Here is a 288,358-nt window from a genome sequence, read left to right on the forward strand (position 1 = left end):
AACTGGTCTTTTGGAGGTCAGCCGTGACTTCCTACCAATTCACTTGTTCCTCATCTGGCTGGTCTTCCCTGCAGATTTGAGCTCAGTTGACCTTCGTCTACCTCTTGAAACTATATGCTTTAGGTTCATTCTTTATTTCTCTGGTGGCCTCTTCCAATACCTCTAACCGAATTCTCTATATTCTTTCAAAAACAAGGGTTCTACGAGACTCTTTGCTCAGTACATTTTCTTCTCTTAGTACTTTTTCTTTACTTGAAGGAACTCATCTACTCCTACCAGTTTTATTTAGCTTCATTTATCACACCTGGGTGAGTAGCTCCTCTGTCTCTTTAGTTTTAGCTCATGTTTCCAAGCTTTCCACTACAACATTTCTAAAACAGGACTGATTCTCTTCTCTCTCTCTTTTTTAAAGATTATTTATTTATTTGAGTGAGAGCAGGAGCAGGGGGGAGGATCAGAGGGAGAGAAAGTAGCAGGCTCTCCACTAAGCAGGGAGCCGGACATAGGGCTCAATCCCAGGACTCTGGGATCATGACCTGAGCTGAAGGCAGATACTTAACCTACTGAGCCACCCAGGTGCCCCAAGACTGATTCTCTTCTTCACAAATTGTTGTCTTCCCATGTAGTAAACACATATTTACTGAGGCACAACTATTTACCAGGCACTGTTTTTTGTTTGTTTTTGTTTGTTTTTGTTCTAGGAATATAGCAGAACAAACTGGTAGGGCGCTTGCTCTCAGAAAGCTCATATTCTAATAGGGCAGGGGAGGCAAATAAGGAAAAATAAACAAATAATATGGTGATATATACTTTGAAGAGAAGTAAAATCAGATTTGGGAGATAGAGAATGATGGGAATACTTTTTATAGAGAGCAGTCTGGGTCTGATAAGGTAATATTTGGTCAGAGATCTAAAGTGAGTAAGGGCATGAACTCTACAGGTAGAATATAATGAATCAGAATCAGTTGAGTGAAAGGCAACAAGCTCAGGATGATGCTAAAAGTGCCAAGTAATCAATGGTGTGCTAAAGAAAAATCATGACTCTGATGTCAGAAAATTTAGTGTTGCTGGATGCACGGTCATGCATCAGATGTCACCATGGCAACCAGACTGGGGAAGGATGTACCTGCTTCTACTCTGTGGTCCACCCCATGTTCTGAATCACTGGTTAATTAAATCAGAAATTTAGTTATTCTTACTCCATATGTACATGGAGTGTGTATGTGCATGTGAGTTTGCGGTCTCTTCTTGCCAATCTGTAATTCATCCGAGACACTAATAGAATCTGAAACACTGCAAAATATTTTTACTCCTAACAATTACAACACCTTTATTTATTCAGATTAAGTTGAAGCAGCCGAAACATTGACTTTTTATGGATTATTTGGATTCAATTTTTTCCCTTTTTGTCTCTCGTGGGTGCTTTCTGGAATTTTCTTGGTTTACTCACATTTGCCTCAGAAGCATGTAGGAGAGTAAGGAAAGAGAAATTAAGTCTTTTACTGTTTTTCATAAACTCATATCATCATCAGCTGTGGGGAAGTAGTGCCAGACAGAAGAATATACATATTATTTTAGGGTTATTAATGAATTCTGTTTGTCTCTACTTACTAATTTCTTCCCAGTCTATTCTATTCCTATTCTTTTTTATTCCTATTCTATTAGTGCATTTCTATATGTCTCCAGTTACTTTGAATAATTCAAGCATAATCTCTGGTTATTTATATTTGTGGATCTCCTTTGTCTACACAATTCAATGTGAATTTTTCTCCCAATATTAATTATCCAGTATTTCCAACAACTGTTCAGAATGGTGCTAGTTGAATCCAATGGGATAAGAATCAGTAAATTTAGCAAAGTACTGATACTATTTTTATATAATCAAAGCCGTAAGCCATTAACAATATTTTTGATATTTGCCTTTTTAAAAACCTTTTTGGTTAAAAAACCTTTATTTTCTTTATGTTAATGTTTATTAATGGAGATTACTGAGAAGGTTTTAGATAAAGGGGGAGAGAGTTTTTTTTTTTTCACTCGATAAAGTTTCTAAAATTTTGACAATAACCTATGGAACTCTCATTGGTTTTTCTGCATAAAATACCTCTTTGTATGTTCTTTATGTCTAGGTTATTTCCCAGACTGCAGCTGTGAGAAAATAAATAGCTGGAAGTCAGTTGCACATGCTAAAAATAATTGTTTTGCCTCTTGTGCAGAGAAAATTCCAGGGCTGTTTAATCTGCAGACCCACTGCTGGAATTTGGGGAGCTTTCTGCAGGCCACAGGGCTCCGAATCGTGTGGAGTCTCCTGACTTGAGGTTCAGAAGGGACTTTGAGATACCTAGACCAGCTGTGGCCCACCAGCATTGATGAGGGGACTTTTAAATAGTCCTCATCCTGCTAGAGTGTGAATCCTGAGGGGTCAGAGTAATCACCTGAGGTAGAAAAGAGTGCAGAATATATGGCCTGTTTCTACATACAGGGTCCGAATGAGTGAGGATGGCTAATAGGGCAACACCATTGGTAAACAGTGGGCTGGTGGTGGATGAGTGAGCTATAAGAGCTGAAAGAGGGAGGCTGAGTTAGAAGGTAGGTGGAGAAAACAAAGGATCTATAATGTCATCGCAGCAGACCATCCAAGGGCAGCTGAGAGATCAGACACATTGGAGGGCTGGTGTCTGGGCCTTGCCCAGAGAGGTAGGGCTCATCAGCATCACTGCAGACTCCAGGTGAGGACAAGCTTGGGTGGAGGCTTGCAGGCCGATAGCATGGGGCTGGGGCCATGTGTGTGTGTGTGGGAGATGTTTACAGGGGCCATTTTATGGGAAATCTGCCTTTTATTCCCTTAGATAGTAGGTAAAAATTTGGAGAGAGGACAAAGGTGTTTTAGAGGATGAGAAAGTCGGATGCAGGGGAAACGGATCATAAAGAGCTACTACTTCTGGTAACGTTAGAAAAAGCTTCCAATCGAATTATAACCAAAACCTTTTTGATTTCTTTCTCATGTAAATCAGAGGTTACATGTAATTTATCATTTTATCTTTCCAAATAGAAGATGAGAAAGGGCATTTAAAATGCTTTAAAGCTTACCACTTTAAATACCTCAGTCAAGTAAGTAATATTGACTTAAAAAAGTACTTAGGAGAATAAAATATCCATATTCCATTGAAAGACTACCATTTTGGTTTATAATTGCTCATCCACTACTTTTCTTGATACCTTCAATAGGGAAGACATTCTTTAAAGCTAGGGATAGATAAAGCCTTATAGACATTCTGTCTGTTCCTAACACAACATCCTCTCTCACCCTGCAGGGAGTGGTTCCCAGGATAACTAAACCCCTTACCTTCTGTTTCTCCTGTGTGTCATCATTTTCTATTTAACTCCATATTTTATTTACAAATATTATTTATTGTCTGTCTCATTCCACTCTAATGGAAACTCCATGAGAGCAGGGCAGGGCTTTTCCCCTTAACATTTTATTATAAAAATTCTCAAACATAGAGAAAAGTTGGGAGCATTTTACAGTGAACATTCACATGCCTATTACCTAGATTCTACAATTCCCATTTTACCATATTTGCTTTTATTACATATCTATTCATCTCTCTATTCAGGCATGAATCCATTTTACCATTTTATTTTTGATATAATTTGAATTTGGAGACATCAATGTGTTTTTCTTCTAATATTTGTCTGTATGTAACTAGAATTCAATACTTATTTCTTTTCTTCCCTGTGGTAAAATTTATATGCATGTGTTTACACGCACAAAGTTACATGACTTTTGCAAGTGCATTTATATACCTTTATCCAGATACACAGTATTACCATGACCCCAGAAAATTCTCCTTTGTGCCTTCCCTGTAGGGTTTGACAGATTCCACAAATAAAAACACAGGACACCCAGTTAAATTTGAATTCCAGCAATACAATGAACACCTTTTTATTTATTTTAAATTTTATTTATTTAATTCCAGTATAGTTAACTTACAGAGTTATATTAGTTTCAGGTGTACAATATAGTGATTCAGCATCACCCAGTGCTCATCGTGGTCACTGTACTCTTAATCCCCTTCACCTATTTCACCCGTCCCCCTCTCCACCTCTCCTCTGGCAACCATTAGTTTATTCTCTCTATTTAAGAGTCTGTTTTTTAGTTTGTCTTTTTTTTCTTTGTTTTATTTCTTAAATTCCACCTATAAGTGAATATGGTATTCGGTATTTGTTGTTCTCTCACTGACTCATTTCACTTCACATTATGCTCTCTACATCCATCCATGTTGTTGCAAATGGCAAGATCTCATTCTTGTCTATGGCTGAGTAATATTCCACTGTGCGTGCGTGTGTGTGTGTGTGTGTGTGTGTGTACTCATCTGTATCCATTCATCTATTGATGGACACTTGGATTGCTTCTGCATTTTGGCTATTGTACATAATGCTGCTTTAAATGTAGGGGTGCATATATCTTTTTGAATTGGTGTTTTTGTTTTCTTTGAGTAAATATCCAGGTAGTGGAATTACTGGATCAGATGGTAATTCTACTTTTTAATTTTTGAGAAATCACCATACTGTTTTCCACAGTGGCTGCACCAGTTTGCATTCCTACCAGCAATGCACGAGGGTTCCTTTTTCCACATCCTCGCCAACACATGTTTAATTTTAGCCATTCTGACAGGTGCTATCTCATTGTGGTTTTGATTTACATTTCCTCAATGATTAGTATGTTGAGTAACTTTTCATGTGTCTCTTGGCCATCCGTATGTCTTCTTTGGAAAAATATCTGTTCATGTCTTCTGCCCATTTTTAATTGGATTATTTGTGGGTTTTTTGATGTTGAGTTGTGTAAGTTTTTATATAGTTTGGATATTAACCCCTTGTTGGATATATGGTTTACAAATATCTTCTCTCATACACTATATTGTCTTTTTGTTTTGTTGATGGTTTCCTTCACTCTGCAAAATCTTTTGATTTTGGTGTAATCTCAATTGTTTAATTTTGGTTTTGTTTCCGTTAACAAAGGAGACATATCTAAAAAAGTGTTTCTATGACTGATGTCAAAGAGGTTATTGCCTGTGTTTTCTTCTAGGAATTTTGTGGTTTAAGATCTCACATTTAGGGCTTAGATCTATTTTTGAGTTTATTTTTGTGTATAGCATAAGAAAGTGGTCTAATTTCATTTTTTAAAAGTGATTAGCTGTTTAGTTTTCCCAACACCTTTTTTTAGATTATCTTTTTCTGATAATACATTCTTGCCTCCTTTGTCATAGATTAGTTGACCATATAATTGTGGGTTTATTTATGGGCTTTCTATTTTTGTTCCATTGATCTATGTGTCTATTTTGTGCTGGTACCAGACTGTTTTAATTGCTACAGCTATGGAGTATGTCATGAGATCTGGGATTGAGATTCCTCCAGTTTTGTTCTTCTTTCTTAAGATTGCTTTGGCTATTTGGGGTCTTTTTTGGTTTCATACAATTTTAGGATTCTTTATTCTAGTTCTGTGAAAGACACTGTTGGTATTTTGATAAGGATTGTATTAAGTCTATAGGTTGCTTTGGGTAGTATGGCCATTTTAACAATATTTGTTCTTCCCAATTCATGAGCATGGACTCTCTTTCCATTTGTTTGTGTCATCTTTAATTTATTTCATCAGTGTTTTATAGTTTTCATAGTACAGGTCTTTCACTTCTTGGCTAAGTATTCTCAGGTATTTTATTATTTTTGGTACAACTGTAAATGAGAGTGTTTACACACTATTATACTAAAATGTTTAGTATAATAAAGTCTAAATATTGTATAGGACATACACTAAATAAAAGACTTTGTTGTCTATTTGAAATTCAAATTTAACTGAGAATTTTGTATTTTATCTAGCAACCCTATTTTTTAGTAAATTCCTCCCTCAAGCCCCCGGAGGAACCCTTGTTCTGATTTTTTTTCCACCATGGATTTTGCGTATATAAAAGAAGTCATATAATGCATGTGCTTTCCTGTAAGACTTTTTTCACTCAGCATGATGGTTTTGAGATCCATCAATATTGTTTATATATTTCATGAGTTTGTCCCTTTTTATTGCTGAATAGTATTCCATAATATAAGTTTAATACTTTTTTTTTTTTCACCTGTTCTTCACCTTGGGCTTTTTTTCCAGTTTCTGTCTGTTATGGATAATCTGCTATGAGCCAAACCAGGCTTGGAAACATCCAGTGGCTGCCAGCCAAGTTCTGGACAAAGCAGAAACTCCGTACTGTGCATCACAGGCATTTCTACTTTACCTTTCCTTACCTCTTCCCTGGTCTTCTCACTGTTCTTTTTTCAAGGTCGTTCTTCTCCAGTCATTTTCCTTTCAGTGCCCTGAAGCTTCTATGCTACTTCCATTTTGGGCCTTTTATGTGCAGTTCCCTCCAATTGGGAAATACTTCTGCTATTCTACTGGCTGCCTGGCACATTTTGCTCAGGCTCCTCTACGTATTACAGTAGAGCTGTAGGCAAGTTTCCTAACCTCTCTGGGCCTCTCTCTGTAACGTTTTATCAGTCATGGAATAATAATAGTTCCTTTCTCAAGGGGTTGTTATGAGGAATTAACTTAACTGACACATGAACAGCACTTAGCCAGGCAACACAGTAAGTGTTCAATATTAGTTCTCCATGTTGTGAAGAACTTGAATTTTTAGAACCTTATGCTTTACATATACTGCATATGAATGAATGGGGGAATGTTAGAAGGTGATGGCAGCAGAGTAGAAGAGAAATTAGAGACAAAAAGCCAACACAGGTGGGCAGGTCCGGTAGCTCAGTGGTTTAGCGCCACCTTTGGCCCAGGGCATGATCCTGGAGACCCAGGATCGAGTCCCACGTCAGGCTCCCTGCATGGAGCCTGCTTCTCCCTCTGCCTGTGTCTCTGCCTCTCTCTCTCTCTGTGTCTCTCATGAATAAATAAATTAAATATTTAAAAAAAAAAAAAGCTAACCCAGGGAGGAAGACCAGATGGGAGTTTATAGTAATAGCCCATGTGAGTACACTCAATGGGACTTGAGGTAATGGCAGTAGGAATTGAACATGTGAGAGATTCAGAAGACCTTTATTTTGGAGACAGAACTGGCTGCATGTCAAAAAGTGAAGTAGAAGGTGGAGACATGGATACCCCTGAGCTTTCTGCCTTGGTTATCTGTGACAAAGTTGGTGCCAAGTAACGAGATAAGGGATGAAGATAGAAGAAATAGATTTGGTGAAAAATAAGTTTGGCTTTAGAATGATAAATTCAGGATTCTAACTGGACATTGGAAGAACTGTCCACCAGAACACTGGAGGGGAAAATATAATCAAAAGCATGGATTTTGATCAGGAATATATTATATCCTTCTATCATCTGAGGACTTTGTCTTCAAGGAAATAAAATGGTGATGCTTTTTTTTTTTTTTTTTTTTTTTTCTGTTCTACAAATCTCACCCTGGGTGAGATTCTAACATGTAGACAACTCGGTTCCTTCCATATTACAGTCTCAGGTAACAAAGATACCGGGACAGGTGGAGAAGGCTCTTTTAGTGGGAGAGAGCCAAGGGCTCACCTGAGGAGCCTCTTTAAAAGTCAAAAGATGTAGTGTTTGAAGGGTACCACTTAATAAGGTCTGACCGTGGCTGTGATTATTTTCTTCTTTCTTCTTCTTTTTTTTTTTCTTTCTTCTCAGGGATTAAGAATTTGGCACTTTGAATCGCTGTGTTCCAATTTGCAGCTTAAGGTGGATTATTTTAAATCCAAAAACTGAGAGGAGAAAGATGGAGTCAGTAGGTAGCCGTTAGATTCCTGATTTCAAGGCAAGAGGCCAGTAGTATATGACACAGGGAAGTGTGTGTGTGTGTGTGTGTGTGTGTGTGTGTGTTGTCCATCTTCCTTGTTTTGATTCTTTTCCACTGCTAGGCAGGAACTAGAGATCAGAGAAGCATCTGGCACTGCTGCTGTGGCCTTCCTTTGATCTGATAAAAACTTCCTAGTCATAGTGCTGGGGCTTTATGTCACTTTTTAGAGAATTAGGTATATGTAATTCTTATCTATTACTCTACATAAATTTGTTAGAGTGTATTGTAACAAAATTTACCCAAGATTTCCAAGCTGAAAAGTCCTTTTAAGATAGAATTACTCATTAAGAAAAAAAGAACTGATCTGAGTTAATTTTTTTTCTCTGGATGTATTTTATTTTATTTTATTTTATTTTTATATATATATATATATTTATTTTTTATTTATTTATGATAGTCACACAGAGAGAGAGAGAGAGGCAGAGACATAGGCAGAGGGAGAAGCAGGCTCCATGCACCAGGAGCCCGATGTGGGATTCGATCCCGGGTCTCCAGGATCACGCCCTGGGCCAAAGGCAGGCGCCAAACCGCTGCGCCACCCAGGGATCCCATCTCTGGATGTATTTTAGAAGTACACAGCAATAAATAAAGTGCTGCCTTCCTGATTGCAATAGTCATGGAATCATCAATCTAAGCATTTCCAGGGCTCATTTATCTAACCAAGTGATCTACTCACAATATGTTATTTGTATTTATGCTCACACAAGGCTTTGTATTGCGAATTCTGATACATTATGTTTTTAAATAGTTATTTAGAGAAGCTGAGAGAAGAAGCTGAGTTATTTAGAGAAGCTATCTCATGTCATAGACACCAGGTATCTGAACTTCTCATCTCATGAGCGCAATTATTTATTGTTAGATAAAGTACTTTTCCACTGTACTATGATTCTTTTTTTAAAAATTTTTATTTATTTATGATAGTCACAGAGAGAGAGAGAGGCAGAGACATAGGCAGAGGGAGAAGCAGGCTCCATGCACTGGGAGCCCGACATGGGATTCGATCCTGGGTCTCCAGGATCGCGCCCTGGGCCAAAGGCAGGCGCTAAACCGCTGCACCACCCAGGGTTCCCTGTACTATGATTCTAAGAGTGCTAAGTTGTTCCCATTAGCTTAGTACTCAGAGATTTTTTTTTTCCCAGGGCACATGATCCAGAATCAGTTCTTCTGGTAGAACGTGTCTTGCTGAATTTCAGGAACATCTAAGCAAAGCGCAGTGGCTTGGCATGGGGAAACCAGAGTACCAGAATGCTTGCATAGGTGACAGAGGGGGGAACCAGTGAAGACGTCAGCAGGCATGCTAAATGGGCCAATTCTGTGGGGCTGTTATTTGTTGAGAGAACATCCACGGGATGCCAAGTGTTGTATAAAGGAATCAGTCACTGCCTGTGCCGAGCAGACTTATAATATATTTCTATGAAGCCTCGATCTAAACCGAATGTTGATCTTTCTAGTCCTGTGGTTGTAAGAAAGGCTATGCATTTCTGAAGCTGGTGATGACTGACCCAATTAAGGTTTGATGATTCTAGCCAAGAACACTGCTCAGTGTTCTTTGGGAGAACTGAAGTACATTGGAAATATTTCTAAGCTGGTGGAGAATGCCTTGGGTTTGCAAGATGCTTCCACAGTCTTGCCTGATTGTATTTAAATTGTGTGTGTTTTTTTTTTTTTTAGTATCCTTTTGAAACTCTATGGATCATTTATTTCAGCCTAGTTAAGATGCATCAGGTTGACTCTTGCAAAATACAAATCAGGACGAGCCTGAAAGGGGAGAAGAGAAAATGTGAAGGGAAAAGGCAACAAAGAAATTCATCTCTGAAGAGATAGGAAACGTAGTAGACTGACTTCCCCTCAGAAAATGTAGGGGAGGGGCAGGGATCCCTGGGTGGCTCAGCAGTTTAGTACCTGCCTTTGGCTCAGGGCATGATCCTGGAGTCCTTGGATCAAGTCCTGGGATTGAGTCCTGGGATCGAGTCCCGCATCAGGCTCCCTGAATGGAGCCTGCTTCTCCCTCTGCCTGTGTCTCTGCCTCTCTCGCTCTCTCTGTGTGTCTCATGAATAAATAAAAAAAAAAACCTTAAAAAAAATGTAGGGGAGGGGCAAGTAGCCTGCCCTTGTCTCTGAAACCCAAAAAGGTGAAGTAACTTATCCAAAATCACTCAGTGTGTCAGTGGAAAAGCCTAAACTCTTAGCTTTCTTCTTAGTTCAATATGTTTTTTTTTAAATATGGTTATGCTTTGTCCATAGAGTCTTCCAGAGAGCCAGACTTCCTATAACTTATCATTTGAGCTTTCTTGTTGCTACACAAGGCCATTCTTTGTGCTATTCTTTATACCCTTACATGTAATTCTTGCCTTCCAGCCCTTGTCACTGCCCTTCCCTCTGTCTCTTACCTCTCTTCTTTTCTCCAACACCCTTTAAGATGATATTCCAACTTAGAGTTCTCAGAAGCATTTGCTTATTCCAAATAGATCAGATAGCAGATGTAGAAGACCAGGGCAATAAGAAGAATGGATTGAATTTGTTTGCCATGAATCTGGAACTAATTTTCATATTTAACTTAGTTTAATTTCTTTTCAACAAGTATAATTCCCAATACTCTGAAAATCTCAGTGTCTGTTCTATTCTTGCTCTTCAAAGCATGACTACCTCTAGGGGTGGAATGTTGGTCAGTAATATATTTTGGAGATTACTAGATTTATAACCTAATTCATTTTGTATGAGTCTCTTGGTCATATCACAAACTTTTCAATTCTTGCTTTAAAATGTTAAACCCATTAGTTTTCAGAGTGGCTTCCCAAAGCCTTTATAGTTGTTTTGTGTATTCGGAAATTCTTCCGTGTTACTATAAAAATGCTGCAGAAAAACTTGGCAACAAAGGGCATGTATCTTTGCCTATTTTTTCATTTGCATAAAATACTGGCTCATTCTCAATTCTAATGAGGGAATTGAGAAACCAAATTTGAAGTGTATGATGCTCTTAAATAAGACAGTCAAATCTGAATGAGAACTCTGTATTTTTTCAGATAGCAAGTGATCGTGACTGAAAACAATCTTCCCACTCAATGAACAGGCATCGTATAACCGAGCTGTCATTGTGTTGTTGCACGGTTTTCTCAGACATCCGATAGGCAGTACACTCAAGGAAGAACAGGTCATTCCTTTCCTCACCTGACTCACATGGATGGTTCAAAGGGACGGTGCAATATTACCTGTTACTTCAAGTTTACCTTTTCTTCTAAGAGCAGCCATTCAAGCCCTACAAACAGAGATGCCATGAATTAGTGAACAGGTTTCCCAGGTTTGCAGGAGTTGGAGGTCCTAAGAGGATTCAGTGGTCTGACTCTATTGCTTTACCTGGGATTCCTGCAAGGTAAAATTGCATCTGAGCTGTCTACCTCTGGTTATTGAGGGCTTATTCCCTACGTTCTGAAAAAAAAAAGCATCCAGACAAAAAGGAGCAACTAGAGGAGATGGAAGGAAATGTTGCAGGAGTTATATTCCTCCTCATGTGTAGGGCTGACTTTAGAGACTCTGGCATGCACTTTCTAATAAATTATCCATGTGCATATTCTCACTCATTCCTATCAGGAGAAAAAGAGAAAATCAAAATTCCTACTAGTCTAGGAACATTGTGAAAAGTGTCAGCCATGAAATATTTATGAAAGATCATGGGTGAGACAGAGTCTGGAGGAGGAAAGGACTGTGAAAGGTCTGAGAGACACATATTTTGGTGATCGAGAATCATTGGGGACTTAAAAAATATAGCTAAAAACAGATCGGTTCTTTAAAAGAACTGGTTCCTAATAGGATATTTTTAAAAAATATATATGTATACATATATATATATTTCTCACAAACACAGGAAGAATTTCTAACAGCCACTGATTAATAACTCTCAAGTTATATTTGAGATGATATATTACCAGTTTTAATGCCAAGTTTACTTAACTATCTCCTGACCACTAGGATTTTGGCTTGGAACTTCTGTAATATTCTCATAGAAAAAAGTAGATTAAAGAGAGTCAAAGTAAAATATCCACCCAAAGCTACTTGGGATTTTTAACTTTATTTCTCTTGACATTTCGGGAAGTGAAAAAAAAAAAAAACCTATCCATTACTTTTTAAACATTTTACTTACATGCATAACCCTGTGAGCTATAAATCTCTCATCTCTTTGAGAGGCCCTCAGGACAGAAGCAGCAGAGTATATCTGGAGTAGACATTGGTCCCAATTAATACAGAAACAAAATTTGCGGTAGTGTATTTATATCTCAACGTGACTTTTGGGAAAATCATTTCTTTTCTTTTCCCAAAGAAAAGCATAGATCCTCTTGACTGCATGAGAAAGAAAAGCAAAACCCCTAACCTAAATAGAAGGGGAAAACATTGAAGCTGATAATTGAGGAAGCCTCAGGCTTCAAATTTCCAGCTCTGTCCACCTCTCCCCCCTTCTGCCAAGGTTTCAGGGAATAATAGTTAGAAGAAGCTGTGAGAAATCCAAAATCCATTTGAGTTATTTCATAATTCAAGTAACTTGGGCAGAAGGAATTTGTTTCTTTAACAAAGTATATTAGGCTGTCAGATGAAACGGGTAAAAGCAGCAAAAAGCCAAAAAAAAAAAAAAAAAAAAAACAACCAACCCTCTGGATGGTAGGGCGCATATCATTTTAATAAGACAAAGTGAGAAGAAAATTGATGTATTATATTACAGAAAATATTAACCACCATCAATAGTCATCACTGAGATAAATTTGGTAAGTTCTTTGCAGATTCCAGTCCTAACAATCTTTATCCAGGTGTTCTTAATTGTTCATTATTGACTTGACAACCACTAGGTGACACTGTTGCTTCACAGAGTTAGTGCAGGTCCCTCCATTTAACTGTGTTACAGAGGAAGCGCTATTGTTTATGTTACAAACATATTTTTAATGTTTAAATAAGAATATTTGATTTACCAGTCTGAAATCGAACTACTATTGATTGTCAGTATTATTAAAAATAATTTTGACAATACTCTTTCCTATGTAAAATACACACATGCTAAGAATAAAGTGACCTACCACTACTTCTGCTGCCCACGCCAATATCTAGAGTTTATCAACTGCTTGGTCTCCGGTGACCTTTGTGCTTAGTCTTTTTTAGGTCAGTTATTTTATTTGATCCTCCTGTTAGTCAAGCTTGCTGACGATGATACAGCCAAGAAGTCGCAGAACTGGAATTCAGACCCCATCTGGCTGCGACTCCAGTGCTTCATTGGTAGTGTGGTGGCCAGTCACCTGGTAGGCTAGTGGCAGGACACCACTGAGCACGGCCATGGTTTTCCAATTCAGTTCCCTTTATCAAAAGAAGAGAGTCTAGGGGAAAACAGGTTTAACATAAATATAATATGGTTTCTACATTACTTTTTTTTTTTTTTTAAGATTTTTAAAATTTATTCATGAGAGATACAGAGAGAGAGACAGAGACCCAGGCAGAGGGAGAAGCAGGCTCCCTGCGGGGAGCACAATGTGGGACTCGATCCCGATCCCGGGACTCCAAGATCACATCCTGGGCCAAAGGCAGATGCTCAACTGCTGAGCCACCCAGACGTCCCTCTACATTACTTTTGAAAGATATTTTTGGGAACTCATATTTGTGGGAAAAAAGCTCTGTGTCTGTTTGCTATACCTATTAATGTTTTTATTCACAGAAGATAACCTTCATTTAGGATTGCTGGATGAAATACAGGCTCCCCATTTAAATTTGTTCGCATAAATCATGTTTTAGTGTAAGTATGTCCCACGCACAAATCTCAATTTCTGACAAACAACAGATATGGGTTGGGGGTTTTTTCTTTTTTTTTTTTTTTTTGTATAAGTCTGTTCCAAATATTCCATGGAGCATATCTATATTTAAAAATATAAAAGTCATTCCTTATCTGAAATTTAAATTTAACTGGATGTCCTGGATTTTAATTTGCTGTATCTGACAACATTACCTTACCTATTATTCCAGTTAATTTGAGGCTGTTTAACAAAAAACTCACTCAATTTCTTTTCTTTCCATCTTGTTGGACTTTCTCCCTTTTCTCTATTTCTCTTCTTCCATTCCTGTCTGGGGAATAGACATTTGTCCTTTTAGAGGATGATCCTGTGATCTGTGCCCTTCATCCTTTTGCCTCCTGCCTTTTTCCAGACTTGCTCCATCTGGTATCATCATGCATGTCTCATTTTTGCTTTTTTTGCCCCTCTCTACTATGTCTTTCCTCCATCTATAAAAGTGATTAGAGATTTCTACCGTAAAGAACCTCAAGCTCCCTCTGCATCCTATTTGATTATAGGATAGCTATAGAACAGGTAGCTCATATTTTCTTACCATCCATTCATTCTTTAAATAGCTGCAATTTGGTGTCTGTATCTATCACTATGATAAAACTTCTCTCCTAAAGGGCATCCAACAACTTTCTAATTGCTAAATTCCGTGCTTTTCTAAGCCCTCATCTTTCTTTTTTCCTTCTGTTTGATTGTGTTCCATCTCTAATCCCTCATTTCAGTTCTCCATGCTATTTCTCATGGTTGAATCATCACCTTCTTGTGGTGCATTCTGAGCTTTCTCAGTGTCTCCATCCCTATTGTAATAATGGCATCACCATAGACCCAGACACTAGAAAGATTCGTCTTTGACCTTCCTTGCCCCAACCTGCCTTTTTTTGCTTATTATGTGACTTCTGTCTCTATTACATTCTTACATCCATCTGTTCCTTTTGATTTTTAATCTGATTACGTTAATCAAGTAAAGGAAGGGGATTTTTCAAAATTTAAGATTAACAGGAAAGGAATTATCTTCCATATGACCCACGTTAGTCCCCTTAGCTGATGATTATCCTGGGGTGACAAGAATACAAGGTGTATTCTTGTGATGGAGTTATTTTTCTGGACTTATGGATAAGTTGATGAGCTCTCTGCTTTCAGCTGGTTGCTTTTTGGGTGGTGATCCCATGAAAATGGAGGTAGGAGATGAATGACTTTTCTTACCTCTTACCTAAGGTGGGTCAACAGGTTCAGAAATTGCTTTATTGATAAACGTGATACAGGCACTTTCATTACACTTACTGTTTTGAGCATTAGCTACTCAAGATATGGTCTAGAATATAGGAAAGATCACATATACAAATTGCCTTATTTCTAATCTCAAGACCTAATTCCAGAAGGGCAGTTTATACCTTGAACTCTTAAATCTTTTGCCTTTGGTTTTACAACCCTAATTATGTTAGGTCTCCTACAACATAATGCTTCCTCATCTTGAGACTTCCTGGGCGATGGGTAATCCGTGGAGACATGTCAGAAAACTTGCTGATCAACCTGCATAAATTTTTAAGCAACCCATTAAAACAGTGGTTTCAAATAATAAGAATGTTCATTGGATTGGAGACTTTGGGAATATATATTTAATTAGGTGGAGATTTTCTTTTAAGTACAGGTTAATATACTGTCCATCAAAAATAATTTCTTCTCTATAGAAGAAGAAAAGAATAAGCTAAAACAATAGTTAGGCATAAATACTATGTGCCACTAAGCATATTCATCATTTTATACTTTGCATGACTTTTAATTTCTAAGTACAATAAAACATTGTTTTTTATAGATTAGATTGAGACTCACAATCAATATGTTAAAAGCAATTTATAGATAAAAATATGAGAAAGTATTTCTGCTAGCTTTCTTAAAGAATTGCCTAAGATTAAAAATTCTTAGAGCAATAATGATAAGTTTACACTATATGGGTGGTTACTCCTCTATGCCAACTTTCTTGCTGAGCATTATGCACTGCTTTAGAATTTTTCTCAACTTCACATTTCAGTAATTCAACTGAAGAACAAATTCAACTCTGTTGACATAGGATATGGATGGCCCTTTTGTTAATTATATTCAGAATGTAGAGAATAGAGACCAGAAGATAAAGTCAAGAGTTTAGGAATTTCAGGATCACTTTGAGGGTATGACAATGCTTAGGGTCTGAGCAGAGAGAGTGGAGTTGATGTGCAGATCTCCAGACTAGACAGACAGGAGTACATGACCATGTTTTGAGGATAAATAGTGCTATAGTCCAAGTCAGAATTCAGATTCAAGCCAGGCAGATGGAAATAGGTTTAGGTTGTTACTCAATTTGGAGGCTGAGTAGAATTAAAATTATAAACTGGGTAAGAATATCCATTCCAGAAGAAGAAAACATTCCATTCTAATTGAATAATGATGGGAAATAAGACATATATGATGTTCTTCTTCTGTGCTTTTAAGGCATTAAGGCATATTAAAAGCTCAGTTCAAAACTATTGAAATACTCACACACATTGTTCAAATCATCTTAGCAACCAATGAAAGAGATTTATAGGAGTTAACAACTAACATTTATCAGTGCCTCTCCCATGTACCAGGCATTGTCCTTGGTACTCTACTTATCTAAATCCTCCCCTCAAAGACCTTGAAAGGTTAGCATAGAATTTCAGCTTTGCTTGCCTATGTGCTGGTTGGTTGTCTGTAGACAACACTTCCAATATTTCTATTTTGTTTTTCTCCTTTGTTATGATAAAAAGTAGTGCTCTCTAGGGTTTGGTTTATCTGTTCTAGTATACATAGTTTTTACTGTCAATAATATAGTGGATGTGGTGCAAAATATCATTGCAATCTATGTGCAATGTAAATCTTGCAACTTCTAATCAATGTTAATAATTGATTGGGAGAATGAGAACTCTGGTATTAGTCCCTATGTGCTACTTTTTGAAGCAAAAAGAAGTGCTTTATGGAAGGTCTAAGATGTCCCTTAAAAATTTGAATTTTCAATAAAGTAAAATGGCTTAGGTATTTGTTTATATCTTCCGATAAATGATAAATTTATAATTATTAACTGTTTCTTTTTTCTATTTGGCTCCACTATCAGAGTTATATGTAGTCACCCAATTTGACTTTCTAAGGACAAATAAAGTTGAGCACTGTGAATTTCTGAATATCATTATTTTAAAAATATTTTTAATTGAAGTATAGTTGACATATAATATTAAATTAGTTTCAGGTGTACAATGTAGTAATTTAACCACTATACATATTACAAAATGTTTACAATAAGTATATTGTATTATTGACTATATTCCCTATGCTGTCTGAATATTATTATGTGCTTTTTTGGTAACAACACATTAGTGGTAGCCCACATTTGAATTATGTTGTCAGATATGGAATGTAAACCAGTAAGTAAAAATTATCTCAAAACAAAAATATGTCCTGTGGCTTCAAGGTCCCAAGAAATTCTAAGCATGATGCTTTAAATTTTTATTGGAAAGTCAATTGATCCAGAAAACTAGACATCATTAAGTGTTGTGGAAGTCAACATGTGACAGGTCAAAGAATGTCCCACTGAGACCACTCAAAAGATGAGTTTATTATAAATCAGGGCTGGTGTAAGATGTTAACCCAAAAAAGTTCCTTGGAGCATGGGAAAAATATCCACCAATAAAAATGACATCATTAGTAATGATTCTTTGCCAGTTAGACCCTAATAATTCTACTTCTAAGGAAAGAGTCCAAGATCTGGTTTAAGATTTACGTCCAAAGATGTGTATCCTAGTGTTATCTGTAATTTAAAAAGAAACCCCAAAACTAGAAGAGCCAATGTATCTACTCCCAGGGGATGGGTATGTAAACCAAACCATCTTTATGAAGGAAAATTGTGCAGTCATTTAAAAAATGGTGTTCCCTAAGAGTTTTCCATGAAATGATAAAGGCTGATGATATACTACTCAATGAAATGAAAAATTATATGTATAGTAATGTCTCAACTATTTAAAGCAAAATTTTTCATGGAGAAAAAAACTAGAACAAATGTACCAAAGTTTCAATCATCAGCGTGATTCTGAACGTATTTTTCTTTTTCTGTTTTTTAACATCTTCCTATGCTTTACAAAATTTTCTATTTTATAATAACAATTTGATTATCTAATAACCAGAAAAATGAAGAAAACTATCTAGAAAAATAAATGACTTCTGAATTCTTGTCAAAGTGTAGGTGTTCTGCATTTTTGTCCTACTTACCCTTAATGCAACATATACAAAGCCGTGAGGTTACCATGGAAAGTAAAAGCAATGAAATCAATGGGATTTGAGTTTTATTTTTGATATTTTAAAATATATATATTTTTTACATGTATATATGAGAGCAGTTTGGTATTTTTCACTTTTGTAAGTTTACTCATATTTCATGTACACAATAATTGTCTTTTGATAAAAGTACTTCTTGGGGGTTCCTGGCTGGCTCAGTCAGAAGAGCATGTCACTTTTGATCTTGAGGTCATAAGTTTGAGTCTCTTGGGTGCAGAGATTACTAAAAACAAAACAAACTTAAAAGAAAAACACTTAGTTTTTCAAGTGAGAACCTAAAGTACTTATCACTCCTGCATCTTAGAATAGCCCTCTATTTCATGCATTAAAAGCCGAGTAACCATCTCTCATAATTTAATGCTATAAAAATTATTTCCACGCTGCTTGGATCTTCTTCATTAGGGGTCACTTCCAGGTACTATTTCAACTTTAAGACTTAAAATTGAGTAAGGCTAACACTACAATATCCATTCTAATATTGAATTTTCACTAAAAGTAATTTTATAAATTAAACACTGATAGTATAGGGGAATAATATTGATAATGTTGGGGAAATTTACTTTTCTGGGGGCTGATCCTTATGCAGTAATATAGGTTTTATGGATTATTTTAGCTATTTTTCTTCTGCATAACACAACAGTTCCAAGGAGTCCACTTTTTCTGTGATACTATGATCCCTTCTAGATGAGGACTCTGTGTCCTGAGGGAGTCTAATGAAGCTATTAGACAAACGCCATTATCTCTTTTAATAGAAGTACTAGATTGAAAAGTTACATGACTGCTGAAGACATGGTGTATTAGATTTGAGGAATAAGTTTGATATAAACTGTTAAGATATCTTTTTGGACAAAATGAGAAAAAGTCTCTTTGCCTGAATGTTCTCAAATAATTCCTACTAAAGAACACATTTTAATTTGAAGGACAGTCTAGCGGATGTGTCTGGTTTTTCTTATGTATTGATTTGAATAAAGATATAAACATGCATCATTTTTTTTCCAATACTATGGACTGAATTGTGTCCTCAATTTATGTTAGAGCCCTAACTTCCAGTAATGATGGTATTTGGAGATGGGCCTTTAGGAGATGATTAAGCTTAGATCAGGTCATAAGGATGGGGCATTTCTGATGGGATTAGTGCCCTTATAAGAAGAGATATTAGAGCTTGATTCTAAGCCCCATGTGACACAGTGTGGACACAGTGAGAAGGTGGATGTCTGCAAGGTAGGAAGAGGGTCCTCATCAGGAACCCAACTGACCATACCTTAATTGTGGACTTCCCAACCTCCAGGACTGTGAGAAATAAATTCCTGAGGTTTAAACTACTGATTCTATGGTATTTTGTTATGGCAACCCGAGCTAACTAATATAGGTAATGCAGTGTTTGAAGGAATAGCTTATATGTTGAAGTGAAGTATATAATTATCACTATTAGTAATGACTGACTCAGATTCAGAAAGACTTTGTCCCAATGAACTAATTGACCAGATTTAATATGTCAGATAAGGTTTAATATAAAACTCAGTGCTTAGATTTTTATAAAAAGCTCATACATAAAAAGGATGGAGAACATATCATTTAGCAGAGTGGTTTGGAAAAAGTTAGAATTTAATTGTATGGTATTGTTTACACTTTTCAAGTCAGAACATAGCTAAGCACTATTAAATTTTGCTATCACATTCTAAAAGGAAAATTGGCAAGGCATAGCAAATCATAAGGAGGTAATCATAATGGTGGACTGTTTGAAAGCCATATTATATGATAAATAACTTTAACTTCTAGCCAGAATGGAGTATCAGGGACCAAACTTATCCTTCTGCCTGAAACAAATAAAAACCTGACAAAGTATGTGAAACCATACTGTCAAGAATTTGGACACCAGGCAACAAAAGACAGTCATCTTGGAGAGATTAGAAACAAACTAAATGAGTCCAGTAATTGTCGTAGCTTACTGCTAGGAAAATAGCCAAGCCATGGTATAGCAGAGAATGGGGTAGATGAGAGTTCAGAAGACTGGTAGTCTCCTTAACTTGAAGAGAAGGATCCTGGAGTCTGGGAAGCCAAAGCAGATAGATTTCACATGGCAGAGTATGAGAGAAAAGAGTGACACAGAGACAGTCTCAGAAATCTGCACATGAAGAGTGTTCAGCTAAATAAAGATCAACACAAGAGTGTGAGGAATCCACAGACACTAGGGAGATGGCTAGAAGGAGCAATCCTAGGGACTCACACAGTGTCAGGAATAGAATAGGCCTGAGCAAAAATCTCATGATCACAAAACATCAGTTAGTGAATTTGGTTTTACCTTAAAATAGGAATAAATGTTTCTCTGGTCCCACCTACCAGTATACTGCTTTCAGGTCTTGCTTTTAACCTCTGAGGTGAAAAACACACTGGACAGAATTACTTGAAGATTAGAAACAACAGAGTAAAAGATTTATGAATGTGAAGACAACAATAGAAACTACCCAAAATGAAACATGAGAAAAACCTGAAATAAATATACATAAAAGCATCTGCAAGCTGTGGAACAATATCAAGTAGCCCAATATATGTTTATTTGGAGTCTCCAAGTAGCGCAGAAAAAAATACTTGACTAATTGCCAGACGTTTTCCAAATACGGTTCAAACTATAAACTCACAGATCTAAGAAGCTTGACGAACACCAGGTACATACGTCAAAAAAAGAGTAAAATATGTCAGAAGGAAGAAACACCAAGATACAGCATGATGAAATTACTTAAAACCAATCATAAAGATAAAATCATAAAAGATCTAGAGAAGAAAAAACACAACATATACAGAAGAACAAGGAAGATGACGAAAAATTTCCTGTTGGAAAAAGCTAGACAGTGGAACAATATCTCTAAAGTACTAAAACAAACAAAAAGAACACAACAGTGACAATAACAACAAAGAAAACCTCTGCCAACCTAGAATTCTACACCCAAATGGAATTCTCTTTCAAAAACAAAGGCAAAATAGGGGCGCATAGGTGGCTCAGTTAGTTAAGAGTCTGACTTAGGCTCAGGTCATGATCTTGGGGCCCTAGGATCAAGCCCTGAATCAGGCTACCTGCTCAGTGAAGAGTCTGCTTCTCCTGATGCCCCTCCCCTCACTTGTGTGCTCTCAGTCTCTCTCAAATAATTAAATAAAATCTTTTTAGGAAGGCAAAAAACCCCACCTTTTTCGGATATATAAAACATGAAAAAAATTTATTTAGCAAATCTGCACAAGAAGATATGCTAAAGGAAGTACTTTAGGCAGGAGAATAATACCAGATGAAAATCTGGAACTATCCAAGGAAAAATGAAGACCAATGGAATGGTAACTTCGTGGGTAAATATAATAGAAATTTTAAATTATTTACCTGTTTTTAAAAGATAACTTTAAGACAAAAAGTAATAATGTAGATATAAATATATGACAGTAATAGCATAGAGGAAAGTGGAAGTGTAGTTGTACGCTCCTTATACTAAATATGAAGTGATATGTTATCACTTGAAGATCGACTTTGATAAGTTAAAGATGTGTATAAGCCCTAAAGTAATCAGCACATTAAGAGTCATAGCTAATAAAGCAACAAAGGATATAAAATAGACTCATAGAAAATAATCCAAAAGATGGCAAAAAGAGAGGAAAGATAAAGAACTGATGAAATGAGAATAAAATAAATAGCAAAATGGTAAATTTAAACCCAACCATATCAATAATCGCATAAATTTAGGTGGTCTAAATAATTCAAAGAAGACGTAGATTGTCACACTGGATTTAAAAAGCAAGACCCAACTCTAAGCTGTCTACAAACCCCCTCCTACTTTAAATATAAAGACACAAATAGGTTAAAACTAAAAAGATGAAAAGCACACATGGCCAGTAACTGAAGGTACTTAGGACATGTAGCTGGAAAATGAGGGTACATAAGAGAAACACAATCACAGTCTTCCAATTTATACATATTTCCTTTATCATGGGGGTTAATGTTCATAGGACAGGTAAAGCAGCGGTGATAGATTTGAAATTATGCAGCCCATAGAAGGGTGGATTTCTACCACTGTACTGGATAATCCCCCCCCCCTTTTTTTTTTTGCATTTTCAAGTCTTAAATCATGATATGTCCCCAGCCATAGTATATTTCACTTATCAGTTGTGGGTCAGATATGAGAATGGGCTTTTACTAATTCTCAATGAACTACTGTTTTTACTGTTTCCTTCTTTCCTTTTTCCTTCCTTCCTTCCTTCCTTCCTCCTTTCTTTCCTTCCATCCTTCCATTCTTTCTTTTTCAGCGCAGACTGCTAGAACAGAAATACCATGGGCTATTTGAATTAAATATCAAACATTTATTTCCACGGTTGTGGAGTCTGGGAAGTCTAAGATCAAGGCATCCAAAGATATCTGGTGAGGGCCTCCTCCTGGCTCGTAGACAGCCACCTTCTCATTGTATCTTACATGGCTGGGAGAAAGAATTCTAGTCTCTTTTTCTCCCTTATATGGATTCTAATCCTATCACGAAGTCTCTACCCTCATGACATTGTATAAACCTAATCATTTCTCAAAGGTCTCACTTCCTAATACTACCCCATTTATCATTAAAGTTTCAATATAAGAGTATTGGAGGGACCCAAGCATGTGGTCCATGATACCTTCCCTCCTCCTTTCTCTGTCTCTTTCTCTATTTCTCTCTCTCTCTCTCTGTCTCTTTCATTCCTCTTCCCCAGGTATTTGAAAATGCCTTGGATTGTTGTAGAATTTACATTTGATTTTTCCCCCTAGGTATTTTTTTTTATTTCACCAGATATATCTCTTTTTGGTCCCCATTATAAGTCTAAACAAGTCACAGAACACAAAATAATGGCAGAAAGAAAACATGGTAAAGAAACAGACTGAGAAGTGCTATTTAATCCAAATAAAAGGGCATCCCAGGTGGCTCAGCTGTTCAGCACTGCTTTCAGCCCGGGTTGTGATCCTGGAGACCCGGGATCGAGTCCCATGTCGGGCTCCCTGCATGGAGTCTGCTTCTCTCTCTGCCTGTGTCTCTGCCTCTCTCTCTCTCTCTCTCTGTCTCTCATGAATAAATAAATAAAATCTTTAAAAAAAGTATTTCTAATCCAAAGAAAATAAAGTAAGACATATTAGCAATCAGTACTGAAAGCACAGGATTTCACTCATTTTACTATAGTGGTTTGTCTGTCATGAGTAAAATATTAACTGTACTGTGCAGGACTGTAATTGATTTGTATGTGTGTCTACTTTTAAATCTAACAGTATTTCTGAAATGAACAGCACCAGAAAAACAAAACAAAACAAACACCCCCCCCCTCAAACAAAACAAAACAAAACAAAAAACAGAGCTTATTTGGGATAGCACTAAATGAATTAGTCCTGAAGCTGATGGGTTGTTAAGTGTCACAAGGATTAGGATAAATACTAATGAGTCAACGTTTTCAGTAGCAGATCTTGGCACAATGATTGGGAAAAAGAGGTTTAACAATTAGAATGTCTAAAAAATTGGAATGGGCTGTTTTCCTAAGCCTGTTAATTTCCATCATCAGAGAAATTAAAACGAGGGTTGGATTCAGAGCTGTGCCAGGCTGTATACATTTTGCGTGAATTAGGAAAAGATACCCTACCTGGTAGATGCCTCAATGGAAGTTGCTCCCTTTGTGTGGGTGTATCCCCAGGTCAGTTACGTGGCTTAATGAGCAGAACATGGCCTTAGTTCCACAGCCTCTACTTTCCTTCTCAGATGGGAACCTTTTGTAGTATCCTCTTGTTAGAAATACTAGAGATCAACTTCTTGAAGTAGGCATGAGTTTGGAGTGATGCTCTCCGAAATTTATGAGTCTATATTTCCAAGTATAACGTGACCTAGTCCTCAAATAGATCACATTCAAAGAAGTATAATGCCACAAGCAAAAGTAACACAAGATTTTCAATCTTCACCAGTGTCACTCAAAAACCATCGAGTGTGGTCCAATTTATAGCTTGTACATTTCTTAAAAGACTCTTTCTTCATTCGAGCCTGACTCCATTTCCTCATACTTCACGGTTTCTTCAGAGGCTCTCACAGTTTAACCCTCCAAAACTCTCTCTGAAACCCCAGTACGTGAGGTTTTCTATTTTTGTTTTGTCTTTTCCATTTACTATCTAGTTTTTTCTCCTTCCATTCTCTAGACTCTTTAAGAAAAAGGAATTGTGTTGAAAAAGATAGAACTTCCCTTAGATTGTGAGAAAATGGGGAGAAATTGAGCAAGTAAAGATAAAAATCTCCATTTTCCCCACTATCTCTTACTTTTTCTTTATACCTATCTTCCTGATTCTTTAACATCACAGCTTGGAACCAGGCGGAGACAGACTAAATAATTCTCGCAATGTCAGAGTGTCAGAATATCTGACAGAGTGTCAGAAGGGACACTCCTGAATGTCCCTTCAGGAGTGGAGACATTCATATGTTAATACTTTTTTTTTTTTGAGTGGGTCCCATGTATGCCAAACTTTTTATTAGATCCTAAGGAAAAGAGACAAAACAAGTTATGTAAACACTCTCTACTCACAAGGAATTTATAACGTCATGAGCCAGATGGAATAAAATCAAATGAAATAGGTTTCAAACAAGAAAACCAATAGAAAGTGAAAGTGACTACTGCACATCCATGAATAGCTTCAGGACTACTTGGGTGTTGGGTGTATAGTATGAACAGACTATGAGGAAGTCAGGGAAGGCTTCATGGAAGAGGTGAGTATTGAGTAGACTTTTTAGATGAAAAAGAGCATGGAACAAGGGAAATCAGTATAGAGATCTACTAAAGATCTACAAGTAATGAGCAGCAAACCATAAGTATACTTACCTGCTGGGACAGAGGGTCTAAGTAGGGTGGGAAGCCTTTTGTCCCAGTGGGAATACAATTCTTCCTTCTCTGGGCAACCATTAGGTTTCTTATGTGACCTAATATCAATTTGTCCCATTCTGCTTTCAGTTAGTTCTACATTTTCTATTTCCTTCATTAAATGTCACCTCCCAGAAAATGGAGACAATGTGCCTACTCCCACCGCCCTACTCCACTTCTATAGCACTTCATGCAGAACCTGGCAAATTGTGCTAGTTCAATAAATACTTACTGAATTAATGGAATTAGTGAGAAGCTAGTGATTGGTGGGAAGGGGAGTGAAGAAGGGTCACATGCTGTGCTAATGAGTTTAAGTTTGATATTGGACATCACCGGAAGTTCAAAGGTTAGGATGTGATCAAATGTTATTTTAGGGAAAAGAATTTCTATGTCGTTCTACTTAGGAGATAGGAGATATGTTCATCTTTTTAATGGTATAAGTGTTGACTGGATATTTGGGAAGAGATGTCTCATAGATGATACATAGTACTGAACTTTCAATTTTAGTCATTGAAACTTTTGAATAAATATATCTAGTCTTCTTGAATTGTATGGGCTGGATCAAAGTACTCAGAATCTCGTGAATAAATTTCATCATAGGGGTTTTTTGGTATTGTTTTATTAATAGGAGTGATACCATGCTTTAGAGTGAGATTTTGGCATGTCTTAAATAATGTGCAAGCATATCAAATTGGAAAAAAGTCTGGATATTTGAAATTCCAGATTTATACTTAAAAAATATTTTTGGAAAGATTTATTATAATTTTTAAGAATTTTATGATTGAAAGATAAGAACTATTTTATCAAACTAATTTCTCCTCCTTCCTGGGCTTAGGAAATTTTAGAACATTTGCTGGCAGTAATGTATTTAGGTACTACTATACAGAGTCATCTTCAATTCTAAGAGTCCGCTCATGTGAATTCTTTGTTACTAACATGTAATGCAAAAGTTTAAAAAAAAAAATTTAAATTACACAAATCAAAACTGTTGCTTGGTGATTTCAGTCAAGCTTTTTTTTTTTTTTTAATTTTGTCAGTATAGATTCAAATTTATGATCTAGGTATGTTTTGAAAAACATATCTTTAGTGTTAATTTTGATTATAGCAATAATACTTGCATACATATATATTTCTTTATATACTGAATGTAGTAGGACAAAACAAAGCGAAAGATAGCTGTTTGTGAAAGAAAAGCAATGTAGGGGATCTCTGGGTGGCTCAGTGGTTTAGCGCCTGCCTTTGGCCCAGGGCGCGATCCTGGAGTCCTGGGATCGAGTCCCACATTGGGTTCCTGGCATGGAGCCTGCTTCTCCCTCTGCGTGTTTCTCTGCCTCTCTCTCTCTCTCTCTCTCTGTCTATCATAAATAAATAAGTAAATAAATAAATAAATAAATAAATAAATAAATAAATAAATCTTAAAAAAAAGAAAAGAAAAGCAATGTAGCATCACTGTTAAGAGTGGATTTACTTCTCTGGGGGTTTTACCTTTCATACCAATGAATAGGCTTAAAGTACTATGACTCAGTCTCTTAAAGGACTCAAAACCTAAACTGAGGAAAAGTTTGTAAATTTAACACAATGTAAACAATTGGAAAAATGCAAAGCAAATTCTGTCCTGTACATACAAACGAAGCATACCTGCAGCCCTATAATATTTAAGATGCGTTGGATCCATAAAGAAAGTTATTTTTGCACAGATATAAAACCATGTCATCTTTGGAAAGCTGAGAGAATAGCTCTCCACCTTAATTTAAAAGCAATGGGAAAAGGTACAGCAGAGGACCTTGGACACATAGCCAAGGGCTCCAATACTTTGTTATTCTGAAGGCTTTCAGAAACCAGATTTCTACTCTCTGGATAAATAGGTATTAAAGGGCTGCAGCAAACTTATACATGATATTCTTTTTCTTGGCTTCACAATTTTAGTTAATATATTGGCTTTTTGGTTTAATTCCAATGGCACAGCTCATAAATGCAGAGTTTTTCTTCTGGGGCAGGGGGAAACAATCATAAAATAAAAATCCTTGACAGCCTGTCTGTTCTATTATAAACTGTAACACCCTATCTAAGAAAGAGAAATATCCCAAAGGTTGTGTGAAAAGAGGGCAGTGCCAAAAAAAATTTGGGGACCCTTTCAATAATAGTTTGAACCATATATTATTCCTTGAGAAATTCCAGTTACAGTAGCATGAATGTGAGAGTTATGTGATTTGGAGAAATAGAGAACACTGAATGAACAATTTCAGAGACAGGGAAGAGCTGTTGGCACAAATATTTATTTGCAGCAATGCTTATTTTCTCAGCCCATGAGGTGAAATTTCAGTTTGTTTACGAAAACTGGCTATTCCGTTCTCTGGGCAGTGCCTGTCTGAATGTTTCTGTATGAATGAAAAGCTCATCTCCCAGGGAATAAAAAAGATAAGGATATTTAGCAATACCCTCCTCTTTTTTTCTGAATTTTGTAGAACTGGCAGTCATCTGATATATTGAAAATATATATACTTCCTCAAAAAAGTCAGGCTAGGTTGTCTGAATATATTTTGCGCGATAGACCCCTCTGGCAGTGTTGTGTTTTTGCACAGCTTGTGGGGGAGAGACTGGACTAGCTTCCTGGTTTCATTAGCATAACCCAGCCCACTTCCAACACACGCCCAGAACTACCTCATTAGCCATTGGGATTGGAGCCAAAAACATAAGACTACAGTGAATATAAGGGGAATTACTGGCGAAAGAGCTCTAGACCAGCTTAACACTGAACCCATTACTTTTCCAAGATCAGAAAAATATTACACTAACAGGAACCATTTCCCCGTCTTGTTCAGATAAGGAGTCAAGGTTTTAATCTATCCCTTTTATCTAGAATAATTAGCTTCACCATAATAAGAGATAGAGCCTGGCTGCATGTATTTAAGTGCTTCTGTTAATCTCTCTCCCCCTCTCTCTTTCTCTCTCTCTTTTATTGATTTATTTTCTGGATAGCTTTGACATTGAAAACCACAGACGAATTGGAGCCTGGCATTGAAAGGAGGTGTTCTGCAACGATTTTTTTTTTTTTTTTTGCCTTGTCCAAAGAAGTTTACTTCTACAAGAGGTAATCTGAAAAATGACAGGGGCAAAGAGGAAAAAGAAAGGCATGCTGTGGAGCAAGATGCATACCCCCCATTGCGAAGACTTTAAACAGTGGTGTAGAAGGCGCCTACCTATCCTGGAATGGGCACCGCATTACAATCTCAAAGAAAACTTGCTTCCAGACACCATGTCTGGAATAATGTTGGCAGTTCAACAGGTGACGCAAGGTAATGTACTGCATTTGATTTTCCTGTTTTATGCAGAATGGATGTCACTTTGCTTTCTTGGAAGTGTATTATGACCCAAGATCTATAATTTAGCTAGTGAAATGGATAGTTCATTTTTCTGGAGAAATAAGAACAATTGAATATCTGTATACAAAGGCTTTCCTAATTGTCTGGTTTTGTTTTTGCTATTTTTGGAAGCTATTAGGCACTGAACCAGTTTTTGAAAGGCATTATTACGTATTTGCAATGTTAAAATTCATACTATGTGAGAGTAAAAGATCAGTAAGGGTGCGAGAATGAGTTTTTATAGCTTGACCTTACTGATATAGTTTCTTTCTTTCACGGAATCAAGCTATAAAATATCTCCTGGCGTGCACATATCGTTTGTAAACCTGATTAGCAGCACACAATTACCTGTTGTAGCCTTGAGAGTTGCTATAAGCAAGGAACAGAGCTTTCTGTACATAAAGGAGGCTCCTTGCCAAGATCATTATTTGCAAAGAGAATCCTGTATGTCCTTAGAGCTTATGTTTTACTGTGCATGCTGATTTAATTCTGTATCACGTTACGTACTGTATTTATTTCTCAATAAGAAACTTAAACTGGTGAGAAGTCTGAGTTTAACTTTCCCAAAGCAGATTCTAAATGATATCCTGGATTTAGATAGGTGCTTCTCTTGGTGAAAGCTGTAAGTTAACTAATAGGTGTGTGTGCGAGTGTGTGTGCGTGCGCGTGCGTTTTCCTTAAAGGTGTATTTGTTGTTTTATTATTAGTGGGTTTTTTTTTTTTTTTTGCTAATTCAAGTAGTAATTTCCTACCTGTAGCAAGGAAAAGAACTAATTTCTCAATATTGAGCATTTGGAACACTTTCCTTGGCATAGACTGTCGATTTATATTTCCTTGTAGCTTCACTACATCCCTGGCTTGAACTATTATTCATACTGTTAAATTATAAGCACTCTTTTAATTGAATTATTCTGTAGCTGGAACAAACTGGTTTGTGTATTTGTGTTTTTAGTATGATTAGGAACATCTGCACTGGTGGCTTTACTTTAAGATCCATAATACTATCATACTTTATGGGATTCTAGTTCCCTGAATAGTCTTACATTACATTTTTAATGACCATTTTGCCAATAGTGAAGCATGGTAATCATTAATAAAAGTGCGAAGTAAATAACAGATTAGGGCATTTTCAGCCTTGTTTTTATTCAATTTTAAATTCAAAATGAGACCCTACTATGTACCTTGAATCTTAGTGATTGACGTCCAAGGGCTTTTTCACCAGATAATTTCAGTATATTTTATAAATTTATTTTTGCTTTAATTTAATGTATGTAAAGTGAAAGAAAAAAATATTTTTAAAATAGTTTGTTGTCTCATTTCTGTAAAATATTAACCTAATAGAGAAATTTGGGGATGTGATAAAGATGCCTGTGATACACCCTTAGTAATAGTGTTACGTACAAGTCCTTGGTAGTTAACTGTATGGCTTTCATTTGGATGTAGATTTTGAGGGATTTTGTTTTATGAGTCATATATTTCATTGGTTACAAAGAAACACATTGGCCAGCCCCTGACTGAGGAGAAGCACAAAGCTTACTCAGCCCTGTTTCTTGGAGTTTTGGATCTGGCTGATGATTCTCTTGGAAAACTACCAGTGATTGGACAAGGCTACATGAATTTCAGGGTTTTCGTTGATGTATGAAAGACTAATCCCCTAAAAGTACCTATTCCTTTAAAGACATTTCTCTCAAATTTTCTCAGGCTCACCCACTATGGAGAGATAAAAAATAAATTACCATTGTTATAAAGAGCACTGTGCTTGCTACACCCCTCTATTAATTATCTTCCTCTTTCCTAACAAAATCCCAAGAGACAGCAGTCTCTTCTCTATTTTCCGTATGAGAAAATGGAGGTTTAGAAAAACAAGCAATTTTCCTGGGACCTCATACCTGATAAGTGGTAGAGTTAGGACTTGATTCCAAAGCCAACACTTTTAACATTTTATGCTTTATGCACTGCACTGCCAAGATAACTAGACTTTTTCATTATACCAACGTTATTTGTAATAGAAGATACTTCTTGGGACAGGTATGAATAGTCTTCCCTTCAAATTATTTTTGCATTTAAGTTTCATCCCTGGAGTTTTTAGACTCAAAGGTGAGTGATGAGAGAAATGACTACCATAGAATATAGAATAAGAATGGTATTGAGATATCATTAGCTTCTATTTATGTGAATATGCAATCATTATCAGCTCTATTTCTTTAGGAAAATCAGAAGTAAAGGGTATTTTTTTAATTTTTGCATCATAACACAATAGAAACAAATACCTGCTTTCATTCTACTGAGGTTTTATTTTTTTTAATTTTATTTATTCATGACAGACACAGAACAGGGAGAGAGGCAGAGACACAGGCAGAGGGAGAAGCAGGCTCCATGCAGGGAGCCTAATGTGGGACTTGACCCTGGGAATACAGGATCATGCCCTGAGCCGAAGGCAGGCGCTAAACCACTGAACCACCCAGGGATCCCCTCTAATGGGCTTTGAAGCAGCTTTCCAGTTACTCAGCATAGTTGAATTATATGAAATTGTTGAATTCAACATTTTTTTTTACCTATAAATATGGAAAGTTATATGGTTCAACCCAGTAGTTTTTCATTCTTCTCTCTCTAGAAATGCATTTAAAATTAAGAAGAATAATGGAAACTGACCTTTGAATGTATTCTATATGTCAGACATTTTAAATTATGTCTTTTAAGTCCCTTTATTAAAGATTTCCCATTTGTTAAATATGGATCATTGTCAGTTATCGTCATATTTAACCCATTTATGGCATTTTCTGTATTGACTATATCCCTTCTAAAACTTTCTTCTCTTGGTTTTGAGACATTGCTCTTTCATTTTTCTCTTACTACCTCTCTAGCTTTCTCATGCTCTGCAGATTTTGCCTCCTACCCTATCTGCCCATTAAGCATTGGTGTCCTGGAGACTCAAACCCTGGCCTTCTTCTCTAAGAATGCCTTAGGCCATTAAGTCAGGATAAGAGGTTCTAACTACCATCATCCTGCAGATGGAACTTTCTTCTAAACCCTAGATCCACATATTCAATTGTGGAAACTTCTAAAAGCACTTCAGATGCAACATTTAGTCTTCTAAAACAAACAAACTGAATAGCACCACCATCCTAACCAGAATTATAATAATTAATAATAAGAGTAATTTTCAGGCATCAATGTGAACACTGTTGTAAGAATATTTGACGTTATATTATGCAAAGCTGAGTCTCAGAGAGAATAAATCTCTTGCTTAGAGTCACACAGCAAATGAGTGGAAGAGTTAGGATGTGCACTCAAGTAGTGTGGCTCCGGGGACTATGCTCTCATCTTGTACTAGACTGTGTCTTAGGGGGTCCCAAAAGTTATTTCCAACCCTTCCCTGTCTTGTGTTACTTATCCCACTAGCTCACAGTCAGCCACTAGGCTCTTCTATTTCCAGTCCCTGATTATCTTTCCAACCAGGTAGTCTTCCTCATGCCTCCTGCTGCAGCCATAGTTCACTGTCTGAACTACTGCAGTCATCGTTTTGTGGGCCTTCCTTCTCTACTGTCTCCTCCTGTAGGCCATATTCTATACTGCAGTTAGAATGATTGTAAAAATCTGAACGTATCACTTCTCTGTTCAAAAATCCTCAATCCTCTCTTTCCTTCAGGATAAAAGCCCAGTTCTTTAGAATAATTTATTAGATTATTAATAATCTGAGCCCCTTGATACTAAGGTTTTATCAAAGAGATCTCTCCTCTGAGAATCCCTCTCAATCTCCTGGGAAGAGGTATGTTTTCTCCCTCCCACTCCCTCTGTACTTTTTATGTATCTTATGATAGGCCTTAACAGATTGTATTATAATATTTCGATACAACCCTTTCCACACTGGTGTGTAGGCTCTGGAAACAAAGATAATGTTCTAATCTTTATATTATTACCAACTTGTATATTGCCTATTGCACAGAATTTTTTTAAAAGGACTTTATTTATTTATTCATGAGAGACACACAGAGAGAGAGAGAGAGAGGGAAAGAGAGAGAAAGAGAGGCAGAGACACAGGCAGAGGAAGAAGCAGACTCCATGCAGGGAGCCTGACGTGGGACTCAATCCCGGGTCTCCAGGATCATGCCCTGGGCTGAAGGCAGACACTCAACCACTGAGCCACCCAAGGATCCCTAGAATTTTGTTTTCAATAAATATCTGTTAGAAGGATTAAAAACAGTTCAGCTCCTGCAACCTCTGATTGTTCCAGAGTTGCATGTTGTCACTCAGGGAAGGAAAATAAATTTAAGTTCTTACATTTTCAGAATAAACGCAACGGAGATACTAATAGTAAAAAAACACATTAGAAATATGAGTCGTTAATTTCTTCCAATTCCCCTTACTTTCCTGAGGTTTCAAACTTGCAGCCCTCCAGACAAATCTGTTAAAAGGTGTATTTCCTTTGTTCCAAAACAGTGTTGTTTTTTTTTCTTCAGCCAACATCCACAAATATGAATAGTTCATATTAATCCAGATGCCTGGCTCCTCTTGTAAAAGGGGAATACATGGCTATACGGGGCTCACATTCCCATTAGGCACAAATCTGCTGGACTTCATTGAGGCTCTCCCCCTCCTTTAGACACGACATGCACTTTGCATTTTGCTACACTCTTCATCACTCACCTGTGCATCGCCACCCTTCCTGCTAGTATTCCTGTTACCTGCCCAGGACTCTGAATGTCTGAATTTTTTTCCTCTGCCAAAACATTTTCTAATATGTTTTATCAAAATGCCTCAAGCTCACCACTCAATAAAACCTTTACAGAGATATTACATTAAGATTGCGTTCTTAATTTAGATCCACAGCACCTTTCCTAATCCATGTACCTGGATTAATGTATTCCAATAGACCTCATTTCTTTATAATCCTTTGTATTTTCTGTTACTTTTTTTTTTTAAAGTATTCTGGGAAGGTATACATAGGCTTTGCTGACTGCTAAAAGGGAAGATTGCACCTGCCCAAGGTAAATAAGTAAAAGTATGGGTGTCCTCATTTCAAAGGAAGAGAAATCCTTAGACCCTCTTTGAGCACGTTCAAATATTTCTTAGGAACAATTTGTATTTAAAAAATATTTAATAAATCTGGAAGCTCTTATCACTACCTTCAGGTACAAGCCATTAGAGTTTGTATCTACCGCAGTAGCCTTTAGCTGACGGTTTGTAGGACCAAATGTTATAGAGAAAATCATTGATTTTAAAACATGTCACAAACATGGTGGGCCCAGCTAAGCAGCATAAGACTCTGGTCTCTAGGGTATTTGGTTCCACATTCTAGCCCGAATAAGCACTTGGGGGAAGTAATTTCTCTGTTTCCAACCTGAAAACTCAAGTGCTGAGACAGGGCGGAGACCTAAAATGCATGACTTGCCATGTAAGAAGCTAATCCACTGAGAAGGAATATGAGAATGTTTTGCCTTGCATTCCAAGGGATCACCTAGAAATTGTGTTCCCAAACCATGAAAATTTTATGCTGCCATAGGGTCGCCTGATGTTCAAACCACAGTGTTTTGAGCCGCAGACAAAAGATGGATATTCCTTATAATTATGCAGAATGTGTGGCATTACTGGCAGCAAGACATGTGTGTGGAAGCTGAGCTTCGCTGCACTCCTGAGGGCAGCTTAGTGACATGTGGGACAATAAGTGGGAATTCCTGAAGCATACTGCCTTGGGAAGATGAAAGGATTGTCTGGGAAGTTTCCCCTGCGTGGTCTCAGCCTTGAGAGCTCAGAATCCCAGCATTAGCTACGAATCTCTAACCTAACCCCCCTTAGACTCTTTCTTCCTGCTAGTAACTTTTCTCCAGGAACCAGGGCAGCAAAATATTGCTAAGTGAGTCTAAAGTATACTTGGCTCAACCCTTAAACAAATATGCCCACAAGCTAGTAACTCTTTGCCAGCTCTTCTCCTCCATTTCCCTTTATCCCATGACCCATCTTCACACTGTAACTCCAGGCTTCATTCGACATTTCTGGTTTCTTTTTTCTTTTTCTTAAATATAGAAAGATGATGATCTGTCCATCAAAGGGCCATTTATGTCCTTCTGCACTTAGAGGAATGCCCTTTATGATATTTAGAGTTGTTCACATGGAAGAATCATGACCTTCTTTTTTGGGGTGTCAGATCTTAGCAAGGTTTGCAACAAAATAGATTGCCAGTGAGTAAGAGGATAAAGTGTGTGGCCTACATATGAGTAGACTTCTATTTTTGCCAGCGAGGAGGCATCCTTACTTCTGTTAGTGACTATATCCATCTTTAGTATATGTGGTTTAGTATATGTATATATGAGGTTGTAATTTTGGCTCCAGTGATGGAGTCTAGGCTAATTAATGGGCCAAGTCCTCCTCAACCAGATTCTCAATCTTGCAGATCCATTGGAACCACCTTAGGGCTTAAAAGAATACTGATGCCTGGGCCCCATTATCAAGCAATTCTCAGACTTCTGGGAGGGGCTCCCAGACATCGAGGCATTATGTTTTTTTTTTTTTTCCTTTAAGTTGTTCCAGATTCTCTGTTGGGCAACAGTGTTGAGAACTGGATACAGACATACAGACATAGTGATTCATCTAGGGGAAGGGCTTGTGGCTCAGGTCTTGGTGGTTGGTACAATCCCATACATCAGGCCTGTGACTGGTTCAGGGATGAGATCTGTCACGTAGGCACAAGGCCATGGATTTAATATGCAACAAGTCAGTCATTCTTTTTTTGCTTTAAAATGGTAATGGTAATACAAATGACCTGAGTGATTCAATCAATCTGGATCCCGGGGTATGTGTGGATCTTTCAAGAAGAGATACCTTTGTATTGGGACTGCTGGGAGTGAGGATATTGTGCCTCTCTGTAGCTTCCCAGGGCCTCCACAGCCTGAAAAGGAAGCCAACCCAGCAAAGAGCATAGAACAGTCCTGATGACAGCTAGCACACCCTCAACTTTTTACTTGCATGTGCAAACACATTTTTTAATTGCTTAATTAGGTTTAAGTTAGGCTGCTTCTAATCACCTTAACTACACATTTGAGTGCTGCTTACAATTTAAATGTATTATGCAATTTTTTTTTCTAATTCTACAGAACCCAGTGAGAGAAGTCCCACTGTACTTTTTAAATATATTTTTGTGAGAAGAGGAGTTTGAGGCTCAGACCACTAGGTGATATGCCCCAATTCTAGTACAGCTGAAGAGGGCTTCAGATCTGCATCAACCAGGCTCCATACCCACCCCTCACTGCCTTCTGTTCCCCAGTTCTGTTCAACTATGACAGATATAACCTGAGTGGGGGAGGGGGGGCTGACTGTGGGTGACAAGAATGCACTGGCCTCCCTTCACATCACGCCCTCAAATGTCCCTTCCTATGATAACATGTCACCTTGCTTGAGGAAATAAAACCCAGAGAGTCTGGTTGAGAGCAAAAGAGGGTTCTGCTACTGGGAAGATTTTCCCGTACCAGGGCTCCTGCTCTCTTCTTGAGAGCTTTTCACTGCCCTCTGTTAGACTTGCTTCAAATGCGAGAGGGAGGGGACATGTGCTTTAACCCTGGACTGAGCATCAAGGAATAATAGCTTTTACCATGTGGCAGAGGGATCACACAGATCAGATGTTTGGATGAGACTTTACTAAAGATGAGGGGGCAATAAAAGTGAAAAACACAGTGCCATGGGTCTGTAACCAGGCTTACTCATCTTCACTCAGTTTATTCCCCTTCATCTCAGCTCTGCTCTTGTCTGTCACTGCAGATGCCATCTCTAACCCCAACCACCCCTGCCCAGAGCAACCCTGCAGACGTTTATCCTTTGCTATTCTGAGTCCAAGAGAAGAGGGCCTACCTGGAGCTCTAACTTTTCTGCCACTGGCATTGTCTGCCCACCAGGCAAGACTGCTCCCCTCTGTTGGCCATGAGCTCCGCAACATAGGTCCATCTCAGCTTCACACCATTTCTATAAATAAAAAAATACAATAGCCTGTTTCTCCAGTCTTTGTTCTTGATCATCTTTTTCTCTGTTTTATTTCTCATGAGCTAATCCATTACAGGGGACTTGGGTGGCTCAGTGGTTGAGCAGCTGCCTTTGGCTCAGGGAGTGACCCCGGGGTCCTGGGATCGAGTCCCGAATCAGGCTCCCCGCATGGAGACTGCTTCTCCCTCTGCCTGTGTCTCTGCCTCTCTCTGTGTGTCTCTCATGAATAAATAAATAAGATCTTAAAAAAGGAAAAAAAAAAAAGCTAATCCATTTCCGTGACTGCCACTTTTCTGCTGGTGAATTGTAAAAATATATTTTTAGCTCAATTTTCTTTTTTTTTGTACTAGATATAAATATCCAGCTGCCCATTGAACACCATCTTAATGTCTCTGAGGGACATACTTACAACTGGACACATCATGTTCCCTCTCAAAATCAGTTCTTATCCTATATTCTGCATTATACTGCAAGTCACCACCATCCACCCAGTTGTCTATGCCAGAAGTCTGGGAATGATCTTTATGGTCTTTTCCCCTTAACAACTGTATTCAATTGAGGAGGTTCTCTAAATTATTCCCTCTTAATGTCTTTCATTAGTATACCGGATGCCCGTTGCCCTTGTGACCATTGATATTAATGGCATTAATAGATATTGTACTATTGTACTTAATAGATATTGTGTTATTTGCTGAATGCTTAAAATGTGCCATAAATGGTACTCAACATGCATTGTGTATTGTATTAATCAAACTTAAGAATAACCTAAGAGTTTGATACTATTATTATCTATATTTTATAGATGAAGGAAAGCAAATTAGTTTGCTTGTAGTGTCAAGTAATAGAATTTCTGTAAAGTAGAGAGACTGTTTCAATGTTTGTCTTTCTGACTCCTGAGCCCAGGCTCTTATCTTAATTAAAAGCTACCATCATTCCTTGCATGGCAGTTGGAATGTCTTCTTGTTTATAATTTTGTCTCTCTATTGTTTATTTCAAACTACAACAAAAAATTTTTGAGTTAGATAGTAGGGATCTTTTTTTTTTTTTTTTTATAATAGGGATCTTTGTGTTAAATTCCTTCAACTACACCTCTGCTAATGGCTTTTGGACCTTTTTTGGTGTTTCACTCTATAACATCCTTGCTTTACACCATCTATTTGATTTCTCTCTCTCATTTCCCCTACTGTCTTCTCATCCCTTCCCTCATGGCTCCCTGGAACTCCAAAGGCTTCCCCTGGAACTGAAACCACAGGTTTGTTTTTATTGATTTGTATCATGTTGGGAGCCAACATTTAAATATCAGAAGACTTCATTTTAAAGCTGAGAGGTTTGTCCTCTTCATTTAAATCTAATCATCTGGGCAGCCCCGGTGGCTCATCAGTTTAGCCCTGCCTTCCGTCCAGGGCCTGATCCTGGAGACCCCGGATCAAGTCCCACGTCAGGCTCCCTGCATGGAGCCTGCTTCTCCCTCTGCCTGTGTCTCTGCCCCCTCCCCCTCCGTGTGTCTCATGAATAAATAAATAAAATCTTTACAAAATAATAATGAATCTAATCATCTAAAAGCAAATGACTCCTAAATGGGAACTGCAGACTAGGAGTTTATTGGTGCCTGTACCTTTTCTGTGGGTATGGACTTTCCAATTTATCATATTCCCCAACACTTCCTCTTCTTTTACATCAGTACCACTTCATTCTTGTTATTCATCGTCTTCAGATCTGGGGCAAGATGTTCTCAGACTCAGCTCAAGGATACCATGATTGTCCAAATTCATGACAGTATTCAAAAGAACAAAATATCTAATATAAAAGCAAAGATGATTTAGAAGGTAGTTATGGCTATAGATAGCCAACTTTTCTCACATTAGACAACACTGGACTTCTGAAGATGTTTTTCAAAGCCCTTCAACATCTAGATCTCACTGTTCCAACCACATCTCTTCTGATTCACCCTTATTCACACTGAACTGCTTAGAGTTCTAAAGGATCATACTCATTTTGCCTCAGGACATTTGTGCACACTACTTCTTCTTAAATGGATAATCTTTCCTTTCAGCCACTTTCTGATTCACTCTATATGGATTATATCTTCATCTGATTATATCTAAGCATATATCAGGGCTGGGTTTAGCTCAGTGGTTCTTAACCTTGGCTGCATATTAGAGTCTCTTTTGGCACATTAAAAAAAAAATGCTCAAACCCTAGACCAATTAAATTAGAATTTGGGGGAATTTAGGGCAAGTCATTTAATTTTCTGGGCCTTAGCTTCCTCAACTAATACTAATTTTAAAAAGTGAAGTAAAATGAGCAGCTAGGACTGAGAATTATAGGCTTTCACAAAGCACTTGATACCTCTATTTTGTTCTCCTAGTACTCTTACTTATCTACTTAACTATCTATTGCATTTGTTTTTGATTTATATTTTGATTTCTCTCTAGAGTTGTAAGTTCCTTGAGGGCAGGGGCTATTTATAGTCTGGGTAATCAACCATCCTGGTTTCAGCAATGAAGGGTTTTCCTAGGAAACCCGTTCAGCTCCTATCAAAGTATGAGGCACCTAGGAGGTACTCAAATGTTTGCTGACAGCAAAAAATCATATTTGAGATGACAGGACAGAATTTCCCTATGTTCACTCTCCTTTTGGTGGCTATTCTCCCCATGGAAACTTTCAGTCCCATACTGTTTCTGTGTTATCAGCCTGTAGGGCTGTTGATCCTGAAGCTTCTTGGTCATGGTAATTTTTTATTTTTACTCTTGGAAGCTCTCACCTGTATAACAAACCATGTATTATGGTATGAAAGAATGATGTGATTTGCCTTAATCCCTCCAGCGATTAGAACCAATGATATTTGTCTGTGAACAATCTTTGTCTGTGAACCTAGGGAATGTGTGTCTGTAGGAATTTTATTTGCATGTAGTTATGGTTCTTGAATATATGTAAATTTACTCTGGGAGACCCACTTGTAATATTGCTTAGCCCCGAACCCACTGATGCTGTGAATCAGACAGCTGATTATACTGTGGTTTGCTAATAACAATTCTAAGACCACCACAAACCAGTTACCAGAGGGAAATAAACTTTCATCACTACCCACACAGTTTGGGTTTGATTTCTTATGTGTAGTTCTTGGAAGTACCTACTGCCACCTAATTATTTTGTTTTCAAGAATACTAATCTGTCTTCCTAGGGTGCTTTATTCATTTTTCTATAGAAAAAATTTCAATTGAAAGAATACACAGTCTTTTGCTATGTTCTTGGAAAGAGACAGAGAAGTATAAGACAACAATCCAGCCCACAAGGGCCTTATTATTTTTCCTTCCTCAGAAATTTGTACAAAGTATATGAGAATATGATCTTGTTATTCAGCCTTGAAGATCTCAATCTGGTGTGGGTATGTAAGGGTGGGAACATTTTCTTAATGAAAGTTTGTGGAGTATTGGTTTCAGCCACTTTCGGCTGTGAGTAGGTTGTATAACCGAGGCAGCTGCCAAAGAATTCTGTGTTTTTATTTAGGAACCTGAAAAGTAGTACAAGCCCATCCATATAACATGACGTGAAATGAATAGTCGGTGGTGAAAACTGGACCAACATAGAGACCCAAGTGGCAGTCTTAAAAAGTGGTCAAGTCTTGGTTGGTATAGACATAGGGTATTATATGAAATGGCATTTTAAGAAATCAAGTCCCGCTAATCATTCCTTCTCCAGAGAGGATCTCAAGGGAACTATATACACAGGTAACATTTAGGGAATGGCAACCAGTGTCCCACTTTATCTGCTGCATTAGTGTTTAAAGCTAAGCTGAACAAAAAAAAAGTTAAAAAAAGAAAAAATAAAAAAGCTAAGCTGGATTGTACTAAAAACAACTTAGACCTGAGATCAAAGAGGTGTTCTTTCTTGTAAAGCTAAGGTTTGAATGTGCTTGTGAAAAGATAGCAAGAGAAAGATATATCAGAGCTTACCTTGAGCCAGGCCCTGGTCTTTTTATTATATTAACAGCATGGATTAAGAAATAGAGAGAAAAATGTACATGTGTGGATATACCTGTGCCCATCAAGAAATGTGTCCTTGAATTATGAGTACACTTATCGCTATGAAATGTTGAGTAGTGTAGGAGGTTGTTGAATCACTATGTTGTATACCTGAAAGTAACACTGTATGTTAAATATACTGGAATTAAAATTAAAAAAAAAAAAAAAGAAATGTGTCCTCATCAGAGTGTTCAACTTTGACCTCTCCAATTAGCAGCCCTCCTCTTGGGTGAGGGAGGTACAGGGTGGTGGGGAGAAAAGGTCTGAGAACTTCTGGTCTACCGCTTGAGCTGAGGTTGTAGCTGTAACTGGAGAGAGGGGGATAGAATCAAGATATTTGAGAGGTCGAATTGAGGTCAGGTTCAGGAAGGTTAACTAAGACATACAAATTCATCCTGGTGGGTATAAAGTTTAGCACCTGGATGCCAACCAACGGGAGCAGGACACAAAAGGTAAACCTGGGGAATAAAGTGGCAGAAGCTAAGGTGAAATACAGGAGCAAATTAGGACCCGAGTCCAAGATTCTGGGGTAAGAAGGGTGTGAGTTATGGTCTAAGAAGCCAGCAGCATGGACAGATCTCCAAGTCTTTTCTAATTTTCTACCCAGTATATGAGCAGGCTTCATATTTCAGTGGGTAGGACTTGAGCCCATGGGAGGCAGTGAGAAGAAGAAGCATTAGCCAGCAGTTAATGTAAAGTAGGAGGAAAGTTCTTGCCCTCTGCTGCTCCCTGGTCCAGTGTTTTGTCTAGACGGATGTTATAGAAACTTGGTCCTCAGAAAAAACACTGAAAGATGCCGTGGGGCAATTCCTGTTCACATTTACTTCAGTAGAGTGTCAAGGGGAAAGAGCGTCAGAACCTATCAGAAGTCTTAATGCTCCCAGTCATACTCTGCCCAGTGTGGTTTGCCTTCCATACCCATGGGTTGGTACTGACCTCTGCAATGAGCTGCTTCTTTTTTTTTTTTTTTTAAAGATTTATTTATGAGAGAGAGAGAGAGAGAGAGAGAGAGGCAGAGACACAGGAGGAGGGAGAAGCAGGCTCCAGGGACTGGATCCCGGGACTCCGGATCGCGCCCTGGGCCAAAGGCAGGTGCCAAACCGCTGAGCCACCCAGGGATCCCAATGAGCTGCTTCTTAACCTTATTTCCTGAACTATTTACAGTTTCTTGGCCACTTGACTTTGCTTATGTCCTCATCCGCCTGATAACCAGTACCTTTCTTTGTCTTTGACCCTTTGTTTCTCTCCTCATATCCTGGGCAAATTGAGTATCTGGTAAATCTGGGTAAATGTAACAGTTCATTTTTAGGACCCTTTCTGTTTTTATCAGAGCCCTCATGAAAAGGATTCCAAAAACAAAAAACAAAAAACAAAACAAAAAAAACAAAAAAAAAAAGAAAAGGATTCCAGTACTTTGCTTGACACATAATAGCTTACTTATAAATGGAAGTAATTTATTACTTCCTTAACAATAGATCTTCCTTAACAATAGATCTCACAATCTAATTGGAGACCTAGACAGAAAAGCAAATAATTATAATAATTTTGGTAATAGTACAAATGAAGAATATATTGGGTATGGTAATAGCATTGATAGCATGATCAACTCTTGCTAGAGTGGGGTTGAGGTTTATTCTTAGGGAAAGTTTCAAGAGGAAGTTATACTTTGACTGCATCTTGAAGGCTAAATAATAGTCTCCCAAGTAGTCCATAGATGAAGGGCAATACAAACAGGAGAAAAACATATGTGAGGGTAAGAAGAATAAAAATACACAGTTTGTTTAAATACTCATTAGTAACCCAGTTTGGTGGGAGTTGTATCTGGAAAGGGTAGCAGGGCCCAGATCATAAAAGGCTTGAATGGACATGGCCAAAGTGTTTGAGCTTTATTTTCCAAGATGATGGAGAGCCTTGGTGTATCTAGAGGGATGCCAGGATATGACAAAGATTTGTGTTCCTGAATAATCACTCTGGCAGCAGCTTATATTACATACTTGGCAGAGGCAAGTGAATAGTTAGGAAAGACTAGTTAGGAGAAATTCTATTCGGGAGAGACTATAGCCATGGAGTTCGATGGGAAAATTCATGATTTGTTTGTAGAACAAAAAGAGAAATCAGAATGGAAGCAATTTTGGGGAACACTGACATTTAAGTGGCCAAGGAGCTAGCAAAAGGGAATTCTCGAGAAGACGTGGTCCCTGAGCATCACAGCGCTCTGGGAGCCAGGGGGTCAGAGTTCTAAGGAGAGTGTGGTTGACATGGTAAAATGTACATATGAAACATAGACTTGCCAGGGCATAAAAAATAAACCAAAAATGTGAACTTTGACAAGAGCCCTGGAAAATATATTTAATGATACGACTCTTCAGGACCGAGGGCAAGTTGTGGAAAAAAATTCTTACTATCCTCAACTCGTCCTTCAATTCTTACCTTCCAATAAAACGTTCTGTGACTATGGGTCGCATATTTTTCTATCTTCTCTCAACTTTGACCATATTGATCATTCTCTAATCTGCACCTATAATTGTTTGGTTCAGGCAAGAGCCTTAGAGTTTATACATCAGGTTCCTTCCTATCTCTAACGAAATTGAAAATGGATTTGGGTGCACAGCAAAAGGTTTAAGTACTTACAGAATAACTATCAGAAAGACCTCAATTTTGAATTCCAGCGACATCACTTGGTCAAGTTCTTTAGCTGCTGTAAGTCTTCCTATATGCACAAGGGGAATAATAACACTAGTACATAGAGTTACTTTGGAGATTAAATGAGAGAAAATAAAATGCTCAGCACAGAACCGAGCACAAAAGAAGTGTTTAATAAATAAATGCTGTTATTTCCGTGCCTGTATCGCTATCATCTATTTCCCATGAGAATGTAAGCTCCCGAGAGGCTGGAGATTTTTATCTGGGTCGTTAATCGATGTATCTCAAGTGCATGGCACATAGTACATGTTTCATTCGAGGCAGATGTTTTCCTATGTGTAGGTTTTAGCTCTGCTGCTTGAAGGTAAAAGGAAGGTGAGAAGATGGAAAAAATCAGTTTTGCCTGAAATCTTCCAAAACAATTAAGTGAGAGAAATTCTAGGCATCCTACAAAATGTTGAGGGTGCCCTCCCAAATTTGCCAGGATGCGTGCCTCACATCTTACTTGCAGCTACTACGGATACCATCTATCTGCTAGACAGATGCCACCGAACACCCGCAGCTGCTCTATGCATGAACGTGCACACATTCCGTCTCTTTCCCACTTCTCTTTCCTTCCTTGCCCACCCAGCTAAAAAAAAACAAAAAACAAAAAACAAACAAAAATGGAAACAAATCCAAAAGGGAATGGGAAGAGATGCCAAATAGCCAAATTAGCATTTTAGGCTCCCCGCATCATTCTGTGTGGGTCTCAGTGCCCGGGAGCCAGCGCTGACGTCCACGACCGGGTGAAGGACCATATTAATGACTCTCTGTATCCCGTGGGTTCGTGATCATTCTCATTTAGCTCGTTGCGTGTAAACGTGGGGCTATTGCTGGAGGATGGCGCTGTGCAGACAGGAGGATCATTATCGCTTTGATCCGGTTTGTGTGGCCAAGCTGCCTCGGCCTCTGAGGCTGCCTTAGGGAGAAGGGAAAACCAGGCTGGACGTGGCTGCATGCGCTGGTCTGCGTAGACGAGGGCTCCCCAGTTTGGTTGGGAGTCGGAGATTAGCTACGTGTGCCTTCCCTCTGCACCCACAGTTGCTCATTTTCATGTGGGCCTCACTGTTTGCTCTTAACACACTTAGCCACTTGAAACTGGTGAGCTCACGAATCCTTTCTGGAAGTAGCTGGATTATCTTTAAGTACTGAATTAACCCTTTCAGAGCATGGTGCCGGCGCATAATCCAGTTTTGAAGTGATTTAAACCACCACAGCCTGAAGAGTGATATAATCTCACATGCCAGGGTCTGACGTTTATTTATGTGATTATGTCGCCAAAGCTAAGGGATTACTTCTTTTCCCCCCACCCCTTGAAAATTACAGTTTTGAATATAGTAAGGTCAACAGCTCTAGTATTAAGAATATTAGAGGATGGAAGTGACCCGGAGAAAGTCTTTCAAACGGACCTACTTCAAGCCCAGGAACCCAGGGGCCACTGTTGCAGTCTCTTTCTCTTCCTAATTAGTGGGTCTCGGAGTCCGAAGGCAGTACCATAAGAAGAAACAAAGAAATGGCATGTGTGGCGTGTACTTGGGTTGACACTTGGACCCTTGCCTCTGGCTCCTGTGGTCCTTGATCACGACAGGAAATCAGACTCTTTCTTGGTCATTCCTCCTTCAGCCCTTTTCTTCCTCTGATACACAGTGTGTGGCATCCTCCCTGGCTTGTGCTTCCAGGGATAGCTCATGGCCAGCCTTTACCAGTGCACCCTTAGGAACCCCTCTTCCTTAGAGAATAAAAATCCACTCTCCCAAACGTCACAAGATATCCCCTCAACCTGTTTGTCTTTCTTAAAAGCTCTCGCTCTCACTCAAGGGCATCATCCCCCAGAACACTTCTCTCAAGTGGGGGCTGACTAATTGTCCTCCATGGCCCTTGGTAATTCACATACAGACCACATTATGGGGATCCCTGGGTGGCTCAGCGGTTGAGCACCTGCCTTGGGCCCAGGAGGTGATCCTGGAGTCCCGGGATCGAGTCCCACGTCGGGCTCCCTGCATGGAGCCTGCTTCTCCTTCTGCCTGTGTCTCTGCCCCTCTCTGTGTCTCTCATGAATAAATAAAATCTTAAAAAAAAAAAAAAAGAACACATCATGCTTGTATTTCCGTGCTTCCTATCCATTCTGTTCAATGCTGCATCTCTATTTGCTTGTGCCCCTTCCAAGGTCAGTTGTCTTCACACGGTCATGTATTTTTGTAAAATCCTCAAAGTGAGATATTTTAACAGAAGCTGATTAACTGCCTCTTCCCAACTCAGCTTCCTTTGGCTGGCGCCTCTTATGTCCAGTGGCCCTGGAATGGCTGCAGATGCTTGGGGGGAATCTGGCTAAAAGGAAGTTGCCGCCAATGGCTGACGCTGACAGAGATCAAATAAAAGCAATTGGACAGTGGTGTAACAAGGGCATTGTTAAGAAACTAGTTAAATCATATTTAAGTTTGTGCACAAGAAAACTGAAAATGCCCTGAAATCTTAGAGCTATCAAGAATCTCAAAAGAGCCTTTCTCAACTTGACAGTTTGAGTTATACGTGATATTAGTAATTAGTTACACAGCTAAAATAAAAATTTCTAATCTATCAGTGATAAAAAACCAAAAATACATGATGGTTACTTTAGTCTGATTCCCCAAAAATTGGAGCCCGAGTCAGAGAGATTCTGTGCAACTTTGTGATTAGGGAATGCAAGGGCAGAGGGCAGGAGGGGGGGATTGTGAGGGAGAGAGCCAGAGGATCCCCCAAATGGGGCTGCCTACCTCCAAGGGTGTCCCATGGCTCTGCCACGGGGGCTGTGCCCCCAGCAAGGTCTCAGCTGCACCTCCAGACGATCTTTCAGTTGGGAGAAATGAGGAAACATGTGTCCACTAGTTTACTCTGTCATCGGCCAAAGGCTCACCCCTTGGGTGCTCCTCTGAGCTGACATGCGGGCGTCTGGGCAGTAACAGAATCGCTGAGCAGGTGTCAACAGAGAAGCACCAGGCTGAGAAAAAGAGAAGCTGTCAAATGGCACTGCGTGAAGTCAGACAGCCCCTGCAGAGCTACGAGAGACCGGCGAGGCCGAGAACGCCTGAAATGATGTGTTAGAAATGTCTGATGTGCAAGAAGAAAGCCAAATTTATCTTTCCATTCTCTCTATACGAAAAATTACAAAAATCATTGTCAGATGAAGAAGTGTTCAGACAATAGCCAGCCTAAAATTATAAGGGGAAAAAGGAGTATAGAGCTGTAATCAGGCAGTTTGTGATAAAAAAATAATATATTATTTTTTATGGATATTCGATCATGGAGTTTGTCAGCTTTTTAGAATTTATAATTTAGTGTGATTTCTCAGTGTAAATAAATATTCACCTTTGTAGCTAATTTTACGCTGTAACTTTATCTTTTTTACTGGCCCCCAGGAGTGCTTTTGTTCTTTTTGTCATGTATGCTGTTTCTATGGAATTGCCACAGATGTTGGCCTTGGCTGCTCAACGCTCTTTTCTCCTAATTCTCTTCTTATGCATCTGACAGTTCCTTTACTCCCTCAGTTTGGGTGTTGGCTGCTTCAGCTTTCTTAGGCTAACCTGCCCAGCTCTTCGGGCCTAGCCCAGGATGTTCGCATTCTTATATGGACTTCCTGTCACGTCCCCTCACATCCAGTCACCTTTGGCCCTGTGACATGTTCTGGCAAGAAAGTGCGCTGTGATAAGGCCATGGGCCCAGGAACTGATTTTTGTTTTTTTTTTGGACTGTGTGTAATGCCTCCTTAGATGGAACTGTACTTCCTTTCTCTACTCCTCTACCTGGATATTGGCGGTAGCCCCCTACCTCTTCCTCTTTCCACCCATTGTATGTGTCTTCCACGTAACTGCCAGAGTGATCACTTAAAAATCACCACCTTGAAAAAAAAAAAATCACCACCTTGCTTCCATTAAGAAAAAACAAAACAAAACTGATGACTTCTCCAACATTCAGGATAATGTTAAGGTTGCTTTCCAAAGTCTCTATCAAAAATGTGTAAGTTGTATAGGTTTATAAACTTAATGTACAAGGGAAAAAAGTTTCAAGGGTGTGGAAAAAGATGTATAACCTCTTCCTCGGATTTTTACACAACATACTACATAGAAAATACATGCCTACAACTTGTTTGTCATGTCTAACGATATATAATGGACATGTCTCCAGATGAATGGATATGGGTCTAACTCATTCTTTTTAATAGCTGGATAATATTCCATCGTTCTGTTATACCAAAATTCATCTAATGGTCTCCATATTGACGACAACTCAGGTCATTTCCATATTTAATTACTACACAAGGTATTTTAATACACAGTGTCAGCTATACATTCTTAAGTAATTATTATTCATTTAATAATGAATTCCAATAAAGATGTAATGGAATTTCACAAAACATACATACATCCCATGTCCTTCTCTAAACCAGATGCTTTGGTGAAGGGGATGCAAATCCCCGATTGGCCAGGCTGAGCCATGAGCTTGGGGCAGAGGTCAACTGCCCTTTCTCAGCCCTTGCTCTTTGGGTGGGAGGAGGAACTTCCTGAAGGAAATTGGTGTCCTGCTACCAAAAGAAGGGAGACTGGAGATGGGTGGCTAAAAACTGCAAATGTTTTATCACAGAAACTAATGACCTGTTCAGCCAGAGGGCAGGTGGTGACATTTTTCCCATGTTGCAGACAGGGATTCCATCCTGCAGGAGTAGAGGAGGGACAGAGATACTGAGGCTTTGGGGGGGCTCCATACGTACCTCCTTGGCAGTGAAATCTGTCTCAGGAAGAATTCATTTCAAACTGTGGTGGTGGCTTTGGTCAGCGTGGGGTAGCTGTCCATGTAGTTTGCCCTACAAACGAAGGTTCTATCTAAAATTGAGAAGTCAATATTCTCAGCAGTACGTCGGTGTCGGTGGTAACTAGTCAACTTAGATTTGTAAGGACCCAGAGGTTTTCCCTTTTAGAATCCATGGATGGAGCGAAGGCACGTCTAGGCTTTGCTTCTCTTGAGGACCTAAATGTTGGTCGTCTGTGTGACGTGCAAATTCTCTCTGTTCGGCCCAGAAACATCCCACACTGCGTGTGAGTCCTGATTTGGTGTGTGTGTGTGTGTGTGTGTGTGTGTGGCCACATACTTTAAGTTACTTTTCATTATTCGATTTATAAATGTACCAATTTTGCTTCTACCCCTGGGACAAATGACTTCATTTTGAAGAGGAGCTAAAATGTGTAGCTGATAGGCCATTTGTAGGGATTCAATATTCTTATCTTCCCAGTGTCCCAATGTCTTGATTCCGGATGTTTCTACCACCTTCTCTGAATCAGAAAATACGAGATTACCTTAAAAATAGAGAAAGAGAGGGGTGCCTGGGTGGCTCGGTCGGTTAAGTGTCTGCCTTCCTCTCAGGTAATGATCTCAAGGGTCCTGGGATCGAGGCCCACGTTGAGCCTGTGTGGGCTCCCTGCTCGGCGGGGAGTCTGCTTCTCCCTCTCCCTCCACCCCTCCCCTGGGCTCGTGCTCTCCCTGTAGTTCTCTCAAATAAATAAGATCTTTAAGTAAATACAATCTCTAAAAAAATAGAGAAGGAGGAAAGGAGAGGTGGGGAGGAGAGAGATGGGGGTTAGGAGAGACAGTGAGGGAGGGAAGGGAGGAGAACAGAACCGCATGACACCTCATTTCATTAGGTAGCAATTTCTCCTTTTTAGCTGTTAACCTGGACAAGTACCTCAGGATCACCTTGGGCTCCATTTCCTTTGTCCGTACAAGCTGTCCTTGCATTTTCATTAAAAAGGCTAATCATAAGAACCTCAAATCGGTGATTAAGGAATGCAGCAGAGGATTGGAGCTTTTCACTTCTTTTCTTTGAGTCTTGTCCTTAGTGCTTTCTCTAAATTCTGAACACTTTCTCTTATACTCATGGGATTACTGGTGCTTAGTCCTTACTCTTTGGAATGAGAACATTTAAGAGCTTCTATCTTTAGCGATTCTGGGCTCCGAGTAAGTTCTGAAATGCACACAAAAATATTTCTAATGCTCAGTATTCATGACATCACTCTTCTACCTCCTATCCCAACCCCCCCCAGACGTTCATAAGAAATAATTAAGCTTTTGTTATTAGCTTTTACTCCTAGGAACTATCCTTACTGGGGGAGGGTGGTGCCATTTGGATAATGCTATAATTTATTAAGTGGTATGACTTATTAGGATAAGGATCTCGGCTTTGGTTTTAAAATAAATATCTCAGACCCTAGAGTTCCTCTTCTATCATCTCCGGATTCAGCAAGTCATCTCTGGGCCTGACATTTAGAATTGGAAAGTAATGTTTGCTTTCTGCTTGGCAACTTAAAACAAATTGAATACGGTGCTTTAGCAGGATTCTAAGAGGGACTAAACTAAAAGCTTCCCCCACACCCTTTTTTTTTCTTTGCAGAAGACTAGCTAAAGGTATCCATGCTTTTCTGAGGGACAGGACAGTTCCTCAGTCACAGGTCACAAATAAGGTGGGGTTTAGGGCAGCCCGGGTGGCTCAGTGGTTTAGCGCCGCCTTCCGCCTGGGGCCTGATCCTAGAGACCTGAGATAGTCCCATGTCAGGCTCCCTGCATGGATTCTGCTTCTCCCTCTGCCTGTGTCTCTGCCTCTCTCTCTCTCCCTGTGTCTTTTATGAATGAATAAATAAATAAAAATCTTAAAAAAAAAATAAGGTGAGGTTGATCACCCAGCAGGGAGCACCTTTCTCTAATTTGCACAAAGTGCTGAGTGGAAAAGGCACCAGCTTCAGTTAGATCCAGGCTGGGTGCAGGGACCAGGAGCTGCTATGGTCTCTGCATTAGCCCGTCAACCTAGGTTCAGCCTCCTTGATACTTGTGCAAATATTTTCTTTCCTGTGTACTAGAAGTTGGAGAGATTAATGAGACAATTCAGTGGTATTACTTCTCATAGAAACTCGATTCACAGAGTTTTAAAAGATGCTGACCACAGTTCTAAGGGGAGTAAAACCTGTGCTGCTGAGTCCTAGCTGCCTGACCTCAGAATGAACAGGTGAGGTCACTAAGCCAACCACACATAGAGTCTCCAACAGAGTGTCTCCCCGTGTGTAACCCCTGCACCCACCCCCAGCTTCCAACACATTTCTTAATTTCTAGACATGATCTTTTTGCAGTTCCAGGTTTCTCTGATTTTTCTGAATAATCGCTGTCTTGTATTATCCAGATAACACGGCTGACATGGAAACAGAAACCTGTCTCTTAAAGTATTAAGCATCATCTTCTCTGTGCTACACAGTTCTCTTCCTCCCCAGGTGCTGTGTGGCTTTCTAGCCATTTCAGCCAAGAGCTTACGGGAGGAGCAGAGGCAGAGACCTACCTGCTTTCGTGCTCCTCGCTCAGGGGTCAGGCCCGGTGTTCAGGGAAGCCTTGGGCACTGCAGCCTGCCTGGGTGGGAGGGCCAAGGTGAATGGTGGGAAATGTTGGGCTTCGTGCTCAGGGCCCCTCGAATGTTTGGTAGTGTTCACAAGCCCCGAAACTACCGGTGAAGTTGATGTGGCAAGAAGGCATCGGTTCTGTTTCTGTGCCCTAATAACCATCACTATACCTACAGAACAAGTTTTCTTAAAAACTGCATCCTTCAGAGCCTTCAGGAAGTGGCCATTCTTCTGTGTTTATATCAGACTTGCATTACTGATATATGATTTTTGATCTTTAAAAATGATCAGCTCTCTAAGGACCTCGAGGTTTGGGCTCCCTCCTCCAATCTAATCTCTCTCTCTCTGCCCCCCCTCCCCTTTTGCTCTCTGTTTCCGCCCTACCCCCTTTTGGCACCCTTTGGCCTGATACTTATTGTGTTTTTATTTCTTGATGCTTTTTTTTGTTGTCTTGCTTCTCCTCTAACTTAAGTTAGATTAGGTAATACAAGTATCTGTTAGCATTTGCAGTATTTCCTCCCCAAAATAGAGTTAGAGGGTTGTGATCTTGCTCTTAATGTATCGAAAGGGGAGAAGAAGGATCCCTGGGTGGCTTAGCAGTTGAGCATCTGCCTTTGGCCCAGGGCGTGATCCTGGAGTCCCAGGATCGAGTCCCACATCGGGCTTCCTGCATGGAGCCCGCTTCTCCCTCTATGTCTCTGCCTCTCTCTGTGTCTCTCATGAATAAATAAATAAAATCTTAAAAAAAAAAAAGGTGGGGGGGGAAGAAGAGTGTAGATAATGCTGGTAATTTTTAAGTGACTGAAACTAGTTAGTATTTTCACCATTTTTGGTGAAAATTATTTCACCGTATTTTTAATATGGTGCTTTACCATATAAAATAAATGAAATATTTACCATATTTTAGCTGTGTGAGTGTGCATGGATGAAAATATGTCTGTGGCTTATTTTATGACCCAGAATAATAAATGAATCAGAATATGAACACTTTATCCAGCCCTCTGTGCTTTTTGGAGATGTATGGGGAGGGATGGCTTGGGTTTTCTGGTTCTTATTTGGGGAAGGAGTATTTGACATCTTAAAGCACCATTTATCTGCATTCATCCATTCCTCTTTTATTTTGGCCATTGTTCATGGCCGTTTTCGCAGAGAAACAGATTCTGGCTGGGGGTGAAACACTGCTGCTCGAAGGGAAAGCTCAGCATCAGTGTGGGATGAGATGAAGGAAGTGTCTACAGGATTTCTGGTTTTTAAGGTTGTTTTTGCAGAGGAATCTACTGAAGTAATATTTTACATTTTTGGTTTAGAGATCTCTTAAAGACTTGGGTTCAACATGCTTTACACGATGTGAATACATTTTAATTTGATAAGAGTATAAAATCTGAAGAAACTCTGTTTTTGAACTGATTTTACTATACATAGATTTGCGGGGGATTAAAGAGTCAGAGAGAGAGGGAGAGGGAAACAGAGGGGAAGAGAGAGAGAGAGAGAAAGGACTTTTATAATAAAGGAAACAGAAAAAGAGGTAGCTATTCACAAGGCAAGAGGTGAGGATCCCACTGCTTCTGGCTCTGTCTATACATTTTCTATTGCAGATAAAATAAAAATGTATCCAAATGGGGCAGCTCCTGTCCTGTTGATATCTCTCACATTTATCAAAACTTAGCGTGCATGTGATTTATCGAAGATGCTTTTGTTAAAGAGGCTGCATACAATTTCCCTTTGCCCCCATCATTGATTTGGTAGATTTGGGTGGTCTTCTGAAATGGGGGCCACATTTTCTTTCTTACTTGGGAACACTCAGCGTTCAATCTCTCGTCAGGTAATTTTTTTCAGGTAACTCATTCTGAAAATGAAAGAGAAAAGTTATTTTCTAGCTTTCTGTGTGGCTGATGTACACTTTTTACAAGGTTGCATAAGCTATAAATGCCAGAAGCGGCTTGCTGGTGGGGCAGGGAAGTGCTCAACATTGTCCTTCCCAACAACCAGAATGCTGCCTCTCATCCTGCGTGTATGGAATTCTAGAACAGTCTCTGCCACTGACTCTTCTATAACCACGTTTTATTTATTTTCACCAAACATTTAGGAATACACCGTAGGTAAGTATCAATCCAGACGGGTTTTTGAAAATAAAAAGGGACAGTCACGGGGAGACCTTTTATGGTTTTTAATTAAAGCTAAAATGCCTGGTCGTGTTTAAAAAAATATTTGATGTATAGCTACAGTTTACTTATTTAAAAAGAAATTACACTTAAAACAGTGAATGTTAAACAGTAAAAAAAAAATATATATATATTGATCTAGGAACCGTATTGTCAGGCTCCACAGTGTGAATAATGAATTAACCTCATATTGAGATAATCTAGATTCTGATGCCACCTCCTTCCTCAGATCTCTTTGTACCTTGTAAAGTGCATTATGTTCAATCACATGTCTCTCAATATGTTGTGTGGACTTGAATGGATGTATCAGAACCTAGCTTAACTAGTTGTTTAATGCCAAGGACCGGCCACAAGCAAGATCACTGTAATGAACTCATGCGCACATGTATTGTGGTCACATTTAAACCTCTAGTTAGTGGTTGTTTGGACATGTCTAAGAAAATTTTATTTTTTAAAAAAAATTTTTAAGAAGATTTTCTATGTGTATATAACATACAAATGATGTAGGCAGTAGTGTGTACGAGGAATAAAAATGAACATCGATGGGTTATTCCTTACTTACTCTTTGACTAAACAAAGTTAATTTTTTTCACTCTAAGAAACTATATCTGAAATAGGTTGGGTCCAGTATGGGAAGTGCATAGGTTCACACGTAGCCCGGCCATCGTGTACAGTCTAAGGCCAGCCAGCCAGTGGCCAACAAGGCAGCCTTGAGTGTGTGTCCTTCTTGCCCAGCCTTCCTGAACTTTTCATCTTTTTTTCAACATCAGCAGTAATGCTGGTAATCCTACCTCTCCCACAGATGCTGTGGGATTATTTATTATTTATTACTGTGCCAGTAAAATGATACAAAAAATGTAGAAATGCTTCTCGAAGTGTGTGTGGAGATATTTTGCTTCTGATGTTATCACTGTTACCAGAAAGACTCTCTGAACCAATGTTTTCTTGCAGACATCTCTGTGACCAAGGGGAACGGTAGTGGTCCAAAAATAATGGTTTTTAGAATTGAAATTTAAATATGAACTAAATGAGAGACTTTCCTGTTATTTAGGATAGTAATGCTAGAATTTCATTGAGCAAGTAGAATAATTAGGTCATAGTTTCTTTTGTAATTAAAAAAAAAAACCAATATCCATTCTACTTTGTAGTAGACTAAATTTTGGAGTTGTTGGGATGAGCACTGGGTGTTATATGTTGGCAAATTGAATTTTAAATAAAAATAAATAAATAAATAAATAAATAAACAAATAAACTTTGGAATTGTAAGATGGTCCTAATTACCTGGGTCTGCTTGACAGGGTTGGCCTTTGCGATTCTCTCATCTGTGCACCCAGTGTTCGGTTTATATGGGTCTCTATTTCCTGCCATCATTTATGCCATATTTGGAATGGGACGTCATGTTGCCACAGGTAATAATTTCTGTCTATATTTATGCTTCTCATGTTACTAATGAAAGGGACTTAGAAGTGCTCAGTAGAGGGCTGCCTGGGTGGTATAGTTGGTTAAGCTTCTGACTCTTGGTTTCAGCTCAGGTTGTGATTTCAAGGTCATAAGATCAAGCCCCACACTGGGCTCCACGCTGAGCAAGGAGACTGCTTAAGACACTTTCTCCCTCTGCCCCTCCCCTCCACGTTCATGTGTGCGTGCATGCACACTATCTCTCTTCCTAAAATAAATAATTCATTTTTTAAAAAATAACTGCTCATTAGTTGCTGATTACATTTCCAAAGCAATTCTAACTTTACTTCTGAAAACCACAGCAAATATTAGGGCAAGACATTTAACTTTCCGTTTCCAATATATACTGTGACTTATTGCTGAATTATTATGTAATCAAGGTTATTTTAAAGATTCTTTGCACTTTTAAGTTGTTAAAAGGTCATAAGAGAGGGACATATATTCTGAATTTACAATGAAGTGAGGGAAAGTGAGCTCTTTGAGGGAAAGAAAAGGCTATCTAGAATTTAGTTACTCAAATATTGAAAACCATTTTTTATGTGATTGATACTTGGAGTAAATGATCTTTTAGGTTTCTTCCAAGCTAGATTCCATAATGCCCTACATCTGCATTACTAAATAGAATGTGAAGTATCACCGTGATAATAGAGCAAACTGGTTAAAAACCCGGGTTTTAGATGGTTCTAGGTGTATGTCTCCTTTGTTGTTTGCTATTTGCACATCCTTGGACAACATTTTGAAAGCCTATTTACTGCTTTCTGGATAGTGAAATAAAAAAATTCATATGATTGTAGTGATAATTAGATGAGACGGTTGATGTACTGTGTCTCATTTAGTACTTGTTACATAAGATATAATAAGTAGGTTACTATTATTACAAAAATGATACCTTAATCTTAGTTATTTTTTTCTTAATCTTAGTTATTAAGGTTATAATGATAAAAATACTTTTAACTAGAAATATCTGTAGAGGCATTTCTATTTATTTTGTGTACTTAAGGTCTCAGCCTCTAAGTATGTGTCTATTTCTTCAGTGGTCAGTTTGTGTTATTGAATACTCTTGTTTCCTGTTTCTAATGTAACAAGTTGCCAGGAGCTTAGTGGCTTGAAACAAGATAAATTTATTATCCTACAGGGGCACCTGGGTGGCTCAGTCGGTTAAGTATCTGCCTTCATTCAAGATCCCGGGGTCCTGGGATCCAGCCCCACGTCAGGCTCCCTGCTAGCAGAGAGTCTGCTTCTCCCTCTTCTTCTGGCCCTCCCTCCGCTCATGTGTTTCTCTCTCTCTCTCTCTCAAATAAATGAATAAAATCTTTTAAAAATATTATTATCCTATAGTTTTAAAAGTCAGAAGTCTGAAATGAGTTGTGTAGGTCTAAAAGTGAAGTGGAAGAGCTAACAGCTAAACACTGAGCCTAACTGAGGTTTTCACATTTATCATCTCATTTATATTTCCCCAACCCCTTAAAAGTAGGTATCATTACCCCTGGTTTATAGATGAGATAATGCATATTCAGAGTAATGTGCTTTAAGTCACATTATTGATAAATAGAGGACTTGCCTACAAGTCTAAGCAGTGATCTTAATTCCTGCCCTGAGGACATTCTCTATGCAAGTCTGTAGAGAGGTGGGAAAGTGTATGGCCTGGGAAGAGCAAGTAGATGAGTGTGGCTGTGTGTTGAAGGAATATGCATTTTGCAGGAAAGTTTCTACTTCTCCCATGGAATAGAGTGAAGGGTGGATGAGTTGGGGGTTCTGAGAAGAGTGGTTCCTATAGATCTATTTGGTTTTACACCATGGATTCAGTTTTAATGGTGGAACCCAACCATTACTATTAAATCAGTTACTAATAGAAGATCTCCCTCCCTCCCCATCCCTCTACCATCCGTTTTTAGGCACCTTCGCCTTGACATCCTTAATATCAGCCAATGCAGTGGAACGGCTTGTCCCACTGAGCAGTGGGAACCTCACCACACGGAGTAACACAAGCACTCTGGGTTTGTCAGACTTCGAGCTGCAAAGGATTGGTGTTGCTGCAGCCGTTTCCTTCTTGGGAGGTGTGATTCAGGTAAGTGGTCCTGAGACTTGGGAATGAAGAAAGGGAGAGTGTGGAAGGAAAGGCAGTTGGTGCTTTGCTTTTATTCATGATCATGTTTTTGTCTCTCTAGACGGCTGAAGGGCAGATGTGTTTTATCTTTATGGAAATACTGTCTACTACATAGAGTAGCTACTCTGTAAGTGCTCACTGAACAAATGAATCAAAATCAAGAAATCAAAGTTACCAGGAAGCAGTTTTTGACGTAAGAACAAGCTTTCTAAAAAAAATGCTCTACAAAATGGAATGGGCTTCTTTATAAGACAATGAGACAAGCTCTTGTGTTCATACAGTGACTGGCTCATCACTGTAGGATGAGGTAGGAGAAGTTCCTACAATGAGAAATGAGAAGAGATGTGACCAGGTTTCCAGGGTCCTTCCCAATTTTCAGAGTTTATGATAATAACTGCCGATAGCAGTAACAAGTGGCATTTCGTTTGTGCTAGACCAGCCTGGTGTGAGGTCTTTGGACTCACAGACTTTGCCTCTTTCAATATCAGGCAGCTTTTTTTGAGCTTTTTTTTTTGAGTCTGCTCTAGTCTTTCTATCTCTTCAAAATATCAGACTATGTAATAATTAGCTGTTTCTAATAGTTATCAAAATTAGATAATTCAGAAGTGAATATAAAATAAATGTAGGAAAGTACTGACTATTAGACGTGGAATTTGTCTGCTAGCCATTTTGACTTCTTCTGTTTGATGCCGAGCTGTAGGTACATAAACTTCCTGGATGGCTGTTTTCTGGGTTGAGAGAGGCTCTGTTTTACAGTGTAACCTCATTTACAAGGTCGAAGATGGTGTAGAGATCAAGAGGGGAGGAGAATAGTTGATGATTGCCTGGAATTGGAAATTTGGAAGAAAAGATGTGATCTAGCGAGAAGCAAACAGAAATTTTTAGAATTATATTGTGTTCTAGCAATGTAAAAAGTGCAGGAGAATTTAGGATGTAAGACCAGTACTAACTCAACTCTTCCCAGTTCTTTAAAAAATAGACCATCTGAGTGGAGCTTTGCTTCGGAGCCACCAGACCAGAAGGCCGATAGGTATTTTGTGCAGCACTGGCTCCGCTTTCATGATTACAGCAAATTGGTTGCCTTAGTACCCTGTAACCTTCGTTTTATTTTTTTAAACATGGATGATGTCCATGTATTTTGAGACTTGCACAGGCAAGCTTAGTGGCTTCTTCTTCCTCGATTGGCCACTGTGAGACCTGTCATCTGTGCCCACCTCGGAACCCCTCAGCCGTGTGAATTGGTGATTCAAAAATGGGTATGTTGCCGTAGATTTGGTATAGATTTTCCTTAATTTCTGCTCATTTAAAATAAAATAAAAATCTCTCTATTCACATAGCAAAGATAATATCATTACTCCTTCTGGTCCCACTTTTTTCCATTCATATCTCTCTTTGAATTTATTATTTTTACTAGGTTTGAACTTTTCTCTTATTCTATTAAGCATGAAACAAGTAGTTTTAGGTGCATATGAGTATTTTTAAAAATCCAGGAAAGTAAAAAAATAAAAAATAAAAGAAATAAAAAATAAAAATAAGAATAAAAATAAAAATCCAGGAAAGTGTAACTAACAATAAGACCCAGCAAACTTTGGCTTAGTCTTACCTTAACCACTTTCCATAGTTTATTTTTTTTCTCCATTGTCCATAGTTTAAAACAATCATCAGGTATTTTGTTATTGTCTAGCATATTTGTAGTAAGAATTTAAATGATAATAAAATATAAAAGTAAAAGCCATGATTCTAACAACATAAAAAATACACGTCTCCTTTCTCGGACGGAAACTCCCTAGAATCATGAGAGTAAAACAGGATATTATTAAAGATAATAAAAATAATTTGGTTTTCATAGACTTTTATTACACGTAAAATCTGATCCAGAGAGTCGCATATTTTGTCTTATAACTTCACAAACATCTGCTTTCCTTTGTCTTTAGCTCTGATCCTGGATCTGTGACCCACGTTTTAGCCAATTTTTGAACAGATGGCTGGACTTTATTTGACCTCCAAACTCATCTGTCCATTGTCAACCAGAACCCTAGGGTCTGTTGGATCTGTTAGAGTCAGCTTTTCGGTCATTTTTCCTTTCCTCCTTCAGATTTGAAATCTACTGAATATGAGGGCAGTCCCAAGAGGTCTGGCTTCTACAAATGCAGACTGTGTTTGTTTGTTTACCTTGTTTTATTTATTTTAAATTCCAACTGATGGAAATACTTAGGTTAATAAAATTATATTGTTAAGGCATTTGAAACAGTCACATCTAATCTGGTTCACAGACTGTGTATTAGTTGGAAACGCTGTCAGCTGTAAGTAACTGAGAACCCTACTACCAGAGGCTTACCTATACAGACATTTCTTGTATTTTGTGTCACACGAGGTCATGGAAACAGGTTCTTCAATGTCTGCCAACACATTCGATTGATGAACTGATCTGCCTTTTTTTTTTTTTTTAATTACATAATAAGGTCTCTGTGAATTAGTGCTTTTCCTTTTTTGCCTTCTCTTCTGGTAGTTCATCAATAACTTTTTTCCCTAAATTGTTGCTTTTATTTATCTAACTTCCTTTCCCATGCAACTGTTTCTCTGCTTCTTTACTTGACTTACATTCCTTAACATTGTTTTAATGATTCTAGTATGCTCTTCTCTTTAATTTTAACGTTTCTATGTTATTTTTAAATTTATTTTTTATTTTTTAAAAGATTTTATTTATTTATTTGAGAGAGAGAGAGAGAGAGAGTGTACTCATGCAAGCATGAACAGTGGGAGGGGTAGAAGGAGAAGCAGGCTTCCTGGTGAGCAGGGAGCCTGATGTGGGGCTTGATCCCAGGACCTGGGGATCACGACCAAAGCGAAAGGCAGACATTTAACCGACTGAGCCACCGAGGTGCCCCTGTCTGATACTATTTTTAGGAGAAACTATGGCATAAACAATGAATTAGAATTAAGATGTATACTTAACAGCAAACTGTTTTCATAACTTAAAATTCTGGTTTTCTTTTGAGAATTGCTTCCTTTTTGCTTTTCTTCCAACTTTCTGTACATCTGTAATATTTTGGTTTGTTTTCTACATAAGATATTATTTGGAACAGAGGGTATTTGAGGTTAATTACAGTACCTTAATCTATTTTCCAGTTTCGTAGCACTTAGCCTAGCACTCTGCACATGGTAGATTTGCAGAAAAGCCGGTGAATTAAAAAAATGAACTATTCAGAATCTGAAAATCAAGAAATAGCAGACATCATGCCAAGTAATAATTTTGTGATTTTAAAAGAGTTGAGTCTGACATTTGTTGACTTAATTACTATAGCAAGAGGAGACTCTGAAAACAGGTACATCAGAGAACTGTCCTTCTCCCCAGCCCACCCCCTTTCTGCTGTATTCTCGCCCACTTCCTATGGATAACCTGTCTCATTCATTTCTGGTTTATACTTTTGCAAAATGAGTTTTTTCTTATTTACCTTTCTTTCTTACGTGAAAGGTAGCATTCTTTTGTATTTGATTTTCTTCACTTAACAGATCGTTGCTTTATTTTGATACTCTTTTATTATCTTTTTATAGGTTTATTAGCCATTTACTGCTTTCCTATGAATTTTATGTTCTTATCCTTTGCCCATCTTTCTATTGGATCATTAATTTTCTCCATATGGATCAGTATGAACTCTTTGAATATTAAAGAGGTTAATCCTTCATGTGTCATGTATTATAAGCACTTTTCTTTCTGTTTCTTTTTTTTTTTTAATTTTATCTTTGGAAGGTTTTTTTTGTTGATTTGTTTTTGTGGGCTTTTTCTTGCTGCATGGAAATTCCAGGGTATATCCTGGGAATCATTCCATGTTAGCTCCTAGAAATGCCCCTCATGATTTTTTATTGCTGCATTGTGCTTGATTGTGCGGATATATGCCATTGTTTATTCAACACATCTATATTTTGGCATTTGATTCCAGCATTTTGTATTTGTTAACAATGTTGCCATGCATATGCATATGTATTTTCATATTGGTGGTGGTGTCTGTTCAAGGTGAATTCCTAGAATGGAGTTACTGGATCAAAAGCTCAATGCACAATTACCATATGGTTTCACTCATATGTGGAATATAAGAAATAGTGAAAGAGACTATATGGCAATGGAGGGAAACTGAGTGGGGAAAAATTAGAGAGTAAGACAAACCATAAGGGACTCCTAACTCTGGGAAACAAAGGGCTGCAGAAGGGGAGGTTGGGGGGAAACAGGGTAACTGGGTGATGGGCACTAAGGAGGGCACTTGATGGGATGAGCACTGGGTGTTACACTATATGTTGGCAAATTGAATTTAAATAAAATATTGTTTAAAAAGGTCAATGCATATATAGTTTTGTTAGATATCTTTAAATTCCCGTCCAAAACAGTTGTAGCAGTTTGCATTCCTACAGAAATACATGAGAGCACCCTCAGCCTCACCAACAGAATGTGTTGTCAGACTTCTAAGTTCTAATCAATCAGATAAGAAATCATATTCAAGGGTAATTTTGGATTTTTTAAATTATGAGTAATGTCAAGTTATAACATCTTGAATATAGTTAAGGCCGTTTTGTATTCATTTTGTGAATTATATTTTGTATCATATATTTTGCTATTTTTTTTCTCTGAAGGTTTTGGTCTTTTTCCCTCAAATTTTAAGAGTTCTTTATGTATTATGGATATTAGCCCTTCATCTGTGATATATGCTGCAAGTGTTTTAGTCTAATTGGCATGCAATTTATTTTACCATGCAGTTGAAAAAATTTATGTAGTCAGATTTATTAACCATTTTTTAAACCCCTGGACTTTGTCAATGTTAGGAAGCTTTCCCTTGGCACTAAGTGTACAGAGGAATTCATCATACTTTTAAAAATTTATTAAATTATTTTCTATATGAAGTTTTTTTAAATCTTTGCTTTCCTGAGTTTATTCTTATGTGTGGTAGGAGATAAGAATCTAATTGTATTTTTTTTCCAAGTGGCCGCCTAGTTGCCCAGCAACATTAATTAAAAATTTTACCTTTGCTTCTGTGATTTATCATGCCACCTTACTATTTCCATATTTATTTAGACCTATTCTATTCTATTCTATTCTATTCTATTCTATTCTATTCTATTCTATTCTATTCTATACTATTCTACTGGTCTATAGATGTATTCTTGTGGCAGTTTTACTTATGCAGACTTGTAGTATGGTTTAATCTGGTAGGATTAGTCTGTCTTTCTAGGTTTTATGTCTTAGTGTATTTCTGCCTATTCCTACATGTTTGTTTTTTCTTCTGAGCTTTAGCATCAACTTGTCTAGCTCCATTTAAAAGAATTTGTTGATGTTTTTATTGGGATTTGTTGATATTTTTATTGGGATTTCATTGGGATTGTGTTAAATTTATTTATTTATTTATTTATTTTTAATTGACATCTTTATGACATGGAATTATCTTATCCAAGAACAGGTGACTTTTTTTTTGTTCAAGTTTACTTTTGTTAGACTTTCAAGTCTTTCAGGAGTGTTTCCTCATGCACATTCTGCACATTTATTCCTAAGTATTTAATCATCTTTGTTGCTATTATACATGGCTTTCTTTACCATTATATCCTCTGGCTAGTTATTGTTTCTGTCTATAAAAGCTATTGATTTTTTCCCACTCATTTATTTATTTAACAAATGTATCTGTTAAGATGCTGTCAGCTGGAGAAAATATATATACACAAAAGTGGCTTAAAAATGGAGTTTAGTGTTTCATATAACAAGAATTCTGGTGGTAGTGGAGCTCCCGGTTGGTTAATTCAGTAACTATGATTTCCTCAATAGCCTATGTTTTTTATTTCTTCCTGCTATGCTACCCTGGGCTGGTTACTTTTCTTCCAGGGTGACCCCTCGCTTCATGACTGCTTGGTTTCAAAATGCTGCACAATTGCCAGGCACCATGTCCTCAAAAATCACATGGAGACAGAAAAATGGCAGTTTCTCCTTGTACGTGTCTTTATCGGGAATAAAAACTTAACCAGAAAGTCCCTGGTGGATTCCTCCTGCTTGGAAGTATCACATGGCCATTCTTTTTATTTATTTATTTATTTATTTATTTATTTATTTATTTATTTATTTATTTATTTATGATAAACATAGAGAAAGAGAGAGAGAGAGAGAGGCAGAGACACAGGAGGAGGGAGAAGCAGGCTCCATGCCGGGAGCCCGACCTGGGACTCGATCCCGCGACTCCAGGATCATGGCCTGGGCCAAAGGCAGGCACCAAATCGCTGAGCCACCCAGGGATCACATGGTCATTCTTAAAAGAATTGCCAATGAGTTGGGGAAGGATATCACCATACTTGTCTTAGACTAATTAAAATTCACCTCTGGGATGTAGAAAGAAACTCCTTCCTTGAATATCTCACAAAAAGAAAAGTGAACAAAATTGGGATTCTGCTAGTGATAAAAATTGTGATAGTTGCTAGAAAGATTCAACATCAGTGCCAGACCTGAAATAATTTTTGGACCTCTGCTCTAGCCAGCTATCTGCTAGACATAGGGAATACAGAAGGGGGAGGATGGGCTTAGGTCTCTTTTCATAGGAGATATAGTCTAGTGGGGAGAGGGGTGACTGAACATGTCATTATCAAGAAAAAATAATATTACTTTTGGATGAGGAGAGTGAATAAGCAAGCTCTAATATTGTGTACATGTATATATGGAGTGCTTGGGTCTGTTCATTATATATCTTGACACCTTATTGAGGTCTTTTTTGTTTTTTTTTTTACTAGTTAAGTAAGTTTTATTATTTATTGATTTTCTAGTACTTTCTAGAGGTATTTTTACTTCTTTACAAATTAATATAACTCATGATTCCTCTTGTTCAATTGCATTAGATGGTACCTCTGCTATAATGATAAATAATAGTGGAAACAGTAGGGTTTGGTTTTTTGTTTTTTTTTCCGCCTTTTCTCTAATTTGCTCAAAATGTCATTAAATCTCCATTAAGATGCTAGACTTGAGAATAGAATGTATATATTTTACCATGTTAATAAATTATTTATTGTTTTATATATTTGTGTATTTAATAGAAATCAGAAAAAGTGTTGAATATTGCTGCAGGCTTTTTCAGCATCTATAGAGATAATCATATGATTTTTTTCCCTCTGGAATCTATTATGTTTATGTTATATTAATGGGTTTCCTAACATTGAACTGACCAAATAATTCCCAATTGAACATGGTGTATTTTATTCTTAATGTGGTTTTGGATTCTGTTTATTAATTTTTTAAAGATATTATTTATTTATTTATTTATTTATTTATTTATTTATTTGAGAGAGATAGAGAGCGCACAAACAGTAGGAAAGGCAGAGGGAGAAGGAGAAGCAGCCTCCCCACTGAGTGTGGAACTGGATGTGGGGTGGGGCGCCCTGGGAGGGAGTTCCATGCGGGGCTCCCTCCCAGGACCCTAAGATTATGACCTGAGCCAAAAGCAGATATGTTACTGACTGAGCCACCCAGGCTCCGTTTATTAATTTTTTATCTAGTACTTTAGCATCATTTTTCTTCCGTGCTAGTGGATTGTAGTTTCCTTTTTTGTGCTCTCTGCATCAGGTCTAGTTATCCATGTTTTACTTTCTTCTCAACCTTTTTTTCCTAGTGTTCTTAAGCGCTTCTAGAGGATCTAGGACTAGAAGGGTTTGTGGAATCCTCCCTTTAAAAATCTCCCATTGAAGTGATCCGTTTCCTGGTGCTCTTTTCTTTCTTCTTTCTTTCTTTCTTTCTTTCTTTCTTTCTTTCTTTCTTTCTTTCTTCTTTCTTTCTTTCTTTCTTTCTTTCTTTCTTTCTTTCTTTCTTTCTTTCTTTCTTTCTTTCTTTCTTTCTTTCTTTCTTTCTTCTTTCTTTCTTTTCTTCTTTCTTTCTCCTTTCTTTTTCTTTAAGATTTTATTTATTTATGACAGAGAGAGCACAAGCTGGGGGAGGGACAGAGGGAGAGGGAGAAGCAGACACCCTGCTGAGCAGGGAGCCTGCCATGGGGCTCGATCCCATGACCCTGAGATCATGACCTGAGCCAGAGGAGGTCACTTAACCGACTGACCACCCCCCAGACACCCCTGGTGATAATTTCTTGATAATGTTCTCTGTTTCTTATGAAGCTGTCAGTTGCAGCACTCTGTCTCCAGTATGGTCAAATTTGGTAATCTGTATTTCCCTAGAATATTATCCTTTTTATTTAGCTTTTCAAATTTATTTATATGTAGGTCTTTGATTTCTTATGATTTTTAAAGTTTCTTGTTTTAAAGTTTTCTGCTTTGACATTTTTTAGTTTTATATTTGTACTTTACTCTTTTTTTCTTGATCAAGTTAGCTAGTAGTTGGTCTATTTTAATTATTTTTTAAAAACTAGGATTTTGAAGCAGTATGTCTACTTTTTTCTATTGCTACCTCTGCTTTTATTTCCTTTTGCTATCTTTTTAGTTTAGTTGTTCTTTTTCTAGTTTTTGAGTTGGGAATTCAATCATTTATTATAATTTAAAAATTTTTATTGATAAATGCATTTAGTGAATTTAGTGAATTTTCCCATGCTCATTGCTTGAAATGTTTTCTATACATTCTGATAATGTTTAACGGTCAATACATTTTAGAAATTCAGCTCTTTTGGGGTGTCTGGGTGGCTTAGTTGGTTAAGCATCTGCCTCTGGCTCAGGTCACGATCCCAGGGTACTGGGATCAAGCCCCACATCAGGCTCCCGGCCCAGCAGAGAGTCTGCTTCTCTCTCCCTCTGCTGCTCCCCCTGCTTGTGTGCTGTCTCCTTCTCTGTCAAATAAATAAATAAAATCTTTAAAAAAATTCAGTACTTTCGGTTTATATTTCCCCTTTCACCCAACAATTATTTAGGAAAAGGTTTTAAATTTCCAAATGAATGGTGCTTTTTGTTTTTCAGTTTTGCCAATAATTCGTTACTGCATTGTGGTCAGAGAGAGCTGTTTGTAATATTTCTACATTTTCTAATTTACTGCTGTTTTTCTTGTAACCTAATATATGATCAATTTTTGTGAATGTTTCATGAGCGCTTGGGGAGAAGAAGGCATAGTCTCTTAGTGTAGAGCTGTAAGTCCTACCTTATTGATTAAGTTATTAAGTTTTCAATATTATTATTTAATTTTTGTCTACTTGGCCTTTCTTGATGCGTTCCTTACTATAGGCTGTTTTCACCAGAATACAGAGACTTGCCTTGTAGCGGTTTGATTACCTTTTAGGTAAACTGTTTATGTGTACATCATAAACATGAATGCATTCACATATCTCTCATTCATTGTCATTCAGGCAAGGACATGATTCCTGTTTCTCTTCTCCCTTACCATTTTTTTTTATATTGCTAGTATAAAATGCACTTATACAACCACAATAATGTAATGTGATAGGCTTCTATGTTGCAGATTAGATTATGGGCCCTTTAAAAACAGCTTTATGGACATATAATTACCATATATAAATTCCACATATTTAGAGTGTGCAATTTGATGTTTTGACACATGCAGGAAGCCAGCACCACAGTTAAGATAGTGAAAATATCTGTGACTCCCACAATTTTTTCCTTGACACTTGACTTTCTCTTCACTCCTTTAAGACCTCCCGCCTCCCTTCAACCATCAATCACTGTAGATTAGTTTGCATTTTCTAGTTTCATAAAAACAGTGCCCTTCTGGTTCGACTTTCTCATAGCAACCTGAGGATTTCCAATACAGAGCACAGCAGTTATGCATTTGTCTCCTAGTTCTATTCACTCAGACATGTCACATATAAGCATTTAGCTTTTTTTTTTCTTTTTCCAATGGGGAAATATATGCCCATTGGATGACATGTTATAATGAGTGAATGCTATATTATTTTTTGGTTTGATTTACTTTCCTCTGTGTAACGTCATTGCTGTTGGTTTTCTAGGTTTTTTTGGTAATGGTTTTGTAACATAGAAAGGACCTCTATGATTAGAACTCAGGCAGTATCTGATTGAAACGGAACTTTCTGGGCTGGGAATCTTTTACTTTCCACTTGTACCATCTATTTCTAAGGTACAGTAAGTGTCTCATTTTGCAAAGAAAGGCTTTCTGCTGGGAGTGATGCAATTTTGTGCTAGTAGTGTTACTTTTCAAAAAAAAATTAAAAAGAAACATTTTCTAGCCAAAAAACAGTAGCAGCCAAGAGAGGAATCGCTTGCTTAGTCAGAGCAATGAGGTGTTAATTTTAAGGCAAAGAGGAGCCCTTTAAAATGCCAATATCAGTAAGCATTTCTGTTGGGGACACAAACACTCAATAAAAGTTAAGTCACTTTTAAAAACCATTGTTCTCTTCTCCCTGTAGCTTTTTATTATTCTCATGTTGGGCATTTTGCCCATTCCTTTTTCCAAGAACTGAGAAGGGTCTGGGACTGTCCCCTGCCCATTTACTGCTGGAAGTTTTCCCAAGCTCTACTTTTCTGAAGTGACTATGGGACAAGGCTTCTGCCCTGGAGGACATGGGGATATACAGCTCCTTTGTTTGAGAGTTGCACAAGCATGGGGTGTTTAGTGGCAGAGTCTTGTACTATTGTCCGGTGCATTCTGGAAACACATAGGTTTATGTCTTCAGGAATGATAGAAACCAACTGCAGACCCAAATGGATTTTCATTTGCTTTTGGTTTTGTACTAAACATTTTGGGGGCGTATTAAATAGTGGGATCATGACTATAGGAAAGACTTAAGATACAGACTGGTCTACCCTGCCTATTCAACACATCATATACATACTCCTTCCAGAAAAATCATTGACTTCATTCTTCTTGAAGTGCAGGGGGAACATAATCTAAAATTTTTCTTGATGATGTTTGACTATTTCACAACCGTTATACTCAGGAAGTCATTACTCTATTTAATCTAAATCTTTCTAACTGTATTTGTACCTGGTGAAGCTAAGAAGTAATACACATAAAAGTAGAATTATAACATCCTTAAAATTATAAAAATGAAAATTCTTCAAGTTAAAAATAATGATAATAATATTTAGCATTGTACTATATGCCAAGCTCTGTTCTCATCTTATTGCATATATTTACGCCTTCAATCCCATCAACATTTTATGAAATAAATCATTTTGTTGTTCCCATTATACAGGTGAAGGTACTGAAAGGTAAAGTGACTTATTTAGAATCTCGTCATTAGGAACTAGCCAAGTAGGAGTTGGGCTCCAGTGTACAGTCTCCTAACTGCTATGCTAGCGACGTGGCTTTCTAAGCTCATACTTAGGAAGCAAGGAAAACACCATCCAGTAACTTCTTTTTTTTTTTTAATAAATTTATTTTTTATTGGTGTTCAATTTGTCAACATACAGAATAACACCCAGTGCTCATCCCGTCAAGTGCCCACCTCAGTGCCCGCCACCCAGTCACGCGCCCCGCCCCCCCGCCCACCTTCCCCTTCCACCACCCCTAGTTCATTTCCCAGAGTTAAGAGTCCCAGCAACTTCTAAGGTCAGGCATTGTGTTGGTTCTTTCTCACGCCTGACCTGCTTACTAGCAGCAGCAGCCTGTCGCCAGGCATGACTTGAGTGGTGGGGCAATGGCTTTGGCTGTACACCTGCCATTCTCCAGGCTCTCAACGTCCTCTTCCCTGTCACTTGCATAGTTCTCAAGGCTCAGCTTAAATATAATCACCTCAGAGAAGCCTTCCCTGATATCTCTGGACATGGTTATATGTGGTTCCTCCCACTTCCTTCGGTAAAACATTGCTCATGACTTACATGATAGCACTTCTCAATCTACAGAAATATTTTCCACATATTTACACCCACCTTTCTAGATGGAATCTCTAGAGTCTCTAGAGCAGAGACTGTTTATAATTCCACTAGCTAGTATTTAATAAATGTAAGTTGAATAACTTGAATAAGAAAAAGGTCAATTAAATGTTAATGGTATCACTATGTGAAGCAGCCAAAATTAAATTGAGATTTTTTTTAACTTTTATTAATGTACCATTCTCTCCCTTTATCCCTGACCAGAAGATAGGGAATGTGTTTATATCTGTTTAAACTGTAAACAGTTCTTAATGAAAAAGGAGTAAGAAAATATATTATAATTTTCTAATTTGGTTATGAATGTTGTCAGAGCTGTCTAGCTGAAATGTGAAGACCTAGTCCGTGAAATCTCCCACCTCTTCCCACTGCCATTCCCCAGCCACCACCCAGTGAAAAATAAAAATACAGCCCAGTGAATTTCTGATACACTTGACAATATCAAATGAAAAATAAACTGTGTTTTCTAAGCGTATGTATGATCAATTTGCCTCTGGATAATCCAACACATGGCTCATTTCTCTTCTCCCTTCCTGCCGTGTCCAGTTTAGTTGTTTTGTTTGTTTGTTTTTTGGTCCTTTTTCCTTCAGTTACTCCTCTTATCCTGACCTTTTATCTATTTTTATTTTTTTATTTTTATTTTTTTATGATAGTCGCACACACAGAGAGAGAGAGAGAGAGAGAGAGAGAGAGGCAGAGACACAGGCAGAGAGAGAAGCAGGCTCCATGCACCGGGAGCCTGACATGGAACTCGATCCCGGGTCTCCAGGACCGCGCCCTGGGCCAAAGGCAGGCGCTAAACCGCTGCGCCACCCAGGGATCCCTTATCCTGACCTTTTATTTTATTTTATTTTATTTTATTTTATTTTTATTTTTTATTTTTTTTAAATTTTTATTTATTTACGATAGTCACACAGAGAGAGAGAGGCAGAGACACAGGCAGAGGGAGAAGCAGGCTCCATGCACTGGGAGCCCGACGTGGGATTCGATCCCGGGTCTCCAGGATCACGCCCTGGGCCAAAGGCAGACGCTAAACCGCTGCACCACCCAGGGATCCCTATCCTGACCTTTTAAATGGCCAGTTGTTCCACATGTTATAATCAGGTTAATCCTTCCAAAGCCCAGCTCTGATTTTTGAGCCAGTGTACAACACACTTCTTGGCAAAATTAGGTGTTTAATAAATGTATGGGAAAGTGATGTCACTCACTCCTGCAAAACTATCTTTTCACTACTCTTAAGGTGCTCCACGTTCTGACTTCAAAATGTTTTGCTTTATCTTCTATTACTCCCTTTAGGCTAGTTGTGCTCCTTCTAAACTAGCAGCTCTGCGTCTTCTGAACATATCCCACGCTGTCCTGCTTCATACTCAGATTCTTCCCTCTTTCTGGAACACTTTCTAATAACTTCTCTCGCTTGGATTCCTCCTTAGTGTCATGGTACAAGTTAACCTCTATCCAGCATAATTCTCCCTCTGAAATCTATGGCACGTTTTCTATTCCTCTCTTTTATATGTGCGCACGCTTGTCTTGGTATGGTTTGGACACACATCATACCTTTGAAGCCCAGCCATCTGAAGCTCCTCGGAGGGTCCCTCTTTACCCCATGCCTATGTGTGCGGCACTCAGGAACTCGTCACGCATGGAACACGCGATGGGGAGAGATGTTGACTTACCTGAAGATTCTGTGGAAGATGTGGAGGAGGTTTTCTTTTCCTTTCCCTTTTTAAAAACTTTTTGTTTTAGAATAATTTTAGATTTCGGTAAAGTTGCAAAGAGAGCAGAGTTGCCACCTACCCCATCCACCTACAGTCTCCCTATTATTAACATCTTACATTAGTGTGATATATTAGTCACAGCTGATGAACAAGATTGATTCATTGCTATTAACTAAAGCCCACATGTAGTCTTCAGTGTTCCTTAATTTCACCTAATGTCATTTTTTTTTTTGTTCCAGGACCTCATCCAGTACACCACATTACATTTAATTGTCCTATTTCCCTTTAGGCTTCTCTTAGCTGTGAAATATGTCTGAGACTTTTCTTGTTTTTGATTACCTTGACAGTTTTGAGGACTTCTGGTCAGTATTCTGTAGAATGTCCCTCCATTGGGATTTGTCTGATATTTTTCTCATGATTAGACTGGGGTTTTGGATTTTTAGGAGGAAGACCAGGGAGATAGATATAGAGTGACATTCTGATTACATCATATCAGGAGTCTAGACTTATCAATATAACTTATCATTCTTGATGTTAACCTTCATCACTTGGCTGAACTAGTGTTTGTCAAGTTGCGTCAGTATAAAGTTTCTCTTTTCCTTTCCTTTCCATACTGTATTCTTTGGAAAGAAGTCAATATGCAGAGCCCACCTTTAAGAGGTAGGAGTTAACCTTAAGTGAGGAGTTGAGGTAAGGAATGGGAAGTGTCTGTGTAAATTATTGGAACAATAATTTACACTGCAGATTTCCCAGCTCCCCTACTTTAAAATTGTAATCAATTATTTATATCAATATGGACTCAAGAATATTTTATCCTGTGGGTTAAAATCCAATGTTACTTTATTTACGTTGATCCTCAAATTGTTCTAGCTTTGGGCATTGGGAAATCTTTCATTTGGCTCCTACGTCCCTCCTTGACATACCCCTGTTTGTTTGTTTGTTTTGGGAGCACTTCCTCTGTTTCTGCCACTACAAGGTGATCCAGGCTCATAATGTATATTTCCTTCTCTAGTCCTAGAATCAACCATTTCTCTGAGGAGCCTTGGTTTCTTTTATTAGAGAATGGTACTCGAGATCAAGGTCTGGGTGCTAGGTATGCTTCTTGCAAATGGGGAGTCATTGTTTCTAGTCCTCTCTGCTGACAGAGTGAGGAAATAAATGCGGACATCTCTCTGTTCCTATACATATCTATTTTTATTTTTTCCTCTAACATACTCTTCCTGTTGTAAAGGCCATAACCTTAATGTTATCTGCAAAATCCCTTCATAAAATAGTGTTTTATTGAATAATTGGGGGGTGGGAATTTGGGGAAGAATTCTGCTACCGCTCTGAGTTTATATTTTTCAGAACAAACTTAATACATTTTCCAGATTTGTTAGCTTTTAGAAGTAACACAATGAGTAAATGTATTGCACAGTCTGCTAAATGTAAAAAATCAGAGGCAGACTACATATTATCTATCTCGAAACATGAGTCCTCAGATATCCCCAACTCTAAGCCCTTACCACATCAATCATTCTAGCCTCCCCTTACTGGTCTGTAACTTCTCCAACTGTGAGAAACCTGGCTCCCACCATTCACTACCCATCTACTTAATCTTTAATTCCAGTATATATGTATAGTGGTTTCAGAGTTAGCTCCTGTCCCATGGGATAGCTGGACTACAGGTTTCTTTTTCATCATTGATTTTACAGACTTTACTCATTTCCAGAGTTATTCACATGAGCGATTTTTTTTTTTTTACCACCCCTTTCAGTGAGGTTATTTCATCCATTTAGCTAGTCTGAAAAGTCTATATATTATATGATGCTATTCAAATGACACTCTGGAAAAGGCAAAATTTATAGAGATAGTAAACACAGCAGTGGTTGTCAGATTCTTTGCCATATTCTGCATTCCATTCTGGGATCTCCTGACCTCCGAATGATGTTTAAAAAAATTTTCATCCATTAAGGTTCACTCTTGGGCTGTAAAGATCTATGGGTTTTGACAAATGCTTATGTTATGTATCCACTATTACAGTATCATACAGAATAGTTTCACCATCCTAGCAAATTCCATGTATTTTTTTCTATTACACATCCTCCCACTCCCAAACCCCTGGCAACGACTGATCTGCTTACTGTCTCTATAGTTTTGCCTTTCCTAGACTATCACATGCAGGAATCATGCAGGATATAGCTTTTTTAGACTGTCTTCATTCATTTACAGTATTGGTTTAAGATACATCCATGTCTTTGCATGGCTTGATAGCTCCTTCCCTTTTAGCACTGAAAAGTGTGGAGAAGGGTTTTATATTCTCAATTTTGCAGTGTATAACTTTAGAGGTATCCATTTGACATTTTTCATTCTCAAGTTTTCTGACCACACAGGGTTTTTTTGTTTTGTTTTGTTTTTGTTTTGTTTTGTTTTGTTTTTTGCTGTATCCTCTATGGAGCACTCTCATCTCCTATTGTTATGAGTGATTTAGCTCTCTTCCCCAAATCTGCATTCGATGCTCAGTAAAGAACACAAGCTCTTATTGAATTCCCACTCCAAGAGCTTCTCAGACTACCTTCTGAGCAACACCTACATTGCAGTTCTTTATGTTTTTGGTTAATAACGCCCCCTCCCAGCATCTTCATTTCACCTCTCTTTTAATGGTTTTTAAAGTATGAACCCTATCTTTATCTCTGTATTCTGCAACAATGCTCCACCTGCCCCCCGTAGGTATTCAGTAAATATTTATTGAACAGACAAATGAATGACTTGGGATAATGTAAAAAAAAAAAAAAAAAAAAAACAGATTGCAAACAAACTGACAAAACCTGAAATACATGCTGTATTCTGTCCACTTGGTTAGTATACTTGTTTACTATGTACTCTTTTCTTTTTTTCACTATTTTAAGGCCGTTTGCAAAAAAAAAAAAAAAAAGCCTGAAATCTGAGATGCATTCAATTTATATAGAACACATGGTGTTTATAGAAACATTACCCAATAGTATCACGCTAGTGAACCTTGATAATGTGTGTCAGAGGTTTTCAGCATTAGCCCAGATCATCAGCTTTACTACAAACAGCTGAAGTATATTGATTGTATAAAATTTATTTTCTCATAAAACATTGCATGGCCAAATTTTGGGAGTTCGCTAGCCAGTTTAGAATTATTGTCATCTATATTATTAGCAAAAGGAGCTGAGGTGGCTGTTTATTAAGTCATTAGCTTAAAAAAAATACTAAACATTGGTATAAAATTTAAATACTGGGCCTCCAAGCAAAATAGTCTAGAAGGGTCCTCATTTCACATACTTAAATTCTAAGATAATCTTAGGAGCCACATCCATCTGTGGGGTGCTTCTTGCAAAACCTTTGTTGCATCAGTACTTGCTACCTTCAGGCTGTGTGCATCAATCAGCCTCTGTATTAGGGCCCTAATTTTGATGTGAATAAACTGTTAAAATTTGGGTAGTGGGAAAAGAGGAGTTCTTGAATTTCTCTTCTCTTTCTTATTGTTCACTTTTCCTTTTTCCTTCTCCTCTTCCTCTTTCTCCTCCTTAAAATATCTGCCATTGCCTTGGGTTATGGAGAATGTTGTCATCCAGAAAAGAGTAATTTTTCTTCAGTAAAATCTCACATGTTTGCAATCATCCTTCACATACCCAATGGCTTGTATCAGAAATGAGCTCTTAAGGGGCTTGTTGACCTTTCTGAGTCAAGAATTCTCCATTTTAGGGATTTATCTCTTGCTGGGAAGATTTTTTTTTTTTTAAGCATAAAAATGTGTACAAGTAGTATATTACAAAAACACTTTGAGTTTTTGGATAAGTTTTAAGGAGGGTACTTCATCTTTTCTGGTTTCTGTTGTAAGGCAGGTATACGTCTTTTCAATATATGAAAAGGCTGAACTCTTTATATCTTGTACTTTCCTGGACCCTTCCATTTGTAACATTCAGGTTGTGAAAATGACTAAGAAGCTGCTACTGGCAGACAGCGGTTAGCTGGAAGTGGTGGGTAAATGATTTCAGGCTAAGTGACCTTTGTTTCTTGGCCATGAAAAATCATTAACTCTTCTAGAAAGGTGCTAGAATTTAGGAAACAAGTAATAAACAGAAGGTAGAATGGTGATGACTTACATAAGGCCTCCCAAAAGAGGTTGCTTCTCAAAAGAAATGAAGATAAGATTTCTTGGCATAGAGATAAGAACTTTCCAACATTCCACATTTGCATAAAATTCCATATAGGCAAACAGGTTTCACAATTTCAAAGATTTGGATTGCTTGTAGGCTGCATTTAGCTGAATTGAAAATCCAACTCTCTAGTGTTCATCTGACCCCAATAATATGCTAATTTTATCCTTAGGGCCTGTAAGAGTTAATGTCATAAGCTGGAATTTACTTTCTAGTAGATAGACACTGGGGGAAAATTGGTTCAATGTTTTTCTTAACTGATTGTGTGTTCAGGATGAAAATCAACAGACTATGAATCAAGAGTTGCCAAGAAGATCAGTGTGTTCCATTTGTACCTATACCATTGATTGCATATTTCCCTCAGGACATTTCTCCTTTGACAAACACACACATAGTTTCTGGAAAAAAAATGTTAGTAGCAGAAGCTGCTGCTCTGGCCTCCTATGTTGGCAGAAACAGATTGCCTGATTTCTATGTTGGCAATCCATATTATTTTTTTTTATTACATATTGTATAAAAGGGGGTTGCTAAACTGCAAACAATTTCATTTCTTTCTGCAGTGATAAATTCCTTCAAGTTTTCCAGAGTTGGAAAATGAGGTGTGGCCTCTACTATGTTTTCAAAACCGTGGCTGGTTTTTTCCTTACTGGGTGAATATGCACAATACCTCATGATGTTCCTGGTGCATCACATATGTTGCACATTTTACAGGTTCCGAAACCCTTTCTTACATTACTTCATATTCATTTTATAATGATTCTACAGGACAGATAGTGTAGACATCACCTTAATGATTTTAGGTGGCAATGAGGCTCAGAAAATTTCAGTAGGTTTTCTATAGTTACAAAACTAGGATATAGTGGAGCCATGATTAGAACTTAAGTTTTCAGATATGAGCCCAGGAAACTCTAATATAAGTTCAGAGAATGGTTGTTTTTGGTCACAGGGCCTTGGAATATGATAGAAATGATATATTTTGCAATTTATGCTTTCATGTTACCAGGTAGCACATTATACTTCTCTTTTTCATCAGTGTGAGCTCTTCATAGAAGGAGATCTCATTGCTATTCTTTCCTCTGATTTTTAATAATTAATCTTATTTTCCAGCAGGAATTTTAAGACCCGACCTAAATATTATAATTAACACATTGAGGGAACATATCAACATGACCCACTTTGTTCCCTTTTCCAGTGTGGATACTCATGAATGTCATTTAAGGTCACTTTCAAGACACTGAATTTTATATTTTTCAGTTTCTGTGATTGAGTGTACACAGATGTGTTCAGTCAAAGGATGGGCCATCTTCTGAAAGCTCTCTCTGGTGAACGAAGAACACTAACCGTTGCTATATTAATTGTGAGAGAAGAGAGTTTTGATTCTTCTGGTCCATCTTTTGCCCAGCAGAGCTCAATGCACAGCTTTTACTTCAACTTGATAATTTTAAGTCATGACATGGTTTTGCCATAAAGCATGATGCTAGGAATAGCAAGGGACTGTTTAAGGAAAATGAGTTTCCTACTGTTTCCTGGGCTTCTGAATTCATATATCTTTAATCTATCTCTGCCTTTTGCTCTTCTCTACATGCAAGTAAGTCCTGTTATCTTATTAATATTGACCATGTAGAGCTACTTGACAGAGTTTCTAGTCAAAAAAGTGTTCCGTTTTCTCAAAATCTGGGAGAAACTCCAGAAATGGCTTTTTTCTTCAATGTTTTTGAGGTTTTAAGCCTACTGGGTGTGGAGTAGTGAATCATGTCCCTCTGAATTTTTTTTTAATTGAAATATAATAACACAAATTTAATTTTTCCCCAGGGAAAAAAATCCCCATATATGAACTGATTTGAGCATATTCCCCTTTTTGTGACCTATATATGTGATTAGGAAAAAAGAAAAAAAAAGGAAAAGTCCGTTTTCAGGTGGAAACATGTGTTCACTTTAACTGGAGCACTTACACTGTACCCAATGACATTTGAAAACTCTTGGAACCTAGTTATGTTTTCAAGAAGACTCAAGATATTGAATATATAAAATTTGAGGAACCCATTTCACATCAGTTCTTTATGTCTGTATGAAATGAAAATGAAACGTGTCAGAAATTAACTCTAGGAACCTTGGGAAATGTCATTTTCCTTTGTCCTCTTAGGTGGCCATGTTTCTGCTACAACTGGGCAGTGCCACATTCCTGCTTACAGAGCCTGTGATTAGTGCGATGACAACTGGGGCTGCCACCCACGTCGTGACTTCACAAGTCAAGTATCTCTTGGGAATGAAAATGCCATATATATCTGGACCGCTTGGATTCTTTTACGTGAGTTTCCCATATGTCTTTGTTCATATATTTGGGAGTGTGTTTCACAAAGTAGAATTTGGTTAATTCTAACACTGAGATTTTTCTATATTAAAGGAACTTAATACAACTTCAGTACAATCTGTAGGATACTTTTAATGAATTTTATGAAACTAATTTAATGAGTTCTATCTACTCATTTTGGAAGCAACTCTTTATAAAAATTGAGTATGATATAATTTGGGGTCATGATTGGAAAAAATAACTGGAATTTTTTTGAGGGCCAGATATGTTGCCAACTTCTAATGGAAGCCATCTACTGGGATTGTGGCCCAAGTTAACTACAGTACAATCTACCACATTCATTCAGTTTTGTGAACTCTGGTTTGGCTCAAATCACAGGCCTGGGCAAAATTGGTGGCTGGATCCCCAATAACAGACAATCAGTTATTAAAAGTCACTTGAACCTGAGGGAGGAACCTATGGCCAACTTCAAAATATTATCCTAATAGTACTCTATTGTTTCTGTCTCTTTCTGAAACTGACCTAAAATCTATGACTACTCAGGAAGTCACATCCTGTGGAGCTTTATAAGACAACGAATGTCTTGTTAATAAACTTGAGGGCAACCGAACTTCATTTTACTTAATTTTATGTAGTAGAGAAGGAAAAAAGATATTTTTCTTCTACTCTTCTAGATTCTGAGCTGAGGACCCCCTTTCACAGAAAAACAGATTAACAAGAGAAAACCAACAAGTATATCTCATATACATGGTGGCTAGAATTTGGTCATAAAGATCATCTTCACATAAAACAAAGGAAGAAAGAGTGTGGGGAGCCAAGTTATGGGAAGGTGATTCAATAATCACTTTCTGATTCAATAAGTTCTTAATAAAATTCATCAAAGAACTTAGTAAAAATAGATACTGGATTCTCGCAGAGGGCCTGGAATTGAACTAATGCTTTGTACTTTGATAAGATGGAAAACCTAGTTATTCACTGATTTCTTAGATGCTGTAGTACCATGTGCTCTTTGGAAGGATGTCAGCTAGAACTTACAGAAAAAATATCTCATACACATGCCAACATCACATCCAGGAGTCCTGATGATCCCCGTAGAGCAAATTAAATTTAAAACATCTCCAGTTTTCTCATTGTATCTCGTGTCTCATTGCTCCTTGTGTATTTTGTTTCAGTTAGCTGTATATTCATGTTCTTTAAAATAATATGTAAATCTCAATATCCTATTTGAAAACAATAAAATATTTACACAGATTAAAAAAAAATCCTGTAAACAAGGATAAGGTTTACTATGCAGATTTAAGTTGCTCCTCCATTGATAAGACTCTTTTGTGACTTAAGAGTCATCCTTTCCTTTTTGGTACAGATAGGGAGACAACTTACAAGTGGAGATTTCCTTTATGAATGTTAATTTCCCTCACAAAAGGGTAACTTATTCTGTCTTCAGAGCTTCCTTGTGTCTGCTGTTTCTCAAAATAATAAACTGAGGATAATCCTTATGTGTCAAAGAGGCTTATTTTGGGGTGGCATATTCTGAACTCCCACAATATAATGCTGTATACTAAATAACATTAATGTTTTATAATGACAATATTCCTACCCTCAATTTTCTTAATCTTAAAGACTAAATATTAGTTTAACATAGAAGTACAATAATTTCTTTATCTAACTGCTGATGTTGAGGTGGTTTACGGTCTTTTGCTATTATGCACAGCTTCATGAGTATCTTTGTTATTTGTATTATCTGCGTCACTAATTATTTCATTTGGATAGATTCCTAGTAATGGAATTCCGGATCAAAGGGGTATACAATTTTTGCCAAATTTCAATCCGAAAAGTTGTGCTAATGAATATTGCACTCTTACCGTATCACTGTCAACTCAATTATTACTACTTTTAAAATTTGCCATTTGGGTTTGTGAAAGTAGTATTATTTATCTGCTTAAATGTGTGTTTTTCTGAGTAGGTAATAAAGATTGGCAACACGGAGCTGGAAGCTGGTTCTGAATTTTTGTTATTTAGGTGATATCCTGCTCAATGATTCATTCATTTTTAAGAGAGCTTAAAACTAAAACAAGAACACTGGAACTGAGCCTGGAGGCAATATAATCCAAGCTCCAGATCAAACAAAAGCAGACCAAAGTAGCTATAAGCCATCAGGTGACTGGTCCAGTTAAGACTTTTGGTGACACCGGGTCTACACAACAGAACCACATCAGCACTAGGTTCTGTCTTGACCTCCTTGAATGGTGTGCTCATCTGTGCTCATGAAGTGTAAGGAAATATGAGTGGGGTACAAATTAGCCTTTCCAGTCATATTCACACGCACAAATAATCCTCCCTCCTTTTTCTAGTTCTCTTAAAAGAAGCAAGGTAGCCTGATAGGGGAATGTTTCCCTCGTGGCAACATGCATAAAATGCTACATTAAACTGATTTGCGTATGATTTCCCCCCCATTTTGCTTTCTTGCGAGGAAAACTGCAAGTTACTTAATCTTTACCTTGTCTATCAAATACTGTGTGGCTTTTGGAGGTGAGGGGTTAAGGTCTCACAATGAAATAGAATCAGATTTTAAAATATTTATAGATGACTGACTTTAAACTCACATTATTCAGTCGGTGGAAGTTGCTATGCTTTGTGCTGGTGGAAAATGAAAAAACTTGCTCTTGCTTTTCAGTGTCACAGAGTCCTGCATTGTTTAGGCTGCTAGGTTGGAATAGTGCTTTGATTCTTTGCCAGGATTTCAAAATGATTGCTAATTTTTTAATGTCAAAAATTGTGGTGATCTGAGCTTTAGATTAAGAAATAAATTTTGCATCATGCATAGGTTACACTGGGTTATTTGCGAAGTGAGCTTTGGTGTAGTTAGGCTGAAGGATCTGATGATGATAATGTAAACCTGAACTTGGCCCTGGATCATGGGGGCGGGGGGGTGGGGAGGGTATGTGTGTGTGTATGAAGGAGCAGAGCTGAGCTCAGCACTGAGGTAGAGAATAGAGGACAAAATGGAGGCCTTGGTCATCAGGTTGGAGAACCCAGGGAAGAGTGAATTGACACATTTTGGGATTTTTCACTTTAAAAAAAATTTTTGTTTTGATTTTTCGCTTTTTGACTGTGTTTTCTACTTCTGAGCTTTCACAACTGTTATATCCTTTTCAAAAGCTACTCAGGCTAATGAGAGATAAAGAATATGTAGCTGATTATCTTTGGAACATTAATTAATATCTAGACTATTTGAGACACTTGCACAATGAGCCAGTAACCACTCCTACTTTTCCCAGCTGGAATAGTCATTTTTCTTAAAAGAATTCAAGTTTGGCTGACCGAAATGTCTATTGATTAATTTCGATAGTAGCAATCCTCACTATCAACTGGAGGGGAAACACAGCCTTCTGCGTTTGTCTTGTTCTGAGGTCACTGTAGGTTCGGGTCTCTCCTTTCTTCCACTGGGATGATTTCTTCAGGGTCTACTACCTGGGGGGATGCCTGATTCTGTGCATCTAATTCTGTGCATCGAGAGAATCTAATTATCTGGTTTGAATATCTAAAACCTCCATCCTTTTGGTTGCTCTGGGGTGGTGGGTGCCCTTGCCTCAGCAGAACATTTTAAGAGAGCAGTTTGAATCAAGGTGGTGGCATCTGCTTGGTTTTGCCCTGTCAGTTTATTGAACAGACCCCTGATAGGTCTTAAGAAATAGATGCTCCCTAATGCTTCTCCCCTTTCGACATCTGGCATTTAGATCACATGCCACCAATGCCGGGGGCTTAGATCAAGTACTTGGGCCGCTGCTTCTTTTCTAGCTGAAAACTTAACGAGCTCCACCAGATGAGGGCTCTCCCAAGAGTGTTAAAGCCTGCTAAAGCTTTCAGCTGTGTGTCCTTTGAGTGCCTCTCTCAGAATTTCTAGAGTCTTCATATGCAGATAGATCCCCAGGAACACTGTCCGGATGGGCCTCCATTCCCAAGAAAAGTGGATAAAATTAGGCCAAATTCATCTTTTCATTTCGCTTTCCCATATCCCTTCACACATCATGTTTTACTTTTCCCTTTGTTCTGCAGGTTTTATCTCTGTATTAATATGCTTCTAATGAATTTTAAATGATGGCCATTTCTCAATGACCTTTGAAGTATTGCACATTCTTTTTTAGTTACTTATTAGGTAAAAATCAGTTTTTTTTCCTCTGAGTTGACTTCTACCTCTGGTGATTTTATTAGGGCTCATACAGTCAGGTAGACACTAATTGATCTGTCTTTTCCTTGGAAGAGTGAAAAGGAGAAAGAACTTTAGAATCTTAGAAGCTCAGATTCAGATCATAACCTTGACCTTGATCAAATGACCAAGTCTCTCTGACTTCTGGTTGCCTGTTCCGTAAATTGGTGATAATTATACCCACTGGGATTCATTTCTTGCATGAAATGCCTAGAATATAATAAGTGTTCATTACAAAGAAGACATTATCTTTGTACTAGTAATGCATAGTTGGATATAACAAATTTAAGATTTTTAAAAGTTTTACCTATGTAAGAGATACTTTTATCTATTAATAATAATAGAATAGCAATAAGTGCTTTTCCTGTAATCTCTGGAGGACTCCATCAGATAAACAAAGCTAAACAGTAAAAGTTAGACTTCTTTTTTGCAACTTAGAAAGATGACTTCAAACTTTATAAAAGTTAAAAAAATAACCATATCTGCTATTAGTACGAGCTAGTCATCAGAATTAAAGAAATGCTATGTTTTTTAGTTTATTTTTATTTAAAGATATTTCCATCTATTCAGCTCACCACCTCCAACAGTTAAAAACTCGCTTAATAAATTATAAGCAGCGCTGGAATACATTTCACACTGAGCAGAAGCAATAACAGTACAAAGGTCACTTCTGTCTTGGGATCTGGCTCACTTATTCCTGTCATTCTCAGGATTCAAATATTTGACTGATAGTTGGTTCCCCACACAGATAAGAGGGAAAAGTTTAGTTCTTCTCTAGAATAATTTATTTTAAAATTGAGAAATGATGATGTATCTTTTATTAGAAAGGATGTTTCCCCAAAAGGCACAATAAAAATTACAAAAATTCCTAGTTCCTATTAGCACATGTGGGTTTCTTTGAGATGGCGCCAGCCTGTAGCAACATATGATAAATTTGGCGAAGTTAGTTTCACTGGCACGACTTTATGAGTAGTGTTCTAAATAATTATGTACAGTTCTGTACATTAAACCCAAGAGCACAAGGCAAGCTTGGCAATATAGTCAACTACCCTTCTTGGAAGTTTTTATTTCCTTCCTTAAATATGAGGAGTTTCAGGACTGAAGAACAGTTTCATCCCCACCCCCATCCCTCAAGTACTAGCAAGATTTTTCTAGTTTGGATATATCCCTGAAGGCAGCAAAGCAGGAACCGAGAATGTTAATAAAAAGGCATAGGGACGTCAGAAAGAAATCAGAGCCAATGAAACATTTTTTTTTTTAAATAGAGAATGAGATCACAATTAAATATGTACAAATGAGGTTTATGTGTGGGGAATAAATCTACTTTGAAGACCTAGGCCCTCTGGGAATTCTGAATCAAGAACACGCTTTGGTGGTTTGTGAAAGCCTATGTTTTCTCTGCAGTCATTGTGACATGTCTATTGTGAATTGCAGGGATGTTCAATATACCCTGAAAAATGGACAGAATAAATTGAAGGAGGGAGGAAAGGAATGTTCATCTGCAGCTTGATTCAATCAGTGATGCTTGGGATAGAAAATGTGGCAGGTTTAATTTGGATACGGAACAATTATATGGGAATTTGTAACAAAGGTTACTTTAAAATTCTAAATCAGAGGGCAAATATTTTTGCAACTCAACCATCTTGGGTTAAGCTCTCTCTATCCCCCACAATTCACTGAAAAATGCAGCGCTACAGAATCCATGCTCAGTAATTCAAATTAAACTGAATTCTAAACAAGGGATGGCCGGATGCCACCTAGGCCATGGCGAGCTTGGTTGTACGTGTTGTGAGTTTCGTGTGCTGTGTTGTTTCTGGTGTTTAACACTCCGTACTTCCCCTCGTTCACATTTCGGTTGCAGACTTAATTTATCTCTTAAAGCAATAGTGAATGGATTTATTCCCAGTGCGAGAAGCACTTATTGATCAGAAGTTTGCATATAATTATGTGAAAAATAATAGAATGTTGTTTTTTTCGATCTTTTGAAGTTTTGTGTGCATTCATGAAAATATAGCCTAGAGTTATGCTTTCAGCTTTTCCTGTATTTCTCTTGTTTATCTGTTTGCACTATTTTAGTAAGTAGAGGGATTTGAAGAGTTTGAAAAATACCGATCCTAAAATGTTTAATGATATGATATGTAGACAAAGTTTATAGGAGACACCAAATTCTTAAGAACAGAGAGAACTAGTACCAACATCAATTTTGGAGGGATTGGAAATGGCTTTAGGGATCTCTAAGTGGAATCTATATCTGCTTAGAGGTGGGATTCAAATATAATGAGGTTGAAAGTGAGTTGGGGCAGGGAGAGGGCATGTCTGGGCAATTGTAGCTCATGTTTAAAGGCCCCAAGGATGGGAAAGCTGCCTAAAAGAACAAAAGCCAGGGCTGACAGCAGACTTCAACCTCCCCATCTGCTGGATGGGAGAGTTGGACTATGTGTGAGGCTTCAAAACTAGAAATATTTTTTAAAAAGATTTTATTTATGAGAGAAAGAGAGAGAGAGAGAGATAGAATGGACATGAGCAGGGGTGAGGGACAGAGAGAAAGGAAGAAGTACACTCCCTGCTGAGCAGGATCCTGGGATCATGACCTGAGCCAAAGGCTGATTCTTAATCTATTGAGCCACTCTGGTGCCCCCAAACCAGAAATCTTCAACAGATTGATGGGGAGATTTGAGGAACAACACATGGCTGGGAAGAGATTAGTATCCATGCATCCTTGATTCAAGAACCACTAGAATAGATTTCATCAGCAAATATTAACTGACTGCCTCTTAGGCACTGAGGATGTGGTTGAGAAATAATAGCCCTGTTCCCATGGAGTTTTATTGAAATACTGAGGAGGGCATGAAATAGGGCAGGAGGAGATGGATTGATGAATAAGATCATCCCAGATAATGTTAATAAAGGAAGCCAGGTTGTATAATTGAAGGCGGGTAATGGGACAGAGCAAAGGAGGAATGACAATACTGACTTTATATTAATTGGGAAATTAAATGAGTCACTGCACATAAGATAGCCTAGTGCCTAGACCTGTTAGGTCCCCTACTCTTCTAGAGAGTGATGATACTGAAACAGGTTCTCCCATACTTCATACAAGCTGCTCAAGGTAGCGAAAATTCATCTCTGTTCAGGGTGGAGAGACAGAGTTGAGGTGAATGCACCGTATGGATGCAAGGAGACTTTAACCAAACATGAATATGTCAAGAAAAAACAGTCACGCTCCCTGTACTCATAGCTTTGAGAATCAAGTTAGAAGGCTTTGTTGCTTGCCACCCATGATTGAAGATGCGGGGCTGGGAGCAAGAAGGGTGGGTTTGCCTGAGAAGCAGCCGGGGGCCACCAGACCCCACTGCTAACAACCAGAATCAAAGACTACATGCTCTCCTCAAAGGGGCAGTATCTCCACTCCATCTTCCAAGGTCAACAGAAAGCCCCGGAGAACTTTGGAACAATTATTTGCTGGACTAAAAGAAGTGAATAGTGAGGGAGGCATTGGTAAAATGTGTTGGTCTAGGGTTCAGGGAACCTGTGTCACTGTCCCGACTCTGTCACTCACAAGCCAGGTCACCTGGGTTAAGTCACTAGTCTTTGGATCCTCGATTTCTACCTCTGTAGAATGAGTGTGTTCAACTACTTGATTTCTGATGCCTTTTGGGCTCAGAAGAAGACAAGTGTCTTCTAAATATTGCCTTTGTTAGGCATTTTTCGGGAGATCCTGACCATAGCTGTCCACCATACCTGTTTATCTGGGATAGATGCTTACAATAGCTGGCTTCTCTCTTAATGGGACTAATCATTTAGTGACTGTTACTTAAAGTTTTCTGCTTATTTCACTTTGTATTTTAAAAATATTTCTTAGTTAACTTGAAGAAGGGGAAATTTCCTTGGGTATAAATGAAATTCCAAAGGCAAAAAGTCTGAGCCACCTATACCCTCTGTGTTAGTTTGCTGGGGCTGCTGTAACAAATGGCCACAGGCTAGATGGATCCAACAATGGTAATGGATTTTCTCACAGTTCTGGAGGCTGAATATCAATCATCCAGGTGCCAGCACAGGGGTGAGGGTAGAGGGGTTGGTTTCCTCTGGGGCCTCTCTCCTTGGCTTGCAGATGGCCACCCTCCTGTCCCTTCACGTCGTCTTCCTTCTGTGTGTGCATATCCCTGGTGTCTCTCTGTATGTCCTGGTTTCCTCTTTTTATAAGGACACCAGTCAGATTGGATTAGGGCCACTCTAATGGCCTCATTTTAATTTAATTACCTCTTTAAAGGCCCTCTCTCCAAATATAATCACATTATGAGGTGGTAGGGGTTAGAGCCTCAGTGTATGAATTTTAGGGGAAGACAGTGAAGCCCATAAGACCCACTTTGAGTTGTCTCAGCAATGAGAAGCATTTGACTTGGTAACTACATTAGTGTCCTGTGGCTACTGTTACAAATTACCAGAAACCTGGTGACTTAACACATGGAAATTTGTTCTCACATGGTCTCTCACATTTCTCTCTCCATTTCTGGAGTCCAGATGTCCAAAATCAAGGTATTAGCAGGCTCATGATCCCTCTGGAGGTCCTAGGGGAATCCTTTGTTGTCTTCTAGCTTCTGGTGGCTCTGGTCACTCCTTGGCTTGTGGCCACATCCACCTAATTGTGCCTCTATTACCACAAAGCCTTCTGCTCTGCGTTCATGTCTTCTCCTCTGTCTCTTGTAAGTGTATTTGTTGGATTTTAGACAAATGTCTGTGCACAGATGATGTCATGTGTGTTTTTAGACCACAGTCTGAATGCATGGTAGCAAGCATTTGTGAATTTAGGAATTTTTGTTTAGAGATATTCCTGGTTTGTGGTTGATGACAGACTCAAAGTCATATATTGGGAATCAAGACTTGTAGATTACAGATTATACTTTATACCTACTATAAAGTAGCATGCTGACAGATTTATTAAGGCTTGCTGATTGCACTATCACTCTGTTGTTTCTCTAGTGACACATAAAGTGATATATGATGGATTCTAAATACAGAAATAGCTCAGGAATGATAAATAATAATACTAAAGGGTTTATATATTCTTTTTGGCATAGAAATATATGTTAGCATATTTCATGTGGTCCATTTATAGTTCAGAATTATACTCATCATTGCTGCTAAAGAATTGTCAATGATAGAATTATATACTTAAACATACTAAAATCATTTTTTTTTCTGTCATGGAGATTTCATTATAGCAAAACCTAGAGTACTCAGAATGCTGGTGGAAAGGATATTTTGGTTGATAGATTTTTCTAGTTAATGGAGTATTGGGCAGAAAATCCGTTTAATTTTTAATATTTGTTAATATTTCTAAACATTTAGGGCAGCCCGGGTGGCTCAGTGGTTCAGCGCCACCTTCAGCCCAGGGCGTGATCCTGGAGACCCGGGATTGAGTCCCACGTCAGACTCCCTGCATGGAGCCTGCTTCTCCCTCTGCCTGTGTCTCTGTCTCTGTCTCTCTCTCTCTCTGTCTCTCTCATGAATAAATAAATAAAATCTTAAAAAAAATTTCTAAACATTTAGGATCTTTCTCTTTGCCTTGTGATGTTGGACAAAATGGACATAATTTAAATTTTTTCTTCATGCACAGGTATTTCTAGGCAGGGCCTTGTTTAGGACTTCAGTAATAGTTATGCAATGAGAAACTACTGAATGGTTATGACCCCAGAAACTATTGAAAGGGTGCGACCTTCTTTGGTTTTTTTTTCCTTAACTAAATCCTGAATATGAGTTTTTTTCAAATTAATTTATTTATTTGACAGAGAGAGAGAAAGAGAGAAGCAGGGGGAGCAGGAGTGAGAGAGAGAGATAGAGAAGCAGGCTCCTCACTGAGCAGGGAGGCCATTGCAGGGCTTGACCTCAAGACCCTGAGCATGACCTGAGCTGAAAACAGATGCTTAACTGACTGACCCACCCAGGTGCCCCAGAATGAGTTTTTTTGGCTTTGGCTTTTGCTTCATTCTTATAAAAGTAGAGTTACTAAAAATCTGATTATTTAGATCAAATAGAAGATATAAAAATCGATTACTTGAAATTTATCGCAATAGTAGCTTTAATATTTAGCTCAAGGCCTTACACATAATAAAACCTCAATAAACATGTTGAGTGAATTAATAAATGATAACTACAAATCCCATTAATATGATACAGCTCAAGTATTGATACTGAGAAAAGAAGAGTCTGGGTCTGCATCTCTTCATCATTTTGCTTATTCAAGGTAAAATCTCTTATTTACAGATTTATGATTATTTTTACTACATTAGTAAATTACTAATTTTTACTACATTAGTCAATTACTACATTATTACATTAGACCTACATTAGACCTACATGCTACATTTATTCATCTAGCAATATTTGTTGAGTGTCTATCTGCCAGACACTATTCTAGAAGTTGAGAAACCATCAGTTTAAAAAAAAAAAAACAACACTTAAGATTGGCCAACTCAGATAAGAGCACATTATATAAATAAATGTGTGTGTGTGTGTAAATGTCTATAAAGTGCCTCAGAAAAGTCTCCTCTGTAAAGAAAATAATAAGAACCAATTTATGTATTATGAATAGGCTACCTTTATTCTTTGAAGTATCTCAAAATACACTTATCGACATTTTTCATTTTATGTCAAGTTATAGTAAATGGTCAATTTAAGGAGCTAGTGTTTGGTTTCAAAATGAACTAAACTCCTATTTTATTAAGCACGTTGGTCAGTTCTGATGAAAGAGTTTATTTGTCCACACACACATAAGCTGTCTTTGCTCTCCTGAGGTCTGAGAAGTGAAAGATGATCTTCAAGAGGAATTTGTATCTACCGACGTTCAGTGTGTGACAAGATTCTCAAGATGACTGGATTTCTATGAGAAATGTTAGCGTGTGCTTAGGATGCCTAGACCTGCCTTGGGCAAGCATATGTAGATAATGTGTTTGTATGTGCGTGCATGTGTGTTTGTAGCCCTGTCCCCGTTCCTATCTCTGTCCCCATATGCCACTGGTTGCCTGCAATGTGACTTTAGCTGTGACTTCTCTACACGGGTCCGCACGACAGTCATTAGGATGATGCTCCTCATCAGCCTGTTTTTCCATTGTGTTCCTCATGCTGCTTGTAACAGGCCTTTGCCAACCCCTGTGTTCTTCTGGAGCAATTTGTGAGATGTGCTTTGCTCTACAAGTTGTTGTTTAACCCAGACAGACAATAAAAACCCTGGGGGACTTTTCTCATTCCTTTCATTCCGGGGTGGTCATTTTTATTACTACAAACACATGTTCTCAAAAATGCACATTAGAGCAAATTTGGTATGGCTTGGGAGTTTAGCAGATTTCCCGCCTTTCTTAATACAGGCACTTTCATGGCATACTTTTAATACCATGGATAAAACAGAAGGAATAATCCTGTGGGTGCTTTAAAACATTTGAATGTTTGCATTTTTTCTTGACAAATAATCTGAATGATATTCTCATTTTTGTCCTTAAATCATCAGAAAGCTATGTATTTGAACAAAATCTTCTTGACAGTCCTCTAACAACCCCATCCTCCCATAGAATATATTTCCCTGAGTAGCATTGTGGATTTTAGTCCCTGGCTTTGAGTAAGGGATGACTATGAAAAATGGAACTTGCACCTTCACTTGCTATAGGAATCCTGTGAACAATTATCATCCACAATGTAGAGAGACAGAAAGAAAAAAAAAATAAAGTCTGTACCTCAGATAACTATGATACTGTAGTACCTAATTTTCTTTCCAGGTAGGGTGGCATAAAATATAATATTGTGCAGAGGATAACAGCTAAAGCTGTTCTGATCCCTAATTATTCTTTAATGTATCTGATACACAAGTAGTGGGATTTTTTTTTCTTTTTTTTCTTTTCTCTTTTTTTTTTTTTGTCGTTTTGTTTTTAAGCTGTTGTGGACAAAAGGAATTCTGGATTACTTATATTGTACCCTGATGCCTTTCACTTAGTGAGGCTCCATTTTAACTTTTATTTTATTTGTTTGTTTGAAAGAGTTACAGTGTTAATGATAACATTTAACACCTACAATTCAGGTTCAGATAGCCTGATGCACCTCCTTACACCCTCAGGAATATGTCTGTTCCTGATCTCTGGACCAGACGGGTTGAGTCCTTTGACTAGGAAACCTACTGAGCAGAATTTTAGGAAATACTAAGGAACATAGTGTATGTGAGCTCTTTTAATCCAATGTGCATATAATATTTGGATCCAGTATTTTTATTGTGGTCAAATTATATTCGAGATACTAAAAAGAGAGGTCAGATAATGCCAACAAGTTGGGCTGCTATAAGAATAGCTTGTGAGCTGGAGTCAAAACTAGTTTTTATCACCTGAAATGACTTGAAGAATCTGTTGCGGACAAAGAGAAATGAGCCTGTAAAAATCAGAGTCAGCATGATCCAGCAGAAGGAGGAGTTAAGGGACATGTTGAAGAAAAGCATTTAAGGCCTATTTAAAACCTTTAAAATTATACAAGTGATATATCTTCGCAAGAGAGAATTTGGAAGATACAGATACATGCAAATATCTCCTTATGCAGAACTCTTAACTTTCCAGATACATCCATAGATATTTAAAGTACGTGTGCATGTTTGATCCTGGAGTTTGAGGAGGAGCCCCTAGTCCCCTTATTGCTAATAGTGATGAATCGGCATGTAGGTAGTGAGTTTTAGCATCTCTGCCCTTTGAAGGACCCAGAAGTCATTCTCTCGAGCAGTGTCCTTATGTAGGAAGGAGAGAACACGGAGTTTAGTGGAAGAATTAAGGACAAAGCAGTTTTGTACATGCAAACGAATTGTAGCTTGCTCTGCACCAGCACTGACCATACTTTATGCCCCACCTTTCCACTCCCCACCTCTTAACGTATTTTTGCGAAACATCACTGAGTTCATTTGGAGGATGACCCTGCGTTTTGTTTATATGTTTCCTCATCACTGTAGATCTATGCATATGTCTTTGAAAACATCAAATCTGTCCGACTAGAAGCCCTGCTGTTATCCTTGCTGAGCATTGTGGTGCTTGTTCTGGTTAAAGAGCTGAATGAACAGTTTAAAAGGAAAATTAAAGTTGTTCTTCCTGTCGATTTAGTTTTGGTAAGTATGAAATCAATATTTAGCATTGTGCCTTACAATGCTTGCCAGTGGTTGGGGTAACCTGCCGAGGCTCACTATATTGTCTGCAGTAACCCACAGCTATTCCTGTCTCTCATTAAAGGAAGGCTAATTTTGCGTGGCTATACATTAATGTAAGAACAGGAAACATTTTGAGTCAATAATTTTAAAAAGGAGGCACACGTGTTTTCAATTTACACAGCATTTCTCATATGCTTGTAATTTTTTTTACATAAATAATAGAACATATAGCTTAAGATTTTAAATAAGGAGATATTTCTAAGGGTGAGACTCAAAAGATTTCTGGAATGATTCTCCCTGAAGCAATAAAAAGCGATATCACATGCTATTGATGTAGCATCTATATGATATCCATACAAGTGTTATCAGTTGACAAATGTCCATTAATGATTGGTAGAGTTATTAACACTTTTTTTACGGACCTAATTTTGCTTTATTGAAAGGATATTCATGATTTTCAGTGGCCAAGGCTGGTTCTCTAAGATACTTTTTGTTGCTATACCTGGCAAAGCAGTGAATTATACTTTGCATTAAGGTTTATGGATTATGCATTAAAAAACACATTTTGAAGTTTTAAGAGCCTCTAATGGGAACTCTTAATTAAACAAAGCATTAAGTTGAAAATGTAATGTTAACACAACCACAGTCTATGAACTTGTCATTAATTGGCTTTGGTTTTTTTAATGGTCTTTGTGTTTCACAGGTACAGAACAAGTGGTGTCTAAATAATTTTACCTCTTCGCATAATCATTCATATTGCTGAAATGGTACAGGTTTACATAAATGTATAAGGCCAGAATATTGGAAACTGAGGACTATGACTTGTTTTTGTAGAACTAAGATGGATGGCCTCTCTCCATAGCTAGGCCATGGATGATTCCATACTCCTGATAATTTATGGAGATCCATGTAACATATGTGACCTATATAATGGGTGTGTAATTGTGTGTATTTCAAATAGTCCATAAAAGTGGAAGGTACTCTGATTTTTAGTAGTTTTCACAGCAACCACTGTGACCCATACCATTTTGTTCCAAAGTCCCATAGGTATTAAGAAATCCTATTATATCTCGGGAAGCTTTGCTATATAAGTTGCATGAAACTGAAAATTAAAAACAACCTTAGGTAACAAGGCCCTTAAGCTGGTAATAAAAAAAATTACTTATTTAATGCAAAAATAGTAAGAATTATCCTTTATCCTTATAAAAAAAGAAGAGGTATTTCTTACATAAAGTTGCCCCCAACATTTGCAAGATCCAAGGTAAAAATATGAATGCAGGTCACAATACTTAAAAATTATAGATCAAAATGTTAAATAAAACACAGTTCTAGGGTGGCTGGGGGGTTCAGTTGGTTAAGCAGTTAGGTGTTTGACTCTTTTTTTTTTTTTAAGATATTATTTATTTATTCATGAGAGACACAGATAGAGAGAGGCAGAAACACAGGCAGAGGGAGAAGCAGGCTCCATTTAGGAAGCCCGATGTGGGACTCGATCCCGGGTCTGCAGGATCACGCCCTGGGCTGCAGGCAGGCATTAAACCACTGAGCCACCCGGGCTGCCCAGATGTTTGACTCTTGATTTCAACTCAGGTCATGATCTCAGGTTGTGTGACCAAGCCTTGCATCGGGCTCTGCGCAGGGTGTGGATCCTCCCTAAGATTCTCTCTCTCTCTCTCCCTCTACCCTCCCTTACTTGAGTTCTCTCTGTCTCTAAAAAAATCCCAAAACAAAATGAACAAAAACCCCAAAGACTAAAAATCAAAAAAACAAAAGCAGGTTCTGTTTTCCTATTTTGACTAAAACATCTTAATGATTACCTTGAAAGGTCACCCCTTTGAGTTCTGTCAGAATGAGGCAGCATTGGGAGAGCCAGCTCTGTGGCCTGCCCCTTCTCTTCCTACTCCAGCTCTGGCCCACTAACAAGGGGATTCATATGTATATGTGTGGCTAGTCCCGTGTCAGTATCCAAGCTCCAAACATATCCCCACCCCACTCTTCCATCACCAAAACAATCCCGTGGCCTTTTCATGGGCCACACTGGGAGGATGAACCTGAGGAGAAGGCTTGGGGCCATTTGTGTAGGAAATCGTAGATTCCTGAGTGTCCAAGGTATGGTCCAGAAAGATGAGTATGGGTGAGTTGGGCACATCCCGTTACCCCATAAAGCTCTCATTTTATGAGCAGAGCTACTTGGAGGAGGGCCAGAGTAGAGCCCTCTAAAGCACTGGGCCTGCCTGGACCTGGACAACAGGGGATCCAGTGCTGGCCCTAGACACACATATAATATTAAAGTAATATTGAAGACGGACCAATGACTCAGCTGATAAAGGAAGTGTCAAAGAAATACAGTGTGGAAATAAGACATTGTCTGAAAGCCAATTCAGTGGCTTAGAGTACTTAATTTTAATATTGGCTATAGGTATTAATGAACATTATGTTTTCTTCCATTTTCAATAAGGAACCAATATTTTGTGGCTATCGTATATTTTCTTTTAGAGCTCACAGTATTTTCTGACCTGATGTAAATATCTCATGGAAATTATTTGCAGGGATCCCTGGGTGGCGCAGCGGTTTGGCGCCTGCCTTTGGCCCAGGGCGCGATCCTGGAGACCCGGGATCGAATCCCACGTCGGGCTCCCGGTGCATGGAGCCTGCTTCTCCCTCTGCCTGTGTCTCCGCCTCTCTCTCTCTCTCTCTCTGTGTGACTATCATAAATAAAAAAAAAAAAAAAAAAAAGAAATTATTTGCAATTAAAATTTTTAATCATCTTGGTAATTTTTGAGTATGTTAATACTCCCGATTCTAATCTAATAGCCTGAATTCTTAACTACAACTATCTTCATCAGAAAATACTATTGTATCCCATTATTTATTAAGTTAACAGTATAACCTGTATATTTTTGTTGCCTTTTTAAAGAAAATTCTCAAGGCTGCTTTGCTTTTTAAGTCTATTTGATGTTTGAAAACCCTCTACAGATTCAGTTAAATATCATCACAGAGAACAGAAATACACAGATAGGAAAACTCCCTATAAAATAATATTATTGGTCATCAATTGTTAAATGTGTCTTAATTTGCTAGTGTAACTTTGTTATACCTTTTTTCTGGCCATTCACATGGCAAATTTGTACTTTAAATAGAAAATCGGTACGTCTCTTTTTAACAACAACGTATAGTGTAGAAGTAGTTCCAAACTAATACCAAACTGATGCCATAGCCATGCAAAATTTCTAGTACCTACTAAAATTATCAGAAGAATGAAAAGAGAATGTGAAAGTGGCTGGAAAACATGGAGAGTGGCATGGCTAGGATAACAGACTGAACTGGGTTCTGAACATACATTTTCCAAGGTGATTATGTATACAGGCAGAGAATACCTGGCCTTGCTTATCATAGGTCACATAACAGAGTGTAGGGCACCTGAGACTCCGCAGAGGTAATTTTAAAAACAGTCAATCCAGCATGTTACTAACTAGTGTATTTTACTTTAAGAAATCGTAAAAGCTCAAAATGCAAAATTATTTAAGGAAACTGTAAATCATCATTGGTTACTAACCTATATAGGTGTATTAATGCAATAACTCGAACTCTTGAAAAGCTGGTGTTGGGGAGGGAAATCGTGCTGTGTTATAAAGCATTCCTTCATGTCTGGAAAGACAACTATTTAGGTTGTGTGTGGTATCTGTACACACATATGTGCATTCCCATATTCTGCATTGCACCCCTTCAAAATCAGTCATAATTGGATTGACACATCGAGAAGGATATTAGAAAAGCCATGTTATTGGGATGCCATTTGATTTTTGAGACTGCAAATCAAGTGCTCTCAAGTTTCAGAGGCATTTTTTTTAAATTTTTAAAATTTTCTTAATTTTTAAATGTCTGTGCAACTTTACTCTTGACAATCATGGACACATGAACAATGTTTACATTTAGAAATAGTTTCAAGGTGTTTGAGAGGCTAGTTAATAATCTTCTTTTTCTTTTTTTTTCAAATGGAACACAGATTATTGCTGCATCATTTGCTTGTTACTGTACCAATATGGAAATCACATATGGATTAGAAGTAGTTGGTCATATTCCAAAAGGGTAATGTCTTTTTCTTTCTTTTTTGTTTGTTTGTTTTTGATGGAGGAAAGGACTTGGGGTAGGCGGCTATGAATTTCGTTTTTTTCAAAGGTCCTCTATTGGATAAAATTCTAATTAACTTCTATTTGAAAATTATAGAGACAAATAATATACATATAGAGAAAAAGTAACTTCTTAAACTGTTTGCCTGTTAGTAGGGAAGTTGGTAATGATTTTATACAGCGTTGCTTCAGGTAAAAGATTTGGAAGTTATTTACAAAGATATTATTTGGGAAAAAACAGAGGGTTTGAATTTCTAAATTATAGTCATGCTCTGCCTGGGATTTGTTGTTCCCTATTCCACTCACATATTCTTATGACTATTTTTATTTCACTTAGAACATAGTAAAAGCACACAAGCATCATCTGAAATAGAAACCCCATAGGCCTGGGTGGTGTATAATGGTGAGAGAGGGTGGGAGTAGAGAAGAGGGTATGGTTTCTTACAGTCTTCTCCTGGACACTAAGAGGAAGGTTAACAAGAAATGTTCACCCTAAAAGGGCAAAATATTGAGCCAAATATAGCCTGAAAGAACACAAAGACATCTTAGGGAAGAGAAAGGTGCCGTAGGGTTATTCCCTCTTAATGGGCTGTATATTCACCAATATTTATAAGTATGGGCAAAGTTAACAGTTGTTTAGTCCTCTATACTTTTATCTTCCAGTCCCAAACTTTGCTTTCTAATTACATTAAAATGGAGGAACCGTAGAAAAATTCTCAGGGTTAAAAAGATAATTAAAAATAAATCCTGTCTTTAGCCTTTATGTAGATGCAGGCTAATGGTGATTATTTGAATCAACTTGGGTTTTCTGCAAGGTTCTCCACTTTTCCACCTCAAAAGTAAAATTATTATTTCTTTCTAAGTCAGCTCATTGTTATTAATAATTAAGCAAGGTCAATTTTTATGAAACGGAAGTTCTTATACAATGAAAGGGCAGACTCACATTGAGGTACCTTAGGGCCTGTAATGTTACAAATCAATTTCTTTTGGGTATAAACTTTTCTAAGTGGGTAAAAGAGATCATGCATCTCCCCAACAGGCTTTAATTCTCCTTTGAGTGGCCTTTCCAGACCCATTCTCTGAAGGAACCATTGAAAGAGTGTGGCATTGAAAAGAGACAGTGAACCCCAGCTCTACCATTCACTTTGTGATTTAGATGCATTACCTAAACTTTCTTAAAACTCCACAATGGAGTGCATTGAATGGCGCTCGGTGTGGGGTCCTGTGGACAATTAAATGCAACAGCTAATTGAGAGGGCTGAACGTTCTACTCTCTTGCAAGATATTAAGTCAACATGATTTATCTTCCTTTTTTTCTTCTACTTTTTCCCCAGAGGGATTTTTTCATTTGTTTTTTGGAGGAGAAGTAAGTCCTCCAAAGCATCATCAGGGATAAGTAAACAATGATACCTTGGCTCAAGTGGTTTTCAAAAGACAAGGAGACAGTGGCTGGGTGTTAGTTGAAAAAAATATTTTAAACGCTTCTTTACAACTGGGGAACTATATTTTGCAACAGAGGGTAGGTAGAATTTTTTAAACATGTTTTTCTTGACATATGTGATACATAGTTAAGTGTACCATGAAAGGATTGAGTTAAAAACATAATTAAAACGATGAACTCAATGGCAAATTTAGGGATTAGCTCAAGATTGTAGCTCACATCAAACCATTGTTTGCATACAACACTGTAGTACTCAGAGTGGGAAATATAGTCTTTAACGCTTTGCCAATTAAATATTTGGAAAGGTTAGAATGCAAGAACACTCCAGATTTGTTTTTGTTCTGATACAGGAAATTTTTGTTGAGTCAGAGTTTCTCTAGTGTAACCTAAATTCCCTGGGCGCAAATGCCAATGGATGCATGGAGCCGTCGCTTTGGCGACGATCCTTGTGATTTTTCTGCTAAATAATATTGAAAACAAAGGGCATCTAACAGCAAGGCTTCTTGGTTTTCACAAGAGTGTTTCACTTTTTCTGTGTGAACTTCATAGCCATTACCGCAGTTGAATTCATTTGCAAGTTGTTACAGAAATTACAGGGAAGTTGATGACTTCAGTATGGTCTTTCTTTCCACAGAATCCCTCCACCTCGAGCTCCCCCCATGAATGTCCTCTCTGCAGTAATCACTGAAGCTTTTGGAGTGGCACTCGTCGGCTATGTGGCCTCCCTGGCTCTTGCTCAAGGATCTGCCAAAAAATACAAATACCCAGTTGATGACAACCAGGTGGAGTAGGCCCCAGCCCCTGTCCAAGGGCTGTTGTATCATGGTCCTCGTGCACTCTCAGATCTGGAGCATGTTGAACTTCTGAAAAATATAATTTCCTAAGTGTATAGCAAGAATGGGTAGAACAGAACAAAAATCTCTAAAACATTCATAGACGGCTGAAAAGCCTAGCCTTCATGGGTTGGTTGATAATATACATTTTTCCCCCCTAGGGAGAGAGATATCTTGATGTCCTTTTTGATTTTAGGATAGAATCTACATATATTATCATTGCATGCTGACTTTTAAAAATCATGGATTTCAAAGTAAAAATAACACCAACGTTACTTATTCTTGCTAGTAAAAACTAAAGGGCACAAGGGCTTATTCTGAGAATACCAAACAATGAAAATTTTACTGATCATATTTCTGAATCTACTTCTGCTAGTCTCTTCTTTCAAGCCTCATGGCCGTACGTTCCTGCATAGGTCTGCAGAGGCAGCTGTGGGATGGCGTATTACCCGTGTCTAAAATCACACTCTGACTCCAGTGGCCCTTAGTTTTTCTGTGCCCCAGTTTTGTCGTCTGTAAAAAAAACAGATTTATTCATTTAACGGATGTGTATTGAGCTCTACCAAGTACTGGGCAGTGGCCTAGGAACAAGGGATGCAATGGTATACAGCACAGACCATGTTGTTCCTCATCCCAAACGCTCCCAGTAGCAGGGTTTGCAGGTGAAATGCCTCTTTTCCAAGGCTTATAGGGCCCTCCATGACCTGCCACCATCACTTTCCTCCCTGATCCATTTCCCTTTATCCATTTCCCTTTATACTCTGTTTTAATCACACTTATGCCTTCCTTTTCCTTGGACCCATTAATCATATCTCTGGTCAGGACATTTGTACCTGCTGCTCCCCTTGCTAGGAACTTCATCCCTTCAGATATCTGCATACCTCTTTTGTTCAAATGTTCCCTTCTCAGGGAGGCCTTCCTTGGTAAACTGAAATCCTAAACTCCAGATTTTTCCACTCCCTTCTCTGCTTTGCTTTTTGTGTTAATCTTGCTTACTGTCAGCATTCCCTCACTAGAGTGCCAGCTCTCTGAGGGTGTGGATATTTATCTGTTTTGTTTACTGGCAACAGCAGAAGCAGGAAAACATTAGGAGGCTTTTGCAATAATCCAGGTGATACTTGATGCCTGGGACTGAGTTGTAGCAATGCAAGAGACGAGAAGTAGACAGATTCGGATTGGATGTGGGTGCCATCTGGGAAAAGGGGAAGGAGTCAAAAATATCTCTAATTCTTTGGTCTAAGCAATTGGAACTTGAGGTGGGGAAGAATGTGGGATCAGTTGGGGATCATAAAGAGCAACAGCATGATTTGGTTAAGTTTGGGATACCCGTCAGCCATCCAAATGGAGATCCTAAGTAGCAGGTTGGCCATATGAGTCTAATGTGCAGAAGATTGATCCAGACTACAGATGTAAATTTGAGAGTTGTCAATGTATAATCTGGATAACTAAGATCAGAGAGAAAAGTGGTCCAATATCTGTGATTGGTCAGAGGAGGAGGAACCATAAAGGAAACTGAGAAGTAGGGGCCAGGGAGGTAGGAGGAAGACAGGAGGGTGTGGGGTCCTAGAAGGACCTAGAAGGAACCTTTAAGGAGGAGGAACTGAGCAGCTATGTTCAAGGCCAGTTTTAGGCCAGAGAAGTAGGAAACCACCGCTAGATTTAGCATTGTGGAAACCATTGGTGGAGTGGTGGGTATGGTGGGGAACTTTCCTACAAGGTGGTTATGAGCATTAAATGCTTAGAACAGTTTCTGGCTTGTTGTAAGCACTCAAAAAAAAAAAAAAAGTTAGCTATTTTATTTTTATTGTTTAAGTCACAACAAATGCGGAGAACAGAAATTGAATACAAACGAGCCTCATCCTTTGACAAGATGTCCCCGTGGTCTCCAAAAGTTGATTGTGGAATAAGTAATGATGTATTCTCCTATTATCAATCTTGTAGGAATTTTTGGCCCATGGCCTCAGCAATGTGATTCCTTCCTTTTTCTTCTGCATACCAAGTGCTGCTGCCATGGGAAGGACTGCTGGCCTGTACAGCACAGGGGCAAAGACGCAGGTAACTTCATCGTTCAGAATGGACCAGAGAACCGCTGGTGACTCTCCTTTTTGGAAAGGGGGGATGTTGAGCTTCTCTCTAAAGTCCTGAAAGTATTTTCACTTCTTCAACGGTTTTCTAACTCGTTTCGAGAAAATCTCATTCTCTCTCTCTCCCTCTCTTTCTTGTGAATGATCCTTCCAGAAGCCCAGGGACTCAGGGAGCAGACAGGAATCAGACTCGCGGCCTGTTATTGTTGGCAACCTTTGAATCAAGCTCCCTCTAGTGGCGATGCTGATTTTGTGTTTTGCTAATTAACCAACTTGAAAATTTTCCATTTGTGTTCATTTAAGTAAAATGAAATCAGCTATATGCAGAATCCGTCCTTGATGGGGAAATTTCGTTCAGTAGGGATGTACAAGTATATAAACAAGTGATAAGTCATCTGTGCACATTTTAGGTCAAAGGCACATTTATATATTTTTAGGAACTTCTATCAGTTCAGCATTTGTTGAGCACCTGCTGTGTACCAGTTATTATGCTGGGTACCAGGAGGCAGACAATGTTTATAAGACAGATGTTGTTTTGATGATGATGATGATAATGGGAGTGTTGGTGGAAGCATATATTGAGTTAGGTGCCAGGCGTTGCATGTCATACTTGTTATATAAATAAATTCATTTACCCTTTAGGCAACTCTGAAGGAGGTATAATTATTATCCTCAGTTTCCACATGAGAGAGTTGAGGAAAGAAGGTAAAAATAACTTACCCAGGTCACAGAGTTTGTGAGTGGCAGAGCAGGGATTTGAACCCAGGTAGATTGACCTCAAATCTTGCACTTTTTCAAGGACTGTTTCATATAAGAAAATTTATGCAGATGCTACTGTAAGGAATTAACAGCTAACCACTATTAAAACAGTTCATGACATTGGCGTTGAATGTGTATTTATAACACATTTTTTGTGATGATTCAAACATTTATTAGGGGTCTGCCTCATGTTAAGTCTTTTTTGGGGGGTTATAGAAGAATAAATTTGAAAAAGATGGTTCTTGACCTTGGGGGCAAGTGGCAAGAGAAATACAGGTAAATGGAAATTCAAATACAGCATAAAAGTAACTAATAAAATTATTGATAAATGTACCATGGATCAGAGAGGAAGCAGCAACAAACTCAGAATGTATAATAATGCAAGAGGTAATTGTGGTAACTCATGAGGTAAGATGTGATGCTGTCATTCACCCTTGTTTTATGTGACATTTTGATTGGCTCTTATGAGGCTAGCGACTTCAAGCATAGGTTTATCATGTGCACGAGCGTGAACACTTACAAACTGTGCTCTCAAGTGTTTGGGGGCCAAATTCGAATGCTTAATGCATCGTGTACTCAAGTGTCATCCCCGACTCTGAAGACAGTTCTATCTATAAAATTCTAGGATTCTATAGTAGTTTCCACCTGATTTCTCACGATGCGGGAGTATATTTGATTTCCTCTCTTCATGTTCAGGCTAGATAAAGTAAGTAGCTAAAGGCATGGATTCCAGAGTCTGGGCTTGTGTTCTGGCTCCATGACTAGAAGTTGAGTGACTTAATACAAATAACTTGACCTTTCTAGCCTCACCAGACTTGGCTGGTCAAGTATTTGTTATAGAGATTAGATGAGTTAATCCGTGCTTATTAAGCCCAAAGCCTGAGCACTCAATACATACTCCTTCAGTGTTAACAGTTGTCATTGATTGCATTATTAGTATCATTAAATATTTTATTGTAATAAAACCTTTCCAGAACCTTTTGTTTAACATTCAGTAGTAAAACATCCTGGTTTGATTGGAATGCAGTAAGGCAGTTTCTATTCCAAGTTGCCCCTCCAACTTGCTGAGGATGTTGAACGGGTTAGCATCTTCATCCATCACACAGGCAAGAGAAGGTTGGAATAGAATCCGTGAGATGTCTTCCACCTGGGGGTTTCACACCTGGAGTTTCCTTTAGGCATTCACTACTTTTCCAATGACTATTTTAGTAATAATAAAACTGCCTCATTAATCTTCATAACTTTAAATATTGAATGTCTAAGGACACAGTACATTGAGAAAATGTAGTTATTTTTAAATCTTATATTTTTTTCATTTTAATTGGACATATATTTATTTGACTAATAGGGTAGGAATGACGAGGCACCTTTCTCTGTTCTGTGGGCCACATGTTTGAATGATAAGAGCACCAGAACTTTTCTAGTGACTTTCCAGAGTTATTTTCTGCATGGTATTTTATTCTAGACTTCAGATGAAATGAAAGAGATCCAACAAAACACAAGTTCAGAGACACAAAGCTCAGCAGGAGAGTATTTTCATGCTGTTCTGCTTGTCGAGATGGTCACTAATCTGTCCAACAATTCCCATTAAATTGCACAGAGAAGGAATCTGATTTAATGTGCATACCCAAATTGAGGATGCTTTCCCATGGTAGTCATTTTAGACCTTTAACATTGCAACTGTTATGTGGGTATAACTGATAATTGACATGACTTGAAGAAGGCACTTGGGCAAGCCAAGTCTTAAAAATTTTGCTTTAAATGGGCTATTTGTGAAACCAGTTTTCTGTGTGACAAGACTTCACAGAACAACCCCTTAAATGGCTCTGTCTCTTTTAGGAACTAGAATTATCTCCAGGAAATTAATCTAGAAGACCTAAAAACTCTTCCACATTTAGGCAACACATTTCTTTTCTTTTCTTTTTTTTTTTTTTTTAAAGATCTTATTTATTTATTTGAGAGAGAGAGCCTGTACACAGGAGAAAGGGGTGGAGAGAGGCAGAGGGAGAGGGAGAGAATCTCAAGCAGACTCTGCTGAGTGGGCAGCTCAGGCGGGGCTTGATCCCAGGACCCTGAGATCATGACCGGAGCTGAAATCAAGAGTCGGACCCTTAACTGACTGAGCCACCCAGTTATCCAGGAGGCCAATCCATTTCTATCCTCCACACATAGACACTCTTTTTTATGGTGATTCCCTGAAAAGACGCCATGCTGAGCATGGATATCTAGGAACGAGGAAGTCTCGGTGCTGCCTAGACACACAGCGCAATGAAGTCTTGCAGATCTTCCTTCCATCCTCCCCTCTGAGGAATGGTAATCATGGGAGGGAGCACAGCGTGCCCTGGCCCTCTCGCCTACTCGCTTCCCTTTGCTTCCAACAGAGTAGACACACTGGTGCTCTGCGGGCAGTTTGGGAGGCGTAACCGAACCATGAAGGATGAGAAGCAGCATCTGCTGCAGGCGAAGCTTGGTCACAGCCGGAAATGACAGCTGGCATGTTTTTCTGCAACACTGAGATTGCCTCTAGGTTCTAATTTGCCAAGTTATATTCTTTTATTCTTCCAAATTTGGCTTCTTGCTCCTGACTTCTTTAAAGCTTTTTAAATCTAGCCTTCGTGACCCAATATCCTCTCTCTCCTTCTGCCCTTTCCCACAACTTTTGCCCTTCTACCACCAAGCTGTGCATATAGTGAGCTCTTGGCTGACTTTGCCTTCTTTAGCCACTATTCAGGACGGAAATGGCTGGCATCTCACCCTTCCTCCAGTGGTCTATGTAGGTGTGCGTAACACTGATGCCTGCAGAGTCATATTTGTAAGCAACCTACAACATATACAATACATATAATGATGCAACAGGGAGAACATGTAGATCTCATTCTCCTTTTTGCAGAATTAACTCAATATGAATAGTTAGATTTTATTTTATTTTATTTTATTTTTTGAATAGTTAGATTTTAGACCAAAAAAAAAATGTCTCTAGCCCTTTTAATTAGTATAACATAGAAAGAGTTGAAAAATAGCAAAACACCTACACAGTGTTTGTCTTGTGCCTAACTAAGGGTGTGAACACTTTATTACTGGCTAACAACGTAAGCCAACAATATAAGGAGAGCACTTAATTGGCATTTGTTTTCTGAGGTTTGAAAAAGAGTAACAAGGAGGGCTCCTGGGTGGCCCAGTTGGTTGAGCATCCAACTCTTGGTTTTGGCTTGGGTCCTGATCTCGAGGTCATGAGATTGAGCCCTACATCAGGCGCTGCATTTAGCGCAGTCTGCTTGAGATTCTCTTTCGTTCTCTCTCTCCCTGTGTGCCCTCCTCCCACTCTCACTCTCTTTCAAATAAATAAATCTTTTTCTTAAAAAGGAGCAAGGTTCTCTCTTGTTTTGGTTGCAACTTGCCTTTAAAATGTCTCTCTCGAGGATATTATGTTGAGTGAAATGAGTCAATCAGAGAAAGGCAATGATATGGTTTCACTCATATGTGGAATATAAGAAACAGCACAGAGGGTCATAGAGGAAGGGAAGGAAAACTGAGTAGGAAGTCATCAGAGAGGGGGAGAAACCATGAGACACTCTTTTTTTTTTTTAATTTATTTATGATAGTCACAGAGAGAGAGAGAGAGGCAGAGACACAGGCAGAGGGAGAAGCAGGCTCCATGCACCGGGAGCCCAACGTGGGATTCGATCCCGGGTCTCCAGGATCGCGCCCTGGGCCAAAGACAGGCGCTAAACCGCTGCGCCACCCAGGGATCCCTCTTTCTGCAAACATACTTCACTTACTGAGCTATCTGAATTAATCCTATGATCTGTTCTCTGACCCTGGGCTTTCTCCAGCCTAGTGGAATGTCAGACATATCTTATTGTTTAAAAATTCTTATATAATATCACCAATTCTTCCTAAATGACCACCCTAAACAGTTTGGTATACTATGACATGTTTTATGAATGATTTTAGTCCCAAAGGACTTGTTTCCCACAGAAGGATATTTTTTCCCTCCCTTTATATGCTGGGGAGTGCTGGAGATGGGTTCCACTAAATATGAAAGAACCTGTGTCTACTTTCACTCAGTTTAATGGTTTTGAGTTCCATATATAATGTTGCATACATCAATAATCTCTTCTCTTTTTTTATTGCCGAGTAGTATTGCGTTGTATGATGTACCACAATTTGCTAATCTGTTCACCAGTTGGTGGACTTTTCAGTTACAGTTTTTTTTTAAAGATTTTATTTATTTATCCATGAAAGACACACGGAGAGAGAGAGAGAGAGAGACAGAGACGTAGGCAGAGGGAAAAGCAGGCTCCAGGCAGGGAGCCCGATGGGGGACTCGATCCCAAGACCGCAGATCATGCCCTGAGCCAGGGGCAGGTGCTCAACTGCTGAGCCACCCAGGCGTCCCCAGTTACAGTTTTTGGTGTTCATGAATAAAGCTGCTATAAATATTTACGTGTAGGTATTCGCATGGGCATATGTTTTCATTTCTCTTAGGTAGTTCTGGGACACATGTAAGTGTATGCACAATGTCCTAAGAAACTGTGAAGCTCCTTTCAAAGTGGTTGTACTATGCTGCATTGGTACCAGCAATGTCTGGGAACTCCAGTTGCTTTGAGTCCATGCCAACCCTTGATATTAATTGATTGTTTATATATTTATTTTTAATTTTAGCCATCCTATGAAATCCTGATTCCCTTTGCTATCTCCATAATGATATTCTGGGCATCTTTTTGGTCCTGTGAAAGCCCTCCTTTCTCTTATTGGGCGGACAGTTTGGCTAAACACTTTTACTAAGGCATGCATTTGCTTATGCGGAATCAGGTTCTCAAGTGGAGCAAAGCTAGGAGTCAGGTGTTCTGAATTGCCTTTTGTCAGCAGGTTGAGTTGGTTGGAACATGATACTAATGACCCTTCAGGATTAATGAAATTAAGTCTCCTTCACTGCAGAGACTGCTCCTATAATCCCATATAACTGCTTCATATTAGAACCCTTCCTAACAAAGAACTCCAAAGAGAGTAAGTGCTTCAGTGGAAATTTATCATCAGCAGAGAAAAACCCTAAGCTGCCTATTCAGTTATTATTCAAACATCTTGCTAGGAAATGAGGACAGTCAAGCTGAACAACAACAGGCTAACGGACTTTTAATTGAAATGTCACTTTCACTATTAAACAAAAAAAGTCATTGCCGTGATGTGTGATAAAAGTTGATGGTGTCCTATTTCTTTGTGTGGAATTGCTTTTCTCTCATCACTGACTTAATTTGATTGCACCAGTTTGTCAGCTGTCATGTTTGGGTTCCCTCAGCTGCAAAATATAGATAATGGTAGTCTATGCAATTTAACAATCATGCACCAACATTTGGTTTCTTATAATCAAGATGAACTAAGAATTTTATTTCCTCCTATAACTTTGGAATAATAAGAAAGTTCAAGGCTTTCTTTCTCATCTGTCTTGTATTTTACAGGTGGCTTGTTTAATATCTTGCATTCTTGTCCTGATAGTCATCTATGCAGTAGGACCTTTGCTTTACTGGCTGCCCATGGTACAGTAGTACTTTTTCATTATCTACTTCTTAATCTTACTTTTAATGAAATCATTGTATATTAAAATGTCTTAGAAGAGTAGCCTCAATGACCCTATGTCTGAAAACCATGTGACAGAAGTAATGATTGAATGGAGGGGAGGTGAACAGAGACCATATTTGATGGGGGAGGAATGGGAAAGGACTGTGGCTGTTTTCTGTTTCTTAGGCTTATGTGTAAAACTGGCATTGTGGAATTAGATTTATTCTGTGCTCATTTGGAGGGTGGAACAGGGCAATCTCTGGTATAAGAAACAGACTTTGGAATTATTTTATCAGATCTTGGACTGCTAGAAAAATGTGTGTAGGGCAAGGGAGTAGGGAACAAAATACCTCTTGCCACAACTGGTATCTTATACAAAGTGACTCAGAACCCCAGTTTTAATGGTTTTTTACCTTGCTTTTCATAAATCTGGGGCATCACACTGACCCAAGTAAGATTCTGGTCCTCAGAAAGCCAGATACCTTCTCAATCCTGTCTTGTTCTAATTCTTCATTCATATAGTGAGAGTAAATCATTTCCACAGCAGGATCTTCTAATGATCAAGTTCACTTTTCAAGTGGCTTATAAGTATCTTCAGGTGAAACCAGATAATTGATGTTAAAGGTAATTACAAGGAAATATACAATATAAAAATTTAATTTTTTCAACAAACTTCAAATGGCAGTGGATAACTCTTTTAAAGTTAAGAGGATATTCAGCTTTATAACATGCACCCTTATAAATTCATTACTTGTCTTTTTTTTTTCTTTTGTATGTTTTACAATGGCATAAATTTTACACTGTGATTTCCTAGAATTGATATAATATTCCTAAAGTACAATAATAGATTGGTTCTAAACGAAATGAATATTGTTTTAGTTTTCTAAATGAAGATTGCTTTTCTCTAGTAAGTACTTAAAAAACATACAAGAAATAATACCTTGGTCCTTTTAAATTCAGATGAAAATCTATATCTTACTTCTTCATCAACTTATTTCCCATCTGTAGTGTGTTCTTGCAAGTATTATTGTCGTCGGACTGAAGGGAATGCTAATACAGTTTCGGGACTTAAAAAAATATTGGAACGTGGATAAAATCGACTGGGTAAGTAGAAATTTGACCTAAAATTTTCCCTCTTTGGCTTAAACATGTATCACAAAATCAGCTGTGATATTTTTATTCGCAGAAAATAGTTTTGGCCATTGAGACTTGTACGCTTCATAAACTACCATTTATTTTTTTCAAACTCTTAATAAAGGCATTAAAATATAAAATGTCTATAAGAAATAGAAATGGAATTTTGTCAAATTTTGATTGATGTGTTGTTTGAGAACTTTTACTGAAATGCTTGCTAACTTGAATGGTTTGGGTCTTCTCAATTTCCATTATGAATTGATTCTGGAAGTGAAGCTCATTAAGGAAGCACACACTAATAGAATACATATGAAAAACCATCATTAATTGCTAAGAAATGTGTAGCATTAATATAGGGTGAACATCTTAATAGTGACCATATTCCTTCAAAACACAAAGTCTCATGAATTTGGTTTTAAAGGGGTGACACTGAAAGGAGCATTATGTTGATAGGATATTGCCAGCAAGAGATTAAATGGTACTGAACAATGATCAAGTGTGGCTTCTACTAACAGAAATGTATAACATACTTATTTTAGAGAAATATATCTATCTAGGAGCATCCAAAATACTTTCCCTTTCCAATACAGGTAGAGTATTTCATAAGTACCCTCTGTTTAACTCTCTTATGACATTTGCCATATTGAAATGCAGTTCTCTATATTTCTCCCTCCTTCACATTCTTTGCTCAGGGAGACTTTGGGGGGATTATTTGTGCTGGTGCCTATTTTTTTTAACATTTAATATTTTAATACAAAAGATTAGGCAAGTTCCACTTGAAAATATATTCTATTCCAAAATGTATATATTTTATACATTTCTTTTCTTTTTTTTTTTTAACCTACTTATGTTCTTCACTCTTATCAGTGGACTTGTACCACTCATATGTCCACCTTTTAATAGTTGGTGACCAAAGGCAATCATCATATGGTTTCACTCATACGGGGAATATAAGAAATAGTGAAAGGGATTATAAGGGAAAGGAGGGAAAATGAATGGGAAAAATTAGAGAGGATGACAAAACATGAGAGACTCCTAACTCTGGGAAATGAACAAGGGGTAGTGGAAGGGGAGGTGGGTGGGGGTGGGGTAACTGGGTAACTGGTGCCTATTTTCATAACACTTCTCTCAAGGCTCAGTATTACCCTACCCAAGTACAATACTGGGTGCCATGAGGAGCGCAGAGATAAATAAAGAACTACTTGTCCCCTCCAGACACTTTCATTGTGCAGGAAGCAGACATAGAAACATCAACTTATTATGCAAGACATGATACAACATTACCTGGAAATAAAAGTACAAGCTTAGTGCTGGGGAAAAAATGGAAGTTAGAGCATTTAATTTGGACTGGGTGCATATGAGAGTCTAACAGCAGAGCTGAAATGGGAACTGAGACTTGAAATAACAGTACTGATAGGCAGGCCAAAGGGTTAAAATTAGCCAGACTGATGGAAGATCATGACTTTTTAAAGGTGATATATGTAAGGTAGCACATGGAAATAGAGAAATTAGAGGATGCAGACTTATTGAACAAGCTATTTGATAACCCTGTGATAAAGGTACTTCTAGGGGACTCATTTATTTCATAAAGGGGAGCATGGTACCATATTGCAAGGGGAGTGATGTCAGGAAAGCCTTCTTCCAGGAAATGACGGGTGGATCATCGAGTCTGAGTGTAGGAGTAGGAATAGATGGGGTTGCAAAGATTAAGAATGAGTTGGACTGGGAAAGGTTGCTTATGTCCTATAAAGAAGACTAAACTTCATCCTGAAGGCAGTATGACATCACGAAAAGGAGAAGTAGGAATAAGATTTATGTATTGGAAGGGTCGCTGAAGTCATTTGGGGAAGATGGATGAAATGCCTTAGGAAGTCAGCCAAGTAAGTGAGCAAGGCCTGGAACACAAGTGAGACCAGGAGGTTCAAGAGGCAGAAATAGAGTTGAAAGATATTTAAGAGACTGCACTAATTTGTCCTCACTACCAATTCATCATATAAAGTGCATCAGTCTAGAAGTAGTTCTAAGTTTCTGGTTAGGAACATCACTGCTAGAAGATGATGTCATTCAATTATAGAAGATTATTTAAATGCATTTACTGGTTACCTTAGTTTTTTTTTCTTTTATTTTTATTTTTATTTTTATTTTTTTTAATTTTTATTTATTTATGATAGTCACAGAGAGAGAAAGAGAGGCAGAGACACAGGCGGAGGGAGAAGCAGGCTCCATGCACCGGGAGCCCGACGTGGGAATCGATCCTGGGTCTCCAGGATCGCGCCCTAGGCCAAAGGCAGGCGCCAAACCGCTGCGCCACCCAGGGATCCCTTTTTTTCTTTTAAATATAGGTTCTCATTCCAGAGTTATTTATTTCAATTAATCTCTTTGTTTTCTGTATGTCATTACCAAGTAGTTTTTCAAGAAAGGCTTATGTGTTTATATTCCCTGAGCTGCTGCGTGGTAAAAATATCTGTATGTTGGATTTTTTTTCCCATACTAGAAGGAAGTTTTTGGCCGAGTCTAAAAAGCTTTCCCAGGACTTTTTAGACTTGGCACTATCTTCAGGTATTGAGAGATGAAACAGAAATTATAGGTCAACATGATTTATTTTGTTATCTTATGTGAATTTGTTTTTCTGCGTGGATATTCAGTGAAGTTCTTTCTTGCCCATAATATTTGGTAATATTATCAGAATATTTCTTTTTTTTTTTTTAATTTTTATTTATTTATGATAGTCACAGAGAGAGAGAGAGAGGCAGAGACACAGACAGAGGGAGAAGCAGGCTCCATGCACCGGGAGCCTGATGTGGGATTCGATCCCGGGTCTCCAGGATCGCGCCCTGGGCCAAAGGCAGGCGCCAAACTGCTGCGCCACCCAGGGATCCCTATCAGAATATTTCTTGTGGTTGAACATCCAGTGTCAAATTCCTATGAGAATGACATATCCCTTTGATCTCAGAATTAAAGATTATATGCAAAATTTTTCTTCTAATGTATCTCTGAGTATTTTTCCAAATCTATATATTCTTTTCATGAATTATGTATTTGTTGATTTTATTTTGTCTTTCTATGTATCTATATATTTTCCTAAAATTATTTTTGGGAGCGTAGGTGTGGTTTTTCTGGACTATTTGCTATATCCCTGTTATGGTATTCTAGTTGTGATTATCTCTCTTTTTTTTAGCTTCAAATATGGCTCTTATCTCTAATGTTTTTATATCTATCCACATCCTTTTCTAAATTCTTCCAGCTTATTTTTAAAATCTCTTTCAGTTTTTCTTTTTTGTAATACAGGTTTTCTTCTTTGAATCTTCACATCTACTTCTAAGGGTTTGTGTGTGTGTGTGTGGGGGGGTGTTAAATTGCCTATTACAATGTCTAGACCTATCTCGTCTCTGTTTCGTTATTTTGTTTCCTTCCCTATTTCTATGAATAAATCCCTGTGATTATTTTATGATTATAATGCATTTTTAGTGGTCCTAGCTATTTGCTTAAAAGTAATATGGGGAGGGAAGGAGGTGAGGAAGTAAGATGGAGTAGTCCACAGCTCTGATTTAGGTACGTCATCAGAAGATTTGTCCCTTGTTGAAACAGAGCCTCACAATCACAGGCTCTCTTATGACACTTGCTGTCTTTTCTCCCTTCTTCATGTTTCTTCACCTCTGTCAGTCTCCTTTGGTTAGGAAGTTAGGTTTTAAGTGATACAACTGGTGTTTCATGTTACTGCTCTTCTTTCCACGGTATAAAATATATATCATACGGGTACATTTCCTTCTTCTCTTGTAGCCCACCATTGCCCAAAGAATTGAGAGCTTTTATCAGAAAATTACTACATAGAATTTTTAAAACTGTGACATTCATGAAGAAATCTGTAATTGATTAAAACTTGAGGGCAGATGTGTTGGTTTCCAGTATCCACCTTGATATTTTACAAACTTCACAGTCTTCGGCAACTCTACACCATATTTTGTAGTTAGGAGTTGTGACCATGTTCTTGTTTCTTTGAGGCTGGGTTTTCCTCCCTATATATTCAGTTTTTTTTATATTATTTTGGATGGATTTCAATAAAAGGTAGTAGAGTAAAAGTACCTTTAACATCCTATCTAAATCAATACTTTTAAAAAAGATAATCCTGGCAGCGGTATAGCAAATCGTTTACAGTGCGGATAACAAACACAGGTAATTAGGTAGGAGGCTGTCAGAATAGTCTAGGCAAGCCATAGGAAAGTGTGAACTAGGCCATTATCAGTGAATTATGAAGAGGGCATGGTTTGAGATTTTTAAAATTAATAATTGATAGGAAATGATTGGACGAGTAGATAAAAAAGAGAAATAGTAAATATGATTCCACAGTTTCTGACTGTAGTGTCATGAAGAATATTAGAGTTATAACTGAAAGAGAACATTGAAGGAAGGGGAGATCTTGGGGTAAAATTAATGAGTTTGCATTTGCGTTTGAAGATATCAGTAGACAGTTTGAAAAATGGCTTGATAGCTCAAAATTGGTAGTCTCCTATGTAGAGATGAGAGTTGAAAACTTGGAGTGAATAGTATGGTGCGGGCAAAAAGTATGGTTCAGGAAGATGACATGGATATTACAGATGGATGATGGTTGAATGAGACGTTGGGTTTAGTTTAACAAAGCCTCCTAAGGTTGAAGTGGACAGGTATTTCCAAGTTGCTAAGGAATTCAACAGTGAGAAGTCATGGATGAATGGAATATGATCAGGACATAGCATTTGTAGTGAGACTATTGCACAGACTTTTTTGGATATAGGTTATATAACCTAGAAGATAGAATATGTCCAGATTACTCAATAGATAGAATACATTAAAATATCATGGAAGTGAAGCTGTGGATATACATAAAATAATTTGAAGGTTGAAAGTTTAAAAAACATCACATAAGCAGTCATCACATGAAAAGTTAGAAATTTTTATTTCTTTAAATTGTTTATAGTTCAATAATGATTCCACTTTGAGCTGTCGATCAAAACCCTGTCTGAAGTAATGAGGAAATAGGAATCCAAGGCCAAATCGAGCTGGGTTTGAGTAACGGAACAGTGGGAATAGAATTCACATCTACAGGAATATAATAATGTGTATCAATCACCAAAACAGATGAGGAGGAGGTGAAGTGATTGAGTAGAGGCTCCACTGTGTAAGGGTTTATGTGTTTATGTGTTTCCTGCTTGAGGTCAGTTTTGGGGTTAGCTTGTGTTTAGGGACTGTGAGTGCTAATAGAGAAGGGATCAAGTGGGAACACATGATGAAAAAAATAAGAGCCTAGGAGTTAACTAATTCCTTACAACTGTGACAACCAATGTTTGGATCTTTAACAGACATTGTTACAGAACAGTGTTGGGACTCACTCTAACCAATGGAACTGTTTCCCTGGTCTGTGTTGTTAATTTACATTTTGATATTTTTTTTTCAAAGCTATAAATGTAGCCCCAGGAAATAACTAAGCATTGTGAACCCAACTTACAATAGATGATGTTGTGGGAGAGTAAATATACTTTAAAAATAGAACCAGATGGTACCAAAATTTTTGGTTGCTCTGATGAATCATGGCCTCTGGGCTCTGTGGTTTTTATAAACGGCAGGGACCAGGATCCTCAGTTCCCTCTGCTATATTGAATCATGGAGATCGGCCATGAGGAATCAGACGTATAAAGCTTTTGGTGAGGTCTTATTTTGCCCCACCCAGGGGGGTTCAGTCCACATTAAGGGATGAGTAAGAAACAAAGCAATCATGGCAAGTTGAAGTAATGATCAAAAACTTGCAGCCTTATGTGATGAAGCATTTTACGTTATGTAATACATTAGGGAGGAAAAATTACACTGTATATGTATAAAAGACTCAAATGATTGTCTTTTCATCTGAATAGAGGAAAAACATTTTAGTGTCTAATCTATGAGATGACAGGCTGAGGATGATGTCATAGTAAGTGCTAACAGCATTACATTTCTTCGTGATGGATCTGAACATGAGAACGCTTAAGATATATTTTCTCTTTTTACTTTAGAATGTTTGTTTCTTCTATATCAAAAGGAATTTTATAGGTAAATATCCCTCCATTTGCTTCCAAGGGCTTAGCTTTTCAAAATAGCTCACCATGAAGAACCACTCAAGCTCCATTTAGATAAATAATACAAAGGAGAAGCATTTTGTGTAAAAAATGCTATTTAGAAACATTTACTTCAAACTTGTCTCACCCTCCCCTACAAGAATCTGCACTATCTTCAGATTATAGAGAAGTTTCTAACTTTTTCATTTGCATATGAGATTGAATTAGATTGTTGAAGATGTTTTAAAGTACTCATATAGCCACTGGGACAAAGAAATCCACTTAGAATTGTGCATAGGTAGAGTAATGCAAATAGTTTGGGGGAAAGAGGCAGCTTGAATATTTTGTTAGTCTAATATTTGATAAATGCAGGAAATTGTGTTTAGAAAATATAACCTTCTGGATTTCACAAATTATTTTGCTTTTAAAGATTTTTTTTTGCCAGCAATAAACTTAGAAATGCCAACTATAATACAATATCTTGTTATAAATTGTAATTTCAGGTAATGGGCAAAACTGTAATAATGTTGGAGTCCCAACTAAAGGAGAAAGAATTTTCTTGCAATCTTTTGAAATATTCCCAAGGACTAAGTTGGCCCAGATTTTTCAGCTTTCACAATTTCACAAGAGGTTGCCTCTTGCAAATAAAATTATAACAATCTTTATAGTGGCTGATCTAACAGTGACATTGGTAGTATTAGATTCAATCATTTTAACCATTAGCCTTTGAGGGTCTTACATAGTAATAGACTACATTAGCAATCCTAGAATACAAAAATTATGGGGAATGACCAAAAATCTGCTAACATTTGCTTATAATATTATTCCATTAAATGAGAAAACTGGAAAATTATGGCATGCTTTTGAACCATGCGTTATCAACCAACTATTTACAGATCTGAAAGAAAGGGCTGCTGGGAATTGAACTAAGGGCTGGCAGTTCCTAGAAATGAAAGGATGTGCCTTTTCCCCACCTTTACTGCTGGGAGTCTGATGGAACCAGGATTTGTTTCTGTGTTTCCAGACTCTGTTTACCACCCTTTAAATAGCCTATTCTTGCTGAGAGATTTGGTCACAGGAATGTTGTAGAATAAGATTGTGAGGAATTTAGCAATCATGAGAAAGATGAGAATTACCAAAGGGTAATTCTTCTGTTTCCTGTTTCTCTTCCAGGGCATCTGGGTCAGTACGTACGTATTTACAATATGCTTTGCTGCCAATGTGGGGCTGCTGTTCGGTGTGGTCTGTACCATAGCTATCGTGATTGGTCGCTTCCCAAGGTAAGATCTTAAATGCTGTTTATTTTGACACATTAGCAAAGTAAATGGTATTGCCACTTTTATTTCTGTGGAATATTTAGTGCTACACTCATGTTTTAGTTGGTATCAGAGAATTAGAGAGTAAAAGAAAGAGTATATATATATATATGATATATAACAATGTTTGTCTTAATGAAAAGAAATATCTTGTCCACACTATAAAATAGAATATATAAAATCTATCAAAGTAAGTAAATTAACCCGTAGCTATACACTGTGTCACAGAGCTGTTGTTTTTTTAAAAATCAGGTGAAGGGGACATATTATTCAATGGCCACATAAAATCTAATCATTTAGAAAATTAAATAACATCAGTAAATTTGATTTTTCAGAAGGCAGATTTATATATATGTGTGTATAAATTTCTTCTAGATAATTTATTGGAGATTTTTACTGAACTTCTGGAAACCGTTCCACTATGTTGACCAGTTCTTTTTCTACTTTCTCAGTGTTCATCATCTGATAATGCTTCTACTCATTTCTCATCCTTCCCTTGAAATTCTTTGTGAAATAATATACTTAAAAAAACGTCAAGTGTTACCCCTATGAGTCTATATAGAGATTTCTGTAGAAATCTGTCTATGTAGATTCATCAGTATCTGGTCCTATCTTGCCATTGATCCCTCTTTACTTCTTTTCCCCCTAAAACAAGATTTTCCTAAACACTATACACTCTCCTATAATTCTTTTTGTCAATCTACCTCTTGTGGCTTGGAGATATGGGGCTCTGGGAACCCAGAGGAGGTAAATTATATTTATTAATCTCTAGTTAGATGTCTCCAGCGTTACTCTCTATTCCTTAGGATCTCAGAGAAATACAGATTTACCAATGTTTTATGAACAAACGGGATAGAGGATTTTAATCAATATAGCTATGTTCTAATTGTTAAGATGAAATGACATCCTGTTTACATTTTCATTGTTATTGTAGTGATTAGGAAATGTCATTTTATTTTTTATCTTCCCGAATTCTAGGGCAAAGACTCTGAGTATAAAAAACATGAAAGAAATGGAATTGAAAGTGAAGATAGAAACGGATGGCGTAAGTTTACTTTTCCTCTGTGTAATAATTAACAATTTTTGTAGTTCAGATAGTTTTAAGGTATCATAAGTAGATAAAGCATAATTTTAAGTACATAATTTTATTTTTAATGAGCATGAACTTTCAGTGGTATATGTGACCACCATACATGTGGCAGTTGACATGCAACAAATCAATAGAACAACAAAAATCCTGTATTAGCATTCAGATAAGATGATAGCACGGTTCATAAAACTACAGCTCACAGTGAAATCATGGTCCAGATTAGTTCAGGCATTTGGAAATCTCTTTTTCATTAGCTAAGTTGCATAAAATAGTCAAACTAAACAAATAGTCTATTCCAAATTAAATGATACAAGAAGATAGGGAATAAATAGGGAAGGGAATAAAGCAAGATTGGATCATAGTATTGCTTTTATTTTTTGTAACACAGTGAGATTGTATTATTAGCAGAGGGTAATTAAGTCCAATGGCTATGGAATGCCAGTAGGATTGGTTTCTTGCACAGTGGACATCTTTTTAAGAAAACAGCTTATGTAAATTGTCTTGCCCTCTCCATGCTTGGGCAAGCCAATGGTGTTTGAGTTCTAGCTTCTTATTCTGAAAGATGACCAAAACAGGGATCCCTGGGTGGCGCAGCGGTTTGGCGCCTGCCTTTGGCCCAGGGCGCGATCCTGGAGACCCAGGATCGAATCCCACATCAGGCTCCTGGTGCATGGAGCCTGCTTCTCCCTCTGCCTGTGTCTCTGCCTCTCTCTCTCTCTCTCTGTGACTATCATAAATAAATAAAAATTAAAAAAAAATTTTTGAAAGATGACCAAAACAATTTAAAATGAGGGGAAAAAATGTTGACTTAAATATTTTGGCAATTTAAAAATATGGCCTCACTTTGAACCTGCTTTGTAAATGTTTGACTAACCATTTTTTTTTCTCTATTTATCATGTTCACTTGCTTCAGTACCTCATGATTGGCCTCAAAACAAAGAGAACTGGCCTCCCACCAGAAGGACCAATTGTCAGGGTTTTCTGAGTAGATTGGAAGTAGGAAGTAGCATCAGGAGTCCTTCTGTGACACTCAGGGAAATGGAACATGTGTGAACACATGCAGATGCACACGTGTGTGCATGTGTGTGTGTGTGTTTAAATTGAAGAACAATTAGCATACACTATCGTATTAGATTCAGTTATACAACATAGTGATTCAATATTTATATACGTTATGGCTTGTGTTTTTAATAAGTGTGAAAAAATTTGCTTCATAGTGAGCTATTAGAGTCCAGAGCCCTCAGAATGTTCAGGGCTCAAGTTTTCCATCAGTGATGGGAATTTATTTTTAATTTTCTTTAAATTTTCCATGAGAATATAGTGCTCACACAAAGTCCCAGACTGGTCTTGGATCCCTAGAACCCTCTGTGTATCCACCCTACACATATAGCTATGTACGTTAGCCTTGACATTCATAGCTTTGAAACAGAATTCCAGTTTGTCCATTTTTCAGCTTAAAGATTCTATAGAAGAATACATTCTATCTAATCTGTTCCTTCTTTTCAGGCTAAACATGTGGGCAAGTGAATGAGGGGATTTGTAGGAAGATAAAAATGCCAAAATTCTTCTGTGTCTTTAAACACTGGTTTCAGTGTAGTCACATACTTGAATAATAACCATGTCACACAGAAGTCTTAATTTTATTAGCACATTACGCTTTACTAATTATTTAATATTTTGTATTAAAAATAAGAGGGAGAGAAAGCTAAGAGGAAGATTTGCACATAAGATGGTAGGTGGAGCCGGTCTGCTACTCCTCTCCACTGTTCATGCTCTTCCACCTTCTTCCTGTGAAACATTCATTCTTGACTTGGGAGACCTCTTTTGGGGTGAATTCAACCCCTTTGAGAATTTCTTTTCTGATACAATTTGAATCTCTATTCCTAAACAAATACTTGTTTTTTTAAAAAATTATGAACTTAAAATAACAATTTGGCCCAATTACGTGGTATGATTGGTGGGTCCATCTTAGATGTGGAGCTTTTTTTTAAAAAAAAAAAAAAAAGATTTTATTTATTTAGTTGACAGAGAGAGCAAGCATACAAGCAGGGGGAGAAGCAGAGGGAGAAGTAGAGGGAGAGGGAGAAGGAGGCTCTCCACTGAGCAAGAAGCCTGTTGCAGGGCTCGATATTAGGACTCCGGGATCATGACCTGAGTTGAAGGCAGACGCTTAACCGACTGAGCCACTCAGGTGCCCCTGATGTGGGGCTTTGTGATAACTAAATATGACAGGCCCAAGAATTGTTTTATTTTTGGTTTGTACGGGATTTACTCTTTTTAAAAAAGTTTTTATTTTAATTCCAGTTAGTTAGCATACAGCGTTATATTAGTTTCAGGTGTACAATATTGTGATTCAACACTTCCAAGCATCATCCGGTGCTCATCACCGGCGCTCTCCCTAATGCCCATCACCTATTTAATCCAATTCCCTACTTCACCGCCTCCTGGTAACCAGCATTTTCTTCTCTATAATTAGGAGTCTGTTTCTTGACTTGCCTTTGCCTATAAGTTTACTCTTGATTAAAAGTTAATTTGGTAACTTAAGGCTTTTGTTTTCTGGAATTGTTTATTTGTAGCAAATCTCACTTTCTAAAGTCTAATCAGTTGTATAGCCATAGAAATATTTTCAGAGTATGTAGTTTAAAAATGTACCTACTGTAAAAGATGAGGAAGCTGAGAGTAATAACCTAATATTTTCTTTCTTTTATCTTTTTTCTCTGCCCGTATGCTTCACTATTCCCTGGGTTTCTTCTTCTATGCACGTACTAACGCCTGAAGGAATATTGCTTTATTTAGTTGGTAAGGAGTTATTTCACAGAACTTACCATCTTCTCCATTTCTAGGTCAGACCCCTGCCCCAAAAGTCATGGAGAGCATGATTTCAGTTGCATCCTGAAATTGGTGCCCGAAGACCTGGGCAATGGCCAAAGCAGGCACCTTTTGTTCTCTCTTCCTGTATCTCTTACCTGCATCCTGGCAATCCAGTGTAACCTAGTCCTGCCCACAGTGAAACCATATTCCGATACTACCTCTTGTTTTCTTTCTCCTAATTAGGACTGTTGGTCAGCACTTGTAAGCTTATAATTTCAGCCAAAAGAAAGCTATGTCATTTTGAGGTAAATAATTGAGAGTTGATGTTTTAGGACGTATTTTCGTTAAAAAAATACTGATGGTCAAGTGAACGAATTTTGAGTTTCTAGATTGTAGGGAAGAGGTACTTTTGGGAGAACAGGGCTTCCTGGTACTCTTTGGATATCCTAGGGTGTTGCCTTCCTCAAATCAGTACGAATAAAGGCCATTTTCTGAAAAGATGCAGACTCATCTCATGGTTTTTAATGTTTCTTAGTAAAGAGGAATTACATATTTTTCCTAAGAAGCATGATAGTATATTAAGTTCTCCAAATAGATTTTAATAATGACAGCCTTGGCTAAGAGATTGCTTCCATCACTGAGTGACATTTGGATTTGTAAGAGTTAGACTCTTTGGATAGAGTTATCCTCTTTTATTTCATTCAGAACTCTGAATTTATTCCTATTCTCCTCCAAAAGGAAACCTCGCAGCAGGTGAAGATTATCTCAATAAACAACCCACTTGTTTTCCTGAATGCAAAGAAGTTTCATACTGATCTAATGAACATAATCCAAAAGGAAAATGCCAGCAACCAGCTATTGGATGATGTCAGCAAGGTAGGATCCTCTAGTTCATGATTACAACAATGTACTAAAAATAACCTTATATCATGATACTAAGATAGGAATCCTGAAATATAGTACATTTTTAAGAGTGCTTGGAAACCTCTCCCTCAGCAAAGCCTTATATTGTATTATACTTTTCATTGGGTCCTTGTAGTTAGTTTTTAGGTAATCACTCTCATTCATTTGTTTTTTCATTCATTCATTCATTCATTCATTCATTCATTCATTATTTCATTCAGCATATGTATCCAGTACACACATATGTGTACTAGGTACTATAACCCTGAGAAGAATAAATAAGACAAATCATTTAGCTTAAAAGACCTTTTACCAAGAGAAAGAAGAGTCAGATCCAAATCTAAAAGGGGTAGAATATGATATATGACTTCAGAGAAGCATAAACTGTTGTTATCATCATGACATTATTTTAAAAACTAGCATTCTTTATCTCCACAAGTTATCTTCATTAACAGAGATATCAAATGTACATCAGGTTGATTTTATGTAAATAAGCTGTGATTATTTGAATCCTTAATTAAGCCCTTAAGTATGGACTTTGGAGCTGCCTGGGTTTGCCATTGATGAGCTGTGGGAACTTAACTGATTTAATTAAACCTTTTGTGATTCAATTTCTTGATCTATAATCAGGATGATTAAATGGGTTAATATACGTAAGGCACTCAAAATACTATCTGGCCTACTCAATACTATAAAATGTTAACTAATATTAGTTTGATTGAGCACAAGTAGTACCCTCTCCATGAAGTTTTCCATTACTACTCCAGATTACAAAGGTCTCTTCTTGTATCCTTGAGCATATGTTATCCCCAGTCACTTAGGTAGACAGGAAGTATTGACTTCCATGTCTAGAATCTCAAGAGCTGTCCAGTAGCATAATCCTGTTCCTTGCAGCTTTATGCTTCTGCCTCTGGGTCTCATACTGATCCAAACCACAGAGGCCCTAAACAAAGGATCAGATATATAATTTGCTGGGCACAGTGCAAAATGAAAATGTGATGGCCCTTGTTCAACAATTACTAAGAATTTCGAGATGGCTTTAGCAGAGCATTCAACCAAGTAGGGGACCCTTCTAAGCATGGGACCACATAAGTTGCAAGTTTATGAGGCTGGCCCTGCCTGTGTTTCTCCAGCCCTGTCTTTTCCTCTCACTATACTCTTTAGGATGTCACTTTCAGCAGATCATTAGGAACCCTACCTGTGATTTTTGTTGAGAACTTGCACTCATGACAAAGATGGACATACATTCCTAGTTGTTCATATTGGACACAAGGCCTCTTTCTTTTACAAAACCATGCTTACTTCATAGCAATGTTTAGCTGTATCATGAGATAGGCAGGTTCTTGTGGCTGATGTAAGCTCACAACCACCATGCACATTAATATTGTGGGAAAATTCGTCCACAGTTCCAAATAATCTGATTAACCCATAAAAAAAAGTGTAGTCTTATTTTATCAAATTGCAAATTTACTTCTTGAAATTATATGCTTCTTTGTAGGCTTTATCATGTCTAGTAGAGTGTCTGACATAAATATTTTTATAACCAGTTGTTGTATTGATAATTGATAATATTTCCTGTAGAATATTTTCCTGCAAGACTAAGGTGTTTTCAGAAATTGAAAATTGGCATGTGGTTTATCTTGTAGCATATTAAGTCAGAAATAAACCTAATAATAAATGCAGCCTTCTGAGAAGAGTTTCCACATATATGATTTTTACCTTCTTGGGACTTAAGAAATTTGAGTTTTAATAATCAAGTAGAGTTCATTGAATCTAGGTTATTGATACATAATGACATCCAAAGGGATTCTTTTTTTTTATTTTTTTATTTTTTCCAAAGGGATTCTTTAACCCAGAATTTTATGGTGGTGAGAAAGGATTTCTTGAGAGTATGTTTCACTCTAGTGAGAATAATGCAAATATTATTTTTATTTTCACACTGTGAGTTTTAAAGGATATACTGTGCTCTGCATAGCGGTCCATGCTTCTGTCTTAAACTGGGGTGCTCTGCTGGGTCCTTGGTCTTCTCTTGCAGCTGCATTTTCAATGGTAGATGGTAGTGATGGAAGGTCATTTAAAACACCCGAGGGCAAGAAGAATCATATATTCAAAACACAAACTGATAAAGGATTTCCTGTTTTGTTACGCTGTGACAATATGCTTCCTATATGTCATCATTAAATATCTTCCTGAATGTAAAATCTTAGATTTGAGGGTGCAAGTGTTTATTGGATTCATGTTCTTTATTATATAGGTTATATATTTTTATACAGTTTTTTAAATTTAAATTCAACTTGCCAACATATAGTATAACACCCAGTGCTCATCCCATCAATTGCCCTCCTCATTCCCATCCCCCCATCCTTCTCCCCTTCCACAACTCTTTGTTTCCCAAAGTTAGGAGTCTCTTAGAGTTTGTCTCCCTCTCTAATTTTTACCACTCAGTTCCCCTCCTTTCCCTTATACTCATATAATAATAGCCATTTTGTGATCTAACTTTGCAAAGGAGGTTTCAGTCTCCTGTTTATCCAAAATTTTCTTTTGCTCAGACAAGGTATTTTTTTTTATATACACTTAAATTTTTGGATCAGTTTAAGACTTACAAAAAAATTGAAAAGTGTTAGTACAGACAGTTCCTATACACCCTGCACCATACAATTTTGCTGTTATTAACACCTTGGATTAGTGTGATGTTATTTGTTACAATCAATGACCCTATACAGATACATTATCATTAACTAAAAAGTTCATGCTCTATTCAGATTTCTTTAGTTTTACCAAGTGTCCTTTTTCTGTTCCAGAATTCCATCCAGGATATCACATTACATATAGTAGTTGTGCCTCCTTGGATTCTGTTTCGTTGTAACAGTTTCCCAGGCTTTTCCTTTTTGTTAACCTTGATAGTTTTGAGTAGTATTGGTCAGGTATTTTGTAGAATATCCTTCTGTTGGAATTTAGCATGGTAAAACCAGGGATATGGGGTTTTAGGAGTAAAAACTATAGAGGCAAAGCACCATTTTCATCACATCATATCAAAGGTACACACTATCAACATGATGTTCCTTGTTGTTAACCTTGATCATCCTGCAAGTTGTAGGATTTGTCAGGTTTCCTCACTGGAAATTTACTGTTTCTACCATTTACATACTGTAATCTTTGGAAGCAAATCACTATGTGCAACCCCACATAAAAAGTATGGAGTTATACTTCATCTCCTTGAGGGTGGAGTATCTTCATAAATTATTGGAAATTCTTTTGCAGATATCAGACAAGATTAAATATAAGAAGGAAAAGCAACTCACATTCATTGAATGTCTCTCAAGGGCTAGTCCCTTTAATTAGACTAACTTAATCATCACCAGCCCCATGATGTAAGTGGCATTGTCTGAATGCTACAAAAAAGGAAGATTGAGATTTAGAAATGTAAAATAACCTGGTAGAAATACAGCTGATAACGGTCAGAGCCAGAATTAAAGTATATAAGCTGCACCATTGGGTATCAAGAGAAAATCGATGTTCCTTAAGATGAAACTGATTTGATGGGAGAAGTGGTATAATGTAGTGCTTGGGAGCAGGAGGTTCTGAATGGAAAAGCATGAGCTTTGGTTTTAGCCAAGGTTCTTACTAGCTTTGTGACTTTGGTCAAGTTATTTAACCTTTCCAATCTTTGGCTCCTTCCTATGGAAAATGAGATGAGTAACTTCATAGGCTTTTTCTAAGGATCATATAATTAAATTAGAGACCTTGGTGTATAGTAAGTAGTCAAAAATATCAATTACTATCATCATCATCAACATTTGAGAAGAAGATAGCATGTGATCTCATTAGAGGCATCAATTATTGTCAGTTTCAAAGAGCTTTAATTGTAGGATGCAGAGTTATTTTCATTTCCTAGCATTTCCATAAATCAGGATGGTTTCTCAGGCATTTTCATGGAGCTGTAGATGAATAGTTCACTTTCATATAATATGAAATATATGGCCAATGGCTCTCTCTCAGAGAATGTTGTGTGAATGAGGTTAATTTCTGATTGGATCCACTACATGAAAACAGATGCAAATATTTGATTCCTGATCAAAAGTCAAAACAAACTTTATCTTGCAGAAAATGTTCTAAACAAGATAGTCTGACTTTGAAATGCAAGTTATTTATTGAGCTAATAAATACTTAGAACCATTGATCATTTTATTATTTCAATGTGTTGTGTTTATCATTCTGAAAAAAAAAAGACTAGTGAAAAATAATATTTGGAGCCTAGGTTTTTTATTATTTATGGAGAAAAGAAAGATGTGCTTTTTTTCAGGGACAGAAGTGAATTTTTATAATGTTATTCTTCTTTATATTCATTTTCATTTCAGTGTGAACAAAATACGTTGCTCAATTCTCTATCCAATGGCAACTGCAATGGTGAGTTAGCTTAACAAAAAATCTAAGTGTTCTAACTTGAATATAGACCAGAGAATAAATCCTCTTTCCTTTTCCTGCCACTCTCCCTCCCTCTACTGTCTTCCTCATCCTTCTCTCTCTGCCCCACCTCCCTCCCTTCGTCTTCCTCCTCCCTTCCCTATTCTACCCTTCTCCCTCTTCTCATTTCTACTTCTACTCCTCTCTTCCTCCCGTCTTCTCTCTCCTCCTTCACTCCTCCTTCGCTTCCTCCTGCTTCCTTCCCCACTTCCTCCATCTTCTTCTTTCCTTCTTTCTCCTCTTTCTATCTCACTTCCTGCTTTCTTTTAGAAGTAAATTTAAGTAAAGATGTATAAACCTACACAGGATGAAAATGTAAAACCTTATTACAAGGTGTTAAAAATACTTGCAACACTTAGGTGTTTATGAATAAATAGAAGGAACTGCAACGTCCATTGGTTAGAATGCTCAATATTGAAAAGATATGTTTTATTTATGTTGATTTATAAATATAAATTTAATCCCTATTAAAATTCCAATAGGACATTTTAATGGCAATTGGCAAGCTTATTCTAAATTTTGTGTAGAAATTGAAAAGGCCAAGAATAGGCCAAAAAACTCTTGAAATATGTGAACAAGGGAGAGAGAATATTTTCTTAATTATGAAGATACGTTATAATGCTCTAAAAATCAATGCAGTATGGTATGGGTTCCAAGATAAATGAACAGATCATTAGGACAAAGTAGAGAGCCCAAAAGGAGAGAGAAATCTCACACATATTGGTGTTCGATTTGTGACAAAAGTGGCGCTGCAGAGCAGTGAGGGAAGGACAGTCTTACTAATATACAATGATGAGACAATCATGTGTCTACAATGAGTGAAATTATTCATTCGATTCAAATACCATATCCCCAAATCAGTACCAGGTGAATCAATATCCCAAGAGTGGTAAAGAAAGTATAAATTTAGAAGTGAATATAGGAGAAAATGCACAAGATATGCAAGGTATTAAGCATAGAAAATTATCTTTAAACTTTGCTACATCATTATTAAGAGTTTTTGTTTAATGAAAGCCACCAAATAATGCATGAGAAGACAAGCCAGAATGGAAGAAGATAGATATAACATATAACATGGAGAAAGGACTGTACTCCTCTATGAATCAATAAATAAAAAAGGCAGAAGATCCAAAAGAAATGAGGAAAAGCCATGAAGCATGCATTTTCAAATTTACCAGTAAACTTGTGAGAATATGCTTGACTATTACAGTAATTACTGGAGAAATGAACATTAAATATATATATGCATATATACAGTGGGTACATGCATATATGTGTGTATATATGTGTATGTGTGTATAAATATATATAATTGGTAAATATTTAAAAGTCTGAGAATGCCAAAGGGTAGTGAGAATGTAGGATAAGAAGTCTCCTACAATGCTGGTGGGGGGGTAAACTGTTACAACACCCTAGAAAACAGCTTGGAAAAACTGTATGAAATTAAAGATATACATACCCTGTGAACAGCGGTTCCACTCCTACTTATGCAACCTGAAGAAATGAGAGTTTGTGTACAGCCAATTACACAAGTAAGAATATTCTGTTGTGAATATACAACAGTATATTATGTTGTATATTATAATACAACAGTATTATTTGTAAAACTGTTCAAAACTGTCCTGAAAACAACTCATATTTCCAAAAAAGGTAGCAGATACACATATAAACTGTGGTATATTATGCACTTGAGTTTTTATTTGATATATTTATTATTTGGTATACTTTTATAATAAAGAAAGTTGGAAAAGTCTTATATAAAACATAATAGGGAATCCCTGGGTGGCTCAGCGGTTTGGCCCCTGCCTTCGGCCCAGGGCCTGATCCTGGAGTCCCCGGATCGAGTCCCACGTCGGGCTCCCTGCATGGAGCCTGCTTCTCCCTCTGCCTGTGTCTCTGCATCTCTCTCTTTCTCTCTGTGTCTCTCATGAATAAATAAATAAAATCTTAAAAAAAATAAAACATAATAGGCTTAAAAAAGCAAGACAAAGGAAGCATACTATAAAATTCCAAATCCATTTATATAAACTTAAAAATCAGAAAAGTCTGACTTACATTAATTTTCATACTTCTAAGGACAATAAAAAAAGAAATCTGTTGATATCCGTACTTGGAAACATACAAAATTGTTCATAGTAGCTTTCTTTATAATTCCCCCAAATCTGGAAACAACTGAAATATCCATTAACAGTACAATGAATAAAGGTCATGTGGAATGTTTATATAAGAGGATAACATATAACTAATACTTACTGTATTAGTATATAAAATATATTCTGAATGAACATATAAACATATAGAGTAGAATAACATAAATGTTATATAAATACCTAAATTAGTAGCATTGACCCCCATCAACATGGATGTCAGCTTCTCTGGTCTTTTCTGAATTTGTGTAGTAAATTTACTTTTTTCTTGCCTTATGCTCTCAAAGAATGCTTGCACAATACTGCTCTAGTACTGATTTAATGACCATTTCTTGAATGCCTAATTCTCCTGCCTATCTAGAAACTTTTTAAGGGTGTTCTTACCCCTGCCTCTCACTAGGCCAGGTCCACTTTTCACAGGGCAGCAGCTGATGGGCATCGTCACCTTTGCTGTGTCCCTTCTGTAATAGTCAGAATTAGCTGATACTAGAACTAGGAAAGAGTATTTCTCCCAGTATCCTCCTCCTCTCCTTCTTTGACACCCTAGGGTATCCTGGGTCTTCTCATCTCTCTTTGTTCAGAAACACCGTCTTACTCTCCCCTCTCTGTGCTTTAAATGCTAAGGATGTGTTTACTGTTCATGTTATTGATTTTTTCCTCCCATTTAATTACTAAAACCTATAACTCTTGGTTTTATTACCTCTATATTTTCACTCTGTGACTCTGATTCTGTCCTTAATCATGCGCAAAATGAATTAGTACTTTTTTTTTTCTGCTACGAGACATTCTTGGTTTTAATCCATGGATAGAAAATATCCAGTGTCCCATGCTCACCTCAATCAGAGCTAGTAGATCAAGGCATGTCCTCCAAGGAGCCAGGGTAGCCTGAGAATCTTCTCAACCTGGGGCTGCAGGCAGCTACTGCAGACGGCTGGTGTTAACATGCAAGAGGAGATGTAATCACCATCTTGGCTGTACTGTGCTCTGTGATGTAATGACAGATTAATCTGAAATTAATCTGTAGTTGATTAAAGTAAATGATTAATCTTTACTTTAAAATCTGTCTTATGATTCATCCTAAAGGCTTCCTTCTGAAGATTGAGTGCCCACTCCTCCTCAGCACACCACCCAAAGCCCTTCCTTATCTTCTTGAACTGCTTTCCCTTTTACTCCACATCACACATGTCTTCTGTCCAAGTCTGATAAATCAGTCCCCATACCTAGTGCAGTCATCCAGGGCTCTGAGCTTTTATTTGGATTCTCCTGAATGGCACCATCTCCTCAATCTGCCAATCCAAACCTTATAATATCTTCAAGATTTAGTAGAGAAGTCAAGTCAATTGAAGGACACACTGCTTGGCAATCCCATTAGGTAGAGAAGGAAGTCAACCAGACCCATGCGGGGGACTGTACAGTCCGCGCAGCCTGGTATTCAGTATCTTCAGCTGTGAAACGGAGACCATAGTAATAGAAAAGCAGAGATATCACATGCTTCACTCAGTCACATATTATATGGTTACAGAGTTGTTCTTATTCTGCATATTTTCCTTCCAACTAGAGTTTTAAGGCAAGAAATGAATTCAAAATGTTCACTGCGTTGTCCTTCATGGTCCAATGAACACTTGGTCAGCGAATGAAAATTATGATGGACAATATTTGTATAGCACTTGACAGTTTTCAAAAGACATTCTTCTTGATAACTCCAAAAAGGGTAATAAGTAAATACTGTACTTCCATTTTCAAATAGGTGATAGGATACTCTTCATTTTACTGATCAAGAAGTTGGGGCCCATAGGGGTTAATGAACTTGCTCTGAATCATGCAGTTAGTTAGGGACAGAGTCAGGACTCAGGTCTCTGTTGCGGGCGGGCATGCATACTGGAAGGGGAAGAGAATTAAAAAATCCACTCTCCTGACAATAATTTTCACAGAAGGGGAAGATTTGTAGTTGAGCAGCTGATTGAATAATCAAAATATATGAAACCAGCTATATAAATTATAAGATGGCAGTCATCATATTCATCTGAATGAAAACAAAAATTGCTCAAATGTGAAGAAGTCTCCCATTATTATTTGGAGACTGTGTCCCCAAAACATTGTAGTGCCATTGTGCCATTCCCAAGAGGCACTCCTGTGCACATCTCTCTTAGGGTTCTGGTTTTCCAAGTGTACCTCCACTTCCCTTCTCCCCTGCTTGACTTCTACACATTCTCCAGATCTCAGCTCATGCGTTCTATTCTTCTTTTTATTCCTGCATTAATTGATTCGTGTCCCTTGCCCACAGCAGAGGTTTCTGGTATTCACTGAACATCCACTAAGTCCTGGGCACCATGACAGGCACTGTATGGTCAAGGGTGAAGAAGGCAGGTGTGACTTCTGCTGTCACAGATCCTAAAGTCTAAAACAATCCCCCCCCCAAAAAAAATAAAAATAAAAAATAAAATAAAACAAGTTCCCTGCCCTCACCACCACTCCTTACCCCCCCAAACCAGCAACCCAGGTGTACTGGTTTCTACTGCCAGTGTAACAAATTACCACAAGTTTAGTGGCTTAGAACAACACACATGTATTCTCTTAAGTTTTACAGGACAGTTTTAGAGGCTGAAATGAATCTCACAGTAGAAAATCAAAGTTTTGGCAGAGTTATATTCTTCCTGGAGGCTCTAGAGGAGAATCCATTTATTTCTTTGCTCTTTCCAACTTCTAGAAGCCATCCATATTCCATGACTCCTGGCCCCTTCCTCCATCTTCAAACCAAATTTCTCTTTGACTTATTCCACCACCACATCTTCTCTCATTCCCACCTTCCGGCCTTCCTCTCATCAAGACCCTTGTGATTATTGGACCCTCCTGGATAATCTAGGGTAATGTCCCTATCTTAAGGTGGTTAACTTAAAGCCACAGAATTCTTTTTGCTATGTTAACAACATATTTACAGGCCTGGGGATTAAGATGTGGGCATCCTTGGGGGCCATTATTCTGTTTACCACACCAGGTCACTCCTCTATCTCCCTTAGCACTCTGTGCATAATTTTTCCATCCTTGAGAATATTTCATATTACGAGTTCAATCAGCTGGTTTCTTGCTTTGGTTGTGAGTCTTTTGAGGGCAAGGCCCATCATCCTTCTTGTTTCCATTCTACTTGCCTTACTTAGGACACCATTCAGAGCCCTGAATACGTCTGTATAGACTGACTGCTTGAAGGAATGAATGAACGAATGACGTGCCTGATAATATGTGCACATGTTTTCCAAGGAGAATGTTGTGGTTTGTTCTAAATATTTCATAGCTCCTTGTTTTCTTGAGAAATTAGAGATGTAAATCTGCTTCTCAATAGTTAATTGATATCAACAGAAAATTCCTTCTCTTAAAAAATTATGAGTGACTCACAGACTGTCAAGAACCTTTTGAAGTATATGAAAAGCACTCCTAAATTATGCAACTATGAATACTTTTTAATTAAAGGAGTTAATGAATATTCTACAGGAAAGAGCTGGCTTCCACAGTCTGGAGTTAATTGCCCACCCACACCTGATGGTTAATTTCTTTCTGAAATGTTGTTTTTTGTAGATAAAGCCCATCATTTACCACATCCCACATGGGTATAGATTAGTTGTCTCCTTTGCACATGCTCCAAGCTTACCTCATTTTGCTTAAGGCAGGATATTAGCTGTGAATTCACTTTATTCTTTTCTACGACAATGTGATTTTTATTACACTGGTTGATTTACTTAGAAGCTTAGAACACAAGGTTATAGCCATAAAATCAGTACAATGGTAGAGCTGAGAGGGTACTGTGTGAAAGAAAACTTCACTTATTTTTGGAAAGATTTCAGAAGTGTCCATTGTATTTAAATTTTCATTTCAGTGAATTGGTAACTTTACCACTAAAGATGTCTTTTTTATTTGGAAAAGACATCATTAATTGCTCCTCTTAAAATAGCTTACTTAAATTATTATCTATAACTACATGGCACAATTCTGTTTTTTTTTAAAGATTTTATTTATTTATTTATTCATTATTCTTGAGAGACACAGAGAGAGAGGCAGAGACACAGGCACAGGGAGAACAGGCTCCCTGTAGGGAGCCCAATGCAGAACTCGATCCCAGGACCCCAGGATCATGACCTGAGCAGAAGGCAGACACTCCACCACTGAGCCACCCAGGCATCCCATGGGAACAATTCTTTTTTTTTTTTTTCATTTTAGATGGTATGAAAATATACCCTATTTTGATTAAAGGAACAAGAAAGAGGAAACTGAGTGTAAAAATGAAAGACAAAGCAAGCACACTGAGACAATAGAAGGGAAATTTTTGTACTGTTATGATAAAACCCAAACATTTTTATAGTTAGCAGTCTATTGATACATTATGAAATAACTATAAGAAAATATAGAGAATGACAAGTGCAATTTACAAGTGAAATAAGTATGATAGGTTAGGGAAGAAAAAAAAACTGTTTCTTAAAAATTTTTCTGTACCTTTTACCACCGTTTTCTGGTAATTTAGCTCCAGTGATCAATTCCTCTAAATAACACCTCAATAGATTGTTTTCGCACTGTAGTAATGAGTTCAGATTGACAAATACAAATTTCTTGTAAACTCCTGGTGTCTTCCTGAAGTGGTGAGTTGATAAAAATTCTAAGATCTTTGACCTCAGCGGAAAAAGTACTGTGATTGGTTAGCCATGTTTGTCTGGATAAGGAATGGGGATGATAGAACTCATGCCATATTCTAATAGTTATAGATCATAATTTATGTGGCCTCTTTCAGGAAAAATAATGAATTGACATTTTTTGACATTTCTAAATAAAACAATTGTTAATATTTTTTCATATTAAAATTAATTTTTTCCAAACCTCTTTTGTAAATAGTACCAATGACAATTGTTTCCTAGTAAATAAAGAATGAGGCTTAAAGATCTCAGAAAAATTAATGTTTTTTTTAAAATTTTGGGGATTAAATATTAAAGTTATTTTTTCTACTGAATTTCTTGAACTAAGAATTTAAGTGTAGCTTATTTTGAAATATGCACTATTTTGTAAAAGATATATGTCATTTGTTAAGAATGGTGCTGTATGGATGGAAAAATGAGCTATAGAAATTCTGATATCAAATTGAGTCATCATCATTTTAAGATTTCTTGCTAAAGATGCCAGTGGTTTAAGAAATGTATTTTGTCAAAGCCATTGGATTTTTTTTTTTTTGCCATTGGATTTTTAAAAATCATTTATTCTGTTCCTTATGTTTAACAACATTCCCCACCTTTAGACAGTGATGTGCTGGTAAATCTTTAACAAGCAACTCTTGGAATAGGGGGCAATGAGGTAAGTTGGTGGAGAAGCACTGCTAGTAGTTTTTGCCCATTTCCATTGTGTAAAATATTTCTACCATGACTGATTCCAAACACCAACACTCTGTCATTAATCATGGAGTTAAGAAGCTATGAAACAATTGACATATTGAAGACTTGTCAAAAGAGCTGGTATGGGGACCCCTGGGTGACTCAGTCGCTGAGCATCTGCCTTTACTCAAGTTGTGATCCCGGGGCCCTGGGATCGAGTCCCGCATCGGGCTCCCTGCAGGGAGCCTGCTTCTCCCTCTGCCTGTGTCTCTGCCTCTCTCTGGGTCTCTCATGAATAAATAAATAAAATCTTAAAAAAAAAAAAAAAAAGGAGCTGGTATGAGCTGGCTCCAGCTCACTACTGCCTTTAAAGAAATCACATAAATTTTATTTTCTACGACAGATATATTCAAAAGTATCTGCATAGGAACCATTTAAATATTGATTTCCATGGTAAATTGCAAACATCAGTCTTACTAATAAAACTTCTTATATTTAACTTTGTAAGAAAATGCCTAATCTATTATATATATTTTATATATGTATATCATGAATTATCGAACATTTGTAAGAAAGCTTATCTGATCATTTAATTGTTAGCAGGAGACTTTTATACTCTGAAAATATAACACAATGTTCAAATTGGATAAAAGTGTGCTTACGAATCTTAAAAAGTATTCAAGGAAATACATGTCATGAATCAAATAATGAGCCAAATCTCTTAGCCACTCTTTTAATACTGATCTAGTAATTCTATCTCTGTAGCTCTAAGCAAAATGAAATAACAGTATCTATACACCAGTTATTATAGTGCTCACCTGTGTGTGTGTCTATATGAGTATGTGTGCATGTGTATTTATGGGGACTAAGAGATAGAAGGAATAAGTGTCAATCAACATGCTACTCTTTACCTTTGCTTTGCTTTTTCTTTTTCCTGTGGTCTTATTCCTCTCCTGTCTGTGATAACGAGCAGGGCACACTCTATCTGAGGGCATAAATAAGAGCCTTTACGCATTTGTAGAGGTAGGTCCCATGTTTAATTAGGCAAATAGTGATTGATAATGATTCCTACTGAGCGGTCAGTGGATGAGCTAAGTTATGAGCTAAGTTTAAATTTTGTTTAAAGTTCTAATTTGCTGTTTGGGGCCAATGGAAGCAGAGCCTGAACCTACTCTTAACTTCTTAGCCCTCCTTTCTGTGGGAGAAACAGGAAAGCAGAAGGAACTAGTGGAGTGCCTGGCACACAGTAGGTCCTCAATATATGCTGGTTGACTGGGAGAAGGAGGAGTTTGAAATCTCAAATACCATCAGTGTTCATTTACAGCTGCCCATATGGAGTACTCAGAATGAATCATTTCTACTTTTTGGAATCCACATCCTACAAGGCTACTTTTGCATGAAGCCTTGAGCCATCACTCCAGAGATATTTGCTTCTTATAAATCCCCATTTGTCTGCCAGTCCAATCCTTGGCAGTCAGAGACGGGCTCCTAGAAACAATGGAGAGTATTTTCCTTACATGTGTATCACCCACTACAATGTTGAAACCTTGCAGTGGGAACTGCATTTGAATAAGTATGTTTTAAAAAGTTTCCCTGAACTGAGACTGTGCTCTATAGTTATTATTTCATGTAATAAATATGAATATAGATCTAAAGGTGAAACTTGGAAACAAATCCTATCCCTGAATACCTTTTTTTGAATATATTAAAAATTACTTGGTAGCAATTCTCTTTTTTGCTAACAATTATTGCTATAAGTAAATGTTCGGTGTTCATTCTGTCCACTCACCTCTTTTTATCTTTAAGCAGCAGTCTTAAAAATACATAATTTCCCTTACACTTCCCTCCAGGGCTGAGAAACAACCATATTCCCACGTTTTTGTAGCCACCATAGGGGAAAATCATGGGCATTTTATTTTTATTTTTTTTCATTAACGTATAGTGTATTATTAGTTTCAGAGGTAGAGTTCAGTGATTCATCAATTGTATGTAACATCCAGGGCTTGTTACATCACGTGCCCTTTTTAATGCCACGGGGATCTTAAATAGCAAAATGACTCCAATTAAGAATTTATTTCCTCAGAGAATTTCATAATCATTCATGGATTGAAGTTTATTTGATAGACTGTGCCTACTAACAGTGAAGCAATCTTCTCTTACGTGGCCGGAGAGCCATATCACTCCTTAGAGGGACTTCGGACATGGTCTATCGCTGCTTAGAAATAAGTCATTTCACATGAGGGAACTGTGGCCATAAAGACATCAGCAAAGGGATCCCTGGGTGGCGCAGAGGTTTGGCGCCTGCCTTTGGCTCAGGGCGCGATCCTGGAGACCCGGGATCGAATCCCACGTCGGGCTCCCGGTGCATGGAGCCTGCTTCTCCCTCTGCCTGTGTCTCTGCCTCTCTCTCTCTCTGTGACTATCATAAATAAAAAAAAAAAAAAAAAAAAAAAAAAGACATCAGCAAATAAGAGCTCGTGGTTCATGACATCCTGAGTAAATTTTTTTCCCCTTCGGTAAGTTCAGAGGCAGATTTTCTATGAACAAGTTAAAACTTAGTTTTTAGGGTCTCTCACATAGCTCCCTTCCAGGCCCAATAGACAAGCCCCAGCAATGAGATCTTTTCCTTGAAATGTGACCTCCAAACTATAAGCTTCAGACATCACAAAACAGGGCTCTACCTCTGGGCATATCCCTGGAGGGAGTAGTGGGATAGAGTGGAAAGAGTGCTGTTGAGAATGCCTAGAGGCCTCAATTCGAGTCTGTCTTTGGCGCAGTCTTGTGAATATTCTTTCAAAATCATTGAAGATGATTGCCAAGTTTCATCAGTTTGTGTCTCTGTGGAACGATAGGTCATTAGCCATTCCATCCCCTCTTCCCCTCTGAATTTTGTAATAATTACCTGAAGTCACGTTCAAATGATTAAAAGTTAGAGTTCAGAAGTCATCAGTAATTAAATGAAACATATGAAAACTGAAAAGTGTTTGGAATTAGTCTTGTTAAACATGAGGTCACCGCTGCCTTCTGCCAGTCAACCAAGTCAGCAGCAGAAATCTCAAAGAACTCTCCCTAACTCACGTCTGTCTCTGCTTCTCCTACAGAGGAAGCTTCACAGCCATGCCCAAGTGAGAAGTGGTTTTTAATCCTGGATTGCAGCGGAGTAACTTTCTTTGACTATTCTGGAGTCTCCATGCTTGTTGAGGTATTTACATGGCTTGTGTTTGGACTGATTCTTAACCTTTTCTTTGGTCAACAGGAGTTTTCACCAACTACTCTCAGCCCCGGGGTCTTTGACTCCACCTGTTTCAGTACCCACCTCACCCATTCTCCCCAGAGGACATAGGACTTTAGGCCTCCCACTGCCATAGATTCTCTGCAGGAGATCCCATCAAGCTTCCGGTGTGTGTATATGTAGGGGCCCGGGTGGTGGTGGTGGGTAATCACATGGGCTGGTCAGAGAGAACAGGACACAGGCTTGAGATGTGGTGGGCATAGCACATGCTGGGCAGTCAGCATACAGGCTTCTGGGAAGAAGAGTCCCCTCCGTGAGAAAGTGCCTCTGGTGATGGCAGGATGGTTTCTCTTACCCCCATGGATGGTGTAGTTTGACCAGATACCATATCTGATCCCTCAAATGGTCCCCAGTGCAGGCGCTTTTCTCCATTCTGTTGGGTGATGGGGCTTACTTTTCTACTCTGTGATCTCCATGGTGTCTCCATGGTCCTGGTGTGCAAAAAATAAAACTGCTTATTTCTTTAAAATAAATGTAGCTTACAAGACATTTCCACAGAAGGAAGAAAACCTAATTTTTCCAATTCAAGGAAATCTCAGACACTTCTGGCATATTTTCCTCTACTTTTTTTTTGGGGGGGGTGGGATGCTATGTCAACAATAAATACCATGTCAACTAGGTCTCCTTTGTTCTCTCCCTCAGTGTCTTAAATTTGTTGGGGAGGGTCTTGAGGATGGAGCAGCATCTGTTCCTCAACCATCCTTAGTCCTCCACCAGCTTCTGCTGCACGGAGCTCAGCTTACCTGTGTCTGGGTGTCTGCTCCCCACGGGTTCTCTATCCTCACCGCACACTCTCCCGCATGGGTGGCTTTCTATTCTGCCAAAAACGTAATCAAAATCCTGTGAACAATTTCTGGAGCTCTTTCTCTGCTTATCTCCCTCATTTCCATTACTCTCTCCCACGGATTTCACCCACCCAGTCCTTCCTGAACTGTCTTCCGTCTGCTCAGCTCAGTGAAGCTCTTGCATTTTACTCAGGCGTCCATCACACTCTGGCCCAGAAGCTGCTTTGTGCAGAAAGCTGAGCTCTCAGAGAGCTTGTCTCATCGATTTTCTTTCTCTCAGGGGACTCGGTCCTCTGCTCCCTGTCCCCACTGTCTGAAAACAGTTTGTGTATCTTTGTTCGGTTGCCTACATATTTATGGAGGAGGGGATAGTCTTGTGTTAGGTACTCGTCAGGGCAAGAAGCAGAAATTGGAAATAGACTTTTAAAGAGGGAAGATCAGTAGTTTCTAAAGGGCTTCACGTTGCAAGTGTTGGTTGTTTTCTGTGGTGTTGTGTAACTGTGCTATTTATAAATATAAATCGGAAATGTCTGACCTTCCAAATTCAAGATAGTGCAGGGTCAAAAAAAAAAACAAGAAATATAGCACAAAGGTCAACTTCCCTACGAAGATAGGGATGAGAAGATGGGGAGGGGAAGCTGCTCAGTGTGTGACAGTCAGACGTGGTCCCAGTCCTGTCACACTAGCCATGAAGTGTTGGGGAGCTCATTAACCCTCCTGGATCGCATTGTATTCACCTCATAAAAATGAGGGGGTGATTTTGTTTCAGTATGAGCAGATAATTAGAAAGCAAAAATGCAAAAACAGTTGAGTTTTAAATATCCTGGACTTCAGTCTAGTGGCTATTTTGGGTATGTCACCCCTTTTTTCTACATAATATGCTTTTGTTTTCTTGTTGCTCACTATAAAGACTGCACAATTTGGCATAGTTCAACCTAAATATGTCATATTTTCTTGTATCTAAATCTGGACTGTAGACAGATAGTTCTTCATGGGAGGGCTCCCTGTGTTCCGTATTTCTATTTCCTCTGTGTCACCAGGATCTAGAACAGTGCTCCTCAGTGAATGTGCAGAAGGCTCACCTGGGGTGCTCTTCGACAACACAGTCTTTTGGGCCCTGGTTTGGGTCCAGGAATCTTTATTTAAACAACCACGAGTGATTTTGAGGCAAGTGGTCCAAGATCATATTTTGGAAAACACTAGATTAGGATTGTCCATTTACTGGAAAAGACCAGGATATACAGTTTTTGTTTGATTGTATTTCACATTTATTTTGAATATTCTCAAATGTTCACTAGCTGTTCTCTTTTTATATTGCAAATCGGGGGATCCCTGGGTGGCGCAGCGGTTTGGCGCCTGCCTTTGGCCCAGGGCGCGATCCTGGAGACCCAGGATCGAATCCCACGTCGGGCTCCCGGTGCATGGAGCCTGCTTCTCCCTCTGCCTATGTCTCTGCCTCTCTCTCTCTCTCTCTCTCTCTGTGTGTGTGTGACTATCATAAATAAAAAAAAAAAATTTATATTGCAAATCGGGATTAGAGTTAGTAGACAGGAGGAAATGGTTACTTATTCCCATTGAGTTTAGGATCAGAAGTTGAAAATCCAGAGGAATCCAAATAATTCAGGTACTGAGCATGTTGAGAAAGAGTTTTTTGTTTTGTTTTGTTTTTTTCTTCTTTCCCTTTGTCTCCACAGTTTTAAAATACACAATAGAATTATGGGATAAATCAACTGATGCATTTTATTTTCAAATTAGCAGAAAATAACATTTGCCCATGGCTTGGTGTTTTGTCTCACCAGCAATTTTGTGTCAATTTGCCCTTTTTAAATTTCCGTATTACTATTTGGTTTATTTCATCATGGTTACAGTAAATTATGATGTATATTAAGAACATTGGCTTTAAAGATAGATAAATTCTGGGTCCAAATAGTAGCGGTATAATGAATTCCATGATCTAGGCTTAAGTATTTGCTTTTCTGTAAGCTGGCAGTAGACATACCCACTTCATCAAGTTATGAAGCTTAGCAATGATGTATTGCAAAGAAAGCACACAACAAAGTTTCTAGAAATTAATATGTACTCATAATTCTAGCTTTTATTATTTGTTTTTAATTTGCAAAAGTCATTTCTTAAGATGCAAGTAATATCATTGTGACTAATAATAATTTTTTAGTTGCAGCCACTGAAAGAGGGTCCAGATAAAGAGTCACAGATTCTCTGGAGCCATGAATGTCTTCCCGCTTCCTAACATTTCTGGATTATTTCCTTAGTCACTGTAGTGTTAGGAACATTCCCACATTCCCCTTTGAGTTATAGGTTGAAGAAATGGAGTGACTTGTGTTTATTCTTCTCTTTAGGACACTGGGGAGGTCAAAGAACTGGAGATTACGTTTATCAATATCGATAAGCCACCTGTAGCAATGTGTTTGTGCTTCCTGAGCTTGAGAAAAAGTCAAACACTGAGCAGTCACCTTGAATTAATCCTTTTAACTTATAAAAACAGTAGCCATTCATTTTGGCAAAGTCTCAGTCCGTGTATTGTTTGTTTGTGTGCTTGTTTATTCATGCTCAGAGTGGGTTATTTTGTAATTATTTTGTAATCTCCTGTTATTTTACAGTTCTTCTCACACATAACTGCTTACTTCAGGAACAATACAAGGGGGAACATTTGGAGTGTTGTGTAAATGCTTTCTATATTTTATATGTGAGATACTTCTCTATTACATAACCAGATCCATCCTACTGTTGATAAAACTTCTCAATTTATTTTCACTGAGTTTCATGGGTTGACTTTGATCAAGTCATGATCCATCTAGTCCTAGATTCCCAGGATCTACTATCCTGGGAATTTGAATCCACCTCTATCAAATGCGAAAACTTCAGATTTAACCTTATATAGCTTTTTTTCTGCTCTGAATTTAAATCAGGGCCTTCAGTAAGTTGTCCCTACATGGTATCTTCTAGGATGTGAATGAGGCAAGACTCTAGAATATGTCAAGCAAATTAGTTAGGATCCCTCATCTTGCAGGACCTTTAAAAATAGAAGTTGGAAAAAAAAAAAAAAGAAGTTGGGCGATCCACCTTGGCTTCGATTATTTTGGTTCTCAGCTTACCGTGCACCGATGGGATCTGAGAGTCCATGAATATGTGCAGATTGTTGTAAAATATTAAACTAAGCAGTAGGTCGGCAGTTTTCATCACTTTATAAATGGGTCCTCGACTTCCAGTAAAAGAGAACAACTTTCTGTCATCTTATAGGGAAATAAATGTGTTTAATGTTTATTAGAGAAGTTTCATTTATTACATGAAAATGTAGGGGGCCAGACTTAGTTGCAGGAAAGGTAAATACCCTGCTGCATTAATCTCGGGCTGGCGAAGTCTGCGGGGTACGCCTGACTGTGTAGCAATACCTCCCTCTGGTGGTCTGACATCATAAACTTTGGCTTTTTGTTGTTTTTAACTAGAAATTCTCCTTTCATCTTCAGCCCATCTTTTCCTTTCCTGCCTGCTATCCTGAATTAATTATGAATATACCATTTTAAATCTTCCAGGTTTACATGGACTGTAAGAGCAGGAGTGTGGATGTATCGTTAGCCCATTGCACAGGTGAGGGAAGATTCCGGGCTAACCTTGAATGTGATCCTTCTGCTGTTCCATCTGTCCTTATGTTACTTATGTTTTCTCGTAGCTTCCTTGATGAAAGCCGTGAAGTACTGTGGAAACCCAGACTCAGAGAAACCAATTTCTTTTGAATCAGTATCTGCTGCGTTAAGTAACATCTATTCAAATAAGGTGAGCCATGCAAGCTGGCCTGCAGGAGTCATTAGACAAATTAGAATGTAGAATCAAAGGCTTTGCATTTTTTGGTATTAGCTTATCACCCCACTGGTATTTAAAACCTATTACAATTTTCCCCTTCCCAGAGCCCTCTGCTACGGTAAAGGAATGTTTCCGTTCCTTACTTGGATCAGTTATGAACATTGTTTAATAATTTGGGTCTTTTAACAATATCATAGCTTAGAGGATTTAGGGATCACCTATTAAGTGCAAACTGCTTGCTTGTAAAGTAGATGCTTCTTCCAGGATCTACTATCCTGGGAATTTGAATCCACCTCTGTCAAATGCTAAAACTTCAGATTTAGCCTTATATAGCTTTTTTTCTGCTCTGATACCCTTACTCTGAGTTCATATTGCCATCTTTGGAAACATTATTTGCAGAGCCCAGAACTGCCATGATATGAAGTGTCAAAGTAATCCTCCAAATACTGGGCTTTATAGTTAGTTTTAGAGCTGTTCCTAGAGCTTTGATTTCCTGAAAATTTTCTTTGACTTTGAATCATTCTGCTTTTCCTCATCCCTGGAACAGCATTTGGTGCTTCCCAGAGTCATCCCTATCCTATTCAATCACAACACTGTGTATTTACAAATTAAAATAATAATGCACTGATTATTATTACTATTATTATTATATACATTTATTGAATGTTCATTATATTGCAGGAATAGCCTAAGAGCTTTACCTATATTAGTTCATTAGGCTTGCCACAACCTTGTGAGGTAGAGACTATTATTTAACCTCTTTTAGAAATGAGGAAACTGAGGCCCGGGCAAATTATATCATTTGTAAGTGGAGAGAGCCGGTTTCAAAGGCAGCAGTCTGACCTTGGACTTGGAGCTTGCAGCCACCATCCTGTCTTGCCTCACAGAATGCCTGTCTGCTTAACTTGGCTGGACAGCTTGCATCAGCTGTTACTGTTCTTTGATTATAGTACCAATTTAAGCGTCGAACATGTGCTTATTTCTTCCTCTTCTATTTTAGAATTTGAGCAAACTCAGTGATCACAGTGAAGTCTGAGACCTTTTTCCTGCAATACAGCTCCTGCCTTAGTAACTGCCCTGAAGAGGCCATTCTCTGGCATTTTGCACAACCACTTTTGGCGTTGAGATCCTACGGATGACCTCTGCTTTAAGTATGATGTGACTTCATAACCACATAGCCACTGGTCAAGATTCACCAGCGGTTCTTTCTACTCTTTGTTAGTAAACAGATTTACTTAGTAGGTTACCGTATAGTTATTTTATAAAAACCGGTACACATTTCGTTTTAGTGTACTGAAAGTTAAAACCTGAATTTATTTCCTTTGCCATGGTATTTTGTGTTTTATTTCTGTTTTGTTGTTAAGTCAACTTGCAAAACCGAGAAACCCTTTGTCATAAGAGATTTAGAACATTTGCAAGCCATTTGTAAAAACCCAGGATCATCTGTAACTAATACATAAAAACAACTTAGCAAATGTGCCATTTGCCCCTCCAAAAAACCAAAAAAGCCATTAAACATCGCTAAGATTAAATGTTTCTTTATACAATATGATACGAAATTCACCGAAATTAAGTCAAACAAAAATGAATGACAAACTAGAAGGCATTGTTCGTCATGTCTTTCCATGCAAGGAAGTCTTCAAGATTATTTTCCAGATAAGTATCCCAGTGAAACCAAGTTCTTGACATTATTAGTCTTTTTACTCTGAATATTAGAAATGCTTAGCCCTAAATTCTGCATTTCAACCCAATGAAGTCTGTTTTTACCTTACGTTTTATTGGAGCTGGAGCGTATGAAAGTTGCACCTTTTATATTTTGTTATAAATGATGTTTAGACGAGAAAATAAATACCACCAGTAGAATAGCTTTGTGCTATTCTAAAATACAATTATCTGTAGTAGTTTGGGACTTTCTTATTTCACAGAGACAGTCGATATAATGTAAGACATTTATCTCTCTATATTCATTTAGATAGATAAGTCTCCATAGTATGTTTTTCCTTTTCTTTTCCTAGAGTAGGACTTAGATATGTGATTATCTATAAACATGCCAAATCAACAGCATAATTGACAAACACCATAGGCCAGGGTGACTGGTATAAATTGTTGCTTTCATGCTTGTACGTATATTTTCAATCGTGTACAATTACCCAGAGTTTCATATTTTTATCAGACAATTTGATACAAAGAAATCTCATTTTCAAAGATAAGTCTGGTTAAGTTTGAAGGTATTGGAACTGTTCTTGAAATTACCAGTGTAACAGAGAGCCAGGTACTTTAAAGTGAATTTGAAAAGTAGGTTGAAAACAGAACTTAAAGACTGGTCATGTGGGTATTTTTGTGGGCATCTGTATGAGAATTTGCCTGCCAAGTGATATACTGTCCCTAGCAAATGTGTGGTAAACATTCATATGGCCCTTAATTTTCACATTAAACCATAGGTAGGACAATGTAATAAAATGAAGGGGAATAATACATGTTTTGAATCTCATAACTTACCTCCCCTGCCATTTCAATTTTGGTTGACATGAGCTAAAAAGAAAAGTCTTTGTCCTAAAGGAAGCCTCATCACATCCTTTCATCACTAAATTGGATTGAAGTGAGTGAGGACAACTTTCATTCTCTTTAAATATCATTCCAAGAAAAAGTGGAGGTAACAGGTGGAGGTAAAATTTCCTTAGAGAAAGGAGTTTCTGTCTGCTTTGTCCATTTAAACTATCCCAGTGGTGGATGGTGGCAACATTTACCATCCATAACCCATTGATGTTGGCACATAAAGGTGAGTCAAAGAAAGTTAAGGAAAGAAAATATATTTTGCTGTGTATAAATTGATATTTTGCTGTCCAGCTTTAGCCTATCACTGAATTCATGCACTGCAGGCATTTTATAATTTGTAAGAGATTGTGGGCCATGGATGAGCTCAAATTCATTACAGTTAATCAATGGATGCTTTGTTCTATTTTATTGTTAAAGATGACACAGTATAGTCTGAGCAGGTGTATTTGAATGCATTTCAGTATTTATAGTAGAAGTTTAGTGGATAAAACTTGAAAGCCAATAACTTAAGTGTCGAATGTTAATACTATTTTCCAAGTAAGGGAAGACCACGCACTGGGTAACGATCTTTGTTCTGTCTTCTTCTGCATGCCAAGGTCACAGTGACTTAACCTGGAAAAATTTATTGGAATTGAGTTCTGCGTGTCCAAAGTTGAATATGAGTTTTGTACACCCAGATTCTAAAATATACATATTTATTTCAAAGCAAGCATTAACAAAGGAACTATAATATGGTCTTGGTGCTAGAATGTTTCTGGTCATGTTGAATTATTTTTATGAGATCACCTTATTTTTATATATGATAAACTACTTCCGTATTACTTATTATGGTGAAATAAAATTAGAAAAAATTAAAACTGACCTATAAGAGTGTTGAGGACCTAATAGAGTGACATATATAAATTAAGCATAAAATATGAAACCAGGAAAAGACCGTTAACATTACATTTATGCAAATTAAATGCCCTTAAATTTTACCATTTATCTTTCATTTTAAAGGTTATTTGCCCCCGATTATATGATTCAAGTGTTACAAGGTCTAGCTTGAACTACTTTGTGGTAATTTATGTGACAGCTCTCTATTCTATCAATGCGTAATGTAATGAGGAAAGAGATCTTTCTTTTTTAATGAAAACATTAATGTGTTAATACCCTGTATGGATAATGTTTGACATTTAGTGGTTACCAAAATATATTAGTATGTTGTTGAACATACATATGCCTTAGAAATGCACGTTTCTGTCTTCTGTGGGATGATGATCTAATTCGATATAGCATATGCTTTTTGGCAGTGAGTTTGTTGCCAGATTTCAAATAGGGAGTTAAGTGATGCCTTCACAATCCAAAGATTTTTAGTTAAAAATCATGTAGTCTAATATGCCACATTTATTTTTTTATATTTTTCAATGCATTTAATTATCTCTTATAATTCTTTGTACTAACTCAGCATGTAACAAGCAATTTACAAGGAAATAAATTGAAATATGATAACTATTATGCTTGAATAGATTTGTGTCCATTATTTCAAAGTATTTACTCTCCTGCTAAGCAAATAATACATATTGCTTTCTTAGACTGACCACTGTGTGTTGAAAATTCTTGGAAGTATGAATTATTCTTGGTAATTTGTTCTTACGAAACATCAAGCTAGGATGGTAAGAATTATACCTTGATTTATGGGCTGCTAATAAGGACTTTTTTTGCTGCAAGACAACATGGAAACAATTCTCTTTCACTGGGTTTATTATTATTTTTGTTATCTTTTATGTTCTAATTTTAATTAATCTGTCTATGTTAATTTTTATTTGTTTGGATTCTTCCTTTATGTGTTATTGTTTGTCTTTCCTGAGTTCTGAGGCCAGGTTCAGTAGTCTTCAGCTTTTTATTTTTTTTTATTTTTATTTTTTAATTTTTTTTTTAGTCTTCAGCTTTTTAAAGGTTGCTGCTCCAAAGATAAGATAAGGCATGCTTTTAGGTGTTGGAGATACAATGGTGAATAAAACTACAAAAAAATTCCTGTCCTCATAGAGCTTACATTCTAACAAGGGAAAACAGGAAATAGATAAATTTAAAATATACGTATTGATCACATGTGCTAATAATAAGAATAAAGCAAGGAAAGAGAATAGGAAGGATGGTGGAGAGTGGGTGTCCTGGACAAGGTGGCAGGAACAGTGACCAATGGGAGGGTCTTAGTCCGTTCGGGCTACTATAACAAAACATTACAGACTGCAGGGCTTCAACAATAGACATTTATCTCTTAAAGTTCTGTGGGCTGAGAAGATAGGGATGAAGGTGCCAGTTTTTCATGAGAGCTCTTTTCCGGCTCTCGGAAAATGCAATGCTCTCGGCTTGCAAATGTCCACCTTGTTGCTGTGTCCTCGCATGGTGGAGAGAGGAGTGCTCTCTGGTATCTCCTTTTGTAAGGACAGTAATCCTATCACTTAGGACTTCACCTTTGTGACCTTATTTAACCATTATTATTTCCTTATAGGAATCTCACCTTATCTCCAAACACCCACATCTCACCTTGGGAGGGGGGGTGGTGGCGGGGAGGTAGGAATTCCACACATGAACTTTGGACGGGGACTATGGACAATACAGTCCATAGCAAGGAGTTACAGATTTCTTATACACTTGAAAAAAATTTTATGTCTGAGAAACAGGCTTCCTAGAATTTTATGTTTAATAAACTATAATGTTTTAATCACAAATTGTGCGGTTAAAGCATTCCAATACAGAGACAGTAGGCTGGCTTAGCCATTGCTAGCCATGTTAAGCACCTTAGATCAGGTTGTGAGTGAGGTGGTCAGAAATGGGTTGGTAGTGGACCAAAGGCTATTTAGAAGTTGCACAGATGTATATTTTGGTGATGGTTCCTAATGATTAGCCATCTAATTAAAGGTTGAATTGAATCATTTAATTTCTTTTTAGCTATCATATGGTTTTAAAGCAAATACCAACAGAGTCATGCTGAATTCTACCATTTGTCACTGAGACCAGCACAGAACAGAGTCTGAGCACTAACTGCAGTGAGAGGCTCCACTTTTTTTGTTGTTGTTGCTGTTCTTCGGTTTGAGTTTGTTATTTATTTAAGAAAGGAAGGATGTTAGGTTACTGCAAACCACCTAATTGCTCTGAAATGATCTCCTTACTTTCTACTGTTTTAGCCACAGGAAGGTCATATTACTCTAATGCGTCTCCTTTTTGTTCTAAATTATAAAGGACCGCACTCTATCTAGCATAGGAAGCTTTGTAGTATTTTTTCCTTCTGGAGCCTCTGGTTCCTATGGCTGCATTTAGAAATTGGCTGATTAATAAATCCAGTAAGAATACATACTTATTAATTGCTACAGTAAAAAAAAAAAAAGCTTCAATAATAAAATAAATGAAAATTAAACTAAAATTCTATATTTCCTTTGCTTCTAGAGTTATTTTTTCCCTCTTGGTTTTAAAGTAAGTTCTGCCCTTGTGAGAATAGAAAAGTGAAGAAAGAGAGCCTCTTTTAGACTCTAATGTGTTTTCCAGACCAGCTTCCATATTTAAGCCCCCTGTTCCTATACCTCCTTACACTTTGATTTATATCCTACAGAGTTCCCAAGCTTCCCTATTTTCTTAAATTTATAGTAAGGGAATTACTGTTTAAATAAAGGTGCCTTTACTCAGGCTGACAAAGCCTGAGAGAGGGCAGGGAAGGGAGGGCAGGGAGCGCAGCACCCAGGCACTGGGTGGGTTTGGAGGTGAAAGAAAGATGCAGGATGAGGGCAGGGGGTCCGTGAGGAGGAGGATGGCTGACATGATTCACTCCATGGCGGTATGATTTCGGCAGGATCTGGATGTCTCCTGAGTCCGCTTATTTGCTTTACCAGCCTTTTAAGGGATTTGAAGTTCTCATCATGAGTCATTTATTGAAGCTGGACTAAACGTTCTAAGAAAGGAAAAACCATGTAAGCCATTGCCATGCATTGTGTTAGCCTTAGGAAGAACTAGTTCATCTCATCAGCTTATAAGACTGTCATAGTTTTGATGGGGGAGGCTGGTTTGAAATTGTTTGGAACTCAGGGTGCTGCAGAGGGCAGGGTTAGGAGCGATGGTGTTGTGTTAGGAGGCAGGCTGGTGTGCCCCAGGGGCAGTGGGTGGGGGGAGATGGCGATGTTGGGGAGGAGGGCTGAGCCTTATGCCCCTGGCATTCTTGGATGATCAGGGCCCTCCTTGTTCCTCACGCCAAAGACACAGACACAGTGGAAGTGGGGTTCATGAAGCCAAACAATTCTTCCCACATCGCAGCTTTTCCTGGGGCTTGGACCTATGCCTTTTGCTTTGGCTCTGGAATTAAAATTTGAGAATAGCAGTGTGACTGCCAAAAACGGGATTGACATAGCATTCTTGTCTAGTGTAAACCTTTTCTCTTTTTTTCAGTTGCCTCTCTTCACATTGCCAATGAAAATATTGAAGTAGTAAGGGTCTCGCTTGACAGAGTAGAGGTTTTATCAATTAAAACCAATCACATGATGGTGCCAAATTTCTCCTAAATCTTAGTCGAAATGTGATCCTTATGATATCTGCACCAGAATCACCGTAGGTATTTGCTAAATATGCGGATTCAAGCCTACTGCCCAAGACCCAGCGAATCAGAAGTTCTTTGAGTTGGGCTTGGGAAGTAAAGATTTTTAACAATCATCTCTCTGCTTTCGTTTTGCACCCTACAGTTTGGAATCATAGTCACAAAGGCTATCTTTAGTCTGATATTTGAAAGAAACCCTGTACTCTGTTAGGCACCTATGTGTTCATCGCTTGCTCTATTTAGGATTGTGCGTTGGCCGCTACGTATTGTAGATACGTCAAATTCACCATAGCTGTTGGTCAATATGAGTTTATGAGAGTCCGAAAGTATCTGAAACATATTATCCCTACTCATCTATTCCTGGGTGAATTTCCTAAGCCTGGAAGTTTGTATTTAATATCATTCATCAGGGAATATTTTAGTGTCCTTCTAGTTTCACAAATTTATACCATTTCTGACAGGTACTGATGCAGTCATGTAAGAAAATGGTCCCATCCTCCCGGCTGCTTCTCGCACATTGCCATTAGAAACATATTGTAAAAGAGAGAGCGAGAGAGATTTCCCTTCTAGCCTCAGGCTCCGTGGGTAATTATTTTCTTTCAACACCTTCATTGAAATTCCCTGTGTAATGCTACCAGAGTGAATTATAGTTAAACCTTTTATTCTGCACATATGGAACTGGGATAAAGAGATGGTGCCAGCAATATTACTCAGCTACTTTCAGTTTGGGGATTGAGGCTGATGTAAACCATCATAACTAGAGAGAAAATAATATTCAATTATGAATCACTGCCAGATGTGTGAATGTATGTCTTTGGGTTTCATTTTTCTAGAATATGCTTAGTGTAGTATATTTCCTATCTACTTGTTAAGTGGTTCTCTTTCTACGAGTAATAGATTTAATTGCCTTACATATTCCAAAGATCAAAAATTAATAAGATACGTATTTGGACTCCGTCTCACAATCAAAAAAAAAATCAGAAATTGTTCTAAAGTAAATGTTATGTAACAATGTTCTGCAACCCAAGTCCCAGAGGCACTGTGAAGGAGGGTCCCCACTGCACAACTTCCAATGTGTCTCTTGTCCAGGGTCAACCATTCAGCTTGACACCAATGTGAGGGAGAGAGGGGGTAAAATAGAACAGGGCGTAATAATTGCTAGAAAAATTGCTTGCAATATGAGTGAAACTGGAAGGGTACCTAATATGTGTGGTCCTGACATCCTGGATCCCAACCCTGTGTTACAGACCACAAGATTGTGTGGTATCCAAATGAGGTAGCTGGAAGAGGATCACATCTCTTTTTTTTTTCTTTTGTTTTTATCTCTTTTTATAATTTAAATTCAAGATAACATGTAGTGTATTATTAGTTTCAGGGGTAGAATTTAGTGATTCATTGGTTGCATATAACACCCAGTGCTCATCACAAGTGCCCTCCTTAATGACCATCATCCAGTTACCCCCTCCCCCTGATCCCCCTGGCCTCCAAGCGACTTCGGTCTGTTCCCTAGAGTTAAATGATCACATCTCTGCAGATTGGTGCCTGTAGCCTGAGGTGGGCCTCAAGGCTTTCACTTCTCTGTGCTCATCTACCATTCCTATTTTCCAGTATTTTCAACCCCTTCTAAAACCCATTCCTAAGGGTCTTCCAGAGGTAACCATACCTCCACTTTCAGGAAGCCATTATTCATTTTATCCATCAATTTCCTACTGATCCTGCCACCTAAACATATATCCACCCAAGCCCTCATGCACGTGTATCGTTTGAGCTTCAGTGGATGAGTTCTCTTTCTTCTAATCAAGATTTAATCTGCCACATGGAGTTTTTCTCCTCCCTACCTTGCTTTGTTAGTTTTTTATTTTTTATTAATTCAAAACTTCCCCCTTGCCTTTCCATCTTATTCCATCAGTTAATTCTTTTTCCCAGTGTTTTCAACCTCTTTTACTTGATTGAATATAACCTTGGTCTATAAAGAAATCTTATTCCATTCCCTCAAAAAAAAAAAAAAAAAAGAAAGAAAGAAAGATAGAAAGAAAAGTCCTCATCTAGCCCTGCTTGCTTTTTCTGCCTTTTCTCTCCACTTATCTTCAGCCTCTGCTGAATAAGTTCCACTCCAATGTGTTGAGATGGTAGTAGTCAACGTTTGCTGCTGAGTTAGTGACAAACAGGGCTAGACAGGGCTAGGTAGGGGGCCAGGGAATCAGGCTTACAGAAAAATCCCAAATGCTGAGCTGTAAGGAAACCAGAGATAAGGGAGCAAGCCAGACCACCCTCCCCTAGGTGAGGGCGGGGAGGGTATTGTTTTATGACAGTCATCTGTGACCAACAAAGAATAACCAGACCCCAAAGAAGAAGTAAGCCATTGAAGATGTTATCACCAACCTTAACTCAAATCAAGACAGCACAAGAATCTTAAGGCCACAGGCTTCCGTGTCAGTTCTCAATAAAAGACCAACCCCACAACCCCTGTTGGGACCCTTCTCACCCCTGAGAGCTTTCTCGGTATCTTTACGTAATAAACTTCTACCCCTTTGCTCACTCTCCTGTGTCTGTGAGATTCATTCTTTGACTCTGTGAGACAAGAAGCCAGCTCTCTCATCATATCACTGCCTCCACTTGCTCTTCTCTGGCCTTGGCTATCTGATCTTTTCCCCCCATCACAGTTTTGAAGGATTCTAGAAAAAAATCATCATTCACTTCCACATTCCCAAACTTAGTGGCTACTTTTCAATCCTCCTCTTACCGATTTTCTTTGCTTTTCATGCTCAACCACTGTTGACTTCTTAAAATCCTAATTACAATCCTACCTTTTACAAGCACCTGTCTAGCCGTCCTTCTCTAGAGATGAGATAGCTAGCTACCCTTATCCAAAATTTTTGCTCAACACTGGTGATGCCACACAGGCACCAAGAGTATTTGAAAAGGTTTATTACTTACATAATCAGCTTCCTGGAGAGTGTGGGGTGGGCCTCCCGAGCTGGTCAAAAATGATTTAAGAGATCAAGGGGAAGAGACTAGCCTGAGAATTTTAGGGTGGTTGGGGGTGTGGCTGGGGAAAAGGTTGAACTTCCCACCACAACAAAGGAGGAAACACCAGGCTTTCTTATCAGCTTGCCCAGATGTGGGGCAGAAGGAAGGAGTGAGGTATGACGCTTAAAAGCTGTCAGCAGTAGTCAGACATCAAAAATGGATTTATTTACTACAATTTCCCCAATTTCCATTAGATGCCCGCCTGTTCTTTCCCCTAATGTTATACCGACAATATTTTACCCAATTGCTCATTTATATGCTTTTAAAGTCATAGGCTATGTAGGAATTATTATTGTATTCCTGGCCCATTATATGTTATGGTTAATATGTGATTGTTGAAGGGATGAATAAAATGGTTAATCTATCAAAATCAAAACTACATGAAGATACTAAAAATTTAGGAATCAACTAAAGAAAAGAGGTTGGCATCTCTCTTTAGAAGACTCAGGGCCAGAGTGTGGTAGGGCAGGCTGAACAAGGTCAGGGGCTTGAGGTAAATCTAGACCCGTAAACAGAACTTTCCTCATGAGAAAGTTGTTATCTCTGTTGAACAATTTAAACTTGCCAGTTTTTAATCACAATTACATTGCAGTTTCCTAACCTTACCTCCTATCGAACTAATCTCTGCTTTCAGGTGGAGTCAGTAGGCATCTCTAAGGTGCCATCTGAGGGGGAATCAGAAGCTTCCATTCTCCAAACACCTTGTCAGTCTGTGAGTTCTCAACATGTCTGCTGATAAAACTCTTCTTTTCTCCTTAAGCGCTAATTCCGTATGTCTTCAGTAAAGATACTGCGCAATGCCCCCCTCCCCAGTCCACAGGAGATATGTTCTAACACCCCCCAGTGGATGCCTGGAACCACAGATAGCACCAAATCCTGTATACTTTGTTTTTTTTTTTTCCTGCATATATATACCTACATGCCTATAATAAAGTTAAATTTAAAAAGTAGGCACAGTAAGAGATTAACAACACTAGTAATAGAACAATCATAACAATATACTATATAAAAGTTATATGAATGTGGTCCCCCTCTCCAAATATCTTACTGTGCTGTACTCACACCCTTCCAGAGATGACATGAGATGGTAAAATGCCTACTTGATACAATGAAGAGAAGCGAACAACCCAGGCATTGTGATGTGGTGTTAGGCTACTACCGACTTTCTGAAGGAGGAGCATCTGCTTCTGGATGGTGTATGACTTTGACTGCTGGTAACTGAAACCAGGAAAAGTGAAACCACAGGTAAAGGGGAAATACTGCAATATAAAAAGAGAAAATCAAGATATTAACTCATCATTACAATTTACTATACTTTATTACCTGCTAAAAGCCCTGACCTGGGTCAATGGAACTTATAGGGTAGTAGATTTAGGATCAATAGAAAGATGAACTTTTTAGCAGTCAATTGTACTGTATTAATTATCCATTTCTTCTTCAAAAATTACTCCCAAACATGGTGAGTTGCCATTTCTCATGATTGTGTGAGGGGTTAGACTCTGCTGGTCTCCCCTGGGCTCACCCAGGTTACTGCACACAGCTGGTGAGTGGGTCGGGGACTGGGCTCACCTAGGATATACCTGGTGAGTGGGCTCCCTTACCCACGTGGTGCACACTTAGGCTTCCTCATCAGCCTGGTGGTCCCAGGATTCTAAGAGAAGGAAGGCAGCAGCTACAAGCCCCTCTTGAGGTTTCAGCTCAAGAACTTAAATTATGTCCCTTCCACCACAAATCTAGCCCAGTTTCAAGCAAAAGGAGATATAGACTCTACTTCAGGGTGGGAGGAGCAGCAAAACCACTTTGTAGAGAGGGATGTGGGTAATGTTGTAGCCATGAAACAACATACCAGAGTCCACTTCTGATGACCCATATTACTCACATTCTTTCAACATGAAAAATATGTTTACTCTCATCCAGGGACTCCAAAGCCTCACACCAATTACTACACCAGGCTTGAAGTCTGGGATCTCTTGACTAGTGTCTTAGTTCAGTATGGGGAAAGCTCCTTAGAGACAGCTTCTTTTGATGCTGAGAGATGTGAACTAGAAACATAACTGATTTTCCAGCTGAACACTCAACGGAATATGGTAAGATAGGGGCAGAGTAACCATGATGGGCACCTGTGCTCAAAAACAGTAAGAAAGGAGCAAGGAACATAGCCAGCATCCAGGACTTGGTTTCAAATACCAGGGACAGGGAACCAGGGCTCCTTGGAGAAATGGCCGATTCTCCACTAGAGAACCTGGTTAGGGCTGGAGCAGTCTAACCATAAGAAAAAACATCATTAAAACTCAAGTTGAAGGTCTAAGAGCTCCAATTTGTCTTCAAAATACCTTCAAAACACAGCTCAAAATCGTTAAGGTTATCCAATGCAAAGAAAGTTTAACATACGTCACAGTGGGGGAAGCTAAGGAGACAGGTCAGTGACATGTATTGTGGCGCCCTGCGGGGTATCTAGACACAGAACCTAGAACAGTTGGGAAATCAGGACATGAGGAGAACAATAGTGGAGCTTGAACAAACTTTAATTAATGGTTAACGTACCAACCATGGTTCCTTAGTTGAGACAAATGCTTCGTGGTTTTGTAAAATGTTAACAGTTTGGGAAAATGCATGAAGAGTAGATGGGAACTCTGCATTATCTTTGCAATTTTCATGAAATATGAAAACTCCTCTAAAATTAAAAAAAAAAAAAGGTTAAATGAAAGTAAAGAAGGGAAGCGAATAGTAGTCAGGATTTTGCAGTAATCCTGAAAGGCAGTTGGGTATGCATCAGCAGGTTGCCCTCCCAAGAGGGCAAGGCTTATTCCTTGACCAGGGTCAGTGCTGCAGCCTTTGGGGGAGGGGGAACTTGTGAATACGTGGCTCTCCCATCTTGGCTCTGCGCTCCAGCCTTTTGGTTCTGTTGGCCAAGATGACTTCTCTTTTCGATCAGAAGTCACTGGTGTTTGTAGCTGAGCAGCTGTCTCAGCCTGCTTCTTTTTTGTAGGAAGTGGAAGATCCAGGGGACTTTTAAAAATTCTTATTTAAATCTTCTTAACCATTTCTGTTCCTTTTGGTCCAAGGAGGCAAGGTTTGTGCCAGTACCATTCCCTTAAAATTTACATAAACCTTACGAGGATTGATGTCATGCCTCAAAGGTGACATCCAGGGTTCTTTTGGGCATATAAAAGTGCTGTGGGAGGGGCACCTGGGTGACTCAGTCAGTTAGGTGTGGGCCTTTGGCTCAGGTCATGGTCCTGGGGTCCTGGGATGGAGCTCCATGTCTTAGGGCTGGCTCCCTGCTCAGTGGGGAGTTGGCTTTTCCCTTTGCCCTTCCTCCACTTCCTGCTTTCTCTCTCAACTAAATAAAATCTTGAAAAAATAAATAAATAAAAGTGCTGTGGGATAACACACTTCCAAATTTTAGAAAGCTTTTTTGACAATTATGAGTCCACTCAACTGAAGTTTTTCTGAGATCTTAACAAAGGGTTTTATAACCAGACTTCCCAAGAGTCTTCTGTGGGAAGGAAATGTTTTGTAATTCAACCCAGCAATCCCTAGGTCTTCTACATTTCCTCTAAATTTTGCTTTCCAACTGAGAAGTTTTCTCTTCGTTCAGCTCTCTTCCCTCATCTGGTGCAACTAAAACAAAAGGCAAAAGCAAAAAACCAAATGGCACTGTCAACAGTGCCTGACTCTCCCCTTAGCCAGACCATAAACTCATTTTCTATATTCCAAGTTGCTGTGGACAGTATTGTCTCAGTTGTTCTGTCTCTATATAACTGAGTTACCTTTTTACCAGGCTCTAACTGTGCATCCTCACTGCTCTTCCGACTGCCACTAATAAGCCACCATCCAGTCCCCTTCTCCTCCTTCCCACCTGCCAACTCCCACTCCCCAGTCTGTGACCTACCGAAACGATTAGTTGCCACTGCCCTGTCTCATGAATTTCTTAGCAAAATTCTTTGGCCAGGATATCTGCATTGAATCCCCTCTCCTTCCTTGACAAGGAAATGAAAAGGTGCAGCAAAGAAAAACAAATAATTATAATAACCCTAACTTAAGCACTGTTAAAGGGCAATGAAACTTGTCCAGAGATTATTCTCTCCTTCACTTTGATCTCCAGAGGAGGCAAATAGACAATGAAGATGCCTAAACTGATTGAAGATAAAGAGTTGGATGTATTCCTAGGTTATGAGGTAAACCCAAGCGATTCAATTTATAAGATGGTGTCTAAGATGTTCAAAAGTGAAATTTAAATGGTCACTGACTGGTGACTTGCTGTGGCAGCATTGTTTAAAAACTTTACAAGTATCATATAATTTAATGTGTAAAGCAACTTTATGAAGTAGAAAGTCTCATTTGGAGTTTATCTTTTTATTTATTTATTTTTTTTTTTTGGAGTTTATCTTTTTAAATACTGGTTAAGATGTCCAAAAAATCTGAACATTTGTCTTTAAACATTTCGAGAAGATCCACATTTTCTTCTCTGTGTTTATGTCTATGTGTATCTATTTATATTCTAAGGGCAAAATCAGCTGGACTTGTACATGATTTTGCTTCTGTTTGTGCCTTTTCCCTATCTATGTCACTGGTTTATATCAAAGGCCAATTTCTAAAAGTTATGGATTTACAGAGCTTGACATCATTAGTTTTCAAAGCACAATGTACAAATTTAGAGATAAGAATCTTGGACCATTAAGGGAGATAAGAGTGTATTTAAGAATCTTTCCTTCTGCTCATTTTTCCTATAGTGGTGAAATAAAGATGGGATTGAAAAAAATAGAAGATCATATTATAATATTGTCTTATATCAACTTTTCTGTGGAAACTTTGTAAGTAGCATTTCCTACCGTGGAAACATGCTTGGGTCCAGTGACGTGGAGAATGCTATGTTACCAAATATGTAAAAGCCAATGTATGAGTAGTCTATGGGCTTCTTTAAAATTTCCCAATATCCCAAAGGTCAATGACAATGGTCCAATGTACCATAAGGACACGACCCAAAGTCACAAAGGAGCGAGGTAATGGGAAATAAAAGCTAATAATTGTCCTTACTGGGTTGTACTTTTGGTAGAGGACACTGTCTTAGTCAGCTTGAGGTACCATAACAAAATACCATTGTTTGGGTGGCTTAACCAATGGGAATTTATTTCTCAGAGTTCTGGAGACTGGAAGTCGAAGATCAGGGTGCTGGCAGGGTCAGTGCCTTGTGAGGAGAGCTCTCTCCTTGGGCTACTGATGACTGCTTTTCTCAAGTCCTTGTGACCTTTCGAAGGAAAGGTCATGCACTAAGGTGCATGAAGGTGGTGAGAGAGAGGTAGGAAGAAAACTCTGCTGTCTCTTCTTACACTTAGTCTTGTCTTGAGGGCTCTACCCTATGACTTCATCTAAACCTAATTTCCTCCTAAAGGCTCTGCCTTCAGATTTCATCATATGGGAGGCTAGGGCCTTCAACATATGCATTTGGGGGAGACATAATTCAGTCCATAGCAGAGACTATAGTTTCCTCCTCTTTCTCCTTCCTTCCTTCCTTCCTTCCTTCCTTCCTTCCTTCCTTCCTTCCTTCCTTCCTCTCTTTCTCCATATATCACAGTAGCTGAAAGTTAGAAGCTCCAGTAAAATAGAATGATGATTCCTTTTAGGTTCCAGCCAAGGCCCCACCTAACAAAGCCTCTCTTACCTAACCTCATGTGGTTTTAGCCCTCTCAAGGTGTTAGAACAGGGTGAAGTTTTTATTCCCTAGGCTGGTATGCAGCTAGAGCTGTAAATCCGGTGGAAGGGTTTTGCATTTTCCTTGCTTGATCTGCTTGACCACCAGTTACAGTAGTGCTACTAAGCTGGATGCAGCTGATTGGTGCTTAAGGGCAGTAGTAGCACTAAAGCAACGCTGAAAGGATTGTGTATTACCAAGATTGTGATTGTGAAAGAGACCTAAAAAAACCCCACACAAAACAATCTTAAAAGTCTATATCAAACTGATACTGCAAATCTGTGAGACCTATCAAATGGGCACATAATGGTTAAAATCATAGTCTGAAGCCCTACAGAACCAGTTTTGGATCTTACCCAGACATTGACTCTCTGTGAGGGTGCATTGTCTTCAGTAAGCTAACAGGAGGATCACTCATTAAGTGAAAGAATTAATTCGAGGCAGTTAGCACATTTTTTCCCATCCAATGAATGTTTGTGGAGTACCCACCATATGCCAAATTCTTGCTTATGTGCCGGGTATAGATCAGTGAATGAAAAGGAGCTGGGACCTAACTTTGTGGTGCTTTACCCTAGTAAGGAAGACACAAAACTAAGGCAAGACAACATGCAAATAAATCCTTGCAAATCAAGAAAATGCCCTAAAGAGCAAAGCAAGGCACCACCAAGGTAGGGAACAACACAGCCAGGAAGGAAGAGGGTGGAAGAGGGATTACGGGAGACACTTGGGAGTCTACTCTGGCTGAGGCACTGCAGGAAGGCTTCGTGGCAGAGACCGTTTTTAAGTGGGACATTATGGAGGAGAGGATGACACCCAAACCAAAAGCAAGGGTAGGGTGCGGGAAGCAGATCTGGGAGGATTTCAAAAGAGGAAAAATCAAGCACAAAACCTCAGTAGGAAGAAAGAGCTAAGTGTTAAAAGGCTGAGAGAACAAAAGGATAGCCCCTGGGGATGGTGGGGGGCCCCCAGAACAAAGCCTGGCAGGGAGGAAGTGTCTACAAATGCTTTTAGTTTTTATTCTTGACGTTTTTGTGAGGAAAAAAAGAAGACAATGTATTAAGAACATCGAGTAAGCTGCTTGAGCCATAATAGGTGCTCAACCAATAGAGTATCTTGGTTTTGTTACTATTTTTAGCAGTACTAGTAGCCTTGATCTCTTCTGAAAACCAGCTCATGCTTCACGCATCTCCTTTTGCTCATGCTCTTATGTATCTTGATTTCTGTCCCAATCTCTGACTCTTCCTGGTGTTGTTTATTCTTACCTTCAGTCCCTATTAAGCTGTCATACCCTCTAGATACCCTACCCAGAGTTGGTAGCCCCTTTGGAAGATTTGTTTCTCCAATAGATTTGCGTCATTTACTACGTTTTTTTTTTTTGTTTTGTTTTGTTCATTTACTAATTTTTTTTTTTTTTTTCAAGAGAAGTGGTTAAAGGAAAATAATTTAAAACTCAGGTCAGTCTGACCAATGCCTCGTGTTTGGTATGAAGAGCAACCACCATTCCCGTGACAGTCTGGGAAGGAAGAAATGGGAGCCCTGCCCCAAGTGAGGTCCAAGAACCCTCCTCCTCCCAAAACATGGTTTGTCTGTCTCCAGCCACAGAGAGGCCTGTCCCTCTCTCCAAACCATCACGAATGATTGATTTGAGATTCTGGATTCTTCAGAGTTTCTTCCAAATGAACAAAAGACAGTCCTGCTTGGAGTCTTGGTGGCATTTTAGTCAGCCCTTTAATGTGATTCTAATGGTTTGTGTGTGTGTGAGAATTCACAGTAAATTCATTATGAAAACCCATTTACCACAGGGTTGACACCAGCAAAAGCCTGAGGCAGCTCAGGGAATTGTGGGACACGACATCTGTTTCAGTGAACATAACTCAGGCATTCCACATCCGTGCTCGCTCATTGGTGCTTAATAGCTTCTTGCACAGCTCTTTTTCTCCTCAGGACATACACATTCAGACACAGAAAACCATAAAGGCCAAATGTCTTCTTTAATCCTCTGAGGCTTAGCTAGCTAAAAGGAAACTGTCAAGAGCCATAGCAACCCTCTATGTGAAAAGAAAAGAATCATCATCATCATTAATAATATTAATAATAATAGGTAAAAGGAAGCTAATATGCTGGTTTAATACACTTAGGAATCTACCCTTCTCAATTTGGCTGTTTTGGGGTCCGATTTTTATGCATATTTAAAATAGAATGTGTAATTTGACCATACCTACTTTGTTATGATTTACTGTTAATAACTTTGCTGAAGTGTAAATGGCCTCACATGCTAATTGGGTGTGCTTCCTGTGACATATGCAAACTGACTTAGAAACTAACATATGCTGTTATTACTCATAATAGATCAGCTTTGTCTGAAATATTTGTGCCCAAAATTACCATTTGGCATGTCTTCAAATTCAAATCCACCTTCTGCCCTGAGATGAAATTCAAGGATTTGTTTTCTGGTTGTGTGTGTTTTTTTTTTTTTTTTTTTTTTTTAATATTTTGGAGACTGCTTTCACTGCTACAATAAGGAGTGTTCAGTGTTTACATTATAATGACTATTTATGGGGGTTTAATATGTTGCTTGTTGCAAATTGCATCCGACGGAAACTTGGCAAAATGGCACCGAGATGTGGGACCACATTCAACTATATTTAACATCGTATCAGGCGGTTGATCTTTTGAAAATCTATGGTGTTAAATGATACTTAACATAATCTTACATACTCTTTCCATCTTTTGCTTTGTAGAAGTTAAAAATGGTGCTGAGTGTTACAGTAATTCTGCAGGGGAAAAATGTGTTTTCTGGTTGTCAACAGTTTACTAAGGTATGGAACGGGAACAATGAGAAAACCTAAAATCAACCTGCTTGTTTTGAGACTGTTAATGTCTTGTAGATTGCTACTGGGTTTTTGTATATTTGTATCATCTGTTATGATGCCTTTCTGTGGCTGAGTGGAGGATGGAGGCAGAAACTGAGCTGGAAAAAAACACTGTAGATGTTACTTACAAGAGCCAAAGTGAAAAGGTTAGTTTGCATCACAGAGAGCGTTTTCCACAGTTCCAATCCAGTTTGAAATATTGTACTAAATTGTAAAGGCTAATTAGCTAGGTAATTCCGGATGGGTGGGAATGGAAGAAGTAGGTTCTTTCTTTATTATTTTACAAACTTTAATTTGTATAAAGGTGAACTGTTTTAGATTTTCAAGAGAGTTAAGATCATTGAGTTAGAATCGGATTATCTCAACAATGGGCATCTCCATTTACTTTTAACTTCAAAGAAAGATTGTGGTTTCCCATAAATACCATTGTTAGGGGAAGCAGTTCATCATGAGCCCTGATCATCCCTGTGTGTTCGTGTATATAGACCACAAGGTATATCCATCCCTTGATACTGAGCAGTCTTCATAGTTAGCCACATGGGTGACTACGCAGGTGCAGATGGCCACAGCAAGACCTCCATGACCATCATGCTCGCACTCTTAGGGAGGGGACAGGCTTGTTTACTACTTGCTCAGGAGCATCGATCTGGGCCCATGGTGTCACCCATGGAACTTGGGGACCCAGGTTTTGGCACCACCCTGCTGATGTTCCTGCTGGGTGCTATGCTGTGAGTAATACACTGTCTCCTCTACATTTGGCATCTAAGGAATGGTTTCAGATTTATTCCCTCCTTTCTTCCCTGAGGCTGAGACTCTTCCCTGACAAATGTATTTTGAAAGATCCTCCAAAAAATTGTTTTGATTCTGATCATTTAAAAATTGTATATTGGCAAATAAAATGTAATCAACAATGGAATGTATTTCAAATAGATGGTACAAACCTTGCCCTTATTATTAAAAATTATTATCAACTTGTGAGAGAAGCGTTAAAAATAACTCCCATTTACTGGCATCTATTATGTACATTTTTCTCATTTATTGTCTCAATAGCCTTATAAGCTGCTGTTTTTGCACACCAGGGAAATTAGACATAGCCTGTGCAACAACCTGCCTATGTTAGATGGCTTTGGAAGCCAGATCTGCTGGGCTTTAAATCCAGCGTCTATATTCAGTCACTTTACGACCAATGACTTCTGTTAAGTATTTTATGATTAGTTTTATTTCCTGATATAAATTTTATGTGCTCAAACGTTTATTCTTAGAAGTATAGTCTTCTACCTCAAGGTGTGGCTCTTCTACACTTTTTACTCTATTGCACTGTTGTTCTGAAACACTAAGTCATACACTTGGAATAAAATCAGGATTTTAAGTCATAATTTGAGCCTTACTTAAGTATCATGGGACCTGGGCTGTTTCTAATAAATAAGATAAGATGTTTCAAATAAACTTGATTGTTCATACTAGTAAATAACTAGATAGCCCAGAAAGACTGAAATTATTTTAAATAAACTGAATCGTGGTGTATTTAATTTGCTTCATTTTTTCATACAATAGTATCTAGTTTTGCCAGACTCCTTGACGCTATAGATAAATGAGTAGAAGCTACGCCAAGCAAAGGACCAGATGGCCTGAGGTGGATGGGGAGGAGTAGTCCTGTTGGGCATATTTGATAACTTATGTTTAGGGTTTTGTGCTTTTTTTTTGTTGTTTTTTTTTTGTTTTGTTTTGCATTTCTAATGCCCCTGGCTGGATCTGCTACAATAACATAGTTATAATAAATAAAGCAAAAACAGCTGATTCCACTAAGTCAATCTGATTACATTTTAAAACTTTACTTACTATCAAATTTTCTGACTGCATGCAAATCATTAATACATAATTGAACATCTATCGGGGCTCTTGTAGCACTTAGGCTAAAACTTTATGAAATAAAAAGAGGTTCTGAAATATACTGTGGGACGGAGCAGCGGTGGACTCCTGGGAACAAGTAAGGATACTTCCAGAATGCTGCTTTGGAGAATCAGTGTCTTAAAATTGGAAAGTTCTGAGCACTTGCAATTCTCAAGCTAGTGCCTGAAAAGAAGAGACGTAGGAGTTCCAGTTATATAAGATGGATTCTGACTCTGCGTACAGAAATAGCCCAGACCCGCCTGGTTGCTTGAATCCACTGCCCTCAGGCATTGCAAATGGGGGAGAAGGCAGGACTAAGGCTCTGTGAGATCTGGAGCCTACAACACTATTAGAAGTATTCTCTTAATTCAGAAAAAGATGACCAAATTAGGTGTGTAACTAGATACTTATTTAGAATGAGGGAAAAAATTAAAATTAAATCACATTTTAAAAATATGACAAAACTGACAAATATCACAAATACCATCAAACCCAGAAAAATAGTATTTTTAATCAACTCACTTCTGCATTTACTTCCATACTATTTTTTATTTTTTTTATTTTTTTTATTTTTATTTTTATTTTTTTCTTTTTTTTTTCATACTATTTTTTAAACCTTTTTTTCTTTGCTGTGTACTCTTTGATCACCTTCTCATATGACAGCACTCATGTAACATTTTATTTATTTATTTATTTATTTATTTATTTTACATTTTTTTCAAGAGGAAAAAAGAAAATTCATTATTTCCTTTAACAGGGTGGAGTAAAATTTGTATTTTTGTGTTGATAATATTTAAAATACTTTAGATTCCCAATTTGATATTAAAAATGTCACATGGACATTTAGTGTAGTTGTCAAAGTTGTGAAAATGTTTATCAAAATATCTTTCATGAAAAAATTACTAACTGAATTATAGCTATTAAATGCTGAAAGAAGGTAACAGTTTATTAAGATTTATCTTATTTAACAATCTGGGAAGTTGGCAGCCATTAGCAGTTCCCCTGCAATTTTAGGTGCAGTGGGGAATTCAGGAATCTCTGTGGAGTTGTTAGTGTAGCCAACCACATAGCTAGAACACACATGTACTTTTGCTAGCACACATGAAGAGTTTGCTCTAAAACTGACTTCTTTAATTTCATTCTCAGCAAATTGACCCAGGCCCCTCAATATGGCTTTTATCATTCTGGACATGAGTACATGTTGTCTTTCTATAATAAATTCATGATCATCCAAAGGTACTGATTTGACATACATGGCATCAGGGCCTTAACAGCTACGATGGGTTTTGTCTTCTCCACCCAATATGTTCTGATGAAATTCCGCTTTACTTCCACAGGAACTTTTGTGGTTTCCTGGTGAGGCCAGAACACTGAGTCTGTCGCCTGCTTCCATCTACAGAAAGTCTGAGTACTTGATTATCCTTGTCACTGTGTTCATATTGGCTATATCAGCAGGTAACTTCTGCTTTTAAAAAATGTTTTATCATGATTACTTCTTTTCATTAATTGGATTCTCAAGCAAACCAAGTGCCTACTTATTATTTCTATTTAGAAATGATCTCTTCATATAAAAAATGTTGATATTATATGAATTTTTGTTGTGCTGCAACTCAGTTTTCACCATAGAATCTTTTCCTTGATTTCCTTTCACATACTTTTGGTTCTCTATCCTACACCACTGATTTTTATCTGAGTTTTTAAACTTACTTTGTGTGCAAATTTTAAAACAGAAAAAAATATAAAGCCAAATTATCTGAAATGTCTATTTGTTTTCTTGAAACTTCCCAGAACATCCCTCCAAATTTCATTTATTATGGCATATTCCCAATTTAATTTTTCTGTAGCCAGGTCCCAAAAGATAGTCACAGCCATGCTGAGGTGAACTGCTGAAGATGAAGTGTGATGAAGGAGTAGTAGGCATGGAAAGAGACACCAGTCTTCATCAGTTGAAATTAATATGTTTCACTTTTGTAAAATGTTGAAACAAAAACTTCAAACATGTGAACACATTGCCGAAGTCTTTCTCAGGCCCTTGAAAGGACTCTGAGACTTCAAACTTCAATAGCTTCATGGTAAATGGTCCTCTGCTGCCCACCCGAGCACAGATCCAGCCATGGGCAATCCCAAGAGCATATGAGCTTGAGGTTGTAGATGGCTTCCATGATAATACATTCCAGAACCTTAGCCTTGCATGGGACAGAGAAAGAGGTAAGGGAAGGTACGTTAGGCCATTTCACCAAGGACTGGATCAATTTTGAAAATTGGCAAGAGTGATAACTTAGGCTCAGGGGAAGATGGTTGTCCCTTCTGTTTACTAATGAAGTAATAAACCAATAGTGCAAAGAACAAATATGTGAGTAAAGGCACATTGCTCTTTAATGTTCCCTATTTCCTTGCTACGGCAGCCTGAAGTTTACTACTCAAAATCGGATGACTCTCAGTGCCAGAAGCCTGAAAGCCTCTAATCTTCCCTCAGTTACTCCCAGGAGAAGGGTAACTCAAATGCCCACTGCTCTGTTGGGCCTACTGTAGGCCTGGCCCTGTTGTACCTACAGAGAGGAGAGAATGGGCCAAAGTTAAGGCTTCTAACACAGGTTAGGGTGGTCAACAGGCCTGGCTTTTCTGAGACTGTGGGGTTTCCCAATGTAGGTGTTAGTTAAAATCAGGAGAGTCCCAGGAGACTAGGGGTAACTGGTCATGCTAAATCAGAAAGGCTAGTCCTCTATGTGGAGTCCTATATCACAACAATTCCTAAGGATTAGAACATGGGTTGTGGAGAAATCTAAACTGAGTCTGAATCCAGTTTTTAGTCATAGATCTTGGGCAAATTGGTTAATATTTCTGGGCCTCATTTTCAAACTGGAGATGGCAATGAGTATAATGTAGAAGTTTTGTGAGGAATAAATTGCTTACTAAATCTAAGGATCCTAGTATAGAGTCTGATATTTGAAAACCGGTGGCTCTCATCAATATCACCCACATTATCATCATCCAAAGAGTTAGGTCAGGGGGTGGAGGTGGATCTAGGAGCAAATTTCAACCGATGGTGATATTTTCAGCCAGGTAAATCGCAGCATCAAGACTCATCGAATCTTTCCAAATGAAAATAGAGTCTTTAAGCATCTCTTGGGGTTATTAGAGAATAGGTTTCAGTCTTGAGGAAAGGAACTGGCAAGAACTAGGAAAGTTAAACATGTTTAAGCAAACAGGCTGGTTTCCTGGTAGCACTTTAGCTCCATTAAGGAATTGGAACCACAGTCAGAAAGCTGAAGCTGGTTTGAATCTTGCCTTTGTGTCTATGGGTGACGAATGGTTCTCTGTATCTATCCTGTAGAAGAATTTTTAAAAGAAGATTACTACTAATGAATGTGGAATCCCTAGCACTGAGCCTGGCTCTGGTAGGCACTGAATAAGTGAGCAATCTACACTTGCTATAGGCACAAGGGTGATACAGATGAACATCCTTCAGCCTAGTAAAGCTTAGGTGTCATGTACCACTTCTAGAGCCCATGACTAGTGAGCCAGTTACCCAGCTGCCTTAGCGCAAGGCCTGCAAAGACCTGTTTTGGCCAATTGCACATAGATCCATCTATTCTTTGTTGCCAGTCTGGATGTCAAAGTGCCTGAGATCTGCTCCCAAAACAGAACTTTGATATAAAGTGTACATATTCCAGTGATCATCTGGGCTCTGAGATCCTAGTCAGAGTGCCAATCAGGCTATCAGGAAGCTCTAGACGTAGATGTGTGAGGAAGTCCTAAAGCAGGGGCAGTGTCAGTGACATAGAAATCCTAAACTAAGATATAGGTTTCTGTAGGGCAGAAGTTGTGATCTCTCTTCCAGCAGTGGCAATTCCATCCCAAGATGGCAATAATTCCTTACTGGTGCTGCTGCTGGTGGAAGCTGGGCTAGCAAGTATCTTTTAGAAGCTGGAGAAGGAAGAGGATCTAAGTTTCATTGGACAGATGGTTGGCTTCATGGAATAATTGGGCAGAGTAAAGACACAGGATTCCACAGATTTGTTTAGATAAAGGAAATATCCTTTGGTTCAGTTGTGGGAACTATTTTGGATCTGGAGGGGGAGAAATTGGGTGAGAAATATATCTGTGATAAGACAGCTTATTTCTACCCTACAGCAGCAATTGCCCTTATTGGGTTGTGCTTACCAGTGTTGAGAATTCCAGAGAAGCATGCTTTTGGCAAAACTGAGGGAACTACTTGTGTCAGATAGAACTGAGACCTCCCAGAGAAGAGCATTCCTAAGGTCCTTGGGAAAAAATATGTTCATCAGTAAACCTACTAATTTATAAACTTCAAGAGAATAAGGATAATGCCTGGTTCATTCTCTACATCCATAGCCCTACCTCAAATATCTAGTGTGCTGACAAGCTTGAATAAATATGTTCAATGGTTGAACGAAGAAATTAGTGAGCAAATATATTGATTTTCAAGGATTCCTATTTTTAAAAAGATCTGATTGATTGATTGGTTGATTGATTTAGAGTGTGTGCAAGCAGGGGGAGGGCCAGACGGAGAGGAAGAGAGAATCTTAAGCAGACTCCACTCTGACCCTGAGATCATGACCTGAGCTGAAACCAAGAGTCAGTTGCTTAACCAACTGAGCCACCTAGCCCCTAATATATTGGTTTTCAAGTGCCCTGGGGAACTTTCGTTGCAGGTTATCTATTCAGGTATCTGTCAAAGAACTAAGGTATCAGAAAATTGGACAAAACCATAGCATTGTAGAAATTAGAGAGAAATTGCATCCCAGCTCTAAAAGAGACAGTATTTCTTGGTTGCCATATGTAATTATTTGACATAAAGAAATAGGTTGTCTAAAGCTACTGCACAGATTTGGACCTGAGGAGTTTCAAGTTTTCTCTTGAAATTCTTTTGGCTGCTCTGATGAAACCTTGTATTCTTCACAGTGAAGAAGCAATAGCTGTTGTTTGATGTATCTAAGAGAGCAAGATGGGTTTATGGTATGTAAAGTTTTAGGTTGCAGAAGTATAAAATGCAAAAACTCAACCCCTGTTTCGTAATTTTTTCAAAATGGTTACTTTATAAAACTTTAAGAGTTGAAAAGAGCTCTGCTTTATGCAACTTCCCCACTGCTGTGTTTTATGAGGGCTTCTAAAATAATATTTTCTCCCTAAGAGAAAAACACAAACTTTCTAAATTAATTTAAGCTATCCGCTTTATTGTTCATCACCTTTGGCACATCATGTAGCAAATCTTATACTAAAAATCAGCATGTGGAACATTAGTACAATCCACAAAATCCTCTTGGAGGAAAAAAAAATTAAAGAAATATCCCAGGGCATAACATGCAAAACCACTTTTCACTAATCAAAGAATCATTGCGGACTTGGCTGACAATCCCATAATAAATTATCTTCATTGTTGTTCAGAAACTTATATGTTCTGTGAATACAGCACATTCCATGTTATCTAAAATTCAGTATTGAGGTTTGAGGCTGTTTTTAGGCCAGTAAGGGAATGAAAGATGACTTTTCACTTAATTCCCATGCCCTGGAACATGCCCCTAGCAAAATTGTTGACCTTTCTGTGTTTACATTCATAGAACAGAAACCCTAACTTGATTAATAAGGATGAAAAAAGAATTAGCTTGAGTTTGTGATTAATTCAGCCGCATCAACTTACTTTGCATTCACTAACTAAACCAGAGAAGTTTGATAGTCTGATCTGTATATTTCATTTAATACAAATTGACTGAAATTTCTAAAATATGTGTACTTGACTTTTTTCTAAGCAGATATTTTATCCGTAATCCTGGTCAATACTGGTTTTGTATTGAAGATTGAGGATATTGAGTAGATTATGTCACCGAGAAACTACTATTTTCTTTTGTTATTTTTAAATTTAAGGGGCTCCTGGGTGGCTCAATGGTTGAGCATCTGCCTATGGCTTAGGTCATGATCCTGGAGTCCTGGGATTGAGTCTCACATCAGCCTCTCCATAGGGAGCCTGCTTCTCCCTCTGCCTGTGTCTCTGCCTCTCTCTCTGTGTCCCTCATGAATAAATAAAATCTTAAATAAACAAGAGATTTTCTTATCTATTGACATGATACTTAAGGAAACTCATTCAGTAAGTGGGTCACTTTATCTACTTGAAGATATAACCTGATGTTACTCTGAAATGAACTGTAGAGCAAGGGTAAGTATTTTGGAGGACATATTTTGAACAAACACTTGTCAACCAATATTATTTACATATGATGAATATGACAATATTTTATTTTATTTTATAAATCAATCGACCTCCTACAAAAAGAAAGCTTAGGAGAACATCTATACTCAGGTGGGCCAAACCGTTAAGTCCATGACTGTACCCCAAAACCTGCAGGAGATGAGTCCACAGAACTTGGAGAGGGTACCATCATGTCATACAATAGCTAAAACCATCTTCTGCTTCAAGTACCTCTCCCTGAGAATGTGTAGCAGAGCAACAGTATTGTCAATGCCTGAACAATTTTTATGAGAATTGTCTTCATAAAGAAAGCAAGATGTTAAAAAAAAAGTTTCTAAGACAATATTATTTATGCCCTGTTTCATTACACTCCCTTGGTTTCAAATGATTCTTCTTTCAAAGAAGCTCAGAATCCTACAAATATAATCCGTATTGTTGAGTTGGGCTACAGAACAATCATTTAAAGATGCTATCTGGCCATTCACTCATTCACTTATTTAACATTCAGAAGTAAGAAGGTAAGCTAAAAGGAAGGAAGACACTCAAGATGCTCACAGGTTGCTGTTTGGAGAAGGTCTCTCAGAAAAGTAAACTGATGAGGAACATATGTCTTGCTCTTAGGTTTTTAAGTCCTGGATTTCCAGTTTTCAGCGTATCTGGAGGTAATTTGATGCAAGAGGACAAATGCATGAGACAAATTACAATAAAGAACAATGAAAAAGTCTTGAAAGCAGCAAAAGAAAAGTGACTCATCACATACAAGGGAGCTCCCATAAGATTCCCGGAAGACTTCTTAGCAGAAACATTGCAAGCCAGGAGGGAGTTTGATGATATATTCAAAGTGCTAAAAGAAAACAAACAAAAAAACCTGCCAACTAAGAATACTCTATTCGACAAAACTGTCCTTCAAAAAATGAAGGAAAAATAAAGATCTTCCCAGATTAAAAAAAAAAAAAAAAAAAAAAAGGTTGAGCGAGTTCATTACCCCACTAGGCAGGCCTTATAAGAATTGCTAAAGGAGGGATGCTTGGGTGGCTCAGCGGTTAAAGTGTTTGCCTTCGGCTCAGGGCGTGATCCTGGAGTCCCGGGATCGAGTCCCACATAGGGCTTCCTGCATGTAAACCTGCTTCTCCCTCTTCCTGTGTCTCTGCCTCTCTCTCTCTGTGTCTCTCATGAATAAATAAATAAATGAAATCTTAAAAAAAAAAAGGAATTGCTAAAGGAAGGCTTTCAAGTTGAAATAAAAGGATGCTAGGCAGCAATAAGGAAAGGATATAAAGATATAAAGCTCTCTAGTAAAGGTAAATACATAGACAAATATAGAATCCTGTAACACTGTAATGGTGCTGCATAGTCATTTTTAATTTAGGTATACAATTTACAAGATAAAAACATAAATATGTAACTATGAAACTGTTAATGGATACAAAATATTAAAAAGCTCTAATTTGTGACATCAATAACATAAAACCGTGGCAGGAGATGTGAAGGAGTTTTTACGTGACTGAAGTTGTTACCAATTTAAAATAGATTGTTTATACCTAGAAGATATTTTGCATAACCCGCACGGTAGCCACAAAGAAAATACCTATAGAAGTCATGCAAAAGAAAATGAGAAAGGAATCAAAATATGTCATTACAAATAAAAATCAGTGAAACACAAAGGGAGATAAAAGAACAAAATCACTATACAAAATACAGAAACCAATGAACAGAATGGCAAGATAAGGCCCTTCCCTGTCACTGACTACTTTAAATATAAATGGTTTGAACTCTCCAATCAAAAGACATAGAATAGATGAATGGATGAAAAAAATAAGGTCCTGCCACATGCTAATAGACTCACTTTAGATATAATAACGTTCACAGGCTGAAATCGAAAGAATGGAAAAAGATATTCCATACAAAGTATGGACGTACTTTGGGAAGTTACCCAAACAGGGTAGGGAGGGATGTACTTACATCAGATAAAAATCAGTCAAAGCTGTTACAAGAGACAAAGAAGGACATTGTATAGTCATATATAATCAACTCATCAGGAAGATACAACACTTATAAATATATATGCACCTAGCAGCAGGGCACCCAAACGAATGAAGCAAATATTGACAATTGAAGGGGGGATATGGGCAGTAACAAATAACAGTAGGAGACGTCAATACTCTTAAAATGAGAAGATGAGTCAGACAGATCAATAAGGAAACAGAGGACTTGAACAACACTGAAGACCAGTCGGTCCTGATTGACGTATACAATCCACTGCACCTAATGAGACCAGAATATTCTTCTCAAGCACATATAGAATATTCTCCACGATAGATCACACATTCGGCCACCAAACAGAGTAGTTACCCCCTCCCTTCTGCCCCTTAACTCCAGCAGGACAATCTCCAGCCCACTCCAACTGGAAATACGCAAGAGAAAGGAATTATGGAAACTAAAGTTCAGTCTACTCGAGTGGGCTCATCACACTCATCTTTCAAGTTTATGAAGTTATATAGTTTGCGCTCATCTTTTCTCAACTTACATATTCTCCTACTACATCATCCCTCTCCATGACTTCTGTGTGAATATTCCCCGACTTTATACACCCAGCTCAGCCAACTTGTCTTCTGAACTATATACTTAGACATCCAAAATGCCCCCTGGACATCACCTTGAGATTTCACATGACCCTCAACTAGTTCAAAATGAATTCATCTCTCTCCTCTCTGTGTAGTTCTCATTCTGGTTGAGGGTACCATTATTTACTGAGCCTTCAAATCAGAATTTTTTTTAGTCATTCCACATAGCTTTCCCTCTTAGATACCTATGACTAGTAAATACTAATTTCTATATGTTCTATTTCTACATTACAACTGCTATTGCTCAGTTCAAAGCATTGTCGTCTGGCACATAAATCACTGCAACCATCTCCTGTCACCCCACCCTCTCTCACCTTACCCTATCATTCCCTGTGCTCTAAGCATGGAAGTCTGATCATATTACTCCTCTGTTTAAAATCCTTCACTTTGGGCAGCCCTGGTGGCTCAGTGGTTTAGTGTCACCTTCGGCCCAGGGTGTGATCCTGGAGACCCGGAATCGAGTCCCACATCAGGTTCCCAACATGGAGCCTGCTTCTCCCTCCACCTCTCTCTCTCTCTCTCTCTCTCTGTGCTTCCCATGAATAAATAAATAAAATCTTTAAAAAAAAAATCCTTCGCTTTTCTCCTTTAACCTACAGGATGAAATCCAAACTTTGTGTAGCATAAAAGATTCTCAAAGATCTAATCATGGCCTACCTTTGTAACTATGCTACCTGTTACCTGTTGTAGCTCTTATATTTGCTTTCTTTCTTTTTTTTTTTTTTTTAAGACTTAAACTGGGCCTATTTTATTAGTTCTTCTGTGAAAATTCTTATTTTGGAGCTGGCTCTCTTTTCTGTTGATGGAAGGATGGGGGTCTTTAACTCCCTGTGGTTGCATTCTCTACCCTTTGAGTAACCCCCTGTAGAGTGAAAAAGACTCATAAATTATAAAACAAAGCAGAGGTTAGAGACAGAAAGAAAGAAAGATGGAGAAAGAGTCCTGATAGAAGTTGTCCCTGGATCCCATTGTCCCAGAGGCTACCTTCACTTTTAAATCAACAGGTTTCCTGTTTAAGTTCAGTTGAGCTATATTTCTGTCTCTTGCGGAAAGGAACACTGACTCACACAATCCCCACACATACATTTAATGTTTAGTCATACCAGACCACATTCACAAAACCTCCAGGTCTGTGTGTCTTTGCACATAGCATTCCTCCTCATATTTTGTGGATGAGCTGGAGAATCATAGTTCAGTATTCTAAACATCACTTCTTACCAAATTCTCTTGATGTCTTTAGATTAAGCTGACCATTAAGCTCTGAGGGCCCAACATAGCTACAGAATTTACCACCTTGTGTTTATTTATGTATGTCCTTTTTTGGGTGGGTGACACTTTTAGGAAAGGGTACCTGCCTTCTTCGCTTTGTATAATATGTCATCTGTCATAATGTCTGAGATACAGAAAGTGTTTAATTCATATTTGTGAAATGCTGGATGATTTCATGATTTATGCTTACTATTTTGGAGAGGGATTATTTTTGTGCTCAGACAAAAGTCTTACTGATTTTGGGATAGTATCCACTGAAATTCTCTATTTTATCATTTCATTTCTGCTCTATCTGAATAAGGAAAGGGCCAAATGCTATTGTATCTATTTTATAAAAGGTGTAAATACGTCAGTTGACAGTATTTTTCAAAAATACAAGTTAACAAAAGAAATGGGAATAAAACTGAAGGGAGATCTCCTTTAGGATTTGGATTTCTGGGCACTGTGAAGCGAGATTGATATTAACATGCAGCAATCCAGTGGAGGCTCAGCCAAGTCCTGAGGCAAAATTTTCAGAATAAATACCCTTGTGATTATCAGTTTCAAATTTGGTATGTATAAATGCCTAAGCATTAAGCTTCACATTCATTTTTTTTTCAAAGATTAACGATGATAAACAAGTGTACCTATATGCAGAGAGAGCTCTGCAGCATTCCAGTTTCAGTTTCCTAATATTCAAAACAAAATTCTAAATCAGTCGGTGTGAGATGGCATCAGACAGCCTTGGTGTTTTATTTTCAAATTCTGCTGTACCATTCACTGCAATAGACCCAGAGAAATAATTTTGGTGATTTAATGCTATTTTATTGTACTTGAGATTAATTAATCTCCAAATTGATAAGTAGATGTGTATAAATTTAGTCAACTAGATTGAGATTAAATACTTGTAAACTGTACATTTTAATTCTAATAACAACATTCTTACATTTTAAAGCATGCCTGAGGATATTTTTGGCCTGGTAATGCAATACAGTGCTGAGTTCAATGGAATTATAATAGAAAACTTTCTTCATTGAACTGCAGAAAAGCCCTGAATCAAACCAGTACCTTCTCTCATCTGTAGTCAACCACCACCATACCTGTTCTACTTTCTTTTGAGGTGTTTAGCTAAGAAAAAGATCTAGGTTCATCCCATTTTAATTTCATAGGCAGAGATGACCGCTTGAATCAATGAACCTTGATTCTTTTTGATAGGAAAGCTGGAAATCTTTGGAGTATTCTTCACAAAACATAATGTTGGAGGAGGACTTTTTCCTTTGTGATTTTCCTTTACTCCAACAGCAAATTCTCAGAAGAGAACTATTATAGAGCTGACTGCTCCTATACTCTTTTTTCACATTTTTTAAAATTTAAATTCAATTTGCCAACATATAGCATAACGCCCAGTGCTCATCCCATCACATGCCCTCCTCAGTGCCCGTCACCCAGTTACCCCAGCGCCCCACCCACCTCCACTTCCGTGACCCTTTGTTTCCCAGAGTTAGGAGTCTCTCATGGTTTGTCTCTCTCTCTGATTTTTCACACTCAGTTCCCTTCCTTACCCTTACGGTCCCTTTCACTATTTCTTATACTCCCCGTATGAGTGAAACCATATGATGATTGTCCTTCTCTAATTGACTTATTTCACTCAGCATAATCTTATACTTTTTAACCAGTCTACTGCAGCTCAGAAGAGGTGGTTTTATCTTTCTCTCATCACTTTTCTTTTCTCCTCTTTTTTTTTTTTTTTTAATGTATGTGAAATGTCAATGAGCTAAAAAGAGTTGAGTGAACACAACTTTTTCACTTGATATTCTTGCCTTTGGCCAACCATTTCTATTTTTCTCTTTTAGGAAGCACTGGAGGAGTCGAAGAAGAGTGAGTCAAATTGAAGAATCCCCAAGAAGAAACCGAGACCAGATCTCTTCATGTTTTTAATATTTCCCAGCAGCGATGGAACCACATGAGAAAGAAATAGATACTGGTAGTAATTTTGTATTAGTGATGGTGATGGAGTACTGAAGGAAAATCGCACTCAAAATATTATGCTGTGAGTCATGCAGTTTGGACTTAAGTTGTTGTGTGAGGGCAAATGGGGTTCCAAAGGATCTATAAATAGAAAAATGAATATTGTTTTTGTATTAGCCATTTCCAAAGCTGTTGTTTTATGCACTGACTTATTCTCAGAGGTCATTGCTAACATTTGTTCAATAAATGGGCTCAATAATTATATGTTGAATGATTTCTTAATGAAGACAGGAACTGTATCTATTTTTATATAAAAAATAATGTTTTACTTGAATCTTAGTCACAGAACAGAATGAAAGAGCAATATAATAATTGTTATTTTATTATAATTATTATCTATCAAGTGCCTTTAATTTGCCCACCGTTGTAATGTGCGTTCATTACTGGGTATTTCTACATGATAATAGGGCTTTCCAGAAGGCTCAATTAATTTCTTAGGAACAGAGTGAATGATCAGCAAGCCATCTGTTATCAATACTCTAAAATTTGATAAGATAATGATGTTCTCTTAGTGGCAATGTTAGTTATGTTTGCAAAATAACTTATTTTAAATGAGATAACCACAGGAAAAGCATTTAAAAGTTTTCTCTAGAAAAACCTAACCATGCAGAAAGAAATATTTTAAGTGAGTTGCTGTAGTGAGAAGTCAGTTGTGAAATATAGCATTTCCTATATTTTATTTCTTCCTATAAGTAAATTTTAAAAATTGCTTTATTAATATAATAGGCTACCCTTGACTGGCAGATCCTGATTTTAAAGATATTATAATGATGGATATGATGCAGAATGGCTTCAGTATCTTTAAATATTTGAGATGAACTAAAAAAACCAGATAGGTCCTAAGTGACAAGAGTGAGTGTTTTTTGGACCTCAGGTTTATGTGGCTAAGATGATGCAGAGTATGTAGCATTGATTCATGACTAGCAAGATGGTAACCTACCACTTTTTGAAGGCTGGACACTAAAAAACTGGCAAAGAAAGAAAATATGCTTAAAGGGTACAGCCTCTGGGTTTGAAGAAGCTTCTGTTTTATCTATCTAATCAAATGTTCTTAAACTTTAATTAACAGAGAATATGAGAGGGATGGGATGTGGACCACAGATCATGTTAATGCGTTGCAAGATGGAATCACAGGAGCAGCCAAGACATTTATTGAAATGAAGTCTTTAGTTTGAGAGCAGTCTACATTGATGTTCTGTTATAACAATTTTATTTTGACTGTACCAAATGATGGATGAAGATGCAGTTATCTGGTCTGATGGATGTGGTACTATGCAAAGGTGCAATGCCCTGTGCTTTCTTATTGAATAATTGAACTTGGATTTTTTCCCTAGAGAATAGCTAGAAGTCGCATTTTCAACTAATTTAGCATCTTGAAAATTTCTATTTAGTTGGCAACATCATCATGGTTACGTTATTATCGAATAGCAAATAATTTTGTGTGATTGGTAGCATAATAATTATTAGATCGAATTTGGACAGCATTTTTCTATGATGGCGGGCCACATGAGAGTACATAGGAATCTGTTACCAACTGAACTGTGTCTTCCAAAATGTATATTTTGAGGCCCAAAGCCTCAATATGACTGTGTTTGCAGATAGGGCTTTTAAGGAAGTAATTAAGAAAAAATGAGGTCATAAGAGTGGTGCCCTAATCCAATAGAACTATGTTCACAAAGGAAGGAAAAAGGACAAGGTGCGTATACAGAGGAAAGGCAGTGGGAAGGGAGCCATCTACAAACCAGGAAGAGAGGTTTAACCAGAAACCAACCCTGCTGACACCTTGATCTTGGACTTCCAGCCTCCAGTACTGTGAAAAAGAAATTTTTTTTTTTTTTTTTTTTTTTGGTTTAAGTCACCAGTCTGTGGTATTCTGTTATGATAGCCTTGGCAAACTACTATACAAGGTCTTGTAGGGTATCCACGTCAGAGTGCTGCCTACAGCTTGAACTCTTCTTACTTTCTCTGAGTACCTAGGTATGGACTTATCACAAGGATTTAAGCTTCTTGAGCTTCACGAGCTCATTTTTCCAGTGGTACCATCTTTGATTTAGTGAAATACATGCCTGCCACTGCAATAAACATAAAAATAAATTTTTATTGTAGTAAAGTACACATAATATAAATATTACCATTTCAGCACCAAGTGTGCAGTTTTATGGCATTAAATATATCCACATTGTCGTACAACCATCCCCACCTTCCTACCGTCCATCTCCAAAACTGAAATTCTATACAATAAGACACTAACTCCCTGTTTTCTGTCCCCTCACCTCCTGGGAAACATCATTTTTCTTTCTGTCTTTATGAATTTGACTCTTCTAGGTAACTCATATAAGTGGAATCATACAATATTTATCATTTTATGACTGGCTTATTTCACTTAGCATAGTGTCTTCAAGGTTCATCTATGCTATAGCATGTATCAGATTCCCTGTTTTAAGGCTGAATAATATTCCATTATGTTTAATCATTCCTCCTTCAATACACACTTGGCTGCTTCCATCTTTTGGCTGTTGTGAATAATACTGCTATGAATACTGCTGTGAATAATACTGCTATGAATAATGAAGAGATATCTGTTCAGGTCCTTGCTTTCAATTCTTTTGGGTACATATCCAGAAGTAGAATTGCTGGATAATAGAGTAATTCTTTTTTAATCTTTTGCAGGGGCCATCACACTATTTTCCACAGTAGCTGTATCATTTTAGATTCCCACCAACAATATACAAGGATTCCGATTTCTCCATATCCTCACCAATGATTGTTGTTTCCTTATTTTTTTTGTAATATCCATTCCAATGGATATAAAGTAGTATATCATTGTGATTTTTATTTGCATTTTCTTAATTATTAGTGATATTGAGCATCTTTTCATATGCTGACTGAAGATTTGTCTATCTTCTTTGGAGAAATGTCTGTTTAAGCCTTTGCCCAGTTTTTTCAATTGAATTGCTTGTTTGAATTATAGGAGTTCCTTATACATTATGTATATCAATGCTTTATCAGATATATGGTTTGCAAATACTTGCTCCCATTCTGTGAGTTGTAGCTTTACTCTGTTTATAATGTCTTTTAATGCACAAAAAACTTTAACTTCGATGTAATCCAATTTATTTTTTGTTGTTGCCTATGCTTTTGGTTTCATGACTATTAAATCATCACCAAATGCAAAGTTAAAAAGCTTTTCCTTTTTGTTTTTTTAAGAGTTTTATGATTTCTGGTCTTACTTTTGGGTCTTTGATCCATTTTGAGTTAATATTTGTATATGGTTTATGATAAGGGTCCAATTTTATTCTTTAGCATGTGGATATCCAGTTTTCCCAGTACCATTTTTTGAAGATTGTCCTTTCCCAATTGAAAGGTTTGGCATTCTACTGAAAATCTTTTAACCATGAGTGAGGATTTATTTCTGGGCTCTTTATTCCACTCCATTGGTCCATATGCCTGTCTTTATGCCAGTGCCACAGTCTTTTGATTACTTTAGATTTGTAGTAATTTTTAAAATCAGGAGTGTGAAGCCTCCAGCTTTGCTTTTTTTCAAGTTGTTTTGGCTAGTAAGGGTCCTTTAATATTCCATATAAATTTTAGAATGAATTTTTCAAGTTCTGCAAATAAATAGTAATTAGGATTTTGATGAGGATTATATTGAATTTGTAGACAATTTTAGGTAGTATTGACACCTTAACATTAAGTCTTTGAATCCATAAACACAGGATATCTTTCTTTTTTCTGTCTTCTTCAGTTTCCTTCAGAAATACTTTATAGTTTTCAGTGTACAAGTTTTCTGTCTCTTTGTCAATTTTAAGCATTTTATTCTTTTGATGCTACTGTAAATGCAATTGTTCTCTTAATTTCCTTTTCAGATTGTTCACTGTTACTGAACAGAAACACTACTAATTTTTGTGTACTGATTTTGATTTTTGTATCTTTGTAAGTAAATGATGAATTCATTTATTATTTCTAACCCTTTTTTGTGGAGTCTGTGAAGTTTCTGTATATAAGATCATAACATTTATGAATGGGATGATTTTACTTTTTTTTCTTTCCAATTTGGGATCCTTTTATTTTTCTTACCTGATTGTTCTAACTAGGATTTCTAGGACTATGTTAAATAGAAGTGGCAAAAGTGGGCATCCTTGTCTTGTTCTGTTTTTAAAGGAAAAGTTTTTAGTCTCATCATTGAGTATGATGTTAGCTGTGGGTTTTTCACATATGATCTTTATTATATTGGAGTAATTTCCTTCCAAGATTCCCTCCCACACTTTCATTTATTTACTCTTCAATAAATTTAAATCTTTGAGGTGTACAGCATTACATAGTTTCTCTATCCAATGGTCTTAGGAGGAAGGCTGTTTGGGAACTTGGCATGAACTATGCCACTGTTCCAAACCTATAACTGCCTTATATAGAGGTTTGGAGTTGGAGTCTAGGGTAGAGTTGAGGTCAACTGGAAGGCAGGGAGGCACTAAAAAACTAGAGGCAGAGGCTATTTATGAACCAGTATAGACTATTTCACTATTTTAACAGCTGGTATGGTCATGCCAGTGGTCCAACTGAGTATCAGTCTTCTTCTTGGGTACCATATCCTATTCTAAAGAGTCCTACATAATATTATATGGACCTGTTTTAAATAGTCTTAACTGTGAGAGTCAAGATAATGACATATTTTCATAAAAGGTAGAATTTTTGGTAGAAGTCAAAATAATAACATCTTTTCATAAAAAGTAGAATTTCATAAAAAGTTAATTTCTGATTTGATTTCCTCTTATTTACTACTTCAGGCTGGTCATGTTTACTAAGGATAAAGCATATTTAAAAATCGCTTACTAAAGTGGCCTTCAAATTTCAAGCTAGATTTGCAATCATTTGCCTATGAAAACTAATTTCATCACATATTCTCTTTTTTGGTAATTTGTTATCTACCCTTGAAAGTTAATAACCTCTGGATCAGAATTACATCAAAATTATCTAATTTTATGAGGTCTCTACCCAGTGGTTTTCTCTTGATTTATGTTGCTTTCATAAATTCACAAATTTATATTATTCTAAATGTGATCATAGTTACGTTTTTATAACTTTACTGAGATATAATTCATTGAGATAAAATTTGTTTTTTACAAATTTTAAATTCAGAGGTTTTTAGTAAATTTACAGAGATATGCAACTATCATCTCTATCTAATATTAGAACAAATTATCACCTCAACACCCCTTAGTGGTCACACCCTATTCCATAGTGCCTGGAATCACTAAGCTACTTTTTGTCTCCATGGATTTCTTTATTCTACACATTCCATATAAATGAAAATACACAGCATGTCCTCTGTGACTGGCTTCTTTCATTTATCTTGATGTTTTCAAGGGCCATTTATACTGTAGTATATATCAGTACTTCATTTTTATTGCTGAATAACATTCTATTGCATGTGCATGCTATATTTTGTTTATTCATCATTTGATAGACACTTGGATTGTTTCCATTTTTTCTACTATAATTAATACTGGTATGAATATGTATGCACAAGTTTTGTATGGGTGTATGTTTTCATTTCTTTTGAGTCTATAGCTGGGAGTGTATTTATTGGATCATAGAAAAGGAATTTTTTTTCAAATTTGCCCAACTTTTTGCAAGATTAATATAAATGTCAGTTATTTTCAGAATATAGTATATATGTATTTGTATATATATATGTGTAGATATATATATATACACACATATGCATGTGCATTTATATATGAAATCTCTAGCTTTAAAGAGTGTGAAAATAGTTCTTGGGAAAGATAGCTGAAATAAATATTTAGACATTGCATCAGGATAACAATGCCATCCACAGATTATGTCAAAATCCTGGATTATGAGCAGTGACTTAGACATTTATAGTATTCATCCATTATTACACTTTTAAATGGTAACTCCTTGTTGCCCATTGGCTACTGTAGCTGGAGTCCTCATCTCTAAAGCACTTTTTTTTTTATAGAATGGGATTGATCAAATGAACACATAATGTAGAAAATGTAAAAATATGCCCAATAAATGTTAAGCTTTGAATAAATGACATCTACTCTTTTTCTTCAATATCTTTCAGTCTCATTCCTAAGTTTCTTTCTTTGCTGTGAAATTCTGACAAATTATGGAACCAACAGTTGGTACTTAGTTTAAATGGAATAATCATCAAAGGTATTCTATTGAATTAGCTACTAAAACACTTAATCCTAATCCCCAATATGTCTCATATGTGAGGCAATAAAGACAAAAATAACTTCATGCCTCTTGTAAATTTTATTCCCCAAATCAATTCTATCAATGTCACTAATGACATCTCTATATGTAAATTTGATACTCTACATTTTTGAGAATACGAACTATCTTTCCATGTTCATAAATTTGGCTCCAAATGCAGTTCTAATAGTGCTCTTCAAAATTAGAATAATCTTTTATATATTTTAGAGCAAAATTACAAAGCACCTACTTAAAATATCAAAATCATATGTAATGCTTACCTGACTTTTGAATCATTCTCAAAATTTACATATTAGATTTGGCTTCCTTGTAGGTGGGTTATTTCTTTTACTGTTCCTCTTTTGAGAATCATGATAAAACAAATAAAAAACCTTTAAACATTCATCTAACCTTTCATGGTCACTGTGTGGTTTAGCCAGATATTATCATTTTGTAATATGTATTTCTGCCCCTTCATGCTTGGGTGGGTGTTATTTCTGAAGAGGTTTAAGCCCATTTCCAAATCTCCAATCATCCATAGTTGATATTTCTTTGGAGCCTGAAAGTAAAGCCAACACAGTGAGCATGAAATCTTAAACAGCAGGATGGTACTGCGGGTCAACCCTTGTAACTCCTTCTTGCGATAAAGGGGAGAGGCTTTATGAGCACAACACAGAAAGTATTTGTGCGGCTTTTAAAAAGTCACTGCAATGGGGTATGACTTTTGGAGGCAGAGCTCGAATAGGAAGTTATTACTGCCAAGTTTATTCTGTAACTTCTCTGCTTAACTCCCTAGTCACATTGCCAAGAGAGAAAAGAGGCTACGCTTGGCCCTTTGCAGGCAACTGGAGCAGACAACTTCTCCCCTTGACTATGGGAGTTCTAACATTGCAGGAAAAGGTGGGATAAAAAAAACTGGAGATGTTTCGATCTTCCTGTGGAAAACCTTGTCTTTAAAAGTTTTGGGTTGTGAACAATGTCAGGTAGATACCAAAATACACCTTACTTTCTACATATATCCTGATACAGTGAGTAATGGAGAACAGAAAAAGAGAAAGAGAGGCTGAGAATAGAATTGACTCAAGAATATTCAGTGACTAACACAGAATTTGATGAACTCAAGAGGAGACCTAGGCAAGGCTCAAGATGGATGAGATCTCTCAGCTGTTCCCATCTCATGGTTTCATTATTGCCAGAGTGAGATGGGACTAGATCCTGAGATTAATTCCAGAACCACTGTGTGGTTAGATTTGTTTGATAAAATTTCAAAATAGCAAGAGTTCAAATTCCGGCTCTTCCACCTACTAAAGTGCAAGCTACTAAATTTTAGGGTGCCTTGGTTTATCTGTAAAATGGGAATGATAACATTACTTCACTAATGATGTTATGTCATTTGGGATATTTGGTCCCATTCATTTCCTCACATATACCCGCAATGCTAGAATTCCCATGCTCATTCTTAAAAATTGCCTGCTCCAATGATTGCAATAGACAAGGAATGAATTTTTCTTTCTGAGTAGCATCATTAACGGGTTAGGAAGAAGAGTTATAAGACACCATGGCACTCAGCTTAAATAAAACAATATAAATCATACCAGTAATGTATTACTAGAGGTGTTAGAATTACCCCAGACTTTATACAAAGCACATACAATTGTGTTGGCATGTAACAACATTTAGTAAATGTTAGTGATCAGACTGTTTCAGTTTTTAATTATATTTAAGAATCAATGTAAATTAGCTGAATGATGTAGGTTGATTCTCAACGAATGTTAATCAATAGTGTTATGATCATTAAACAGTTCTAAGAGTCCACTTCAGGTATGATCAAGGGATATTATTCAAATTGCCAGCTCTAAAAGCAATGATCATCCTCAACAGTATTGAGCTTCTAGGGCTGACCAGGTGAGCAATGTCCCTTACGGATTGTAGCAGCAGAGTTAAGCTCATTCCTTCCTGGTCAATCCTTATGCTAGCAGGACCACTGGGATTGGGATCCATGTTCATTGCCTTGGAGTGGCAGTTGTGCCATGCATGTTTCTTCTTAGGGTCCTCAATTTAACTTTCAATCTCCATATTACTTTAGTGGTGAAAAATTCTTTTTATGGTTTCTAGAATATTGGAAGATTACAGGCTCTGCATATCTCCAGCAAGCAACGTTTCACTCATCCATGCTAGGCTTTCATTTCTTCCAGGATTGACTATTTTAATTTGTTCCTGGTGGCATTCCAGATTGTTTGCTAAACTGGCTGCAGATGGTTTTGAATGCTGCTGCTGCCAGCGTTCTTACTAGGACTTGATCTACAGATCATATTTCTCCCATCTTACAGTCTCTATCTTGGCTGCCTCCTAGACAGCATATGGTTTTTAAAATCCTTTTAATGACCTATAAAGCTCTCAATAGCCCTGATTCTGTTTACCTTTCTGACCTTTTAACTTTTTTACACCCCAACACAGACTCTTGAGTCATCCAATACGATGTTTCATAGCGCGAAACTGATGCTAGTGGGCTGATAATTGAGTTACGGTGCGGGCTTCCCTTGGCCAGTCCCAGGCACTGAATGAAGGGTGCAGAAAGAGCGCAGATTTTTGTGGCTAATAATGTTAGATATATTTAAGGACTAAGCAATTTTCTTGAATTCTTACCTTACCTTATTGAGATGTCTTTAGTTATTTCTTAAGTGTTTTTGTTTGTCTGTTTTTAATAATCTGGCTGGAGAAGTTAAATTAATGTGAAGGCCCCTCAAATGAGTACTTAGTGGGTGAGGTTTAGAGCAGTCATTGAATGAAAAAGTGCTGGAAGGAGACACAGCTGTGTGTAATGACCCTAGTTGTCCTTAGAAATAAAACAATATAACACATTTATCTGCTAGACCCACAGGCTGTAAAACCACAAACCGCAGCAAGGCACTTTTGGGCACCATCTGACGTGGTAGTAGGGACGATCAAATTATTCTCTGGGCATTGGAGGAGTAAAAAAAAAAAAAAAAAAAAAAAAAAAAAAACCTAACTTAGTCCGTCCTCTTCCCCATCTTAATTACCATAAGTAGCAAGCAGGATTTGTTTGCGTTTCCTTGGTTGCTTCTTATCTATCTTTTCATAACTTCTCATATAAATTTAGCCAGGAACTAAATGGAAAACTATTTTTAATACATACTGTTGTGTTTTTCTTTTTTCTTTTGGGCCGGGGTAGGGGTCAGAGTGGGTGGGATGGGTAATTATTCTTGTTTTCCAAGTGTGGGAAGCAACTGAAAAATAAGACATAGAAAACAGAGAATTAGAGGTCAAATGCAAGCTTTATTATTAAGAAATCTGAGTGACGAGTATGGCAATAGATCTTCAATCAAATCAACCTGCTAATACTTTCTCTTCCCTTAAACCTGGACTTAACTCACATGAAGGAGAGTTTGGTCTTTAGAGTAGTCATACATACCCAAATCACCACCTAGCACTAGGGCCAAGGAGGAAGAAGACAACAAGCCTCTCACCCTTTATGATTCAGTTTTTTAAGAAATTAGCTGAAAGAATTCTACTTCTGGGAATAGTGAGTTAGATTATTTGGATTATCTCCTCCTGTTGAAAACAGTAAGATATAGTTGAATGATATGCTCATTGCATATCGATTATATATAGTATGATATGTATTATATGGATAATATATATTAATGATTATATATTTTTATAATTACTAATTTATATGTAATATATATTAGTGGGAAACTGCACATCAAAGATTAAATATTTTGGAAAAGTCTAAACCTAGAAAAGCAAGCAGACGAACAGAATATCAGAGCATGAAAGCTGTTTGTTTATTCGTTTTGTGTTGTGAGGATATGTGAGAGTCACACATTCTTGGGCTTCTTGGTCTTCTGTATGTTTCTAGCCATTGGATATAGTGAAAGGACATCTTTTGGGGACAGATTTTATAATGCAGAGACCTAGATCCAAAGTAATTTGATACCCCTTTTTTTTCACAGAAATCTTATATAGTAAATGTATCAAATTTAATAAAGCATCTCATTGTCCAACAACAAAAAAACCCCAAATTAACATCAAGTTTTTATTTTTCATTTTTTAAAAATTTTATTTGAGAGAGAAAGAGCAAGAGCACACAAGCAAGGAGGAGAGGCAGAGGAGAGGGAAAAGGAGACTCCCTGCTGAACAGGGAGCCTGATGCAGGGCTTGATCCCAGGATCCTGAGAGCATGACTTGAGCTGAAGGCAGACACTTAACCGACTGAGCCACCCAGGTGCTCCTGGTTTTGTTTTTGTTTTTACAAAAGATTCTCTCCATAATTTATGACTTTGTCTCCTACATTAAGCTAGGACCTAAAAAAGTCTCACTCTGAGGAGATAAAGGCAACCCATATTTGAAAGTGTCTTCATCTTTCTTCCCAAATACAGAAAAGTCTGCTTTAGGGAGAAAAGTAGGAGAATATGAAAAAAAGGGGAAAATATCTAAGAACTTACGTGAATCTTCCTTATTATTATTATTATTATTATTATTATTATTATTAGCCCCAGGTTTGAGGTGATTCCTAATGGGTAATACTGCCAGGTATTTCTAGTAGAGGACACATTCACCCTAGGATTTAGGGAATCTCCAGGTAATGAAAACAAATGGAACAAAAGCATTGGCTGCCATCCTGCCAAAGATAAATAATTAAAAGGAAGCAAAGCAGTATAAGTGAGAACCAGCAAAAAAAGAGATTTCAAGTATTAAACTTACCAAAGATTATAAAACATCTATATTTTCTATGTTAAACAAAATAATTAACAGAATTCTGTTTCTGATTTGACAGTTTAAGCTCTATAAGACTTAGTCATTGTAAACTACTAGAAAACTGGGGAAAATGTATGAAACAATTGTTTTTAGACATTGAAAACAGTTCAGAACTATGTGCTCTGCAAGGAGGGAATCAAAGGTAGTGAGCCCCACAATCACAGCAGCTCTGTGTCTGATAGCAATTTCTGAATTGATACAAAGATAGGAAACCCAAATGGAGTTCAGCAAATTTACTTTGTTGAAACAGAGAACTTGCAAGTAGAAAGTATCCTGGAGGGTATCATGCAGAGAAAGAGCTGTAGGAATCTGCATATAGATTTCCTTCAGCCTTTGCCTTGACACTCATCTGCACGTATGTAAGGTGAAACTCCAAAGATCATGCAAATAAACCCCAAAGAGTATAAGAGGAACAATTACTAGGGAATAGTAAACTGAACAGTGTTAAAAGTCCACAAAGACTGGGAGTCATTTGAGTTTCCACCAGTTATAGTGGAGAGATCTTGTAGAATATATTAGCATCTAATTAGAAATGTAAAAAGGTAAAAAAGTAGTAGTAGGACTAAAGAAAGGCTAGAGTAAAGCTACTCTATTTTGATCCTACAGAAGTTTGAAAAGAGCCCCAGAAAAGATCAAGATCAAGCTAATTCGCAAGTACCATAACTCCTTGCCAGAACAAAGCCCATAACTCTAAAGGAATATAACAAAATCCAGTACTAAAAAATCAAATTTAGGATGTATGGGATCTAATAAAAGTTAGTAGACTTGTGAAGAAACAGGAAGAAAAAAAGGAAGAATGCTTACCTATGAGAAAAAGCAATAAACAGAAATAGACCTAGAAATGACAGAGATAACGAAATTAGCAGATAAGGATTTTAAAAGACTCCTTATCAATGAGCTCCATACCTCAAGGATTTAAAGGGAAACAACAAAAAAGTACCAAATTCAAGGTACTTACAAGACAATGGGAAATTTAACTCTGGATTTTTGATCATAGTAACAACTTTCAAAGTTTAATCTGTGATAATATTATTGCAGTTATTTTTGAAAAATTCTTTCTTTTAGAAATACATATTAAAATACAGATAAAGTGAAATGTTCTCCAGGAATTGCTTCAAAATGTTACAGGTATGGAATAAATGAGAGAAGATATTCTAAGATTGGCTGTGAGTTGATAATATTGAAGCTGTGTGAGTATTAAGTTTACTGTATCTATTTCAGTGTTCTCAGGCCCTTACGTTATTTGAGAAGAGGGCAAATGTTTTGATTAGTTTTGCTAAGTATGCATGCTTTAATTCCTAATATAACCATTTGAGGAATAGAACCTAAAAGGTAAAAAAAAAAAAAAAAAAGGGCAATTGGTACAAATATTTAGCAATACAAAAGTAAGTAATAGAGATAAGGAAAAATAATATTTATCACGGACAAATGCATAGTAGATATTAACGCAAATATATCAGTATTCACAGAATGCAAAGGGAATAAAAGTTAAAAGATAAAGATTTTCTGAATGAATGTTTTAAAAATCCAGTGATACCACTTAAAAGAAAAACACTTAAAATCTAAGGGTATGGAAAGGTTGAAAATCTGAAAGTGAGAATTTATACACTAGGCGAATACTTACCATTAGAAAATTTTTGTAGCCACATTAAAAATACGCAAATTAGATTTTAGATAAAATCATTAAGGGAGACAAAGAGGGTCACTTCATACTGATAAGAAGAAGATTAAATTTATCAAGAAAATATAACAATTTAAAATTTGTATGCACCTAATAACATAGCCTCAAGATATAGAAAGCAAAAATTTTCCATTTACTGAATCATAACAATTTCAAAGAATTGACATGATATAAGGAATATTTTCTGGTAAAAAGGCAAATAAAAGTTAAAAGTCAATAAAAAAAGAGAACTAGACAATTCCTAAATACTTGAGAATAAATCTTCCAGGAGTTAAAAAGAAATAAAAATAGAAATAATATATTTTGCACTAAACGATAAAGCTTTTACATGTTGAAATATACACACTGGAACTAGAGTAGTATTTAGAGAGCATTGCCTTAAGCACCTTTATTAGAAAATATGAAAGGTTAAAAGTACCCATTTCAGAAGTCTGAAAATAAACACCGAAAGAAACCCAAATAAAGAGGAAAGACTGCAATAAAGATTGGAAAATAGTGATATAGAACAGGAACATAACAATGGTGAAAGTCAAGATAAAAGATTACCGAGTGGCAGAGTATAAACTACTAAGGAAGGTCAAGAGAACTCAAACCAGTATAGCGACAGCGTTGAGCCGAGAGAAGTCACCCAACGAAGAAAGGGCCTTGGAAGAGGGTCCTCCTATAAGGATGAGGTCAGACTTCAGGGAGACATTGTGGCTACGGCCCACTCCTGTCAGAGAAATTTGCTGAGGGGCCAGGGTTGGTAAACAGGAAACCAGCCCCCATAGTGCCAGTAAAACTCACTAAGATCCTGACTGCTGGGGGGTGCTGTGAAACTCCCTGAACAGCCATCCACTGAATTGCCACCAAAACTCAATGTAGGGTGAGTGTCGTCAGGTGTCCCTGATGCTACCGGAGGATGTAAGCCACAGGAGCAAAAATCAGAAGACACTGGAAGCGGGAAGAAAAAGCCCCTTATTCCTGCAGTGGCCCCCTCCCGGGCTTTCTACTCGAAAGCTTCACACTGTGTTAGCTGGCAAAGGAGAAATATGTGCAGAGCGCGCTCCAGCATCACAGAGCTAGGACAAGGAAGGGGAAGAGACACAGCGAATCAGTCACTGACATACATGGACTGTTCTATGGCAATGAAAGGAAACAGATTGCAACTGGCCATGACATCTTTCAAATGTAATGTTACCTTAAAGAAGCAAATTTCCAAGGATGTATACACTATGATTCCATTTTATTTTTTATTTATTTATTTATTTATTTATTTATTTATTTATTTATTTATTATTTTATTTATTTATTTATTCATGAGAGACACACACACGGGGAGGGGGGTGCAGAGACACAGGCAGAGGGAGAAGCAGGCTCCACACAGGGAGCCCAATGTGGGACTCGATCCCAGGCCCCCAGGATCAGGGGCTGAAGGTGGTGCTAAACCACTGAGCCACCCGGGCTGCCCTGATTCCATTTTATATCAAGTTGCAAAACAAGGGTGGTTAATACATGAAGTACGGCAAGAACATAATAGCCGTAAAGTCCCTGTCATATCTCCAGGAGGGAAGGAAACCGATGTGGTCTATAAGAGCTGCTCGGTGGTTTCAGGTGGGGGCGGTCGTACCAGCTATACCCTTGTCTTGATCTGGATGGTGAGCACAAGATGTGTGTCCTTTATAGTAATTTGTTGAATTATATTTATATATTTAATAGTGCTATTGATAGAGCTACACCAGCTTGCTGTTCAGTGTTTGCCTATTTTCATCCTTTATGTTCAACCACCTTGAATAGTTAGATGTGTTATATCTCTTTCGACAGAACTCCGGGGATTCGCTAGGTGGGGGGGCATGAGCTGAGTGTGGAAGAAACAGTGGCTCTTGGGGGCAACTCTACGTTACATTTTGATGATGAATCTCGGTGCTAGAGCCTACGGAAGTGTAAATCACTTGTGCATATAAATAAACTGGAGCTCAGAGAAGTGAGTGATTAGCACAGGATCCCATGACGACCAGGGGCCTGGACCTCACAAACCTCCAGGCTGCCAGTTCAGGGCTATTGCTATTACCCCGCGATATTTTAATGTATTTTACCTATTACGTACCTTCAGAGAAGGCGTGCTAGCATTAAGAGGAGTCTAAGTGGGAACAAGTGTTGATCCTATGCAGTTCTCTCTGTAATTTATAATTCTAAAACGTTCTGAACACCCTTAAGAGGGGCAGGCTACTTTGATCACTTTTCTTTTAGGTTATAGTCCAACAACAGAAATAAGCATATATGTAAGTTTTGTCAGACTAGATTAGTGATTCTTGGAAGCGAGGGCCATGTTTCCCACTTCTACTCTTCCCTCCGCAGGGGCTATCATAATGCGGGACATGAGGAGGAGCTGCCTTTCTTCGTATTTATAGAAAAGCAGGCATGTACTGTAGAAGACCTATGGGTACATTTCCACATGCTTTTTCATTTTCTTTAACCTGAGAATTGTTTCCACTCTTTAGATAGGTTAGTTCTGTTCAAACTGGTATATTCCTCTACCAACGCCCTGAACCCACAGTTTACTCGATGTGGTCCTGATGTGGCCTAAGATTTTATGGATCCTATAGCTCTATGGGATAGTTTGGAGTTGTGTATTCACATGGATTCTTTTTTTGCTTGGAGGTGTCAACAAAATTCGAGAGCCAATTTGAGCTAAATAGCAATTACCGTCTCATGAAACTCAGAATTCTAGGAATAAAGCCAACTTCAGGCATAGCTGCATCCTAGAGATCAGAGATTATCATTAGGGGTCTTTCTTGGTCTTCTGCATGTTTCTACTTGACTTCATTCTCTAGGCAGGCTCTCTCCTTGTGGCAGTCATGGGACTGGAGTCCCTATTAGCTCCAGGGAAAAGCCTTAAGAAATACAGAGTGGCCAGTGTAGAATCATGTGATCGCATTGCAATGGCCGGCCTTGGGTGTAGTTCTCTCCCTTTTGTGTCTAGAGAAAGGCATGGTAGTTTCAATGGATGTCCACTGGGACCATAGGGATGGGACAGATGGTATTCTCCGAAAGAACAGGGTGCTATAAGCCACAGAGGGGAGCCCGACACACACAGATGGCAAACACCATAGGCTTTCATAGTCCATTATGGGGTCAGGATTACTGCTCTAGGGACACCTGGGTGGTTCAGCGGTTGAGCATCTGCCTTTGGCTCAGGTCATGACCCCGGGGTCCTGGGATCGAGTCCTGCATCGGGCTCCCTGCAGGGAGCCTGCTTCTCCCTCTACCTCTATCTCTGCCTCTCTCTGTGTGTCTCTCATGAATCAATAAATAAGATCTTAAAAAAATAAAGAGATCACTACTCTAGAAAACATCATCTTATTGTAGTGTGGCCCATATATCATGCAAAGAAATGTACAAAGGATAATCTAAAAAAATATTCAGTAGGAGGAAGATTACTTAGAAAAAATAACACTTTTTGACTTGTAAGATGTTTTAATGTTTTATACAAGATTTAAAAAACAAACAAAAAAGACCTCTTGGTCTCAGGTGCTCCTAAAATTTTCTGCTGGAAATTTAAATTGGTATAACATTTCTGGAAAACAATTTTGTCATTCTATAATCAGAGACTTAAAAGACCTCGTAGAGTTTAACCTAGGTACTTAGCTAGGTATATATCCTTCTACTATATATCCTAGATATATACATCCTAAGGAAATAATTGGCAAATTTTTATACACGAAAGATTGCGTATAAAAATGCTGATCATCAGAATATCAGAAGTGATGAAAATCAGAAAGATTACATGTACTGCAATAGGAGAATGGTTTAAAAATGTCACGGCATATCCAAATAATAGAATATTACACAACCATTACAACTTCCATATATTCAAAATGCTCAGATGAAGAATCCAGATTCAAAACTGCTCATTAAAATCCATATTTCAAAAAAAATAAAATAAAATCCATATTTCATGTTTATAAATAGGTATATTTATATGGTTATAGCAAAATGGCAACAGCTTCTTTCTGGGGAGAGAGATTACGCGTGGTTCTACATTAACATTTATATTTTTACATATATAAAATTTACATTTTATACATATTTACATTTTATATATATATAATAATATTTCTATTTTTCTAAGTAGATAATCTATAGTTACCATAGATTTTTTTGGAAATTCTTTGTCTGCTGAAAACTATATCCTAGTTAACTTTAATCGTGCTATCAGACACTGTCAGTTAAACATTCCAGGCGCCTTGTCACTAGCTGGGCTATGACAGCAGTAGACTGACTCCTTCCCACGGAGCTCAGTGCAAAGGAGAACAGCTAAGAAGCTCTCAGAGCTGAGCACACAAGCGGGTTTGCGAACAAGCGAGGAGAAAGCCACTTGGACACCCGGAATGTGACAGTAGAGTCAGGGTAACAAGCATATCCCCTTCATCATTCCTAGGTGGCACTAGGGGACCTAAGCTTCCTGCGGGCAGGGTCTGTGTCCCCGTTCCCCCAGCGTGGCTGACAGGTGCAGGATGCTCAAGGAGTGGTCATCGAACACGTCCCTCTTTCCCCCCGCGTAAGTAACAACTCAACGAACTATGCCAGCGAGCCCTGAGACACTTTCTCACTCTCCACCTCTGTCTCTGAAATGTCTCAGTGTTGGCACATGTGGAGAGAGGCCTGTCGGTTTGTGTTCATGGAGAAGAGAAGGATGCACGTGAGGCCTGGAGGTTCTCCAGCTGATTCCCGCCCTCTCGGCTGCTGTGACATGGTTGTCGTGCAAATGGCACGTAAACGATGACCGAACAACACTAACATCAAACAAAAGGAGCCCGTGGATTTTCTGAGCAACCAGGAATAATTTGCCAGGTGCAGGCGTGCAGGCCGCACACTCAGGCTGCCATTCGTAAGTTCTGACATTTGGCGATAAATATTGGGAGGGGGCCACGTCAGCAGTCCTGGGGGCGGGTGAACTGCAGTTACTTGATTTATGGAGTTCCAAATCAGGACAGAAACTCCTTCCTCGCCTCGAGTACATGCAGCGATTCTTGGCAGTAGGTACGGATGGAATAGAGCTTACCTAAACCTGCTTTCCATTGACTTTGACCCTTGTGCTTGCTGCCGCTAAGGAATCGAAAATGACTAAAGGCAGCAAATAAAACCTGTGGCCAGGACATAGCTCTGCAATTGTTTGGCAAAGGTTAGGCTCACTGAGTGAATGGGGAAAGAAAAACAACCTAGGAATCCACAGATCGAAAAGATTTAAATGTGTTTGTTACAGCATGTGCCCCCAGATGCCTCCTCCTAGAGCAATTTCTGCGCAGGGGTACATACCACAGGGAATGTATTTGGCGTATATGTAACAAATAAGGGAAATTTCACCAAACCCTTCTTGGACAAAAGCCTATTAAATATTCCCTGTCCCGGATTCTTGGGGGTGGGGGGGCACAGCAGTGTCGAGATGTCTCAGGCATTTTGGGCCTGGGAAGCACCCACGAGGGGGTTGGAATGAAATTGAGAGTGGGATCGTTGGAAATCCACAGGGTACGAGGAAAGCAGGGCAGGCTAGCTTCCAGGCACACTGCTCATTGCATGACCCACATTTAAACCGTAGCATCCTGCTGAAGTCAGGCCATGAAGGGGATGCCTGGAGGGATCCTGAACAGCAAGGGGAGGGCAGGCGGGCAAGACATGAATGCGCAGTATCCAGAGTCAAGGAAATTAATTTCCTCGCAAGGCTCACGGTCACGGGGCAGAGCCAAGAAAGCTGAAGGCAAAGGTGCAAGTTACCTGGGCAGGTAATGAGGCAGGGGGAGAAATGCATCATGCTCCTATTGGGACGCCGCTTCCTGAAGGGGGCCCCTGAGAACACCCGATGGGCACTGAGGGTCCCCGTGGCATCTGCCACATGGGGGGTGCCAACGCAATGACAGCCAAGTGGGCAGAATGGGGAAAAGCGAGCCAGCAGGTAGCATCAGGCTAGAGTTGTTCTTGCTTTGCTCAAAGTAACTCAACTGTTGATTTATTTCCCACCTTGAGAGATCGGAGTCGCTCCTTTACAGCAGCAGTTCGCAAACCCAACACGCATCAGGATAACATGGGTGGCTCGTTTTGTTTGCTTGGTTTTGCTTTACTGAACATAGTTGACATGATAGCATTAAGCCATTCGGGTGTACAGCATTGTGACTTGGGATTTATACCTATTGTGAGGTGATCACCACCCTAAGCCTAGTCCACATCCGTCACTGTGCATAGTCACAATTTTTTTTTCTTTTGATGTGGACATTTATGATCGCCTCTTCGCAGCTTTCCAATAGGCCGTAGGGTATTTTTACCCAGAGTCACCATGCGGGACACGTTCCCTCCCCATGACCAATTTATTCCATAAGTAGAAATTCGTACCTTTGGACCCCATTCGGCTTGTTAAGGCTTCGGATGAGGCCAGGCCTGGTTGGGCCTTGAGAAGGTGCATTGCTCAGTCACCAGGATACACAGATCCTGCCGGGCCAGGCGACAGCGGTGGAGACCTGGGGCCTCACGGCACACAGGGGCCTGGGAAGGGTTTACAGGTGGTTTTGATTCAGTGGAGGTTTGTTTTCCTGCCTCGGCTTCCCAAACGATCAATTTCATGAAAAGACTAGTAGGAGGAAGTAAGTAGAAAGTAAACATATTAATGTTTAATAATTCCTTGGAGTATGACAACTGGCAGTTTGCCTGTCATATATTTTGTTCTGCTTCATTTGTCCACCGGGACTATGGACTCAGATCCCCCGCTCGCCTCCTCTCTCTGCGGTAACCGTCTCCCTTTCCTCCAAACTCGGGTGGCAGCCCCGGGTTCTGAGAGCCTGCGGTGGTTATGTGGAGCCTCCAGCCCTCCCCGTGGTGCTCCTGCTATTGCCACCAGGGCAGCAAGGCAAATTCAAAGTGAATGACTGGCAAAGATTATACATTTCTCGGGAGACTCTGATGCCTTTTTTTGCACAACCAGCTTAATTAAGAATCCTTGGCAATATATTAACCACAAGCTTATGGATCTCAATATGCCAATCAAACATAATGAGATAAATGCAAATGTCAAAGCACAGACTCTTTGCCTAGGAATATTTAAAGGCTTAAAGCTGAATCCTCAGTCAGTTGGCAGAAAGCAATGGGAATAGCTGGGGTCTGGTGGGGGCAGGGTTTGCCCATTATAATTTAAATATCTATGGCGTGACCTCCAGGACTGAGCTACTCCGTATCTGGGTGCGGTGTCAGGGTGTGAAAATAAAGCCAAAAATTTTAGGGTGAAAACCGGACGCTGAGATAACAACCGACCACGGCAGTAATATATCCCGAGGGGCTGGCCTACTTCCAGGAATAGGGCTAGAAGTCTGGAGCCAAAAATCAAAGCCTGCATCCCAGGTCTGTCACTATAAGATCTTAGATAAGTCAGATGACATCTCTGTTCCAAATACCTTGTGAAGTAGGAAGGATAGCAGATGCTTTTACTTGATTCATAATAATGCACATCAGAAAAAAAAAAAGAGTTATAATTTACTTACATTCATTTATCTTTTTAATGACCAGGTTAATCAGTGGCTAACATAGAGGACTGTCATCTCCTTGGTGTATCTGGCCCTTGGCCAGATCTGATGAACGTTTAATGGTTGGACAACTTGCAACATAAAGCTCTAGCAGATGGTTGTTAACCTGAAACGCATGTTCTGGTGGCTGAAGGGCTTGGCCTTGTGAGCTTCACCGGTGTTCACCAATTTTACTCAAGACCCGAATGTAAGTCCAGGTTGGTTATCAAGTTTGCGAGGGACACAGATTTGGAAGAAATAGCTCATATCTTCTGTGAGTAAATAAAGAACCAAATATATTTTCTTTTCAGTTTGACAATAAGGTGACTTCAAAGAGTCACATTTTAATAGATATAAATGTAAGATCCCCCACCGAGATGGAAAAAAAAAAAGACTAACCCTCCCCTCCCCCCCCAAAAAAAAACCCCAAACAAACCCAAATTCTATATAGGATAGGTGACTTCCACATGTGTGGAAAAGGTGCTAAGATTTCAATATGAAGCATTAATGTGGTTTAGCTTCTATGAAAGTTAATGTGATCTTAGTTGCCTTAATGGATGATGATACGCAGAAGAGTGACACTGTTGCCGTGAATTAGCCAGACTATATCCAGACCGTCAGCTCCAGTTCTGGACGCCTCTCTCTTAAGTACAGAGGAAAGGAATCGGGTTGGGGAGGGGAGGGATTTCCTATGAGGTGTGGTTGAACGAACTGAACAATTTTAGTTCCTATAAATAAAAACTGAAGGAAGAACATGAGCTCTGGTTTAAAGTGCTTGAAAGACAGTCATGGTGAAGAGAAACTACTTAATAAAATAATATTATTATTTATAAAATATCATTTACATTTATAAAATATAATTTATAATAAATTTATAATTTATAAAATATTATATACTTATAAAATATTATTATTATTTTCTGCCGGAGAGTGTAACTAGGACTAGAAGGTAACAGACAGTTGTTAGGTCAAGCAAAGAGAGACATTTTCTTAGAAAAATAAAAAAAATTCATCATGGAGACACACACACACACACACACACACACACACAGTTTAGAGACAAATATACTATGAAGCATGTAATTACAAATTATAGTTCTCTTCCTGTTTCCCCACCCTAATCCTTGCTGCCTAGAGGCAACCTCTTGGAACTATTTTCGTTTATTCTTCTGGTATTTTCCCGTATTTTGAAATACCGTGCATATTCTGCATTTTAAAAGAAATGCCCTCAGGGGATCCCTTGGTGGCTCAGCAGTTTAGTGCCTGCCTTTGGTCCAGGGCATAATTCTGGAGTCCTGGGATCAAGTCCCACACTGGGCTCCCTGCATGGAGCCTGCTTTTCCCTCTGCCTCCCCCCCCCCCATGAATAAATAAATAAATAAATAAATAAATAAATAAATAAATCCTAAAAAAAAAAAAAAAAAGAAATGCCCTCAAAGCATTGTCACAAATGGCAAGAGGTCATTCCTGTTTATGACGGAGTAGAAGTCCATTGTGTATAGACCACACCTTCTTTCTCATTCACCTATTGTGCACTTAAGTTCTTTCCAGGTCGTGGCTATTGTAAACGATGCTACAACATAGGGATCACATATATTTTCAAATTAGTATTTTCATTTTCTCCAGACAGATAGCCAGTAGTGAAGCTCCTTTAATTTTTTAAGGAAACTCCAAACTTCATAGTGGCAGCACCAATGTATATCACCACCAACAATGCATAAGGTTTCCCTTTTCTCCATATCCTCTCCAACACCTATTTTTTGTCTTTTTATAGTACTCATTTCTGAGACGGGTAAGGTAAAATTTACGGTGGTTTGGATTCTCATTTCCCTGATGATTAGTGATGTTGAACATCTTTTCACATGCCTTTTGCCCATCTGTATGCTTACTTTGGAAAATATCCATTTAGATCCTCTGCCCATTTTTTATTTATTTTATTTTATTTAAAGATTTTATTTATTTATTCATGAGAGACACAAAGAGAGAGTGCAAGTGGAGACATAGGCAGAGGGAGAAGCAGGCTCCATGCAGGGAGCCTGATGTGGGACTTGATCCTCGGACTCCAGGATCACACTCTGGGCCGAAGGCAGGCGCCAAACCGCTGAGCCACCTAGGGATCCCCTCTGCCCATTTTTAAAATGGATTTCTTTTTTGTTATTGATTTGTATGAACTTTTTATATATTTTGGATATTAACCCTCTTAATGCATATATGATTGGCAAATCTCTTCTTCCATTTAGTAGGTTGCCCTTTAATTTGGTTAATTGTTTCCTTCACTGTGCAGAAGCTTTTCACTTTGATGAACTCCCAATAGTTTCTTTTTGCTTTTGTTCCCCTTGCCTTTGGAGTCAGGTCCAAAACAAACATTGCTAAGATCGATATTAAGGACTTTACCACTCATGTTTTCTTCTAGGGGTTTTATGATTTGGGGTCTTACATTCAAGTCCTTAATCCATTTTGAGTATTAATTTGTGTATATGGTGTAAGATAGTGCTTCAATTTCTTCCTTCTTTCCTGCCTTCCTTCTTTCTTTTTGCATGTAGCTGTCCAGTTTATCCAACACCATTTATTGAAGAGACTATCCTTTCCCCATTGCATATTCTTGCCTCTTTTGTAGTAAATCAATTTACTACAATTTGTATATTTTTTGACCATATATATATGTGGGTTTATTTCTAGGCTCTTTAGTTTGTTCCACTGATCTATGTGTCTGTTTTTATGCCACATTGTTTTGATTACTACACCTCTGTAGTGTAATTTGAAATCTGGGAGCATGATACTTCCAACTTTGTTCTTCTTTCTTAAGATGGTTTAGGTGATTCAGGGTCTTTTGTGGTTCCATATACATTTTAGAATAATCTGTTCTAGTTCTGTGAAAAATCCCACTGGAAAAAAATGCCATTGGAATTTTGATAAGGATTTCATCAAAAATCTGTAGGTTCCTTTGGATAGCATGAATGTTTTAATTATTTATTCTTCCAATCCATGAGCATGAAATATTTTTCCAATTATTTGTGTCTTCAGTTTCTTTCATCAATGTCTTAAAATTTTCAGCGTATAGGTCTTTTACCTCTTTGGTTAAATTTATTCCTGGGTATTGTATTTTATTTATTTTATTTTATTTTATTTTATTTTATTTTATTTTATTTTATTTTATTTTATTTTATTATTTTATTATTTATTTTTGAATGCAATTGAAATAGGATAGTTTTCTTGGTTTCTCTTTCTGATAGTTTGTTATTGCTTATAGAAATGCAACCAATTTTTTGACATCATTTTGTATCTTGCAACTTTACTGAATTCATTTATTAGTTTTAACAGTTTTTTCTATAAACTGGGTTAGGGTTATTTCTATTCTCCCAATTTGTATGCCCCTTATTTCTTTTCCTTGCCTAATTTTTGTGGCTAGGACATCCAATGTTAAGTCAAATCAAAGTGGGAATAGTGGGCATCCTTATCTTATTCCTGATTTCAGAGGAAAAGCTTTCATCTTTTTCATTGTTGGATATGGGTTTGCCATATGTTATGTTGAGGAATATTTTCTCTATCCCACTTTGTTGAGTGTTTTTATCATAAATGGATGGTGAATTTTGTCAAATGCTTCTGTTACATCTGTTGAGATGATCAAGTAATTTTTATCTTTTGCTTTGTTAAGGTGGTATATCACATTGATTGATTTGCAGATGTTGAATCATCATTGTATACCTAATCATGGCGTATGATCCTTTTAATGCATTGCTGAATGGTTTGATATTATAGTGGTGAACATTTTTTCATCTGTGTTCCTCAAAAATATTGGCCTGTCATTTTCTTTTTTCTTTCTTCTTTCTTTCTTTCTTTCTTTCTTTCTTTCTTTCTTTCTTTCTTTCTTTCTTTCTTTCTTTCGTATTTTTGTCTGGTTTTGGTATCAGGGTGATGCTGGCCTTATAAAATAAGTTTGGAAACTTCTCTTAAGTTTTGTAACAGTTTGAGAAACATAATTATTAAATCTCAGAATGTTTGGTAGAAGACACCAGTTGGGAAGCCATCTAATCATGGAGTTTTGTTTGATTATTGGGTTAATCTCCTTGCTAGTAATAAGTCTATTCAGATTTTCTATTTTTCATGATTTAGTTGGAGAAGATTTAAATTTCTAGGAATTTCAATTTAGGATTGAATTTCAATCTAGGATTGTTCAATTTATTGGCATATTCATAGCAGTCTCATGATCCTTTATATTTCTGTGGTATCAGTGATAACTTCTCTTTCATTTCTGATTTTATTTATTTGAGCTCTCTCTTTTTTCTTGGTATGTGTTCACCAATGTTATTTATCTTTTTTTTTAAAGATTTTATTTATTTATTCTTGAGAATACACAGAGAGAAGAGAGAGAGAGAGACAGAAACACAGGCATAGGGAGAAGCAGGCTCCATGCAGGGAGCTGACGTGGGACTTGATCCTGGGTCTCCAGGATCATGCCCTGGGCTGAAGGCAGCACTAAACCGCTGAACCACCAGGGCTGCCCGTTGTTTATCTTTTCAAAGAAAGAGCCCTTAGTTTCAATGACCATTTTTATAGTCTTTTTAGTCTATATTTTATTTACTTTTGCTTTGATCTTTATTCTTTTCTTCCTTTTACTAAAGTTGGGCTTTCTTGTTTTTCAGTTTCTAATTCTGAAGTTATTTATTTGATATATCTCTTGTTTCTTGAGGTAGGTCTGTATTGCTACAAACTTATCTTTTATTTTTTGCTGCATCCCATGGATTTTGGTATATCATATTTCTGTTTTCATCTGTCTTACTTATTTTTTTTTAATTTCTTCCTTGATTTATTCTATGACCCAGTAGTTCAGGAACATGTTGTTTAATCTTCATGTATTTGAAATTTTTCCATTTTTCTTCTTATTATTGATATCTAGGTTTATACCATTGTGGCAAAAACTATTTTAACTGCTGTCAGTTTCTCCCATTAGGTCTGTTAATATTTGTCTTATATATTTTAATGCCTCTATGTTGGGGAAATATATATTTATAAATATTATATGTTCTTGCTAGATTGACCTGTTTATCATTTTGCAATGTCCCTCTTTGTCTCTTAATTACAGTCTTTGTTTTAAAGTCTATTTTGTTTGTTTTGGATATAGTTACACCAGTTTTCTTTTCATTTCCATTATGTGGAATATTTTTTTCCAACCCTCCATTTTCAGTCTTTTTTTATCCTTACCCCTGAAGTGAGTCTCTTGTAGATAGTATATAGATGTGTCCTGTTTTTTAAAAAAAGCCATTCAGTCACTCTGTCTTTTTTTTTTTTTTTTGCATTTACATAGGATTTATTCTGAGTCACGTGCTATCATGAGCACTTTAATTATCTTAACTAACTTCAATAATCACAACAACCCAACAGTATGTTATTCCTATTTTACACTTTAAGAAACTGAGGAGGCACAGAAAATTTTAGTAATTTAAAGAAATTTACACAATAATAGTTTCAGAGCCAGGATTCCAACCCAGGTAGTCTATATCCAATGACCAAGCTCCTAGTCACTGTGGTATATTTAGTTAACACTGCTATATCCTTGAAGCAGAATTTAAAAATATATTTTTAGAAGATGTGTTCTATAATATCAACAAATAGAGACTTCCTCAGAATAAATATAATACCATATGATTTCACTCATATGTGGAATTTAAGAAACAAAACAAAAGAGAAAAGGGAAAAAAGAGAGGAAGTAAACCAAGAAACAGACTCTTAGCTATAGAGAACAAATTGATGGGTACCAGAGTATAGGTGTGTGAGGGGATGGGTGAAATAGATGATGAGGATTAGAGTACACTTATCATGATGAGCACTGAGTAATTTATGGAAGTGCTGAATCACTATATTGTACATCTGAAACTCATATAACACTGTATATGACTATACTAAGGAATTTAAATAAAAACTTAAAAAAAAAGATGGCCAAGATTTGTATAGAGAAAACTGTAATATGGCATTGAGATACATTAATAAAAAGACCTAAATAATCTCACTCTATGTCTTTTGATTAGAGAATTTAGTCCATTTACAGTTACAGTAATTATTGATAGGTATATATTTACTTGCTATTTCATTCATGGTTTTCTAATGGTTTTTACAGTCCCTCTCTGTTCCTTTCTTCTTCTCTTTCTCTGTTCCTTTGTGGTTTGATTACATTCTTTGTGTTATGTTTAGATTACTTTCTCATTTTCTTTTGTGTATTTACTATAAGTGTATTTACTATTTACTATAAGTGTATTTACTATTTGCTTTGTGGTTATGGTAAGGTTCACATTTTTCATTCTATGTTTGTAATAGTCTATTTTAAGTTGATAGAAACTTGAATTTAAACACATTCCAAAACTACATTTTTTACTCCTCTGCTCAAGTTGTCTCTGAAGTCACTTTCTCTTTTTATTTTATGTATCTCTTAACTAATTATTGCAGTTTCAGTTATTTTTACTACTTCTGTCTTTTAACCTTCAGAGTAGCTGTTTTATAATTAATTAATCTACTACCTTACTATATATTTATCTTTTCCAATGAGATTTTTACTTTTGTGTGTTGTCTTGTTATTAATGAGTGCTAGTTTTTTAGCTGAAAGACATCCCTTCAATATTTCTTGTAAGGACATCTTTGTAGTGATGAAGTTTGTTAGGTTTGGCTTATCTGGAAAGCTCTTTCTCTTTCCTTCAAATATAAACGATAATTTTGCTAGGTAGGGTTCTAAATTGGAAGATTTTCTTTTCAGTACTTTGAATGTGTCATGCCACCCTAGCCTGGCTTGCGAGGTTTCTGCTGAGAAAACTGCTGATAGCCTTAGGGGGCTTTTTGTACCTAACAAGGCATGGATTACACTATTGTTTTCTAATTTCCATGACTGTTGTTAAGAAGTCTGAGGTTGTTCTTCGCATATAGGCTACATTTGTTTTCCTTCTGGGAATTTTTCAATAAATTCTTTCTATTCTTATTAGTCTGAAATTTCTCAATAATATGTATTAATATGGTACTTTAAAAATTCATTATATGGAAGATTTTTATCAACTTCAATTGGCCTTCAATTCTATGACATTTTTTATATTCTTTATTACTTTTTTTGAAAACTAATTTTGTACCTCCATTTTTTTTGTTTCCTTTCTGGAACTCTTATTAGTCACATATTGTACCTGGATCTTCTAATTTTCTTACATTATCTTTCTTATCTTCATCTCTTTGTATTTTTTTCTATATTCTGGAGTGTTCCACAATTTTATCATTCAATCTATCAAAATTTTCATTTCCATTACTGTATTTTGAATTCCCAAGAGCTATTTCTTATTCTTAAGAACTCTGTTCTTATAGCATTGTGTTTTTTATTTTATGAATGTGGTATCTTACTTGTTTGAGAATAATTTGGTATTAATATTCTCTGCTCCAAGTTCCTTCTCTTCCTCAGTATGCATTGATTAGGACTTAGTCCTTCATGATAGTGCCTCTCCTAAAAAAATACATGCTGGGATATAATTTTATATTCTACAGTATGTACGTTAGATTGGGTTTCCTGGGAAATAGACTCTGTGCAGAAGGTTTATTGGGGATTTTCTTGGGATTAATAACTGAGGACAAGAGGGAGAAATTGGATAGGAGAATGGTTTAAACTAATTATCAGGCAATCATATGGGTAGTTCGGGGGCTGAGATGGCTCTTCAGAGATATACCAAATTGAGGCAAGAGTGCTGGATCTATTTATCTCACATCTATAAGTCACTGGATTTGAGCTTTCCCTTGAAAGGGGTGTGACCTTTGTTTGAAGGCAATTCTCAGAGAGGGAAACACCTAGGATCCATTAGCCACTAACCATTCCAGCACTGTTATTCTATAACCAGCTTATAGAGGGAATCTGAGTGACAGACTACAGCATCCACTATAACAAGGTGCTAAAATGATGTGATATGGATGAGGTTAGGCAAATGGTAGGACCTCACAAGGTGGTCATTTTGGAAGGGAGATCCCTTAGGGAGAGAGAACCTCAAAAGTCAGTATTAGAGGTATTTCTCTTTGGCTTGGTAAATTTCCACACATGTAATTGGGGAAGGAGTTGGGTAGTGGGCTGGAAGGCCAGTAGAGGGCTCAGTGTTTAATGTGCAAACATATACTTCATCCTTCTGTTTTAAAAAGAGTTTCACTTTCACCATCCATTATGCCAGGTGTCCAAGTGTGAACAATCCTATGGTTCAACATCTTCAGAAAGTAATCCAACATGCCTGGGTGGGAAGGAGGACAGTTTCCTGGTTTCATGAGGTGAGGGAGAGAATCTGGGTTTCTGATTCTTTTTATACAGCCTTTCAATAAATTCTTCCATTTTCAGCCCCACACCACACCTCAGATGTATCTGAGTTTTCCATGTCTTTCCTCTTGCTAGCTTAAGTCTCTATTCTGCTAAATCAGCTTCCGAAGTTTCATTGACATTCCTGGATTTTTGCTCTTGTGTCATTTTTTTAGCAATTCTTTACTTATTTTACTTTTGGACTTTGGAGACAGAGAGGACATAAATGGTTTGTTCAATCTTTCGTGTTTGACTTTAAGTTCTAGAAATTATTTTCTAAAATGCAGAATGTACTGTCTCAAGAGGTGATAAAGTCTCAATCAATAATGAAGTCTCAGTTTGCTTGAGATGTTCAATCACTCAAGAGGAAGCTGACAGGATTCCGGCCTCAGATTGCAATTAGGAGGTAGTGTTATCTTGATCCTGAACCTCTGTGGCTCCATATGATGTAGGAGAAAGGGCTTTATGTCCATGAGAGGAAATGCTATATGAGGCCAGAAAACAGGAGACTATGTAATACAACTTTCCATTTGATAGATAGGTTAAAACTTAAGGCTTCTTTTTTTTTTTTTATTTGACTTCTATGTACCACTCTAGTTCCTACTCACAATATTTCCTCAACTTACCCTTCAATTCAGTTGTACAGAATTTCTGGTAGATCCCCAAATGCATCATGGTATTTCATGCCTCAATGCCTTCACATGTGCTTCTCACACCTAGAGTTCTTGTCTCTCTTTTTTTTGTCAAGACTACTCTTATGAATCCTTCAAAAACTTAGCCTGAAAAAAATAAAACAAAACAAACACTTAGCCTGAGTGTCCTCCTTCACAAAACTTCCTTCAGTGTCTACACCCAGTCTTATTTAATTGCTGCTTTTCTGTATTTTCTTGACTAGCTTGTAATGACTTTGGACATAGGGAATGAGCTTTTGTGCCTAGCACAGTATTTAGCAAATGGTAAAAGCTGAATAAATCTTTCCCTAATTAATGCAATAATAATGAATGGATAAGGAAATTAGGTCTGAGAAAGTTCAAGTGACTTGTCCAAGAACACATAGGTGATTAGCAGCAAAATTAGTTGGAAATTCAAGAAGAGTTTTCATATTTTCATTAAAATATTCTTTTTTTTTAAAGATTATTTTTACTTATTCATGAGAGACACACACACAGAGAGGCAGAGACACAGGTAGAGGGAGAAGCAGGCTCCATGCAGGGACCCCGACGTGGGACTCGATCCCGGGTCTCCAGGATCACGCCCTGGGCTGAAGGCAGCACTAAACCGCTGAGCCACCCAGGCTGCACAAAATATTCTTTTAACCACAGAAGTTTATGTATTTTTATGTCTATATATTAAAGTGTGGGATGACTACTCTCTTTGTTCTGTTATCCCCTTTACTTTTTTTTTCTCTCTCTTTCTCTACTTCCCTCAACAATCATTATGAAACTTTCTTGTGCTAAGTTTGGAAAATATGAACACATGATTCCATTTTTTGGCTCTATGGCTATTTCTCTGTTACAGATTTCCAGTCTTTCTCAAAGCTTCATTGATTCTAGAAACCTGTACATTGTCTCATGTCCACTGAACATGTCTTTTCCATTCCTATTGTTTATCTCCCATTTTCATCATCTCAGCCCCCCCCTTTCACAGTGGTCCTTTGCTTGTGTCTCCATTGCTTTTACAGGTATTTTTTTTTCTTTTACAGGTATTTATTTCATTGCTTATTACTGTCCTGATGGTAGGAATTGGCATGAGAATTCTAATGTCTGTGACAAGGCTGTTATTTCTTAACATTTATCCTTGTTTTGTGTTACACATTATCCTACTGGTTCTAAAACCAGTTGAATCCTATTGGCTCATGGAATTTCAAAATATTACTGACCACCACCCTTCTTCCCAGGAATCAAACAAAAGTCACCTAAGTCTTTCAGATGTGGAATGGGTCAAACTCAAGTGATAGAGGCTTACTTGCTCCTTTTGAGAACCCAGGCTTTGTCATTGGGCACATTTTTCTGTGTAAACTTCTTTTTCTTTTAGAATGGGTTATTTCCTAAGAAACTCTTCAATTCCTTATACAAACATACTCAAGCGGTCTTGCTCTCCAACCAGCAATACCCAACCATGTCTGAATCCCAGTAGTGAACACAATTCAGGCTCAAGCTGAGGTCGTATTTATATAAGAGGAAAAAATGAATTACATATTCCAGTTGAGTATATGTCGTCATAAATGAAAAAGCAAGCCAAAATGATCAGTGGCCATAGAACTACCTCTATTAGACTATTTATATTTTAGGAGTCACACTTAGATAAACTCCCTACCCACACCCCCTGAAATTATTTGGAAGAGTAAGCCAACATTTTCTTTGTTTTCTGTTATTAGATTTTAGGCAATGCAATACTAAGAGCTAATGTTTATAGGGCTCTTACCTTGTGCCAGGCAGTGCTCTAAAGCTTTACATGCACAAACACATTTAATCCTCATAATAAAACCTTATAATAAATCCTCATAATAAAACTGTATGAGATAAGATAACGTTTTATCTTCATTTCATAACTGATGAAACTGGGTCAGAGAGAAATTAAGCACCTTGCTCAATATCACACAGTAAGTGGCACGGCTAGGATTCGAACCACATTCCGACCTGACTGTAGACTCCAAGCTCTAAAATACTTTGTTGTTCACGATCTATGCAGTGTTGGGGGTTCTTCACAGGCTGCATCTCTGAAAAGACCTTATTAACCTTAACGCTCACAAATTCTTTGAAATGGTTTTTACCTAAGTGTCTGTACAATTTAGTTTTCTGAGACTCATCTTATATGTAACCTTGACTTAGATTTTTAATGTCTAGTTTCCTCTGCTGACAGAACTGGAATCCTCTTCTAGACAGAAGCATTGGCCTGATGGTAGGTAATTCTACAAGCCTTAGTAGAACTTGGACCAATAAAAAGCTGAGAAGGCCACCTCTTCCACCTCTAGAGAACCACGTAGTCTTACTGAAATGGGGAGCCATACACGTCGGTACTGGCATATTCTATCTGTGTGATGTAGTATATTACCTATGCAGGTCTGTTCAGATCACCTGATGTAATCATCATCTATCACTCAATATATTCTTAAAAACTCCATAACTCATTCTAGCCTTACTTATTTAAAAATATCCAGGCCTATATTGAAACCTGAGGGTTGCTGCTTCAAGGGTCAGTATACTCTGTCAGTTAGATCTTACTCATTTTATGGGAAAGACCAGAGTTGTTCAGCATCACAGCCACGTTTGTTGCCCCTAAGTGGAGCTTCTGGGCTTTGTACTGATGAAGATTTTAATAAATGTTTTCTGGTTATGGTTATGATGGTAGATTCTTTGCAAATAAATTGACTTCCAGATTGAGTTGAGCAGCTAAGACTAACACGAGTTGACTTGTACTCTCCGTGCATCCTGTCCTGACCACTTCTCACACGAAGAATAAATGAGCATATGGTCCTCTGGTAAAAAAAAAATAAATAAATAAAATAAATAAATAAATAAATAAATAAATAAATAAATAAATAAAATACTCTGTAGCTCCAACATTTCTTATTAATGAAAAACAGTATCCTCCAACTTCTATGTAACAATAAATTTGTGATATAGCATAATATATCACACAGTATATGGCATGGCAATATGTAACACAGAAAGGGATTACCATAATAACCATACCCGTGACAAATAAGCACTATTTAATAGTTACTCAGCTAAAATATTTTATCTGTATTTTTCAATTAATACCCATAATTCTGATTGATTTTTGTTGATTTTTGTCCCCATTTTATTGGTGGGGATACTAAGATACAGAGAAATTAATTAAATTGTCTAATTTTACACCATTAGTGGACCCAGATCTCTGGGAATCCAGGTCTAAGAGTCTATCTCTCAAGATTGCTTTCTGTATAATCTTGGGAGATCATTGGCTTGATTTAGCTTAGAATTTGCAGATGACTCACATTCCAGGACATCTAGTACAATTAGTAATCATGGAAACATTAACCCTTTGTGGCTGCTATGTGGGTGCTGGGCACTGTAATCTATGGTATTTTGTGGTTCACTATTCATATTCATTTACAATTTAATGAAAACATATACTACACAGACATTTGAAAATCTGTAAATTTATGATGGTCTGGGTCAAGCCCTCTTAACATTATAAAACTGTATTGCACTTTCTTCCATATTGCCTGACCTCACAAATTATGTTTGCATATTACACATATATAATTATATTCTATAATTACATACACAATAAAATATATCATATAGACAGTCCCTGACTTACTGATGCTTCAACTTAGGAATTTTCAACTTCATGATGCTGCGAAAGTGATATGCATTCAGTACAAACCACACTCCAAGTTTTGAATTTGGGTCATTTCTTGGGCTGGCAATATATGTGGTAGCCCAGGAAATACTCTCTCGTGATGCTGGGCGGTGGCTAGCTGCAGCTCCCAATCGTCCATGTGATCACAAGGATAAACAACCAGTGTACTGACACCATTCTGTACCCATATAACCATTCTGTTTTATACTTTCAGTGCAGTATCCAATAAATCACATAAGATATTCAGTGCTTTATTATAAAATTGTCTTTATGTTCTGAGCATTTAAACACTAGGGTAGCCTAAGCTATGATGTTCAGTAGGTTAGGTGTATTAAGTACTCTTTCAACTTACCATGAATTTATTGGGACAAAAACCTCATCATTAAACTGAGGAAGATCATATATATATGTGTAAACATATATGGATATGTTTACATACCTTTTTACATAGCATATTGCTTGTTGCTTTCAGGTTTCATTGTCCAAATCGCTAGAAGGGTAGAAATTTCAAATCCTTATAATCAGGGTTTTTTCTTTTCTTTTCTTTCTTTTCTTTCTTTTCGTGGAGGGGGGGGGGGGGAGGGGAGGGGAGGGTGTGAGTGGGAGGGAGGGGAGGGGGGGGTGGGGGGGAGGGGCGGGAGGGAGTGGGCAGGGGAGGGGGCAGGGGAGGTGAAGGGGGAATGAAGGCAGGCGAAGGAAGGAGGAATCCTTTCATTCTGTTGCTTTCTTTTTAGTTGAGTGCGATTTAGTGATTGGTGCTGAATTACCCTGTCCTTCCTTCCTTCCTTCCTTCCTTCTTCCTTCCTTCTCTTTCTTCTTTCTTTCTTTCGTTTCTTTCTTTCTTTCTTTCTTTCTTCTTCTTCTTTCTTTTTTCTTTTTCTCTTTTTTCTTTCTTTCTTTCTTTCTTTCTTTCTTTCTTTCTTTCTTTCTTTCTTTCTTCTTCTTTTTATAGTTCTGGACCGCTACTGAAGAATCACCATATTTTTATTTTAAGAAGGGGATTTGCTACTGGTATTGGTACCATAAAGTCACATCATGGTATATGGCAGGTGCCAGTTCTGTCATAAAGACACATTTGTTCTCCAGGAAGACAATGTGTATTTTAAACACTTTGAGAGAGTAGAAATGCTAATGACAGGATTGGGGGATAAATTTAGATTACTCCACCAGATGTCACTATTTCCCTTTTAGTGAAAACGGTTTGTCATCAAATGGTTTCTAAGATATTTTAAATAAATAGAAGTGAAGTAAATAATTTCCTTTTGTATAGGTGCTTCAACCTGCACAATATGTTGTCTACAAAGAGACATGCTTTGATACTCAACCCGGCCCTGCCTGTCATCTTTGATCTAGACACAGTACAGACTTCCTAGCAAGGAGTCTGATGTGGATGGTATGGATACATATTTTTAAATGAGGGGTTCAAATACAGTTTAATAGTCCATTTAGATCTAAAGGAAAATATGGGTAGAAGTAATATTCCTGTTAAAAAAGTAAGGGTTTCAGTTATAGTCTACGAAGTCTCACAATCACCTTATTATTTGCTCCTTTACTCTTGAGGGTCACTGAGCCTTCCCAACTTTATGGACCCAGATATAGAAGATAAGTTCTAAAAACACTGGAAAAGAGATGGAAAGAAATATAGAATATCTTCCTCCCTAGTTATAGGAGCCTAAAATTTATTTATTAGTATCATCTTACGGTGGGATTGTCTACGATCATTTCAATATGTAGATCAAATATGGAGGGCCCATTTTAATTATGCATGGGATTAGTGTGGGGGGTCAGTTTAATATCAAACTTTTCATCGTCATGTCATGTCATGTTTTATTTTCCTGTCTAAAATGCCTTTGCCATGAGTCTTTGAGAACAGATATGGAAGGTGGTGATAATGTACAAAATTGAACATTTATTTTTTTCAGAAGCAGGTATTCTTTCTACCAAATATAGTTGAAGATGCACACCTGCCAATTCAACAAAAAAGTATTTGATGGTGAATTTATTTAACAAATATTGTTCTGCTTCACTACATTTTTACAGGAAGCAAAGACACAAAGATGTGAAAGTTAAGGTCCCGGTCCTCAAGGAGCTTCCAGTCTAATGAGAGGGGATGATAAACAGGAGACTATAATACACTTTCAGGGCAAAGGCATATGCACTCATATATAAGCACCATAGGCTGACAGATTAAAGTGAGAGGGTTTGGGTTCATATTCCAAAAGCTCAGTTGCTCATTGAGTCAGCAATTTTACTTATGAAAGTTTGTTAACCTTAGGCCATGAAGAAACCACCCAGTTCAGGATATACTCTAAATAAATAAGTTTAAGGCAGGTACATTATACAATCGCACACCCAAGAGATTTATTTCAAAACCATGTTTTACACAAGCAGAAATTAGAATAGGTTTATTTTTACAGGTTTCCTAATAAGCTCTTAGGCTTAACACCTCCCTCTCTGACTGAATTTGGAAAAATATGACACTATCTTCTCGGCCCTAAGTAATTTATTTATTTTAGTAACGTAAATCTGAATGTGGGATAAGAGAGGATGTCAAGTCTTTTCCTTTGTAGATGTCTAATAGGTCTTAATCTAAAACACAGTTGAGATACTGCTCAACACACCCAACTTTCACCCCCCTCCCAGATAATTGCATACATGGATTAGCATTTTAACCAAAAGAAATGGTTATATTTCTTCTCATAATCATTTTAAGTGTTTTAGTTCTTGGCCGAGGCAAGGGTAGTTCTGTGGGGTTTTTTTTTTAAGGATAGTTTTTATTTTAGGTTTTTCATTGTTGATGTATGCAGATCACGTACAAAGATGTATATAGATAGTTTTTCCCTTGCTATCATTTGGAGCTTTGATAAATTTTTAAAAATGGACAGAAAATGCCAGAAACCATCCTTATTGGTTATAAAAGCAATAAATGAAGAGGAGCAGGGAGCAAAAGGAAGCCAAATATCCAACTATTAATAATTGATCACATAAATTATAGGATATTCATAGAACAGAGTGGTAAACCATCACTAAAAATGATTTTGTGGAGGACCAGTTAATGATAAATAATTATATTCATGGTATGCATTAAATGAAAAAGCAGATTATAAAGCAATGTAAGACGTGATTCAAATTTTCTTTGTAAGAAAACCTATGTATAGTTTTGCTAATCTGTACTTTCTTAGTTCTTCAAAAGGAATTAATAATCTTTGTAATAATAAAAAATTGCAGTAGAGTTTGTGTGTTTGTCTTCCCCTTTTCATTTTTATGAAATATTTACTCCTTATTCTACCTTTTTAAAAAAAGATTCTGTGATTTCAAAGAGATGTGTTCTATCTCGGAGCCATTGTACATAGATATCTAGTGAGTACTTTAAAAGTATTTATTGGTTGTTGTATTTTAGTAATAATGAGTGTTAATTATGTCCCTGAGGGAAAGGGAAATGACTGAGGCCTCAAGTCCCAGAATCCTCAACCACTTGGATTTTCAGGGAATATGTGCAGAGATTATATTACAGATAAATGCTCATGTTATTTTTCATACTAATGTTTGTCCTGAAACTTCTAACCCAGGGAAATCCATTGCCCATATGTGCTTCTCAAAAGCTTCCTGTTCTCCTAAAAACTCTGCATTGCTTCCCCTATGGCCTTCTTTTTTCTAGGCCTCAGCCTTTTCTTCTTGCTAAAAGCTATACTCCCCACAACTGTGACTTTGATATTAAAGTCCACTGTGTCTCCTTCTGGAGGGTGGAGGAGCTCCCATAAGACATTTAAGTGTACTTTGTCAAAAATGATGGCTGACTCACTTCCTGCATAATTTCTTCTCTTCTCTCATCTCATGGTTATGGAATGGTAGCAGAGTACAAAGGCAGCCAAAATATGTGGAACATGGTTAATAAGAAAAACATAAGCAGCAATACAACCTTTGTGTGAAAGACACACATGCTCACACACCACGAGAGCAAGAAATACAATTCTTTTGATGTAATACTGGATCGGAAAATGTCCTAAATGCCCTATATTAATTTTGTTTCCTGACTCTCGCTGTTCAAATTTCAGAGGGCAGTTATTGTTTCTGAGTGATTATTATGTTGACTAGACTTCAAATGATCTATTGTATCTTGGTGAACCTCACTTCAGGTCTCTGTTTACTGGCCCAGCTACCTTGATATGATATGATATGATCATGAATGGACCCTTCATTTCCTGAGTCGGTCCTGGTATACACTCTGCCCGCTGAGCATCACCTGGAGCCATAGCCCCACGCACGCTGGGGGAAACCAGTCCTGCCATGTTGAATACAAACATCCAGTGTTCATGACCTTCATAACGAGAAAATAGCTGATAGATGCTCTTGCTGTTACTCCAGTCTTCCAAGACTATAGCTAATTCTTCATCACGTCTGAATATTATGGAAATGATCTTTATTCATTCTGATCACGTTTGCTTTCTGCCATTTTTCTTACTTCGTGGATTTATATGTAAAGTTTTACTTCTCTATTCACATGGATTTGTCCTGTTTTCTTATTTTTAAAAATATATTTATATTGGAACATAACTTCCCCATGTTTACACATGGATTCAGAACCGTTTCACACCAAATAGCTCAGATTTGGAAGGTCCATCCCTCCAGCAAGGATTTTCTGAACCACTCTCCTCCTTTTTGGTATATTTTTTCAAACATGAATTGAGATCTTTCACAATCTAGTCACACAGAACAACTTTTTATCAGTTTCCAGAATGTGATAATGGTCTTCTCACTTCTTGCCAAGCTGTTCCCTTACCCTGGAAAGTTTTCCCTACTGCTCACTTTGGCTTGACTAACTTGACTAATTCCTACTCTAGGCTTCAATGTTGACTTCTTTGTTAAAGGTGTCTCTCCTCATTCCTCCTTCCCAAGTTCCCACCCACAATACCAGCATAGACTTGGAAACTTGCAGAAAAAGTTTCTCCAAATCCTGGGCAGTTTGGCTGATTCTGTTTACAAATCTAGTTTCTGTCTCATCTAGTAGACTTTTCCGGGTGACTCCCTAAGGATGGAGGGGGTGGGGGTGAAGGAAGAAAGCCTTTTTAGTAAACCTCCCCCTCTGCACCACCCACAAAGAAGTCCCTTCGCAGCCAGAAAACGGTGATTAGCAAAAGGACACTTTGGAGGTGGCCTAATCAGAAAGATAAAATAAATTTCTAACCTAGTCATCTTAGAAAACAACATACATTCTCTAATCTGGTAATTACTGCTGTTTCAAAATAACTTTTTCCTTACTTCTGCTCATTCCTGATTCTCCAGGGTATTCATCATCAAATTATTTTTTTTTTTCATCATCAAATTATTAATTCCTCCCTCTGAAATCCCTCTTCTCTTTCATTCCCCATGTCAATGACTTAAAAGAGCTCTCTTTCTTTTTTCCTTTATAAACAGGCCATCATTTAAAATATTTTTAGTGAGTTACCTTTTTCCTTAATGACCTTCCTCTGAAGCTCCACCGTATCCCGGCTTCAGCACTGGCTCAGGGATCTCAGGACATCCTGCATGGACATCTTTCTGGGAAGGCCCATTATTGCTCTCCTGTATTCAGTCATGCTGTCCCAAATCCAATGTCTTTTTCTCTCTTGGTTTGCTCATTTGCTTTTGCTGCAGTTCACTCTGAAGGAGCTTCCTAAAAAGAATACGCAGCAGGCAAATTTTCAGAGATCATACTGTACATAAACGTCTTCATTCTACTTACCACTGGTTAAGAGTCTGGCTGGGTATAAAATTCTAGGCTAAAATTTACTTCCCCACAATTTGAAAATGTTCTCTGTGATCTTCTAGAAATGGAACCTGCTTTAAAATGCCTTATGTCATATGATTTTCCATTTCTGTGTAGGTAATGCTTATTCTTTCTGAAGCTTTTAGGTACTACTCCTCACTCCTATTACAAAATTTCAAAAAGATCTGCTTTGGTGAGAACCCTTTTTCATCTGTTGCACTGGGCACTTGATGCACCCTTTCAATTGGTGGAGCAGTGTATATTCACACTGGGAAATTTTCTTCTAAAGTGCTTTCATGAGGAATTATACTTAATGGTGAAGAGTGAGAGTTCCGGAGTTCTGAAGCATAGTGTTTAACATTAGGCATTTTTTAAATCTTTCTCTTTTCCTCAGTTCTCTTATCTAAAAATTACTATAATAATATAACCTATCTCATATAGGACCTCCTATGGGATTAAATAAGAGAGGATATGTAAAGCCTCTAGAACATTGCCAGCCATCCATTTTTTATTTTAGACTTGAGTTTACACAAAATGGATGGTATCTTGTATGGAAGATATTACAGTTCACCAAAGAGAGATTAAGCACGACAAATCAAAGCAAAATATCATATATAATAGGGAATTTGCTTAAAGAAATGAGGAAACTGTTGCAGTTTTTAATTTCCTGGGCTTTGTTGCAAAACACAATAGGTGAATTAAACAATAATCACTGAGTGGAGGAAGCCTAGATTTCCAAATCCAGGCTCTTTTATCAGATGATTTTATAGGTACTAGCAAGTAAACAAGAGGTTTTATGCAGTTCTGTTTGTCTGATGCCATATCTACCATTTACCACCTTGCCTTTCATAATCTTTCCAGCTGGACAGAAATTTCCTAAAAGTCTCACAAAATTTTTCTATAAAAGACTCTTTTGATGCTTGGCCAGAGGGGAACCCTCATTCTGCATAAGGATTTCACACATTTTTCAGCCATGCCTGAGAAGAGAACATAAAATCCATCACTCAGGAACATCATTTGGATTTGTGACTCTCTCTGGAGGCCAGTGCGCTCATAAAACAATGAATGGATTAGATCCATTCAAACGTGGAGTTTTTCATTTATGACAGATGTAATATTGATAATATCCTTCATTTAATAAGTCATCCAAGTATAATTCAATGCAAGTTTCTAGTATAAATTACCAGCCATATTCATCTTGCTTGACTGTTTTATAACACCAAAGAGAAGCGAGCACAACTGCATAAAAATTCCATGTTGAAATCTAGAAGGGGGGGCTGCTTCTGCAGCAGGACTGGCTACCCCTGCCTTAAGAAGTGACACAATTGTGGTCTCTGCCAGGAAGTCAGCTCTTGCAAGTCTCGCTCCATCTGGCTGTGAGTGATTTGTAGTCAGACAGGTAACAGTAGGAAAAGGAAGGAATTCCTTTAAAAAGCTTTATCAGTCTGTCCTCTTTCCTTTATCACTACACAGCTCTTTCCCACTGGTTTCCCCTGTAATGGATTTCTGCCTATCCTAAGTCACTGTGATTTAGAACACAGACAGCAATATCTGGTCTTTGTAGAGCATGTAGATGCCTGTGAACTAATGGCTGACCCGAGAATTGTTGAGGGAACCAAACAGAAAAAGATCAAAGTCTAAATGAATTAGCTATTTTGATAGAGTGTCAAATGTTGAAATACAGATTATATGCAGTTATGATTATATGATATAGAGACAGTTGAAAAAAATCCATGTGAACGCAGGATTAGACCTACTATTCTGATTTCCATAACTCTAAGTTTCTATTTTACCACCACAAACTAGTCCCCCCCTTACTAGGGAACTACACCTTCAAAGATTGCTATGGTAGAGTAACGGCCAAATCTGTTTTTCACAATTTTAACTTGATTTTTTTTTTTTTTTTTTTTTGCTTTTGACCTAGGTAATCAGATCCATCTTCTTTAAACCTCTTCTTCCTTGGTTTCTAGAGTTGGTGATGGCTTAGAAGTTTAGTATGATATATCTTTAGTGATTTTAAAGGCTTAGATTGAGAAAGTGATATTAAGAAATTAGTAAAACTTGGGGCACCTGGGTGGTTTGATTGCTTAGGCATGCAACTTGATTTTGACTCAGGTCATGATCTCAGGGTTATGAGATAGAGCCCTGTGTAAGGCTCCGTGCTGAGTATGGAGTCTGTTAAGATTTTTCCTCTCCCTCTCCCCTTCCCCCTCAAAAAAAAAAAAAAAAAAAAAAAAAAAGGATTTAGTAAAACTTTAAACAAGTGGTAAAATATATATTAAACTGCTCTACTTTTTTATGGATCTGGAGTAAGTATAATACAACATATATGCATATTTATATAGAAACCTATTCATACCACTCAAGGAAAATTGTAAGATAAAATTTTTTACTAAGTTATAATTAACAATCCATGGAAGAAACTTAAATGCATATTACTAAGGGAAAGAAGCCAATATGAAAAGGCTACATACTGTATGATTCCAACTATATGACATTCTGGAAAAGCTACAGAGACAGTAAACAGATCAGTGGTTCCCAGGGATTGTAGGGAGGAGAAGGATGAACAGGATTTTTAGGGTAGTAGGAAAACTGTATGATATTATTATGATATATATTAGATATATATTAGACATATATTAGATATATGTCATTATACATTTGTCCGAACCCATAGACTAGGCGACATCATTACATGATTGATGTAAATCATGGATTTGGGGTAATTATAATGGCAGTATAGAGTCATTAATTATAACAAATGTACCCACTCTGATGGGGGATGTTCGTAATGGGGGAAGTTAGTGCATGCATGGAAGCAGAAGGTATAGAAGTTTCTGTGCCTTACTCATAATTTTGCTGTGAACCTAACACTGCTCTAAAAACTTATCTTAAAAACGTTGCTGGAACCAAATTTTTACTTTCTAGGATGTAGTTTTTTTGTTTTTTCTTATCCTCTTGTGACGATCCTCTTCTCTACTCTGGGAAGGTTTACCGTTGTAGGATTTCTAAAGTTATTCAGACATACAGAAAGGTACCTATATTTTCTTCTTAAGAAAATCTTGCGATCAGAAAAATAATCCCTATGTGGACACTTAAAACTAAAATAGCAAACATTCTCTTTGGCAATATGGTTCTGATTTAGATTGGCCTTTGTTAGCAGTATTGTCTATTTGTTCTTAGGGGATATACAAGTTTGTGAGGTTTCCTGTTTCCCACTTGTTCACAAAATGCTAGAAATGGAAACTAAAGCTTTATTGCTCAATTTTAACTTGCTTGACTCCACTGACGTTTTCCAAGCCTTAGCATTTTATGCTTTGGGAAATACACAGAGAATTCTGTATTGTGGAATTATATATATATTTTAAAGATTTTATGTTTTTATTCATTTGAGAGAGCAGAGCAGTCGGGAGAGGGAGAAGCAGGCTCCTGGTTCAGCAGGGAGCCCAATCTGGGGATTGATTCCAGGCCCCTGGGATCAGGACAGGAGCTGAAGTCAGATGCTTAACCGACTGAGCCACTCTGGCACCCTTGGATTGTGGAATTATCTTGAAGGAAGCCTGGGGACACCAACACCTGTGGGGAGGGGCTAGCATTCTCCCTGAAGAGAATCCATGTTCCCCATGAATCAGGCTGAAGGAGAGCTCAATCAAGGGCAGAAAGTGAGGATGCCTGGGGAAGTCAAGGGGAAGGAAAAGCCATTTCTAATCTATTTGGCTTCAGCGAGTTGGCATGCAGATTACAGGAGAAGAGGTGCATTTAGGAAATCCACCTTGCCTATCCACCGGCAGTTAAGCAGGACTCTATAAAATAGAAAAGAGATGGCAGAGAGGTGAGTTTTTAAAACTATGGTGAGGATAAGGATAAGATCTGAGGGAAAAGCAAAATGGTACCAGGAGATCTTGACTGTGGCTTGGGATTGTAGGTTCAGAAAGCAACTACAACCAATGCTAAGTCCTTTGTGTTACGGTCTCCTTCTCTGCTTGCTTTTAGGAATAGTCTTGTTAAACATTATATAGCCCTTGTTCTTCAGAGATTGAAGGGTGAGCTTACCACTATGCTTGGGGAGAATCACTCTTGCCCTGAAACACACATGAAATGAAGCTCAACTCAGAACTTGGGAATAGGGTCCAGAGTAAAACGTTGGTTTTTCCAAGTGACTAGTGAGTTCCAGAAAAGATTCTAAGGAAATATAATAAATGCTCTCAGGATTCCCAGAGGTACCTGGGAGAAGGAAACCTAATAAAAGACTAGCATCCCTGAGTCAAACAGGATGAGTGCCTAAACTGAAATAAATCAGTAAAAAAAGAAAGTACTTTATTTTGAAGTCACAGTGTTCTGAGGCCTGGAGGCTATGAGTTAAAACATATTTTTAATTTTTCTCTTCAACTTTTCTTGTTCTTAATTCAGTTCCTGATAAAACAAATGTCTTAAATTTTCCACCTGTAGGTGGAAACACTTACAGTTTTATATTTCTGGTGATGTCCTTGATTACATTTGAGAAAAAGGCTATGGGACAAGAAGAACAATGATGTTAGAGCACTTAAAGAGTGGTAATAACTTGAAATTGAAAATACATTATAAGTTAATTTCTGAATCTAAGGTCATGTGTTACATATGCATTAATTTTATGTGTAAGACAAACCAAGCTATATTTACAATATCGCAACTTTACTGAACAGATAAAGTTTAAAAATACCTAGCATAGTGAAACCAGCAGAATATCTACTGAAAAAAATCCCATTTAGTTAAAAAAATTGTATGGAGACATGGAAATATACGCAAATATAAGTGAAAGGTATTTAGGACTGTGCAAATCTCATAGACTGAAATAACTTTTAAAAATATTTAGCACTTTAAAAGTCATCTAAATAGCTGGCAAAAGAGGTTGTTTTCATGCTACCCACTCCTTCTATCCCTAAAAGAATCTCTGATATCTCATGTCAGGAGTGGACATGGTCTGTGACATCCTTCAGAAAAAATTCAGAAGGAATCTAGAAGAATTGTCAAGTCCTTTAAGGGATAAATGCGAGATCAAAGCTGACACCTTAGCTATAGAGGGGAGAAGAAAATTCTGACGAGGGATGGAAAGAAGAGGATCTGGCTGGTCCTAAAACCATGGAAGGGATTCTCGCATGAGGGAAGAGGGGGAAGATTTGATTTTGAAAATTTCTTCTAGCTCTTAACATTCTATGGCTTTCACAATCTCATCCACCAGAACCGGTTGAATTAGACTGGAGTAGGTTTATTTGTTTGTTTAGTTTTCCATGTGATTGCCACCTTTGCTTAGCACCCTTTATTTCTTGTGCATTTTTTATAAAGAATTTATTTTAGAGAGAAGGGGGGCACAAAGGGGGAGAGGTGAGAGAGAGTCCCAAGCCAACTTGGTGCTGCGCATTGGACTTCAGCCTGGGGCTTGATCTCATTGCTGGAGATCATGACCTAACCCAAAATTGAGTCTGTTGCCTATCCAACTGAGCTACCAGGGGCCCCTTCTTGTGCATTTTTTTTTTTAAACTTTTCTTTTGGGACCCATACATCACTAACTTTTTAAATTAAATTAAATTAAATTAAATTTTTTTCATCACTAACTTTTAAAATAAAATAAAAATTAAATGGATCATGCAGATACTATATTCAAATTGACATTAAGTATTCACAAGAGGGTGGGACTTTAAGCATCTATAGTTTTAGGGGACACTGACATAATTGATACAGCTATGATGAGTATACACAGAGCATGACAGCCCTACAGCCCATTTGTTCTCTGATGGTATGAATAATGACAAAGAAGTCAGTGATGTGGGCTACTGGTATTTTTATTTTATTTTATTTTATTTTATTTTATTTTATTTTATTTTATTTTATTTTATTTTATTTATTTTATTTTATTTTATTATTTTATTTTATTTTATTTTGGCTATTATGATTTTAAAGAATATTTCTGTGTCTTATTTAGCCTCACCCTAAAATGGTAGAGCAGGTATTAGTAATTTCATTTTATGGATGAGAGAATTAGGTTCAGGCAGTTAAAGCAGCTGGGCCAAACTGACATAGCTTGTTAAGGCCAAAGCAGAGCTGGTTAATGAAGGAGACTTGAATCCAATCCTTTTGGCTCCAAGGTTTATTTCCCTTTTGTATTAGGTACTGGTTTTACCTCAGACCTTTTTTGTAAAATAGGTCTTACAGTTTATAATTTTATGTTCTTACACCTCAGTGGAAACTGTCAGAATTTGAGTTATAGTCAAATGCAAGGACCAAAAAAATTAATAAAAAGAAAGAAAAACAAACTGTGATGTATTTAGAAGATGGTAGGATATAACTTAGATTGCTTAGTTAATACTATTTTCCATAACTTAATAAAGGAAAAATGCTGAATGGTGGCCTTTTCTGATCAAAAAGTGGTTTGTTCGCTCCTCTGAATCAATTTACTATGCTTTCAGTATCACAACAGCTTTCAGCTGAGCTTTTATTTGTGAGAGTAGAAGCTTCTTGAGACAATTTCTATTTGTGATCGATAAAGCATTTCCCCCTCCTCCTCAGCAGGCTGCCACTAGACTCGACCTGTCTCCCTTAAGCCAGGACTCCTCTGTAGGTTTTATAGAGCAGCAAGGGGCCTCCTAGCAGAGACAAAAGAAATACGCATGTTTTCCCCACTCTTAGCCTAAATTGGAGAGACTAGGATATAAACTTCCAGTTAATATAGCTGTTTTCCATTTAAAAAAAATAAATCGAGCCAGTGGTTTAGCATCAAGTATATGGAAAAAAAATCATGTTGATTTCCCCCCCACATGTCAGTTGACTGTTATGGTAAATATTTTGGCATCATATAGACATTAGTATTGTCTACATGATGCCAAACGGCTGTTGACAAAAGAAAAATGCAAATAAACTAGTTATATGATGTTGTATAGCCACAACTTTAATTTTCCTGATGCTAGCTATTATGTATTTTTTTTCATGAAGCAGGAAAATTATATCATGCTTTATAATTTCTTTCTTATGGATATAAAATTGGGGATGTCTTTCTTCACTTTTGAAATAGTATTATTAAGAGCCTATTTATTCATTTAGGCAACTAATCAGAAAATAAGGCATCCTATTAAAGGCTTTGAGTTAAAATACCAATTCTCTATAAAATTATGTTGTGTTGGCCCTAGTAAATTAAATGAAAATTATTTAGAAGACAATAGGTAAAATATACACATATATAAACTTTATGATTGTGCAATAAATTAATAGCAGAATTTTGGCCCAGGCTATTTTCGATCATGAGTAAAATAAGAAATGGATTTAAGTAACAAGGAAAGCAGTATAATTAGATATTTCTATAGGAGTCACTAGAATATATAAACACAGTCAAAAGGAATCAATGGGAAAATATTTAGTATAGTTATAGAGACTGGGAGGGACACCTTTTTCTCTTCGGCTGAGGGAAAAAATAATATTTATTAAACAATGTTGAAAAATATACAAGTGCTAAACTGTACATCCCATAATTGCTTTAGGTGTTCCCAGGAATAAAAGATTGATGAAGGCACTGTTAGAGGGGTGGTGTTCCAGCTGAGCCTTAAAGCAAAGGTCAAGTTTGAATTGATAGAGGTGAGAAAGGAAGACATTCCAGATGAGAACGGCATTGTAAGGGAAATCCTAAGGGTGAAAGTAAGCAAGGTATGCATTTTCATTTTGTTTGTGAAAATATAATATGAGTGCCTTAACCTGAATGGCTGAGAGGCAGCTTTAGGAAATGTCCTGAATTTCCGTCTCCTTTCCGATTTTGCTGACCTTGTTGTTGTTGACTTGTTAAGAGCATAACTGGCAGTAATGTTCATTAGACAATAACAAAAATAATAATGATGATATCTCAGTAATCTGCTTGTCATATTATTTGTCTAATCTGCACTTATATTCATCAGTGTCCACGTATGTCAATAAACAACCATGCTTAAATGCAGTTCTCCAAATCCATTACTTACTACTTAAATAGTAATTTACATGTAACATGATGACGAGAACATGACCTTCTGGGACTCAGAATAATGATGTAATTCAACAAGATTTAGGGGCAAAGGTTGGAAGAAGAGAGGGTCTACAGCTGATCAAAGTTGTACTATAAACACCAGGCTCTCTGTGCTAGCGAATGGTTGGTGGGCACTTTTCCCTTGATTTCTAGAGACAAATCTTTTCTCCCCGCCCCCAACAACGAAAGGGCACCTGATAACCCCTATATATATTCATGCTGGAAGTATGGGTATGACAAGTGACATTTTATCTGCAGTCAGGTAACATTAGATGTTTCCAGAGTTTTATAATCAAAGTAGAAAAATTGAGAAGACTAACCAGAGGATGATTCATGAAGAGAATCAAGTGAGATCTGCTAGAAAATTCTTCCTAATAAAAGTGTTGATAGGTTAGAAAATTTTTGGTGATTCACAAAGAAAACTTTTATTTTAATAGTTACATATTGAACATATATTATTGTATTAGAAAACATATGTGTTTGCTCGTAATTAGCCCAACAAACCCACATTTAATGTGTGGTTCAAAAAACAGCATAAGCATCACCTGGGAACTTGTAAGAAATGCAAATTATCAAGGTCTACTTGATATCCTTAGACCACTGAATGAGAGACTTCAGGGTGAGGCCCAACAATCTGGTTCAACAAGCTCATCAGGTGATTCCAATGTGTACTAAAGTTTGAGAACCATTGATTCTATCACTGTAGTTGCTTAGAATAAGGCCAAGTAAAAAAATCTATTTAAATGTAATTTAAGGGCAGACTGGGTGGCTCAGTGGTTTAGCACCACCTTCAACCTACGGCATGATCCTGGAGACCTGGGATCAAGTCCCACGTCAGGCTCCCTGTATGGAGCCTGCTTCTCCCTCTGCCTGTGTCTCTGCCTCTCTCTCTCTCTCTCTCTCTCTGCATGCTTTTTCATAAATAAATAAATAAAATCTTAAAAAATAAATGTAATTTAAAAATAAATTCTGCTATAAGTGGCATGTGACAAATATCATCAAGATAGTATTTGAATGATTAAAGGTTTAAAAATGCTCTCCTGTGTTGGGATGTAATATAGTTGTTTGAAAAGAATTCACAGTGGACAACAAATAAAAAAATGATGAGGAAAGAAACAAAGAAGGAAAATAATGGGATTTAATGTAGATTTGCATGTAACTAAAAGACCACCTGGAAGATCTGCTATCATAAAGATTGGTCAGTCATATATTGGGACTCTCTTACCTAATAATGAATATGTGAACCTCATTGTCACAAATTATCTGGTTAAAGATAGCAGGGCAGAAAGATCCCTGACTTTATGGCCCAAGCACAGAAGTACTTCCCAGATGGCCTAAATTAATGGACGTTTTGTTTGTTAAAACACCAAATGTCTAAAAGCAAATTAGAGTCATTTGGGTCAGAAAACCCTGCCTTATATTTCCATGTATTTGGCTGCAGTCCAGTCTGGATATTCCTTGTGATGCTATCTATAATCAGGAAATTTGTGCAAATCTCAAAAGATCATATTCTCCTTCACAGAAAATACCAAAGATAATTATTTCAGCCCTCTACATACAGCAAATGTAAATTTCTGGGTTTTTTTTTCCCCTCAATTTAAATTTTAATAGCTGAATTGTCATTTTACCATGGAAGTGCTTATTGGTAAACAATAAATTAAAATATTTAGCAGAGTTATTTCTGGACATAGAGTATATTTACATTAAAGAAATCTATTTTATTTCTATAAAAGGCCTATCAGTGTGTTTGTGGCAATATGTGGCAGCATTATCAGACTCTTCAAAATACCTAGATGGTGTTCCAGAATGAAAGGAGGAAAGAGTGGGGATACAACAAAATATGTAGAGATACTGGCCAAAGCCAATGTAGGAGAGGAAAAATAATTCTCCCTCTACCCTTCTGAGTTTATAGTTGAGACTCCTGTAATAAAAAATAAGAGAAAAACATGTAAAAGTTTATTAACTTGTATACTTCATGTATTTGTGGGAAATACCCAGAAAAAAATGAATAACTCAAAGAGGTGGCTTTAGAATTAAAATTAAATACCATCTTAATAGGAAAGAATTTGTAGGGCTCTTAGGGGAGAGTAAATGAGAGTAAATGATGATTATTATTAGAACAAATAATAGGTATGATAGTTTGTGGTGAAGATTATCTGGGTGTAGTGTAGACTTATAGTCTACTTTCTTGTGATGAGTCAGTCTTCCTTGATTGATGAAATTTTCAGGGAAGGGATCTATGACAATTGGGCTCCTTTTGGAGGATCTGAGAGAAAGCATCTCCCTGCATTTGCTGTTTTTCAAGTGTCTGCAGCTTAAAATAATTAAAATATCAAGTGGCACATTTTGGAGTGTTACCTTCACCCTTCACGAATAAGCAATATTTCCCAAAGTCTCAAAGAACCCTAAGCATGTTTAATACATCTAGGCACATCATAGTCAAACTGCTGAAAACCAAAAGTAAATAAAAGAATTGCAGTCAGAAAAAAAGACACATATAGAGAAGAGCAAAGCTAATAATGACAATAGACTGGGTATTAGAAAGTAAGCCAAAAGGCTCTGTAAAGACACAAAACAACTTGTCAACTGAGAATGCTATACCCAACAAAGATCTCTTTAAAAAATAAAAGTAAGATAATTTTCCAGATTAAAAACAAAAACAGTAAAAGTTTATCACCAGCACACCTGTATCACAAGAAATGTAAAAATAAGTTTTATAGATATAAAGAATATGAGCCCATTGGAAATCTCTTTCTATACAAAGGGATCAGTTAGCTACAGAAGTGGTAAAAATTTTAGTAAACATCAAAGATTTTTTTTTCTTTTTCAAAGATCATTGACATTCTATAACAAAAGGAATAGCAAAATATTATGGTTTTTATGACATATGTTAAAGTAAAATATATGACAATACTAGTATAAATGGTAAGAGGGAAGAAATAGAAGCATGCTGTTATAAGGGTCTTATGTGTGTAAAAAATGATCTAGTAAATTTGAAGGAAAACTATGGTAAGTTAAAGGTGCATATTATTAAATGCAGATGAATAATTAAGAAATGAAAGATGTAAGAAGAAAAGCATACTCACTGTAAAGAAATATAAAAAACTTTCTTTATTCACAGCTGACATAGTTGTCAATATAGAACATCCTAAAAATATAAACTTACAAAGAAGCTGCTAAAACCAAGAAGTGAGAAGTTGGCAAAGTCACAAGATATAAAGTCAATATAAAAAAATTGAGTGTCTGTACTAGAAATGAAAAATTAGAAATGTTAATTTACAAAAACTATACCAGATAGGACAGTATCAAAACAATGACATTCTTCTTATTAACTTAACAAAATATTTGTAAGATGTGTATACTGAACATTACAAAACATTTCTGAGTAGCAGAGATATATATTGTGTTTGTGTGTTTGAAAAACACAGAATGAAAATGTTAAAATGTTAAAAATGTTGCTTCTTCACAAATTCATCTACAGATCCAATGAGATTTTCCTCAAATTCAAATCAGGACTATTTTGTAGGAGTTAAGAACTCTCTTTTAAAATTTATATGAAAACATCAAGGATTTAGAATGGCCAATACAATGTAGAGAAAGAAGAAAAAGTCTGAACACTTGTACTCTCTGATTTAAATACTTATAAAGCTACATTACTAAAGACCATGTGGTATTGGCATAAGAACAATCAATTGGCATGAGATCAATAGAACAGAGAAGAGTCCAGAAATAGATTCACACAGTATGTTGTTAGTTATCTTTAGACTAACTTGACAAGATAATCCAATAGGAAAAGGATAATCTAGTCAATAGTAAGTGTTGGTACAATTTAATATCCATATGGAAGAAAATAAACTTGGACAATATAAAATATTAGTATTATGACAATGGGCCTGAACATAAGAGTTAAAACTATAAGAAGAAAATATAAGAGTAACTTTTTGTGATTTGGGGTTAACCAATGATTTCCTAGGTAGGGTATAAAAGGTATGAATCATGAAAGAAATGAGTTGACAAATATGACTTTATAGTACTTAAAAGATTCCACCCTTCAAAAGACACTAAAAAAAATAAATAGCAACAAACTGGGAAAAATATTTTCAAATCACATTCTGATCAAAGATTTATATACAAAATTTATAAGAAAAATTTACAGTTCAATAATAAGGCAATCAACCCAATATGGGCACGATCTTTCTTTTTTTTTAAGATTTTATTTATTTATTTATTCATGAGACAGAGAGAGAGAGAGAGAGAAAGAGAGAGAGAGAGAGAAGCAGAGACACAGAGGGAGAACAGAGGGAGAAGCAGGCTCCATGCAGGGAGCCTGATGTGAGACTCAAACCCAGGTCTCCAGGATCAGGCCCTGGGCTGAAGGTGTTGCTAAACAGCCAAGCCACCCGGGCTGCCCTGGGCACAATCTTTGAACAAAACTTCATCAAAGAAGATACATCAGTGCTATAAGCACATGAAAGATGCTCAACATCATTAGTCATTAGAAAAAATAGACTTAAAATCATAATCACTCACTCCGGGTTTTGGCACCAAAAAAAAAAAAAATCATAAACACATACCAGAACAAATACATTAGAATAATTAAAATTTAAAGCAGAAAAGAATAAATATACCAAAGGTTGGAAAGGTTGTGGGGCAGCTGGAACTCCTAATTATTGCTGGTGAGAATGCAAAATGTTGCAGCCACTTTAGAAAACAGTTGGATAATTTCCTATTAAGCACACACATAAATTTCAGCAATTCCACTTCTAGATATAAATGTAAGTGAATGCGTATAAAGACCTGTAGAGAAATGTTCCTAGCAGCTTTATTCATAATAACCAAATATTGGAAGCAACTTCAGCAACTGGTGAATGGTAAGCCAATTGTGATATAACCTTGCAATGAAATACCACCAGGAAATAAAATTAAATATATGTACTTATACATGGAACAACTTGGGTAAAATATTTGAAACCATCATGCTACGTAAAAGAAGGAAGTCACATAAGGCTTCATACTGTATGATTCCTTCTATGTGAGAGAATTTTATTTATTTATTTATTTTTTATATGAGATAATTTTAAAGGGAAATCTATAAGGATAGAAGAAACATGAGTGATTGTCCAGGGCCAGGCGTAGTGAGAGAGGAGGGAATCCTCTCTATCTTGGCCGTGGCATTGGGAACACACCCACATAAAGTAGCCAATGCTCACTGAATTGCACAGGTGAATGGAGTGAATTACATTTTATGTAAATTATACCTTATAAAAATTAAGATTATTACATAAAAATAATGTTTCCAGTTCTCAAAAATTCAAATATCTGTTAATATTTGCCCCATAATCTGAAATAGCAAAAATTGGCTGTAACTAAGTAGCAACTACCCTCTTTGGGTAGTTCAAGGGTGCTCCAGTTTGCCCCAGTTCCCGATACTTCCTATCGTTCCCCTAAACTGAGAGTAAATGTCAGAGAATTATGTCTCTGAACCTGTGTGTTTATCAAAAGTAAAAAAAAAAAAAAAAAAAAAACGACTGAAATGGCTTTGTGTTTTTCTTTATGGAAATGAACTCTATTCATATGTGTTTAATCTCTACCCTGTTCCATTCATTCATTTACACTTTCTGTTTGGCCCTTATGGGTATTTGAATGTGCCAGCCCTGCCACAAGTAAAATTATGGAGTAAAACATCTAGCTTGTTAATTATATTTTCTTTTTCTTTGAAAGATTCCATCAGAGCATCTTTGGACATAGCTTAAGTTCATACGTTTTTCTCTTGCCAGAAAAAGAGGTTAATACTCAGGCTTGAGTGGATCCTAACCGTACGTAAGAAACGGTCCCCAAGTCAAACCAATCACCACCGTGATTATTCTCCACAGTAATTGTTGGAGGTGGGGCAATCTTCCATCTTTAAGCCCTTTTTGGATATTCTGAGTCTACCAATCTGTTCTTGCCTGTTTCCATCTCAGCCCACAGGCAGAAAAACTAACTCTTTGTTTATTGGATCCTATAGATTCTTTGTTACTTTCAATGCAATTTCCTCCGTGCTGTATGTTTTTGTAATCAGGGACCATTTGTCACTTGTCTCCACAAGGTAAGACCAAGTCAAACGGACTGGTATACAGTAGTGTTGAACAGAAGCATTCTCAGTGATTAAACATTTTTTCAGGGATCTTAGAGAGGTGACTCAAATAGAAGCACTGCCTTCAATTATGCTGGTCTGTGAATTGTTTTAATGTTGGAAGCATGAGCCACTTATATGATTCTGGGCACTCAGGCATTCCACATTCATTTGAGAATGGAGACACTCTCTAACAACGCACTATTCTACTTGAATGACATGTACTTCTATGTTTCCTTCAGCCCAACACTTTCCAGGACTTTTTTCGAATCCTCCTTGACTCCATAATGGGAAAAAGGAATAATCGTATAGGTCATTTCCTAGATGTGGACATACGCTTGTGTACAAGAGTCACTGGGTGTATGCCAGGCCTTCTGTAGGGATCATGTGATTTATAGATCCTGTTCTTCCTTCTTTTATTCTTTTTTTTTCTTTTTCTCTCATTTACCTGCTTTTCCGTTGCGTTTATCACTTCCTATTATAAGAATAAGTAGAAATATAAGGTGTGAACTAGAAGAAGGAATATGAAAGAAGAGAAAGAATAATTAAATGCAAGAAAATAAAACATGTAGAGATAGAGTTCTGGAAACAGAATGATACATCTTTCAAGGAAGAGTGAAATCCAAATAAAATTGTTAAAGGCTCCATCTGTGAGCATACAAGCTAGCCAGAGGGTGGGGGTGACGTCGGAAGTATTTGGGTTTTTAGAGTCTTAACTATCCATGCAATAATGTACAAGGCAAACTAAAATAGTTTATTAGAAAGATATTGTTAAATATCAAAGTCATTTCCTATGAAAATTATTTTTCCTCCAAAGAACTTTACAACTAATAAAATTTCAATCTAAAATCTAGAAAAACATTACAAGTTCTAAAGATTTTCATAGAACCTCAACCATCTTCAGTTCTATTAAGGATGTTGCACATTTTTGGAATTGATTCAGAGAACAGTTAAGCACCATCTGTGTGCCATTTACAGTAGAAAAAAAGTATCTTTAAACTATTTATATTCTGAGATTTTTTTTTTTTTATTCTTGTTGGACAAAGTAGAATCAGTTCTGGTTTCAGGAAGTAATTTGGCCTTACTCAACTTATACTGAAAGAATGAATAACTGTGAGAACAGCATTGCTGAAGAAGATATTACAATAAACACAGGTACTTGATGTAAGAAGTTAATGCATAAAATTGCAGGTTATTTAGCTGTTTTGAACCTAATCAATAGGCTGGAGAGATCATGAATCTATTGACAATCAACGGAAACTAATTCAGATTCAGTCTAAATGACATGAGTATTTAATTATTTTCAAATGATTATAATGATTCACAAACATGACATGTTAAACAAGGATCACAGTCTATTCAACTGAAGGAAATTAAAATAAAAACAATTGTCCAATCCATTAAGCAAAATAGTACAAGGTTGGAATATAGTCTCAACTGTGGATAGTGGTAAAGTTTCTTCTATTTTTTTTTTAATCTTATAAGCAGATGACCTCTTTAGTGAGATACAGACCATGACGTCTATACCCAAATATTGCTGACATGGTACCTTCAAACATATTTACATCGTCTTTCTTTGAACGTCTATAGCATTTATTATAACTATTATTAAGTAATTATCATATTGTCTTATATTCTTGTTTGTATCCATAACCTATATTCTTTCTTTTGGTTTAGGAATCATGTCTTTTTTGTTTACCCAATATCTTGCTCGTATCTAGCATTAGTAAATGCTCAATAAATTTTGATGATTTGATTAATGAATAAACAAGGAAAAAAAGGATTGAATGAACTATAACACACACTTTGGTGTAAATGAATTTAAGTCAAAATGTAATTGATGATATTTGATTACCTTGTGTTTTATTTTGTGGGTTTGTAGTCCAGTGAGTATCTGACGATCAAAGAGGATGACTCTAAGCATAAAAACATGCCCATATTTTTAAGCAAATATATGAGAGGCTAGTAAAGACAACATATACCTGTCCTTGCTTTGGAATCAAGGACAAGGTCTTATTTTTCTTATTATTTCCAGTGCTTAATAGTGCCTTCCATAATCAGTGAATATTTATTGATTAATTATAACTAACATGCATTGAGTCTTTTCCATAAGTCTAGATCTGTGCCAAGTGCTTACACCAATACCATGAAGCTTTATTATTTTCTTCATCTTGTAGATTATAGATTATTGTCTTAATTTAGGTTGAGGCTTAAAGAATTTGAGAACTATGCTGAGGACACACAGTAAGTTGAGGGACAAAATTCAACTGCAGAGGTTTATCTATCCTGAGAACCTAAACTCATAATTTTCAGGATTTTATAATAAAGTAGTTCCCCTTATCCACAAGGAATACATTTGAAGACCCCCAGTAGCTTCCTGAAATCGTAAAATTCTATATATACTTTGTTTTTTTTATTCATGCATGCTTATGATAAAGTATAACTTATACTTGAAACAGTAAGACAACAACAATAATAATAAAGTCAAAAAAGTATAACAATATACTGTATTAAAAATATGTGAATGTAGTCTCTCAGAACATCTCGTTGCATTGTACTCACCCTTCTTGTGCTGTGAGATGACAAAATTTACATGATGAGATGAAGTGAAGTGAATGATAAAGACCACTGTGACATAGCATTAGGCTATGTTGACTTTCTGGCAATTCATCAGAAGGAAAATCATGTGCTTTCAAACTGTTGTTGATTGCTGGTAACTGAAACTGTGGAAAGTTGGAACCACTGATAAGGGGAGACGACTATAAACTTTAAATTTATCTTTTTTTGGGTGAGTGAAACCCAAATTATATGGAAGAATATATATATATATATTTTATCTCAGGAGGAATTAGGATACATTGAAAGCTTGCTTTTTAAAATGGCTTCTGTGAGAATTCTGTATCAAATACAAAAACATATGTCTGTTCTCTATAGCAGTTCTCAGTGTTTTCTGAAGAGTCATAGAATTTCCAAGATAATTTCTTGGGATTCAAAATAAAAAATAACAATTTTAGAGTATCAAGACAATTCAACGGAGGAAAGAATAGTTTTCTCAATAAATGGTAATAGGACAACTGGCTATCCACATGAAAAGCAATGACATTGGACCTCTACATTATGCCATATACAAAATTAGTTCAAAATGGATTAAATTCCAAAATGAAGAGTTAAACTGTTAAGTTCTTAGAAAAAAATACTGATGTAAATCTTCATGACCTGTGATTCGTTAATGATTTTCTTTTTTTCTTTTTTTTTTTTTAAGATTTTATTTATTTATGAGAGAGAGAGAGAGAGAGAGAGAGAGAGAGGTAGAGACACAGGCAGAGGAAGAAGCAGGCTCCATGCGGGGAGCCCGATGTGGGACTCCATCTCGGGACTGCAGGATCATGCCCTGGGCCGAAGGCAGGCGCTAAACTGCTGAGCCACCCAGGGATCCCCCATGTTAATGGTTTTCTTAAACATGACACTAAAACCACACATATCAAAAAAGGAAAAAATAGATAAACTGAACATTATCAAAATCAAAAACTTTTGTGCTTCAGAGGATACCATAAAGAATGTAAAGAGACAATGCACAGCATGGGAGAAAATTTTTGTAAATCTTGTATCTGATAAGGTATTTGTACCCAGACTATACAAACAACTATTACAATTCAATAATAAAATGACAAACAACCCAATTAACAAATGAGTTAAGGATCTGGATAGTTATTCAAAGATACACAAGTGACCAGTAAGCACCAGGAATGAGGCTCAACATCATTAACCACAGGTAAATGCAAAACAAAGCCACAATGTGATGCCACTAAACATCCAATAGCATTATTATAATAAAAAACAAATATAGTAACAAGTGCTGTCGATGTTATAGAGAAATGAAAACTCTCATACATAGGTAATAGAAGTGTAGATTTATGTAACCATTATGGAAAACAGTCTAGTAGTTCCTAAAGTGGTTAAACATATAGTAGCCGTATAACCCAGCAATTCTACTCGGAGGTATATACCCAAAAGAAATGAAAACATACGTATACACAAAGCTTTTTATAAAAGTGTTTTAATCAACATTATTCATAATTGACAAGTAAAAATAGCCCAAATGTCCAGATGAATGAAAACAATGAAATGTGGTCTAGCCCTACAAATGTGATATTTAGCCCTAAAAAGAATGAAATATTTATACATGTAATGACATGGACAGATTTTAAAAACATTATGCTATGTGAGAGGAGCCAGTCAAAAAGGACTGTATATTATACAATTACTTTTTGATGAAATGTCCGTAATAGGCAAATCTATAGAGGTAGGAAGTAGATTAGTGGCTGCATAGGAATGTAGAGGATGGGAGCTTGGGGTGTGTGGCTAAGGAGTGTGGAGTTTCTTTTTAGAGTAATAAAAATAACATAAGATTAATTGTGGTGATGGATATACTACTCTGTGAATATACTAAAAGCCATTGTATTGCACACTCTAAATGGATAAACTCTATGGTTTGTGAATTAAATCTCAGTAAAATGCAAAGAAAAAATTAGTACTCTATGTAAGCTTTGACCCTATTCTCTCAAAACTGTAGAGACTATAGTATGTCTTCGTAACAATGGTTAATGGAATATATACTTACATAATCTTGTGTTTATTTAGAAGTATCTAAGAGAGTTGTTTAAGGATATGAATGTGTGTTTCTTAAGAACTTTGTTTTGAACAATAAAAATGTTTTCATGAAAATGCATTATTCATATTAACATGAGATGGGTTCATAATCGCAGAGTATGAGTTAAAAGAAATCTGTCAACAAAGAACTACAGAAATCAATAAGGTCCAGTGACTATAGCTGAATACTAAGTTGGTGTGCATAAGTTGGGAAAAGTCTTTGACTAAATACTATAGTGGTATTAATCTGTCTGAGCAAAGAACAACCACATAGAACATAAGATTTAAAAGAAATTATCAGAGATCACAATGAGTTGGAAGACATTCAAAATTTGACTCTCCAGAGTGGAGAGAACTTATTGAGTTAATTAGGGTATTTAGGAGACTTCAGAAGGCCATGCCTTAGGAGTAGAGCTAAACTACTTTTCAGATAAAGGTTATTCTAAATCTGCCCTAACAAGCTATAAAATAATTCTTAAAATGTTCAAATGGTTTGCAAATAAAAATACCACCTTTCAGAATGAAACTCAACGTTCTTTTAAAAAAGACTTCAGAATCCAAACAATAAAATAAATCCAGCATTCAATCAAAGATTACTATACATGTGAAGAAGTAATGATGCCTATAGCCAGAAGATAAGTCAGTCAGCAGAAATGATGCAGATTGGGTCAACAATGTTTTCCTGTAAAGGGCCAGGAAATAAACATTTTAGGCTTTCATATAGTTTCTGTCACATGTTTTTCTTTGTTATGATGTATTGTGTATTTATGTTTATGTGTTTTTTACAATTCTTTATGAATGTACAAACCATTCTTAGTTCATGGACCTTATAAAAACTGTCCCATGGGCTAGAGTTTCTGAACCCTTATATAGAGAGATGGAATGAAAAAAAAACTTAATATTTTTATATATAAACATTTTATTTATTTATTCATAAGAGACAGAGAGAGAGAGAGAGGCAGAGACACAGGCAGAGGGAGAAGCAGGCTCCATGAAGGGAGCTCGGTGTGTGGGACTCGATCCCAGGTCTCCAGGATCACGCCCTGGGCTGAAGGCGGCGCTAAACTGCTGAGCCACCCAGGCTGCCCTAAAATAGATTTAATATACTTAGGAATTTAAAAAAGAAAATAGAAATGTAATTAGGAGAAAAAAATGAAGCCTATTTATAAGAAAATGAAAGTTCTTGAGATGAAAAATAGAATATTGGAGGAAAAAAGTCATTGGCTGAGTTTAACTACATATTAGATGTACCACAGAAGACAACGTTCTGTGCGATGAATAAGGGCACTAGAAAATTTCAAAACTGAAGTATATAGAGAAAAAAATGTTACACAGAAAAAGTGAACAGAGAGATTCAATGGCCTATTTGACAATAATAAGCTCTCTGGTACCCAAGTAATTGAAGTTTCTGATGGAGAATAAGATAAAGCATAAAGTAATTTTGAGTGAATCAAATTGAAAATTTCCTAAATTTGGTAAGTTATATAACTTTATAAATTCAAGAAGCTCAATAAAACCAAAACCACACAAAGACACATAATTTAAATATTAAGAACCACTAATGAGGAGAAAGTCTTCAGAGGAAAATACTACATTACGTATAAGGGAACAAAGATAAGAAATTGAACTGTCTTCTCACTACTTACAGTGCAAGCCAGAAAAAAAAAAAAGGATGATATTTTTAATAAGTTAAAAGATTGAAAAAAATTGCCTTAGAATTCCATATCCAACAAAAAATAACCTTCAAAAATGAAAGTAAAACAAGGCCTTTCAGAATAACAAAATCTGAGAGAATTTGTCACAAGGGGGCCTGCATTAATAGAACTCAAAAAATTTCTTCAGGCTAAAGGAAAAAAATTGCAGATAGAAACTAATACCTGCCTGACGGAAGGAATAGCTTGAAATGGTAACATTGTGGGTAAACATAAAAGATTATTTGCCTCAAAATTTCATTATAATGTGTTTGACTGATTAAAGCAAAAGGAGCAACAATATATAGTGGGATATATAACATACGTGGAAGTAAATTATTGACCAGAATAGGACAAAGATCAGGAAGGCAGAAAAATGTATCGCAGTGTACTGGTGCAATATATTGAACATGAATCCATAGCACGCCAAAGAAATGATTCCAGAAAAGTATATCCCCACATGGGCATATCCCAAAAGATATTATTCTTTGGAAATACTGTATATGATTTCTTAGTTCCTCTGCCACCAGCAAGAAGGATGTGCTCTAAAAAATGTGGACTGTATAGCATTCTTCATTTGCCAAATCCAAATGATGTTTGATTCTGAAATGTATTTGTGGGAAGAACCCCAAGTATATCATTGTTGTGATGAATGACACTAAACAGATATATCAGGTTTGATTGAAACATACCTGGGGAAAATATGTGCTAAATCTGGATATTTGATAAACAGTGACATAATATTTGAACCCTGAAAAGGAAGTCAAAGTTTGCTTTTTCCCACACTTAACAAAAGTAGGGAGAACAGAGTTCTGTCAATGTGACAAATGCCAGGAAAGTGTCATCAACAAGTAAGAAGAGTATCTGTAACTAAGAATATCCAAGGGACAGAGAATTCTAGGAGAGTTTCCTTGAATTTCCTTATAAGAAAATCCTAAATGCTTTACAGAATCTTTTTTTGTGTGTGTGTGAGATAATGTAAAACTCTTTCACATATTTTTATCCCTTTTACCTTCTGGAAGGATTTGGGAAATTCTTGCAAGTCAAATTCTTGCGGAATGTGTATCCCACAAAGAGATGTCTATGTATTTGCCTTGTTTGGTTGCAAAAAGTGATATAATTGGCCTTACATAAAATGCATAATGTGTGGAAACTTTTAATCTAAGGGCCACGCATTGCATGAAAACTCATTTCTGTTAAATCTTAATGCCCAGACAACTAAGATATTTCCTAAAAGTCATAGAAGTAATGTATTTATTTTATCTACATACACCTGATGCTTAAATATTGCTGCTAAATAGCTTGGTCAGTTAATGAAGATTTAAGATTAAAAAAAATAGCATTCAAGAGCAAATACGAAGATGTGTACATGGCTGTAATCACAGACCGGAACACTGAACAAATGTTTTAAGACTGAGAGGGATTCTATGAGAATATTTTTACCAGCAAAGGAGTTAATAGTTTGAAGAAGAGAAATTCAGCACTAGCACATAAATGGCAAGAGATTCCATGGCTGTCTCTTTGCCAAAGTAGCAGGCTTGTTTTTAAAGCTTATGTAATCATTTATATTTTAAGCAGGTTTTTGAGAAATTGAAAGACAGCTTGGGAAGCTGACACTTCTTTCTTCAAAACAGAGAAAACTTTTAAAATTACTTTTAACATGAAGTCAGTAAAACATGTTCCCTAGTATGAGGCATAACAAATTCATTGACTCTCAGATGTTTTGGAGGACCTACTACACACTGCCCTAGCCGATGAAGATCCTTTAGAGAATAAGACTATGTCTGCCTTCAAGAAATGTGTATCTGGGTAAGGGGAGGTAGACAATAAATAAATTAACCTGTGTAATGTTAGTGCTCTGAGGTGCTGGTAGATTAAATGAGCAAGGTAAACAGATATGGACAGAGAAAGGATGAGTGTGCTCTTCCACTTAGAGAGGTCAGGGAAGGTCTCCATTTTAAGGTAACATGTGAACAAGAACCCTACCTATGAAGGGATACAGTGATACTGATTAGTCCACAAACACATAGGTCACGCTCCAGGCAGTGACAACAGCCACTGCTGAGGCCATGAAGTGAGAATATGCTTGGCACATACCAGGAGCAGCCAGAAAGACAACCCAGTGAAGTAGCAGGGTAGAGAGAGGAGTAGAGCGGTAGGAGACGAAGCCAGGGAGATGACCTGGGCCAGCTCATGTAGGTGCTGGCAAGCAATAATCAAACTTGGGAATTTATTCTAAGATGAAGTGATACGGGAAAATTACCTGAAGGGTGAGAATATGAGCGTGTTGGGAAAGAGATCAACTGTGCTTGCTTTGTAAGGAATAGGCAAGAGTAAGCAGTAATGACAACTGCAGACCACTGCGTTATCCAGGTGAAATAGGAGGGTGGCTTGGCTAATAGCCATATTGGTGAGGAATGGTTGCATTCTGGAGATACTTTAAAGTAAAACCAATAGGATTTGTTAATGGATCGGGCGTGGGCTGTGAAAGAAGGAGAGGGAACAAGGAAGACTAAGACATTTTCGGCCTGAATAGTTGTAAGAATGGAATTGCTGTTTATTGATACAGGGCAAATAAAGGAAGAGTAAGTTTAAGGGGAGAAGACTCAAGAGTTTAGTTTTAGAAGAGTTAATTTTGAGATGCCCCTTCCATTTTTAAGAATTTGTGTCAAAAACAGAATTGAATAGGAATAGAGGGATATATTTCAAGGAGAGATTTTAGTGGGTTTATGAACCTGAGGGTTATTAGCAGAAAGGTGATATTCAAAACCATGGACAAGATGAGGCCGCCAAGACTTCGTTGGTATGTAGACTAAAATAAATGATACCACGACTGAGTCCCTTGTTCAGAGTTTGGAAAACTAAGTTGGAGACAGGAGAGAAAGCTGAGATTAAATGAGCAATAAGGTAGGAAGAGAACCCAGAGTCAGGTGAAGGATGTAGTTCAAGAAGAATGCAGTGACGAGCTATGCCAAATGCTTCTGATACTATTTGTTGGCTGGATATGTGGTAATATGTAAATTATCTAGAATTTTTCCTTTCATTGTTTGCTTACCATTATAGCCTATTACTATATAAGCAGTACCCCCATCCTGGATAACGAGACCATATGGTCAAAAGTAGCAGTTATCCAAGGTTCAAAGGTCACAGGAGGTGAAATCTTATGTACGTGGTGAGTCATACTCCCACACCCAAAGCAATGTGTCTGGTGATATTGCCTCTTTGTTTCACCAAACTCCTATCCCCCACAAAATATGTCAGAATCATTAGAGATGGAAAAAGCAACATTATGTAATATTAAAGTACCTAAAAATGTGACAGAAGTCTCTCGTGGGAAGACATTGCTGCTTTATCATTAGTTCAAGGCCCTAGAAGAACTAGCCTCTAGAGAAAATTCAAACAATTTGGGGGCAGTTTTTAAAAAAAATTCCTGAATAAAAATGATGTCTTTTAAAGATATAGACCGTCCTTATCTAAGCTTTATGTCTCTTCTTTTTTCTCCACTCACGTAAACAATTAAGGAACTATTGTATCTTTGAGTAAACGTAATCCATGTTTGACCAACTCTACCAATTATTTTAACTTTTTGGGTCCATATTGAGATAAATGCCACTTTTTTAAAGTAACATCAGGCTGAGATACTTCAGCAGAATGTATTTAAGCATTACGCTATGCTCGTAAAAACATGGCCTTTCATCTGTCTTAACACAACATAGGCAAGTCTTCAGAGCATCGGTATAAAGCTTACAAAATTAAACACAAACTTTTGATGACAGACTATATCTGATATTAAACTAAAACCAAATATTTGAGAATCTTTATTTTATAAAATTGAAATCAAATTTACAAGTGAAAAACCAAGAAAGAGAGCTCATCTGAAAGCTCACTAGATAAACCAGAAAACCAGAAAAGCTGTTTCCACCGAGTCTTCTTTTCTTGAGAAGGTGTCCAGACGGTAACTAGGATATGGGTTGGACTCAGGACTCTTGACAGCATGCATGAGACAGCCAGGGACGGCCTTTTTAAAACCTCAGGCAAAGAAAAATTACAGGCTACTGTTTTCCTAAGGCAAAGAAAAATTATAGGCTAGTGTGACTCTGGGTCCCACTAATGGATTCTCTACGGGGTCTTAGCAATGTGTGTATGGGAAGGCGGAGCATGGACTGGTTTCCCACAGTAATTTGATGCCACAAGCAATTCTCTTCTAATGGAGTTATAATAGACTCTTTACTTCAAACAAACATTGATGTTAGTGGACGTTAATTTTCATGGTGTTTTCCTCTGAGAAAGGAGGGATTTTGTTCAGGACAATAAGACACTGTTTCAATTTACGAGATGAAAGTTTTCTGAGAGAGAGAGGGAGTTAAAAAAAAGGGAGTCTCTGCTTTTATGCTTTATCTGGGATTTGTCTCAACTCTTTTCTGCTCTGTCCTCTGGCCATATCCATACTCACAATTTACTGCAGAGCAATTGATGGCATTGCCAAATGGTTGTGCACTGCGGTCTTTGCAACGCATTGTGGTCTTTACAGTGTTTGCAATAACCACATTGGTGGTCAATCTGATACAGTCACTAAAAACTGTCTAGAAACAAAGCAAAACAAAGAGTATCGTGTTTATTGGATTTTGTGGTCGTCTGATTGATTGTTCTGTTTTACTTTTTTATTTAACTTTTCAAGTTTACTGGAAAATGTCCAGTTAAATGTTACTTATTTGATTGGGCATTGTTATGGGGTTGAGCTCTCTCTAGATACCATTAAGCCAAGTATCAGGGATCTAAGATGTGAGGTTTAGGGATCCTTGCTTCTCTGTTTTTTGAAAGATTGCGATTTTCATCGAAAATGAAACTGGTCGAACTCAAACCCTGATCGTACGTAGGCTTAAACTCTAACTACTAGCTTGACATCTGCTCTTGACTCAGGAAAGTTCCTTTTGAGGAAATATTACTCAGATTTAGAGGTGGCATCCTTCCTCAGTTTCTAAACCCATACCCATATGTGCCACAAAGTCCTCTTTAATTTGCAGTGAAGGTACATCATGAATTAGTAAGCTTTTTATTACGATGCATAGACTATGTGTCATACGATGATTCACTCTAACATTTTCTAGTACGTCCCCTGAAATTCCACATTTCTTCAGAAGTGTACTGTGTAAAATACAAATCAGTGTGTACTGTGCTGTTGTTTAAAACTCCTTAGTGGCTTTGGCTACCAACACGGCCAGACTTAAGCTCCCTCACATGCCATCCAAAGCCTTTCTTGATCTGGTCCTTTCTAGGCAAAATATCTTGCAGTTTACTAGCACTCCACATTGTTTCTTACCTGTGTGTCTTCATGAATTACCATCCTAGAATTCCTTTCTCTTTTTCCTCTTCCTCCAGTCATCTGTGTCACGCACAGAAACAGACTTTAGTCCCCCAGGACGCCTTCCCTCACCGCCCAGGTTATGCTATGTGGTCTTCCTCTGGGTTCTCTCTCTGGATGTTCCTGTCATCATCTTGCCACATGGAATTATCATTATTTCTATTTTTGTCTCTTGATCCCCCAAGATACTATGGATGCTAAGCTGTAATTCCTTGTCAAGAGCAGTGCCTGGCTAAGGGATGAATGATCGCTGAGTAAGTGTTCATCAAGTGAATGAATGAAAACCCAAGACTATCAGACACGATCAGTTCTAGTGTTTTCTTTCGTCAATGTGATTTTCTCCATCCAGCTTCTCCTAAATACCTTGAAACAAATACATCTTGAAGGATGCACCATGCATTCCACTACGATTTGGTTCAGAAGGCACTTGATTTGCTGCAACAACTGAAGGCATTAACTGTACGCTCCTGAGAGGAGGCGTACTGGCGCTGAAGCAGCGCTGTAATCATACTGGAGGAAGAGAGCCCTGGCTCGTGATTTATTGCCTGAAAGTTTCAGTGTGAGCACAATTAGTGCACTCTTCGAATGGCTCCAAATGATGAAGGATTTAATTACATCAAGGAGCTCTACCTCCAGTGCTAGCGACATAGACATAAATTTGTGTGTCTATTTAATTTACTTGAAAGAGTTTTGATTTTAGTCCCAAATTTGAATTTAAATGAATATAACTGGAAGCTATAGTTAAAGTCCATTATTCCTGGGAATCCAATGATTTGAGATAAAAATGTTTACATTTGTTTAATTCAAAGAAATAGCCCCATTCTCATACTAAACAGAAAAGCCTACTTTTTCTTTCTCTTCAGGCAGCTGCCTAAGAGGGATTTTCAAATAACCTCACAATCCGTTTCTTTATGTTTTTTTTTGTTTGTTTGTTTCTTTATGTTTAATGAGAAAAATAGCCTAGGTATTGCACAATTAAGAACTATGCCATTTATTTTACTCATGAGAATTTAAATGTTTATTACATGTATGATAGCTTAATATGGCATTTTAATTCTGATAATTAAGAGGCAAAAATAAATACTTGACACATTTTCTTTAATATATTTAAATTTTGGGGGGATGAGATTTACATAATTAACATTCACCATTTTAACCATTTTAAAGTATACAATTCAGTGATTTTTTTTTTTATGTTTACAATTTTGTGCAAGCACCACCACTATCTAATTCTAGGACATCTCATACCCTAAAGAGACCCTGTATCTAGTAACTACTGTACATTCCCCTCTCTTCCCAGACTCGGGCAATCAGTAATCTACTTTCTATCCCTTTAGAGACATTATCTATTTGATGACACATTGTTCTCACAGTTTCCTTAGTTCTTTGGTCATGGTTTCCTTCAGCCCTTGGAATATATTTAAAGTGATTTAAAGTCATTGTCTAGTAAATCCAATGTCTGAGGTTCTTCAGAGAAAATTTCTATTACTTGCTTTTTATGCCCCCATTATGGGTCATGTTCTCTTTTTTGCTTGCATGTTTCAGTTTTTTTGTTACTGAAAGCTGGAAATTTTGAATATTATAACATGCCAACTCTGGGGGACAGATTTGACCTCCTACCCAGGGTTTACTTTTTAAAATTTTTATTTCTTTTTTTTTTAAATTTTATTTCCATAGGGCTTACTTTTGACCCTGCCTTTGTAGTTGTTTTGTATTTGTTTATTGACTTTTCTGAACTGGATTTTTAATGTCTATATTCTTTGTTGTGTGTGGTGACTGAAGTCTTTTTTGTTAGCTTAGCAGTTAGCTGATGATTGGGCAGGAACCACCTTGGGCACCTGGAAACAAAAGATATCTTCCCATCTTGGCCAATGCGCTTGATGTGTGTGTGCAAACACAGCTAAGCCATTTGCAACTCTGCTTTAGACTTCATTTTCTATTTGCACAAAACTTGAAGATTCAACCAAGAGGTGACAATGTAGGGTTTTCTTGTTTATTTATTTTAAATAACTTTTATTTTTGTTTTTTTGTTTTTCTGAGCATATGCTCAGCTCTGGGCATGTGCAGGAACTTCTAAGTTTTGAGGAATATGTCAGAGCTTCTCCTATCCTTGTCTTTCAAAGCATCTAATTCCCCAGCCTTTCCTCCCTAGGTTTAGTCTATTGTTTGCTCCAAGTGCTATCCATTACCATTTACAACAACAACAAGTACATTTGTCTATAAATGTTTTGACAAATGCCCTCTCATCATTATAGCATCCTGACTTAGGTGAGATTAAGGAAACCCCTGTGAGCTGGTCCTCCACGGAGCCACAAGACAGGTCAAAGCAAACGACTATAGTTCCTTATAAATGTGGTCCATTCTGCTCCTTTCATGTAGCAGAAATGCAGGCTGTTCTTTCCAAGACCATCCCTGCCCTAGAGAATGGGAGATGGCGCATGATAAATTAAAATGCCACAAGTCTCACTTTCTTAGCAAGATTTACCTCATTTTTCTTGATATAGTTTTACCCTTTCTGAAAGGCATTTGATTAGTTTCTAGAGTTCCAAAAAAAGTTGATTCTGACCATTTGCCAGATTTTTCATTGCTTTTACAATGGGGCAGACTTTTGGAATCCCTTCCTTCATGATTTGCACTGAAATCACTCTTTAATAAATTTTTATAGCTGTTATTGCTTATTCATAATCTAATGACTAAGCATTAGTAAAATATCAAAGTGATATTCTCTCCTCCTGGGATAAATTCCTAAGGAAAGCACCTCTACTTGAAAGAATTTTTAGAGAAGGATTTCAAAATAATAAACCAGGTTTTTCAGTCTTTTTTCCATTCTACAAATAAAAACAAAAAAGAGTAAGATTTGACTTAAAAAAGAGACATTCCCAATTTTTAAAAGCTTGACTTACAAATATAATAAAAATACAGAATGGCTTGATACTGTCTACCATTGTTTTCTTCTCTATCCATTCAAATAATGACTTAATGAATGAAAAAGAAAGGACTCGAGATGCCTGGGTAGCTTAGTCGGTTAAGCATCTGCCTTCGGGCTCAGGTCATGTAATTGAGCCCCGCCCTCCCCCCATCGGACTCCCTGCTCAGTAGGGAGTCAGCTTCTCTCTCTGCCCCTCCCCCGCTCATGCTCTTTCACAAATAAATAAAACCTTAAAAAAGAACAATAAAAGTCCCATTGTTGATTCATGATGCTATGCATGCTTTTTTGAGTTGTTTGCAGACCCAGACTCTAAGACTGTGGTCAGAGTGGAAACGATAGACCATGTATGTGACACAACGGTGGGAGAGGCAGGGAGTCTGGAAAACAGTTAGATGGTTAAGTGCGATGTAGGAAATTTTCACCTTTGCCAAGTTTCTCCTCAGTGCTTTCCTCTCACGTGTTTTCTCCTTTCCCACCAGTCATAGTGATCTGATATCATTCACTATTATTCTGATGAGAATGAGTTTCAGAAGTCAGCCTGGTTTGGCTCAGACTGTTAGCCACTTCCCAAGAGTTACTGGGTGTCTCATTTAGCTAAGACAGTGTGCTAGAGAGTTATAGTAATATTTTTCAGCAATAAAAAAGTGAATATTTGTATTTGTATGGGTCAAATGGGCCTCTCGGGATTACTTTGAGAATTTCTTTATATATGTCCATAGGAAGAGAAGCATATAGAGATTTAAGTAGTTAGTATGAGGAAGAAAACATTCATGTAACAGATTTAAAATTAAATTTTTGGAATCTGGCTTGTTCATAAATCATGGAGCTCTCATGTATCAAACATCTCTTAGGTGCCACCACAGCTTCTTTCTTCTTGTAGCCATAGGAACAACCAGTACTTGCTTTGGCTCAAGCTAGTTGCATCCGGGTCTATCAGCACTACATTGCAAGCCTTCCATGAAGTACAGCCAGGCGACCCTCTACACTTACATGTAATCTGGAAGTGCTTTGAAGGACAGACCTTTGAGTGCTGAGAGTCAGGAGCCCACGAATAGGAGCTTCCTCCTTTCTTACTCTATGGAAAGTCCTAAATGTGCTTTATGAAGTTCTCCGAGAGGTCTTATGGGACTGAGATACCGGTCACACCACAGCAACAACCAATTCAGCAAGGCGTCTTTACATTGGTTCTTCCTTCTTCCCTTCCTCACACCCCCATCTCTCATCATTTCTTCCTGGATCCCATCTCCCAATAAAGCACTTCCACTTAGTTTTAGGTCCTGATATCTGGGGAACCCAGTCTAAGAACCCTGACCTTAAAATGACCCATGAATAATCTAGTGAAGAATTGTATTAACATAAATGAGAGGTTTCAAAGTAAGATGGAAAGAAATAAACAAAAGCATAGGTACACCCTCATTTGCTTAGTTCAGTATATATGAACCAGTATGTTGGAGGACACACACACATACACACATACACAATCACACATGCACACAATTATCCCCCTTAGTTCATCTGACCAAAGAATTGCAATGGAAGAATGTGTTGTTGCAACTCAAATATGTAATTCTTGGTCCGGTGCTTTGAATGGGCAGTTGAAAGAATAGGTTCTCTATGTAAAGTATAACATTGGCTGGAGTATTCAACAGGCTGAGCTCTTTAGGTTGAAGATGAGAACAAATGAGTGCTCGACCTCGGAGGTAGAGAGTACACTATTAAGTGTATGGTGCTCCCTTTAAGCCTTTCCTGATGGGAAGATAAAGAGTCTTTGGTTTTAAAAATCCCTGAACAAGCTATCATGAAACCATTGTGAACAAAATTCCACCATCAGTACACCCAGAACTAAACGCTTTTCTTAATGTGTCAAGTAAGAATATGATACAGGCTCCTTCTGATAGGCACTATCACATTTTATTCACACAGTGCCACATGTTCACACTGACTTATCTAAAATCCATGCACTTTAGCACTTTGGCCGGCTCTCTCTGAAGATCACACATGCTTCATTCATAGACCGCGTGTTCCATATGCATCTTTTAGGAGTCCAATGCAAGAACTAGCTAAACTGTCTCCCGTGCAGTGAAAGCTCTGTCACTTCATATCATCATTGGTCCTGCTTTGGCTGAGCTTAGACACTTTGTTTTTTGCTGCTGGAGGAGAATCCTGAGAAAGCTATTGAGTGACAGCTATGGTATCAGCAGATACCACGTGGCATCCTTAGTTTGTCCAAATCAGGCTCCAGTCTTGAATTTTAAATGTTGATTTCCTGTAGGTTTTTTTTTCCCCCCTGGTTTAATGCAATCTGAATGACAAATAGTAGACTTAAGTTAATGGAAAAAAAAAAAAAATGAAGATTACCAGAAAGCTTGCTGTCCCTGGTAATTTAACCAGGGCTGGTCAAAGACAAAGGCAAAAAAAAATGCCTGTCTTTATGGCCTCTTGTCCCAGGAACTGATTAAAGAAATATTTCCCTCAGAGCAAAATGGGTGCCTGAACTTTTACTATTACGTGTGTGTATAGCAATGAATTAGGGTCAGAGCACTGGTGTTTGAGTAACGGCAATGGCACTCGATCATTGTGTGGCTCTGAAAAATCAAATGATCTCTTTTGCCTTTTTTTTCACTACCTGTAAAATGTAGACAATAATACCCGCATGACTACTTCGCAGAGCTCTTGAGAGGAGCAAATGAAAAAAACAAAGGCAAAAGGGTATTGCAAACTATAATACACATGCAAAACTAATGAGATATTCTTATCACTGTTGGTAATTTCTTTTAATTACTAATAGCATACATTTGCATATTATCAGTCATTCATATCTTTATGTGAAATGGAACGATCTAAAGGTATATTTTAATAGGTCCTATCCCAGGGGTTCTGATGCAAGTTGGTGGAAATGATGGCATGTGTGCCAGCAGGACAGGCTGTCCCTCAGCCATCCATGCCCTCCCTTCAGGGACCCGAGGAGAGAACACAGAAGCCATATTTAAGTGCACTTGGTTCTTCTATGGAAAATGGTAACTGTCCTTTCTTGTAAAACAAGCATGGGTTACACCTGAAGCATACTTCTGGATCTTAAAGATATTTTGTTCACTCTACCCATGAAGGATGGTGGAGTTGCCCATCTTCAGTGAATGAGAAACAGACTTCCCCAATCTATGCACCCCAGAGAAATGCGTTTATTCTCTTCTGTGAACCTGCCTAGCACTTTGTATATCTCTTGTGACATCCATCAAATCCCAATAGCGTTATTCTATTCAGTTATTCCATCCCTCTCACACCACTTAAATTTTCAAGATTTCTGAGGACAGAAACAATGTGCTACTCTTGTCTGTATTGTCTGTACCCATTTGCAGCAAAATACCTCATAACAGTAGGTAATTAATGAAAAAAGAAAAGGAGGAAGGAAAAGCACAAGAGCACTAGTAGACATTGTGATATGGCCACACCTTTCCTGCTAATAAATTGAGGCCATGTGCATTGGTGATTTGAGTGAAAATTTGAAAATGAGTTTTTAGACAAGCCAGCCTGTTCATTGCTTTTTTAAAAAAGTGTTTCCCTTCTATAATTTCAGGATAAAAATACTGACTCAGACTTGATTCCAAACATGAATACGTCTAAATTTAAAGCCATGTGCAAATTAGGAAAATCCTAGAAGACTTCCTAGTTTTTAAATTAAAAAAAAAAAGTTTTAAAGGAACAAAATACGAAATTTTTATGTCAAGATAAGAAAAATGATCTAGAATTTCTGATACATACAGGATTAACATATCTTAAGGCTTTTCTTTACAAAAAAGAGGGTATTGGTCCACTAATGCACTTGTTTTTTCATGGACTTCCCTGCAGAGGAAGGGGATTTGTGACTTAGGTAAAGGGAAGAAGAAAAAGTCTTACAACAAAAATGTGGCATTTCCACTCGGGGAAAGACAATCTGTAGTGAAACCATTAGTCTACGGATGAAATTTCTATGAGAAAGCTATTTTGCAGAAATGGAGAGGCCCCATACTGTGTTCAGCACAATGGTACCACTAGTTGGGGAGCCCGCGTATGAGAGTGAAGTACACAATGGCCTGCTGTGTAATTAAAGAGAGATGTTAGAAAGATTGAGAAGCCCCATACTGTGTCCACAGAGAACACAAATACTTTTAGGGAGATGTGATGGAGTTATACAACCAGTCACCAGGTTTTCAAAATAAATTAAAGGGTACCTGTTAATCTGTAGAAGTAGATGACACTTATTTTTCTTTTCACACTAAAAGTGCTGATCCATTATTGACTGTCGCATGATCTGTTTTTGATATTACCTTGTTTTCTTTTTCTTTTTTGAAAACCGTGTAAGTTTGAGGAGAATAACAGTTTTTGAAGGGAGAGCTATGGTAATGGTCTTAGAGAATAAAGTATCTTTAAAATAAGTCAAAGGTATGTCATTAAAAGAGAAAAACCCTTGGGCAAAGTACATGCCAAACAGAAACTTTGGGGGACGAACCTAAGCCATGACCACCCCCCCCCCCCGCCCTCACAAAATCGGTGTACTTTAGCTGAATTTCCTTTTCTTCCTCTTCTCTATGAAAGGTCAATGGAATTCATTTTATTAGCTTCCTGTAGGCCTCAAAGAGAAAAAAGGCATATACTTTATAGGGGTTCCTGGTGAGTTAACAAAAGCTACTGGAGATGGGATTTCTTTCCACCTTCGTATGTTCTTCTAGAGCTGTGGTTCTTAACCCTCATCATGCCTCAAAGTTATCTTGCAAACTTTCAAAAAAGCAAGGTGTCCATCCTCCATCGCCTTCCCTGCAAGTTTCTGATTCAGTTGCTTTGGGCAGTCCCTAGGAATGCTATTTTCAACCACCCCCCTACACACTCGATACTAGTTGATCCTGACAAAGAGCCAAATTTGGGAATCACTTATGAGACTGAAACCTTTTTTTTTTGAGACTGAGACTTTGTGCCATTTAACATACACTTAATTGATCAGTTAGGGCTTGGTTATGCTTGCCATTGAGTTCTCTCTTATGTTGGTAATATAGAAAATGCTGTGTGTTTTTTCAAATTAATTTCAACTTAACTTCTGAATTCCTGGGACATGGGAGTAAATATGTGTGAATTGGAATTCTCCCCTTTTATTAGTGAACTAGAAATATATATATATATATATATATATATATATATATATACATATATATATATAAAATTATTCTTCAAAATGTAAAAACCAATCCCCAATCCGAGGCTGCTTGGAGTTGGAAGAGCCAGAGAGCAATATGAAGACCAAAGGTACTGGGGGAATCCAAAAGTGAAGTGGAGAGATCATATCTAAATACCGGGGTCACAGTTCCACAGGGCAAATTGGGGTCACGGAGGTGAAGATCTCCAGCCACGTAGACAAAATCTGTGAAAGACCAGGATGCAAGCAAATGAAGAAGTGCAGGGAAATTCCCGAAATGACCTTGAACTGTCCCTGATTCCTTTTATTGGTCCCTGGGGAGAGAGGTATCATGTGTTTGGGTTTCCTTAAAAGACTGAGGACTTATCTCTGCTTGGGATTTGGCCATTTGCTCATATGCTTAGTACCTGTGCTCGGCACAGGAGAGCCGCTCAGTAAATGCTTATTGTATGAATCAATTCACATAATGAAAGAGATGTATAGTAACTATAAATAGTAATTATTCTTTCCTCATTTCATATTTTACACTTGAGCATTCAGGCAATGACTTGTCTCAATTTTCCCCACAAGGGTGAACTTGACTTTCAGGATGGATAGAATTAGGTTAGCGGCTCTCAATTTTGCCTGTGAATTTGAATCACCAGGAAAGCTTTTAAATGGCTATTGATGCCTGAGACCACTCTCCAGATATTCTATTAAATTGGTTTGCATGGAGTCCAAGACTTAGGGACTTTAAAAGCCAAATAAAACAAACAAACAAAAGACAATGACGACAACAAAAACTGAGCTCTCCAGGTGAATCTAAAGGATTAGACCTTCATAGAATGTTCTTGAAACTCACCAACTCTTTTTGTTGCTTGGCTTTATCCCAATCTAATCTAAACTAGATCATTCCAAGATGTTTTCTAATTCTGACTTCTAACTAAGTTAACAGTTTGAAGGGAATAATAGCTACATTTTAAGCTGCTAAGAGATGCCAGTAGTATCAGTATATGCTTAATAGGCATATTGGCTCTGTCTGAATAACTTTTTACCTCTCTGGATCTCACCTTCTGAGACCTGACGATAAATTATGAACACTCACGTGGGTTAGGGTCATTTGCTTAGGGACCTTCTGTGTTTATTCCTGTCCTAATCGTGATATGAGCCTTCCTTACCCAGTATGAACCCTTGGTTCAGTAATAATAAACTAGATTTTTTCCCTCTAATCCAGTGCCTACTAGCATTTCAACACTGTCATGTTGATATTTAGATATCGGTACTTCTCAGTGGATCTTGTCTATGGCTGACTGCTGGCAAGTGATGTTGTCTATAGCAGGAGCACTCCGTTCCAACTTCAGCCCCACTTCCCGCCAGGTATGACTGCACACCCATGACTGGCAAAGCTCCTGCCCTCCCTATCTTCACTCACCGGGAGAAAATAAGAATACATGGGAGATGCATAGGGCCAGTGGAGAGAAGGAAACAGCATAGAATGATGGACAATTATTACCTACTGAGCTCAATGCAAAGTCTTAAAATTCAAATAAGTGGAGTCTATTGATGCCCATAAATAAAATAAAACCAAACAGAAATTCACATTCAGCTTTTAGACACATTTGCTGTGTAGATGCCTTTCCTAAACCCCCAAAGCCAGCAGGAAATCAGTGTCCACTGTAAATATTTACTTCCACTGAGTTAGGATGCCAAGGGGGCCTTCCTCTCCATTTCTCTCTTTCTTCTCCTCTCATAGTTGACTTGTGGTGAGCTGTTTCTGGGTGGATGGATTTTTTTTAAACCAAAACAAAATATGCAGTGCTCTACCCATTTAATGATCATACGTCAGGTTGATTTGTGGAAATGCATCCGTGGTGCATTTAGTGTATTTAAAAGATTGTTAGTGAGTCTCATCAGATATGTTACTTTCCTCACCACGCATGGTATGCAGCTCTCTTTGTCTACAGAAAACAGGCTTTGGATGAGCTTCTGTGGGAGCCTGTAATTTCTATACGATGCCTATTACCTATTTCTTCTAAAAAGCGACGTGTAATAATTCCTGCCCAGGTATTCAGAGAATCACAGAGAAAATAGGATGAATGGAAACCTGCCTCTCAGGCTTGGGCTCTAACGTGGGCATATTTAAGTAAGCCCCAGTGGGCATCGCCGGTAAAGAGAAGAAGGGTTGGATGTGTGTAGACATCAAAAGAAATGGTCAGCGGGTTGGGAATCAAGAGACACTGGACCAGTAAGTAGCTATATTTGTCAAGATTCATGTGTGAGATGAAACACGTTCAGCCTAACAGCAGTGCTGCTATTCTGGGCGTGAGCGCGTCACCATCTCCCTGTGACCCTGCCTCAGGCAGGGGCAGAAAGATGGCTCATCAAAGGACAATGCATGGAAGCTGGAGGGGTTGAAAGGAATTAATTCTCCGAAAAGTTGATTTTCATGCCTTCACCACTCCTGTAGAGATACACACATGAGATTTTATTAAAGGAACCCAGATTCTATATCTGTTATTTATTAATATCGCAGGGGAAGAAATGAATTCCATGAAACGAGTATATGTCCAAGATGTGTTTTTAACACAGTAATGCTCAGATGAATTGTGAGCAATCTCTTTCAACTAATTCCTGCTTTTTTCTTTAAGTAAGAATTGGCAACTCATTGCCACCGGCTTGGAAAAGATTTAAGTTAAGTGGTGCTTCAATCCATATTTCTAGCTTATGGGATGCCAACCAGGTTGGTCATAATCGCAATGAATTGCAGCAGCGTCGCATGCATTGAACCAAGCATATGTGAAAATAATTCTCTGTAGTGTCCAAGTTCAAATGCCTACGTAATCCTTTGTAATTATAGTTCTGAGTACCAAAATTTTTATTTAATTCTCCCTTTATGAAAGGTTTGTTTTGCCCTATTTTCACTGCAGAGCGTGATCACTGTATACCAAAACATTATAAAGACATAAAAACAGACTCTCACAACTTCAAATCTCTAGCCAATCCTTATTTTAATGCAGCAATTCACTGTGTATTCTATAATGTGAAACATTAAACTTGGCATTTCCTTGGAGCTATAAAAATTTAAAACTCACCTATAAACAGTTATTTATGGAAAGCCGGTGACATCTGAAATTCTCTTTCAGTGAGAGTTTTGGGAGGCCTCAAACCTCTGCTGTTTCTTCTCTCTGTCACTCTTCCTATGACATGCCTTCCTGAATCTGCTCTCAAATCTTCACGCTTCCACTTTCTGCTTCCCCTTCACCGCCACGTGTCGAGGTTCTGACAGTGTCCCCCCACCCCAGTGGCAGGCTCACCGGGCCAGCTGTGTGCAAATACAGCATCGTGCCCGACTCATGTCACGTCTGTGCCCCAGGGCCTAGCACAGTGCCTAGAACACAGAAGGAATTCACCGAACACATGGGAATAAATAAATATACCACTCAAATCAGAGAAAGTACCTCATCCTCTACTTGAGGATTGCTCTAAACCAGCCCCAAATCAAGAACTTTTTTTTTTTTTTTTTGGTAAGAACTTTTTGTTGTACTCCAGAATAGTGGTTTCCAATGCTAATTTTAAAATGAAATTGGACTATGCTTCATGAGACGTTACTGTGATTCACGTGTTTGCAGACAAATTCAAAGACAGGATAAGATGGAGAAGGATTGAGCAAGTAGAAAAAAATGATAATCATCTTTTAGTTTTATGCCAGCTATGTTGATGAGTCTATTTTGTTTCATGATATTACACAGCAAAGATGCTTTTCACAAATAAAGAGAAATAGAATGATTCTAGGCAGTAAATGAAAATGGGTATTATTTCCTTTAGGCACTCATGGGCTGTCGATTTTTTCTTTTTTTCCTGAAGGGATTCTGATGGTCTAGGGAAGTCAAACTCAAAAGTCTTATCCATGTAGAATTTAAAACACTCCTGAAACTCCACTCATCCATTGTGAAACCTCCCTTTAACTCAAGTCCTACCATCTGCTTTTCTCTATTGCAGCACCCCATGGGCCACAGAGGTGTTCTGGGTAAATGCTCTAACTGAAGAGATCCACAGATCCACAGAGTGTGGTCTGCTCTGGAGGAGCTTGGTCTTGGGATGTTGACATTGACATCTCAGTGCAGGTGTTTCGGAAAGAAAAAACGAGCTGAGTACTCCTTAGATTTACACGCACTAATTAAGTAAAACCAGAAATACATTTAAATGGAAGTTTTCATTAAACAGTATCTTATTTTTTCCATCTCCACGAGTGAATACAGTACCCAGGATGCAGAAGGTATCTTAGGACTTGCTAAGCGGCCTCCAATAGACCTCACTTCTTTGGCGTCAGTAGGACAGAACTCTCTTTCATAGACTGGTGAGTGATAGAACCAGCATCTGATCCAGGTCTTCAGACTCCACGTGTAGATGCAGAAAAGGTATCTGTTGAATGAATGAAGAGTTGACCAGCTGCAAGTTTCCCAGCTTAATTCTAGGCCTTTCTTACTTCTTCCTTTGGATAAGGATCTCTGCTAGGATCATATGGCTTCCGTTGGGGTTTAGGGGCCTGTTGGCAAAGGCACCAACTGTCTTGCTTATTTGAGGTCTGCCTCTCATAATGTAATAGAATGGACCCTCTCCCTCCTGGTAGGGGAGTAATTGGGAAACTCTTTAATGTCCCTTAGACATGATAAATTTCGGGTATCGCTGGAGAGTAGCCTATGCTTCCAAAGTTCAGGGCTTAAACACTGAGAGAAAGAAAAGCTGCTCTTCCTTGGTCTTTCTGGGAACACTCAGCTCTAGCACCACTTCCATTTTTTCCACAGAGGGCTATCAATTACTCATGTACCTGCCTCACTCTGGGGTGCTTTAGTAATAAGAAGAAAAGAAAGAAAAATATTTTGAGTGTCTAATAGCATCAGGCCTCTGCACGCTGGAATTTTACATACATTATCTCATTAATCCTTAGATCTCAATGAGGGCGATATTTGTAAGTCCCTGCTTACTGATAAAGAACCTGAATGTTCCATTAAGTAACTAGTACAAGCTGCTAAGCAGCACAGCTGGGATTCAAATCCAGCACTGCCTGACCACAAAGCCTCTATTCTTTTCATTCTGCCTTTGCATTTGACCTGTCCTGAAGTTAATTTTGTCATTATTCTAATTGCTCCCAAACTCTCCCCATTCAGAGACCTCAGGTTGCTGCCATCGGTCATGCTTTGTTTGGAGTGAGTCCGGAGTATTTCACTTTATTTTACAAGATAGACCAAATAACATTTGTTCAACTAAATGAACTTTGAAAGACACATTGAAACAGGAAGAATGAGGATGAATTAGGATGAATTAGAAAACATTTAATATTGTTGGCATTTCACAGCCATTGCACAGCAAAGAGAAGAAGGAGAAAAATGCCAGAAAAAAAAAATGTTATGATTAAATTTCTCTGATTGGCGAACACTCCATTTTTAATGTTTATGCTGAAACATAAACAAAATGGGGTAGCATTATTACCTGTATAGCAACCATAGTGAGTGGAAGACGGGTGCTCCATTTTACTGCAATCCTGAGGCCACACACCCAGAACATGTGACAAACTGTGCCGTGCAAGTAGCTGGTTGTCTGCAAGAGCTGCTCGCTGAAAAATCGCATCAATCAAAACAAGCTCCCAGAGCTCAAAGTGCTGGAGATATCACAATCATTAAACAGTAATGCAAATAAAAAAGCAATATCTCACCTCATTAGTACTAAATATGTTGTTTATTCTTTCCCCAAGTAAAATGTTTAGAAGCCTGCATAATGAGGGTCTCGTTGACAGAGGTGTGGAATTATGAAGCTGCTAAATCCAGCACGAAGACAGAGTGATAAAATAGATTGGATTTCGCAATAGCAGTGCTCAGAGCAAACTTGGGTGCTGGATTCCACATTAGCACATTGTTTTGACATTCATGCACTCAGAGATTCTATTTCACTGTGATGGGGGGATGTGACATGTGGGTGGAGAACAGAGTTTGTGGGCTGAAGTCTAAAGCTATAAGCTACAGGCAGAGAAGGAAACTGGATCGATTCTTGAAGTGATGCCTCATTTTCTAATAAGGGTCTTTGCATGAGGAGCACCATGCAAATGGCCTAGAGACATGGTTAAAGCTGATGGTCAGTGAAGGGGCCAAGTTAAACTTGGGAGTGTTTACTTTCTGGAAGAGTCTCTGTGCAAATGTGTCATAATGATCAAAGTCTATCCTTTGAACTTTATCCTCCAGCACACACCAGCATCTAGAAGGCGGTTTAATGTTTGTTCTGAACTGAGCAATTGGCTGTTAGTGTGTGATTCCTGAGATGCCAATGTACCCGAGCTAGGGGATTTATTTTGCATGGGTTCGTGGTCCTCTGTGCCTTACTTAGACTGTCCACTTGGCCATTTCTTTCACAGAGTTAGCTACCCTCGTTCATAACACTCATCGCACCTTGGAGATGCCAATTCAACCACTGGAGTGTGAATAAGAAGATGAGCATAAAAGACTACTGGACTGTTAACTCCTTGAGTGCAACAGCCTTGTCTGATTCTTTCTTGTGCTCCTTGACTGGACAAGGGGCACGGTGCCCTCCAGTACACGATAACTAAGGGCTACATGTCTCAGTGAAAGGGGCACGTATCCCTCCATGTCTCCTTCCAGCTCCACTTGCCTTTTAGTGAAAAACCGATTGAGACCGAGGAGCATTGTCTGAGAAGATTTCTAAAGAGGAGTGTGTGAAAGCAAGGCTGGGAAGCCTTTGTTCTGCTCACACAAGGGTTCCACCTGTGAGCCCGACCTCAAATTCTAGTACCATTCACAGAGCTGTGCACATCACACTAATGAAACAAAGAAGGGGTAGCAGCAAAAGCATCACCAGTGGTCTGTATTTCAAAAGACAATTTTCAATTTTTTTGAAAAAAAATTATATTTTATTAATGGCCACACCTTTTCAGTCTATGGCTCTTTGGAGATCAGTAAGGAGAAAGTTGAGGCAGGATGTGTGTTTGTTTGTTTGTTTGTCTTTTTTTTATCCTTATGGACTGACTACTGGATCTTGAAAGTTTTTTTCCAATGGAAAATTCCCTCAGTCTAAGTATCGAACTTCTAGGTCTACAAGAGGAACTCATTTCCTATGTATTTGAGTGCCTTTGGTGTGCACTAGAGGGCAGTGACTCCTTGAATGTGTACAGGGGTCCTAAGAAACATTGGGACAAGTGCATCAGTAAAGCTACCATTGGAGTAAGAGGTAGATTTAGACAAAAAGGGGGAAGGGAAGTTAGGAAAAAGCTAAACTTGCTTTCCTTTGAGCGGTTAAGAAGGCAATGCGTTATAGTGGGAGAGGGGAGTCTGGAGCAAGACAAAATTGTGTTCGAATTTTGCCCTGATGCTTAGTAGTTGTGTAGAAGGCCCCATCGATCCCGCTGAGCCTCTCAGTCTCTGCATCTTCAAAATGGCAAAGCTTACACCAGTCATCAGGTTGTTACAAGAATTCAATGAACGTCAAGATTAGCATATTAGCAGCTATTATAATTTAGTTCATCGTTACTACAACTTTTCCCTTGAATATTCAAACTGCTTTGGTGTGCATATTTGAGCACCTCATTTATTTACTTGTTTTCAATTTAGAAGGTGGTTCAGCTGCCAAGGCCTCTGAACATGTGTCCCTAACAAATAACACCATTCTAAAAATAGAGAAAAATTGTGTGCTGTTTCTTGCATTTTAATATGCTGGTATTCCATGCTTTTTGCCTAATGAAGCAAGTGTGTGTGTGTATGTGTGTGTGTGTGTGTGTGTGTGTATCTTATTTGGTTTTGAAAAACACATCACTGGTTATTGACAGCGTTCCCATGCTTCCTATCCTTTCCTAGCTACTATGCATTTCTTCACGGTTCTTTTTTTTTTTTTAAATAATAAATTTATTTTTTATTGGTGTTCAATTTGCCAACATACAGAATAACACCCAGTGCTCATCCCATCAAGTGCCCCCCTCAGTGCCCGTCACCCATTCACCCCCACCCCCCACCCTCCTCCCCTCCACCACCCCTAGTTCGTTTCCCAGAGTTAGGAGTCTTTATGTTCTGTCTCCCTTTCTGATATTTCCTACACATTTCTTCTCCCTTCCCTTCTATTCCCTTTCACTATTATTTGTATTCCCCAAATGAATTCTGTACAAAGAAGGGTAACATTAGGCAAGTGTATCACCTTTCTGAATCTCAGTTTCTTATCTGAGAAGTACAGAGAGAGCATGAGGTAATGCCTCCCAGTTCTAGAAGAGATACATCCATTTTCATAAGGTCGATGATGGTTAAGTTCTGTTAATGCAGACATTTGAACAATTCCTAATACTGATATTAAGTTAATTGCCTTATCTCCAAAGTGAGTAGGAAGCCTGGTCGACATAATAAGGAGAAGAATCCAGTAGCATGGCCTTTTAGAGAATCTAGTAGAATCTTTTTCCTTCTAAAGAAGAACTGGAAATAAAAATAACTCTCATTATCTAAAACTTCACAATCCGAACTCAAAAGTCAAGGACAAATATCTATCATGATGCAAATGCTGGATTCTCACTGTCCTAACAGAACCCTGGCACTGAGAGACAGCAATCATACTTTTATTAACCCCAGCTTTGAAACAGCCAAGGTTCTCAGCATGTGATCTCAGGGCATTCCATCTACCCACAACTCTTCAATCCATCCACATCTGGAGGACCTTCTTCTATAACTCCAGAGATTGTGCCTAGTATTCAGGTTACAGGGGCAGACTTAGTTGACCTCCCAGAAAATGTGGTTTGGTTTCCAAATGACAATAGAAGAAATGCCTCCCCCAAACTCCCAGTGTGAATAGACAATTGCTGTTCCCCAAACCTTAGAACTAAGGAATATCTGACAATTCTCTGATATTTGCTTCATAAAATAAATATACAACGGGCAAGAACACAGAAAAAATGCGGCCACCTGAAGGATTCAAATGACTCCCAACCATCAGCACTGAAAATAATCTGATTGAAAGGATGAAATGTCTAAAGAAATCCCGTGTTAGTCAGAAGTGAGTGAGGATTGTCCAAGAAAGTGCAGATGAAGGAAGGCCTTCAGGTGTGTTGGCAAAGCTCATCTAAATGTTCCCTTGAGAAAAATGAGGATTAATTCTTAAACTTTATGTACTTTCTGTACAGTTCTATGGGAAGTCCCTCCTGATGCCATGCAGTGGTATAAATTACAGGAGGGAGGAAGAAATGACCTCAATTGAAGTTTGTCTCCACCACACGGACTACCCTAACAAGCAGCTATTGTCTCTAACTTGCATCCAGCCAGAAGCATCCAGGGCTTCACGACAAGCATGGCAGTAAAAGGCAAAAGACAAAAGTTCCAAATAACACTCAACTTTAAATTTCAAAGCTTACTCCTGAAGCACAAGGAAAAGACTTCGATTTATCCAAGAACGGGGCTGTCCTGTGCTAAATATTATCCATAAAAGAATAAATATCAGCCAAGAACATTTTTTTCCTGTGAATTCAGATGAGATGGAGATCCCATGGGCCAGGATTAGCATATATGAGAGAGGAAACAAGGTAGGTGCCCCTGAGTGTGCTCTGAAAGTGTCTCCCCTCCATCTCTAGACCTCATTCTGGAGGACCACAGAACTCTCTATTTGTGAAAGTAATACTTGCTGCTGTAACCACATTTTGAAGGCTTACCATAGTAGATTATTTATTTATTTATTTATTTATTTATTTATTTATTTATTTATTTTTATGCAGTGGTCCAAGCAGTTTGGTCTGATTGGTAGGCAGCTGTTCTCCATGTGATGACTCAGGTACTCAGGCCCTAGAACCTTGGCATCTAGCAGACAAAAGAAAAAAAAAAAGATAGAAGGTGAGAAAACCACACCTACTTTATGAATAAACCCTGGTATAGATATGATGCACATTCTATCTACTCTTATTCAATTGGAAAGAACTATTTGAATTGCATACCCACAACCTGATGCAAGGAGAACTTGGACATACAGCCCCTGGCTACACAGACTAGACTCAGCAAGAACTCCACACTATGGAAGGAGGTCCATGGTGTTTAATGAGATGTTTCCAACATCTCCATTCATCTACTACTATGATGACAAATATGAAATTCGAGAGAAAGAACAGAGAATAAAACGAAAAGTGAAAGAACTCCAGAAGAATGGAGATTTCCCAAGGCAATTCAAGAGACCTCACATGGAAGCAGCAGATAAGAGGCCCCACCAACACAGGAGGAAGAGCCATGCCTCACGTAGAAACAACAGGTGGCCTCAAGAAAAGAAAGAAACCCAAAAAGAAATGAGCAGGAGCAATAAAGAATGAGAGAAACACAGGAAGGCTGACAGGTGTCGTGATTTGGATGAGGACTTCCCCAGAAGTTTTGGTGGCAAGCTGGCCATCTCTGCCTCTAGTTACCATGCAGGTTTGCGTGATCAACACGTACTCCACTTCCCATCGTGGTTCTGCCAAGTGGCAAGATTGGAAGGAGACTCCCCACCCCATGATGATAAGGTAGCGGTCAAGAAGAAGTCCAGTGTGAGCAGCCAGAGAAATTCAAAGACCACCCCTACCCAACGCCACGCTCTCATCAGCCCCTTCCTGGGAAGTCCCATGTGCCTCCATAGGAAATGTCCTTGTGTACCTCCTGAGTCAACTTCTAGAGGAGCACAAAGGCAGTGGAAAGAAGGCTGGTAAATGTGAAGAGGCCCTGGGGGTGGGTAAAGGGGAGCCACAGAGTAGCTTGCAGTGGTGAGTGGGGGGAATGTGGAAGTCTGAGCAGATTGCTGCCAAGGTAGCAGGGGATGAGCTAGGACCAACGAGCCCGCCCTCAGTGCAGCGGCACTAAGTAAACTTCACCCGACTTAGAAATAAAAGAGAAGGAACAATTCTGCATTGGCTGAGTCTACCTTGAGTTGAATGTGTTTGCTCTGAATTGTTAGCAATCAAGTGCTTCTGCTACCGGACAGAATGGGACTCAAGCTAAAAATCAAGTGCAATTAAATAAAATTACTTATTCTGAGGAGCATGCCCAAGACTATGGCTTGAGATTTAGTCGCTACTATGTGGATAATCAATTGCCTTAGCCTGTTTGCATACACCCCAAACCATTTTGAATTTTCTCGCCTTGCTCCACGATCTACTGTGAGTAAATGCAGTCGTCAAACCGTACACAAGTACCATATTTTTATTTTGGTTTAACAAAGCACCGTATCTATCACCCCGTATATACCACGTAACTTAAGTTTCCGTATTTATATTTTTACATGGCGTGATGGTTAATTTTATGTGTCAAGCGGACTGATAAAATTATCAGTATAATTTGAAGGGATAATAACTAAGAGATGCACAGGTAACCAGTCCGACATTATTTTGGGGTGTGTCTGTGAGGGTGTCTCTGGAAGAGATTAGCATTTGAATCTGTAGACCCGGTGAAGATGACCCTCACTGATGTGGGTGTGCAGCATTTAATCCTTGAAGGGCCTGAGCAGAACAAAAAGGTGAGGGAAGGGTAAATTCACTCTCTTTGTTTTAGCTGGAACATTCACCTCCTCTTGCCCTTGGACATCAGTGCTCCTGGTTCTCAGGCTTTGAACTCAGACCTGGGCTCACCCCATTGCCCATTCCCCCATTCTCAGGCTGTTGGACTTGGGCTGAGTAACACCACCAGATTTTCTTGCTCTCCAGTTTGCAGCTGGCAGATCATGGGACTTCTCTACCTACATACCTGCATGAGACAATTCTTGAGATAAATCTCTCTTTCCACATATATACATACATATATACATAGACATAGACGTACGCACATTGATGTACTATTCGGTTCTGTTTCTCTTAATTTTTATTTACAAACAAACATACTCATATGCCAAGCTGTCTTTAAAAATAAAGCTCTAGGGATCCCTGGGTGGCTCAGTGGTTTAGTGCCTGCCTTCAGCCCAGGGCGTGATCCTGGAGTCCTGGGATCGAGTCCCACATTGAGCTCCCTGCATGGAGCCTGGTTCTCCCTCTGCCTGTGTCTCTGCCTCTCTCTCTCTCCCTCTCTGTGTCTCTCATGAATAAATACAAAATCAAAAAAAATGATTGTAAATAAATACAATCTCAAAAAAAAATAAATAAATAAAGCTCTAAACCCTGTCCCATCACAGAAATCCTTTAAAATTGGCCAATACCTGCCTCCCATCACCATCCTTAGGATAGGATCCAAGAAGAGGAACTGCCTTGGTGAGTGTTTATTGGGGGAGGGTCCCCCATTTTAAGCTTATTAAACATTTTTTAATAGAGTACCTATTATGTCCCAGGCAATGTTCTAGATTCTGATGATATAGCAATGAATAAAAGAGACAAAAGCTCCTGCCATCATGTTTACCTTCTAGTAAATAAGCAGAATTAAAAAAAATAATAATAATAAAAGCAGAATTTATGTTCTAGTAAATTAAAAAAAATAGATAAAATGAGTAAGTAAAATATAAAATTGCATCAGATGATGTTATGAAAACAGTGGAGAAGGGAAAGCAGTGAGCATGGGGTAGGGGATGAGGAGATACTGAATTTTAGACAAGGATATGAGTGAAGCTGGCATTTGCGAAGTGGTCCCTAAGGGCTGAAGGAGCAGGTTGGGACGATAAGTAAGGCAAAGGGCCCTGGGAGAAGGAAGCACGTCTGTTGTGTCTGAGGAAGATCATGGGGGTCACAGTGGCCCAAGCACAGAATGCAAGATGTAGGGAGAAGGATGTTCACTGAGAAAGGTAAGACACAGGAATGCAAATAGGCCGAACCTTGTTGGCCATTGGAGGCCTAAAAGGGGCTTCCTGTTCTCTTATTCAGGTTCATGAATTTAGTTAATGTGAATCTCAGAAGATAGTTCTTTTTAAGATGTGGTCCAAAATCGGGTTTCTGAGTCTGCATGGCTCCGGTCTGCAGGCTTTTGATTATAATGATTTTTATATCGCGCTGCCAGCCTGTGAGGCACCTGCCAGGGAACAGTCTCTGTCAACTTTTTGATACTCTCATGATACCTTTTTTTTTTTTTTTTACTCCTTTTTTCTTTACTATTTTCCTTGGCTCTAAGCTCAAACTGATCTAACCTGCATAAAACTGTTGGGGAGACAAAGGAAAAGGAAGTTCATGGAGATGATCTGTGACCCTCCCCAGTAGTCTGGCCTGGCCTGAGCAGTCTGCTGAGGGTCCCAGAAATATAGCCAGACCCGCAGGTTCAGGGAAGCCCAGGAGCTATGTTCTCAGTGCTTCCCAGATGCCTTCCTGCTTCTCGATCTTTCTGCCACATCCTCGACCCTGCAGATCCCCCCAGAGCCACGTCCTAGGGCAGGTACCAAGGCGCGGACCAACAGGGGGAGTTTCTTCCAGCCTTCAGACCAAAAAAACCTGAGCATACTGGATCACTTGATTGTATTGCTTCTCTTACAACTTTTGCCAGTGGTGCGGACTAAGTGCTTCCCGTTACAAGTATGGTCACAGTTGTTATTCCTTTTGGAATCTAGTATATTCCCATTCCTAATTTCAGCACCTGTGGAATAATCAGGATTATTTAACATCATCCTTTGTATATTAAGTCCTAGACTTGTTTACCTTTATTTTATCTATCTGTTGTTCATTATTGGATAAAAGGCCTTAGTTAAGCATATTAGCTTTTAGCCTGGATATCTCCTAATAAATGGGAGCAATACGTAAATGTGGAAAGAATTTTATAACCTATTTATAAATGCTCTTTTCCAAACAGTAATAACTTGTAGGTATAGCATATTAAACACTTTTTGGGGGGCACCTGGGTGAGTTAGTGGTTGAGCGTCTGTCTTCGGCTCAGGTCATGATCCCAGGGTCCTGGGATCGAGTCCCGCATCGGGCTCCCTGCTACTCTGCTTTGTCTCTGCCTCTCTCTGTGTGTCTCTCATGAATAAATAAACAAAATATTCTAAAAAATAAACACTTTTCTTAATGTTGGTATTAGAGTATAAAGGTCAGAGTTGAAGTTGAGACTTTGTGTGATGGTCAGCATATACGATATGTTGGTGAGCTTTGAATTTTCACGTAGCATAGGGTACAGACCTACAGACAGAATGAGGGCTATTCCTTGGTTTTCCTTCTTAAGAGAATCACAATTTCTGTGTACGATATGATATTTCTAAAATGGGTGCAAACTAGCCTTGATAAAAAATCCAAATGTAGACTTATTCTCCAAAAATCACTCTTCTTTTTTATAATTGTCTAATGTAGAATGCAATCTGATTATCTTATGAATATTAATGTCGTTCATCTCTTTATATTTTTGATAAAACTGTGTGTGTTGGGCTGGGTTCTTAAACTTCTACTTACTTTCTAGGTTAAATCTTGCCACATAAAGAACTGCCTTCTTTCGTGAACAAATGTGCCAAATCAACTTGGATCTGCTTGATGGTTCTCACACCTTTAGTGTTCTTAAGACAACATTTTTATGTTGCCAGATGTAACCCAGATGGTACATATTAATTTATATATGGATATTGGAAAAATATATGGTTTCCATCTGAGGTCTTTTAAGTATGATTTTTAAATTGATGTGAACATTGCTTTTTTTTTTTCAACTTGCACCATAATGCAGTCAAAATATGGTTCCCAGGTGAATGAACACTTATCTGTTTCATTTGGCATCACTCTATATTTCTGAGACATGCCTTCTGAATGAATGTGTGTCTTTGCAGACTTGGTTTCAACTGGCTGAAAAGCAATGTGATAGTGTCAAGTAACTATCATTACGTTGAAAGACAGTGCTGATAAGATAAATTTAGAACATCTTTCATCTCATTTTCAATATTAACAACTGTTCTATAGTCTTGCCAGCAGACACAAATGTGTGATAAAGTTTAGACATTTTAATCCTTTAGTCTCTCCTGTTTTGATAAATATTAGACATAAGGTGGTACTGAAACACCATCCTGAAATCTCTAGGATTTCAGAGAAAATAGTCCATCATAAGCTCATTATAAAACTATTTGCAAAATAAATTGTAGAGCCAACTCAGTAGACAAATCTGAGATTTCAGTCTCCTGTCTTCCTTCCCTTCATTCCATGAAGAGCCGGAGGTGCTTTGTTCAAGAGAAACAAAATGTATGAACATTTTACAGTGGCTCTTGGAGTATATTTTTCAGGAGAGATCTAATAAAGATTATGGGAAAAAAATACTCTCTTCACATTTCCTCTTCTTCCACCTCTTCTTTTTTCTTTTCCATATTCTTCTTCTTTAGCTTATTATTACTTGATCAGTATCAACACTTATATCTTCTTTGTGTATCTAACAAATGGACAGGTAAATAGATACATTTTAGTGGCCAGAATATTGTTCGCAACATATGAAATTAGTATGCTGGGATAGCCACTTACCTTTCCAAAATAAGAGAAGAATGTCAAGTTAAAACATACCTTTGGACATAGGTTAGAGGTCAGATTAGCAGCCATTACATGCCCGCCCACCCCCTCAGCCTTCTTCTATAAGACTTAGAGAATTAACTTATATTTGTCTTCCCTTCTTATTTTTATATACATATTAGGATGCTTAAGGGCTCCAAAAATACATGGTCACTGAGTCAAAGGAAGGAAGGATGGTAAAAAAAAAAAAAGTTGAAGAACTACAAAATAGAGCATTTATATTCCTTAAAATAATTAAGCATTCAACTATGTCTCCAGATCCAGTATACACAAAGCTGCTTAGACAAGAGTCATTCATTCCTCTAATGCTTAACATTCCCTTTTATAGTTGCATAAAAACCCAAGGACACAATCTCTCAGCACTTCTCATAATTAAAACTCTTGAGGCAGTAAAGTTTCACTACTGGAGTCCTTATTGTAAAGAACACAGGTTCTATAAGGACAAAACAGTGCTGTGATGCATGCAGAAAAGAGGAGCGTATCCTTTGTACCCAATCCATATCACGTGTTGTCACATAGTAAAAAAACAAAAAAACAAAACAAAACAACAAAACAAAACAAAACAAAACACCACACCTCTCAGGTTTCTTTGAATCCTTCCAGGTGAAAATAGTGCCTCCAACTTCAGCCTGCTGAGGATCTCAGCACAGGACTTGGGTACAGGTTCAGAAACCACTATCTGGGATAGACACATGGTTCTCCTCCTATCTCAATCCCTGTGTCCTCAACCACCCTGACGTAGGCAGATAACATTGGCCTCAATAAGGACTGCCTCCTGTTATTCACACCCAAGTGTCATACTCTCCATTTGAGTCAGGACTAGACATTAGGGCCTGTCTAACCAACAGAACACCATAAATGTAATGGGATATCACTTCCATGATGAGGTTATAAAATGTTGTGACCTCCATCTTGCTAGCAGATTTTATTGTTTTCTTGGCTTGCAACTTTGATGAAACAGGTTGCCATGTAGAGAGGCCACCGTGGCAGGAAATTAGGATGACCTCTGGCCAATAGCCAGTGAAGAACTAAGGGCTTAAGTCTGACAACATGCAAAGAACTAAGATCCTCATGGCCTATCAGCTGTCGAGGAACTGTATCCTGCCAATGACCACTGAACTGGGAAAGAGATCTTTCCTCTGTTGAGCCTTCAGATGAAACCTCTGCCCTGGCTGACACGTTAATTGCAGGCTGTAGGAACTAAAGCAGAGAACCAGAGAAGTAATGCCCAAGTTTCTGACCCACAGCAACTGTGAGGTGATACATGGGTACTGTTTTAAGCTGCTCAATTTATGATAATTTATTACATAGCAATAGGTAATAATAATACTTCCAGTGAAGTACTTTCAAAATCCATCTTCTGCTCATCAGTCAAATCCCAGCTGCCTGACTCACCGATGAGCACAGCCCAGTCCAGACTCAAAATGAGATCTTGTAACAATCCATCCATCAGCTTCTCCCCCAGAGGCAGGACTGTGAGAGACATTTTGTGTTACCTGTGGGTTTTGTTGATCCATACTCTGCAATTCTCAAGAATACCTGAGAGTTAATTGAATAGTCTTACATCTTTAAGTAATGTCAGGAGTACAGTCATAGATCTGAAAGCACTGAGTTGCAACAAAGAAATTGCACCAGAGTATAGATACTGCACTTCTTAAGGCTACTTTATGTCATGTCATTTTCTTTCCAGGTAGTGTCTTTTCATTAAAGTGGCATCTTCAGTCTAGTGATTTAAGATACTCACAAGGATTAAATAATTACCTTGCCATCACTGGTGAAACCCAATGGTTATATCTGCACTGGTAAAATGTGCTCTGCTATTTAAACTGGACAACATATACATAGGATATAACTGACAACCACCCCACCCCCATTGTCTAAAATGCATCTTTTTCAAAGCCAGCATTGATTTCCAGGGTCCAACATAAGCCTTTGGGGCTATTCCTGTTGACAGCAACAGAAAATCCACCACTGATCTCACGACTGTGAAGATGGCAATTGCACATGCAGCCATGAATAGAAGAGGGTGGAAACACCTGGGGCGAAGTATTGGCTGCTCGTGTGTATCTTCAGTACAACTCCGCCTTCAATGCACTGCATCCAGATAGTATGATTTGGCAACAACAAAAGCAACAGTTTAATGGAAGTAATGAAAACTCTGTCTACTACATTATTTTTTTCCCTTTCCCCACAAATTAGAAAACTGGCAGTTTTGCTGACAGTTCAGTAATGCACTTCATTTTGCTACTATTCTCAAAGACTTTCTCAGTTTCTTGTTTAATAAATCAATGCCAAAATAAAACTTGGAGGTAAACAGATTTTAATTGAATCTTTGTGATGTTAAAGATCTGAGAATTTGGAAAATGTAGAATTATAAATAATTTGGGGGGGCTTATTTTGTTTGAATATTTGGCATTGAGTATTATAACAGCTTTCTGATGGAAAGACAAATATTTAAGGAGTTCTCTTTGTGGGTTCTCTACAACATTTGGGAAACATTTGGGGGACATTTGGGAAAATTTTCTGCTTTTTATTCTTCCCAACTGGCCTTACCAGTAGTTCTTCTGATAAGAATTGAGGATGTTGAGACTCAAAATTAAAATGTATTGTTAATCTGCCTATCAGTAAACTTGGTTCTTTTGATTGTTTCATGAGATTTGTTTTTTGTTTTTGTTTTTTATTTGTTTTAAAGAGCTGCTTACTCAACCAGTGGGTTAGATGGTTAGAAGCTTTCATATAAACTGTAGCCTTTAATGCCCACGACGAGACTTATGCAAGATAGTAAGTAACCTAGCCATTTTTTAATGTTCTTATTTCATAAAAAAACAAAACAACAACAACAAAAAAAACAAAGACAACAAGTAGGTGTTTAACCCATGGATATTAGATGTAAAGGATATTTCCATAAAGCAAACATAGTCTTGATCAAAGTGTGGTTCTGTTTGTCCCACTCACAAAATCTATCCAAAGCATGTTCTTACAATTCAAGACAACAACAAAGGGGGTGCTCCAAATGTGACACTCCTCCCTGCCTTATCATCACTGAAGCTACCATGTTTCCTCACTCAACAAGCCATTATCTGAGGGAGAAAGATGAGATTAGAGATTAAGTTCAGTGTTAAGTTTCCTTTTTTTTTTTAATTTTGAGAAATTGATAAAAATTGTGAAAACATATGCAAAGGCATATAAAAAGTTTGTTGAAGGAAAAAAATTGGAACAGAATGTATGTCAGATGGCAGATTTTATTATTGCGGTAGATCGTATACTCTAAAAACAGCACAACAATATCTCTGATGCTACATCTTCTTCTTTCCAGAAAGCTTCCAGTGAGAGGTGGGTCTACTTTTTCTCCCCTTTTATCTGAGTAGGCTCTTGACTCTGATGGAAGTTCCAATACATCAGCTTCAAGGCTGCTCATATATGCATATATATATCTTTAACTTCTGCATGGTTTTATGGAGGAGATTACTCTTGGAACATAGCCTCCAGGCTATGAGGAAGCTCAAGCACCATATGGAGTGGCCTATGTGGTGAAGAAACAATGTGGGCACCCCACATTTCCAGCTGAAGTTCCAGCCATCCGCTAGCCACTTCCAGATATGAGTGGTGAGCCTCCAGATGATTCTAGCCCCCAGCTAGCAAGTGATCCCCAGCTCCTCACCCAGGCGGATGCTGCACGAAGCAGAGAGAAGTTGTTGTTGGTTCCTGTCTAAATTTCTGATTTCTGAATGAAATTAAGGATTAGGATGATGTATTTGACAGTAATAGGCATCTAGTACAAGTATTAGCTCCATTTTTTAGATGAGGCACTGAAGTTCATAGTGAATAAGGAATTTGATTAATGATACAGAACTATATTATATATAGTTCTGTATATAACACTATATATCATATAGTGTTCCTATATATACATATATATGTATATATATAACTGTGTGTGTGTGTATATATATATGTATATAGTTATTCAGGAACACTATATATATATACATATATATTCTGTTCTATATATATATATTCTATTTGATAGAATTGAAATTTGGCTTTTAATGGTAATTTCTTTCTCTCAGGTTCACCTACAGATCTTTACACTTAGTCTCCTTTGGGAAATTAAAAGTTCCTGGGCAGGATGTTTCCATGGCTTTTAGAATAAAGAAAATATTTTGAGGCTACCACAGTAATGAATCAATCTCTCTTTTCAATGAAGGTTCAAATCATTCACAAGTTCATCTGGACTAGATCTTCTTTTTCTCTCACTCCCTAGGATGTCTGCTTGAATTATAGTGTCACTGAGTTCAAAAAATAAATGCTGAACACCTGATTAATTAACTCTGCTGCTGTTAGAAACAGTGGAAATCCAAATAGAAAGGGAACTACTTAGCATCTCATTTGCAGTCTCCTTATACACATTGGTTCCACTTATATTTGATTTTGTTCCTAATACTATTCAAATTGCAAAATGTAACCTTGCTGAACATTTACAGCTGTGCCTTGTTCTTTGTCTAATCATCATAGGTATTATTGCAGAAGCACAGGGAGAGCTACCAAAGTGTTTCCCATAGGACCGAAGGAAAGACTGAAGGGCAAATGTCATCTTAGAACTTACAAAGGTGAGAACATTCCCTGCACCTCCCCTCACCCATCTGCCAGATTTCTCATAGGCTTAACACTCAGAAAGTGATTTCTTAAAGTCATTTGCTACAAGTCTTCTTAATTTTCTTATGTGTCAACTAATAATTAAACACCCATTTAATATATGCAATTGTAGTAAAAACAAGAGCATAATCAAAAGCTCTTGTGGGATAATCTGTAAAACAGAGGCAAAAAGCACATGATGGAGCTTTTCAATTACCCAATAAAAGTATAAGTGCTGGATGGACTGGTTTCAGGGGCTAGTTGTGCCTCTGCTGGTATGGGGAAAAGCCAACATTCTCTTGCTGCAGACCTTGCCTTCCAACACTCATTTAGAAAGGTTTAGAAATTCAGATACTTTAAAATTTAGGACTCTGATAAAATAGTAGAATTCTGATACTTTAGTATACTTGAGTCAAGGTGTTCCTTAAGACTGGTGATATATGGCCAGAGGTATAGATTGGATAACGGAGCCAGTACAAACAAAAATTTATATTTGAAGCATCTTCTATCAAGTACAACAGCTTGAAACAATTTTTTCTAAACCTATAGCCCAATATATTACGTACCACTGTTTGTCTTCTCTAAATACTATTTTGAGCTGGGTACAGAAGGCATGATTCAATGAGAGAAGGAGCAGAGGTTCCTGGGTGTCTACTACTTCTAAGGTATTTGATAAATATTTCCTCTCTCGATTCATGGTAAAGCTTGGTGGGATAGGTGTTTTTTTTTTTTTTTTTTTTCCCCATTTCTAGCCAAGGTCACTAAATTTTGAAGTTAAATGACAAAACCAAATCCGTGAGCTACAGCATAGCAGAGGCAGGATTCAAAACTCTCTGGTGTCAAAGTCCACGCTCTTGTCACCAAGCCATAGTTCTCTAAATAGCTATGTACATTGGAGCAGTTGGTCAGCCGAAAAGGCACATTCAAGGCATCTTGCCTATCCTGCCACTGCCCTATGGGCAGCTGTGTGATAGGCTCTTGGACATTCGCTTTCTAATCTCTAAAATGGGAATAATTTCTACCGGAGGATTTAAAGATTACATGGGGCCTTACAGAGCTTTCAGTGAATTGTAGCTGTTATTATTTTGTGCAAAGAAGAATTTAGCTTTTCAATCTGCTCCCGATAACTCACGGGAGGCAAAAAAGAACAAAGTTATTTATGTCTCAGTCACGATGGCACTGTAGGGCTTTTCTTAAAACAATACTGATTTCTTTTTTTTTAAGTTTGTCTTGTCCTGTTGATTTTTTTCTTCAAAGCACCTGACAAACATGAGTCAATTCATTTCTCCTTTTTCTTCTTATTAGTTTTCATTGCCCTCCTTGTCAAGTTGCCTTTAATAATTTATCAATTATGCCCGATCAGGCCTGCTTGGCTGGCAGAGCTAAGCTATAAAAAAGAACAGGAACAGATGTCAAAAATGCATTTGTTTTCTCTTTTTTGCCAAATGCCAGGCAAAGAATGGCACCGTTCTGCTTGCCTGCCCCTTTTACTGGTGAGTAGTGCAAAATGGTTCACACAACATCTGCTTTTGTAAAGACCTGCTAGCATTGCCTACGTATGTCCAGATGTCATCGCACACACGCAAGTATCTGTAGGACTGAAAGTGAACACACTCTCCTGGGATGCCAAATCCAGAGTTGTTGTTTTTTTTTTTTTTCCATTTTTGCCCTAGGGCCCAGGGAAATGGCAAAGGGATGGTAGCATGGACTCGAAACAAAAGATCTAGTCTCCTTTTGATTCTATTCCCCATATAAATTAAACATGCATAGTAAGCCCCTTAGCTGTGCCCTTCGCCTTGGGACAATCCATTGGTTAGATAATCAAGCCCACATCAAGGTCCCAGAAAAAAAGTGAAAGAATTTTATTTCTTTCCCTGAGGGAAATCTATGGATCCTTATTCATGGCAGAGTACAGGAAGTCCTTCCCTGGTCCCCATTACTCTTCTCTACCACCACTATCCTTCCTAAAACTCCCAACCTCTCTGCCTCTCTCTTACTATTCCACTTCTTTCTCTTGGCCTTTGAAGAGGGCTCTGAGTTATTGGCTTCCACTAGGTCTCCCCCTTAGTGAAGGTCAGATAAGTGGGGTGGTGAGCTCCTTTCAGAACACATACCTACAAGGAAAGGATGAAGAAAGTTGCTCTTCCTGGTCCAGTATCACAGTGAAGCATCTGCAAGACTAAAGGTTTTCCACATTGAAATAAGTCATCCCCAAACATACCTTAGGCACAAGTATCTCTATCTCCTCCTGAGTGTCCTAGTTTAGTCTGGGCCAGCTCCCCCAGGGGGCATGGGCATGTCCCAGAAGAAAGGACATAAATTTTGTCATGCCACAATGAGAATAGATGTGATGATTTCAAATTGTGTTGGTATCTTCCTCCTCTTCCTACAGCAGTGTTTATCCCTAGACTTGCCCCATGGCAGTGGGTATGGATTGACAAATGGAACATCATCAAATAACCTTTGTAAGACAGTCACTTAACATCAGATTGTAGAGCTGGGGTTACAACCATTTTTTTTCCCATAAAGAACCAGATATTAAATATTTTCAGCTTTGCAGGACATATGGTCTCTGTCACAACTCTTCAAATCTGCAGCTGTAGCATGAAAGCAGTATAGATAATACAGAAATGAATGGCAATGGCTGTGTTCCAATAAAGCTTTATTAACAAAAATAGGTGGCGGGGATGGATTGGGCCCATGGGTCAAAATTTGCCAACTTCTATTATGGAAAATAGAGGTGAATATATTAGGTATCTTTCTGTGGTCTAGTGGGGGAATATTACACTCTGCCCTTTCTCTGGACACTTTCTTCTGTGACTAGAATTTGAACTTGTGCCTACTCTTTTTTGCTTTCAAAAGAGATCATAATCCAGAAATGACCAAGAAATGGAATGAAATAATGAGTTATTGATGTAGGACCCTGTGCAAATGGAAAAAAGGCAAATTAGCAGAGAGGAGGGGACAGAAGGAGAATCTCAAAAGTTGCACTGGTATTTGCTAGATTGGGTATTGTGGGCATTGTGACATTCTAGGTACAATGAGGTCTATGAGCAAAGGAAAAGGGATAGGGTAATACATGGCCCATTTGGGAGAGGTGGCTGGTTCAGGATGGGTTTAATAGAAGGTGAATCGAGGTTGTCATGGTGAAGTAAGACTTGGGGTAGGAGGTAGAGTAAGACTACACAAGTCCTTGCATAGGAATTTTAGGTTTGGCCTATACTTTGTTCCATTGACATGGAGAGGAAAGAAATTAAATCACTGGCAAAAATATCTGTTACGACGGTACAGCATAGGGGTTGAGCCCCTGCTCCCGAAGCCACCTACCTGGGTTGAATCTCTCACTCTACCACTGTGGAGTGGCATTGTTCAAGCTGGTTCTCTCACTTTTAAAATGGGATAATGATAATAAACATAATGCCTACCTCATAGGGTTGTTGTGAGGATTCAATAATTCAATGTTTGTAGAGAGCGGTGGGCGGGATCTGCAACATGGTAAGGTGCTAAGTAACCACTTGTGTTTTTTTTTTTTTTAAGATTTTATTTATTTATTCATGAGAGACACAGGAGAGGGAGGGAGAGAGAGCGAGAGCGAGAGCGAGAGAGGCAGAGACACAGGCAGAGGGAGAAGCAGGCTCCATGCAGGGAGCCCGATGTGGGACTGGATCCCAGGTCTCCAGGATCACGCCTGGGCTGAAGGTGAGGCTAAACTGTTGAGCCACCTGGGCTGCCCCAAGTAACCACTTGTTAAATAAAAAAAGAGATACAAATACTATAGCATTCTAAGAGAGGATCTGATCCCAGTATTAGCCCTGGGAATAGAAAGGGGAAGGCAGTTATGAGACGTGATAAAAAGGTGTATCTAAACAAAAAGTTTTTACCAATTAAAGGAGAGGATTGAAATCTCAGCAGAGGACATTTTTATGGTTTGGCCATTTGAGGGAATGGTGGTAAGTGTTCTGGATAGAGGATCCTGGTGAATAAGCCGAGTTGGGAAAGAGTACTAGATGTGCTAATCATTACTTCCCACCCACATCCTTTATTTAGAAAACAGCCCCTCCACAGCATCTGCAAGGAGCGTTCCTGGAGCATAGGGTGATTATCTAATTTATCATTTAAATTGGAGCACATTAGAGAGTGAAAGTAGAAAGCAGTTAATAATGACTATAGAACAGCAGGTATTAACTGGTACTCTACAGAGTAAGAGGGGTTATGCTCACCTTATTTTTGAAGCTCATGATCCTGCCCATAGTCCACAGTTGACTGGACCATGAGCAACCACCTAATCCATTGTAGCCAATAAGATCGTTTCTCCCTAGAATTTGGGGTGAGGAAATTGAAAAATTCTTCATTAGTAAAAATAAACTTTTTGAGCATCCATCATGCTTATGTTCCAAGCACGGCTGATATACCAGTGAGCAAAAAGGAAAAAAAGAAAACAAAAACAAAACAAAATAAAATAAAATAAAAAACCTGGGTTATTGGAGTCATAAAAATCAGATAAAAAGCAAATGTATATATAATGTCAAATACTGGTAAATCCCATTAAGAAAAAGCAGAGTAGGGGATCCCTGGGTGGTTTAGCAGTTTAGCACCTGCCTTCGGCCCAGGGCATAATCCTGGAGATCGGAGATCAAGTCCCGCATCGGGCTCCCTGCATGGAGCCTGCTTCTCCCTCTGCCTGTGTCTCTGCCTCTCGCTCTCTCCCTGTGTGTTTCTCATGAATAAACAAATAAAATCTTAAAAAAAAAATAGAAAAAGCAGAGTAAGGGGATACAAAATGCTAATTTTAGATTGGTTGACTAAGAATAGGGAAATATTGAGGTGACATTTGAACAAACATCTGAGTGAAGCTGGACACAGGTATGATGGCCCGTCTAAGATGGCAGTTTGCTGGCTGTGCTTAAAAAGAAGATGGGCTGAGGCAAAGGGAAAGAGGAGAAGAATGATAGAAAAGAAGAACACAGAGGTAGCTGGGCTCCAAATGATAACTGGAGGATGATCATTGAGGACTAGAGCTAAATTTGGCTCCAGGCTTTAACAGGTTTCCTATCCGGTGAACTACTTCTTTCGTTGTCTTCGAACTACTAAATATTAGCAAACCTACCCCTGCCAGCTAGTAATTGGTTTAAAAAGGTGGGCATGGGACCAGATTTCACCAAATGTGTGATGAAGTCTGACTGAGATCTTCTTCAGAAGTTTCCCTTATGCTTAAGAACTAAATAAGTCCAAAAAGAAAAAAAAAAAGAAAGAAAGAAAAAGAAAAGAAAAGAAAGAAAGAAAGAACTAAATAAATCCCTCTTTTGCTGGATGCCTGGAACCGTGGCAATCTTGTGACAACGAGGGAGATGGCTTAAGGATAAAAGTAGATCTGGCAAGATGACTGAGTAGAAAGACAAGAAACTTGAGCTTCAATGAAGTCATTGAGCTGATGAGTCCACCAACCCTACTTTGTCACTTCTTTAACATAAAATAACAGGGACCCTGGGTGGCTCAGCAGTTTAGCACCTGCCTTCAGCCCGGGGCGTGATCCTGGAGACCTGGGATGGAGTCCTGCGTGGGGCTTCCTGCATGGAGCCTGTTTCTCCCTCTGCCTGTGTCTCTGCTTCTCTCTCTTTCATGAATAAATAAATAAATAAAATATTTTAAAAAATAAAATAACAAAAATTTCCATAAGTAAAAGGAAAATTGAGTAGGTTGTATTTTTTTTTAATTATAGCTAAAAGCATCTTTAAAAATAATTTAGAAAACCAATGTTACAGGCAATATGAAGTTCTAAGACCACTGAGAAGGCAAGTCTGAATGGAGAAAGAGCTTGTGAGACCGGAAGACAGGAATAACAATGCAGAATGATACTCAGAGGACTGGGCCTGATTCCTGACCTTCTGGCCCAATCTCAACCTCCTAACTTCACCGTGACATTTGTCCCTGGATGCCTATGTACTTTTTTGTTGTATCCTCTTCTAAGTCCCCTTTTTTACTTGAATTAATTTGGGTAGGCTTACACGCCTTCCAATAAAGGGTCTCAATTTCACTTTCAAACAAGATGTGAGTTTGGTGGACCTGTGTGTCTCTCAGAGAGGCAGTGTCTAACTCTGACTTTGCTTAGTGTGATACTCTAGCTCCATCCACATCATTGCAAATGGCAAGATTCCATTCTTTTTTATGGTTGAATAATATTCCATTGTATATATGTACCACATCTTCTTTATCCAGTCTCAGAAAGAGAAATACCGTATGATTTCACCCCAATGTGGAATTTAAGAAACAAACAAACAAAATGAGCAAAGGGGAAAAGAAAAAAGAGAAAGACAGAAGCAAACCAATAAATAGACTCTTAACTATAGAGAATAAATCGATGGTCACCAGAGGGGAGGTGGATGGGGGGGATGAGTGAAATAGGCGATGAGGATTAAGGAGGACACTTGTGATGAGCACCAGAAGTGTTGAATCACTACGTTGTACACCTGAAACTCAGATTACACTGTGTTAACTAACTGAAATTTAAATCAAAACTTTAAAAAAGAGGTGATGCCTAATTTGAAGGTAAATAGTCACATCTCAGTCAGAGACACTCATAAGAGAATCATTAACTAACATGTCTAGCCACAGACATTGATGGAATCATCCAGTTGGGATGTGACATGTGGCAGGAAGGAGGGCTAGGAACAGACCAGAATCTTGGGGCTTAAAGCAGTATTTGAGTGGATGGTCATTCCAAGGCGGAGCATGAGGGAATTAGAATGAAAATCATCTTAGGGGATTTTTTTCACAAACACATGTTACGACCCACTGGGGCCGGCTAGGCCGCTCCTGAGCATGGAGAAGGTCAGCACAGCAACTAGGGGGCAGAGGGAATAGAGAAAAGATACCAAGAATCAAAAATCAACAGGTAGAAGAAGCCCTCCTCCCTTCTAGTTCTTTCATCTGAAGCAGAGAGTTTCTCAGAATTTATGAATTCTTGTTCTGTATTGCCTTGGTAAGATTTGGGGTGGGTGGGGTTCCATCCAGAATGTTCCCTGTGCCGAGTCACCTCTCCAACACAGCCAGTGAGCTCCTTCTGTTCAATTCGGGCCCCTTGCTCACAACACCTGTGTGCGGCTCAAATCTCTCATCTCGAGAGCTGGCGTTAGCACATATTAGGAGGAGATGTATTTTTAAATCCCTTAGAAAATAGCACTGAAAGTAATTGGCTCTTGGATCTCAGTAAAGCTTACTGGTTTGATCTATAAAAATCTCTCCCCCCTCCATCCCCCACCCATCGCCTTATTTTCTCTTCATGTTGGGAAATGATTTTTCATTTTATTTCCTACCTTGTTCTGTGAAGGCCTGTACTGGTTTCAGAAATAGGGAAGAAAAGAAAAACCTCTATATTTGTTTTCTTGCTGCTGCTTAAATATTGATCTTTCAAAATTTATGAAGGATTGCCTGAGGCCTCCTAGGAAGCCTGACTCGATTGGAATTGTGGCTTTTCTTCTTGTTACTTTGTATGAGTCATCAGGAATAAGGATTTCTGCTATTTTTGATTATTATTTTAAAAAATAACACTAACACTCTTCGTGGGGCTTAATTTACTGCTGCAGAGGATGTCACTACTGCTTTAAGGGCTCCCCGGTAGTCATTGCTGTCTCTAAATGCTTGGCAGAAGGACTGGGTAAGCCAGCCTTTTTGGGACGCAGGGCACACATTCATTACTATGATTCTCTTTCCAGAACATATTTACAAAGGCTCAAGTTAATGAAAAACTCTTAGGTAAATATTTTCCATAGTTGTTTTTAAAAATTCTAGGAGGGACGCCTGGGTGGCTCAGCGGTTGGGCGTGATCCTGCGGTCCCAGGATCGAGTCCCACGTTGGGCTCCCTGCATGGAGCCTGCTTCTCCCTCTGCCTCTGTCTCTGCCTCTCTCTCTGAGTCTCTCATGAATAAATAAATAAAAAAAAATCTTTAAAATAAAGTAAAATAAAAAGTTCTAGGAGAATCAAGAAAGCTTATATAAGAAGTTCCCTTCATGATGATGTGCCCAGAAGGGAAGTCAACTCATAGGGACGAATGATGCTTCCAGGGAAAATTCTGAATGAGTAACTTCAGGTTGGTCTCTAAAGCAAAGTAAGGCTGCACGATCTCCTCCATCTTTTTCCTGCTGTAGTTTCTCTAGGAATGAATACTGGTATTGGTTATGATATATACTGTTATTTGTATATGTATAATGAATACTGTTATTTGTTATGATATATACAAAATTGATGATGACTCAAAGCAATATTACCTAAAAAAAAAAAAAAACTCAAACAAAACAGTTCTGTAAATGAAAGTGGCTGCTAGTACATGGGCACTGGCTGGGCTGCTGGGTGATGCTCACATTCAGAATATTGTAATGGAAAAATCAGTGGCTGTTCAAAGGTTGGAAGTATTCACTATTATCCTGCATTCCCAGGACCATGGAGAGAAACCTACAATAAGCAAGGAAGTGTTGGCTGTCAGGCAGGTTAGAACAGATTACCTCCAAGTTGCTAAATGGTAAAAAGTCCAGAGTGTTCAAGAGACATTTTTTCTCTTATAACGAAGGGGAAGATCCCTCGGATGATGAGATAAGAAGATTGACTGATGCTTACGTAATTTGGAGGAAAGATCTTCTTTTGTTTGAAAGTTTCTAATGAATATTCTGTGGTTATGCTTGATGTCTATTGTCATGAATGGACTCCCCTGCTGGAAAACCATAACTGGTCTGGAAGGTGGCCAAACTGGCACTAAAGGGAGATGATTTGGGTGGACAACTGGTTCTTTTTTTTTTTTTTTTTTTTTGGACAACTGGTTCTTTATGTGCATTGGATTTCCGATTTCATCCTGTCTTGAGTTCTACTTATTTCTACACTCTGCAGTGGGTAGAAATGAGAAATTAACCACTCACTCTGTCTTGAAAGTGAGAGAAAATTTGTGATCAGAGGATAATTTTGATGACTTTCTTTATATAATATTGATAAGCCATTATATACGTAAAACAAAGAAATGCAAAAATACAAAGAGGTGCCACCATCATTGATTCACTGTTTTGTTTCTTTTAAGATGTGTTTCATTGTTCAATTTTGTTTTATATGTAAGAATGTTTTTCCTCTCTTCCCATGTCTTTGTACTATGAAAATACCTTTCAAAAACAAAACAAAACAAAAATAACTGTAGTTAAATTTAAAAAGAAATACGGTAAATGAGTGGTTTTAGTCATTCTAATTTTTTCTGTGACTCTTAGGCTTACAAAAATAAAATCCCCTGCCAACCAGTAGTTAAGGTCCTTCTTTGGGAGAAATACAAATAGGGACCCTTGGATGGTTCAGCGGTTGAGCATTTGCCTTCTGCTCAGGGCCTGATCCAGGGACCCTGCTTCTCCCCTCTTGCCTATGTCTCCGCCTCTCTCTCTGTGTCTCATGAATAAATAAAATCTTAAAAAAAAATACAAATAGCTCTATAACCAATCCCAAATTTTCTTTAACCATTTAACATGGCTTTTAAACAAAAATGCTTAACAGGCCAGAAAAGAGTTCAGGAAGGAACCACACCAGCTTTAGGAAGTTTAGGTTTTAAATTTGAAGAAAGGTAGGAATGGCTCCTGACTTCCTGTATTTTGATTTACGTTTGGCCTCTTCCAAAAAATGCCATCATCGTGCTTTCGAAAAATTTCATGTTATCTCTGAGTCTTGGAGTGAAACGTTCTTCAACCAGGAATCAGAACACCTAGGTGTTAATCTTCGTCAGAAGCACATTTGGTCTCCATGTGCTTCAGTGTCTTCAGTGGGAAAACAGGGGGGGGAAATCACTCTATGCTTTTCACAGGAAAGGAGCATAGAGAGGATAAAAGTGACATAACTTAAGTACGAAGAAAGATTCCCTATAAACTCGAGCTATTATGGTTACTTAATATGAGGCTCTTCTCCGGAGGTGATCATCATAGATTGCTTGCCAGCTCAGCCTCAAAAATGTCAAACATCACAGGAAGGGAACTCTGTAAATGAGAAGGTTGGCTGCAGTCGGTCCCAGGGGCCCTGTGGCACTGGTGCCGTGGAGACTCTCGGTGTAATCAGCTCCCCTTCTGCTGTACCCGCCAGCATCACGGAGGTCTGGAGCGTCAAGCCAACACCTCCTGCTGAGCGGCAAAACGTTTGTGCCACCTGCCATCCTGGGAAGACAGTCCTGCTGCTGGAGAGCATAATCAATGCAGAGGGAGCTTGGTCACTTTTCTGATCTTGCCCTTCTTGCCCCTGGGAATATAAGCGACAGCTATTGAGCCATCAGACTGAAAATCTTTAGTAACCCTGCAGTGCTCCATCTAGCATGACCTGCAACAATATGGGTTTGGAAAGGATGGCTGATTGTGTTACCTGTCTAGTAAGGAAATGTGAACCTAGTTTATCTGTTATGTTAACTCTATCTCTTACTTTTGTTTGCTCCCACATATTCAACAAACATCATCTGGGACATCCCAGCACCTTTCAAGGTCAGTACAAGGAATCAGAGTTGAATCAGAAATAGCTACTCTCAAGGGGTCCACTATCCAGCAGAAAGTGAGGAGACAGGTACAATATGGAGTCATCACAAGACAAGATAGACTTGATTATTTGCATATTTGTATATATTTGTGAAAACCAATACAGTCTTGGGTTATTTTTAATAACCAATGAATTAAGATTCGCTAATGGCTTAAGATGAGGCAATTGTAATTCTCAGCTATTAAAAAGTGCTTTTTCTCAAGTATAATCTACAGGCACTGCTGGAGGATGTAGGAATACCATGGCGAGCAAAGTTCACAGCAGTCCCTGTCCTCGTGAAGCTTGTGTGTGAGAGAGGAGAAGAGTAGCGAATACACCTGGGGGCAGCCAGCCGAGAACATCCAGCACAGCCCGGCCATCCTTATAAGATATTTGGCTTTCTCCTTGAGTGGCACAGAAATCATTATTATTATTATTATTATTATTATTATTATTTATGATAAAGAGGCAAACACAGAGACTAGAATGATAGGGACTGGAATTTGAAAATGAAGTGACCTTGGAAAATTATTTTGAAGAATCCCAGATTTCCAAACTTTGGTAAATTTTGACTGAGTTCATGGAGAGGGAGACTAAAAATACAACTTCTGATGGGTTTGGTCATCCCATTGATGACTTAGAATTACAATTATGGGGCATTGTTGCTTAGAAATTATTAGGCTAAAAACAAAATCTCCTTTATATTGATTTATGCACCCTATCCTGTATGAATGTGTATGTACAAATATACATACTTATATGTCACCAAAAACATATCTGTACTCATATAGCTTTTTGGCAGGTGGCATTTATCGTTTTTACTCTCTATAATCTCCAATAATGAACTATTAGATATATACACTAATCCATAGGGAATTTTTCATAGATTAAAGATGATGTGTAATAATGTTCAGAGAGATACTCTCTGGATTAGGATGGGTTACTAATATCTCACCGAAGTGCTCCTTGAGGGCTTATAATAAGCTCTGAAGTGGCTTGTGACGTCTGGTCACCTGCAAGCTCATGTACGAGGGATACGAGAAGGAAGACTGTCCTCCTCATGGGGAAGCAAGGAACTAGAACACGCTGGGCTTTCTGGTGCTGTTCCTTATACCTGGATCTCTCCATCCTCCATCTCTATGTCTGAGTTATTTTGCCCTCTCCTTCAGTTTTTGGTTGATAAGCTCCTCCTGAAGAGGGCTCTCCCTGTAGACAACGGTTGGTATTTTGTCATGACTCCCGCAGGTACCACCATCACTGAGTCAAGGGCTGGTTTTCCCACCAGACTATAAATAGGAGAGCACCTGGCTTCTTGATGGACATTCTTCCACCTGGTGCACGGTGGTGCTACTTGTACACTTGTCACTGGCCAACAAGGTTCCTGCCACAGGACTTGACTACCTCCCAAGAAAGGCCGGTCCTGGTACTCAAAGGGCCTGTGTCAGTTCAAGAGAGGAGCTAGCTACAAGACTTTGCTTAAGAAAAGTAGGAGAGTTGGGCTAGGAGCATTGGAAGAAAACCACCAAATGTGAGTGCTAAATGAAGAAATAGGGGGCTGATGACCCCTGTTTGCCACGTGGGAAAAAAAGAAAATATTGTGGAAGGAACATTTCGAGCAGTTTGCTGAGGCATTTCCAGTGTAAATCTTCTCTTCTGTCTCTCCTGTGAAATCATCAGTAAATTCTAAATTGCCTGCTAATCCTTTTGAGAGGCTCTATTATTTATGGCGACCCAGAGAGGGAGAAAATTCTGTAACCACTGTGGCTCAGGCGAGAAGGAAGGTTAATATGGGGATGTGGGGACATGACATTCCTTGAGAGGAAGATGGAAAATGGAGAGATTTGAGGGAGAGACCAGGAAAACCCTTGAGGTCCTTGGGGAGGATGGTGAAACCAAACCTTTCCATTCATTTTCCCTCTCCTCTAAACACCCAAAACAGAAAAAAGATTCAGCCAGTGAAAGGGAGATGACTTGGTTTTGGTGTGTAAGAAGAGAACTGCCGTCCCAGTGCCCTACACATTTTAAAATGTTGGGCTGACTCTCATCAATGTCTGATCACTTGGGGGAATTAAGAGGGTGATCCTGTGGTGCTGGTAACCTTACCTCACTCAGCTTAGCTCAGATGCCTCTACCCCACACCAGAGGGCTCCCACTCAGGAGCCTCATGCAGGTTTTAGAATCGACCAAGCAGAGGCTGAAATTGGACTTGCCATGTTTGTAGCCATGAGGTCACTCACCAGCCCTTGAAAGAATGTGCCATGGTTTCTTCACCTGTAACATGGAGGTGACAAGGCCATCCCACAGGGCTCTTAAGAAAATTCAAGATGATAATACGTGGCATCTGAGGCACAATCAGTGTTCCACATATGCAATTTTCCCTTCCGCTCTGAAACAAGTTGATAAAATGCCCTTTGAACTTCTCTCTCTCCTAGTGTCTCCAGCAGCAATAAATCATGCTAATTCTGATTCTGCTCTGCAATTCTTCTAAGTCTCAGATTCCATACCCATAAAATCAGTCAGACTCCATTCTTCTTTGACAAGACATCTAACATCTTTTGATTGCTAACTTATGCCAGGCTCTTTTGTGTCCTTGTGGTAAAACAAACAATCAAATAAACAAACCACTTTCTACATGGTAGATGATTTTATCATCACTATTTTACAGATGAAGAAGTTGAGACACCTACTCAAAGTCCCATAAGTAATAAGTGGCAAAATTGGAATTGAACCCAGAAAGACTGTCACAGAATCCAGCTTTTTATCAACAAAAAAAAGTGTATCATTTTACCTCTCCGTCAGGAGAATGAAGGGTACCTCTGATTAATAATAAGAAAAACCAAACTGCTACTTGATTATATTTGACAAGATAATTAATTATTTTATTTAATATAAAATGAGACACCTGAGGAAAGCCAGGTCCCATTACTTCCATCACCTAAGCTGGAAAAGTCACTGCTTCACTGCTCGGTGCGGTCCACAGGGCAGGCGAGCAGCTGGGTGCCTGTTAAAAAATGCAAAATCCTGGTACCTCACTAGACATACAGGATCAGAATGATCATTTTAACAAGATGATTTCTTTTCTCTGATCATTAATGTTTGGGAAGCATCCCTTTTGTTTCTTTTCTTTTTTTTTTTTTTTTAGAGAGAGAGAGTGCAAGTGGGGAGAGGAGCAGAGAGAGAGAGAGAGAGAGAGAGAGAGAGAATCCCAGACAGACTTCCTGTGAATGTAGAGCCCAACATGGGGCTTTGCACAGGGCTTGCCTTGGGCTTCATCTCATGACCCCAAAATCATAACCTGGGCCGAAATCAAGAGTCTTATGATGCCCAACCAACTGACCCATGCAGGCTCCCCTTCTTTTGCTTCTTGGACATCAGTGTCCTCATCTATAGAATGAGGAGCTTGGTCTTGGATATCCTCAGTCCACTCCATGACTTGTATGTGGTTCTCACTCCTGAGGTGACCCATGCTCTCTGTGTCCATACCTGAGAGATGAATTCATTCCTCTTCCTCTATCTGCATCAATCTCCAAACACTTCTTTTGGAGAGCTGAAAAAAAATGAAGCTATTCTTTATGGAAGAGTAGAAGACAATTGCAAAATCTTCATATTTTTCTAAATTGACTGGTTCAGGTAACCTCTTTAACTGGTTTTCCATTTGCACGAGTTCGTTTTATTCAGTATGTTGATCTATCTTTTTTTCATACTTTTACTGGGAGTATTATTTTAGCAAAGTATATACCTATCAAGGCCTATATGTTATTATTTAAGATAATTTGGCAGATATCTCCTTCCTTTAACAGAAAATACAAATGGCCGTTTTACTTTTGCATTCCTCACAATACCCAAGAAGAATCCCTTTGTTTTCTATTTTTTAAATGTTATTTTGTTATTTTTCCTTCATTGGTATATTGGCTTCTAAAGGGACAATTAAAAAAAAAAAAAAGAGGAGAGAAGAAAATGATGATAACTCAGGGTATTTTTTTTTTTTTTAACAAAATGAAATTAGCTATGTCATTTTCTTCTTTGTTTTCTTAGTTTCCCATAGCAAACTGGAAGGGCTTTGACTGGAAACTGCACGGAGCAAATTTCCCCTAAACTGTTGTATAGGAACTGGTTGACTGCTAAGTGGCCTGTACCATAGGACTGGGTCTATATATTGTGATAAATAAATATAGATCAATAGGTAGATCCATCGATTTATAGGTGATAGCTAGCTGGCTAGCTGGAGATAGATGGATGGATGGATTGATGCATGGATGCATGGATATGTTTTCTACATGTATCTTCAGCAGCTACACCAGCAAGCTATCAGTTTTGTGGAGCCTGAGACACAAGGAGATGAGCCTGCATGTAGTCACTGCACTTTGATGGCAATAAACCTGGATCAATGACAGTAAAGGCTGCAGTTACTCTAACCTCAATTTGTTTTCATTGTGCAGAAAAAATGTATTTCCACTATTGAGCACTTTTATTCTTTGTGTGTTTCAATGTGTGATGAGAAAGAAATCCTTTTCACTCCTGAATAAACTTCTCAAAGAACATATTTGAAAGGCCAGCAGGTACATGAAAAGATGGTCACATCACTCGTTATTTAGGAAAAGAAAATTAAAACCATGATGAGATATTACCTCATTCCTCTTAGAATGACCATCACCAAGACAAGAGATAAGAAATGCTGGCCTGGATGTGGAGAAAAGGGGGCCCTTGTGCACTCTTAGTGGGATTGTAAACTGGTACAGCTCCCATGGAAAACAGTATGGAGAATCCTCAAAAAATTAAAAATAGAACTACCATGTGATCCAGCAATTCTGCTTCTGGGGATATATCCAAAGGAAGTGAAAATGATGACTCAAAAAGCTGTCTGCACCCCCATGTTCAGAACAGTATTATTTGTGATAGCCAAGACATGACAACAACTTGAGTGTCCATTAATAGGTGAATGGATAAGGAAGCTGTGATATCTATGTCATCTATATCATCTATATGTATATCTATATACATACCTCCATCATTAAAAATGAGGAAATTCCATTTGCATGTGGAAAAAGACCTTGAAGACATTATGCTAAGTGAAATAAGTCAGATAGAAAAAGATAAATACATAAGACCTCATTTACACATGAAGAAAGAAAGGAAGAAAGAAAGAAAGAAAGAAAGAAAGAAAGAAAGAAAGAAAGAAAGAAAGAAAGAAAAAAGAAAGAAAGAAAGAAAAACGAAAGAAACCAAACTGATAGAAAGAGATCAGACTTATAGATTGTAGACACCAGAGGTGAAGGGTTGGTGGGGGTGGGGTGGGGTGAGAAAGTGGAGTAGAGATTGAAGGAAGGTTGTCAAAAGGTACAAACTTCCAGATATAAAATAAATATGTACTAGGGATACTATGTACAACATGATGACTAGAGCTAACACCACTCTATGATATATAGGGAAGTTGATAAGAGAGCAAAGCCTGGGCAGCCCGGGTGGCTCAGCGGTTTAGCACCACCTTCAGCCCAGGGCCTGATCCTGGAGACCCCAGAATCCCCTGCATGGAGCCTGCTTCTCCCTCTACCTGTGTCTCTGCCTCTCTCTCTCTCTCTTTCTCTCTCTGTGTCCCTCATGAATAAATAAATCAAATAATTATAAGCAAAAAAAAGAAAAAAAAGAAGAGAGAGCAATCCTGAGTTCTCATCTCCAGGAGAATTTATTTTTCTTTTGTCTTTTCTGTTTAATGTATCTATATGAGAAAGTGGATGTCAGCCAAGCCTATTGGGCTAATCATTTCTCAATGCTGAAGGCCTTAAATTACACAGTAATGCATGCCAGTTATTTCTCGATAAAGAAAAAGAAGGAAATCATCATCACTACCTAATTTAGTATGTCCTATAATTATCATAAATAAATTCACAAAAAGAACCAAAATTCTTGCACCATATATTCAAGAGACCGTGGTTATGACATTTTAATAAAAACATTTAGTATTTTCTGAGAGTTTTGCAACTCCTTCACAGCTCGGAGTCACCAGTAAATAGGGAACCTGTTAATAATCGATGTCTTAAAATTCATGCTCCTCATTCCTAGTGCCCAATCTTAAGCAAGTGATCAATGGACTCCATGTATCTTTTCCTTCTGATTTACAGCAAGGGAGAGGATGCTGTTTCTGTAAAATTGCCTGTGAGTCAGCTGTAGGCAGTTGTACAGTTGGGAAAATGGCCAGCTTAGCTCTGAAATCTCCAAATTCCTATTCTAATGCAGACTGGTTTATTCCCTTTTCTCCCATCCTCACCCAGAAAATAGTTTGGTTGATACTGGGAATGACTGCTTATGATTTTATTTTATTTTTTTACCTAAGTCACAACATTCACGCTTTTAAATTTTCTAATGGTCCGAACTTTTCACAAATGTCTTATTACATGGTGAAAACATCACAGGAATAAAGTGGACCTCAAAACTACCCAGTACCACACTTCATGGAGATACTTGAACGTTTCATGCAAACTAACAAAAAGTAGGCAGACAGTTTAGGCCTTAATACCTTCAGGATGACAAATTCAATGAACTTCCTCCCAAGGCAGAGAAATTGGTATTTTGTGTGCTTGTTTGTTTATTTTTCTCCCACAGTCTAGTAGCAAATGGTAAAATAGATGGTCTTCAGATCCCACCTAAACACTTTGCAGACTGTAAATGTCTTCTCGCTATTATTTCAGAAAATAGAAATGTACTGTGCTTTGTATTCATTTACAAATATGCATAGTTTTACACCCATATATATTTTATACGTCTATATCTGTGTGTTTGTATGTAAGTGTGAATATATATGTATTTCCAGACAAATTCGTAAGGTTGCTTATTTTGCAAATACCATGTAGATATTCGAAAGTAAATTCAAGGTCACCCAGGACCTTTGGCCCAGAACCCACAACTCTGGCGCTGGGAATCATTCTAGTCACCAGATTGTTCTGTCTTTCTGGGACTGCTTTTTATACTTATTGTGAATATTAAAAATTCCTTCCCTAAGTCATCCTTCTCCCACTGTGCAGCCAAGCATGTCGCTTGTTGCTGGCAGAATGAGCACAACATGAGCAGAGCTTTGGGAGGTAGAGTCTCTGCACTTCCTCCTCAGCAACACTTGATTTGGAATCTGGAGACTTCGTTCCTGGTGGGGTAACAACAACCTTTCCCCCATAATTAATTTCTGTAAGCTGCAGTTCATTAGCGAAAAGAATGACAGCCTCAAGACACTGATGCTGGCTTGTGTGTGACTCCAAATCTCTATTACCTTATTTAAAGGTGGAGTCGCCATTATTGGTAATAATATTTCAAACATCTTTTAATACCAACAGCAACTCAACCACCTTAAAATAATTCTGGTCGTGAGCAAACTAAGCAATTTAAAGGCAGCTCATGTTCTCTCTAAGTTTTTCATGGCTGCTACTGGGAATACTTGATAATTTATGAAGGCTTATACCATCAAATTAATTACATTTTCCGGATGTCACATGTCTTTTTTTTTTTTTTAATATCCTGCTAGCTCTGAATTATAAGTAACAACACTGTAGCTATTCATTCCTCTGGTTTATGGAAAATAATATTTGAACCATCTTAGAAATGCCATTATTCCAGGCACTGTCAGTTAAAGATGTGTCAGCAATTTTTTATTCTTCGTCCTATGTATTTTTGGTTAAAAATTAGAAGACAGTATCCCAGCTGGGAAGCAATTTTTTCAACAAAGTGTGAAAAAACATTGTTAGTCTTTTGTAACTAATTTGAGAGAAGAAAGAGCTAGTTGCTGGGGTATTTGAATTTCTTTTAGCCTATGGGAATGTGAATAGGTTTAGGATTGAACAGCCCTGGAAAGTCAAATGCACGGGTCCATAGTCAAAGCTAAAAGGAAATGAAACTGATTTAATGTGAGGCCACTGTGGATGAGAATCCGCATAATACAAAATAGAGCCCATAGTCCGGTGTCTATTGCTCTTCTGATGATAGCTGGTCTTTCCTGTTGGATATAGACGAGATACCACTGAACCCATAGACAAAGGGCTCTTGGTTCTAGACTGATTAATTTTCCACTGCATTTTAAATTTGGTTTAGAATAGGAGTCAGAAGCTCTATGTGCTAGCTTAATGTAACTGAGGTCAATTTTTTCCTCTTGTATAATGAATGTAATAAAAGAAGTTCTTGTTTATTTAGTCAGCACATGTATAGAGAGCCCCACTGACCAGTACAGTCGTTAGATGCAGTACAGAAGAGTGGCTAGGGAAAGAAGTCTTGAAATTAGACAAACCTGGGTTTAAAATCTTGCTCTGCCCTTGTGAGTGTGCGACCTTGAGCAAATTAATCACACCAAGCACTAGCATATCATCTAAAACAAGGATTGGCAAACTACGGCCTGTGGACCATATTTAGCCCACTGCCTATTCTTGCAAATAAAGTTCTGCTGGGATGTGGCCATGCCCACTCATTTACATTTTGTCTCTAGTTGCTTTTATGCTATAGGAGCAGTGGAGTATCTCAACAGACATCCCATGGCCCATGAAGCCTAAAATATTTATCATCTGGCCCTTCACAGGAAAAGCCTGCCAACATGTGATCTAGGAAACTGAAATGATAGTACCTACCTGATAAGGTGATCGTGAGAATTGAGTAAGATAATGTGTACATATTCCTTAGGATGTTGCCGGGTATGTAGTGAATTCTCATTAACCGTTAGGTGTCATTTCCTATATTTTGCCAGACATTTGGCTCAGTGCCGGAGGCACCATGACAGCATTGACTCAGTCCCATCCTCAAAGAGCTTAAACCCATGATCTGGTGTGATGCTGTCAGAGAGTAGCACAATCTGCTTAGTGGGTACGTAGAGGATCCATATGTAATGATATCTCTTTCCTCTATTTATTATGGGGTCTATTGTGGCACAGCCTATTCAGATGGGAGCCAGTGGTGCAGCTGGTGAAATAATTCACCCAAGGCAGAACAAAAGAGAGAAAAGGTTGTCGAATACATTGCAAGGGGGCCACAGGCAGCAGCAAGGGAGAGACTGTCTACCCCGAGGCGGTGATGAGGCGTTGTAGTCATGGGGTGGACTGAGGAAGCATGGGAACAAATGGAATTTCCCCTTTTTTGGTAATCTTAGGAATCGTGCCTGGTTATAATTGGCCAGTATGGGCCTTTGGCTATTTCAAGGTGGGTCCCCTTAATGAGCCTGTTCACATCCAGCTTGGTGGTCACTGCAGGCCCTTCCGCCTTGCTCAAGTTTTCGTTGCTCAAGTCTGTTGCCTAAAAGTGGCCTCTAAATCGCACGGTTTGTAAAACCACACTTCATGTTTCTTCTTCCTGAAGCATATGAGACATCTTCTAGATGACTTCTTAGTAATTAATTTCGTAATGTTTCTTCTCTCCAACTATGGTTAAGTTTGGCAATGGATAGACATTATGATTGTAAATGGAGCAGAGGGGAACCTAAATGGAATATTGGAACAGGACTATTGATTCACTTTTCTGGGTATATAATCAAACACAGAAAGTAAGGTGTTGTACGTATTAAACTTGGTATGGTGTGAGACCTAACAATAAGATTCAATATTATAGACTTCCTAGACATTTGGTAAAATCAGGAGGGCTCAAAAGCCTACCTATAAGTTTTCTGCACCCTGTTCCTGGAAATAAGGTCCCTTAGCCAAACAACCCTCTCTATCAAATGAGCCAGGTATACTTCCTGCTTAGCCCCAAAGAGCAGATTTCAGTTCTCTGCTGGCCCAGAGAATTATTCAAACAAGGCAATCTTATCCTCCCATGGACCTAGAGTCCCTGCAGTCCCAACAGCACAAAGCTGCCCCCCCCACCGCCACAGCTCCTGGTAGCTCACTCTGCTCCCACTTGAAAGCCCCTGGGGTGTGTGACTAATAAACTATTGCTCCCATCTGTCTAGTGTTGGGTGTCATGTGTTCAGCCATCCCCATAACCCTAGAGTGGGAAAATCTCCCTTAACCAACAAAGATAAAGAGCAGGTAATTGAAACACCTGGCTCGATGTGCACCATGACACATCGGAAACTCCTGGAGCCTAGTAGAACTCACTACTCACAGGGTGCCTTGGCAATTCAGAGTTTTGTGTTTTCTTTTGTTTTTAAAGGAAGGGTAGAGCCAGAGATCACTTAACCATGATAAAGATGCAGGACAAGGAGTGCCGCTGATGTAGACTTTGTTCCCAGAACAGCACAAAAAAAATTATGTGAAGTGAGTCCACACGGAACAGGTGCTCAGTCGGTCCCCTTGGAACAGCACAGCGTTCAGACTGTTTCCCTGTTGTAACAACACATTTTTTATGAAGAAGATGTGTTATGACTAATATCTTGAATTGATTAGACAGCTAATGTCAGCATTAATTAGTATATTAACCAAAAGTAGGGTGAGATGCTGAAATAGGAAAAGAAAATAATTTTTATTTCTAAACTTTAGCCTCACTTTTTCTCTGTAATATTTTTTTTCCAGTTAAAGATTTTTCATAAATGTAGTTGTGCACATATCGACATAATCCAGCTTTAGAACTTTTCCATTGCACCCATTTGCAGTTTATCTACACTCTCACTTCCATCCCTCAGGTACCCACTGGTCTGATTTCTGTCTCTACAAATTGGCCTTTTCTAGGCATTTCATATAATTGGAAGCATACAATATGTAGGGGTTTTTTTTGTGTCTGGTTTGTTTCACTTAAAATAGCGTTTTCCTGGTAACTATAGTTAGCAATACTGTGTTGTATATTCAAAAGCAGTTAAGAGAGACTCGATTGTAAAAGTCCTTATCTCAAGAAAAAAAGTTTGTAACTCTGTGGCGATGGACGTTAACGAAACTTATTGCAGTGATTGTTTAGATCAAGTTATTATATTATATACTTCAAGGTAATATAACGTATGTCAGTTATGTCCCAAGAAAAACAAAACAACAAAATATTTGTTGAGCGAATTGATTTAAAAATAACGTTTGCAAGGTTCACCTGGGCAGTAGCACGTGTCAATAGCTCATTCCTTTATGTTGCTAAATAGTATTCCATTTGTATGAATTTCATCAGTCACTGGATATTTTTACCATTTCCAGTTTGAAGCTGCTATAAATAATGCCACTGTAAACATTCATGTACCTGTCTTGGTGTGAACAAGTGTTTTCATTGATTTTGGGTAGATTCCGAACAATAAAATGTCTGGGTTGTAGGGTAGGTTATGTTTAACCTTTGAAGGAACTGTCCAACAGCTTTCTACATTGGCTATATCATTTTAGGGCAATTGTCTTTGATACTTGCTATTGACTTGTCTTTTTATTATAGTCATTCTAATAGATGCATAGCAAGATGTTTATTCACATCTTTTGCCCATTTTTAGATTGAGTCATTTTTTTCCTTTATTTTTTTTAAAAGGTTTTATTTATTTATTTATTTATTTATTTATTTATTTATTTATTTATGAGAGACACACAGAGAGAGGCAGAGACACAGGCAGAGGGAGAAGCAGGCTCCCTGCAGGGAGCCTGATGTGGGACTCAATCCCAGGACCCTGGGGTCACGACCTGAGCTGAAGGCAGATGCTCAACCACTGAGCCACCCAGGTGCTCCCGAGTCACATTTTTCATAGAACTGTAAGAGTTCTCTAAATATTGTTTGCAAGTCCTTTCTAAGATATTTGATTTGAAAATATTTTCTCCTAATCTGTGGTTTGTCTTTGTATTCTTTTAATTGTTTTTATTGGAAGCAAGGAAGTCTGATTTCAGTGAGGTCCAGTTTGTCAACTTTTCTTCCACGGTTATGCTTCTGATGTTACATTTAAAATTCTTTGCCTAACCCTAAGCTAAAAACTTACTCTCCTATGATTCATTCCAGAAACTTTATGTTTTTAGGTCTTACATTTAGGTCTATGATCGAGCTAATTCTTGTTTATGTTTGACATAAAGAGCTATTTATTTGTTTGGTTTGCATGTGGATATGCAGTTGTCCCAGCACCATTTGTTGAAAAGTCTTTCCCTTCTGCCTTTGAATTGACTCATTGTCTTTGCTGAAGATCAATTGACCATAAATGTAAGAGTTTATTTATGGACTCTTAACCCTGTTCCATTGACCTCTATGCCTTTCCTTCCATGAATACCACACTGTGTTGGTTACTATGGCTTGATAGTAAATTCTGAAATTAGAAGTGTAAACCCTCCAAAATTGTTTGCAATTCTAAGTCTTTTGCATTTCTTTATGCTTTTAGTATTAGCTTGTCAATTTCTATTAAAAAGTCAGCTAGACTTTTGATGCTGATTGCATTGAGTTTATAGATTAATTTGAGAATTGCCATTTTAACAATACTGAGTTTTCCAATCTGTGAATATAAGATGTCACTTCATTTATTCATATTCTTAAGTATTTCTCACAAGAATATTTGACAGTTTCAGTGTACAAGTCTTATACGTTTTTGTTAACTTTTCCCTAAGAATTCTATCTTTTTTCATCCAATTCTGAATGAAATTGTTTTTTAATTTCATTTTGAATTGTTCCTTGCTAGTATATAGAAATACAATTGATTTTGTATCTTGATTCTACACCCTATAACCTTACTAAACTCAGTTGTAGTTATTTTTGTAATTCCTTAGGATTTTCCACAAATAGAAATGTATCTCTGGTAATAGAGTTTTATTTCTTCCTTTCCTACCTAGTTGCTTTTTAAAATGTGTTTTTTTTCCTCTTTTTTCTTTCCTTTTTCTTATTTCTCTGATTAGACCCTTACGTACAATGTTGAATAGAAGTGACAAAATTAGACATCTTTCCTTTATTCTGTCTTAAGTGGAAAGCATTCACATTCAGTCTTTCACCATTAGTGTGACATTAGCTGCTTTTAAAAAATTTCTTGTAGATGCTCTTTATTGGATTGAGGAAGCTTTCCTCGTATTCCTGGTCTATTGTTTTTTTTCTTAAAACCTAATTGGATATTAGATATTTATCAAGAGATTTGTCTCCATTATTAAGATGATTATGTGGTTTTTGTTCTTTATGAAAATGAAGTATTATATCCTCTGTTTTTTTGAATGTTAAGTCAAGTTTGCATTACTAGCAAATATCCTGCCTGGTTATGCTATATAATTTTTTTAAATATATTGTTGGATTGTGTTTCCTCAATATTTTACTCAGGATTTTTGCATCTATGTTGCACTCCAGTTTTATTTTCTCATGATATCTTTGTCTGGCTTTGTTATTACATAACACTGGCATCATAGAATGAGTTGGGAAGCATAGCTAGTTCACCCTATACTGTGTTTGGATGTGGATGAACAGCTTCATAGGTCACTTAACACCTGAACTGGTCATATAACACATGGCTGGAGCAACGGCAGTAAAGAAAGAAGCATGGCCTAAGGAAGTAGATGACAGAGGTCTTTATTTTAGGATCACTTATTTCATTACCTCAAATAAGGTCTTTCAATTCCTTATTTTAAGAGTTTTCATTTTCTTGATCATATTGTATGGGTGGGACAGATGTGGATCAGAGCCTTGTTATGCAAAATATGATCCATGGACCAGCAGCTCTGACATCATCTGGGAGCTTGTTAGAAACACAGACTCTCAAGCCTCGTTTCAGACATATTGAATCAGGATCCGAGTCTTAACAAGATCCTAGGTGATTCATTTGTGCTTTAAAGGCTGGGAACCACTGAACTAGATGCTCCCAAGTTTACTTCCACCTTTAAAATTTATAAGATTTTAAAACTCTGGTACAATCGGCGAGATTGGAAACACTACAGAAGTTGATCTAATTAGAAACATCAAGTGTCACATGGATTGGAAGGGTCAAGAAGGAAAAAAGGAATTAAACTAGATATAATTATAAAGTGTGAGATTTTCACTTGGCATCTGGGATTCGTGGCTATATATCTGCATGTTCAATATACTAGGTGTGGTATATTGAACATGTAGGATGCTTGGAGTGTTTTTATAAAGCAGCTTTATTTTATATTTTCATTGCCTTTTTGTCTTTAATTACTGGGGTTAGTTTTCCATGACTCTGAATAAAAATTTGGCATTTTTATAACTCTGGTCAAGGACTTTCTAGTCCTCTGTTTAGAAATTAGAATGCTCAGGTCCGTCATTTAAGAGCATGCTTTCCTTCTCATCCCACAACTAGGAGAGGGTCTTAGTATGAGTAGTCTGCCCTGGAAAAAGAGAGTATAGTCAGCTTCTTTTCTCTTTCTGGATCACCTTCTCCCCATTTTTTTTAAAAGATTTTATTTATTTATTCATGAGACACAGAGAGAGAGAGGCAGAGAAACACAGGCAGAGGGAGAAGCAGGCTCCATGCAGGGATCCTGACGTGGGACTCGATCCCGGGTCTCCAGGATCACACCCTGGGTTGAAGGCGGCACTAAACTACTGAGCCACCCGGGCTATATTCTCCTCACTTGATAGCTACTGATTTTGAGGGAAGGAAGGAAGGTGAAGGCAATATGGAAGCAGGGTTGGTAAAGTGTGTAAGGATGGGTCCCATCTTAGATGGGTCTTGAGCCTTCCCAGTTTGGGCAAACTGTAGCTGCACTGTGCTGAGGCTTCTTTGGGCCTTTGGATATTACTATTGGCCAGAGCCTCTTTGTTTCATGTGGCCTTGAAAACTTAATAAATCATAGGGATTCATGTCATTTTAAGGCCTTGCAACACTTCTCAACCTCAGAGTGGCCAGTCAGGCTGTCTACCTTTATATTTGACAGGCAAAATCTGACATGAGTCCACCATAAGTATTCCAGATACAAGAGATACAAATCAAATTCTTTGAGAGGCCCTGGGAAACCCCTCTCACTAGGCTTCAGAATGGTGGAACTCATAGCACCTCATACTTCATCTCAAGGAGTTTATTTCTAGAATTTCTTCCTGATTGCCATGTAGTTCAACCCAAACTGCAAGCGAAGTAAAGAGATAACAGTCATGAAACTAATTTTCAGATATTTTCCTTTGTAAATATATATCTTGGTTCAGTAATTATTTTAGGAATGTCAAATCTATCGAATCTTCATGCCCTATTGAAATATCCAATATAAAAATTGAAGTGAAATAGTCCTAAGTTTTAAGAGAATCATAGCAGATATATATATGTACATATATAGATATGTATATGTATATATTTTATATATATAAAATTTCTTGTAGATGCTCTTTATTGGATTG

General features: G+C 37.8%; 2 protein-coding genes and 3 long non-coding RNA genes across 5 annotated transcripts; 2 read left to right on the top strand and 3 right to left on the bottom strand.

The window, feature by feature from the left end:
* The first annotated feature begins 27,554 nt into the window (after window positions 1–27,554).
* SLC26A7 (solute carrier family 26 member 7) lies at window positions 27,555–141,441 on the top strand. The gene is made up of 19 exons (XM_038579731.1): window positions 27,555–27,706; window positions 27,851–28,167; window positions 53,784–53,894; window positions 55,839–56,011; window positions 75,871–76,035; window positions 89,220–89,372; window positions 93,418–93,500; window positions 95,617–95,764; window positions 97,757–97,870; window positions 104,118–104,195; window positions 105,226–105,321; window positions 112,590–112,696; window positions 113,711–113,777; window positions 117,372–117,509; window positions 121,895–121,943; window positions 132,594–132,694; window positions 137,121–137,175; window positions 137,258–137,361; window positions 138,389–141,441. The coding sequence occupies exons 2-19, from the start codon at window positions 27,975–27,977 to the stop codon at window positions 138,422–138,424; spliced, it is 1,971 nt and encodes a 656-aa protein (XP_038435659.1). The 5' UTR covers window positions 27,555–27,706; window positions 27,851–27,974; the 3' UTR covers window positions 138,425–141,441.
* On the bottom strand, window positions 131,394–134,044 carry LOC111093162. Its single transcript, XR_005381225.1, has 3 exons — window positions 133,528–134,044; window positions 133,080–133,215; window positions 131,394–131,911 (listed from the first exon to the last, which is right to left on the bottom strand). It is a non-coding gene; the product is annotated as an uncharacterized LOC111093162 (long non-coding RNA).
* Window positions 141,442–144,969: 3,528 nt separating the features above from the next.
* On the top strand, window positions 144,970–170,290 carry LOC119877723. Its single transcript, XR_005381226.1, has 5 exons — window positions 144,970–145,093; window positions 148,173–148,250; window positions 148,611–148,783; window positions 159,334–159,451; window positions 169,930–170,290. It is a non-coding gene; the product is annotated as an uncharacterized LOC119877723 (long non-coding RNA).
* LOC100685367 (elongin-C-like) lies at window positions 158,853–159,489 on the bottom strand. Its single transcript, XM_038579732.1, has one exon. The coding sequence runs from the start codon at window positions 159,249–159,251 to the stop codon at window positions 158,961–158,963; it is 291 nt and encodes a 96-aa protein (XP_038435660.1). The 5' UTR covers window positions 159,252–159,489; the 3' UTR covers window positions 158,853–158,960.
* A 76,540-nt stretch (window positions 170,291–246,830) lies between the features above and the next one.
* On the bottom strand, window positions 246,831–248,459 carry LOC102157169. Its single transcript, XR_005380916.1, has 3 exons — window positions 248,334–248,459; window positions 248,111–248,234; window positions 246,831–247,042 (listed from the first exon to the last, which is right to left on the bottom strand). It is a non-coding gene; the product is annotated as an uncharacterized LOC102157169 (long non-coding RNA).
* Window positions 248,460–288,358: the final 39,899 nt, after the last annotated feature.

Source organism: Canis lupus, chromosome 29 (genome assembly GCF_011100685.1).
Source record: "Canis lupus familiaris isolate Mischka breed German Shepherd chromosome 29, alternate assembly UU_Cfam_GSD_1.0, whole genome shotgun sequence".
Taxonomy (NCBI): Eukaryota; Metazoa; Chordata; class Mammalia; order Carnivora; family Canidae; genus Canis; species Canis lupus.

What these genes read in the sequence shown, in the direction of transcription:
- SLC26A7 (XM_038579731.1), top strand. Translation starts at nt 27,975, where the DNA reads ATGACAGGGGCAAAGAGGAAAAAGAAAGGCATGCTGTGGAGCAAGATG. An exon ending in AGTTCAACAGGTGACGCAAG is followed by an intron (nt 28,168 to 53,783) that starts GTAATGTACTGC and finishes TCTGCTTGACAG; the next exon opens with GGTTGGCCTTTGCGATTCTC. An exon ending in GTAACATCTATTCAAATAAG is followed by an intron (nt 137,362 to 138,388) that starts GTGAGCCATGCA and finishes CTTCTATTTTAG; the next exon opens with AATTTGAGCAAACTCAGTGA.
- LOC100685367 (XM_038579732.1), bottom strand. Translation starts at nt 159,251, where the DNA reads ATGTATGTCAAATCAGTACCTTTGGATGATCATGAATTTATTATAGAA.